The following is a 288,358-nucleotide window of genomic DNA, read 5'->3' on the forward strand; positions in this document are numbered from 1 at the left end:
ATTTGCTTTTAGAAAACTTCAGCTAGTTTTGAATGTGGCTGCAAGGTTAACTAGAAATATAAAATGTCACGAACATGCTGGATATATATCCCTTCTGCTTCCCTGCCACTAAGCCAGCTTTCATAAAGTTTGAAACTGATATTAATATTTAACTTTTAACTCAAAAGATCTTTCATGGTCTCAGCTCTGCTTAATTAGCTGACATTTAGCTCCCTCTCTTCCACGGCACACACCTAGGAGTTCTCAGGTACCCGTTTATTAACATTCCCCAAAGTAGATTGGAGCAGGCGGTTACCAGAACCTTTATCAATTGCTCCCGAAGGCGATGGAATTTATTGCTGAATGCCATTAAACCAGCCAGGTCTGTAAATACGTCGAAAGGCACAGAGGCACCCGTGTTTTCCAGAGCTCCTCGGTTGGGTTAAATGAGCTTTGTGCATTGGTCGCCCTCTTTCTCTTCCTCTTGCACGCGCAGCCTTGTTGAGGCGCTCCTAAAGACAGACTCTGCATTAACCCGCACTACATTAAGCACAGTTGTGCTGTTAATCAACGCTCTTACAGCGATACACGCTGCTGCAGCACTGCTCCTGCACGCGTACATCTGCGTGGAAGTCACCGGGTGCAGCAACTCCACCTCGCACTTGCTTGCTAACCTTGTGTGCTCTTTTCCTTCCAAGAGCTTTCCTCCCTTTTGTCCTTGTCACACAGCCTCAGGAATCCCCTGATCAGACAGCACAAGGTGTGTGTGCTGGGTTTTAATGCACGTTGTGCCCACAGTGCCCTAGCAAGAGCATCGTTCCCTTGCTCCTTCCCTACCCCCGGTGGCTCTCCTGCTGCCATCCCCACGCCCGGTGGCAGAGCTCCTGCCTCTCGTGCCTGCCTGGAGCCAGAGCTGCTCAGGGCTCAGCCCCACCGCCGGCGCCGAGTGGGCAGTTCGCAGAGGCTGACATCATCTGAGATAGCTCACAACTCCATAACCGCAATACTAATTACCTACTTAAGCCTCCATAACAAAGTACGGCGTACATGGATGTGTACGCTGTAATTACGAGGTATTCCTCACCGCTCCTGCTGTAAGACCCATTAATAGTATTTCATTAAATGCGTATCTGGCTCTCCTCATTTCTGGTAAACTTAATATGCATTAGGAACACCATACAAGTTAATATTTTGTTCATAAAATTCTAACATGATTGTTCTCTGTGTCAATGAAACAGTGACAAGCGATATGCGTTTTCTAAAAACTGTATTGTGATGAAGCTATCACAGTGTGAGCAAGTGTCAGACCATAACAACAAATATGAACAGAAAATAAGACTAGTTAATGATAAACTTGGTTTTAGGGTTTATTGTAGTAAATAAAGTATTGATCTTTCCCATTTAGGATCTCGTTTCATCCACTCTGCTGCTCAGTGAAATGAATTCAGTGGCCTCAACTCATTCAGCGCAAGTCCCGTTTGAAATGAAATCTGTCACAAGGAAAGCACTCTTTGCCTGGCATATTTGGCATGAAAAGGGAAATAAAACATTTTAAACAAATGCATTAACAGCCATCATGAAACAGGGACCCCCAGTCTCCCCAAGTCAAGTGTAACAGCTCAATCCCAAGTCGACACATTAAAGCTACTTGCTCTGGGCAAGGATCTGGTCCTGCTGTCTGACAAACCACCTTTACATTTCTGTTGCATTGATAAAAGACTCGATCGTGCCTTTGGATACATCTCTGCCATCCTTTGACCTCATCAGAGCAAAATGAGATAAATACAGGAACAAAGATAGGGGCTGAAGTCAAGACATGTTTCTTCTGCTTTCCATTTAGGTTTTCAGATGCTCATCTCTTGAAGAGAACTGAGGAGATGAACTGTGGACAGACATTTAAATATCTGTATAATTGGGATCCCAAGCAGTTTATCACACCATATCGTATATCATATCATATATCACATCACATCATATATCATATCAATCACATAATCATATCAATCACATCATAATCATATCATATCATATGATTCACCCAATCTGTTAATTAACACATGAAAAAATGCATAAATCTTTTCTCAGACACAGTACTTTTTACAGAACCTGTGTGAGTTTGCCTTCACAAAGGTTCTCGCAAAATTTAAGTTTGCTTCTCAGTCTCTGCTTCAATAAGGCAATTCTGAAACATCTGAACATTTACCCCGAGTCCTTCCCAGGCTGGTTGCAGCACCCATCAGTCGTGCTCCAGCACAGCACTGCTCCAGCCGCAGCCCAGGACAAACCTGCACCACCAGGTGATACAGGGGTGAATCTGCCCCTTATCTCATCATCAGAGTGTAAAGGAACAGATACAAAAACCCTCCCCTAGTTTCTCGCTGTGAAACCCAAAGACAGAATGTAAATGTGCAAATTAGAGTTTAGAGACAGACTTTCCTTCTGAGGGCTGTATGTCGATACTATCACCTAGCAGTATTTTCTCAGCAAAACCCACACAAACTTCAGTGGCTGAACACATGCATCAAACTCGGCACTAGAGGACTTGATGCTCAGTGGAACGACCTGGTCAGGTGGTCAGGATCTCTTTTATATCTTGATCACGATCAATTTTGAGGGAATATCCAATAAAGTGTAAGACAGCACTAAAATTTTGAAAAGACAGATAAGAAATCTCTAACATACCTGTCTGAAATAATTTATCAGTCATTACAGACAACACGTAAGTTCCCTCTAATTAAAAAGAAAAAGAAAAAGAAAGAAAAAAGAATAAACTACCCACAAATTACTCTCTATTGACATCCTGGTTTGTTTATTTTGATCTTTGGATAATGCTTGGTTGCTCTCACTGTGCTGGTCTCCAGGATAATCAATTTTCTCTGTTGCTTTTATGAGTCTCTCACGATGAACAATAAAAAGAGGATGCTGGGGAAAGGAAAAATATTTTTACATTCAGAGAAAAAATGCAATTAAAAATAAGGTGATTGCAACATTTTGAAAATTAACTCAACTTTGAAATAGCTGCACAGATTCCCAGCACCTGTGTTCCTTTTATGTGACCTTGCAGTATATGTTTTTTAAATACACTTTGGGCTTTTCTGCCCACTCACAAAATCAACAGATACCATAGAATGGAAATAAAAGGGGAATCAAAATCTTTCAGTTAAGTTTTATACAAAAGTGTGAATAAGATACATTTTCTTGCTTTCAGGCTTTAAACAGAGTCAGCTCAGAATGTAGGTTTTGCCTTTGGGGGGAGTTTGACATCAACACCGAAGCCCCCACTTTGGTGTAAATTGGACATTTCAATGCCACACTGCAGGATGAGTTCACATATTTCAAAGTTACTTTAAAAATCAGTGTTTACATATACGTGAAAGATGGTGTTGAATTGAATTAAGTGTGAAGACAGTCTTCCTTAAATCCTGAAGGTATTCCCATTTTACATGGTATAGCTGCCTTGCGATGTTCAGATATAAGTTTGACGAAGTATTCTGCAAAATTGGTCTGTCAGTAGGAAAAGGCAGAAAATAATCCAGGCTGAAGAAAAACTTCAGAGTCCTTTTAAACACATTGAACACTAGACAACAAATTCCCGTGTAACAAATGTAGGGATGTTGAACTGTTGTAAATCAGTATTGCTTCGGTGAAGATGTAACAATTTGTGCTGAGGGTCGGACAGTGTTCTTGTTTTAATATTTAATTGTATAAATATTGTAAAATTCTATAAGTAAACTTTCCAGTTATATGGCATATATTAACAGATTTTAGACCAATGTTTTAAACCATCACAATTCATCACTTCATATTATTTGATGGTTACAAAATCTGCAGGAAAGGTAATGTACTTAATTTTAGTAAAAAAAAAAAATAATTAAAAAAAATAATTATAAATATTACTTTTCCTCTAAACATTTTACCAGACCATTATACTATTTTACATGAACTGTCCTCATTACCTTCAAACCCCAGTTCAGTAGTTTTAAGTCTTTTCAAAGTGTTTTCGCAGAGTCTGCAGCACTTATTCTCGCATTTCAACTTCTGGGGACCCAGCCACAACCTGAAACAAGCCACAGCTCTGGGGAGGATATAAGAACGTATATTTTATACTGATTAATAAATATTTTGGACCGCCCCCCAAAACAAAACAAAACAAAACAAAGCAACCAACCAACCAAAAAAAAAAACAAACACCCCAATGATGAAAGGAAGAAGCCTATTGGAAACATTTTCATGTTTTTTGACATTTCTTCAGCAAGAAAGCAGTAATTTAAAAAAGTTATTACACCAGTCCTGCTCAGGTTCAGTGAACATTTATATCGGGTTCAGTACTACATTGATATGGAAATTGTAAAGGGATGGCTTGTTTAAATGAAACTACACACATGACTTTAAGTTACCTCACCTTTAAAAGGATAAATATTTGGAAAGCTTCCCATCACTGTCTTCAGTGCAACAACATAAATTTAGCAGCAGCTCTTAGCTAAAAACTCTAAACTCTTTTCTAGTACAGAAGTACACACACATTGATCATCTGCTAAAACAAATGAACGAACATGAGGAAAAAAGAGGTTTATTGTGATCGCATTTGTTCTCTTTTCCCGCTTGAGCAGGACCCTCGTTTTTTAGGTGCTCTAGTTCTGTCACAATCAGATGTAGATTTTGTGAAAATCGGCACAACTGAGGCGAATACCTTGGGGTAAAAAACCCACAGAAATAAGGTCAATAGACAATTCCCTGTTAAACCTCACATTCTCAACAAAGCTCTGCAGATTTCATTCAAAATACTTTAATGGAAAGCAGCTCAAAAAGACAAAAATAAGACTAGGGAATGTGTGCACATTTAAAGATGAAAGTAGAAAATACAGAAGGTATTACAGTGGAAAGAAGGAAAAACGGTCAATTCTTGATTACATAAGAAAAAAAATAGTGCTGTCATCTTACTTCACTCTGCAAAGTGAGCAGCTGATCTCCTCCGTGCCCTGGGTGAGCAGCGGGCTGCACAGGCACCTAAGGAAGGAAAAGTTGCATGTCACTTACTGGGGTCCTGAGCAGCAACATCCTGCTAGGAGCAACAGTTTCTTTACTAAAAATATACCTGTTCTCTAGCTAGAAAAATACCCATTTTCTTCTGTAAGCAATTCCATCACTGAAAGTGTTTAGATAAAAACTGAAGCACTTTAAAATACTTTTGCCCAGTAAATCAGAAATGAGAGTGAGGCGTAACCACAGCACACTGACACAGTCAGGATTTTCTAGACATAACTTTTGCAATACAGCAAGAAGAATTTTTTAAAAATAGAGTTAAACACTCTATTTTCAATCCCCTTCCTCAAATGTGTGAAATAATTCAGGGTCCAACTCTTCCCTCAGAGGCAATGACCGCGGCCTGTACAAGCCCATGCGAGGCGGTGGTTTTTCTGCAAAACACTTAAAACCCTACCAAGTAACACAAGTGCTCACTGCAACCAAAAACAATCCCATGTACAGTGCCAGGGTCCCTGACAGTTGTCCCATCTCCAGAACTCAGCCAGAGGGCTCACCGAGGAGCCCGAGCCTCATGCACCCCATGCAGGGGGTGCCACATCTCGCTCTGGGCACCTGCTCTGGCTCCTTGGCCATGGGTCAGCCTTGGAGAGCAGACCCAAGCACATTACGCCCACAGAAAAATGCAACTGCCCTCATAAACACACAAAACATCCCACATCTCTCCAAGGGGCTCGTGGTAGTGCTTATATGCACGTTTCCCAGTCCTCTCCGTATTGCCTTACTGCTGCAGTTAAAATCTTTTTTTTTTTTTTTTCTTTTTTTCTTTTTAATCAGACTTGGTATTTTCAAACAAGGAGCTGCCAACGTGGAGCCTTCACTCCACGCTTCCCGAAATCTGCACCAACAGATCCTGTTGCAGGGCAGGGGACTCGAGGCTGATCTCTGTATATACTGTTCTCTTTCCAAGCGGCATGGTGAGAAAAATGTGAGAAAATATGTAATTCCAGAGTCCTGTGGCAGCATTAAGCCACAGCTTTGCCCCCCCATATATTGCCTTTCTTTTCCATAATCGTTGCAGATACTATTAAGGTAAATGGTGAATGGTTTAATGGAAGTTTAATATTCTGCACATACACATAACAGACATTTTAGCTGCTTTTAATTGATGTAGCTGCTAGCTTTGTTAGGCTCTCCAGGAGAGTAGTTCTCGCTGGGAACGAGCCTCCTAGAAAGTATCAGTTTGCAAAAACACAATAGTTTGAGCAATAATTGTGCAGAAAGAGACTTCGATATTTCTTTGCAGCTGAATGAGAGTGTTTTGTTTCACTTTTGTGTAACCCAGCATTGGGTGTCCAAATTATATTCAAACTTTCAAAACAGCTAAATAAAGAAATACATGGGCTAAGTCACTTTTAGGATAAAACATGGACTGGAAGATTTTAGCCAAACAGCACATTTTTATAGATGTGAACACATTTAAAAAAAAAAAAAAAAAGTAGTAGCAGAAGTCCTGGTATTACTTAAATACTCTTGAACGATGTGATGTTAAATTATTTTCCCTTATAAATCAGCTGGCCCTGGTCCATACATCAGCACAAGCCTTAGCTGGTGCCTGGTTTCGTCCGGGCCGAAGCGTTCCCTCTCCCAGTTCTTGGTGCTTCAGGAAGCCCCATGGCAGGGCACGAACCACGGCCACTGCAGCCAGAAACATCCCCAGGCCCAGGAAGAGCACCAGGAACACTATTTTAACAGGCAATGGAAATTCAAGGGGTCCAGGATTAAAACAAAGCTCAATTATTTCGTCGGTCCAACCGGCATCCGCACTTCCTGTCCGGGGGAAAAATAAAGGCAATGGCCTCGAAAATGAACTCGGAGATTTTTAAGCTTGTGAAAAAACAGCGGAGGATCTGAAGGTGTTTCTCAGCAGGTACTGTCTGCCTGTCTGGCACAGGGACTTTTGGTGTGATCAAAGAATATATGACAGAAAACGGATCCCTGCTTGTAAATATCAAACGATTTGATCGTTCTAAAAGACTTTATTGAAGTTTGATGCTTTTTAATCAAACAAGAAGAACCCATCTACAGTTGCCATAGGAAAAGGTGGAGAATGATATTAGAATAAAACAAGTGCTAAACATGACTTACGCAAAAGGCTTTTTCTTCATATACGCATACGACTTCCATTAATGTCAAGACTGAGAGGAAACTGCATTCCTCATTATTTTGCTATCGCACAGCATAAAAAGGATTTGATTACGACAATATTAATAAGTCTGCAGTGGGCCACAAGAAATATGCAATGCTCACCTATGCTGCCTTTTAAAACAAATTAAAAGCATAATAATGAAATGAATACATCATTGACTTTTTTTTCTTTTTTTTTTTTTTCCCCTGCTTTATGGCGAAATCCACAGCATCAAAATCTGCAACTGGCCCGTGGAGAGGTTTTATACACTATTTCTATCGCTCAGTATGATAATTTGCCAAAAAAAAGTTTAAAATCGCATTCTGGCTGAGCACGCGGAGCTCTGAATAAAAAGAGCCAATAATTTACAGTAAGGCGATAAGAGCGCAATATTGCTTTAATATAAGGTATTAATGAAAATTGTCGTTGTAAGGCAGATAAGACTTAATAACACAACTCTCATTGTGCTCTGTGAGCTGGGTGCTTTTGTAAGTTAGCCGGAGCGCTCCGTGGCTGGCGCGCAGCCTGACATGATTTTGAAGACCCGCGCTTTCCAATGCCACGGGAGCTTGAATCTGCTCTCCTGGAAAACCCTGGGCAGGCTTTGCAGCTCTGCCAGGTATCCCTGCACTGCCCCGCCAGCTCTCGAGCACCACAGCACGCATGCGAGCAGGCTTTCAGTATTTTTAATGCAATTTAATACTCCTATTTTCATCCACTGATAGCATTTAGCTTTAAAACAAAATGGCTCTGAGACTTTTTTTAGTCTTCTGTTTATCATTTAATACATGGACGTTTTTTAAATGGGCAATGGGATGATGTGGGGAAGGGCAGATTAATTTCTTGCCCTTGTTTGTGTGCCCGGGCAGCTCAGCGTTCTTCCGTGTTGCTGCTGCCCCTTCTGCAAGCATCTTGCGCCGGTGTGGGCTTGCAATTCTGCTTATTAAATGGCAGCTTGTTTATTTGTGCTAATTGCCAGGGAGAAGGAAGGAAACTGCACTTCTTTCCCCTCTGCAGAGCACTATTTGTATTTCCTGCAAAAGGAAGGGCTGCTCCACGTATTGGCCGTGGGAGCGTTTGTGGGAATGAGACCAACGTGCAGGCACAGCCAGCTCCTCTGCTGCAAGGGGGAAATTGTCCTGCTGATGGGACAGGGCTGAAGGGGTGCACAGTGCAGGTTTTAAACCCAAAATGTGACTTCAAAGGGCGAAAAAAAGCATTTGTTTAGAAGCAGGTACATGAAAAGAAAAAAAAAAATTAAATAAAGAGGAGAGATTTTAACAGTGTGGGCTTTGATATCAATATTTTGTGTTCATCTTTGGCAAACATTTTTGTAGCATTACCAAAGGCAAACAAAACTGCAAATTGTTCTCCAAAACGGTAACGGTGCGGCCAAGGAGAAGAGGGAGTTTCCCTCACTCTTCAGTGCTCTCAGAAAATACATGCAGATGGTGATAATTTTCCTGCATTATCCCACAGACACATCTACGCTTTGTATCCGAATTGCCTACAAAGTTTTTCTGTTCGAGTCTGACTACCAGAAATCGTGCCATCCATTTTGGACCAAGTGTGCTGTTTTTGATATAGATAACGTGTTACTCTCTGTAGGTGCTGTTTTGGCAGGTCAGGAAGTTGCTCGACACATAGGACAAATGAAAAATATTTCTTAAAAAATCAAAAACTGTTCTGCAAAGTTTATTTTCTACAAATCATTTGTCTGCACAGATTTTAAAGATAACTGTGTCATTGCAGAATTCCCCAGTGCTCAAGACTGTGCTTTTCTCAATATGTATTAAAAATGCCCTGATGCTTCAAAGTACTCAAACTTATTTCTATGAACTTCTGGTGAGTCAGCTTTCACCAGCTTTGAGCACTTTTGTGGGCTGCGTTTATCATATCACAAACAATTATTGCAGACTTTAAATCTCAGAAAACACACACTAATATTTACAACCATTGATTCTGGGATCGATATTTCCATGCATATTCTATCACTAAAGGCAGCATGATGAGAAAAGATAATGCAACTTCATTTATAATCTTGTAGCACTTAGTATCTTAAGTGACGTGCTTTCAGATTCAGAACTGAATATAAAAGTTAAAAAAGCAAGACCAAAAGCATTAAAAAGAAGGGCAACAAACAGTGGAGTAGGCGAAGATATTTAGGAAGCTGAAATGAATTTCTGACAGCATTTTCCCAGTTTGCTGGGATTTAAAAGAGGCCTTGCTTATTTGAAAGGGTGTATTTTACAGACATTTTAAAATCCATTCTTCCTAGCAGCTGATGGCAGTGGGCAGCCAGCCCTCCGAGGACAGCTCTGCTCTCATGCCAGGGAAGAGTTCTCCTAAAAATGAACCGCACATTCATAAGCCCACGCTCTCCCTGCTCGTAGCTCAGCAATTAAACAGGAGAAGCAAATCCCCGCGTTTTGCTGCAGGGGGGTTATTTTCATTTCTGGCTTTGAAATGACAGCACAGACACACAAGGAGCAAAAATCACGTAGCACCAGGAGGAAAACACACCGCGTTAGGTGGAATGCTAAAATTATGCTGCATTAATATGCACAAAAGAATTAAAAACAGCTACTAAAACCTTTAAAAAGGGCCGTTTCTTAAAAGTCATGTAGTGTCATTGCTTATTCAACAACAGAACCCGTCTCCTCCAGAGTGGTTTGCTGCACCAAAGCAGTACACTGGGTTTGAAAAAAAAAAAACACCACGCTGTAGAGAGAGCACATGTTACATCAGACACAGTACCTGATTTTTCACTGCACAGCTTGTCAGCTAGATAGTCTGCCTCTTGGGCGATAAGTGAGAATATTTCATCTTCAGGCTCCTCTACGAGACTTTCGCCCTGCAAGAAGGAGAAAAGGAGGATGCTCACACTGGGCTTTTTTTTTTTTTTCCTTTTTTTTTTTCCTTTTTTTTTTTTCTTGGGAGAAAGGAGCCTGCCGGCAGCTTGGAGCCCCTGCTCGCCCTGCACAGTGTGGGGCCGGGGGCTGCCGGCAGCGAGCGCTGCCCAGCATCACTTATCTCAAACTTTATGGCCAGTCTCATCGGTGTCTCACAAACATGGGAGGGAATCCTTCCACCTGGCTGGGCACCCCTCCATTCCACATCAACCAGGGAGAAGGCAGACAAAATTTAAATGAAATCAGCCCGTTCTGCAGGCTGCTATCAGCGCCGGCGATGTGTCTGCTGGTGCCTGCATCCAACGGGATGCCACGCCAGGGCTACAGGGAGCTCGGCAAAGGGCTCAGCGCGGCGCTGCCGAGGGGATTTGAGCTCATTTTTGGGGCACCTCTGAGGAAGCCTGGGCATGCGTTAAGAGGGAATTAATGCCCCCAAATCCAGCCCACCCCGCAAGCCACGGGAAGAGGAAGTCCGTGGGAAAAAAAAAAACAAAACAACACAACCAAAAAGCAAAAAAACAACAGGCTAAAATAAGATGTGCCTTGCAGAAGTCATGCCCAGCACAAACGCAAGGCCCCGTGCCGAGCCTCTCTGAAAAACCAAGATGTATTTGCCAGGACAAACAATAAAAGCGAGCTGCCACAGTGCTCGGGGCTGAAGGGAGCCAGGGGGCTCGCAGCCCCCCAGCACTCCGGCTGCAGCCCCGCACCGGCCGTGCTTCCATGGCCGAGCGAGCCCCAAGCTGACCGAGGGGCCGCATCCAGCGCAGCCTCCCTCGCTGCGCTGCTCTCCCCGTCCCGCAGCTAAAAATACGCCAAATGCCTTAAAAAATCCGCCTGTGTTCGGAGGGGCTGGCCCTCCACCAGGCAGTGCGCCCCGGCTCCGGCACCTCCGGCAGCATCGCAGAAGTGGCTGAGAGAAATTTGTCTGCACGCAGCAAGGCCTAGGGAAAAAAGGATGACATTCCTCCCTCCTCCCCTAACTCATCCATAAATATTTGAAACTCCTTTAGCAGTAATTTGGGGTTTTGGCCAATGCTCCAATTCCCTTATTTCCTACACATAAATCAACAGAGAAATTTGCTGGGCAACAGTGATTTATATTTAATCACTGATAAAAATGCCCTGAGTAAAATGTAGTTTTGAACAGTTTAGGAAATTTGTAACATGTAAACTGAGAGCAGCTGGTATAATCCGTGGGTTACTTCTGCAAGTGACGTGCCTTTTGTAAACGGTTTATTCATATTTATGAAGCACTAAATAGATCCGAATACGTTTCTAAACAACATTATAAAGCATCTGACAAAACGCAGTGTTATCTCAAAATACTCAGCTTGTTCCTGCGAGGAGCCAGCACGGAGCATGTTAAAATATGGCAAGAATTTCAAACAATGCACGAGCTGCATGGGCTTCGTAAGGATGGTACTTATCATACAATAAAGCCTGGGCCCGCTAACACAGTTTTCACTTTAAAAGAAAAGGTTACTAATTTGTTACATTGGCTTACCGCAGATTTCAAAGGTTTGTAAGCACCAGCTTAAACCCAGAATTTTTTAAAGTCTGCCCAGATTTTCTCTTCTTGCCTAGCAGCAAATCTCTCGACTCTCCTTGTCTGGGTGGGAGGCTCTGCTCGCAGCTGGCCATCCTCTGGTCCAGCACAGGGATTTTCCAACAATTCCGCTAAGTCGCCCTCTGACTTTGCAAGAGGAACCTATCGGAGGCAAAAATTGATTTCCCCCCCCACACACACACCCCACCCCACCTCCCCTCATTATGCTGCCAAAACCGCTTCCTACAGATAATATCTAGTTAGACAGACGTCACGGAAGGAGAGAAGGAGCGACCGCACCTCTCCCGGCATGTACGGCTGTTGACACGTTACATGACACACGTAATTAAAAATGTCAGCCGGAGCGGCGGGGGCAGCCGGGGCCCTGTGGCCTGCGCGAAGCCTCCTCCACCTGCGGCCTCCCGCCTCGCCACGCGCCCCGGCCTCTCGCTCGCCGGGTCGACGGCGACGCGGCGACGTCCTGTGCTTTCGCTCGTTCGGCCCGTTGGCCGCCGCCGGCCCGCCCAGCTCCGATGCAGCTGTTTTAATACCTCCCAAGGGTTTTGCGCCGAAAATAATAGCTCCCACAACCTCGCTTCTCCCAGGTTCTACTATTTCAGCTTTATGCCTCCGACAGCTGCTCCACGTCTTTGTCCGCAGCGCGACGGCGGCGAGGGGTCCGACTTCTACCTACGGACCCAAGGAGGTGGTGGTGGTGGTGGTGGTGGTGGTGATGGTGGGGGTCAAGGAGCAGCCCCCGCCCTCGGTACCGGGGCCGGACCCCGTCCCGCCGGGTCAAGGCGCCCACTGGGGGGGCGGCAGCGGCAGCCAAGTGCACGGCCCCGCCGCGCCGCGCCCGGCCCCGCCACCCTCTGCTGATCAAAGTAGGAAGTTTTCATGACAACCGGAGTCAAAGGGCCTGCATCGCAAATGAACTCGATTTCTGCGATGTTGATATATCCCGGCTCTATTGTCTCTTTTCAGACACAGTATGAACCCTTCCGGTCTCAATGATTACATTACAGAAGCACTTTCACATGTGTGCTTCGTTTGCACAAAGGGTTTCCTTGCTCCACCACCATCTGGCCACAAATCAGATAAATAAAGGCAGAAGAATTAAAATTAAAGCTTAGAGTTTTTTTTTCCCCTCCGTCGTCTTCTTCGACCATTATGAAACCCCTCCCTCCCCCCGTCCCATTCTGGATGTGGAAGCTACTTTTTTTACGAAACCTGGGAAAAGCCCCCCCACCCCCTCCAAAAGGCTGTGAAGAAAAGTGCCTAAGGAAAAGGAAAGAAAGAAAAGAAATAAGTAAATAAAGAAAAAGAATAGTAAAAAAAAAGTCAGAATAAAATAAGAAAGAAGATAAATAAGAAAGAAAAAAATAAGAAAGAAAAATAAATAAATAAAGAAGATGAAATAGGAAGAAAAAGAAGGAGAAAGAAGGAGAGAAAGAGGGAAGGAGAGAAAGAAAGAAAGAAAGAAAGAAAGAAAGAAAGAAAGAAAGAAAGAAAGAAAGAAAGAAAGAAAGAAAGAAAGAAAGAAAGAAAGAAAGAAAGAAAGAAAGAAAGAAAGAAAAAAGAAAGGGAAAAAAAAAGGAAACAAAAAAAGAATAGTGCAGTCTTTCACTCCCAAACCCATTTGTAGGGCAGCGTAACCTATTTTACAGTAAAGATAGTCTCACACAAACCGCGTTTTGCTATTAAAAGTCTGTTTCATCCACTGGGATGCAAATATTTTTTACAGGAAAACACAACTTCCCCCAAGCCAAAGACAGCTCCGCGCAGCGGAAGGCAGCGGCAGAAGTTGCGTTGGCAACTTGTGCTGCAAACTGCACTGTGCCTTCCTCCCCCTGGGGTGGGGAGTGGAAGGAGAAGGCAGCGCTCGGGGCAAGCGCTTTCCACCCCAAAGAAATAGGTTTCTGAACTTTCAAAACCAGATACCCGGCAAACACGGAAGGAAGGTTTTGCAGCCCTTACGACAGAAGGTGAGACTCAACCTCACAATCTAATTTCGGCCCTGGCATCACTTCTATTGAGGTCAGTGTTGCTCCGGGAGGGATTTTTTTTTTTTCAATCTGATTGCTATAGCAATAAATTACACTAAATTTCATCCCTCCTCTAAGCTACTTCCATGACAGTAACTTAAGTCAGCTGAGGGGGAAAGCCACTTTTAGTGCCTGTATTTCTTTACACATAGAGATACCCTGTATCATATGAAGAAGGGTTTTACCCTTTAACTCCTGGAAGAAAAAAGATTTTTTCATGTTGATATTCCAAGTGATATTCAGGTGTGCATTACCTCCCTAGCCCTTCCCTTCTGCTTTGAGCATTGCTTAGCCAAGACACACACATGCCCAAGCACAGGGCACTCACAAGCCCTTACCATGTGCAGCCAAGTCAAGCACCAAGCCCTGAGAAAATGCTTCACACATCCAAAAAAAAAAAACCAACACAAAACCAAAATCAATGGACCCTCACAATGCAAAATCTGCAAATTTACAGAAGCGATGATGCTGCATATGTTTTCTTTCAGATAGATACACGAGAACGTTTTTGTGCACATAGTGGCACCTATTTCTGTGTGATATGGCTCAGGGAAAGCTTGTCTTGCATTTACCATCAGATATGGTTTTGGGATGTTTTCCCTTGCTGTAGTAATGGAAAGTATTCTAGAGATACCATATACATGAAGATTAATAAAAACTGAAGAGCATAACTTGCCAGCAGTTGCATTTACTCATTTTTCATGTCTGTTTGATGAAGTATATGTTGGCTGTGTGATCTCTGAATAACTTTGTTTTCCCTTATTTGTTTGGAGTCAGACTCACGCTTTCGGTAGCAACTGTTATTATATTAACATGCTTCTTGTAAACCTGCTCACACAGAAGCTGCCAATACAATCAATTAATTTCTGCCATCTATTTGTTGGGTTTTGCCTAGTGAGTTTTCTGCAGAAATAAATGCAACTTGCATTTAAAGGAAGCATTTCGGCTGAGCTGTGCTCTGCCTGATCGTACAGGGCTCTACACAGTTGAGAGTGCTCTTTCTGAAAGTGTTTTAATAGTAAGAGAGGAATAAGTATTTGGACAAGTGGTGGAAAACTAAAGCCTTTCTTTCTATACTGTGAAGATTTTGAATAGTACTTGTCAATAAAGCAACTCCTATTGTAATTGTACCGGAGACATGGGCCTCCACCCCGAAAAAGCTGTCTCAGAGATACTAACCTCATTAAAATATGAATGAAAAGGCAGCCATCATTGTAATGGGAGAAAACCATTTACTCTGCAACAAACTTTATCTGCTACCTTTTATAAAAATATAAATATGATATCCAGCAGAATTTTCATTACTTTTGATGAGGAGGTTGATGGATGTGTGATTTTTTTTAAGTTTTCCACTAAGTCACAAAACCTGATGCTGCTTTTTCAACTGGGCATTTCAAAATTGGAAGAACCTTCAGAGCATTTGAAATCTTTAAAGAGAAAAAAAAAAAAAAAAAAAAAAAAGAGGGCTTTGTTTCTTTGGGGATTTTTTTAAGGTTGAAGGAAACTTTAGCATCTATTTTTGTTTTCCTAGAACATCTCATCCAATTTCAAAACAAAACAAGAGAATTCATTACAGACTACTGTGACGACACCTTAATAAGAGTCAATTATAGGGTGCTCAAATGCCTGCTCATTACTATGTCTCTGTTAATCTAGTCCTAAATTTCTTGCTTGATAGATACCACAACCAGCCAAGAATACAATTGCATTACAAAGCGCAATGAAAAATATACAAAATGTAACTGCAGGAAGTAGGCAGTTTCAAAATAACCAAGCTGTCAATCAACCATTTGTCAAAATAATTAGACATATCTGGTCATTTAAAAAAAAATATAGGCAGACTCAGAGTGTATAATATGTGAAGCTTTATGTTGAAATAGAAATTGTTTAAAAGACTTTTAAATAAATCTTTAAAAATGTTTCATGTAGTTTAATCATTATCTTTTCATCCACAAAAGTGTTCAAATCATTTTTGATATTAGTTAAAAGTCAATATTTAGAAGTGAAAATTCAAACCTCCTTTGCTCTAGGCTAAAACAGGAGCAACATGAATGCTGAGCTACTCTAAAGGCTGATGGGATATATAATTAGCTATTATGTTAATTGAATCCACTGTGAGTTTGTTGTATGAGATTTCTTCATATAATATGCAAATAGCTTTGAAGGTTTAGTTTTATTAGACAATATAATTAGAAATCTTCTAAAGGAGTGAATTCTAATGAGGCATAATAAAGCTTTGTAAAATATCTGTTTGCTGTGTGAGCAGACCACCTGGGCTTAATCAATAACGGAAACTTTATTGTGTTACAGCATGTTTTAAAGAAAGTTTGAGAATTTACCTTTCTGCCTCCATTCATCAATATTTTTATTTTGGGGGACCGAGTGTTCATTTTAGTGAGGAAGGAGGTGAAATTCTTGTAATCTGAGGGGAGGAAATAACTTCAAAAATAAACCATTTGAATTCTGTTTATTTAAAACAAAACAGAAATAAATAAAAAACCCTCCCAGCTGTAGTGTCAGTTATGTGTGTGTAGAGACACTTGAAGTGAAATGTTACACGAGCAACGTTAGCCATTATTCCTGCTATTAAATGCCCGATTCAAGCAGATGTACATACTTTAGCTTCTGCAGTGTAACTAATCAGCGTAACTTCACTTTTAGCAAGATAGCCCAACAAGTTAATATGTGGAATTAAGCACTCTCTTATAAAGGAAGAAATTCACACCAGGGTATTCCGGAGCCGGTCCCAAATTCCACACTCACATTCCTCTTGCTTTAAGACCACCACCAAAGACAAAGCTGAAACTATTTCAGCTAATGCCAGAATGCCAAAAATGTGTAATCTCTCGCCTAATTCGGCTTGTTCACACTTTAGGCTGTGCCAAAACTCTACTAGGCAACTCTTAATACTAATTGAAAGTAGTAAGGGCGGTGTACTTTGCACGAGTGTGGCAAAGCAGTGCATGCTTTTCCCTCCATCAGCAATAATCAGTAGCAACATATTAATAAATAAATAAATATATATATATAATAAACACGAGAAGAGGGAAGCAGTGAATTTAAGCTGTCAATAAGCACCACCACAACAGCAGGGCCCCACCACCTCAACCAGAGGAGAAGCAGAAGACCCGGCCACCACCCGAGCTGCAGCCACCCCAACCTCGGCTCTCTCCTTTGTTTTGTGCCTGCAGGAAAGCTGTTCACAGAACCAAAAATCCTGCCTCAGCAAACCCCAAAGTAAAAAAGACAACACTGCAAATGTAAGGCAAACATACCGAGCCCAACATGGTTTAGTATACTACTACCATGTCTAGGTCTCAGCAGAGACCTCACTGATAAAGTGAAAAATCTACAGTTCATTAAAACTTCTCCGGTCCATTCACTTAATGTCTGCAGCCACAAGTGCTTGTTCCTCTGAATAATATGAGTCTCATCACAGCAGAAAAGGATGATATGGCACACATCAGTCTTCAGCTGAAATATCACTTGGCTTATTTTCCCGAATCCTTCTCTCAAAAACAGAAGTTGCTTGTGACCTCTCAAAAACTATCCCCCAACTTGGGGAAACAATAAAGCAGTCAAAGCTGACCATCCTCCCAAAATGTGAACTTCCTTCACTCCCCAGTTTTTATTTCTTCCTTAGGCTCAAAGTGTCTCAAGAAGATAGCCCAGAGCAGCCTTTGGAAACCGGGACCCCGCTCTGGAGAATTTATGTCAGGAGAGGATGTTACCTGCCTGCCTTTCCTGTTACTCTCCACTTATCCCTGAAGGAAACAAAACTGCATGAATTCTGCTTAATGTTAATTAATTCACTCTGTTAATTACAAGTAAGGTGTTTTATCAACAAGCAAACAAAGGGCCATATTCAGCCTCTGGACTCAAACTCTGACCACATAAACTCTGGATGCAAGAGGCCGAGGAGGAACCCAAGTGCCTTGATCATCCTTTCTCACCTCTTCCTGAAGCCAAACAAGCCCTCCTAAGGCGGTGGACAGTGCTGGGAGAAGCTGACAAGACAGAGAAATTGGGAACAACTCGTTTACATCACTAAGTCTCAAGAAAATGAGAGAAAATAAGAAAAAAAAGTACTAAGTTTGTCTGCTATGCTGGAGATGGCTTAACCATGGGTCCTGATGGCCACATCTGGACTAGCAGATTGAACCGGCTGTCCACACAGTTAATTTTTTGGCATGGCCTGGGCTCGGGCCAACTATTTGCTGGGGACAGCTGGGAAGATCTGTGGGGTGAAGGGCTGAGAGGTCAGGCTGGGGGTGAGCAAACACACAGTTTTGGGGTGGTGGATGGACGTCGTTCCTTGCCTGGAGGTCTCAGTGCTGGGAGGAGGTGCAGGGTGTTTCATTTACCGGCTCTGTGGGAGGGGAAGTGAGCTAAAACAAGAGCCATGGACCATGGCAGTCAGCCCAAGCGTTCCCAAAGGACCCAGATTTGGGTTGAATTTGGTGCAGCCCAGGGCTGGAGGTGAACCTCGCCAAGCAAGGAGGCACCACCAGACCCACTGCCACCTCCCTGGGAGGACACCTGCGCCCCTGTGACAGCTCTCCAGGACTTCCATCCCGACCCCAGGAGCAGGTGAGTGGAAAGGGTTGTTATTTCCCTGTGTTTAGAATGAAACAGCAAGTTCTCCTCATTTCTCTAGGAAAGCTGTAATTTTAAAGCAGCAACACATCTGTCAGGGGACAGGCTGGGACTACAGCCCAGGAAATAACATTGGTAAAAGGAAATCCCGCTGGAAAAATTTAACTAGTCTTATACATGGCAGTAAGTAAAGTTTTCTAATCCATCAAAATGTCTGTACTTCAAAGGTCTCCTTCCCAAAAGCCCAGAATTTCTCAAAGTCCTCTGCCCTCCTACCCCAGCAGCCTCCCCGCAGAAGCAGAGGCCTGCAGCCTCCTCGCACGTCCCCGGGCAGACCTGGAGTAGCTCTGTCAAAGCTGAGACTTGCTCAGGTTTAGTTTTAGGTTTGGGGTTTTTAATTGTCAGAGGGCTCTGAAGCTGAGCTCCGTGCCTTGGGGCTGGGAGCAGAGGACACCTGGGGGGAGAGATGTCCCCCACATGTCCAGGGGACAGCACTGGTGTCCGGGGCCACATGTCCCCACCTCGGCTCCTCCAGTCTGGAAAAGCATCACACATCCCATTGCCCTGAGATGCTGGGCAGTGATGGGCATGTGAAAGGCAAGGTACATGATAATTATGTCCACATCCACAGAAAAACAAAACAAAACAAAACAAAACAAACAAAAAAAAACCAGCACCTGGTCCTGCTAAGACACTGCCTCGGCTCCCAGTGAGTCCAGGCCACGCAGCACATCACTCCATGTCTTGCTACCGAGTGCCCCTGCGCTGGCTGAAAACTTCAAACCACCGCTGCTGCTTGCACGCTCCCAGGGCAAATCAAGGGTGGAGATTTCAGCTACTTGACTGCAGCCTTCTGAGACCACCTATAGACTTAAGCCTGTTAAATTAATGTTAATACCACCATTATACCTCCGCTGGATGGTAACCATCTGGCCACAACTTTGTGTTGCAGTTAACCTAGGCTCTTGTCTAAGTTTTAGCTGAAATCCACCCCCCTCCTTTTCTTTTTCTTTCTTTTTTTTTTTTTTTTCTTTTTTTTTCTTTTTCCTTTTTTTTTTGTTTTGCTTGTTTTTCTCCATGCTGTAACAGCAGTGCTGAGGCTGGGGCAGGCTGTAAGCTGGGGGTATGTCCCCCAGCACAAGGAGGGATGGAGATCAGCATGTCCCATCCCAGTCTGCTCCAGCTGAAGCCACCAACCGTGCCACATTTATGGTGAGGGTACTACACACTGCTTAGCTCCTGCCTTCAAAAATACAACAGGTTGGAGAAGCAGATGTGCACATAAATGGTGGTTCCTGCATACTTCTTTTCATTGCTTGGAGAATCAGGTAAAGTTTAATTTTCTCTTTAAACAGCCTGTATCATGACAAATTAGTAGCACGGACGCTGCCAAAGCTGGAGCTGTGACAGCTCTCTGTTTCTCCTTAGCAGCTGGATTTTCTGCCTCTGCTCCTTCACCACTTCCACACTTCTGAAGCCCCTTACATCCAGCTGACCCCAGCACAGGACCACCTCCCACGTGCTTCCCAGGATTTTCCCCTGCATGTCCCATGTACCATGCCCTCCCTGGTCCCACAGCCTGCATTACTCGTGCTGGGGAAGGGGATGTCCCCAAGCCAGAGCCACCACCGCCTTCTCACCTCTGTTAAGCCACCCCAGCACAGTGGCACAAAGTCTTTTGGGGAGAGGACCATAAACTAGCAAACTAAAAGGCTTACCAACCCCTGGCTGGGCTGCCCTGTGAGTTCTCTGCACAAAGTGTGCTTGCTCCAGAAGGCGCAGAAGAGCCTCACCCAGAGCAGAAGGGGTGCAGGTTGGCGCAGGAGCTCGGAGCAGCCCTTGGAAAGCAGGCTGTTTTCTGACCCCGCAATGCTCAGCATGGCACAGGGCTCTGACATCTCAGCCCCAGCCTCAGGTTTCCCTCAGCGAGCTTGGGACAATTTAACTCACAAATCTGGGATGCTCGGGACAGGGAAAGGGAGAGCAAAAGCTGTGGGACTGTGCCCCAGTGAGCGGCAGCACAGCTCAACACCCGTGAGAAAGCCAGGTACAGCCTCTCCAGGACGAAGTAAAACATCAGCTACAGTTTCACATTTACGAAGGTATTCCAGGAATGTTTAACTTTTGGTATTTTTTGCTTTTTCTTTCTCAAAAAATCTACGGTAACTTTTTCGAGCTCCCTTGCAACACATCTACCCATGTGCCTGCCGAGGGCTTGAAATTAATAGCGTTACATAGGAGCAACCAAAACCAAGCTTCCCCATCCCAAAAAGTTGATTCCGAGCAACTTAGCGGAGGTGCAAAGAGACCCAGATGATAAATAAACACGGCAAACTCCTTCTACCCAGACTTATCAGCTATCGCTTAGCAGAGACAAGGCGGATTAGCACCCCAGCTGCCAGGAAAGGCAGCCCGCCCGCTGCACTCACCAGTACCAAAGGTCAGCTCCTTCCAGCAGCCCCCCGGGACCACGCACATCTCCCGGGCAGTTAGAGCACATTCTGTGGAGAGCTAAGAGCTGATTGCAGTGAAATGCTGGGAAATGTTTGTGCACGTAGGGAATCATCAGTAAAAAGTGCTTTCTAGTTTTATCTTAATGGGGTGGTTGCTGTTAAAGCATCCCTTGTGCATAAAGGGCAAAATGCAAGGCTGCTCCCCTGCTCGGTGCAGGAAGCTTTCAGCACAACCAGATTTTATTTGAGTTGAAAGTCGAGTGCATTTCTACAATTAAGAGTAATTGTCAAGAATGAAGCCTTTTTAATTTCTAGTTTGGTTTCTAGATCATCTCTAGGGACCGTTGTGCCAAATATTCCAAGCACACAGTTCGACGAGCCATCTAGTTTAAGGCTGTATTTGATGATGCCTTAGCTACAGCTGTGTCACTGATCCAGGTTCCTGTAAGTGTTCATGGGTGTTTTCTACAGTAGAAGTGCATGCAAATCTACAAATACCAAAGTCATCTGTTTTCAAAGCAAATGCAGATTAATGGGGATGACTGAATATGCAAAAATGCAGCATAAAGCTAGGCATATCTGCACACCATGAGCTACATACTGTAAGTACAAACCTGTGTTGAACCCCAGACACCCTCCCCAAAAATATCCATCCAACAACAAATCCCAGCCAGCAGCAGCAGCCCCCATGCGATGCCGAAGAGATGATTGCGAGAGCATTTACGCCAACATCACTGCTGAAGAAAGGCTCCCACGCTGAAGGGAGTCACAAATAATTAAATGTTTTAAAACACAATGGGTATGACATGCTTTCAAAATAGCATCTCCAGAATCGCTTCCGCTAGGGTGAGGAGCTCTCGGGAGGGAAAGCCCTTTCACTCACTTCACTTGATTACCTGTGTGAAAGGGCTTCATTTCTCTGGTGTGGTTCCTTCCCAAATCACCTATTTTTATGAATGCCATCATGGTAGGACTGGCAGATACTCACCCAAGCCCAGACACATTTAAGAGTACATGAATGCTGGGTAGTTATTTTGTTTTGTTTTATTTTGTTTTGTTTTTAATGTGCAATATAAAAAATTAAAAAAATAATAAAAAAATGAAAAGGCAAAAAATTGCAATTCCCAGGCTTGAAGTTGACTGCTAACATGCTCAATTTATTAATCAGAAGAAATCTGATAACGGCTCAAGACTTCAACTCAAGGTATTTCAGATGTTTCTGCAAACTTTTACTTGTAAATCATCTTTCCTGTCCCAATTCTTTTGAGACCTATTGAACAACATCCTTCCTCCATCCCGTTTGATGGACAGCTGGCTCCTGAAGGATTTTGGCACCTCCAGGCTGGGAGCCAGCCCCGCTCCTGCCACTCTTCAGTGCCCATTAGAGAGGAAGAGGCTGCCCAGCCACACGTGTGCAACTATAAAGCTGTGTAAAACAAGCAGGTACTAAAAAATGGCCATTAAAACAGTGCTGAACACATGAACAAAGCCGATCCCAATTTTTTACATCTTCAGGCAGCTGCTATCAACTTTCCATGATCAACGATCAGAACGACTTCATCTCTGACCCTGACACCCTAGGGCTAATTTAGGATGTGTCCCATTGACATCAATAGTGCTCTAAGTTTTATCTGATGGGAGCCAGGTCATTGGATACTTCTGTATTTATTACTTTAATATGCTTTTAATTCTTCAGTAGTGTGTATTTATCCTCAAGCTTCCTGGGGTTTTTATGTTCTTTCCAAGGCTGATTGCAAGTCATTAGGAAAATGCCCTTAAGTTCTACAAATACATTCCCGGCTCTGATCTTGTCTTTATACAAATGTTTTGTCTGGGATTTTTTTCTCATTTTAAAAAATATATATATTTAACAATACTCATGTAAGGGAGACGGAGTAAGAAATACAAAGGTTTGGGGTAGGTACTACTGAAATCTTCACAGCTTCATGGACTTTCCCCATGGATTTTAGGCATTGTAGACCTTTTTACAAGCTTGAGGTGAATAAAATTAAAGCACATGTAGTTTCTAGAGCAGTTACAGCCAGCCTCGAGTTTATCATTGCCAACACTGTATTTCAGATGGAAGCTTTTAAAAATAGGCTGCTAGAGACCACGTGCACAGGCTGGTGCCACCGTGCCCATGCCTATGGGAACACACATGGCTCAGAGTGACTGAGCCTGGCGTGTCCCTGGCCCATCACCACCACGGCTGGGTGTCCCTTCCCCCAGTGCCCTCTCTTGGAAAGTAAAAACCTGGAGCCACCGAGCAACTAAACAAAAAAATCGGGTAGGGACGGAAACAAGAACAAAAGAAGAATAATTAATCATTGAAAATCCTATGTGAAAATGACTTCATTCTCAAGTGGGTATAAAACTAATATACGTGTGGGACGTTTGAAGAGCACCAAAGGCTCATGAGATGCTGCGGTGAAATTTAGACCACAGCTAATTTTATCTTCTCTGATGGAACGGTTTTTCCTTTTATCCTCTGCTTTCCAAATTTCCAGGGCAAACTCCGATTTCACCTAATTCAGAAACATCCATTCCATTTATCACCTGACCAAATTATTTGGAATAGTAATATTTGGGGACAAAAGCTGGTTTTCTGCAATGCTGCTACACCAGATGGTGCAGAGGTGATTGCACCATGAATAAGACAACCAGCACACCTGAGGTGTCGGCCCTAAACACTCGCCACTTCTCAGCACATCCTTCATGCATCTTGCTGCAAGAGAGATGGTACCAGGTGATTTTTCCTCATTAGTTCCAACCCTCAGTATTTGCACTCTCTCTCCTCTAGGTTCTGTCTCTGTTGCTGACCAGGCAAGTCACACATTTTTTTATACAAGGTTTTGCCTCTGTTCGCCCACCAGAACATTCAGAAACAGCAGTCCTAGCCCCTGCTTCTATACGCGTGCCAGGGGCTGAGCTGGGCTCAGACAGAGATTTTTAGTCCCATTTGGATTGTTTGAAGGGGTTTGGGGAAGCAGGCTACAAGGATGCTTTTTACCTACATTTTGGTACACCAGCAGCGTAACTAAGGTGCTGGTCCATGATTTCATCTTCTCCTCCCTGCAAGAAAGCACACACCAGTAAAATGGGTGGCTCCGGGGGCGAGGGATTAGACCTGTTCCCACCCCGGGGGATATTGGAAGTGACAAGAATATCTAAGATGAGCTTTAGAAGTGCGGCTTATCCTCCTTATATTGCCAATCTGCCTTTCACTGAGAGCTGCCTGGGAATGGATTTCCCACTGGATTAATTAATTCTAATTATGACCTTCCATCATCTACCCATAAATTGGCTTGGTGTGGACGTAGGTGAGATTTCAAATAGAGGCTGTACATTAAATATATATGTGTGTGTATATATCCGTGTGTGTACATACACAAGGAATTCTCCATCTGGGACTGCACTGCAAGGCACATCTCCAAAGGATACCCCTGCCTCTGTCGAACAACAAGTCACACAGACTGACACGTAGGTAGAAGTGGGGTTTCGCAAGTGACCTGTACCTTCAGTAGCAGATGTTGGGTTTGGGTCAGATTCCTTTCTTCTCGGTCTGCTTTCCAGAAAACCAGGCTCAGCTTTCCTCTAACTTCGAGCCAACATCGTTTTTGTCCCTCGGTTAATTTTCTCCTCTCATGTCCATGTTGCCTTGCTTCCAACATGCTCCAGCAGCTCAATGGTGTCTCTTGGGGCCTCAGCAGTACCTTTGAGGCTGTCCTCAGGGCTGTTGTAGAAGACCACTAAAAGCATGCACAGCCTCCACTTCCATTACACTGCGAAGCATTAAACATATAGATATAGATCAGACATCGGCATATAGGTTAATGTTAGGGATGCTGTTTAAAATAATGCACTGGATGGGGTCTGAGGGGCACCAAGACAAGGAAATGACTGCAAACCTTCCATCTGCAACTCACCCCATTGAACGTGGGACGTGCAACCTATCCTCACCTGATGACCCCCGCTTCCCAGATTGGACCAGGAGGATGGGGCTGCCCTGGTCTCATTATTGTTTGCCCACAGCAGCATGGAGCAGGCTATATTCTCCCTACCAAAAGGCATCAGGGTCACAGTCTCAGCAGTGAAGAGGGGGTTAAGCACATCTGGATCTCCTGGGTGACATGTATGGCATTATCTAATATTATCCAATATTTTGCTTTTTGACCCAATATTTTATTCTTTCCAGGCAAAGTTTTGTAAAAACCTTTTCATACAAGATTTTGCAAGATCTTGATCAAGCAGGTTAAAAGAAAGAAAAGGAAAAAGAAACATATTGCCTCCTTCCAAAAGGAGAGAAATAAAGCAATAATTATTTTCCTGACATTCTTCTACAAAGCTTCTAGTACAGTGGTCCTAGTAAGCACCAGCTACTGTTTGCAATATATATCCACAGTGTTATGTGGAGCCATGTGTATTACAGCCTGGATTAATGTAACCAAAATCCATCTGATCCTGGTTGCCAATAAATCATATAGACCCTGGTCACTGGAATCTCAGAGACTGGGAACCTTCCGTTACCTCTCTGCCTTATGGCATAACCAGGGATTCACAGAAATTCTGCGATTGGTGCCATAAAAAGTCTCATAACTACTCTGAAAACTATCATCATACCTATCTGCTCCAAAAATACTCAAAATGGGTCAGTTTTGATGATATAAAATCTGAATTCCAGGAAATTCCTGTACAGCACAAGAGAGAAACAGCCACTCCATTTTAAGCCCATTTTTGAATGAAAAACCATACTTTGCAGGATTGTGTCATTTTGATGATGCTTGTAAGAGCATTATCCCCTTTAAAATTTTTTTCAAGGTTAGAAAAATGGGCAAGTAATTCTCAGAAAACCTAATTATAAAAATTAAGTATATATATGGCAGAACAGCTTCTCTTTAAACAAAGTTAAAATTTTCAGTGCCTTGACTCCACAAACCCTCTTGCAATCCACCTAACCCCAACACATTATTCAAGTGGGAAAAAAAAATGAGATTATTCAAGGGAAAAAAAATGAGATAAAAGAACTGTTTTTAGGAGATGGCTCCTGCCAGGCCAAAACCCCCAGCCTCTGCCCACCTCTTAGCACAGGTCGGGACTTTTTTAGGGCCATCCTGGTTGGGAGGCATTTCCCCAGGGCAGTGCCTGCCCTGCAGCCCTGAGGGGGTGAGGGCAGCTCACAGTCCAGCCCCAGCCATGATGTGCTGGCTTTTCTTTGGGTGTCTTGGGTGTCCTAACCCAAGCACAGGCTGATCCTCGGTGTACTGAGAGACAGCAGTCAGCATCGGGTAAATAGAGCGGGTTTTGTTGTTGGCAGCAGGCGGGTGTCCTAGGAGAAGCCTGATAGCTCTGCTCAGTTATCTTTATAAACTGCGAAAGGATGGAAATGTACACTTAAGACTTTAAGCTCCTATGTACGAAATGTTTAACTACTGTTTTATTCTGCCTCTGAACTCATTGCTCCATGTAGATTGGAAGCAAACCTCTTTCCCTCTTTACTCCTTCCCCTTCCCTCCTTGCTCTTGGTGACCACTTCTGGCAGGTGCACACCCTCCTGCTGAGCAAGCCCAGAGCTGCTCTGCTGCTCCACAGACCACATCCCTGCTTCCTTCGCCACCCAGGAGTGGGAAACCCACTGCCTTCTGGGCAGGTCAGGGAGCCTAGGCAAGCCCCTGAGCTGACACTCCATTGTGGGGATGCTGAAAGGCTTTCACTGATCCCACCACAATAAGGAGTCCACGCCGGAGAGGTGGCACCTTGGATCACGGGTCACTTTAGACATAGGAAATGGAAATCCCAAAGGACGCCAGAAGAAATAGACATCGGTTTAATATTTCAATATTTCTGTATTAAAATCTCCAGGTGAAAGCCAACACCAGTGTCCATCAGCAGTACCACAAGCAGAGGGAGATGAGAAGCTGGGAAGCCAACCCTGGCAGCAGCAGGGATGGCTGTGGGTGATTTATTTCTCTGGGAGATGGGTGATGGGTGGCCTTGGGCTACCCAAGGCAGGCAACGAGTCCGTGCCATAGGATAACACCACACAAAAGCTGCAATTTTCTGTGCCCTCTGCAACATCTTCAGCAATTTACTGAACTGTCCGACTTGCCAATTAGCCACAATCCAAAGCCTGTGACCTAAAATACACCCCCTCTTCCCACATCCCCTCCCTACCTCAGCAGGCACTGAGAACACGAGTGTGCAGAGAAATCACGAATGTACAGTTTATGAATTTTGGTAGGCTCTATGGAGATAGGAACGATGTATGGAGGCACCAGGGATATTTTTGCCCGTGTGACCTGTCAGTGAAGGTGTTTCTCTCCCACCAACCCGAGCAGCCCAGCAGGGTGACTTTCCTTACCTCCTCCCACTGAGAGCAACCACAGCTCCTAACCAGAGGTAGAACCAAGCAGCCAATTTGTCAGCAGCAGGACAGACAAACGGCCCTTCAGACCCCCATGGGACATTTAAAGTGGGAAAGAAATGAGCATGACCTGGGAACGACGAGCAGAGTGAGATCTTGGGGGCCAGGAGATGATGGAGCAGAGGTCCACCCTGCTCTCCCCACACCACTGGGAGAAGGAAAAGATCCACATGGGAACAGAAGTTTCTTTCAAAGTTCATAGCATTAATATTTCCCCAAATGACTCCAAACACTTGTGGAGACATCAGCTGAAACAGAACCACTGCTTCCAGCAGGTTCTTGCCGTACCAGCGCTTGTCATTTGGTATTGAAGTCCAGGTCAGTCTCCTCTCACCTAGGATGAGTGGAGGGAGGAGAAGTGGCTGCATGTGAGCATCCTGACCAGGGGCACGTTGGCAGCCTTGGCGAATGAAATCAAACAAAGGCTAGCAAGTGCTTAGAGCTTTTCAGATTTCAGATTTGGGGCTCCCAAACCCCTGGGGTACTGTGGCTCTTCCAGGCTGAGGAAGAACTGAGATGGGTCAGCTGCTGAGTTTGTTGGACTTAACTCCTGATTAGATGAACATTTAAGTCAGAGCAGTTATTTGAAGAGTATCTCATTGTGAAGCCCTCACAGAATATCAAAGGCTCTAAGTTTCAATGCCCTGAGGTTAGACAAAAAAGCTCAAAGAAACACGAAGCAGAAAACCTGAGCATCCCTGACAGAGGGCTTGGGGGAGAAGTAACAAAGAAAAGCAATCAGTATATGGACTATGTGATAAAGCATCCCAATACGCCTCGAAAACGTGCCCATACAAGAAGCTGAATAGTATCTGTCTCTCACAAAAGGCAAAGGTTCAGCATTAGGGGGAAAAGTAACTGCAAGTGTTATGAATTAAAGAAAAACCGGAGACAGGGCTGTGCTCACGGACCGATTGCGGCACTGCTGAGATGTGTTCAGGGAAATGGTGAGAGCAAAGTTTTTCTCCTTGTGCTGCCACAGCCCAGTTAAGGCCTGTTTGTGGAGGGCTGTAAGCAACACCACTGATCAGCAAGTAAATGAGAGGGCTTTAATGCCTGCCAAGCCTCCTGGATCATTGGACTTTAAAGGCTCGAAAGTGCCTGGGACTGCTGACAGACGAAAGCAGAATCGGTTCATTTGTTGAATGCAAACTGAAACCTCTCAAAAGCGTAAGTCCCACTGTAGGGTTAAAAAAGCCCAGCTCAGAAGTCAGCCTGCAGATTTCTGCCACGGAAGACACATTTCTGCCATGAAAGCGCAAGCTCCAGTGCTGCAGAGCCAGGTTTCACACGCCGAGGCTGTAAGAGCATTTTACAGCTCCAGTGAGCAAACATCACCACACCTGATGGCACAGGAGGTGATGTCTGTCTAGTTCCTTAAGCATCAAAGTTTGATCCAGCCCTTCAGGGGAACTCAGGCTAGGAAATATGGAAAGCTGGGGATGGAGAGGTAGCCAGGAGAAACGGGCAGTGTTCATGCCAGAGAAGGCAGGACGGAACTCACGGCAAGGCTGCATGAAGCAGCAAATTCCTCTCCATGAGCACTGAGATCCAGGCAATTCACACCATCTTCTGTTTGAAGTCTGTAGATTAATCTTGAACATCTCGATAGTCAGTGCTAGAGATAAGGAAGCCACATGCACAAAGGACCTGATAAAGAGATCCAAACCTGTTATGTTACAGGGCTCATCACACTGCCACAACTACTCGGAACGAAGACTTTATTTTTATTAAAGCAACAGGTTTATCCCTATATGCTTTGATCCCGCTTGCAGGGTGACAGTGTCTGGTCCGTGCAGAACTGGGGCTGTAAAGCCTTTGCTGAGCGGTGGGGTAATGGCATCGAGCTGATCCATAGGCAGCTGTCTGGATGGGGAGCTATGCATTGCGCAGGAACTGCAAGCTACAGACTGGAGCAAGGAAGGGAAAATTGCAAAGCACATCTGTGTGATGCCTAGGGGTCATGGAAGAAATTTCATGCTGCCTGACCAGTTTGCTTTGCCATTGGAACAAATAAAGTTCCAGCTTGCAAGTGGAAGCAGGAAGCCTACTAGGGTTTTACTAGTCACTGCCAGTTTCACCTCTCATAAGGTATTTTTCTCTATGAACAAGGCCCAATTTCCTTTGAAATAAATGCAGTAATTCCACCAAACCCAGCAAGGGCTGAATCAGGACCCTGTCATCTTGACAACTGGCATTTCACCCATGGGAATGCTGCTAATGTCTCCACTGGAAAGAGGAATATAAACGTTCACTATCTCCTGGTTCCTTGCCCTGACCAGATGGATCCATCTAGATTAAAAACAAAATCTTCTCTTTCTTGAAGAGGGAAAGCTGTACAGAAGTGAAATATCTCTGCTGGCTTCAGACTTTTCACTAAAGAATCTCATATATTGGGGCACAGCACGAAATGCAAATATAACTTTTGAGTAAGGGGAAGGAGGGTTTGACAGCAGAGCCCTTCTGGAAACTCTTCCAGCAGAGGATTAGGAGCTGTGGATGGTATTTCCATAAGCCCTTGTTTTTGGCCTGACTTTGACTCCCAGAGAGGCTGATGGTAAATCCGCCATTGTATCCAAGAGGAACAGACTTGAGACAGCACTGAGCAAACGGAAGATCCCAGCCTTTGACTCAGTAGAGTAAATATTTTGCCTCTATAAGCAGAGATTAGTAAATTCAGGGCTGTTATTCAAAACACAATTTGGTGGCTGCTTCACTGAGCAGTACCCATACACACTGAGTATACTTATCTCTCGCGGCCTGAAAACTGCTTCATGTCATTAAGAACAAGGACATAAATCACAAAGGCAACAGCAGTTGGTGTCATGGGGGGTAATCTCAGCACAAAGGAGACAAATGGGTCTCAGATGCATTGTTCCCCTCGCACCCATGGTGAGGGCCCCCCAGAAGGGTGCGTGGCCACAGGGGTGGGTGCTAGGACGTGTGGACGCTGCTCTTGGTTGGCACAGGGGCCTGATTCTGCTTGACGGCTACTAGCTCTGTTCCCACGTGTTCCCCATGTGGTATTGCTAACGAGGATGGAAGACAGCTGTGGGGAAGAAAGTAAATCCATGTGCATACTCAAAGTCAGAAATATTGTTGTGGACAGAGGAAGTTTAATCCACTCTGTAGAAAAGGCCCTGATTGAAAAGGTATCCAATAAAGATGTTCGGATCTGCTTAAGTGAGTCAGACAGTGGATTTTCTGCAGTTTTCTACTCAACGTGGGTAGCAAGGAACAATGTTCAGGAAATGGATGCAACTTGTCTTACCTTGTAGCTGTAGCAGAAGCCAGGGCGGTATTCACAGAAAAATATCCACAGAAATTGATTGCTTGTACCCACAAAATGCTTCATGACCTCAGTGCTCAAGGATGAAATAACATTCAAGCCTGGCATTTTAGATCATCAGGAAAATGTGTTTGTGCTTTCCTGTAACATTTTTTTGAGTAAAGCAGCTTACAGATCCATACACTCTTCACGAGTGTGCTCTGCTTGAGGTAGGAAGCTCTCCTGCCTTATTACTAAGGGTTGGAATTTGGTCATTCGTTGAAGGATCTTAAGATATTTCTTGATTTTAAAGAATTTCTATAATTTTATATTTTGAGAGTCACGAGGACTCTCTATCTGTCTTAAAGTACAATAACAGGACTCAACAAAGTCAACTCAGAGAAAGTCCCTGATTTTAAGCACCAGTCTGAAGTCTCTACTGATATCCGAGGGACAGAAAGTAGAGGTCAACCCACACAGTAATGTCGGATACAGGATAGTGCCCAAAGGCATGGTCTGCAACTTTGTAGGGATAGAATAAAGGCTCTTTTTACATAACAACATTTTTAATTTTTTGAAGCAATCCAGTAGCATTGTAGCACAGAGTATTGGCACTTTTGCTCATATATTTTGCTCTTTATACCAGATCTGACCCTATGGTTGCATTTATCCCGCCTAGAATATTAGTTCGCCAATAAGCTTTCATGTCATGCTCTAGAATAAATCCTGAGAATTGAGTTTACTGAGTGCCCAAGACAGTATGAAGAAGTAAATCCATCTCTGTACGTTGATCTGATGAACTCTTGCCTCAGTGAGTTTTTGCAACAGAAATCTTTACTGAGAAAAACAATCAATCAATCAAAAACAAGCAAACAAATAAACAAAAACAAAACAAAAAACTACAAACAAGCAGCCAAAAATCCAGAGCAAAGACAGCCAGCCAGAAAGAAATCATCAGAAAACGTATATAACAGAAAGGGAAGAACAGTAGCAGAGGTTTTCATCTGCAAGGCATTTATCTGAGAAATGACCCAAGCTTACGAGAGCTCATTTATTCTCATTCACCTTGGGTCTCGATGCATGGAGAGAAAATCTGCCAGCAACCCACCAAAGTGAATTACGTGAGCTGGGATAGCTGCTGCATTTAATTGATTTTAATGGAAGCATCAGTGACATCTGCCCTTGGCAGCAGTGCGTACCAGGAGAGCACCTGAGAAAAGGGAACTTCTCCTTCCCTAAAACTGAGAAGTTGGTGTACCTGCCTGGGGCCGAGCTGACCTTCTTAGTGTGGCTGTACACTGCCCGCCAGACATGCTGACACCAACGGCCCAAAAAGGCCTGTCACACCCAGACTTGCCTCGGGATCTCCATGAATCCTTGATCCAGCTGCTGGGAGCCTTCTCATTATTCCGGAGAGAAATTCAGGGTTGGAACTAGGACTTCAACCACAGCTGGCACCAGTGCCACAAGAATGTGTCTCTTCAACAAGTGGGATGCTCCACCCAGACTGCGGTGGGGGGAACAGACGAGGAAACTTCCCCCAACCCCATCTGTTGGCAGAGGGCAAGATGAGGAAGGGACAACAGGAACAGATGTAAAACCCTCACATGAATGTGGGATCAAACATACTCTGCAAGTTTCAATGAAAACCGGGTTTCTGTTTCTGTGAGGAGACTTGTTTTCCTGTACAGGTCACCACAATATCTGTTAACTTCCTTCTGAAGTGACACTTTGCATCCAATAGTGTTCATCTCAGATCCACTTCCTCGGCTCCATCTTCCCGTATTTAGAGAGAATTCAGGTTCCTCCAGAAACTGGTGTCTTGGCGCTTGCTCCAGCAGCCCTTTGAGTTGAAAACCCTGATTAAAATCCACAATAACTGCCCGATGACTTTCTCTCCCTTAAAACCTACTCAAATGCTGCCACGGACCAAAAAAAAAGAGAGGCGTTTGTCAGATCAGAGGGAGGGGGATCGGGGAAAGCTGCCCTCCAGATGCAGAGGGGAGGTGCCGCGGGAATGCGAACACAAGCCTCCTGTGGGAGCAGTGTGGGATGCGGAGCCCTGCTGCTGGTTCCCGATCCACACAGCTGGGGGCCGGACAGAAGAAGGATTGTGCTGCCTCGACCTGAAGCAGCTGAAGCAGGATTTCATTCACACCCCGGCATTTCCATGGATCGCTTGAGCACAGGAATGGCGAAGTTTTGTTGCATAACTCCAGAGGATAGCTTTCTGGACAACATCCAGTGGTGCTGGTCTGAATAAGCTTAAATGTAGCCGTTTTTCCCCAAACGGGAAAATAATCCTGCTCCAGCCCCTGGGTGTGATGTAGGGCAGGGCAGAGGTGCCTGGGGCCAAGTTCTGCACCCTCAGGCTTTGCATTTGACCTAGTTACCGCTTTATCCCCTCGCAGCTCAAAGACTGTCCATTTCCATATGGTTTGTATTCCTGCCAAGTACAGTAAGTTGATTTTCGTCTGATGTCTGATTAATCTCAGCTTTTGCTCTATGACTTTCTGCCTCCCAAGGAATTCCTCCTGTGTACTGGCACCAATGCCCGGTCAGAGGCATTGGCAACCTCCTGTCTTCTTCATCGTGTTGCCACCCTGCACACCACAATGGTGACAAATGCCATCCCTGGGATTTGTCCCCATCAGCCCACCTCAGGAGGGAGAAAGTGCAATTCTCTCCAAAATGATTCAAGTGACTATTTGTTTCCCTCATTTCCAGGACATTGAGCTTGTTCTCCTTCCCTAACACACATGGACCCTCTGGGGTTCAAAAAAGGACCCGGGGTTCCCCCCCACGGTTTGGGCATGCAGGGAAGGGACAGGAGAGGACAAAGAAGCTGGAATGGGATCACTGGGATGGGATCACTGGGATGGGATCAATGCCACTTGCTCTCTACCCTTTGGGGAGAAACGAAGCCGAAACTCGGCCGTGTGGATTTGGTGCCATCTTGGACAAGTTTTCTCCCACTGAAGTGGCAGCCAAGGGACTGTCTGCCCTGGGAGCTGACTTGTCTGCTGTCTCTTCCACCCACAAAAATCAAGCCCAAGCAACCCATCCCACACTGCCATGGGACCAAACCAGAGGGCTAGCTTGGCCTGCCTCCCATAAGGAGAGCATCAAGCATAAAAATGTTTCTTTCTCCCTCTGCCCAACAGCCCAATTTTCTTTGTGAGCCCTGCAGGGGACCTGGTCATGATGTATACTTTGGTGGGAAAAGCCAAGGTAGACAGAACTTTACCTCAAAATATAAGCAATGCTCTGCCTTGTATTTGATAAAAGCTTGAGCTCAGATGTTAGAAGTTGAATTCTTTCCTCAGAAACAGTTTTACAGATTGAAATCCTGACCCAGTCTCCACCATGGTGGTTTGGATGATGGCCATCGGACTGGCCTCCAGACTTTGCTTGCCGGTAGCCCATGGTTTGATTGATGGCTGTGCTGTCATGCAACATTTTGGCAAATGCAGCCAAACCAGAGGAGCTGGGAGGGGTGGAGGTTTGCTCCTGCCTCCAGCCTCCCCAGAGGCCACTGTAGGCAGTGTCTCTTGGCACAGGAGAGGCATCGTGCCCTTAGTCCTGCTTTAGATAAATAACGGCTACCAGCCTGCTGCTCATTCCGAGAGCAAAGGTTCAGTTTTAATAAAACCAGTGCTCAGCAACTCTGCCACAAAAGTGCAAATCTGCCTAAATCCCACCTAGTTCCCCTCTCTGCAAGGTGTGTGCGTTGTGTTACCTTCAGCCTGCCAGAAAAACAGCTGGAAAAAGCATCCCTGAGCAACATTCCTTCCCGAGATGAGTCCGAACCTGTTCCCTCCTGCAGCATCGCCCGCCTCGTCACTGCTATTACCGCCAGAGTGAGTATGTTCAGAGTGCCACTGAAATGTATACCGGGTTGACTTCAAAGGGCCAAGCCAGTGCAAGTGTGATCAGCTGTGGTGAGTGAGCCCTGAGCACTCCTGGCTGGCTTTCCCCTCTGGCTTGGGCTGGGTGCGTGGATGAGGGTCTTATTCTCATTGTTTTCTGTTACAATAGGTCTCCTTTAGCTGATTCTTTTTTTTTTTTTTTTTTTTTAAACCTCCTCTGACATTTAGGGTTCGTCTATGCTGGGGATTTAATTCAAATTATTCGAGGATGTGAATTTAGAGAGGAATAATTATTCTTGATTAACTCCCCATGTGGACACGCTTGTTCCAAAATAAAAGTGCTTTATTTCAAATGGGTTTAAATGGCTCCAAGAAAATCTGGAGATTGTTCTCCCTCAGAAAAACAGAAATGGAGGAAACAAAAGAAGCAAACATTTTTTCCCCACTAATATTTGTGGAAAAATGCGAGGACTTCTGAACGTTATGAAAGTTTTAAGTGAAAATTGCTGTATGTTATTATGTATAATTTGCACCTTTAATAAACTGCACGCTGTTAAAACTATTGTTCCATGAAAATAATTACTCAGTAGCCAACATAATTAGACAAGCAACACAAAATCAGAGGCAGAAATGTAGGACGGGGCTGGGAGGCTATTTGTGGGAATGCTGCTGTGCATTGTGCTTTATCCTGTCCACACGCTCGCATCCAGCATGATTTGCTGCAACCAGAACTGATTACAGAGTGTAATGAGCCTCACAAAAGCTTAATCAAAACAAGTTTCTTAGTTTTAAGATGTGATTTCTGCTCAAAACCAAGAAGAAAGGCAAATCCCAGAATGATCGATACTCCGCTGGGGAAGATCAGGGATCAGGGTGCCAAAAACTGTCAGGTCAGATACCCCCAGCCACAGAGGTGCTGCTGCTGCTGCTGCCTGTGGTACCTGAAAGGAGAGCCAGAGTCAGGAAAGGCTCCAGCTGCCAGTTATCGTAGGATCATTAGGGCTAGAAAAGACCTCCAAGATCATCCGGTCCAACCGTCCCCTTACCACCACTATCACCCACTAAACCATGTCCCTAAGAACCACGTCCAACCTTTCCTTGAACATCCCCAGCTGAACACCACCTAACTGCTTCTTTCTAAATAACTAATAACTTATAAATAACTCTAACTTATTTAGAAATAAATATATTTCTAAATAACTAATAACTACTTTCTAAATTCTTATTTCTAATAAGAAATAACTTTCTAAATATCTTTCTAAATAACTGCTCTGTCTAGGTGGCAATCCAGTGCTGGACATAAATGTCCTCCTGGAGCTAAATAAAAGTGTTTCTTTCCAGGGACAGGAAGCCACTTCCCACCCAGGTGCAATTTGCAGTGAAGGACGGAGAGGCAGCCCCATGAGCAGCCACCTGTCCAGGCTTAGCAGCTCTGATTTGGAGAACACATAGGGGCAAACAGGGATCATGATAACACTGCTGTCTATGGGACAGCTCATGCCCCTAAAAGCATGCATTGCTCTGCAGAAACAGCACCTAGAATTGAAATTCCTGCAATCACACCAGGAGAAGTGGGAATCTTAAAATTAAATCTTCCAGTGAAGGTTTTTTCTCTGCTTTCCTGGTACTGTTTTCAATATAAGGTTTTACTGCTCCCTTTGTGTTTCGTTGCCACAGTGGAAGAGAAATCAATAGATAAGAGACAATTATACCACTCTTTAAAACCCTATTCTACATTTTACATACTTAGCAGCTCAGCTGAGAAAAGATATCTTATATCCATCCATCCACTCTCTACATTCACTTCAAACACATTATGGACTCCTACTCACTCAAGTTGCCCAGGGAAGTAGTGGTGTTGCCATCCTTGGAGGTATTTAGGAGACATGTAGATGTGGTGCTTAAGGACATTAGTGGTGGGTTTGATACTGTTAGGTTGATGTTTGGACTTGATTATCTTAAGGGTCTTGAAAAACCTAAATAATTTTATAATTCTTTACCAAGCCAAACCTTTCCCGTATTTTTGAAGAGCAATATTCTGATAAAAATGCTTTCCTCTAATTGTATAACCTGTAGGACCAAAATAGGGGCCATGGCCCAAAATCCTAGAAAGACTAATATTTTGAAAGCACTGCAGTAGGTTGAGCTTCCTAAACCTCACAACCATGGGACACATGGGTTGCATACAGTGAGGGCAGGTATGCTTTGCTGCACCCTTCCCTGTCCTGGTCACCTTCACCAGGTCCAGAGCAAATACGAACAACTGCAGCCCTTTTCCAGCCTGCACACCCGCAGATCTTGATGGGAAGGAAGGTGATGGGTGCCCAGACCTTGCTGTGGGATGGGAAAGGGGTATGGCAGAGACATACCTCTGAACTCAGGAGCATGGGAAAGGTCTCTGATACTACACTTTAGATATAGCATTCGTAGCTTTGGAGACTTTCAGTAGAGCTTGGGCTCTTTGAGAACTGAGCCGTTCTGAAAATAGGACTTCCAGATGCTTTTGTAAATTGTAGTCAAGGTGAATTTATACTGAAGTCTAAATCCACAGTTAATTACAATGAAGTAGAAATTGTTCTGAAGAGATTAGGGATGAGCTTTTGAAGAAGGCCTCTGAATTTTAAGTAACTTGTTCTCATTGAAAGTCACTGGATTTGGGCATCTAACTGCCTTATTCACTTTTGAAGATCCAAACCGGGATATAAAACTCATTCTGTTAACAAGCCCGCCAAGATTTCTTTCCTGGGAAAGCATTCTTTTGATATCCCAAAATTAAGACAACAGAGGGCTACATTTCTTGTTTTATTCTCAAACGCTAATATTGAAACAATATAGAAATCAACGTGAAAAATAAACTACAGCGATTTAGATATTTAGTTTTCAAATCAGTTGACAGGCATAGCAAGGAAATGTTTTTGCCTCTGAAGAAATAAATGTAATAAAATACTGTTTAAATAATGTTTAAGTGATGTGGTGAAAGATGGGTTCGCGAACCCTCTGTTATATTACCAATCACCAGTGTAGGACATGGATTTTGTTTAAGAAATGTGTACTGCTAATACTGGGGTCAACATATGAATAAACACGAATGGCAGTATGCACTACAGACAGACTTCATTAACATGTGCTTAGTTATCTGTACTGCTTTACTTCTTGCACCAATCCCAACTGCAGTCATCTCCCTTCTGTTCATAGGTGGTTGTGGACACCCATTTGTTCTCTTGCTCATGTTCAGGACATCATTTGTGCACTAGGACGACTTTCTTGCCCAAGGTGAGGGGAGACACACACACATATTAGCCCAGTACAGGAGTCTGACACCAGCCCAGGCTGTTGGAGGCAGCTGGACCCAAGGGTGCTGACCTGGGAGCACCCAGCAGCTCTCACTTGTTCTGCTACAGACTACCCGTGTGGTACCGGGCAAGTCACTGTGCCCTCCTTCCTCTTATCTGACCATAAGCTGGTCTCTTGCTGTTGGCCACGTTGCTGACTGCAGTGGTACCCTGAGCCTGAAGATCTCACTGACAGTAAAGATAAACTTCTTGGAGTTACACTTGAGAAGACTCAGACATCTTGGACAGCTTCCAGCTCATCTTCTCTCCAGCTACTTTGTAAAGCTGTGGGCTCTTTCCAGACATATCGTCGGACTGCTTGGTCCTCAGTCCTTCTCGGTGATAGTTTAGGAATAGACGTGCAGAGCCAGGCCTGAGAAGTGTCATCTTGAGAAGGCTGCTGCCATTTACCAAAAACAGCTTTCATCTTTATTATGCATTAAATACTCTCTTAAGCCTGTTAATTTACAGACAGAGATGATGGAAAAGTCCATTATCTGAGTCAACAACAATCCACTGAAATATTTGCTGAATGACCTAGCTCACCAAACACTTCCACAGGCTTTTCTATTTATACGTCTCTAGTATGATCTGTATTTTCCATGCTGCAAATCACATAGAGTAAGACAAGCTCTGCTTCTGGAAGCTGGCAGCATGAGGCCTTGCTCCAGCAAAATGTTGACCCCTCTCACTTCCCACCACGGGCATTGAAAGTTGAAGGTATCTGGCACCCATAAGAAGCCCATGGCTGTCGACAGGCACTATTCAGACTTCCATTGCAATGCCTCATTAGATAAAAGCCTCTCTTCAGGTAGTATATATATTTTCACCCTCTTATTCTCCCTTTTTCTTCCTCTGTCTCAATAATGTGTGTAGCTCTGATTTATTTTTTATCAAGATTAACAATGGAACAATACTGCTTCAAATATTAAAAAGGCAAAGAAATGTAGGTACTAAAAAGGAAGGAAAATACCTCAATTTCAAGCCTAAAGATTACTTTGGGTCCCAGAGGAAGCAGAAGCAATTTAGTGGCTGATACCCTTAGCAAGAAAAAAGGTTGTAAGATTAAGACCAACTGCTGTTTGGATAAGTGGTTGGTAATTGCACATATCAGCAATTATGTGCTGTCATATCATTTTTCTGCTACCTTACTCCTCTCTTGTGTCCCGTCAGGGTTTACTTGGAATGACCCTACATCCATGGCCCTCTTTGGATTCACCTTCTTAATGTCATACAGCAGCGCCTCACTAGTTCAAAGAGAAAAGAAGTCATTATTGCACGAGATGCCTGGTGGAGGTGCTCCTCCTCACTGACGTAGCTGGAGGCTACTTCTGTAATAACACGGCTTTAGGAAGAGAGATAGAAGAAGGCCTCCCTGACCTGCAGAAGGCCTTCTAGTCCTCCAGCCTCCTGTGGGAAGAGGTGTGTGGGGGGATAGTTTTAGCAGGGAGAGGACTGGCCCTGTGTGTGGTTCCTGTGGCCCAAGCTAGGTGCAAGGAGAAGGTCACCCACAGGACCCTGTGCTGAAAACATAGCCCCATGTAGAGACGGGTGCTTGGGTGATGCTGCTGGGGGTCCCAGCAGCAGTAGAGCCCCAGGGCTTGCCTGGATCAGGACAGCACAGGCTAGTAGGGCCAACGAATCCTCTTCAGACATAAAGCAGGAGCCAGCTGCGGGGGTTTCAGGGCTTTCAGAGGTGGTCCTTGAGCCAGCAGAGCTCTCTTCCACAGCCTGTCAGAGGCCTTGCGTCATTCAGAAGGGTGAATGCCATTACAACCACCTTTTGTCTCTCAGAAGTAGCTGATTTCCCCACAAAGTGTCAAAAGATAACAAAGTCTGTTAGAGCTAACCTCATCTGCTTATTGCCTGAGGGAAGCCTCCAGCTTATATGGCACTGGGTGCTCCCATGGAGCAGAAAATATTTTGCTCACTAGTCAGATTCGGGTAGGAGACGTAAGTGCTGTTGTCTGCACGGTGCTCGTGCTGTACCCAGAGAAAGCTGGAGGTTGTTGGCTTGCTGGTGGCTTGGTACTGACCCACGGCAATGCCCCTGAGGTCTGTGGCTTCACAAGGATGCACAGGAGGACAGAGTTGTGCACAGGGACCCTACTTCATATGGCAGAATGTGTCCCAGCACTGCAAGGGCCTCTGTGTTGAGCAGCTCTGGGAAGGACCAGAAAAGCCCTGGGTCAGGATTCGGGAGCCGAACGCCCATGTCTAAGCAGTGATAGCGAGGTGCCACGTCACGGCACGTAGAAGAGCTAATGCCCTTTGAAAAGCGGCTAAAAGATTCATCAGCACAGATGAAGATATGAGGGCTTAGGATTAGACAGCCTGTAGCTCCTGCCAAGAAATTGCGTGGAAGGTAGAAATTAATTTAAAAGGTTGAGTGGGGGCCAGCAAGTCAATAACTGAATAATCCCACCCAGATAGGAAACCAAAGCATAAACAAGAGTCTCCACATACTGACGAGTTAGCACTGGTTGCACTCTGGAAAGGATCCTAAAATAACAGAGATTCCTGGAGACAGAATAAACACATCTCTCAGTTGTCATCCCGAGCAGGGGTAATTGCCTGGATGTCTGATTGACTCGCTGCTAGAACCAAATATGTAGCTCTCTGACATGCTGTCACCCCGTCTCTGTACACTGGAGATTTTTCAGTAAAGCACATCAGGAATCAAAGCAAACGTCCACGAGAAGAGATGCACCTCGACCTTGAACTTTAATCACCAGCAAAAGGCTGAAAATGAAGTTAAAAAAAAAAAAAAAAAAGAAGTGAAGTGACTGCATTCCTGAGAGCATTTAATCCCCAAATTCCCTGGGCTGGTGCATGTTCGATGCAGCCCCCAGGAGAGATGGGCATAAGGTTGCCTGCCTGAGGGCTGGGCAGTGACTGGGGGCCCTTAACACCCTGACACTGAGATATTCGTAGGGATTTTCCATCAGTCCTGGAGGTGCAGGGCATGGCAGGACTGCTAATGTCATTGGTTTTAAAAAGTTAAAGAATGACATGACTAAACTCCATGCTGGTCTGTGTCAGGGGAGAATGGCACAATGATTCACAGATCAATTAATAATGGACATGGAAAGTAATATGCTAAATTTAATGCAGTGTGAACTCACGGAGGTAACTTTGTTAACTTTAACAGGTAAGAGACTTCCATAAGTTAATTTAGACAGGACTCTGTGATAGCTCAGGTACTGGACTGAAAGGAAAATTCACTTGGCCCATCTTAAGTGAAAGGAAAATGTTAAATAACAAGTCTTTTATATATATATATATATATTAGATTAATATGGTTCTTGAAAAGTCCCAGTTTTCAGTCCTCCGTCTTTCATATTATACATCATTTGAGGTAAAAAATATGATTACCATCAGCAGATTTCAAAGAAGGCACAGCCATTGGACATGTGATTCATTGTAAAAAGACGATCCATTGATGTGGAGGGATCTGTCACTGGGGAGTTGGGGTGGCCATCTGTGTGATCAGGCACCAAGCAATTCCTGGGCAAAGGAGGGATGTAGGAGAGGCTCCACACAGGCTTCACTGAAACCAGCTGGGAGCAAGAGCTCAGAAAGGAATAATAATACTTAAAAAAAAAAAAAAAAGGAAAAATCTGGAAAAGGCAGAGGGGAGAAGAAGGGTTCTGTCACCTCCCACCGGGGATGGGTGAAACTACCCCCATCTGGTACTCAAGCTGCCTTTTGCCCTCTTTCCTCCTCTGTCCCTCTCTTTGGGAAAAAGCAGCCTCCTACCTCCACCCACCCAAGGACACCTAATACCAAGAGCTTCTGCTCTGTCCCTGCATTTGAGGACTCATCCCAGTGTGACCCAACATCTAGGTCAGAGCCAGCTTGTGTGGCTGGTTTGTAAACCTGTCGCCTCCCCTCCATCCTGCACAAAAAAAAAAAAAAAAAAAGTGGTTTCTAACAGAAAACGCAGCTGAGCTATCACTTTGTGAGCACTACAAATACCTGTATACAAAGCAACTTGTCTAATTTATGTTCAAGATAGAAGTTTGAGATGTCAGAGAGTTTTATCTGAAAGCACCAGGCATTCACGCACAAGAGGATAACTTCGAGCCTATCTGCCTATCTGCTCAACTCTAAGCTCAGGGTAGATAGAGAAATCAAGCGGAAGGTAAAGTGGGCAGAAGAATGCAAAATGATTTCTGCAGGCAGAAAAGAACAGGATGTCCCTAGCAGTACTGCCAGACTGAGTTCTGGAGAGAAAAAGGGCAATTACATAGCCTGTACCTCCTGACCTCACACACACAAGGAGCTGAGTGATGCACCCAGCTGAGACAGACAAAACCTGCCCCGAGGGACAGGGATGGCACAGGGCTCTGCTTCAGCCCCTTCTTGCTCTATCACCACCATCTTTCTCTTTTCTTTCCCCACGGGAAGAATATTACAACAGCAGAGCGAAAAACAGACTGGGAGGTGTGTGAAATAGACGGGAGGAACCCACCCCAAAGAGCAGAGCTGGGGTGCTGGTGGTGCCCCCCAATGTGGTCGGGGCTCATTCAAACCAGATCAGGATCTGGTCCCACTTCTGCAGTCCTCTTGGTCCAATATTGTGCTAGTGATGATTAGAAATAAGTGCACAGTGAATTCCTTTTTTTTTTTTTTTCCCCCAAATTATATATAGCATCAAGAATCTGTGCTCATGGAGACTGCAAAGCCAGAAGGCTCTCCGCATTCACTTACTTATTAAAACGCAACAGATGATGAATGAGGAGGAAATTTCTGGAGACCGGAATGGCAGTTTTTAAATTTATGTTTACTAATTTTCCTTTTGCCCAATGAAGTCAATGCTTAATTGCATACTGATTGTTTCAGATACCTTTGTAAGCGGTGCTTTACACCACCCTGTACTAATAGCTGGCACACTGACTTAAAGTGATTTAACGCAGCCAAATGGATGAGATAACGCAACGTGAAGGGAGCCTGCAGGCAGCCCCGCCATTTCAGCCGGGCTGTGTCTGTCTGCCTGCTGGAGCAGAGCTCTGTCCAGGATCTGTGCAGCACCTCGAGGTAGCCTGAAGAGATGGGTGCTGCCCCCATGCCTGGCTAAACGGGGCCTCTCCTTTGTTTCCGCAGAGTGGGACAGGACACACCGTCCCTCTCTTCCCAGCTGCTGATGGGATGGGTGCTCTGTCTCCCCAAAATCCCTCTGCGTGGAAGTTGAATCCTGGGGATGATATTTTAAACTTTCATTTTCCCTTCAAGTGCCATTTGGATTTATTTTTTCTCTCTCCTACGTTGTATCATATTAAGTGCATTCAACTACAGGGAGTATCAGAAAATATTACCTAAGCTTGAGAATAGATTTGCTCTCAAGTGACATCTTCCAATACTACTGATTTATACCCTTTTCTTGCATTGATCTGTTGGGAGCCTTCATCAGCTATATCTGACATAAACACTGTATCATTCTGTATTGCCTTATACCCTAGAAATCCACTCAAATCCCTTTGCTCCTCAAATTAAAGCAAAATGCATTACAGTGTCCTGATTTCCTTCTATTCTTGCATTTGCATTTTTGTATCATGCTCTAGATTACTCACTCATATTTTGGCATAAGCATCTCCCTGTTCATTTAAGAATACTGCCTTTAATCTTTTTTACACCTCGAAGCACACAAAACCCCTGCCCGAAGTACAAGTGGCGACATTTGGTTCCCACAGTGGTTGAACTTCCAGGAAAGTTATTTACAGCAAAAGCCATGTTGCTCAGAAGCCTTCTTGCAGGGATGTCCCATGGACACCCAGGATGGTCTCACAGCTCCACACAGCACGTGAGGTTCATCTGCAACACTGCACTTTCGTGAAGGGACTTACCTGCACAGACTGCAGCTCTGTGGCCAAAAGGTTTTAGCGATGTGGCTGTGCTGGGATGCCTGGGCTTCTCAGCAGCTTACCCACTCTTTTTTTCTTTTTTTTTTCTGCTTTTTTTTTTTCTTTTTTTTTTTTTTTTCATTTGCCTGCAAGCAGCTTGCTGATGGCAGAAATAGAGCAGTAGCTGCAGGTTGTACTTTAGCTGCAAGAGATTGGGTGGATTCACTATGTTTTTCTTACTTACTTTGAGCATCTATTTCTTAGGAAATATAACAATACAAAAGTACACCTAATAATAATGCTAATAATTAGGTGGTTTGGGTGGGGTTGGACTTTTTGTTGTGTGTATCTACATTAATTCTCAATTTTATCCTATGCTGGGACTCCATGTAGGTCCCATGTTTGCCCCACCCAGATATTAATATGAGTATATTGGAAATGTATTCAGCCAGCCAGAGCCCCGATTCCAGTAAAACTACACAACATACATGGAAGGACAGAATTTTTCTTGAAAGAGGAGTTTCAAACTTTTCTGAGGTGGTATATGTCAGACATGGTGGTTCAGAACGGCTCCATTTGTTAGCCTGTCTAGATAACCTGGCATACTCTTTATTCTAGATTTTCCCACATTATTACATACACACACATGTGCACAAACACACACCAACAGTTTGCTAAAGTAAAGCTGGTAGAAGACTTCTGTAATTTATGGACACATCATCCAATGGGTGGGAGGGAACAGAGAAGGTGTAGACTTTATTCCAGTTAAGGCTGAGGCTGCCACATTCAGAAGTGACCCTATGATTGTTTACTCTGAAGTTCAAACATCCACCATAAGATATCTGAGACCCAACTCAAAGATCTGAGCACCACAAGCCCTAAAGACGATCAGAGCACAGGGACACTAAAAATGCCCACTCATCTGGGCTCAGGACAGTCTCCCAAAAAACATCTTGAAAGCTGGAGTCCCCAAAAGCAGCAAACAACCCGCATCACCAAGGGTATCACTGATGTACCCATGAGGAGAACATCTTCTGGAATCTCCCACAAAGTACCCCTTGCTGGCCAGATGGCATAGAAGAGTAAAAGATGTTATAGCTGTTAAAAAATAACAAAATTTTATATCCAGCCCAATCAGAAGGGTTCCATCCCTGCTAACATCCACTGGGAGAGGAGCACAGACAGACAGAAAGACAGAGGGATAACAAAAACATCTACAGTGTGCCCATCAGAGCCAGCAAAATGCCATTGTATATTCATTACAATATTTGTTCTAAAGTTCAGAAAATTCCCTCCAGTAATATAATGGGTGATAATTCAATGTATTTATGTTTTTAAGGCGTGAAGACTAGCTTTAATTTTCCTCATCTGCGCCTCTATTATTATTAATCTACTTATCTTCTATAAAGATCATCTAAACTACACTTCTATGGGGAATGTGATCTTTGGCCATGTAGGGCTTTGCAATTATCCAGTTCTGAATGAACTTGTTGTTAAAACATTTTTTAAGTCTAATGAAAACATTAGATCAATTCCTAGCAGTGATAGTTGTCATTAAATCAATAGCGTGGGTAAGTCCATTACACTGATATTTGACACGAACTGCTGAAGGTCTGCTAACAACGAGACCATACTGAAGTGTGTCCTCTGCTAAGCATATTTCCTACAAGATAAAAATCTGTTAAGTCTACAGTAACTGAAACTTTTCTTCTTTAACTAAAATAAACAGATATGTGAAATGTTACTGTAACTCACCCGAGGACCACCATGATCACACAGGTTTTGGAGCCAGTTCTTTTATCACACCTCTATCACAGCTGCGCTCCCAAATCAGTTACAAAGCCTTTTTGATTGTTTATCTGTATGGCTCACAAAGCATTTTCTAATGAAATTCTGCCAAGCATGAAAGACCCAACCCTACCCCCTCCAAAAGCAACGGCGCTGTCACTGGTTTCAGTGGCAGTGGGACCGTTCCTTGAGTGCCTGGGAAAGGAAAGGTCTTCACGAAGAGGAGGTATCTCTGCATACCCCTGTAGCGGCTTGCAGGGGAATGAAACAAAACCAGACCCATTTCCCCATACAGAATAGTAGGGGTTTTTTTTGTATGTACCATTATATTGCAAATGGGAAAGATTACTGAAAGATATCTGGGCCTTTAAACATTTTTCCAGTGGCCTGCAAACACACTACGTACTCCTAACATGGGTGCCTCCAAAACAGTCTTGCTATCGACTCAGTGCTGCAAGAGTTTGACATCTGATGTACTTAATATATATTGGGACTGCTACCATGAAAGAAACAGAACACTTGAAAAATTAACTATTTGATGGGAATGCTGCAGTTCAGATAAGAGCCTTTCAGCATGACTTTTCTTACAATTTATAAAGCCAATAATTTTCCAGTAGTGGTATATGGCATTTGCTCACTGGCAAAGTTGCTGTGAGTACACAAATGTATACTCACAAATATACCAGGAAACAATGGTCATTGACAACTTTCTGGATTAAAAGGCCACTTTAAAATGAAAAATTAAACTATTTTATTTGAAAGATGCTAAATATTTACTGAGGGGTGGGCAGAGGATTAGTGAAACTTCAAACAATTTTAGGAAATTTTTGTCCTCAGAAATCGCTTTTTTTTTTTTTCTTCATAACAAATAAACTAATTGATAGGGAAAAAAAAAAAATCACCTGGGACATTCTGTGAGACTTTGGCTTCTGCAATTCCTGCAGCAGGAAATCCCAGCCAGTGCAGAAGTGGGGGAAGTACCCAAGCAGAGGAGGGTCCTGCCCTGCTCTATGCTATGGCTCCCACTAATGGCAGCAAGGGAAAGCTCATTCCGTCCAAGCAGTAGAGAGAGAAAAAAAAAAAAAAAAAGAAAAAAAAAAAAAAAAAGGCTTTACAAAATATTCTTCACCCCATTTTTAGTTTTTATTTCTTAAATATCTAAAAATAGAGTTGCCAACCTGAATCGTTTCGGGGTTGAGAACGTAAGAGCTAAAGAGAAAACAATCTGAACGCCGGTCTCTTTGGGTGGGTTTTATCTCGCCCTCAGACATGTGCAACTTAGACTTCTGGAGCCGAGCCACCCCACTGCAGCCTGGGGGAGATTCGGGGGTGACTCCTGTTACAGTCCCACCTATTTCGGGCACGGGATGAGTCAGGCTCTGGATTTCACCGCCGGCTCCTGCCTGTCCTGTCCGTGGAGCTGGGGTGGCCACTTCCCGTGCCTGGGGGAGGTTGCCCCAGCGGGCCCACGCAGGAGGCAAAGCCCTCCTGCTCCACCAGAGAGGAGGGTGGGGAATGAAAGCAGGGTGTTTGTAGGGATCCCCTTTAGGGAGTGTGGATCAGGGACTGGGAGGTTCTTGTGGGTCATGAATTGGGGACTGGGAGGTTCTTGTTTGCCTTTGAGGAGAGCTTCATCCTCTTCACGTGACGCTGGGGGATTTGTTTGTGTCTATGTTCCAGTTCTGTTGCAAGAGGGGAAAGTCCAAAAACCTCAGGTGAGAACCAGTAACTGCAGGAGCAGATGGACAAATGTTTTTGTCTTACATTTCAGTCCCGAGCACGACAGAGATTATCAAAACAGCTGAGTAATTTTCTGTCGGTAAAGCCACGGAGATATCTCACCACAATCAGGCACTGAGACCAGGTGCAGGCTGTCCTTGGGTCCCACTTCTAAACCTCAGATACATTTTTATAAGGCCCCTGACTCAGGGAATAAACATGAGAGGATTACAGCTAATCAGATAAGTATGTCTTTATTTAACTGTAACATCAAAAATTAAGCTTGCGGTATGTTCTTAAGAGATAGAGTCTTCAATCTAACACAAAGATTGTTTTAAAAGATTTTTTTTTCATTGTAATTAAATCGTGTTGATTTTATTTGACATTTGATTTCGAGAGAAGAGCCAGTGTTTCTCTCTGTCACTGTCTCTCATGCGTTTGTATGCAACTTGTCACAACCAAAAGGCTACAAAGCCCCTGTATTTTAGCTTCTCTGTGGGCTACTCCCATACAGTTCAGCCACAAGCCTGTGTGCAGGTCAGCTACTCAACCATTTCCCTCGGAAGAGCTGGTTTTCTGCCTGACATGCAAATAGCATCATGCACTCAGAGCATGCATGCACTCATGGATGTGTACAAGCAGGGAACGTAGATCTACTTGTCCCTATGCACTGATCCATGACTGTGGGTGTATAGACAAGAGTGGTGGCTGAGGGGAGGAAATATCCCTCCTTTTCTGCAGCTAGTGTATATTGTGATGTATTTTCTGGTTTATGGGTGAAGGCCTGGGTCACTTCTGTGATCCGGCTCCCCACCACTGCAGCACATCCCCACGCTGGTGGCACTGGAGGAGGTGGAAGAGCAGAGCTTGTCCTTGTGATGGCAACGTGCAGGGCTACAGTGGCATAGCTTCTCATGGTGCCCTTTGGGGACATCCTTCAAAAAAAGCATGCATAACTGCAGAGTCCAAGAAGGAACTTGTAGAATTACTCCATATGTTAAAAAGGAGCATAAGCTCTTCAGAGACTTGGGCTGATGTGCCAAGCCATAAAAGAGCTAAATAAACAATGCTGAGCTATACAGAAGCAATTACACAAATATATCAAGGTTGCAAATCAGGACCTCATAAACCAGAAAACACAGGCATTGATGTCGGCTGGGAAAGAGCCTGGTGTCTACTGAATTCCCCTCTCATTCCTTGCTGAATCTGGAAGCAACACAGTGAATGAGGCAGGAAATTTGAGGAGGAGAAAGAAGACATGATGAAGGCAGCTGAATGGTGTCCTGGGGAACTGGCTGCTATCTCTGTCCCTGCTGAAGAGTTTCTCTGAAATACTGCCAAGTCATCCAAGCCATACATCGAAAGCTTTGTCTCAGTAATTGTGTGGGTTTTATTTTCTGAATGCATAAATTAACGCCCCAAGTTCTGATTCACAAAACTGCTGAGCACTCGGTGCTGCGAAAGAAAACAAGGGCACTGTCCTTCCGGCGCATAAAGTGCTAGAGAACGTGAAGTGTTCTGCAAAATCAGGTCATTAGGCATGCAAATTGGGTCATCAAAATTAGTGGATCTTTTTGACATTAATCTCTCTAGACTTCTTCCTGGGAAAACAGGGAGATCCCATACCCTACAGGAGAGTTGTGAACTAAATTAATTTAATGTTTGTTTCCCCACCAGCTCCCACTCCATCTGATGCTGATGCTATTTGCATGTCAGGCAGGCTGTTTCCATTGCTTCCTCGTTTGCTGCAGTCACTGAGGACATGGTGGAGGTGTTGATAGTTGCTGTACTGGTGCGGAGCATCACCAGCCCCGGACAGGCTGGGATGGGGAGCCCTGCCCTGGCCCCACACCCACGCCAGGCACCAGCAGCAGATGGGGCAGTCTAGGTGCTGAGCACAGCCATTTCCAGCTCCCAAATTTTCAAATGCGGTCATAGTTGAACATTTTTTCACAGGCTCAGAGTATCGTGAAGGCCAAGATGACCTCCCCGCTGCCAAGCTTTGCTCCAACAGGTAGAGCTCTTAGCAGCACAAGCAACCTTTGGATGCGCCTACTCCTCGAGGTGCTTCTGCCAGCTCTGTTTCCATTTAGACAAGCCCAAGTCTATTATCCCCAAAGTAAAACACTAAAACTCGCACCACAGATGTTTAAAGTAAGCAGTTCTCGGAACAAAGAGGTTATTCAGCTTGAAAAGACTTAATACCTACGGAGAAGTGCTAATGGCTCAGCTCCCCGCTTCTCCAGTCGCTGGCATCTGCGGGCCGTCTCGGTGGCTGCTCAGCCTGCCGCCCCGAATCCTGCTGCTGGCGGAGGAGGCAGGGTGGGACCTCTCAAAACTGTTGGGCTTACATCACCCAAGGCTTTGTCAGGGGATTCGGGGAGGGAGGTATGGCTGCGTCTGAAGCCACGGCGTTCATCAGGGAGGACTTATTTCAATATGTTGTTGAAGCTATTTGATGTCAGGTTATGTGTCTCAGGGGGACACGTGTTTCTTGTAGTTTGTTATGCCATCTGTTAAGAAATGCAGCCACTTGTCTCTCTGCTGCACGACCACAGATGGGGAGTTTTTCCCCCTGTGTGCATTACTGTCAATATATGCCAAAGCCTTGTTATCTGGAGCCAGGTGGAATCACCACCAAGACGAGAGCGCCTTGGAAGAAGGGTGCTGCTGGGGTGCTCCTGGATACCAGGGCTCACAGCACACAGGCGAGCTTCGTGAACAAAGCCAGCCTACCACGACTGGGTCAGATGTGTCTGCGAGCCCTTCAGCCCATCCCCAAAATCCCTCCTGCTTGCACGGCTCCAGAAACGGAGCTTTAGGAGAAGGTCATGCATCTCCAGTGGGGAACGTGCAACATGGCGTGCAACCTCGCTGTTAGGTTTGGGTTGTGACTCTCCTGTGACCGGACAGTGTTTGCCCCAAATAACCATCTAACAGACCAGCAGTGGCAATCTCAGATTCAGAGAAAACACAAAACTGTAGCTGCTGCCTCTGTGGAGATGGTGCAGCTCTCAATAAACTCTTGGTGTGCGCTTAACTAAACATCACGTTTCCAGGCCTCCAGACTGCAGTACGCTGCTGCCTGACCCAGCGAGTCCTGCAGGGGAATAAGCAAACACAACGGGCACAGAAAGTCCCCCAATGGCCATAAGCAGCTATTGATTTAAGCATCAATACCACTCCTTTTCCAGGGTTGATTATCACACCTTTTAATATTGAGCTGACGCTTTTCCAGCGTGACTGGATCTATTCCTGAGTCTGTGGGCTGCAATTTTTAAAGGGGAGCTTTACAGAAGGGGGACTGTAACTAAAAGTTTTATTGAAAACTGGAAGTTTTACAGAAAGGGGACTTTCATTAGGAATGAACGTTTTACAGAAAGGGGACTGCAAAGCCATCCAGTTGGGATCACCCTCGATTTGCTGATCTCTTTCATGTCCTTGGGGAAGGCACAAGGCAGCATCAGGAGCAGCAAAGTGCCTGAGCTCCTCTCCCTGGGGACAAGGAAGCACTCTGAGGCTGGTGGTCATACCAGAAAACTGTGGTCATGTCTGAAAGCTGAGCAAAAAGGTAATTTTTTTTTCCAACGGCATTAGACACATCTTCCCTCTCCATCCCCAGCTCAGTTCCCAGATGTGGCTCAGTACTTCAGAAACCTGGTGTACAAGGTCTGGCCTGGGATGATGATCAGGGATAGGGGGGTCCTGGAGATACCAAATCATGGAACCATAGAATCACAGAATCACGGAATGGTTTGGGTTGGAAGGGACCTTAAAGATCATCTAATCCCAGCCCCCTGCCATGGGCAGGGACCTCTCCCACCAGCCCAGGCTGCCCCCAGCCCCATCCAGCCTGGCCTTGGGCACTGCCAGGGATGGGGCAGCCACAGCTCCTCTGGGCAGCCTGGGCCAGGGCCTCACCGCCCTCATGAGTAAAGAATTTCTTCCCAACATCTAATCTAAATCTACCCTCTTTCAATTTAAAGCCATTACCTTTTGTTCTATGACTACATACCCTCACAAACATTCTCTCTCCATCATTCTTCTAAGTCCACTTTAACTACTGAGAGGCTGCAGTAAGGTCTACCTGGACATATACTTGTCCGTCCTGGATTTTTACAGACAAATGCAACTTTTGACTGATGGCTCCCGCAGTGGAAAGGCATGTGCTTTAGGCGAAGTTCCCACTGGAGCTCAAAGAGGATGTCAGGATCCATCCTCCCTTGTCACACTGCAAGGCTGGGGCTTAATTTACCAAATAACATAAACAAATCAAGGAGTTAAAACACTTTAATATAATATTGTGACTAACGGAAAGGACATCTTAATTTACAGATATCTTCTTTTTTTTTTTTTTTTTTTCCTGCCATAATTTAAATTCACACAGGCCCATATCAAAAAATAATACACAAAACCACAACATCTTTCAAGACAATTTTCACAAAACCAGGAAAAAAGTTACCTTCCAGCATACACGTATGTCTTGGAGGCACATAAAGCCCCGTACCTAGAGCAGCCTCCCATGCTCTGCCTGCCGTGAGCTCTGAGCAGGGATTTCCCATACACATTTCTGGTGAGAGCCCACACACGGCACCTGCCCCTCTGCTGGCACTGCAAGGAGGCAGCTGGAGGATCCCCCAGCATGGGGAGGTTCAGCTGTGGGTCCGGACACCAAATTCAGCAGTTCTTACGTGAAGCCCCGCATAGCTGAAATTTTCCCCCGCGTCCCTTGCAGCTGGGAGGCTGCCAGCCCTACATCTGCCTCTACCAGCAAGGGTCCCCTAACAAGTATTTGGACTCCAAAAAAATAAAAAAATAAAATGAAATAAAAAATCAGGGCCTTGGGAGAGAAAGGATTAGGCACAGCCCCTAAAAAAAAATAAGAAAGTCTTTTTGTTTTAATATCCTTGCTCATATCTCTGGGGAGCTGCCCAGCTTTGCAGACAGTACTCAGGGAGGGGGGGACAGCCACGGGTCGCCTCACCGTGGGGACAGCCTCTGGTGGAGGCTGAGGTGAGGCATGGGCCCTCCACCCCGAATCCATACAGCTCCCCAGACAGACCCAGGCTGCTGGGTTTTGTGGCTGCAAAAGCACCGTGCAGCAGCTGGAGGAGGCTGTGAGGGACATCTCTTCCAACATGTCACTGAAAAAAAGGAGGTAACATGGAAGAGAGAGAGTAAAAGCAGTGGGGAGGCCAGGATGGAGGAGGGGGGAATAGAAGTAGTGGGAAAGAAACATCAGCTTTCCATCCTGAAAATGAGTGATTTTGGAGAGAAATAATAATTTTGCTTTTACAAAATAAATAAATAAAAAAAAAAATAAAATAAAACAGCACACAACCAAATGGGGAAAAATACTAGGCCAACTAAAAGTCATCGCCTCCTCATTTTTTTAGGCAAATGAGCAGCAACACAGCAACTTCTGTGTATCGATCCTTAGGACACAGCACTGCCCCCATTCCTGTCAAAGGGGACAGGGGATTAGCTCAGGCGCTGAGGAGCTGACATAGGCAGGCCCTGCTGCTGACAGATACAGGCCAGTTTATGACTGAGGCTGGAAAAACACGGATGAAAGCAAATTTGTAAGAAAGATGCTCTAATGAAGATGTATAGAAGGGTTGTAATGCCACGAAGCCTCCTGATAGCTAAGGCCCTGATCCTGCAAATTAAACTAAGCGGTGAAGTTAATCAGATGCATAAGCGTTTGCAACATCGGTGTTTTTTTCCCTTCCCCAAATGAGCTAAATTCAAAAAGGCTCAGTTCAAATTACGCGGAGATATTAGCCACGTCGGTTCTTTCTGAGAGGCGGTTTATTCATTCAGGGCGCACGGCGCGAAGCAGCACGCCTGGCATGGTTAGTGATGCATGAACCTGGAGGGGGAAAATTCCCTTTGCATTCTATTCACAGCCAAGTTTCAAAACAACCCAGGCTGCTGTCTCAGCAGCCAAATGGGCAATTTTCCAAGCCTAAAAGTCAGCAACAAACCAAAGTGTTAATGCAGCTTTGTTCTCCCTTGAAGCTGGCCGCATACACTTGGAGCGTTCCCTCGGATGATGCTTCCTCCTCTGCGTCTTCTCATCCTTGGCAGTCTCTTCCACTCCAAGAGCAAAACCATGATGTTGCACTTCCTTGCTCTCCACCCAGAAGCGAGGGGTGAAAACCTCAGGGTCGCCAGAGGAACGTTTGGTTCATAGCAAAGCTATAAGGGACAACAAAACTAAAGCAATGCACCTGTGGAAGAGGAGAAGGAAAAAAATTAAGGCTCTGTGACAGCTTATCTCCTATCTCTGGGGTAAGTGAAAGCCATGGCAGCGTGCAAATGTGTGTTAATGGCAGTTGTGGCAGGGAAAGTACAGGAGCCACCCTGTGCACATCTTTGTGGCAGGGAAGGAAATGTACTTCTTCCCTAGCTCAACACAAAAAACCCTGCTTGCGGTTTGTACACCTGAAAGCTGCTGCTGAAATCCTCCCCTTTGCACAACACAGGCTGTCGTGTTCAGACAAACTGGCAGAAGCTGAAAAGGCAAATGGGACTGAAAAGCGCTCTCTGGAGCAGGTAACGATCTTAACACAATGTGAGCAAGGCTCCAAGGCCAGGGGACCTCGCTGCCCCCATACGCAGCCGTCAGTGTGCTGGTAAAACCTTCCACATGGATCACGCGAGTGGTGATGGTGGTTTCATGTTTCAGCAAATTTGTGCAGAGCACAGCAAAGCACCTGACCTGCATCCATTAGGTGAGCTGGTAAGGTGTGTGGGGTGTGATTAAGGGCTGTCTCCCCCAGCAAAATGCAGGCGATGTTGGGATGGGGTGGGTAAACTATGCTGTAATACACAGCAATGCATCAGGACTGCAATAAGGGGCAAAACTGTATAAAACACTTCAGAAAAAAAAAGAAAAAAAAAAGCATTTATTCAAACAAAAATACAACATCTGGGGCAAGAGGGATACAAAGAGAAGAAGTGAACAAGAGGCTCTTATTTTTTTCTACCATCTTTAAGTGGTTGAAATGAAAAATTTAAAACATTTTTTTTTTTTTTGCAACTAATTTACAGTTTTTCTTGATATGTACCCTTTCCATTTTCTCCTGGTTCTTTGAAGATTCATTTCACATCCAAGCATTCTGGCAACTTCCTTGACTACTCCTGTCCATCTAGCAAATATTTCCATCACACACCAAAGCTGTACTTGGGTCTTTCACAGCCAGTCTGTGCTGAATGATTATAACACATTTAGACACTGAGAATGCCTATAAATGTTTCACTGTGCATAACCTGAATTTAAGGGTAACCCCACCAAAGTGGTCACCTGTGGTCACTCATGACTTAGATTTTGCAGCAGGAGCAAAGGATCTAAACTTGTCTTTGAACCTGGGTCCCATACCAGCCAAAGCAAGACAGCATTACTTGCATAGGTATCACTTCTAGTCCCCCAGCCACAAACCTTTGGAAAATACTTTCACTAATGTAACTGTTCTTTTTCTCTTTGTTGGTCTTGGTTCTGTGTATCTTACTGTCATTCTTGGAGGTAAATCCTGTGTTAGATGGACTCTTGTTCTGACCTGGTACACAACTTCTTGAATGGCTGTAGGACCAAGACCCAGCTTTTCAAAACTTCAGAGGTTTGGGAGCACTGCAAAGGGAAAAATAGAAAAGAAAAATAAATGCTATCAATCTAGAAATGTTTTTAAACTTTCTCCTTTTTTCCTTGTGCCATTTTTAATAACAGAAAAATATTAAGTAACTACAGAGCGGCAAGAGGAAAAGCAGATGGAAAGGGGAAAAGATAGCCCTAATATCTCATGTTAGCTCCTACAAGACAAAAAGAGGTGAAGTGAGTATGAAAATTTTCTTAAGGAATGAAAAGAAATAAACGGCAAGAATGATTAGAAAACAAAATGCTGCCCTATTTCAAATTCACAAGAGGAGAACTGTTTTTTTTTTCTTTTCTTAATTCATTAAACACAAATTAAATCAGTTCAGTGACTTCATGAGGTAACCTTTTCATTCCAGTCTAACCCCTCCGCATCACAGTGCCGGATGAAGGGGACACGGAAGGAAAGGAAGAGGGGGGGTTCCTGGAGTGCTTTGTGCCGAGGCTATTTTGGGTTGCATAGCAGCCTGTGGACAACCGTGGGCAGCAGCTATGAGCTATAGCAATGCGTGGGGTGACTGCTGGCAGGCACACCAGCCATTTTGCCCAGAAATGCAAAGACATCACGAAGCTGCTTTTGCCCCCGCGTCTCGCATTGAGCTCCTGGGAGGCACCAGACAAGACCTGGCACCGACTTGCTCCTTGGTCTCTATCAGCCGAAACTTCCACATCCAGAACTCAGAGACACCTGCCCCACGTACGTGTTTTGCATTCACAGAAACGGATCCACATTTTTCAGAGACTGCTCTTTTCTTACAGTCAGAATTACAGCAAATGCTGCTTGTACATCAGCACTTCATAACAGCCGCTGGACCAAGATCAAGTTGTTACGCAGGATGCTGAGTCCAGCAGGGCCTGGCTTTCAACCAGAAGTGTTCCTAGCTTGCAGCAGAAGACCCCTTTTGCTAAATTCAGGCACTAAGCAGCACTGCCAACACGCTTTGTTTGCATGCTCTGAAAGCACCTCTTTAACACAACTCCACACCTGCTAATGTAACTTTACGGGTTTGGGAAAGCACAGGCTTGAAAACTGGCTGGAACTTGTGCTATCAGTGCCTCAGATGCTTGTTCTTGAGTCAATTCATACTGACAATGCAAATATATAAATGAGCAGGCTCCAGAACATCCAATGCAAGGCAGTGCAGAGGAGGGCCCTGTGCAGGCAGCTGTGTTTTGTAGCTCAGCCCCCAGCCATCCCCAGCTCCATCAGCTGGAATTGCCACTTCACCCAGAGCCTCGGGATATCTCTGGCAAACCCAGATTGCTGGGGCTGGACTCAAAGTGCTGGTTGGTGAGAGGCTCAGCATCCTTCCTCCCAGGGATACCTGCAAATGGCACGAAGCAGCACTCGCTGGCCTGCTCCTGCTGATGGGAAGGGCCGGGAAGGCCGGTGCCCTGCCCGCGGGGCCCCAGGCAGGTAGCACAAGGGCGAAGCTGGGGCTGGAGTCACCATGGTGAACTACACGGAGGAGACCTCACAGGAGACTTCCTCCCTATGGGATTTCTGGGGAATGCAGGGTGAAGCTTATTTTGACGCTAATTTTGTGATAAGACTGTGGCGTGAGGCCTGTGGCAGCTGCTGAGGCCTGCTGGTGGCAGGGCTGGTGTCCTCCCCCTCAAGGACTGGGAATCCTCCTTTGGGTCACCAGCAAAAATAAAGTCTTACAGGTGCACTACCAAGACGTTTGGTGATGAGTGGTGTCCTTTTCACAACCTTACTCTGCATCAATCCTGTTCATGATTTGACTTCCTTCAGTCTGTGTGTTTAAATACACCCTGAGCCCAAGGTCACATAAAAGACTTATTTCACACTCACTATCATTCATTTGCTTTATATTTTCTTGCCTAAATCTCTTACATTGGTTATTTCCCAGCTTTTCTTTCCATAGGTCTCCAAGATAGGAAGGGACTGTGACAATTATTTGATTTCATTTCCTCCATTAAACAGGCAACAGAGTTTCGTCAAGTCCTCTGCCAAGTCTATTATTTCTGGCTAAGCTAGGAAATATCATTAAGTAAGCAACCTGTTTCTGATTTAATGACTTCTACTGGTGATGAAGCCACCACCTTGTTAGGTTAAAGTAAATACATACATTATGTGTGCACACATTTCTTTTTGAGATTACAGAATTTACAGATTTTCATATAGGAAAGACCTAAGAACATCCAGTCCACAAAGGAACTGTAAGAGAAGCTTCTGGAGTTAACTGAAATAAATGGATGGAATATGGATCAAAAGTCCACCTCAGATCTTGCTCATTAAATAAGTGGTGTCCTGGAGTGAGGGAGTGGGCTCCCATTTATGTTAATGACCACAGGTTGATCTGAATGGTCTGTTTGGCACTTAGCTACCAGCAGTGCTCCCAAGACAAACGCAGTCCCTTATTCTTGAGAGGTAGGTGCAGAATTGCTTCATAACATGCAAAAATAAAATAAAATAAAATAAAATAAAATAAAATAAAATAAAATAAAATAAAATAAAATAAAATAAAGCCAACTAACAACAAAAAAATCAAATGAGCTATGTTGCCCAGAACAATTTGGAGAGCTACAGAGGAGTGAGTAAAGGTTTCATCTATCTAATTTACTAGACCTAATTCAGTACTCTAGATTACTTAGTAACCTAGTTCCTGGTACCAGAAACAACAAGATCCATGAGATATGCAAAGAAGTCAAAGATGTTCTTACTGAAGAAGTAAAACATATGCGGCTATGGGAAGGTTAAGTGAGGGCTCACATACAGAAGATGAGCTGTGTCTTGTTTTTACAGGATTGCCCAGGTTTGGAGAGAAGGCCAAGCATGCAACCATTAAGGAAGCTAAAATGATGACCAAACCGCCACCTAAATGTTCTAAGTAGTTCGCCTCTGTACAAGTTTATCAACAGTTCAAATGAATGTCTCTGCATTGTTGACATGAAACTATTTGGTTGTAGCAGAGGTGGATTCTGTTGGGAAAAATATGCATTTTGGTTTCTGGAAAATACTGAGTTTATTCAACTGGGTTGGGTTCTCAGCACTACAACCTGTGCTAGCAAGTTGCTCTTCAGGACTGCAAGATCATAGATCGACAGGACAGGGCAAAAATCTCAAGTACACACTTGTAAGACATCCTTTTCCTTTTGAAAGTAGAGGGGTGCTGATTTCAGGACTTAAAATGACTTCCCTATCATCCAGCTTTAGGTGTCAGTTTGGTACCAAACTCTGAGAGTGAATAAACTATCTCAAAAATGGGCTGTCAGCAGAAATAACACCAGAAATGAAAGGAGGTCACTGGATCAATCTGGCTCGCCCCTCGTTAGTGATAGACGCTACTGCTAGATAGCCCTAAATGCTGCCAGCTTGTTCCCTGAATATTTCATCTTTAATATCTAGGAGATTGACGCCCACAAATCTATTGCCAGTGTTTGAGTTATATTGGAGGTGACATCACACTTCTTATAATCTGAAGCAAGCAACATTGCCACTTTAAGCCATTATTTCCTTTCCCATCTTTGTTTTACCCGTCAGATTGTCATTTTGTTAGGACAGGAACTGCCTTACCCCGAGCTTGTGCAGCACCTCATGAAATGGGATGATGCTATAGGTAAGCCTTTTGATTAACACTGGAATGTTAAGAATAACACAGAGAAAATGGAAATCTAATGTTAAGTGTTGAACACTTCATTTTTTCCCCTACTTTTGAAGGAAAGTTGAAGACTTCATTTCCCCCACCTTGGCTTCCCACCAAAGTCGAGTCAAAGGATGTTACCGCAGCTGCGAATCTGATAGCAGACCACACGAACAGCCACTGACCAAACAGCACACAGCCAGCTCTGCTCCTGTCCTAGGACTGCCCAGGGGCGCAAGGTATGGGTATTTGTCCCCCCAGGTCCCAGCCACCACTGCTCTCCCCTTATGGCATGGCATGAAGTCAGCATGCTGGACAGCAGGCACTGCACAGTACAGTCGTACAGTCTCCATATGGACACCTCTAATCCTCCAGTGGCTCTTAACTCATTCCTTTTTCTTCTTTAAGCAGATGAGAAATGTGTGTGTTTGCTTACCTAACAGGTAAAAATGAAGCTTGTTCCATACTCTTAAAATATTTTTTAACTGTCTTGCAGCTATTTAAAAGAATTTTCAAGGTATTTTGCTGTTTGAGGTTGAAAGCGTTCCTGTCTCGAAATATTTTGTCTAAGCTTAGTTTCTTTGTCTAACTAAATCAGTAAACTGATGTGTGACCCAAACATAATGACTGCATTCTTGCATCAGTAAAACTTCAAAGGAGCACGTTCATTGCAGACTATAAAACTGTCCTAGAATATTCACTGACATACTCTACATCAGGAAACACATACATATTCATTAGTAGTTTTTATTTATCTTCAAAACACTACAGTAATTTGATTCTGAAAGAGCAAATCAACTAGTAGGCAAAAAAAAAAAAAAGCCTTTGTATTCAGCCAAGACTCTTCCAGAGCTTCTCAGGAAATGATTAGTATTACTGCAGTTGTACTGAGTAGACAGGATTATTAATTAAGACATATTGGTTTGCTCTGGTGCACTCTATCCTCAGCAGAAGATCTGTCAAGTTATTGTAGTTTGTACAAAAGTTTTCTGTGCACACTAATTCTCATTTTTCTAAAAAGAAAACTCACCTGAGGTCTTCACACTTTTAAAGATCTCAGGGCTATGGTCACTGAAAACAACAGCAAAATTCCTACTGACTGTAATCTGAACAGAGCCAATCCATAAGTATATTTGTTACAGGCTTGAAAGTATCTTGCTGTCCCCCCAGTAGATAACCACAACAACTGTTTTAGGGTCCTTCAAGTCTGGGAAAAATTGCCATTAGTCTGTGAACTGTGGAGCAAGGGCCTTCAGGAGACTTATGTTTGATTTGTCATAGAAAAGAAACCTAACGTCCTAAAGAGAGGAGGAATGATTCCATGGTATTGTATAAGGCTGTGATGCAGGACTGTTCTTTTATTTTTTTTATTTATTTTATTTTATTTTATTTTATTTTATTTTGTTTTGTTTTGTTTTGTTTTGTTTTGTTTTGTTTGTTTTGTTTTGTTTTGTTTTGTTTTGTTTTTGTTGCTTTTGTTTGTTTGTTTATTTTAAAATAATGATCTTATGTAACCAGTATGAGATTTTGCTTACTGAATAAATGGTCTGTGACTGTTTCAAAATTTCAGTACTTCCAGAAAGTATTGATGCCTAATAGATGGAAATTTCTATTTTCCCTACACCAAAGCTACAATGAATTGGAAGACAACTGTTTATAACTTAAACAGATTTGACCCAGACTTTAATGATAGACAGTAAACAACATATTTCTTCTGTTTCTTGAGCTACTTTTTCTAGTAGCTGCTCAGATTAAAAGTGCATCCTGATTCTTAACCTTCAAGCTTTGACCAGAGTGATGCTCTGATGAGGCATCTTGTATTTCAGTGCGCCTGGAGACTCTTATCAAGAAGTGGATCTGTATTTTCTTAGCCTTTGAGACTGTCCCTACCTCAAACACCTCACAATGTCAATGTACAATGCAAGACAACCAGCATACTTAAAAAAACTGTCCTGAGGATTACAAAGCAACAGAGGGGTAATTAAGAAAGTTGAAATATTCAGTGTCTCAGCATGTTGACTCTACATAGTAAAGTGAGTTTTGTGCTTTATGACCTAAAGTAAGCACAGCCATTTCAGCATTTCTGAGAGGTACTCTTCTGAGATAAGCACAAGTCGTAGCAGGGTGAAACAGTAAATAATGGCCATCTCTCTCATTTTGGAGAGAATAAGGAGATGAGCCTCTACAGCTGACCACCTGCCTTCCCCTCAGCCCTTGCCTAGCCACTTGGTCGGACTACATCTTCTCAACATGAACCATTCTGGAGGCAGAGAGAAGGAAAGAATCCCTGAGAAAGAGGGGTCCCCTCATCCTGTGAGGTTTCCTGTGCACTCACTGTAGGTGACACCAGCACCTCCAATTCCCAGAGGGTTAGGGACCCGAGCCCACCATCTCACGGAGCTCCTCCAGTCCATTCTCAGGAGTTGCCTCCATCAAAGCACCAGCAAAAAGCTAGGGCCTGCACTGCCCAACACACACTGTTTTCTGAGGAGAAAGACTCGTATTATTTCTCATTTACTTTCACACCAGGGCACAACTAAGCCTTTGCATGTTGTGACCTGGCCCCTTGTGCAGTGATGCGCCTCTTCTTTTTTCAGCTAGAGATGAGAAGGTTCTGTTTTAGCTTTGGGGGCGAGAGCTAAAGCATGTTGCACTTGCACTCTCTGATTAGGCCTTGGTCTTCTGATAGATTTCTGCTTCTTTCACATTTACATCTTCACTTTATCATGTGTCTACTTTTTTGACTCGGTTTTTCCTTGTGCTGCTTGGAGATAGATCTTGCTGGTGTTGTTCCATCAGACTTTGTGTCCTCGCTTTTGCTGGAGCTGTTTACTGTGGTGTCATTTCAGTTGGACTGAAGTTCTGGTGATAAACTGATGTATCTGACAGCAAGAACTATTCTGTCACTTATGCACACACATTCTCTCAATGCTCAGTCCTTGGCACTTTATATATATATATATATATTCTTCCCTCAATGTTAGGAATAACGTACTTCTCTCAATGACAAATATCCATGCATTTAATTGATATTCTTATCTTTCCTCTGCTGGGTAGAAGTTACAGAATACACAACTCAGACCTCTGTGTCCAGCAAAACCTGTTACCGTCAGCAACCTGACAGGGCTATCTATGGTTTGAGTTCTGTTGTGCTTAGCTGGAACTAACATATCACTGCAGTTTTTATACTTCTTTATTACTATTATTATTACTATTATTATTATTATTAATATTATTATTATTATTATTTTACCTTCTTTACTCATAATTCTTTTGAGCATCTTTTCCTTTCTTTAGATTCTCCATAGGAGACTCCTCATAACCTGTAGTGCAAGGACATGCACAGGACTGCTGCACTTTCAGCTACTCTGAGGCTCTGCTCAGCCTGGAAGTTCCCTCTGCAATACTGGTGATCTTTGAAAAGTGAAAGCTTGAGCCTAGATCGATGGTGTAAAACACTCTGTGGAAAATATTATAAATATTCTAATTAAGATGGCTAGCCTTCATACACTGTCTAGCAGAAGGAATAAGACTTTCTCTTCAGCTTTATTGAAAGGTTCTTCGCAGGTCTGTGCTGAGATAATGTATTTTGTTTTTTCCTGCTTCAGCAGATTTAAGGTTAAGCCTTAAAAGCAGAGAGATATCCAAAGCAATGCAGGACTAATACAGAACCTTCTAGAGAGAACAGCCTGTTGGTTTCTTTTGGACTCCTCTTGGTGGTATGGTGTATGACTGGTGATAAAGATTTGCACAAACCAAAAATGAAACAAAACAAAGCAAACCAAAACCAAACAAAAAAATGTTGCTTTGAAATGATGAAAGTGTTTAAAATTCCTATGAATAATAATTCCACAAAGAGTTAACAACACACCCAAAGATGGGAAGGAACTGGAAGAACAGGGAGGTGTTGTGTCTTGAGGGATGTCACCCAGGAGGTCAGCAGCAAGACTAAGAACAGAAACCAGGCGTGTTGGTTGGGGCTTTAGGAGCAAGAATCATAGAATCATAGAATCATGGAGTCATGGAATTGTGGAATCATGGAATCATGGAATCACAGAGTGGTTTGGGTTGGAAGGGACCTTAAAGATCATCTAATCCCAGCTCCCTGCCATGGGCAGGGCCCCCTCCCAGCAGCCCAGGCTGCCCCCAGCCCCATCCAGCCTGGCCTTGGGCACTGCCAGGGATGGGGCAGCCACAGCTCCTCTGGGCAAAAATCATGACCTCTCTTCTAATACAGTTCACTCACTCATCTTAGCATAACGTTGAAGTAACCACTGAGGGGACAGTGTATACCCAAGCATCAGATAGATATCTTCTCCAGGAAAGAAACTCCTAGAAAATTTGGCAGGTATGGAGTCAAATGATTTTTCTCCCTGGAACACAGCACCAACGTACAGTTGTGTCACTTTGAACCTCATGGCATTGTATCTGCAATGCCTGTCAATGTCCTTTGAAAAATTCCCTTGCATTAGATGGCACATTCATATGCACCCAGCTTTGGAAGCAGTAATAACAAAATTAACAGCTATGGAGTCAGCCCTTACGGACTGGCCATTTTCTGCAGAACTGTTTTTAGAAGTAATTGCAGCCAGTGTTTTTCCTTCAACTCTTGTTTAAAGAGTAAAGGATTTTTTCCCTCATTATTTCCTTATATTATACAAGACATTCTAACAGCTGCTGGAAGTTGAATACCGTGTTAACAATACATAATTTAGTAAATATATTCCCAAATTGACACTGAAAGAAAACTTGAGATTGCACAACCGTACTGTGTGTTTTTATTATACTGTAAGTACAGTTTCAAACATAATAGGATTTATTCATAGCATATTTACTCCACTGAAGTGAGCATAAATATGGAAATGTCTAAGGCTTAGACTGGGAATTGCCTACTGCTGCTTTCAAGTCATGCAGCACTCTCTGCACTCTAAATGCAGGCTGACAGCAGAAAAGGCAGAACTGTACTTCCAAGGAAAGTATTACAGAAGGATCAAGCTTGCATATCATTACCTTACCCCTGAATTCTAATACAGAATGACAGTGGACACACAGTTGTAGCTTTCACACTACTCTAATGGAACAACTACACAGAGAGAGAGAGAGCGCAAACATTTCTGACTGGGGCAGCTCCCACTGGAGTGCGATTTGGAGGAATAAAAATCCCTGTTTATCTGAATATACCATTCAAATGCATGAAGGAAAATATTTCTGTATCGAAATACATATAAATAAAGGGGGTTGGTTCTGTTCGCCTGGTGTTGGAAAGGAACAGGACAGCAGAGAGCCCGCGAGCAGCGCTCAGATAAAATCTTTTCTGAGTGAAATAAGCATGAAGTATGTGGTGGGAAAGTTATTCTGCTGAAGCTAGTTGATGCAGTTCTGTTGGCTGCTCTGCACTACGAGCCATCGGAGACCCGGTTCAGAGGCTAGCAGGCATGAGAGGCTACACGAAAGCGAGGCAACTCTGTATGGGGTACAGAAAGGTGAGGGACCGTGCTTATCGCTTTCTCCAAGGCAGAAAGCTCAATCAGTTTTCAAAGTTGCAACTAAATAAATAAAAAGACACGGTAGAAAAATTGCTCACAAAGCAATTACCGAAGAGTAGTTGGAGCAAGAGAGAATAATCCCGGCTTCGCAGCTGGGATTTCGAGTCTAAGCAAATATCTGAGTAATCGTCTTTAGCTGTGTACACATTTTAATTCACACCTTTCCACTCACTTATTGCTTCTGTGCTAGATACTTTTAAAAAAGTGAATCAATTGCCCATAAACGGTGTCAGATTGTCAACAATGGAAATGAAATCCCCTGCTTACTGAACAAACAGACTCAGAGCAGCCCCACAAACTCCCACTCACCGCCTAGGCAATTTGCCTCTCGTGTAACCTGGAGGGTCTCATTATAACTGGTACTTGGTCCTGGCTTGAATTGCTCCGAGCACTTCTAATACAATCTGATCCCTTCAGACCCTGCTTTACTGCCCTTGTTCAAGCATGAAGAATTCAAGCTGGAACAGGTGCAGGGCAGGATGATTAATACAATCTGGGAACAGGGAGTCTTTCACAAGCAGAGCTGCCAACACTATCAATTTATGTGGTAGACAACTGCTTTGGGCAGTAACCTACTGGATTTCCAGTATCTGGCAGCTCTGGTTTTTGGACACTTGGAAATTCAGGAGAATTTCACAGAGCACTCACAAAGCAACTTGACATGGAATAAACAGTGAGCCTGATACCTCCCAGGTCCCTGAAGTGGTACAGAGACAATTCATGTTTGTCACTTTATGGACCCACAGACCCATACGAGGGCAGCTTGGATTCCGACACAGAGTAAAGGCTGACTGCTCTCCATGCTCTTCTTGGGATGGGAAGGAAGAAATGCCACTTATGCTAAGAGATAATGTCAGCACGTAACAGCTAACAAGGACGGATTGGCCTGGGATACAGTCACACTGCAAACTGGAAGATCTCACGTAACTGAGTATAAGGATGTTGCACCATAGCATTCCTGGAAGGGAGGGGGAGGTAACAGCCTTGATACTTCTAAAAAAAAAAAAAAAAAGTTTATGAAAGGATTATAAAAAAGTGTCTGTGACATTAGGCATTAAATCTGATAAGTCCAAAGATCCTGTTCTGTTTTCAACCATGCAGTAGTCCTTAGGTGTCTTTGTCGTATAAACCTTCTCTTTTTTTTGTCTGGCATTTCCTCTATGTTCTTACCCACCGAGCGTCAGCACTAGTATGACTATGTGTTTTCCACTGCATTTTTCTTATTTAAAAGTGTCCGGTCTTTTTATTAGCATTAATTTCTTTGTTTCCTGCTTATTATGTCTTCAAGTAACAAAAGTGAAAGACCACAGATCTTGGCATCATTCAGCTGAGCTGACAACATGACCATTGAAAGAACTGTCTTGAAATTAAAAGACTCTCTTCCCCATTTTCTTCTCTCGTGCAACCCTCATTTTTTCTAAACTTTACAACATAATCATAATTGTAGTGCTCTGAAATCAGCAATGAATTAATTTCTTTTGTGTCCATGACATCACAAAGTCACTGGAAAATCTCCTGCAGATCAGAGGCTAAATTTCCAGTTGAGCTTTGAGCTGGTACACCGTGAATAAAAAAACACTATATAAATCCTATTAATTTCACCCTGTGAAGGCCACAGGTAATATTCTTTCCTGCTCCAGCCTCCCTTGTACAAGTACATTTGAATCTTTAATACTAAGCTATGAAGAAAAGACAACAACCTAGAACTTGAAAAGAAGGTCTTTTCAATTAACGATTTAGAAACAGGGGAAGGAACCTTATGTACCTTTTTCTTATCTTTCAGATAAAGACCTCTTGGGTAAGCTTGGTAAATCCTTATCTGCTAGATAAAGGACCGCTATGATGGGCCTTATCGCTTAATTAAATCCTGGTACTATGTACAATGAAGTCAATAATTTGTTATACAAGATAGCACTTCCAACTGTGCCTACATTGGCTAATGCATCTCTATCGGTTCCCTGTACCACAGCATGCTGAAATGGGTCATGTTCCATAACCTGCTCCTGGCAGCAAGGAACTCATTACAGAAAAGGTGCCCAGCTTAGTTTGGACAGGCTGTGATAAATAAATCTGTTGGATCAGCTAGATAAACTGAGGTCCCAGGACGAAACTGATTTGATATGTAGGGCCTAATTCTGTCTGTGTAATTTCCTTGTAAGGAAATGAGTTGAATGTGAAAGACTTGTGGATTTTAGCCCAAATAAAATACTGATACCATAGATCACTGAAACAGAAATAAGGTATAACCAAATTTAATGTCAGAAGATCTTCTGAAACCTGTGGAACAAACTCTAGCAGAAAAACACATGATAAGGTCTAAATCCTGACCATCCTTTTACTCGTTAAGGTTCAGGTCACTTGATGCATTTACATCCATGCATATGGGCGTGAAAAAAGGAAAGTGGTCAATAACAGCTATAGCAGCTATCACCAGAGTTCACACTGGCAAGGTCTTGCTGAATACTAAACCCAGTCCAAATTTCCACACAGACAAACATTTGCATAAAGAAGTCTAATACATGCAATGCTTCATTTCAGTAATTGGCTTATTGGTAACTTGCTAGGATGATCTGTTCATGAGCTTCATTGGCAACAACAACTTTGTACATATGGATAATCCATAAAATGAGGTATATTGTACCTATGAGCCTCTGAAGGACTCTATTATAGCCTAAAACCATTACCCATTAGGCCCAGCAACACAAAAATGTTTTGGCCCTGCAATAAGGATTGAAGATCTGCAAGCCAGGAGTATTTTCCTGGTAAATATGGCAAATTTCAGACCTGAGATCTGCTACTGCCTTTAGTTTTACTCATCCCAATCAAAATATAGACTATGTGACTGGGATTTTTTTCCCTTCTCTTTCATCAAGACAAATCTCCCATAGCTAAGATTCACCACTTAGCCCATTTAAAGTAAAATGAGGCATCTAATGTTTAGACAGGTAGAGCTGGAGAACATTTATCTTTCCCTTGGGAAGAATCCCTGAGGAGTGCCTGAGCATGCAGCTGAAGCAGTGCTATGACACTGATGTCTGTCCACGAAGGATGGGACATGAAATTCTTGGGTGCTCAGCAAGACAAAGATCAAGACGTGGATCTTGTTCATACCGAAGATGACAATAGCTTTGAAGTGTGTTATCTTTACTTATTTCTGCCAATGATATGCTCAGAACTACACTGTCGATGTTAAGCAGAGACAACTCCTGGCCATGGGAGTAACTTGCTACTGGGATAAAAAGGAGTAACCATGAAACATCTCTAGATTATGCCAGTCAAACCTGTTAGGGCTACTCTGTAAACTTGGAGTAGCCTTTTATAAATCTGAGGGCAACAAAACCGCTTCCAGGAACCTGGTATCAAGGGCGGTCTAAATACACTGTGAGTTGCTAGAGTCATATTCAGGAGTGCTTGGATTTCACAGCTGGGTACTTCTAGCAAATTGTACTCCTTTCTATGTGTAGTCCCTAAGGATTTCCCCATAAATGCATAGACCCAGTTCTTGCATGTCTGGCAAACTCTTCCTGTATGCTTGCCAAGTTTTAAAGGGCAAAGAATCAACAGCTGATAATTTATGCCAGGAACCAACAATGATCCAAATTCACCCCCTGTGTAATTCTAGAAAAGCCAGTAGAGTTCCAGGGGAGAAATTGTTGGCTTAGCAAAGTAAATTTTCATTGACATTTGAGGAATACACAGTATCAATTAAAGCAGAGCTAATTATTGCTACTATTATTTGCATTGCAGTAGCTCCCGGAGGCCCTTAACAGGATTATAGCCTTCTGGTATGAGGAGTTTTTAGGAACATAAGCTGTGATCTGGAAGTTCACGTATTAGAGCTAACATTTGGTACCTATGCAGAATGTCTCTAAGTTCAAAGGGGCTCCAGACAGCACAGGGCTTTGATCACAGGTATGGGCCACAAGATCCTGGGCCACTAACACTTTTGTGATGCTTTGAGGTTTGCATGGAGTCATCATTTGTCTTTTCACTCCTTACCCAGGAGTGATGCAGGCCAGCTTGTGTCTGGAAAAAGAAAGTCCTTCCCAAAACTCAGCATTTGGGCAGGGCCAATGATGCCTTACATTGGCACCTTGTCAGGAAACCTCAAGAAACACTTATAACCTTCACTTATCCTGATGAGTTTATCATGGGGTACAGCTCTCTTGCCTAAGAATGGGACATTTTAGACATTTTACACTTTATTCTGAGTCATTCTTGTGAGGAAGGACTGCCTTACATGTGTCGGCTACACTCTGATTCACCTGCTGCCCCTGACACCAGATGGCTTCTGATGAAACAAGGCAAAGGCTTAGTCAGTAAGACTTTCGGGGTCCAAACTGAAAAAAAAAATACAAATAACATTCTATAATACATTTCACACCTAGGTTCCTCTGTAGTTTCTTGATTTCTTTTGTCTAGATCACTAAATATTGCAAAAACTGATGTCCAAAGCAATACCCACAACCCAGAGCCTAAACCTCCCTGCGGCTGCAGATGTCCTGCTGCACCTTCCCCTTTGGTTCACAGGGAATCAGCCAAGGGATGCATGTGACATAAATGTCACGCTGAGTTAAATTTGTGGCTGTGCTTCTTGGATATCTAGAGGCCAGTATTACTTCACTCCCCTTCGCCTTGCTCGCTGGCTGCTGCTATCAAGCCCAGACTGTAATTTATGTCCTTCAGCCTGGGTTGGTGCTGGTAATAATTTATATATTTTACAGCCTACTTCAACAGTGCATTCATTCTGTTGAGATTTGGATCTTCGGTGGCTGACCAGCTTTCCAGGGACTCCACACAATACACATTAATAATACACTTGACAGACACATCGCTTGTTTAGACCATTTCTCAGCACAGAAGGCCTCCTATTCTCCTCCCTAGCAGCTGTTTCAGCAGTCCTTGGGTCATGTTGCTCTGAAGAAATCGTAACCAAAATAAGATGCGTCAAGTAGATCGCAGTCAACAAGGTAGACAAGCTGCAACAAGTGGGTGAATAAGTAACAACAAGGGGGAAAGAAAACAGTGAAAATTGCAGTGATAACAAAAGCTGATCTACATGAACACCGACTGCAGTTCCGAAACTAGGGTTAGTTTGCAGGATATGATACACTTAAAATGATTTCTGTTCAAAATTTATCACAACTTTTTTTTCTTATATTTTCATTGTTTTAATCCTCATACTATTCTCCTTCATGAAGACATCTATTTGTTTTCAAAGTCCTTCCTATTTACATCTCTGCTTTTGCCCTTCTGCAGAGTATGTTCAAAGAAAAGACTTATTTCATCTGTGTATATCTTTGAGGAGGTACTGCAGGCTCTGAGGACTGCTGCCTTTGTCAATAGGTCTTACACGAGGAAGGCTCCTATAAGAGAGCAAATATGCTTTCACATCCCTTGTCTGAAAACTTTAAATGCAGAATTTCCTGTCAGGTGCAACAAAATATTTGCTTCGTTCAAGGACATTGCTGAAATAACCAAACATCAGTGTAATGTCTGATTTGGAAAAATGAGCCTGAAGACAGGCTTAACTTCACACAGAGGGAGGTGCCTCAGAGTTAGACACCCCTTTGAGAGGCAGGAGAGGCTCAGCACAAGAACACTACTACCCAACCCTACAAACCCATCCTGCCACGCTACGGAAACCAAGATGTGCAGCCTGGTTTTGCCAGACTGAGTGGGACTAGAATGACAGCTCATGAAGAGATCACTGTGGCAAAAGATAAGCCAGAAAGATATTTTCTCTAAGGAATTAGGAGCCATTTGCTGATGATAACATTGTTCTTACTTTCTTTATATTAAGTATTTAATGGAATTAAACTTGGAATTGTGCTTTACTACATTTCTGACTGATGGCTTTTTAACCACAAGCGTGCATGCAAAAAAAAAATAATAAAATAATTTATTTATTTAAAAATAATAATTTAAGTGAAAACCAAATAAACAGATCAAAAATAAAGCATCCATTCCAAAAATAAGTTACTGAGTTTTGGAAAAAAAAAATAAAATCCCAAACTAATGTAAATAAAGCCAATAGCATCTACTGCAGTGGAAACAGCAGCTTAATACAGAGAAGTTAGGACACAAAAAATAATTGGGAAGATCTCAATCAGAAAAAAAAATAATTTGGCATTGTTCTCCCCATTTTTCAGAGGGAAATCTCTGATGAGATGCAGCAGATGAAAGGTAACATGCCCCAGTAATGCAGCATGCCAGTGCAGAGCTGGGGTTACAGGTTTCTTGAGTTCTGGCTCACTTGTTTACTTAATCCTGTTGCAAGACAGTCTGTAGGATTCCCAATCACAGCTGGAACTGCTTTGGAAGACATGCTGACAAACAAAAACTTTTATGCAGAACTTTCAGAAATATTTAATGAACTGACAATCAGTTCACATGAAGTCACTTTCATTCATGGATTTAAAACTTCCAGAAGGTGGCAAGAACGCCAACCCCCCCATTACAGAAAGGACTCTGGCATACTTGCATTTCATAGCACAGGTTAGATAGTATTGAGTTGGAGTTTTTTAAGCAGAATTCAGAGCAATTATGGCACCTGGAATTTGAAAATTCACAGAGATGAAAGCCCTGAGTGAAGATGAGTAGAGCCACTATACTTCTTTTTGTCATTGTAGGTTGGGTCCCTGTTCCACATCTGCTGATCAAACATCTGGGAATGGACACTTTTTTTTGGTACCAGAGATGTACAAAATGATTTAAGGACCTATATACTAACAAACTGAGCTATAGTGAACTATCCTGTTATTCCTCTTTAATACTGAATAGCTGTGTTAAGCATATGCAAGGAAATACATGGTAACTTGATTTGCATTTGGATTGATAGTCACAAAAATCAAATCAGCTATTAAAATAAGCATAAATATAGAGCATTGAATACCTATCAAATATACTTTTACATATCTGAATGTCACTCAGATGCTCACTGTGCATACTGCTGACATTTAATATTTCATTTCCTATCCTCAGCCAGAAAGAACACAGAGAATTATGACAAGATAGTTGTGAATTGCAACAAATCTACTTCTGAGACTGGCTGATTCTTGCCATGCAGCCTTTAAAAAGATCACAAAACTCCCTCCCATGCCAGGAAATCCTTTTGTTTTGCAAAACAGATACCCAAAAGAAAAATGAATACCAAGATGTGATGGCTGAAATACCAGTCCCACTGAAATCACCCTAGTTTTTACCACTGATAATAGTGTTCGCATTTCACTTACTACCTCCATGTAAGGCAGTCAGAGCTGGACAGATGGACTACGTATTAAATTACCAGCAACTACTGATGGTCTGTTTCCTAAATTAAAGTCAGAATTTGGCTGTGAGTTTGCAGTAATATATGAAGAATAAATCTCTAGCCGTACAGTTGTGAAGCAAAGCTAAAAAATGAGACCAAATGCAATGCAGAGATGAGTCTGCAGGGAGCCTGGAACAAAGTGACATGAGAACTTCTCTATTCTCATAGCGTGGGTTTAATCAGATAATGTTGATAATTTAAATACTAACATTGTTAATTATTTCCATGAGGACTTAGCCACCTGGGAAAGTTTTGCCGGTTACTTGAACTAGTCTTGTTACATGAGGCTCCATTAAATTGCTTCAGTTCAGATTGGGCTTCTTCACAAGTAGTATAAACTAAGTTTGTTGTGTACTAAGGCTCATTTTTATACTGTGTTTAGCGTGGTGCGTGGGTAATGCTGCAAGTTCTGTTCCCCCATTGGAAAGAAAATGAACAGCTCCTTTTGGTGAGTTAGTTTCCTTTGGGATTAGTGAGTTAGTTTCCTTTGGGATAGGTGAACTGATCTGCCCTGTTAGCACAGGAGCGCTAGGCCTTCAGAAAAGGGGAGCACATGGTTAAGCTAAGAGAAAAACAAGTACTTAATAGAGAGGGTGGTGGAAAAGGATGTTTAACCTGCAATGAAATTGGATGTAGCATGTTACGACATTGAACATGCAAAGTAAAAACATGTACAGAGGTGAGGTGTGAGGGTAGATGCAAGCAGGATCTACACAAATGATCAACTTGTTTAACCAAGCCTAGCTTCCCTATACACTCAAACCCTGGAAGATGGAGGACCATTCATAATGGGAATTATACCTTTTGGGGTTTATTTTAATCCTGTTGCTAATTATTTTTCTTCCTCGCGAAAGAGGCAGCTGAAGACGGGCTGTCATGCAGAACCTACAGCCTACTGAAGCACTGGTGTAACCTAACACGAACAGGGCACTTCAGCGATGCCCCGCACAGCCTGTACAGGCCCTTGTGCCACAGAGGCGTGTGAGGAGCGAGGTGCAGCACCTCTCCTCCCTGCCCTAACCCCACTGCTTGCCCTCTCAGCTCCAAGCACCGCAGCCAGCAGCAGGCTGAGAAGCCAAGGAAGGGGAGGCCGAGCCCAGGCACCTCAGAGGAGTGGCCACAGGGGCAGCAGGGCGGCCTGCAGGGACACCGAGCCGAGCAAGGCAGCGCCCAGCCGCATCCCCTCAGCCCTCCCCACGCTCTGTGGGCCCCCCGCGCCCCGCGGCCGCCATGACAACCGCCCGGCCCCTCCCCCGCACTGCGCATGCGCGCCCCCTCCCCTCCCCGATCTGCCTCTCCCTTCCTCTATACGCCCCCTCCCCTCTGCTCCCCCCTCCCATCTGCACATGCGCACTCCCACCTCCTCCACCCGGCCGGCTGAGCCGAGGGGAGGGAGCGAGGCGCATGCGCACAAGGCCCGGGCTGACCAACCAGCTGCGCCCACCGCCCTCCCCCCTTTCCCCGCGGGGGCGGGGCCGGTCCGCCGCCGTCCCGGCGTGCAGCGCGGCAGCGGCGACAGCGGCGGCGGTCGCCATGTTGTGGTAGTTTGTTGTTCTCCTGCGGCCGGGCCGCGCCGAGGGGCGGCCGCCGGGCGCTGAGGCCGGGCCCTTCCTCGGGGCCTTTCTCCGTCCCAGCGCTCCCGGGGGCGGCTCGGAGGAGGTGTCGGGAGCCGCCGGGGTGAGGCGAGGAGCCATGGCTGCTGCCCTGGGAGGAGGCGCAGGTGGGTGGCGGCGGGCCCGGGCCTCGCCTCGCCTCACGGAGGGGTGAGGGGTGCTGAGGGGTGCGGGGCCCTCGTCTCCTTCCCCCTCATGAACGCTTTTCAGCCGCCTTTTTCGGCTCGGGACCGCCGGGTGGGTGGGTGGGGTGTGTTTTAGGCTCCTGTTTATTTGGAGGTGAGTGGTACCGTGGTTTTACGCTCCCCGTGCGGGTGTCCCGATCGAATAATTGATTTCTGACCTAAGGAGTAACTAAAATTTTATTTCGCAGATGATCCTGAAGCAGAGCGTCTCGGTTGGAACGCGTAAAGCACAATCAGTGCGTGGTCCTAGGGTTCTTGGGTGCGCCACTGCTCTTCCGTTTGGCTCCTACTTGCAGTATTTGAGTGACAGGCGAAAGCCAGGGCTGTTCTGGTTGGTGCGATAGGCAGACTTTAAAATTAAAACACTCGATCGAGTGATTTTAAAGAAAAAAAGGCTTAGATCCCCCGTGTGACCCATCTTCAGGAGAGATGTAGTTCAGAGAACGTATCTATTTCTGGTGCTCTGGGTCCTCCTTTCATAGGACTAACAGGTTAGTTAAACGCTTGTTAGGGTTAACAGTATCTTTCCTTGTCTGTACTAAAGTTTCTGATGATTTTAGTTAGTTTTTCTTGTCAGCAGCTGTTACAGAGAAGAGCGTGGCTGGTCCTCAGGATCACTTGCCAGGGTGGTCAGTCTGCTACCAGTTAAGCAAACAGTGGTGAACAAAGCATGTAAATACAACTGCTGAAGGTAAACGTTGCGAGGAAATTCCCAAATTTCAAAATTGAAAACTTTGGGAAGAAGGCTAGAAAGGACAGCGCTAATTGGTAATATTCTGAGGATGTTGAGCGTTGGCTTAATGGTGTTAATTACATTGTAGTGTTAAAGTTATTTTACAAAAGTATTTGTGCTATTAACTGTGGTTCAGTTACTTTTGATGTGGAAGTAAACTTTGCATATATATGCTATATCTGAAAGTTTTTTGCTAGTGCTATGAGGAAAGGGTATTTTAAAGGAAATGTCACTTTCTAAGCACTTGAATTCTTGTGTTTATAAATGCTGCAAGTTGAGTGAGCATGTTTTCATAGCGGAGGACTTGTGTTAGGCCAGAGGTTGGACTAGGTGATCTCAGAGGTCTGTTCCAACCTAGATGATTCTGTAAATGTGTATGCAGCAGACAGCCTTGAACCAAGGGCTGCGATTGTAGTTCCTAGTTTATTTTTTTGTGATGGAATACTGCTTATGTCTAACTGAATTAGGATCCTTTTGCACTAAATGGGTGCAAGCAGTTGTTTGTTCAGAGTTAATGCTGAGCTCATCAATAAAATAGCAGTCAATTAAATATAATCCTTGCCCCATATAAATAGTGGTGGTTTTAATCTGGGTGATCAGTGTGCAATGCTTTTCTAAATGAAGAAAACAGAGGTGTCACTTTATGTTAATCTGACTAGTCAAGTAAAATTCCTGGTGGAAGTTGCTAAATACACTTCAAAAACCCACTAAAAAAAATGGCAGTTACAGTACAATGGTATATACGGCTCTACTTGGAAAGGGGCTGGTATCTAAAGTCAATAGTGGTAATAAATGGGGAAAAAATGGAATCCAGGAATATGTGATTACTGGGCTTAAATGTTTTTGGTCAGTTGAAGTCCTAGCTTTAGGAGCTAATGTTTTCAATTTAGTTCTCAGGGTTTCTTGTTTCTGTTTTTTTTTGTTTGTTTGTTTTAGAATGGGCAAAGACTTTAAATTATCGACATAATAGCAATACAGAGCTTTCTTTTAAAAAATTGGCTTACAAACAATTGGTAAAGAAGTGCAGAATAAATGGAATGTTAATTTGACATAATTTCAAGGTAATAGTTGGCAAAGTAAGAGAGTTTTGTCGTTGAAGATACAGATTAAATTTTAAGTCTTCTGTAAAGAGATGATGCAGGGCTGAAAAATGGCTTTGTCTGCTGAACACTTTAAGTACATTTGATGTGATGGAAGGTGATTTGTCTGTAGGACAGTGTGTAGGCTCTCTGGTCATTTATAATTTTTTTAAGTTCTTGGGAAGTACTGTCTTGATTCTTAATAACAGAGTACTCATATGTACCTCTGTATCTGTAACCAGATACTAAGAACGATGATTAAGACTATTGCAGTGATAGATTTCACAAACATAAACTGGAAAGTTTTCACGTGGTGGCCTGTGAGGTCTCTGGGAGTGATTCACAACTTCATATTAACTCGCAAGTTCCTTTGCCATGCGGCCTGATTCAACTTGCTGCCTATTCTGGAGTGTCCGTATCGAAACACGTACGTTCAGGATGCCTCTGCTAGTGGTGATGCGGAACTCTGAGGGCTGGTAGTTGCTCATAGTTGCAATCATCAGTTGATAACGGTTAAGGCAGTGATTCCCAAGCTTGATTCAAACTTGCGTGTAAAACCAGGACCAGAGCAACCATGTTGAGTGTTGAGTCCAACATCATCTGCATATAATACACCAGCTGTGTTGTATAGCTGCCGAATTTCTTTCTTGATGTGTAAAATGTAGCTGTAAATTGATGGTAGTAATCTTACTCAGTGAGAGGTGGTTACAGCAGAACTAAACAACAAACCCTCAAAGCAAGGAACACTTCTTGATAGTCTGCCATCTGATAGCACTGGAACCCATCCAGCATGAACCAGGGGAAGCATGAACCCTCCCTTACTGAGGTAAGGGAAAGCTATTGTAACTTCTTTTCTGGTTGATTTGCTTCTGATGAACTTTACTCTAGAAAACTTTGAGTGCAGATATCTTTGGAGTGAATCCTGATGAGCTGGGATAGAGTGTGGGAGACAGAAACAGCTGAAGAGGGTCCCATCCGTACGTGTCTATCCCATTTTCCTCAGAAGTCCTATACCAAGAGTAGCTGAATAGGTGCTTCTCTACCTCTGGGACTGTTATTTCTCCAGTTTGAACTCAAGCTGTCATTGTTTTAATTTCATTTAATTAATCTGAAGGCCGTTGTTGTATTCTTAGCAATGAAGTGGCGTTAAAAACCTCTTGTGCTGCTGTTAATAAAAATTGTTAAAAGGCTAATATTGCTAGCACAGCAAGCACCTTCCCTTGCATCGTGGGGTCACTATCCAATTTAAAGACAGTAAATATTCTGCAGTCTGAATGAAATTGAATTTGTTGTACTTCAGGCTACTTGACAGCAGCACCCAGGGACTGGAAACAAATTCTACGTTTATGCCTGGATGAAAGTGGGTAGAGCGTTGGCCATGGTTGAGTTTCTGGATATTGCGCTCACTAGGTGGACTGATGCAACTGGCCACTATAACTTAAATTTGTATTGGAATGTACACACACAGACTCCAAAGTGACAAAGGCCTACACAGTTTGCAGTTTGTGAGGTACAAATACATGGACTTCTGTATCAGCTGAGGGCTAGTGCCAAAAAAAAAAAAAACTACTTGAGTGAGCTTGTGGCAGGCAGATTTGCTTTTAAACACAGCAATTTAAAACATTTTAGTGCTTCCTTGAAAAGCTTTCACGAAGAGCTACATTTTTTCTGAATATTATCTCACCAAAGGTCATTTAAATTAAACATAACCATAGCATCGCTTGGTTTTAATGAAAGACGTAACTGAACCATGCTTTATTGCATCAAATACTAAACCTCAGATCTTAGGTCTTACGCAACTTATTGTCTAGAATACTGAAGGTGGTGATTGTCACAGGCTCAACCCAAAAAACCTCCAGATAAGTAGTGGGTTTGGTCTTGTGTTGCATTTATTATGCTCTGCTGTTATGCAGCCTCAGTTCCAACTGTAACATTTGGTGGCTATGAAAGATGCTGGAGAGTAGATGTTTCTCATCAGTGTCCAAAGCCATTTGGGAATCGAGCTCATGTGGATTTCATTTAAACTCTTGGCCTTCATTTGCTGCTCAGTGTGCTTGTGAGGCAGAGAACCATGACACTTTTAAAACGTATTTCCAAAGCAAATATAGTTTCAAATCCAAGAGGGCTTTGGAAATGTTTTTTGTGTTTAGATGAAGTCCTTTTTTATTTCTTACTTTCCCTTTAAGATATTTTTTGCAAGCACTGAAGACAAAGACAACTTCAATTCCTAGTGGCACATCGTTGTTAGTTCTGTTCTTGCTTATAGTTAGTGACTTGTTTTCCATCATTACAAACTCTGAAACAGATTTTTAAGAAGGTAAAAACAACTTGTCTCCTGTAGAAATTCATTTTTCTACTTTATTCATATAGAATAGTGTTTTGGTTTCTCAAAGAAATAATTTGGAAAGAACCCCTGAAATACAGTAGTGGAGGGCTGTGTCGTGCAATTACTACATTGTTACAAACACTTAGTCACTGAATACTTAAGGCTTGAATGAGTAATTGTTTACCAATATAAAGACTATACGATGGCTGTCCCAGAACACACAAACCAAAGTGTTGGTGTTTGTCTGGTGTATTTCTTAATGTGTTTTCTTGTGCACGAGGCGGTCCAAGTGAATATGATTTTTATGATGGGGTAGTGAGCTGGATTCATAGCTTGCTTCAAAATGTTTGGCTTACATCACAGACTTCAGTTTGGGATTTCGTGTTATCTTGAGTTTTTACTGCTAGACGTTGTTATGATTAGCTAGCAGAAGTTTTTGTTCTACAGGTGTTAATAGAACAGTTACATCTCTGTCCCTTGTTGTAGACATTTCTCTATATGACATGGTGAGATACTGACGTTGGCTGTTAGGGTCTGCATTTAAATGGTGTACTCAGTTCCTGGAAATCTGGGCTTTACAATACATGTGTATTGGGTAACATCTTGCAGTGCAATATGAAGAAAAATGCTCTGTACAAAAACTGTTGCATAAAGAAAAGCTGTTCTTAATCTGGGGACTCGTGCTTGTAATGCTGTCGAGTGTTTTAAATAAGATATTGGGGAATGGGATAGATCAAGATGAAATTACTGCATTCAGTGTTATATCTAGGCATAGAGAAGTGTTTTGCCATGTGGTAAATGACTTTTCCTTTTTTCGTTTCTTTTTCCCCCCTTTTTTTAATAGCCCCCTTCTGTTCTGCCCAGAAGCAATACAGCATAGTTACTTTAAAAGACCTGTTGGGTAAGCAGAGCGTGATGCTTTTTTTTTTCCATTGAACTATTGGATCATTGTTGCAAGAAATAGCTTTTCTCCATCTTGTTTAGGTTAAGGAGACATCTTTGATGCTTTCTCAATGCCTAAAAGTAATGGTAAGTTCCATATTCATGGTAGTGAAATATTGAGGTGGACCAAAATACAAAATCTTGAGCTGCTAAGGAGGTTTACGAGGTGTAGTTAGTGTTCCAAAAAGCGTGCAGGTGTATTTGTAGCAAGAGCAGTGCAGTCATCAACTGTTTTTCCTAGTCGAGAAGTTTTGGCCATCTCATTGCAGTAAAATACTCCATCTTAGCAACAGTTGCTATGTGGGACTACCTTTTTAGGCTACGCTGGTACCATTTTAAGATGTGTAAGAGCTCTGCTCTGCAGTGTTCTTGCTGATTCACCTCCTACGCTTGTGAGACTTGACTGTGTAGCTAAGGCTTCCATTTTACATGGAAAATTATTAGCGTAAATTTTATTGAAAGGGAGACCAGAGAGCAGGAAACTGCCATCAGTATAGCCAAAGAAGAAATAATTCTGTGGATTTCTAGCGTGGATGAGCTGTTCTTTGTAAGCAGGGGAAAAAAATAAAACAGAACCAACAAAAAGCAGTTTTGGTCATACATCATAAAAGCAGAAAATAAGCTGTAGAACAGCTTACAGCACTGCTGTTGCTGCAGCAGGGTAAGTACAAAGCAAACAGAAACCTTCTTAGTGTAGGGAACCGAGTGTGTTTGGCACTCTTTGTACTTAGGTTTGCAGCTGCCCGGAGCCTGGGGAGGCAGGCGGGTCTAACAAAGCAGGCAGCATTGGTCAGTCTCTGTTCCAACTTTTCTGAAGCTTCTGAAACAGTGTTTTTCTTAGTACTGCAGTGAGGGAGAACCAAGTGTTGGATTATTTCTTTTGTTTTCCTGCATAACTGGTTTTTCCTGCTTCCTCGTTCATCTAGTGCTTTTTTGGTATGTGATAGGCCTTGGTTTTTTCCTTACAATGTTGCCTGGAAGTTGGGGGGGGGGTGGGATCAGTGTATTTAGTGCTTGCCTGTTCGGATCTTCCTGGTGATACTCAGCTAATCCATGCACATCTTGGTGACCATGTTGAACTGAAACAAGGAGCCATAGGCATTGTACTGCAAGTCTCAGCAACAGCTGTGATGTACAACTACCTTCCTAGGCTGCAGTGGTACTACTGGAAGAAGTACAAAACATTTCACATCCAAAGATGGACATCTTCCTGCTTAAAAGGCTTATGTGCATGGATTTCCCCCCTTCCCTTTTCTCACCTCCAACACAGTAGAACTGAGAATTAAAAAAAAAAAAGTGTTTGGCTGTTGCTCTCAGTGGTTTTGTGCTCTGACTGATGATGAGTTTTCTGAGCACTTAACCACGTGTGACACAAACGTTGAATTCTTCAAGGAGAAACATCCATACATGTTATGCTGATTGTCGATCGCTGGTATTTTCCAATGTTACTTCCTACACAGAAGAAAAATGTAGCTTCAGAAATGAAAAAAACCCTGTGCCTCCGTGAGGTTTTGTAGGTATCACATAGACACCAAGGCGTTACACCTGCGGTGCTGTTTTAGTGCTTGCTCTCTCACCACAAAGCTGGAACTGAATGCTCTTTGTAGACGCATGACTATTGTAACCTGCTTTTCTAAAGGACAGGTACGGCCTGCTTTGGGCTCTGTCAGTGCGCAAGGGCTTAATGGCATAATTTATAATGCTTGTTGTCAGCGTCAGCTGTCACAGAACAAATAAATACAAAGCCCCAAAAGAAAAGCTTTCTCCCTGTGACCCAAAGATCCTTGTGTTGTAAGTGGGTGATGAGACAGACGGCAGCAAGGAGGTGGCGGGGACGTATGTGAAGTGGTTCTTAGGAGCCCCACTCACTGCACACAGGCCAGTCAGTCATTTTGGAAGCCTTTGTTTGCATCCTGCCTGGGGGGACTTGTAAGAAGGGCTTTGAAGGGATGTAATGCAGCTTCAGATTTTGTTAGGAATTGCTCTTAAATAAAGAGCAGAATGGGAGAATTTGGGACATGTTGTAAGAGATGGAGGGAGGGTGGAGGTTTGTGTTGCTGGCTGAGTAGGAGTCCAGATCTACACCAGGAATTTGGTCCCTCTTTTGGTATTGTTCTTTAACTGGTCGTAATAAGTTGAAGCACTTTTATGGCAGTGAAACTTAACTATCAGGACTGGAAAAGTTGTGTGAATTGTATTGAAGAGCGTTTCTTTCGCTGTAGAGAAATGTCAGCAGAGAATGAGGTTTTGGCTTGTAGCTTTGTCTAGATTTAAACCTGGCTGAAGGTTCATCTGTGTAAGAGTTTAGTGCTGAATTGAGTCACGGCAGAGCTAAGATACCATCCTCAAGTTGTACTGATTTATAATACACTGCTCTGCACTCCTAGTAGTGGTGCCTGGGATGCAAAATTGCAGTTTCTTGCCAAGGAGCAGGCAAAGTGTAAGAAGTTACTGCCTTGCAGGTGGTGATTGTTGTCTTGAGGTGTGTTAGTGTGCAAACACTCCTGCTTTGGGTTGCTGCAAACCCAGTCACGTTACCTTAAACCACCTTTAGAGGTGGTTACATCAAGTCAGTGGTTACTGCAATTCGGCTGTAAGAACAACGACACTGCAGGATGTTTGTGCCCTTAAAACAGCAATACACTAATACAATCCCTGCAGCATGTTTTTGAGTGTAAGGAGAGCAACGTGGCATTTTTTACAGACCACAAGGCTGGATAATTTGGTGTTCAAGCGAAGATAGTAAGTGCTTGGGTGTCTGTCTGGCTTCTCCCTATGGTTGGAAAAGGAATAGGAATTGAGGGAGGTTGGGATATGTAGATGTTTGCGCAGAGAAATGTGAGGTTACTGTTTGTTTCAGTGGCATTAGTCCATATAAAGTAGCGAACATATAGCAGCTTTGTGAAAATACAGAATTATCTACAGGGAGTAAGAGGGGAACCTGATGGAGGGGAATTGTTTTTATCTACTGTTCCAGAAGAAGCAAGTTGCCATACACGACTTGTATGGCATTATAATTCATATTGAGCAGTCTTATTTTTGTATCTACGTATGATTAAAAAAAATCAGCTCTGGCAACATCGTTAAACCAACAGCTTTCAAAACAGAAATTTTAATTTTAATGTCTTTCTCTCCTTTTAATTTTCAGTTGCTCACAACACCTGTATTTTGCTTATATGAAGTGAATAGTTTGTCATTTGTGTCATTAAAGGATGTTGCAGCTGAGCTTAAAGAACTGAAGGCTTTTTTTTTTTTAAAGCTCTTAAAAACACAAAAAAAGAAGTTTATCATTGGCATTGTATTTGGTCAAAGATTTAAGTGCATATTGAGCCAGGAGATTGACTGGATATATGGCATCTAAGAGTTCATCAATTCAGACTGGATGGCTGGAAGGGCTGGGTAGTTTGGCTTCCTGTATTTGGAGATCATTAAACTGCAGACAGTTTCTCTTTGTCTTGAGCATAACTTTTATTTGTCCATTTATTTGACTTTAACAAGTCATTAATTGCTGAAAAAACACTATTTCTAGTCTGCTTTCTCTGTTGGGCTGTAGTCAGAGGATGGGGGAGCGAGGGTTGAGGTTCCGAACGTTGTGTTGCCAGCGTGCAGATGATGTGTCATCTGGATGTCTGCGCAGAGCAGATGAACTTTGAATTTCTATTGCAGATAAATGGAAGATTTCATCTTTTTAAATAGTGAAATCGTCATTTAAAAACTAAGCTGCGTAAGAATAATTTGTGACCTGGCGGAGTAAACTGAGGTTACTTGGTGAGAGAAATATATGGAGCAGTAGTCTTGTTTTGGAAGGCACGTACAAACTTAGGTATACAGGGTGACCTGCTTCTAGGTTTTTTAAAGCCCCAGCTGAGGTATTGGTGGTGTTTTACACCTGACTTCCCTCTTCTTTTTGGGGGGTTCTGGTACCTCCCTGCCTTGTGCCGTTTCCCTGTCTGCTGCCATTTTCAAAGTACTCTTGCAAGAGTTCAGTGTGGACAGATAGGCTTGTTGCACCTAAGGTGAGCAGAGGACTGGCAAACTTAATTCCCTCCGTTTTCAAATGTACTTGAGCTTTATGAGCTTTTTTACACCATTTTTTTTTAATTATTTAAACAAGTCGGTATTTATCTGGTTCTCTCATTAAAATAGAAAGTGAAAAAATTATCGTTGCATCGTATGAAAAATCAAACAAAACCATACTGAACTGGTTGCTTCAGAAACCTCCTTGAATTTCAATAAGGATTATTTCATGTAGTTGCCTTTATTTTTTTTCCCCTACAGATGACGACTTTGATCAATTTGATAAGCCTGGTGCAGAAAGGTCTTGGAGAAGAAGAGCTGGAGATGATGACTGGGACAGGTGGGTAGAATATTTTCATGTTTAGCTTCTGTATGACATTGCTGTGTTTTGCTGTTCTGGCATTTTGTATTCTAATATTTACAGTAGTGCACTTTCAGATACTAATGAAGATGTTGGTTGTTATGCATGTGTCAGCAGCTGCTAGACTGTGCCAAATGTATGTTTATCTTGAGGAATTTAGAGTGCTCTATGAAGAGATGCCATTTAAAATTAGATAAATATAAAGCATTTGTGGTATGTAATTAAATTTACAATAAAAGCCCTGTTTTTCCTCTAAGTCTTTAGCAGGGTCTTAATGGTTGGCTTAAATAGATTTTTTTTTTTTTCTGGTACTTGAATTTGAGAGGTTTTAATGTTTAAATTCTTATTCTCAAAATATAAGAGTAATTGAGCTTACATACGGGCTGTTATTGAAAACACGACTGCTATAACGATTTAGAAGTATGCACGAACTTGGTTATTTTTGGGGAGAATAAGTGCATATCCTTTTATGTGAAGGCACTCTAACTGCAAAAGATGAGTCTAGCTGCTGGCTAAACTTGTCCTTTCTGGCAGGAAACTTTTCACTTGTTAAACTGCTTTATTATTAGTCCTTTTTAGTAGCAGAGAAGCTTGTTCAAACTTTGCCAGAGGTCAATGTGTTTCACTGTAAAAAGGGAAAAAAAATTGGAATAGAACTTGTCTTATCTAATAATCGCCCCCGTGACTCCGGTAAACAAATTGTACTGTAAGTAGTTTTCCACTGAGCTGAGCCCTGGGAGTGAACCAGCTACTGTATGCTTATTGTCATTCCAAAGGGATTAGTTTCCTCTTCCATGCTTTCCTGCTAGGTTAAATAGTTTTCACTGCTGTAGGAGGTAAGGAAGAATGAATAAGGAACTCAGACAATATCTTGAATGTACAGTTTGTTCTGCTGCTGTGAGGGATATCTGCTGCTTTGTCAAGCCAGCACAATTGTTTTGTTAAGTTGGATGGTGAAAACTGCATCAAGGAACTGATCTGCTTTGAGAATGCAATTAAAATAATTCGTTCAAGCTAGGTCACTGTACTGTGCTGCCTCCCAGCCCCAGAGCTGTGGTGTCATGCTTGAGGTAGCACAATGCACCCCAGAATACTAAAGCCTGTATCACAGGCAAATGCTTTTGTATTAAAATACGATTTTCTGAACTTTTTGCCTGTACAACTGACTTCATGGGGTGAATAGGTGGGCTTTTAAATGTTGGTTAGTCCCATTATTTTTAGCTGCCCTACTCTTATTACCATGGAAAACGTGGAAGAGTCAAACAACTGTTCTTGGGGAACAGTTCTGCAGGGAAGAAGTTTTAAACTTACTGCTGGAGGTGAATGCCCTGTGACAAAGCTCTTTTTATAGGACTTGAAGGCTGTAGGGCATTTTCACCAAGTTGAGACTTTGAAGCACGCAGTTTTAGAAGAAAGTTCTTTCATTTATGTGCTTGTTTTTCTTGCTATTATTAGCTACGTGTAATTAGAAACGATGAATAATCATGTTTTGTTTGTTCTTGAGTGCAATTGTAAGGGAAGTGGTTTTAGGTGCACTGCTAGAGATTCCAGAGTTTCATCTTGCTGATCATTGGAGAGAATTTTTTTTTACAACTTTATCTGATAGAATATTATTTCATTTGCAAATGTGTTGGAATTATTGTTTTAGTGATGTTTCTTGCTAGATTGCAAAGCTATCTTTTGGATGTGTTAAGTTTTGTGGTTGCCTGGGCAGCTGTAAATGCCTTACCCCTGGGTATGTTGTTGCCTAATGTAGTTGAGTTTTTCTAACTACTGTCCTAGTTCAGTATAGGGCACAGGTTATTGAATATGGCAGGGGAAAAGAAGCTGAACGAACACAGTCGACTTTTTGGTCCCTCATGCTTTGTTTTGCAACCTAAATTGATTTTTTGGGGGATGAGGGTGAGGGAGTTACGCAGTTCGAAAAGAGTTGATCGCTGATACGTTGCTTTTTAACTGAGTCCTGTGTCCCAGACATATAAACCATTGTGGATTTCCAGATCTCTTACTGTTCCCAAACACTGGAGGGTGATAGCTGAGAGTTGGAAGGCCCCTGTTATTTTGGAGTACAAATGTAACATTGTTCTTGGAGAATTTTTCCCATTGCCCTTTTTTATTACAAATTCTTTTCCAAAACACTTGTTCCTGCTAATGCTCATGTTTAATGAGGCATGCTCATGAAATTGGGGGCCAGAAAGGGCCATATAGTCTGATGTGTTTATCACGGGCTGTTAACTTAAATATTTATCTCTCTAAGTAGCCCAAAGCTTGGGTTTGGGAAAAACATGCTGTTCTGGTGCTATTCTGCGAGATGACAGGAGTGATTTAATAGTTGATTTTTGTAGAAATTTCTTTGTTCTGACTCTTCTCTGAGACAGTTCATTTCTCTATACTGACAGAAAACCTTTCCCTTTTTGTTGTTTCTTTTTTCATGTTATTTTCTCATCCTGATTTGATGAGCTGAGTTTATTCAGTGAGGGGAACATTGAATATTGGGAGGTGAGGAAGGGCAGGCAATGGGTCTGTCTTTTCTGAGAGCAGTGAACTAGATTATTTTAGCCCTGTTTTCCTAGAACTGCAGTGTTGGAAAGACCTTTGTGTCTTGGTGATAGTGAGGATTGGTTGCCTTTGAAACTGTCACAGATGTGTACTTTTATTCCAGTTTAATTTGTATTGTATGGCTCTGTGCGGTATTGGCTCCCAACCATCTGTTTTTCTCTGCTAATTGAAGATCTCCTAATATTTGTGTGTGTTTTTCTGTTTGTTTCTTTAAATAGATCTGGTAGTTCTGGTCCCTCTTTTCTGATATATAACTTCAGATTAAGCTATGTTAGAAGAAGCTTGAGATGATGTCTGCTTTACTGTTCAGGCTTTTCACTGTTACTTTGGTTCAAACAGTTACCAACATTGATTTTTCTTTTAAATTACCAGTGCAAATGGTGAATACCATTGTATGAAAAACCTTTGTTTCTGTTGTCATGGGCTTCATTTATGTGCTCATACACATTTTTTGGTCTGTCATGTAATAGGCCAAGGATATAAAAACAGACAAAAAAACCTAGAATACGTATGCAATTACTTCTATTGACCAAATGTCTTAAAAAAAGAAAAAAATTGCATCAAGGATTTTTTTAGTTATATCCTGAATAGCCCTAATTATATTTAGATAATGAATTTAATTTTTCATTATCTCTATCATTCCTTCTGACTTGATCTTCTTCCTAGCTGAACTTGCATTTTGTCTTTGAATGTTGCTACAACACATGCTGTTGCTGTCTATTTGAATTTCTTTTGTGCACCTTTACTAAAAGCTGTCAGTGGTGGACCATGGTGCTGGGAAATCTTCTCAAATCTTTGTGCTTTTGTCAGATTACTGATTCCGTGCTGAAGAGATTAGTGCCTTTTTCCTACCTCAGGTGTGGCTAAAAACTCTTCCAGAACCAGTTCTGTTACATAGAATTTTCTGTCTCTGAAATAAAGGCCTTAAATGCTAACCATTTTACTCTTTGGGATATGTCTTATGTCCCAATTTTTGTTTAATATTGCAGTGAACACAGAGCAGTTGCTGGTTGTTAATGTTCAGACATTCCTGGAACTGTTTGAGATCAGTATGGAGAAATACTGTGTGCTGCTGATAACATCCTGTTCAGTGATGATGTGGAATACAAGCAGTTCTCTCAGACGATTTTCTTCATGCATTATCTGTACATTAGCTAGGTCTTAAAGACATGTACCTATCAATGTCTAGCACTAATTTCTGTCTTGGGATTGACTACCTCAGTTATTCCTCTGTCATTCCAGGTATTCCAGTGTCATCCTAAAGACCTCTTACACATAATTACTGCAGTATGAATTTCCTCTCAGCTGCTATAAAAGAGTAGCAAATATGCCTTTTCTTGTAGGTTCAAGTATGACGAAACCTTAACTTTAGTTCCCATTCTCACTTTGGGGTATTTATTTTTATGTAATATCCAAGGCCCGTGTTGTTTTTCTTTTTTAAGGTCTGCCAAGACATGCAGGTTAAAATAGGTTCCCATTCTTGAATTACAGCTCATATTTCAAATCACTGCCATCTTATTTTAGTATTGGGATGTGTGCGTTCTGATAGGAGCATTTGTCAGTAATAAATATTTTCTATAGAAGGGGGAATCTCTTTATTCCTGGCACGGGGCTGAAGGCAGAATGAAATTAAGTAATTAAGATCTTAAATAGTGAGACTGTAGTTCTTTGTGTTGCATCTTCTTTACGGAAGAGACTGTATGTGATGGAAGAAGTTTAGTAATAGTATGCCGGGTATTTTTGTTTCCTGAATTCTTAGTCGCTCTCAAAGAGGTAGTGAGCCATATATTTGATTTCTGTAGCCCAGCAAATGTCTGTTTGACTGACCTGACTTTTCCTGTTCCTGAATTCGGGGGCATTTATGAAAGATCTGGGCCTTACCACCTCCCAAGCCAGGTGGTCTCTGTGCGCCTCCTTCCTGAAATGCAGCTGGGACCACGTGGTGGCCTGTAGGCTGAGTTGTGCCTACAGCATGTCACTGTCCTACCTGCTGCTTCTGTACGGAAGTAGGAAACAATAATTTGGACAGTGTGCTCAAATGGCCCTGACGAGGAGGATCTAGCTGTGTCTTATATGTCTGCACTTTGTCTAGGTCTGTGTACTGTATCGTAATTGGAGGGATATGGAAAGGAGATGGTCTGAAAATGAAGTGTTTGCACAACAGCAGTATTTATGTGTTTTGTCTGATGCATTTAACATCTTTTTCAGCTTGCTAAATGCTTTGTTAAAAGGAAAGCTTTGTGTGGAGTCTGTGACAAATCTCAAGTTAGTTTTTTAAGGCACATATGGTGCTTATTTCTGTTTTCTAAGGTTCAACTTTTTAAAATTTGTTAATATTTTCCAGTGAACTTGATGATGATTTGCTTGGAGAGGATTTGCTCGCTGGCAAAAAGGTAAGAGAGATGCATTAAAGTGAATTGTTACAGATAATGAAACGTGAATCTTGTTCAGCTCATCCACTCCAGTTATTTGATACGGCCTTTTACGTATCATACGGTCACCTCCCTGAAGCCTGAGAGTCACATTGCTCAGATATCTGATCTGCTGTCTTGCCAGAGCACTTTCAACCCAAAGCTCTGCTGCTTTTGTGAAATACTTCCAAGTCTGGTGATTTTAATAACATTTGAGTACATTTTTTCCTGAGGTAATTTCTCCTTGTAACACACAGTTCAAAAGAAAAAAGAGATGTCTCTCAAAATCAATTTATCTGAAGCTCAGATTGACGGAATTAAAATATATATATATATATGCATGTATATATGCTTTCTGCAGCTGGTCAGGATTCTTGAGAATTCATTTCAACTGCCAGTTTCCTGGCTATTAAAAGCTATTTGTCAAAATACCAGTAGTGTTTTGCTGCTCACTCCCAGCAGTGTTATACAGAGATCTGTTTGAGGTGCTCTGGTACATTCTGGATGGTGAGTGATTTAAAAAAAAAAAAAAAGCAGTCAGTGGTGTCTATTAAAGATCCACCCACTGCACTTCATTTGCTGCTACTTTACATAACAAGTAGGCAGAGGATTTTCCTTTCTACAGTAAAGGAAGGATGTGGGAAGAGCTAGTGTTGGAGAACATAAATGAGCTTCTTATGACTGCTCTAGACTCTTCACTCTGTGGTATACGTTTCCAAAATGGAACTGCACGAACGATTGGATTGCCTGTTTGGATTTGCCTGATACCTGCAAGAAGAGGCAGGGCTTCTGTTTGGGAAATCAAAACTGGCTGGTCACTTCTTTCTCCTCTTTATTTGCTAAATGAGTTCAATTAGAAAATAGTTCTTAAAGTTGTAGCTGGAGATTAATAGGTTTAAGAAGCACAGATCTGGTGAAAGTTGAGTTTTAATTGATGTAGCTTCACACTCTAAATGTTAGAAGCTAGCTTTGTGAAATTGTTCTGTAAGTAATCCCCGTTAAAGATAGGAAACCCTGTGACTAGTTTGCTGGTTATCAAAAATGTAAGCACTTAACATTAAATCTTTGTAGTTGAAATAAAGTTGATAAAGCTACTCACTAAAATTTGTCTGTATGAATATAAATTGATACTAGATTTCTCCAATGTATTACGTGTTCTTTTGCTTTCTTAGTCTTATTTTCAGTTTTCCAGAGCTCTCAGCAGTATCTCTGGGTATGGACTTATATGGTGGAGTAATAATAGGTTTCTCAGGAAGTTTTCCCTGAGCTATTTAGGCTAAACTTGCTTCTACTTAATCTCATCCAAGTACTTTTAGATAAGTCTACCCTTGTGTAACCTTTCTGCCCCCATTACTTCAGGGGGATGGAAATAATGTTGCTGAGCAAAACTTTAGTTATCTCTTTTACAGTGTAATTATTTAAAACAAAATAAAACAGAATAAATGCATGAAGCAACTGAAAATATGTTCGACAAATTAGGAGGAGTTCAGAAAAGGCACAATATTGTTTTTAATTCACTTGAAAACTACTTTGTTTTTCATATCATATATAAACATTTTGTCAATGTTCTTAATATCATTATATCATTTCTCCAGGCTCCTAAGTATCTGCTCATTAAAAAGAAGAGCAATTCAGTGTTTTTTTTGACTTGCCTAATGTATCGGGGTCACAGGGCAGTTAAATAATGCTAACCTTTCTCTCATCCTGGTATTTCTTTAAGTGAATTGTCATCTTTGGCTATATTTGGAAATACCTCAGTGAATAGTCTTGATAGCTGGGCAGATTTGAGTTTTGGAAGTTTCTGTTCAACCATCAAACATTTATTTACAGATTTGTTATCTTGAGTGGTATATTTTTTCTTGTTGAGCTAGGCAATTTCGTTGAAGATCCTCATTTAAAAAAAAAACAAACAAAAAAAACTTCTCTATAGTTTGTATCCATATTTTATGCTCATGATTGACTTTTTCTGAAACCTAGAATCAGTCAGACTTGTCAGATGAGGAGTTGAACGACGATCTTCTGCAAAGTGACAATGAAGAGGAACAAGAATTTGGGTATCTTTTCTAAATCCAGTGTTTTGAATAACTATTATGCTATATGTATAACCTATAAGTTTTTGACTACTACTACTGATAATAACTCAGTTTAGTAGTTACTAGTTACATACGTTAAGTAGTTTTGCTTCTTATTCAATCAACTACTTACTATATATGTGTGTTCAGTGGCATTGTTAACGTGTCAGTAAAACAATGCTTATTTATTTGAATCTAATAAAATGAACATAACCCAAAACTATAAAAAATATCCAGAAAGCTTAAAGAAGAAACCATATCATTTCCTATGCTATTTAGAACTGTTTGCAAGTACTTACAGAGCTCTTGTTCTGTGCTTTTTCTATTGTTGTAGGCTTTCATCTCTTGTTTTTTTGCTGCCATCCTGCTTTTAAAAATGTATCTTACCTCCTGAGACCTTGAGGAGGGGATCTCCGTGGTTTCTAAAGCATGAAATGTGGCTTAAATATTTGTGTACAGTACACAGCAGGAAATTTGTACGGGGTCTGTAGGGTTGAGCAGGGTTTCACTTCCATGGGAGTTCGGTGAGGAATCTGCCCTGTGAATACTCCGTGTTGATACGGACCCAGCGCTTAATTATGGGTGCTACAAATCAAAACAAGTCCTGATAGTTTCACTTTTCAAGCTGGACTAAAAGGGATTACAAGATGCTTGTGATGGAGAAGTGATGTAGTAGTATCACTGCTGCATTTAATGCTCTCTGTCTTTCCTGGCTGCTTTTCCTTGATGTCGTGCTGTGCAGGTCTATGTTCTGAAGGGGTATATTCATGTTGCTCCGAGATCTCCGTTCTATCCTTGGCCTGGATTAGGACGAGGGACATCTCCCTGTATTGGATTGATGAAGGCAGGGTGAAATACCTCACCATTGAGATCATCAATCTCGCTACTGGCTGCTGTTCTCTTCCCTGGAGGAGTGAGAGTTTGAGTGTTCCCTTCAACGTGGGGAGTCCCAGTTAGTCCTTGCTGTTTCTGCTCTGGATTTCCTCTTTGTGGGCCATGGGCAGCAGGGATAGCCGTATGACTGCACTAGTGCTGAGGAAGTACCAGGAGTGTGATAATATTACCCAGTAGAAGCAGATCTCTGCATTTTTAGCAGCTTTATTGCCAGGATATGAAAGCCTTGGTCCGCTCCTCTCCCTTTGTTTCCATTGAAACTCATCTGTATATTCCTCTGTAGTTGGGAGGATAATGATAATCCTGCATAATGTTTTGGTTATTGTATTACATCTTCTCCATCTGATAGATGCAAATTGCTCAAAGCTGCCTGGAACTTGTGCCCCCAGACTTATGAAAATAGTAAATAATAGGAATGTAATTTAAAAAACAACAAAAAACAATCTTTGTTTTCCTTGTACCCAGAACTCTCAAATCAATAAGAGCTTTTTCTCCCTGCTTTTATAACTAGTCTGCAGTTGGTGAGTCACTCTTTTATGTGTTGATGACAGTAGCTATTGTAAACAGTAAATTCTGAGTTTTGCTTTTTCTCCAGATAATAATCTTTGTTTTTCATTTCGATTGCTTTTTTCATTGTCTCTGCCAGTGCTGTTACTAATTTAAAGTCTTACGCATACATATATATTTGTAAATTTGACTATATATTTTACATAAAGTAGAACATGAAATCTGTCATAAAATGTAAGTTTGGATTCAAGGTAATGAAGAAGGAGCAATATTAATGCATTTAATAAAAAACTAATTCACCAGTTTATTTTGAGAGATTGGGAAAACAGATGCAATTGTAGTAATTTTGTGGATTTTTTTGTTAGTCTTGGAATTAAAATTAAATCCAGCCTGCTTTGGTTACTGAGCAGGACTTTTGCCAGTTTGACCTGTTAAACCATCTGGTTGGTTTGATTCCCCTGGTCAAATAGCCTGCAGTTCGTGATAAGCTGCAAGACAGTATGCGTTATGAAAGTATGGCATGGAGTCAAATAGTGTGTGAGGTATAATTTTGTCTACCAACTTAGAGAATGTGTGTCTGTTGGCTTTGTTTTGCGAAGTCTTTGTGAGTACACTTGACTGTTATATTTCAACCTTTGAATCTTTTTCCCCTATGCTGTAGTTCCCAAGGTGTCACAGTTAGCCTCGACGCTACATCTGGCTTACTTACATCCTACGAACTCTCTGAGACCATCAATGATGAATCAATAGAACATGAGTCTGAGTACGACCAAGGGGAAGATGAAATTGGTTACGACAAATCTGAAGCACCTGAAGAGTATGCTTCAGAGTATGCAGAGGAAGGACATTATGAAGGCAACGATCCTGAACTGACAGAAGACCAAATAGAATATGGGGAAGAGCCTGGAGAAGATGATGAAGTGCTAGACCTTGAAATCAATGAACCCCTAGATGAATTTCCGGTGAGTTTCTTTCTATTGTATCTTCAAAGATAACGTTGCTTCATGTGCATAGGGTTTCAGACTGATTTGAAATCTGTTTACCTCCCTAGGGAGTAGGGGAAATTAGACCTATTATCACTGTCTGCCAGTTTCTTTATCTAGGCTGTGACAAAGTTTGTGTTGACAGCTTGTTTGGCGGTAGGTAATGCTCCTTTGTCATGCTGGAAGGCAGTTGAGAATCATGACCTTGAGGATTGTATCCTTAAGGAAGAAAACAGCTTTGTGTGGTGGAGATACACTGCCAATTGTTAGAAGTACTTAATGCAAAAGCTTTTATCCAGGCTTTAGACAAGATCTGATAAAGTCCTTCGAAGGTGAAAAGATTATTGACCTGCTAAAGACATCTTTAAGGTGCTAATATCCCAAAGTGATTGATGTCCTGCTTGTTCATCCTTTTTGTAAGTGAGAACTGTCTAAACCTGAATAAAGAGATTGGAGGTTAGTTGAGAAAATGTCACCTGCATAATTTGGAATAATTTAAACTGTATATTAGAGAACACATGGTGCCTTTAATTGCTAGTTAAATGATTCAATTTTAATTAAAACTGTATGTGATCAGTGAGATTCCTTAAAATCTCAGCAAACTTTTTCTCTACTTTATTGTTGAGAATTGTAGAGAGTTGCTCAGGATTGTGCAGAATGTAACTCAAATAATTAGAGAATCTTGTAAGCATATTTACATTTTTGATGAGCTGAAACCTGATATTAACATATATGTGCTATAGGTGCATATTTCTTTTAGAAAGAAATTACTGCAGTTTTTGGTTCTTGAATTTGTAATCAAAATGAAATACAGAAGTAGATGGGCTAAGCAGTAATAGACAGGATCTTTGTGATGCCATTGCTGGGATATAAAAATGTTTTGGTTATAATTTTGGTAATATTGAAATTGTCCAGTTAAAAGCCGTGGTAATGGTATATAATCTGTCACTTATAATTGAGAATTCTGATAGATACAATACCTCTCTTCCAGTTCTGGTAACAATAACAATGCATACAGACACCTTCTCTTGACAGGTTTGTGTTGCTGTAAAGTTTGCCTATGTCTTTTCATCTTCTTGCATTATTCCTTTAGGACGAAGATTACATGCAGTCATATAATGAGCAAGCAATGGAAGAACAAGAATATACAGCTGATGAGGAGCTGGAAGAACCCCAGACAATAACAAATGAATCAGAAGAGGTATGTGGTGAATTTAGTGGACAATCAAATTAATGATTTTTCAGAATTTAAATTTCTGGAATTGTGAATATTGGTGGGTAAGAGCTGATGCAGCTTTGCCAATGTTGGATTATCAGTGGCATTAGTGTTTATGTAGGATGAGTTGCGATAGCATCTGTATTGTCAGATATTAAAAAAAATGAAAAAAAAAAGTCTGCCCCTTGGGCTGAAAATCATAAGGGAGAGTTCAAAGTGACAATGTTTCATCTTGGCTTCAGCACTAGAAACTTCAGGGATGCTTTTCGGTAGGAGAATGATAGTAACGCTATGTCATATTTAGGTTGTCTGTTAAAATCTCAGGTAGTTACGGTGCATTGTTTTCCAGACAGATAATTCACTGCTGTTGAGAGTGTATAGCTCTCAGGTAGCCCATTTTGAGGAGTGTGAACATGAAATGTTCTGTATGTCAGAACGGCAAAGTTCCGTTGTCAGAAACGCAAAGACCAGATTGTTGTTTTGAAAGAAGTTGTATTGGGACAGAATTTTTTATGAAGTTTATTTTAATTCTTCGATTGGGAAAGAAAATAAGTTCCATCATTTGTGAGAAGAAAGCTTATGCCAAAAGCTGTCAAGTATATGTTCACTCGTTATAGCCTGAAACAGTGGTATCATACCTGTTCATAATTTGCAGCAAGCTTTTGGTGTGGATTGCAAAGGGATTTTTTTTCCTTTCCCCACCAGGAATCCGTTTTCATATTACTTTTATCCAGTTCTTAATTAAATAGGATTGAGTGTAATACCTGCTGAGAAGTGTAGTCAGAGTGTGTTCCCTCTTTGGAGCCTGAGCTCATCAGAAAATTAATTCCTCAAAGACAAAGCAGCATTATTCTGTAAGGTTCTAACAAATGGGTGTGCTGTGATATTCTTCAGTTGCATCAAAATGATAATAAACCAGCATTCTTTGGTAGAGGAACAGAGACACATTGAAAGGAACCCACCTATGTTGTTCACTCTTTTTCTGTGCAGTCGTAACAGTCTATACCAAATATACCTTAAACATAGTTTATTTCCTAAAAATTAAATCTACTCTTCCAAAAACCTTTACAGCATTTAGAGATCTATTTTTTTGTCCATTCACTGGATAAATGGTTTCCTCCTGGTGTTTTATAAGCAGTCTGATGCACTTGTCCTGTCTGCAGCCACAGGCTGAGAGCATGGTACATTATGTAAAATTAAGTACATAGCTGTTCTTCACTGTCAAACTGACTGCTCTAAAAAAACACGGCTTCGTTTTTAGACAATAAACTAGTCAGTTCTGTAATAAATGTTGTCTAAATTTGTCTAATTCAGAGTTAAATTCCTTTCATTTGAAAGGCACCATTAATGCGTTTTTAATTGACTTTGTTAATAGAACTTTTAGAGAACTTGTTTGTCATATAATGTCAGTGTGCTGGCTTCATCTTTATTCTGTTGATCTCCATTCTGACTTCATTCTTACACCTTGCAGATTTCCACAGTTTTATTTCCAAAACAGTACTATCTTTTAATTCCTGTATTATTCCAGATGTATCGTATTTACCCTTGTTTTTAGGCTATCAGTTGGAATCTTCCGATGAGGATACCACAAAGAGAACCTTTGCAAAGTATGCGCTCTCGTATGTGACACTTAGGGCTCCAACGCCAATTTTTTTTATTTGAATGTTACATAACAGGCACTCTTCATTAAATCTCGTAACATTCACATCTTGTAAACAAGGGTAATCGTTGGCATTCTCCTGTAGAAAATACAAGGCAAGAACAAAGCTGTAGTAGATGAGGTTACAAATAGCATTGTTACTTTTTTGACTGAGATTTGGCATCTGAATAATGGGGAGAGAGCTGATAGAGAAAAGTGTTCTGCAGCGTTGTATTTTAAGCAGTTTCCACATTACAGAAATAGACAATTCCATTATACTTCATGAAGAATTTTTTTTTAAGTCAGAAAAGCTGGCTGGCCATAGGATTGGAACTTGTTGGGGGAAACTGATGAAGCAGGAAAGGGAGAGAGACCTGTTAGGGGCACTCAGGTGGGAGGTGGGAGGGAGGGGCAGGAAAAATTTATCCTTGTCTAGATCAGTTTCAGGGCATAGTTTTTCACTTGATATTTCATTTGAAAAGGTGCTTAGAACTTGGATTTTGAATTAATAAGAGTCTTCGTGGAGCTTCCTTGAAAACCCTAGCAGTGCTTCAGAAGATGTTTTTGCCTTTATAAGGTAAAAAGGAAATCTCAACACCAAGATGTTTCAGCAGCAAATAGATTTGGTAAAACTGTCAGTTACATGAGTTATCATGTCCTAAATACTTCTTAGAAGAATGATATCACTAATGATTTCTATGAAATATTCATAAAAATGTGACCTCCTAAAATCAAATTCATATTTTCTTTGTCATTTTAGTATTGGAACTAATCTCCTGTGAAGTCTATGATGGTGGTTTCTCATTGTATAAATTTAAACCATGTCTTGGCTTGTGCTGATAAGAAATGACGAGGACTTTGATCAGGAACATATTTCATGAAGAAACGCTGCACACTTGTTTTCTTTTTATAAAATGTAGACCAAAAAAAGCCAATGTCTGTGTTTGTCATAAGATTGTCCCATCTGTGTTTAACCAAAACTCTTGCATTTTGGTTCTTTTGTTGAAGTTTGAAGATAAAATCTTTCAGCCTGGAAGTAAATGATGAAAAAGTGCAAATCAGAACAGTCAAATTTTGAAGGTTCAGAAAAATATTTAGAAACTCTTTGGTTTGTTTGTTATTCCCATTTTGCATCTGTGAAATGGACTTTTCCTTGGAATAGATGTAACATCATCTTATCTGCTCTGTTTATCTCTCAATCCCTTAGGATTGAACAACTGCTGCTGCCTTAGTGTTAGCAAACAACCGGGGGCTACCATAGGCCAGTGATGTCAAAAAAGTTTTTGTTTCTGATTTGTAATGTTCCATGTGGAAGGGATCTGGTTTAACCTTATGACACTCAGCCTGGTTTATGCATCTTAGCACTCTGGCAAAAACTTGCCAATCCCATGCTTAGGATCCTGTGCTAAGATGAGCGAGCATTTATCACACTGATTAGCGTTTTCTCCTGCTTTCGTTGGGCTTTCTACGTCTGTTATCAGTCCTGCAGCTGCATGGTAAACTGGGCAGGAGCACTCGTTCTTGCTCTGTAGCAGATCGTAACCCAGCGTGGGGAGTTCTGGTGAATGACTGGGATTTATGGCATAATTATCTAATGAGTGTGGCAGAAAACTTTGACCTTGTGATAGGGGAAAGGTCACTGTTTTTTCCTCATAATGAAAAATCAGTAAAGCTCTTTGATAGCTTAGTACAAGGTGTCATAATGGGAAATGTTAAGCTCCCTTTGAGGAGAGCTGCTAAGAAGCCTTGGCTGACTAGTCCAGTCAAGTGACCTCAAGTGGCTGTTCAAGGACTGTTGATGTACATGCAGAGATATTCATGATTAGCTAGTATTAAATAGAATCCTTCAAGTGCTATTAATTCTGTGCCTGTGCTTGTGTCCTTTCCTGAATGAATTTCTTCTGAAATTCTATATGTCTATATTACTGTAATATTGGGAAAATAACTCCTGTTATGCTGAATGATAGAAAAGATGATCAAAAGAAGTCTTGCATGCTACAACTATTGTACAAATCGCAGGGGAAGGGGTGTATGCTCCTACACAGCTCAGATAACCTTTCCTGTAGCTATATGTAGAGAACATATGGTTGGCTGTCAGGCATGTTTGTGTCTCCATCGCAGCTAATATAAATCCCTCAATAATACGTATAATCAGACTTGGACATGGGTCAGTTAGCGTTCTCAGCGTTGTCTTTCCTTGGTGCTTGTTTTTTCATTAGCTCCTTTGATTTTTTGTCTTTGATACTTAATGCCTGCGTGGCTGTTGTTTGGTAATAGGTGGTGAATAATGTGAGGTACACCCGAAAGACTACAGAATTGGTATAAATGGCTAAGAAGAATAAAGTTATACTGGTGCAGGAAAGTTGAATAAATATTTTCTTAATGTTGCACAGGAAAGAAGTTATCTTGTACTCTGTTACAACTTGCATTTTTTTCAGAATGTTTTTTTTTCCCTCCAGAATAAATAAATAGTGAAAGGCAGCAGTTTCCACAGGTATTCTCTGTAGCATTTCATTAGACCACGTCAAGATTTCTCAGGACAGTGCAGACCACGTTAATCATTCTGTAGTCTGAGCTACACATAGAGCCTTGCACGAGTAAGTTTTGCACTCATAGAGGAAATTATGTAACTGAGACCTGGCTTTGAGGAATGAAAAGTGTAATCCCAGCACAGCCTTAAAGAGGCACGAAGGTAGAAAATGGATGTGTCTGGGGTTTATGTTCTAAAGTAAAAGCAGGAGGCTCAGAGCAGCGAGAGCTTGTTTCACAAAACAGCTGCTTCGATTCAGACTCCCAAATTGAGATCCTGAAGGGAGAGACCTTAAAGACGAGCATTGGAACAGTGAAATTACAGGTTTTATGATAGTTTAAAACATAGATTTGATGGAGGTTTTGCTACTCCTTTCCCTTCTGGGAGTCCCTCTTTTGAAAGTAAAATTCTAACTCTCTCTCTCCCCCTCTTTAATTATTGTTTAATAAAAACAAACAACGTTAACATCTCTTCCCTTTCTAACATGACTCCTTTGTTCCACAAGTTTCAACTGCCTTTCCTCTGAGGTGCTTTGATTTTCCATGGATATGTTAATCAGACCAGTTGTTCTCAATTTGGGTTTGCTTTTGAGGCTTGCATTTCTTTCAGTCTTGAAGGATTTTCTTTGCCTGCGATCCTATCTGTTGTTTTTAACTGTGCTATTTGATGATAAAGTGTGTTTATAAAATATCTCTTAACAGATATAAGGCTTAAAGCTTTGTGTAAACGTAGACTGTTACGTTAGCTATATCTTTAAACATTTTTAGTCAGGAAGTACAATGCTTGAATATGTGCTTAGAATGGATAAAATACAATCTGAGATAAAGAGATGGCAGGTTGAAAACAAGGTGGGATCAGTAGCCCGTTGAAGACTGGTAACTGAGCATACAGATCGTGTCTTCACCTGGTGGAAGCTGCTGAAGCTTTGAGCTTGAGTTCTTAGTGTGCCGCCTTTTACAGTTGAGACTGTCTTGCCAGATCCTGTCTCTTCTTGTATCTTGTTTCCTGTGTTTTTGTGAGGAAATTTGCAGTCTCTTCTACTATTCTGCTATTTATTCTCTTTCTTGGTGTTTGACTTAATATCTGTCTACATGACTGACACGCTTTGCCTTTTTCATATAAATTACTGCACTGATCTGGTTAATTAGAAGATTAAACCATTTCTCGCGTGTTACATTTCACTCACTTCTTAACTGTCCTCAAGCAGCATAGAAGTTGTGATCTGTTTAGCAGCTTTACAAAGAATTAGATTGCATGTGCTGGCTCTAAGAAATGAGCAAGTAGGCTTCTACAAAAAAAAAAAAAAGCCATATCTACAGTAACCAAATATTTTATGGAAAATCATACTGTTTTAGAACATTTCTAATTTTCAATTCTGGAAATCAAATATAACTTGTGTAACGTTCAGAGCATTAATTTTATCTTGCCAGCACAGGGCAATGACATTTATTTATATATTTTAATTTGAAGGTGAGGAATCCATTTTCATTTGGGAATTTTCATCTGAATAAATGTTCTCCGTTACAGAGAGAATTGGAAAGTAAATGAGGACAAGGGAATAGCATTCCAATATACAAGTTTACTATATTCAAATTTTATGCAATCCTTTTCTCCGTTCTCTTCATCATTTGCTGAATTAAAACTCGGAAATAGTCAAGGAGTGGAAAAAGTAAAGACAAGTACAATTATGTGTACCTGGAGGAATAAAATTGAGAAATGTGAGGTTATCTATATTTTTCTACAACATGCTACTTGCAGTTGTTAGCAAATCTAAAAAAAAAAAAGGATTTAGTGTTTGGATTCCGTGAATCTGGTTGTATCCCAGGCTTGCATCTTAGTCAATTCAGTGATGGAATGTCACTCTGTGTGCAAAAACAGCTACTAATCAGGTGGCGATTCTAATTGGAGATTCCACCTGCCCTAGAGCATTGTATCAAAGTAAGTTTTCTTGGTAGATGTTACACAGATGCAGAACATATAATAAATTGTGTGTGTGTATATATATATATTTAAATTGCTAAAGCTTTAATATTCATTGAGTTTCTATAATATATAATACCAGTAAAATTTGTACAAAGGGACTTTTAAAAAAAATGCATTGTCTTCTGAATCTCACTGATCACAAGAAAGTAGATTTTTCAGTTTGCATATCCTCTGTATTTTGTGATTCAGGCAGCTATTGAATCTCTGGAACTTCAAGATGAGACAAAAGAGGAATCTGATGAAGAGGAGGATGATGATGAAGAATCTGGACGATTACGTTTCAAAACTGAACGGAAAGAAGGAACGATAATTAGGCTCTCAGATGTGACAAGAGAAAGGAGAAACATTCCAGAAACTCTAGGTGAGATTCTGTGGCAATGGACTATATTGAAGAGCTATAATATAAAATAAACTAAAAGAGGCTTTCTAGAACTTTTAGGAATGAGTTTGGCAAAAGATAGAACAGCCTTTTTCTAACTTATACTGGCATAAATGCAAATTATCCAAAGTCATTTGTAGTGTCTGTCTCCTTGGTGGTAATGTTTAAGCTTACAATATTTTGAAAACTAGCACAATGCTTGTTCCCTGACACTTTTGTGGTGTCTTTAAAACCTTTCATGTTTTCAAGCAGCGGCCATCTGGTCTTTGTTTCACTGCTTATTGTGGTGCAGTGCAATTTAAGGAATTCCTTTAGACTTCATTGCCTGGAAGATTTACACTTTATAACACAGATCTTGTTACTTCTGTTCTGCTGTCAAATACCTGTATTTTTTGCAATGTTTCCCCTTAGGAATGTGAGTGTGTTACGAACCTATCGTGTTCCCCCTGTTGGTTTGGCCTAGAGAAGTTCTAACTTGCTGATCTGCAAATGTACTTACAGTGTTAGAAAAATATAGAACCCCCATCTTCTCTTTTCAGGTTTTCTAAGGTGGAGCTATGGGAGTGTCTCCTACTGACTTGATTCTATTAGGCAGCATCTAAAAGAGTAGTTTTTCTTCATAGGGGAGTGGTGTAACATAAGCTCCATGTGGCTAATGAATTTGACACTTATTTCCAGAAGAAGCAGTAGATATGCAACTGTCTTACAACTGCCAATTTAGTTTGTAAATAGAATGATACTGGTTTGTTTTTTGAGAGCTCAAGACTTTCCGAGAGTTCAAGACCGGCTGTGTGTCTTGGGTACTTGAGTATTTGATCCTTGAGTTTTAAAAACTCTGACATGTTCTGTCCTACTGGGGATACCCATACTGCCCTTCATGATGTGCTTACAGTGGTGGTAATGCTCAAAAAAAAAAAAAAAAAAGTTAAAATGGTGATAGTGAGATGGGTAGAAGTTAACTTTTGCTTTTAAAGGGGTATGCTATTCTCATAGTTTCGGTGTTGAACCAAAGTATCAATTTAAAAGGTCAGATCTTTTGAAGAGAATCAAGGTATGCAAGAGAGAGAGTTGAACTGGTAATGAAGGCAAATTGTCACTTCGTTTTGGCTAATTGCCAGATATCACTGGGAGAAGATATCTTTTGATGGTATTTATAAGTTTTGCCTGGCTGTAGGCATGAATTCCTCATGCAGGATTGCTGTAAGATGGGTCCCACACAGCCCAAACTTGGTAGCTGGGTGCTTCTGCTTTCTTTCCAGGTGAGACAGTGTCTTTGGGGCAACAGGGCATTTTGAAATTTCAAAATTTCTGGAGCGCCTATTTAGATTGCTAGGACCTGTCCTGATTAAATTTTCCTTTTCCTTTAAAAGGCTTGCCTTAAAAATGGGAGTCAGTTCTAGGGATTTTTCTCTGAGCTGCTCCTCCTTCTCCTGTAATATGCTTGCACAGTTTTGGGCTTTTACTGTGCATGTGAAAAATGAGAAGCCTTATGTCTAGAATAAAGGTGTTGTAGCTATGAGGACTTATTCATGAGCAACAAGGAGTCAGCTGCAAAGGCTGAACCGGCCTTTCACAGTAGTATTCCTGTTGTGCTCTGAGAGACATCAGCGCGTGACTTTGAATCAAGGTCTTTTTAATCTGTTGTTTGTATTTATTGTATAGTTTTTACAGTTTCAGGCAAAGTGTGTATTGTAGGCCTTTATTTAACTTTTTTTTATAAGCAGGTGTTGATATTGACTAAAATAAGCCTGAAGGGAACCATCTAGAAGGGTTCAGACACAAAAGTAATATATAGGGGCAAGGGATATTTTAGCTGAGGTGTATTCAAAATGTGTTTTCAACCATAAAACCGTATAGGCCGTATCCCATTTATACAAAAGGTGCTGGTAGTCTTACAAAACAGGATCATCTCAAGGTAAGAATACACTGGAATAGCCAAATCTCAGCATGTAATTACAAGGTAAATGACAGTTCCATGCATTTTTATATATCTATGGGTTTACTCAGTAGTGTAACGTAAAAACAAGACTAGCCAAGGAGAAGAAACTCTATAGTAGAGCTCAGCTGTTAAAAGAACAGTGATCAGAACAAGACTGACTTCTGTGGGTGATCAGGGATGTTGCTCTGATGTAAAAGGTGATGCAAATGTACGTGAATCTGTAAACAGCTTTTTTTAACTGGTCCTTGCAAAAATATAATCTTGCTGTTGTGAAAAGATTTCTATTTAGTCTAGTTTTTTGTTATTTTGTTGATAAGAGACCAAATGCCTGGTGGAAAGTTAAACAGCAAAAATGCCTTGCCTATAAATATCAGCTTTTGAGATTATAGAACAGGTTTTTAGACACTACTGGTTTAAAAATGAAACTTCATTGGAGAGCTACATCTCCTTACTTTAAAATCTGAACATAGTTGAGAAAACACTTATAGAGAAATTAACATTTCAGTTGAAGTTACAAACGTAATTTCCATCCTGTCACATTTTGGTGACCTTTTGTGACAGCTTGTCTCTATTGGAGGAGTGCATTCTTACTTGCTGATTAAAGATGTCATTTGAAACCATTTTATTACCAGGGATAGTGAAATTAATCTTGACACTTAGAGACACTAGAAAAATAATTGCTGATTCACTGCATTAAATATGTGCATGTGAGAGAACTGTACAGTCAAGATTAGAGCAAGTGTGTGCTAGTAAAACCATGCAAAAATACAGTGTATTCGCATAAATGTAGCTGAGATTTTTCCTAAATATTTTGTTATCCAAGATACAGGAGTGCTATAAAAAGTTTAAAGGAGAGGTTTTGTTGGACAACTGTTAAATTGATTTTTCTAGAGGTGCTGAGTTTATCATTTTTGACGAGAATCAAATAACTTACAGTGGATGTGATTGAATTGTTGTCGAGTTGGTGTTGTAATTATGCTGTGGATCTACTCATAAAGAAATATGAAGAAAAAGAAGAGACTTTGGCATTGCCAAACTGAATTGTTCTCTCTATAGCTAATTAAAAACAAAAAAGCAAACAAACCCCTACACTTATGCAGACTCCCTTGCAGGCTGATAACAATGGTTTATATATGTGGAATTACTTCCTGTTATGTTCTGCTTCGTTTTTGTTTGCTGATACCTACTGGCTGAGATTTCAGGCAAGACTAGGAAATTAAGATGAGTGGTTTCACTGTCACTCTGTTGCACTGTGTGCAGAAGAACAAGGTGTGATCACATTACAAGTCTGCATGATGGGGAGAAAAATAAATAAAATGGGAGAAGAGTCCCTCTCTCTCTGAATCCCTCTTGATTCAGATGGTACATGTGCATGTATATATAAATACGTGTATTTTTTTTATGGCTGTTGTGGAATGGGATTCGTGCTATAAATCTGTACATTACCCAGAACAACAGGGGTTCTGGGGTTCTGAAGCCTGGGCATCTGAATTGAGAGCTGTCCAAGGCAGGTGTAGCAGCAGAGACCTTTGTTCAGGGCTGGTGCAGGCAAGAGCTGGTGGCTGGGGGGGGGACAGGGCTGTGTCCAGCCTGGCCCAGCATGTGTTGATGACGATGCACACAAGCTCACAACCAGGGAGAAGCAGTGGCCTTTTCACAGGAATCCCTGGGTGTGCTTTAGAAGAGACTGGGGAGGGAACGATGATCTTCTCTTCGTCTGCGTCTGACTTCCTTTCAGGGCAAACGTCTGATGTTTTTCAAGGAAGACATTTCCCTGCTCCCCTCCCCGCAAAATCTTCTTCCATGCTATTTTTTCTCTTAGGTCTTTGCATGTGTGGCACAGTGCTCTGCAATGGGATAAACTGCCCACCTCACAGTTGAGCTGTCTGTGCTTTGCTGCATGGTGATAGATAGCAATGTAAAGAGCTTGGGGTGTTCATGGGGAATGAGTTTAGTTTTCACTTTTGTAGCCTGTCTCTGAGGCTCTAAACCTGCAGTTGTGTGTGAACAAAATTCTTTACAGGTACGCTGTTTTCTTCAGCAGCACATTGTGGAAGATGTATTCTTGATGTGTTAATGTAATTTTATATTCCTTTGTCTCCCAGTCAAGTGGTTATAATGTACTTCTGTGGTCAGAGGTGTGGTGTGTATGTAATGGTGCTTACTGTAATGAATTCGTGGGGGTTATGTTTTGGGTTGGATGTTTTTTTCCAGGTTCAGAGTTTCATCTGTCAGAGTGAAACTGTGTGCAAAACTGAAACTGTGTGCAAAACTGGATACAGTGCCTCTGATTTAAAGACACTGCCTTTAAAAGTTTTTGAGAACTTTTGTGTAAAGTGAGAAGGGAAATAATTTATTAGTCTTCATCTTGAAGAGAGTGAAATGTACATACATGTTTAAGGTCATCAAGACTGACTTTGACCAGGATGCTTTCATCCCTTCCCAGGGCATAATCACCATAGCTCTCTGAAGTCATTTTGTTAGGGGAAACCCATCCTTCCTTCTAACATTGTTTCTACGCAGTGTCCTCCAGTGCCTGCTAAAGAGGTTGAGAGACTCAGACATGGTCTTGTAGGAAGCCTAGCTGCCTTCCTGGGTTTTTGCTTTCCTCACGTGTGACTTTTAAGCTGTTTAACAGGAAACAGTGTTTTGAATGAATATCCGTGATAGGTACTTGCTGCAATGACTGAGCATTGCTTTCCAAACTAACTTGCTGAGTTCAGGGTTGTAGAGCGGAAAATAGCAGGAAAAAAATGTCCTGCTTGTCCTGTTTTTGACGAAATAAGAGAGAACTTTCCAACTGGCAGCATGCCCAGGGTGGCTCTGCAGGATTTGGATCCCCTCTGGTTCAAGGAAGGGGAGCTGTTGCTTTGCAGTGTAGTGGCATTATTTCTGACTAAGTATGTGGTAGTCAGCGAGCGTTCTTTCCTGCAGACCAACTAAAAGCCAGTGTCAGCCCTTTCACACTTGTAAACCTGTGAAGTTGCTTCAGGCATGGACAGAAAGGAGGTTTGGAATGAGAGCTGTTTTTTCCATTAAACCAGCTTTTTCCATCCTTGACAGCAGAGGATGGATAGGGTGACTGTTTTAGGCACATCTAATGCTTTAGATTGCATTGGATGAGAGGATGGTTGTCTTAATTTTCCTTGCTAATACACAGTGTGCACATTTAATACCATACAAAGACTTTAGGAGTGTGATTCACTGCCCCTTGTCTAAGCATGCTAAGAGATTTTGCTGATCAGCTGGGGCTCTGCTGATCTCCTGAGGTGGTACTAGGGCAGAAGTAGCATCTTGTAAGAACATCTGATGCAGTTGTAACTTGAGCTTTTATGTCACATAATTCCAGTGTCAGAGAGGGGAAATGAAAGGAGGCAGACAAACCACCAACATGCAGAAATGGAATAGCAAACTATAGGACAGATTCTGGGATTTTAGGCAGTCTGTCGTGTTTGCTGTGTTCTTGGACTGTCAGCAAGTTCTAAGCTTTTCTTCTAAGAACCGAGAAGCACCAGTTTTCTGCAGGTGTTGAATACCTCTGAAAATTGGGACATACAAATTGACAGCCTTTGCAGCTCCATTGTGCTGGTAGTACCTGCAGGTAGCCAGGTAAGGACAACTGCGGCAGCAGGACTATGCTGTTCTTACCCTTCCGTGCCCTTTTGTTAATCCTCAACTTCACAAACTGACTGAGATTGCTTATAAAGATGTTTAAGGTGGTGATTCAGTAGCTTTGGCTATTGTACTGGCAAGAAACGTTAATAGTTCTCTAGGTCCTTAATGATATATTCCTGATGGAGGATATGTAGCTGTGCAGAGGTTTTATTATAGTGTCTTATAGCTGCTTTAAGAGCACTGTGAAATGAGAAATATTTCTATTCTGATCTTGAGATACTGCAGCTTTTACTTGTAGTATTAGCAAGTAACCAATTTCTCCTGAAAAATTGGTCTCTATACCCGGGTTCCTTTAAGAGCAGACTTCATTTTAATAGAAAAATGGAATTCTTGCACTACTTGTTATTCATATGAATTCAAAATATGTTTTTATAGGTCAGGAATGTGTTTCTTGTAGACTAGTTTAATTTTTCACTGTTAAGTGCAAAAGTCAGTTTCAGAGGTAATGAGAGATGTGACTGGCACATGGCAAAATGCTCAGCTGCAAGTCTGGGTTCAACGTTATTCCCCTTAAATAACCAAAACCTGGTGAGTGGCACTACTGCTAGTGTCACAGTGTGCTTGCTGAATTCTGTTTTGGATTTTCTTTCCAAATAACTTGATTACCCGGGTCTGTAACTGCATAGTTTTCTCTTAATTTTATCAGCATTGTCCCAGATTTCCAACAAACTTGGCAGTTTTTGTTGAGTGCCATCTGTTCTCTGGTGTCTGCCTGTCGGGTGGATTGGGTGGGTGTTAGCAGTGGTTATGTATTTGGCTTGAGCTGAGCACACAATTTAAAGTGTGCTCCAAGTGGCATTATCACTTGTGAAGCACAGTTGGTTCTTCAGCCATGTACAAGAAATAAAATAAGCAGTTACATACTGCAAAAAAACACCTCATCGACCAGAAATGGAATACGCCCATGTGCAAAACATTCTGGTGGGTAAAATCTGTTCTTATGGAAGACTCAACATATCCTTGATAGTAGAGTTTGCTTGGGCATTCATTTTGCTGCCTGACATTTCTGTGGCTAAGTGAGAGGAAAAACAAACCTTTTTGTTCATGTTTGTTTCATTCACCTGCCAGTTTTTGCCTGTGCACCAGACACAAGTATCTGTGTGTTTTTTGCTGCTGAAGGTGTCTTTAATGAAATGTTAACATGCCACCTAAAGGAGATCAAAGTGCCTGCAAATTTTGTCAAGTTGTGGGGATGCTTCTGTAGTTTTAGTGTTTTTCATGGTATTTTGTGTGTTTTCAGCTTGAAGCTAAAATATTTTTCTCTTTTTTTTAACAGAACTTTCTGCAGAAGCCAAAGCAGCATTACTTGAATTTGAAGAAAGGGAAAGGCAGCTTAAACAAGGACGGTATGGCTCAAGGAGAGGAGGGCGAAGAGGAGGCTCAGTCATGTGCCATGGAATGGGAGAACAAAGGAGAGACAATAACGATAGGGGAAGAATGAAGGATCATAGGCCTGCACTGCTGCCAAACCAGCCATCGACAATGGTACCTTTTAACCCTTAGTATTCTTTGAATGTACTTGCAAGGAATTATGATGAAAGGCATTCTAAATTTGAATCTTTATGAAGGTGGAATATAGGTATTCCTACACACACATTTTACTCTTTCAGGGCACTGTTAGGCAAGGTGGGCTTTGCATAAGGTGGTGATCATAAAAGTATGGGATTAGTCCTGCTACCAGCCTCAACCTGAGGAATCTCAAGGCCTCCAAATGAAAAGCAGATTTTGACTCATGCGCATGTAATCAGGCTTTTTACTGCCTTGCATATGCGTGGAGGAGTAAGCTAATTCCTTTGAGAAGTCCTCTACATGCAACATGGGAACATGTTCAGTCCCACATTACTAAATTAGTTAAAAAAAAAAAAAAAAAAGAATCTGTGAAATAATTCTTGAGTTTTTTGAAACTGATTTTTTTTGCTGCCACTTCTTTAATTTTTTAATTTTTAAAAAATCTGTTTATTCCTACCATACTACTGTGGAGGCAAATAGAAATGAAGGAAAGTAATCACCACTAGATAAATCAGTTTCGTAGGCTTTCAGATGAAATTTAACTTTGTTACAAAGCACAGGCAGAAAAAAAATAGTATGACAGAATAGAAGACTTTACTTTTTCCATCCCAAAACACAGTAGGTTTAAGATCCAGAGGTATCCCAGATTCACTTTTTTTTAACTGTTTTACAGTGTACTGGAAGCTGAGATTGTAGAACAAAGCTTGTGAATGCCTTTGCAGGACAAGGTCATCCGTATTAAACAAAGGGGACTTTTTCCAACAGCAGTAACTCTAGGTGCTGATCGCTAGCAGGAGTTGGTGGCTGGCTCAGTGATTGAGAGCCCTGCAGTGGAATGTTTTAAAACAGTGAAGGTGGAATTGTTTTTTCTATATTGCTGCAGTCTTTGCTACTTATTTTAATCTTAAATGTTGTAAACATTTCTGTGCTCATCATAATATCTTGTGCATGCTTTGTAGCTGCTTTGCTTGATGTATGTGGCTGCTGGGGAAAAAAACCAAACAGATGTCACATCTTTGTTACTAAAAGGTTGTGTGCTTGGGACTCTTCGTGCGCTACGATTTGAAAGTTACTGGCCTAGGGCTGACCCATAGTATCAGTGAGTTTAGAAGTAGAAAAATGAATGTCTGAAGAAAAACTTGATTTATTTTATTATAAAAGATTTTGGCTACTTGTGTTTGAGAGTGCTGAACAGAGACTTTCTTTTTGTTATGAAAAATACCTTTCAAGGTGTCTGTAAAGCAGTTTAATGTTTTTTTCTTTCAAGCAGTATGGATAGATGGGCAGCACTGATATCTTAATATAGCTTAACTTGTACTTTGACTTTTCTTCCTACTGTTAGGTCAGTCTTCTCTCTAAGGCAGAGAGGAAGAGAGAGGCGCTCCTATACATGAGGCGAAAGTTAGGGGATTTGCTTTGATATTGGGCCTCATATTTCAGTGCATCGTATTGCAGCCGATGGCAGTTTCAGCGGCATATGCAGAACCCTAACCTATGAGATTAGGAAGTTTCACTGTTAAAAATACATGAACAAATGAATGTGTTCTGGTAACGTTCTCTGTGTGCATCCTAGGCATTACTGATGCTCAGTTGCAAATTTTGTCTTTTTCTTGCCCTTTGCCACCCTCTTCACATTAATGTCCGTGATTGATTGTTCCTTTGCTTTCCTGTGCTGATGGATCTTAACAGTTCCACTTGATTTGATGTTATAGGAAAGGTGTTTTTTTCCATTCATACTTGGCCTTAGTTCTCCAAAGGTGTCTTAATTTTGTTCTGGTTTATGTCAGGTTATATGAACTTTAAAGCCTATTGACTTTATTCTTTTGTCTGACTTTAGACTCATTCACAGAGGTTAATTCCAACACACCAGCAACCTGTTAGGAGTCTGTTCCAGCACCAGCAGCAGCAACAACAACAGCAGCAGCAACAGCAGCAACAACAACAGCAGCAGCAGCAGCAACAGTTACAATCTCTGCTTCCTTTACAGCATCAGCATCATTCTTCTCCTCCTCCAGGGCTACATATGCCCCCTCAGATAGAAACACCTAGAATAATGATGACTCCACCACCAGTGACACCTCAGCAACCGAAGAACATACACATAAACCCACATTTCAAGGGGACGGTAGTGACACCTGTACAAGGTGAGCTTTCTGAGCTTCCCAGTCATTAGCATATGAGGCATCTTGCTCTTTGCCAGGGAAGCAACAGTTTACTTGTTTATCTCTTGATGGAAATGTGCTTCGGGCTGATATTTTTTTTTTCCTTAAATATTTTGCCTGAAGTAAGATGTGAAAAAGAAACTCATACAAAAAAAAAGACAGTGATACACTTCTGTTGTTGGATTGTGGCCGGCTGAAGTAGTAAAGTCTTTTCCACTTTTTTATCATATTTACTGTTTGAAAGCCTTCAAAGAGCAATAAAACTGGAACAAGAATGTTTTTAAAAGTAGCGAATATTGGTTTTTAATAGTAGGTTTAGAATCAATACTGCAGTTTAGAATTTCCCACATCATTCTAGGTTCAGCCAAGCAGTCACAGAATGACCGCCCACCTATTTCAGTGAGAATACACAAAGGCAGTCCTTGAACTGTAAATGCCGTGTGAAAGGTACAAGCTGCAGTCCTCACTTGACAAGATACATGCTTTCAGTTCTCCTTTCAGTTCCACATGTATGATTATTTGATTCAAAGCCTGCAAGTACATGCTCTTTCTGTAACTCAATACCAAGCACCCTTTGGGCTACAGTTCTTAGAGCAGCTCTCAGCAAACAGAGCTGTTAATATTAGTCCTTATTTGGGAAGTGTTTAATCCCCAAGAGGGTAAAGAAAAAGCACCTATATATCTCTGACTCGTGATTCAGTTGGAACTAGACAAAGCAAAACAAACGTATATGTATTCACCATTACGTTTTCTGTATTTTTTCCCTCCTTTGAATCAGCAAAACTCCAAGCCAGTGTTATCTTTGCTTCATTTATTTGCCCACTGAAAGGTAGGAATTTGGCAGGGTAGGATATTGCCAGTTGATAGAAATCTGTTAGGCTTCTCACAGATGGATTCACAGTAGCTGCTTTTTAGAGATTATTTCACTTTTTCCTGTCTAATAAAATCAGTGCTTCCCATCAAATTATGCATCAGGACAGATTATCTGGAAGCAGTCCAAAAGATTCTTTAGTCTTGGATGTATGCCTTCTGTGCATTTGACTAACATTTCGAAAGCAACAGTTCTTGGTTTATGAAAAGCAAAAATAGCTTTTTTAGACTATTCTAGATGCTCCTCCTCTGTCCCTCTGAAACAGTTAATACATCTGCATCTATGTGAGCAGATTTCCTCCTCATGTTAGTAATGGCTACTGGGATTTTTGGTTTTGCCTGATGTCAGAAGTACGACAGTGTATCTTCTTTCTTTTGTATGAGTTGCTTTTTCACGTAATTAAGGTGCTTCAGGCTTGTCTCAGCCTTACCACAGTGTCCGTGGTACCTTTGGCATTCTAGGGACCTTGCTTTATCTTGAGCGTAGTCTTTTCTTCCTCTCTTGTTGCTCCTAATTTTAACCAAGTTGCATACCTGCATGTTAGGAGATCTTCAGTACTGGATTTGTAGTCTGTTGTGTGGCTTTTTTCTTCTTTTTAAAACTTGCTGACTTTTTGTGCACATACTTTACTTGACTGGTAGTCGTCCTCTCAGAAGGAGCAGCCCCAGAGTGATCTGTTTTTCAATGGCAGAAGACCTGTATGGCAGTGAGAAAGATCTTTGCCCTGTTAATGGCAACGGGTTCATATGAAATAACTTAGTGCCATCTATTTTACTGAAAGGATTCTCTGCAAGACTACTGAATATTTCTGCTGCTAGGTGTGCAGCATACTGTTAAGTGCAATTGTTAAAATTGTAGTGATTTAAATCGAGCTTCTTAATAAGTGAGCAGTCAGTCTTGTGCACTGGCTGTTAGAAGTGGCCATCTCAGCATACAGTAGTAGACTTATGATAAATGAAAGTATACATTTACACACCTAAGGAAAATATGTAGGGCATCAGGTATATTCTTCAGGGAAGATGAGCGTAACTTTAAAATTATCGTAGTCAGATGAATCTTTAAGCATTTTCAGTGTAGGCATGCAAATGGTAGACAGAAATTCCAGTGTAGGGATGACCGTTCTAAACTTCCTTTTAAAAAATCTTGCTCAGTTCAGTGCCTCTGCTTGGGGTTCCAGCAGGGAGAGCCTGGTAGCTGACAACACTACTATGTTTGTCACGCAGCAGCAATTATTTAAGGGTAACAGGAACTATGAAAGAGATGAGAGTAATTTCATGTTCTTGATGATGTCCTGCCCCTTCTCAACTGAATCTATTTCCAGATACGAGGCTTTTTTACATATCAGAGAATAGAGTCAGACACAAAGTTTATTTTGATTCTGTTTAAAATGCGATGCCTGGAAGTCAGAATGCCATGTCTGGAAGTGCATGATACACACACGTAGACTCCCGTATTTTTAATGGTGTGCTATCATGTTTTCATGTAGACTGACATTTTTTTACCTCTGTAATTTTGTGGAAGGAATAAGCCCACATACTTTCAATTGTCTGCACCAAGGGCATTTGTTCTAACTTGCAAATCATAGAAATATTCATTCTCAACATCCTTTTGGCCTGAGTTCATCTTGAAATGCATTCAGTATATCAGTATTTTCTAAAATAGACTAAAACATGTAAATTGTCATGAAATTTTCATTTGAATACAACAGCATATATAAGGTCTTCTGTAGCCAGCTACTTCAGCCTGAAAGTGAGTTGAAGCACTCTTGAAGAATCCTTTCATTGGCTTATTTCTTTGCCATTGAGACAAATCTCCTTGTATCTAGGTTAAAAAAAAAAAAAAAAAAATCCAGCAGTTGCTTCTGTCAAGTCAGTTTTTTCAAACAAATTTCTAATATTTTTTTAGTCTTCGAAGCTTCATAAATGATTAAGAAGGACTCAGTCTGTCAGAAACCTTAATGGTTATATGAGTGTCTGTTCACACCTGCTGCGGATAGTGTTCAGTTAGTGTTCAGTTGTGCCTTTTGTGGCATTTGAATCCCATGTCTTTCTGTTGATTACCTGTCATAATTTTCTCTTTTCTGTGTGTCCCATTTTGTAAATTAGTTTTGAGTTGTAAGAGGAGATTTTTTGGCTGAATGCATGTCCAAATTTGAGTCGGATCAATTTACAAATACTGGAGGACTATAAAGTACAAGTAGACACACTATGAACTACTAGTTCAGCCTGTGATTTAGGTATTCAATGTTTTTTCCCCTTGATGTTTACACCACAAATAACTATTTCAAGGGTACTGTGGTGCTGCCAAAATTGACAGGAGCTACTGATGAGCAGTTTGTGGCAGCTCGGTGGATTAGTGTGCCATTTACCTTTTTAAAAACTAGTGTCCTGGGAAAAATTATAATTCTTCTAAATCATTAATATGGGAATTGCTGCTTCATCTTTTCAGGTATAGCCTTGAAATTTACAGCTAAAAGCAAATTAATCCTCTTAAAATAGCATCTAACAACATGTTGTGTTTGAAACGTACCTTTCAAATCTGTGGAAGATTTCATGTTGAGGAAATGAATGCTTATTTGAGAATTCTTTGCTGCTTCAGCAGGTGTCCAAGGACTGACTGAAAGGATGCTGAGTTTGAACTATCTTTCATGAGTATTAAATTAATTTGTTTAAAAATATATATAACTCTCTATATGTTCCTGCCAGAGGCAGGATACTGAAATAGACACGAGTGTGCTGTACAGATGAAGTTTCTCTGCATTTCCCACCTTATGTGATTTTTCTCAGACTTGCCTCTCTGACCTGAGCTATTTTAGTCCTTGGTCTGTCAAGAGCATGCTGTCAATTTTTTTTTAAGTGGTCATGGCTGTGCAATACTGACAGATGTTTTTTAGAAACCACGATGAGACTGACTCATTTTCTCATGTAACCTGATCATAAGCTTGCACACAGTCCTTCAGAGCTGAAAGATTGGTGCACGTAGTTTACCCTTTCAGCCCATGAAGCAGTAAACTGCAGGTAATTAACAGTGGATGGAAGGCAGACGTGGACATGAACTAAAAATAGTTGCTAATGCATTAGCTCTTGTGCCTGTATTACTGAAGAAAAAGGAATTTTTTGAGGCATGTTAGAAAACTGTGCTGTGAAATGGAGCTAGTTTAAGGGAGAAGGGTGCGTTTCTTAACACCTTTCCTGCTCTCAAGTGTCACACAGTTGTCTACAAAGTCAATGTTTAACCCTGTGTGGGAAACATTTTCCCTATCATTTTCAAATGCTAAGCACAAATTGAAGGAAAATAGCCTTACTTACAAGTTTTTGGTAAATGAGCAAACGCATTTGGTGCTGTTTAATTGAAATGCTTTATTTAACTTCTCTAGACCTTTTGTCTAATATTGACATATTTGTACTTTTAACCATTTAGACAATCCAAGGAGGAGGAAAAAAAAAAAAGGAAAAATGGGAAATCTGTTATTAGACTTTGTGCTGGGGATTCACATAAAGATTGAGTTCCTGAGGTGATCCGGCTGTAATTACTTTATGCATTTTGCCATCATTTTAAGTGGATGTTTTGGGACATTGAATTTCAAGAAAACAGATAGAAAAAAGTTATGTGAAGAAGTCATCCATGTTAGTCCCCGAACTCCTAATTTTGGAGAAGTTATTTTTCAGGAAGAGGGTCGTATTTTATTTATTTTTTTGGTGACTCTATGAAATATGAGTCTGAGATCAGCAGTTGTGATTACACAAACTATGACTACGGTTGCATATGCCATATTAAGAAAAAAGCCACATTAAGAAGTTCTTGCTTGCTCTTAATTGCTGCTACCTGCCTCATTTTACCCTTCCATGAACAGTGATTTATGCCAGCTAGCTTTTCTGATGCCAGTGTTTGCTATGGGAAGTGGGTGGTGAGACTGGGAGATAAGTAGGAAACGAGGGGCACTAAGTTGAGAAGGTGAGTTAATTACGTGTCCTTCTGTTTGAAACATGAGATTATTGTTAAGAGTCCGTGTCAGCTTTGTCTGAGACATACCTTTGGCTGAATACATATTCTGGTTTTTTTTCCTTCATGAAGCAAGAAGCAATCTCATTCTGGAGAATGCAGAATCAAATTATGTAAATGAACGAGGAGAATCCTAATTGCCCTGTTGCATGTTGCGGGGGAGGGAATGGTTGCTTAAAGTTAATTGTAGGAGCTGTGACATGCGAGGGTAAATGTAGCAGATTTTAATCATGGCTTCTTATTGCAACCACTTTTGGAAATAACAGCAACAACTGTTAGGTAAAACAAATGGTGTTAAAAGGTGCTTCTTGTTTCAGTGCCCTTGCTGCCAGTTCCAGCCCAGCCAAGACCTGCCGTAGGACCCCAGAGATTTCCTGTGAGTAGCAGCTGTTTCTTCTTCTTTGATATGGATAAGCATACATTTGCAAGGAAATATTAATACAGCAAATAAAGGCTGTTCTAGTGAAATATAATTTTAAGAATTTGTAAATATTGACAGTACACTCTGCAGTTGAAAATGTTTGTTAAAAGCTTAAGGTCAATGGATTTTTGAGAGTAGAATTAATTCTGTTTAACTGTAAAATTGTTGAACCAATCTCTCCAGTGGGAGAGGCGTGAATGCATCTTGTCTTAAGGAATATGGGCTCCATTTTATTACTTGGGTCTTTCTGCATAAATAGAATCCTTACTTTATTTGATATAATAAAGGCTATTTGGAAAAAAATCCCTAAGCTTAAAAAGTAGCATATATTTTATTGTAAAAATCGGCAAAATTGTATTTTTATCATTACTTCAGGCATTTAAATGCCTTCATATTTTTGTATCAAGAAATGAGAATGGCATTGTGTGACCTTGTTTTTTGTATGTTTCTAACTTGCAAAACAAACAGGGCATCGAACTGTTTCACAAGAATTATTTTACTTGTTTTTTTAATTCTAATAATGTAGAGAAGCACCTTTCTAGATAACTTTTCAATATTTCACAATTCCGTTGTCCTGAATTTTTAATTCAGATGGTTTGCAAATAATCAAAATAAGCAAAAAATACATATATTTGTGCAATATTGCCTGAAGTATTTTCAAGTAACAACTTGTGTATTATTTCCCAAATACATAAACCACAAAAATTACCCTCTGTTAATGCTTACAGTGTTGAAGGGGGAAAGTAGGTTTTTGTGAACATCTGTGTGGTATCACACAGTAAATTATTTGCATAGAGGTCAGATGTGTTTGGAAAAAGCAGAGTTTGGAAACCTGCTGTGACTTTTGATTGCCATGTGCATACCTGGCTGATTTTGATGCAGAATATTTGTTCAAGATATCTAGCTAAGCAATTGATGTCCGTGTTTGGTACAGTAGCTGAGTTCTTAAATTGCCACATGTCTTCTATGAAGTATAAAAAGGTTAAACAATATAACTGCAGTTTCATCAACTAAATTTATGTAATTTTTGCCAATATTTAAACACGAGATATTTTCTTGTTTAAAATTATTGTGGGTTTAAGGGCAAGAGTTCTCTTCAACAGCCTTTAGTATTAAGTAGAAACCTTATTAACATTTTAAAAGTAACTGTTAAAAAAGCACAAGTATCTCATGTATGGTTTCCTTTGACGTGAACTTGCTTGTGCCAATAAACACAATTTGGGATTGAAAAGACATAGAAGGACAAGGAATATCTGTAAAGGCATTGTAATTGACATCTTTGAAGTGTGTTTACATCAGCGTAGAAAAATTGGAAATTATTTTTTTAAATTGACTGTGAAATTAGATTTTAATTCTGTTCACTTTTGTTTTTACAAATCAAGAAGTACTGCAAACCTAGCTAATCCTGTATGCAACAGTTTTTTAAATGGAATAAAATGGATTGAACATTTTTGTTAGGACTGCTCCTTTTGCCTGAAGGAAAACACTGAGTGCTTGCTGCCTTTTTATGTAAGCAATGTACTAGCAAAGAGTCATCTTTTTTTTTTTTCATTAAGAGAAGGAAGGCCGTCTTAACTAAGAGGATGCAGTACTGTGATTTGGCTGCCCTGAGTGTTTTTTTTCCACTTCAGCTAGTTACCTGCTCTATGACCCTGAGAAAGGTGCTTAATCTTTCCCTGACTCAATAATTTGTAAAATGGGTATAATATGGTCTTCCCTTATGAAGCACTTTATAAATTTTGCATAGGTTATCAGATATATTAGGATTAGGAATTAAGTGTCACTGTGTACATATCGCGTGTTTGTTTTATTAAATGTAGTATGTTAGCTCTTGAGCTGAAGACAAATTTACTTTCTGACTTGAACGTTTTATCTTGCGGAGCTACCTTTTCTTGCTTTGTTACATGTCAAATGCCTCTGTGCTGTTAGAATTCACTTGTTTATGTATAAATGTTGACTTATAGCAGTATAGCAATGGTTGGACAACTTTGCTGACAAGCCATTTGAAAAAGGTCAAAGAAGTATTCCCGACCATGGTACATTCTTCCTTTTTCTCATTATAAAAGGAATCTGTGGATATGTGAAAACTTGACTTCTGTTTTTAGGATCACCTGATCTTAGCATAGGAGTCAATCAGTCTTCTGTTTGCTTCGTTTCTTAAAAACTCCGGGGTTAAAAATACTTTTAGGTTGCTTTCCCCTGTGACTTTGAACTGGATGGCTTATTTTGCTTGAATGTGGCAGAGGTGCACAAACATTAAAGGTAATGACGTTCTCATGAGGGAGAGACCTACATGTGGCTAGTGACCTAGCTAAAAGAAAAACTGCCTCTGAGTTACTGTCTCATCTAGCAGAGACTTCTCAACACAGAGAGCCCCTGCGTGTTACAATTGTGAGAAGAGCTTCAATCAGAGCTAATCAATTGCAAGTCATAAATCCATTGGAAACCAGGTGTTATTAATTTAGGGCTAATGAAGTGACTTGTAACCATGTAATGGTTAATTCTTACAACCTTTTGCAGAAGGATGTAATTGAAGAGTTGAACAAAGTTGTAATGAGCATGTTAGCATATTGGTTTCAGTTCTAAATTATAAGAAATAATGTAGTATTAAATCAGGGTAATGTTGATCAGGATCCAGTCTGCTTGGATTTGGGACTGATTAAATTCACTTAACAGCCCTGGATGTAAATGTTAATGTTTCAGGGTAGTTATTTCTTATTTCTGAATTATTTCTTACTTAAAGCTTAACCCCTTAAGTGTTTAGAGAAGAAGTACTAGAAAGGATCTAGCAGAATTTATCCATTTGTATTCCCTATTTGAAGTTACTTGAACATTTAGAGGAATTTTGAAGCAAGAAAGGAAGTTGTCTATTTCTTACTCTGTAGTCATTTGAGGTGACTTAGTGGGAATAATATTTGAGAGGTGTGGTCAGCTAATTAGGACTGAATTAATGGTGGATCTGAGGGTTGTTAGTAGCTGGGGAAACATGATAAACTTGTGCTAACTGGAAGTTAAAGCCTCAAGTTGTGCAAAGGCTCATCTAAGTGAGTATTCTTCAGGTGGTTGTGTTTAATAATAATTCAGTCCTCAACTGTAGTTGAGCTAGTGTTTTTCCAGGTACTGGAATTTACCGGGAACTGTTCAAGTGCCGACTGAGTCTTTAGAAAAAACTAAGTTGTTTGAAGAGGAGATAGGTTAACATCTTAGGGTCCTTCTGGAGGTCTAGCTTTACGTATCACCTGCATTCAATGTAAAGTGGTTAAAATGCCTTTCTCTGAGTTACTGTCACAGTGTTTCACAAACAAGACTTTCGGGGGGACTAATCTGTTTGAAGGAAAGTGATTGGAGGTTTATTTACGGGCTGGTTGTGTGGATCTCCTGAATTTTTACAAAAGGGACAGTTGTGCTTCCTGTCTTGTGGTGTTTATCTAGGCTAGCTTCTCCTTTAAAAACAAAATGGAAACAGAAGAGGTGTTTCTAAACACTCTATATTTAGGTTGCTACTAACTGCCTACTGTAGAGGCCAGACTTTTAATGTGAAACAAAACCATTTGCTTTCAAATGGCAATTTTCGTGAGCTGAGTTGATGGTCCAAATCTCTTCATCCCTTATGTGGTTTCACCAGCATGTTCTGTGTTTGAAATATTTCAGCATTTTTTTGCCTGAAGGAAAGGTGAAGACTTTTACTTCAAACGTTACTTAATTTTATTTAACACCAAGGAAATTTTCACAAGTGGCACAATCGTGTGGGATTTTTTAAGGACATGAGAAAGTGGAGCAAGTGTTGTCATGCCTGTTTTGAGACAGAGTGCCACAGCGTTTTCCTTGTCAAAAACTCTCCAAACAGAAATAGGGGATCCCTGGCATATCCCAGTCTAAGTCTGGAACAAGATGTTTTGTGTGAAGAGGGAGTTGCAGAGAACCTTCCTTACACTGCTTGAGGCAGAAGAGAGGAATAGCTTCCTCTGGCTCAGGGCCCTTCATTCCCCTTCTATCTCTGTTATGGTTTGTCCTCTGAAACTGCTACAGAGAGAGCGGATGCTGGCAGTGTATCTGTATTCCTTTTGCCAGGAGAATTTTCAGGGAAGTTGGATGAAAACCAGTTTATCTGTTGTCCTTAACCTAACATCCTTGGTGTCCCACAGACAAATTTTCTTAATTTTGGTCCTCTTGAGTTTCAGAGCTGAAACTAAGAATAGTCTGAAGTGGCATGAAGCAAAAAAGGAAGCAGCGCTAGTGTCTGACCAGCTTGTGCCAGGAAGGCTTTGAGATGCACAAAGCTTTCCTCCTTTGATAGGACACCTGTTAGTGCACTGGGTGCCTTTCAGGTAACTGTAGAATTCAAATCTAAAGTTGAATTGCATGATGTATAAATTGTTTTATTCAGTATAAAAATAAGACCTTAGTCGAGCAACTTGTCCTCAGGCAACTGAGAATATTCTTGTGAATATTCTACATCGTGTCTTTTCAATTCTCAGGAGTGGTTTTTTAACATAATTTGGGTTTGGAATTTACCTTAAAATTTCTTTTCAAAATGGTCCTTATCCCAAAAGAATACTTGAAGGTTTTTTTCTGCAAAACCTTACTGAACTTTCTTTAGAGTCTCATTCAACATTCTTCAACTTCATCTCCAGGATATCAGCTGTTGTTGTAAATGGATGCTGTGAGAGTGAATTGATTAATTTTGATTCTGTTTTTCAGTCATTTCTGAAATCTCTAGTTTGACAAACCTTGAGCTTTGAAGTATTGTTTGAAATTCAGATACTTTAAAAGCACTGCTTTATGTTTTAGCCTGTGAGAGGTTTTTGAATAAGTGCCCAGCTGTTGCTCAGATCATAGGTCACTGTCCTTCATTTTTGCCCCTGGCTTGAAACATGTCCTTTACAAAAAAAAAAAAAGTATTAACGCTAAATTAAATTGTAAAAGGTATATTGAAATATAATTTATTTTTTTTTCCCTGAAGTGGTCCTTGGGCTGACTTGGATAGACCTATAACACCACTTCTGCAAACTTGGATCAGTTTAATGGATTTTACAATGTACTTGGGCCTGGGGGTGTGTCCTTGCATAAACACCTCTTGCAGTCTGTGAAAGCAGAAATTTGCAGTGCTTTTGTAAATAAAACTCGTTGCAATACTGTTTCCTGATCATTGTGGAAAATGTAAATAAGGAGTTTTTTTTTCCAAAATTCCTAATTCCATTAGGAATTGCTATGAGTAAGTAAGGGTTTCAGCAACCCTTCCTAAGGTCTTGGCTCATGTTTTCCAGTGCCTACAGTAAGGACAATTTTAAGCAGTTCTGCATCTGAGAATATTCAGTCCTTTTAAACTGATATTTAGCAAATAATGAGATAGTAACTAGTACATGCTTGCAGCAGTGTTTATGTAGGAGACAAACTGTTAATGGAAATAGAAAGTCACTTGTGAAAATGATTCTCCTACTTCCTCACAATTACTCTGCTTTAGCTATGGCTTTACTATAATGAGTAACAGTAAATGAAATTTTCACTCTATTACTGTGTCGCGGTAGCAGATCACAGGTAGTGTAGAAAGCATTTTGTTTTCATTTAACAGGATACATGGTATCAGGTGGTGTTGATTGACATTTCTTGGATAGTGCTTTATACAGCATTTCATGCAAATCATGTTTGAATGAGACTGCTGCATCAAATTACATTTCTTTCAGATTATAGCCCTTGCAGATGTGAGACGGAGCTTGTTCAGCAGCTAGCAAAAAGCTTTCGTTTTGAACACTTACTGTTTTCACAACTTGACTGCAAAGCCCTGTAATTACAGCACTTAAGGTAGTGAAGGAATGATGGGCACTTTCTCTTATCAGATCTATAAGTAGTTGCAAGCAGATGCAGCATGAGATCCCTCCAGCTGTCAAATATTGTCAGGCTGGCATAGAGGGAATGCAGTTTAAAATGCAGGTGACATAATACCCAACATCCTCCATTTGCTAGTGGGCTTCTGATTAATCACGATTACCATACATTATCATACCATCAAATTTAATCATATCAATGAATTCCCATTTGCAGGAGGAGCAGCAGCAGCTAAACATGATGGTAACAGCTATTAAATAAGAGAGAAATAGATGGCTTCTAAATGTAGTAACCCTTTAACTTGTCCTGCTAGCTCCAGTGTGCGCATGCTCTGTAGAAATTAAAATCAAACAGAAAACTTGTGCGCTTATAGTCCATAGTTTTAACTTTAAGTAATTGCTATTTAGGACTGCTAAGAAAAAAACAGAGTTGAAGAATTTTTTTTGTGTGTGCGTCTTATTGACAATAAAATTTCTACAGTTCAGTATCTGGTTTAGTACCTGCTAAGTGCAGAGTCACAGAACGGTGAGAGGTTGGAAGGCACCGCTGGAGGTTGTCTTTCAACCCTCCTGCTGAAGCAGGACCACCTCGAGCTGCGTGTCCAGGAACATGTGCAGATGGCTTTTGAAGATCTCCAAGGAGGAGACTCCACAACCTCTCTAAGCAACTTGTGCCAGTGCTCCATCACCTGCACAGCTACAAAGTTTTGGTTTGGGTATATTTTTATATGTGTATATTTTATATGCAGGCACACATGCACCTATATATACACACATAAAAATACTGTATTTACATATTTCTACACATAATCATATTTCTATTATATCTATTATTCATATATAACATGTAATGATCTATGTGTATATGTATATATAAATGATTAGATATAAAATAGATTGATACATTTGTATGAATGAAGTTTGAACTTTTTAAGCTACATGAGCAAACGATAAATTTTTATTAAGCACACACAAACAAGTATTAAGTGTATGGCTGCATAGCCATTAATTAGGCAGTTAGAGATATTTTGCAGATGTCAAGACTCCTCTTACAAAGAAATCCAATTACAGTGTACAATTGACTTCTTACTACAATGCAGTAAGACTAATCTAGTGCTTAAATACTGAATGCAGAGCTAAAATATACTTGTTATAATCTAGTCCTAGATGATAGTATAGTTCTCAAGCTGTTTTCACTAAGCTGTGAAACATCCTTCTGAAAAACAGTATATTTGTCATCACAGTAAAAAAAAAAAAAAAATCTTATAAATAAACAGGTATTTATACACCTTTTGTACCTTGAGTTCTTGCTGTTCAGTATGTGAAATGAAAAAAAACACGCTTCATTATAAAATACTAAATTGTACTACTGATTACAGTAAACTGAATTACAGTAATATTAAGTGTTGAATATGGAATACTCCAAAACACAAGTATATTCAGGCCTTCATACTCAACATGCGAGTAGAACTTGCAAGTACATTGGTAGCCCTGGGTGTGTAAAGTTCTTGCATCAAAGTGTTTGCGAGGTCAGAGGTACAGAATATCTCCAAAATGAAATTTCTGTACAGAAAATAAGGAATCTTGTAATTTAACTACTAAATAGATCTGAAATGTCACATATCAAAGTCCACTTTAACAGCAATCATAGTATTTGTCTTCTGTAAAGATATCTTCTCTTTCCCCCCGTTTTTTTGTGGCCATCTGAGTATTTTTAGTTGAAGGGAGAAGCATCGTCCCCAAGTCACATCTTTTTGGTTCTCACATTGTTTTGAAATTAACTGTAAGTTCACTGTTGAACTTGGAGTGTAATGTAGAAATCCTGAATTTGATATTCTATTTGATATCCATCTGAGTTTTGATTGTAATCGTAGGTGACATGCAGGTCACCAAAATATGCTAGGTCAATAAACATTCTAATAATATTTCCATATAATGGTCTCTAGCCTCAGGATAAGGTGAGACTATTTTTATAATATATTTTTATAGGCGTTTTATGTCAATAGTTGTGAAAGCAGAAGAGATACAAAATGTGCCATTCTTTTGGGTCCCTACTAATATACCTAGTAAGCTATTAGCTTTGAACACAAAAATATGCAGGAGGATTTTTCGTGTTTGAAATTAAAAAAAAAAAAAGTAAAATTTTCTTCTTTCACAAGAGAGTTCCTTGTTCTGGCACTAATGTCTGTTACACTCTTTGTCCATGTTCAGGGCATTTTCTGAGAATTGTTTATGGATGGGACCACTGGTCCTGCAGATTTCCATCTTCTAACTTGCAGACCTCAGTGGTAGAACAGGTGGGAGTCCAAGAAACCAATCTGTAGCGTTATCCTTCAGAGTAGCATTGGTTAGCTTAAGTAACGAGGGATTCATGTGTCTCCCTCCTTGCTTGTACTGGTTTTCTGTGAAGGTTGAATTCCATTTTGGGACCTTAAACAGTGTCATTGGACATCAGTTATTTTTCATGCAAATCTTTTATGTACAAGATCTGGTCAGATCACAGGACTTGTACTTAAACATCCCAGTGTGGTTTACCTCCTGTAGCTGTGCAGTGGCAAAGAGAAGCTTGTCCAAGTCACATGGTACATTTCAATATTACGAATTATTTTTGGCTTGGTTTAGGGAAATAGCAACCTGTTCTTTCTCAAACTGAATCTGCCTTAATGCTAGGATCTACATACGTGAACTAGCAGTTACTAGTCTTTTCCTTACATTTCCTTATGTTCCTTTTCCTTGCATTTTCCCCTTAGAAAATGCATTCCAGAAATATTGAAGACGCATGTATGGGTAGAATACATTAGTTCTCTCGAGTTTCATGATCTCTCTGAACTTTAATTTTTGTCTCTCTTGACTGAAATGTATTAAAGGCATAAACTTTTACATAAGGCCTTTTTATAACATTGAATCCATTGGTAATATTTCAGTACCTGTTAGGTTTTAGCTGACCTTGATGGAATTATTGTTGTCAAGAGACATCGCAGGGAGCCTACAGGTTCATTTAGACTGTATTTGAGAAAATACCAAGGAAGTTTTATTCCAGAATTTCAGAGAACCATTTGCTTTCTGTATGCTGTGCACAATAAATGAAAATACTGTGAAACTGGCTTGTAAGGACCCATGTTTTGTGAGATGTATACATTTCTACTTGAAAAATTTTAAACCATATTTAAGTTATATGAAAAAGGGCTTCTTACACAAAAGGATGAAAAGTCACTTCCTTGCACTGGAAGGTTGGCATTTTAGGAAAGCTTTTCAAAAAGTCTAGTAGCTACTGAAATAAGAGGATTAACATCTTGTGACAGATGGCTATAGTTTTAATTGTCATAGGTTATAGTGGTCATTATTCTTTGCATTTAAACCATATAAGAAGAATTAACTGAGTGGCCCTGCTTAACTGTCAATGGGGTTCTCCTAGCTCTTTGCATTTTAAGTGAGATTAATAAATGAAAACATGTTGTGGAGGCAGGGTGTAATTTATTGAAAGATTCATGAAGTTTCAATGACATTGTTAAGGTATTTAATTAGTCTCGTGGAAAAAAAAAGTAGAGTGACCCTTTTAGAGAAGCTGATAAGTCATATAATAGCTGTTAGATCCTCTTTATTCCTTGCTTTATAAGATTAACTGTGTGCTAAGCAATTTATGCTAAGTTTTCCCTTTTATTGGTAACCAAAGTTATCTATGCTTCATGAATAGATTATTGGAGATAACATCATGTAATTAACAAGAGATGCGGAAAAGTAAAAGTACAATTCGTGTAAGAATTGTATGAGAGAATGTTAATTTCTTAACTAGGAAGGATATTTAAAGGGATAAAAGGAAGGCAAAATAGTGCAGTTCTTTGAAAGGATTAAAGTAACCTTATCTCGTGTTCTTTCAGAAGGTAGGATTGCCTGAGTGTGTGAAAGTCGTGTTCAATGAGCTATTCACAACTCTAATGAATTGTAGACACAAGTTTGCAATGCGTGTTTTTTTTTTGCAAAAGTGATTGATAACATGTAAGTTAATTGAATAATGGAAGTTAGCAAAAGGGGACGTTGTGTAAGCTGCATACATGTGGAATTGTTTAGAAATGTCAGCCTGTGGTGCTGTAAACTATAGCATGTGGGGGAGAAAGTGTGGATAGACTTTTTTTTGTCAGGGTAAACTTGTTAAAAATGAATATTTAAGAGAGTGAAATACCTGTCAGTAGCACTTCAGTGTGTGTTTATCATCTCCTTTGAAGTATTTCTAGAATGCCTGTGGTTGTGGTCTCTTTGGAAATCCACCCAGAACCCCACTTCCAGTGTAATTTCTGTGTAGACCTAAGTGTATTCAGAAAGGTGATATCTCAAAATTTTCAAAGTAAAATTACACTAGGATAAATTGATAGAAATCAACATTTGTATTCCTTAAAAATACAGGAAAAAGTACAGCACGTCTTTGGCAGTTTGAGAAAAATCTTGATGTTCAGTACCTTGTTATCGTTGTTTGGGGATTGACATATGTTATAGTTTGCACAAAAGATTAGAAAGAATGGCGCAGCCTGCAGAGTCCTACTGAGAGGCTCGAAGCCCTTCCTGCACTGGATGTGAGCCCTCAAGTTTTCAAAAATAACAGTTTCTCTCTCAGGTCTTTGAAGTACTCATTAATGCCAGGGCTGCAGCTCGTGGTTTAGAAGGAACTGCACAGCACTGAGTATTGGGAGCAGTTTTGTAAGGGGTAAGCGTAGGTCGGTTTATGGCTTCCAGGCCATACGTAGTGTGATATGATGGGTGAGTCTGCTCCAGGTCAGGTGCTGTTTTCTGATTCCGACCTCTTTTTGCAACTAGTTTTAAGTATAGCTAAAAGATCCATCTTAGGAGTCTTCCCTTCCAGTTTGGTGCACTTTATCAAATTGATTATTTAGTAAATGACACTAAATTATCAATGATAATGATGCTAAATCAATGATAAAGAGTCCGATAATGATGAAAAAGGGAGAAGACTCTTCCAGAAAGTTGTGTTATGTGCTCTTCTGGGTCTTTCTCATACAGATGCTTGGTAACTCAATCTTCCGAACCACTGTCTATGAATCTGAGCCAGCCTTGCGGGGGTCTTGCTGGAAAGGCACATAAATAATTTTGTCCCTTCCCCCCAGTGTCACAGTTGGCCCCAGTCTGGGACTAAAAGTTAGAATCTTACAGCCTTGGCTGACTATGAATTTGCAGTTCTCCTTTTTGTTCACTTGAAACTCGTTAACTTGAAAATAGGTGTTCTGGAGAGTGTGAGATTTATTAAGTAGAGAAGTTTCCGAAGAGGTATAACAATGGTGAAGGAATAGTTAAAATGTCTTTTTGTAGGGAGTCTCGGTTGATGTGTGAACTGAATAGTTGGTTGTAATTTGAAACTGTCCGGTTAGGAAAACCATGAAAAATGGAAGTAACCACTGTGCATATAAAGATTTATTATGCATCTATGTTACAGTATGCTTATTTTATCAAAATAGACCATTATGAAAACTGGCTTTTGCACCTGCTCTTCATTAATTTTTGAAGTTAAATAGCTCTGCGTGGTCTTTTCTACTAAATACCAGAAGGCACTTGGCAGTTATCAGTAGCAAATGCTTGCTGAATGTAGAGTTTAGCAATAATGATAAAATAATCCACTCCTGGAATTACAGTTTGACTGCAGTGAAGAAGGGGGAGGGGGGGAGTTAAACCTTAAGTAATAGAAAACTGTTACATTACTCTGTACTATTTTTAGGACAATTAGAATTTGGCATAAGAAAAAGTCAAAGCTGTGGTATTAGTGTATTCCTGGGGATGGGGTGAGTATATTTCAGAATAATAGATGAGTATCTGGTAATTCAGAAAAACATCCACCATATTGTGCATGTTTTATTAAAAAGCAAGTTCATTTGTGCCTAGAAGTAATAACTCTGGTTGAAACTTAGTTTCACACGTACTATGTTAAATTAATCATTTTGATTATTAAATCATTAATAAAATAATCAAATTTATGTTGGAGCTTTCCTGAAAGCTTTTTTCAGAAGGAAAGTTTCAGCACTGTAAAACCTGGATATATGAGCTTCTCCCCGTCCATATTACAGTAATTTATGGGTAGAGTTTTATTTCACTTTTGGGGGAAGCAGAAGCAAAACTGGTTTAGAAAAAAACGAGAGGTCAGTCTTTTTCACTGATATGAGAAGGAAGAGAATCAAACTCATTTGTTTTTTTAGAAGCAAATATTGGTAATTCATTTTTCTGCAAATAGCAAATGACTTTGCAATTAACTTTGCATGATTGTCCTTTGGTTATCAGCCAAGAAATGTGATTAGTCATATTTCACTAGCTCTTCAAAATGCCATATACATAAGTTTAAGATCCGTTAGTGATCAAATCAGTGGATATTTGTTAATGACACTCAGTTGTCTGTATAGTATGTTGCTTTACTGTGGTATGTTTTATATCAGCCATACTTCTGTAACTTTCAAAACTTCCAGATTTAATACAAAACAAAAAACCACAACCCTCAGTTTCATTGTGCTTGGGATAAGTGCTCAGGCCAGGAAGGGTCATTGTTTTAGTAACCATATATGCAACAATTCAGCGCTAATGAATTCTGACAGACACAACTTCTGTTCACTGAAGAATATAAAAAGGCTCCTCATGTTATTTTTTAAATGTAAAATGGAGAAGGAGTTGGATTTAGGATTCAGAAATGTTTCTTGTCTTTGAAAACTTAATAGCTTCAAAGTTTAACTAGAATCTAAAAAAAAAAAAAAGGCAGTAAAATACATTGCTGATTTTTTTTTGGGGGGGTGGTGGTGGTGATTTTTTTGTTGTTTTGTTTTGGAAAGTGGGACTTAAATTCCAGAACTGACTGAAGTTATTTTACCAAAGCTTATTTCATAAAGGTTTAAAGTTTCCCTATGACAGCAAATACAAGTCTGCTCTCAGTGTGTGTGGTCTCAAACCAGATGATTTGAGTGAATATATTCTGCTGGTTGCCTGCCTCAATTTAAATCAGTTTGGTTGAAGCTTTGGGATGAGGTAGATCTGGGTGTAATAATGAAGGTATGGGGTGGCAGGAGAGGGAAAACTTTATTTAAAATACAATTATAGAAACACACACCATTTTTTTTCTCAGTTGCTTCTCCTTAAGGAGAAAACTAAGACTAACTGAAAAATGAATTAATATTGAGGAAGATGCTTGAGATTTGGTTACAGATGTCAGGAGTAGGAGTGGAGACACCTGCTTGTTTTGTAACCTGTGTCCAACTAGAGCTTGGGAGTGACGAGGAGCGACTGAAAAGGATCTGTGACCTTCACTAGGGCAGAATATGTTGAGTTTGGAAGAAGGAAGTACAGATTATCATCACTGTGACACCATTTGGTGCTTGGAAACAAGCCCAGCCAGGTTATTACTGCTGCCAGTTCTTCAGCTCAGGCGGCAAATATGTGGTACTCACCATTTTTCTACCTATGTGTCAGTATGTTTCCATGTCATGTTTTTCACTGGCCACTTTAGAAATAAGTAAGTTTTATGTAGGCATGTATTAATGTTGAGAACTAGGAGAGCTTCAGAGTTTCAAAGTTAAACACTCCAAAAAATAAATAAATTAATTAAAAGCAGCTTACCTGCCTGGACTTCCTTCTCTCCCCAGGTGACATATGCTCATGTGACGATGTGCTGTAAATAAGATGTAAGGTAACCACCTTGTTTGAAAACTGCCCTGATGAACTGGTTTTTCCCCTGCCTCCATTGGCAGTGACCTCATGCGTTATACAGTGACAAACGACTACCTAAATAGTTAAGTAGCTAAACATGGGGCGGTTTGCTAGGTGCGTCCCTTGAGGCTGCGTGGCTTGCGGAAGCCCTGTGTGTTCCCCAGGGTGACCGATGGCCATAAGAGCTGCTCTTTAATAGGCTTTTATCACCCAGGCTTCCAGGATGAAGGGATGCTTTTAACCTTAGTTTGAAAGTACCTCTGGCAGCTCCTACGCGGGGTGATGGTACAGGTGCATTTGGGGAACGAAGGGTCAGGATCCTCAAGGTTTGTGTTCAGTTCTGCTTTGGCAGGCAGCCAGCGCTGTCCTGTTCTGCACTGGGGAAGGGCAACGCGGCTGAACAGCCTAGTTCAGCTAAACCTGAATGGATTTTGATGGGACGAATCAATGTCATTTTCTCCACCCCAAATATCTCCCTCTTCCTCTAAGTGCCGTTGGTTGCAGACAGCATTGAAAGTCAAAGGTCTTGGCGTCTTCTGAGGTGGCAAGAATATTTTGTGTTGGTAACTGTCAGCTTAGAGAAGTATAGCAGTTCTTCCTGTAAATAGTATGTATGTTATGAAGACTGTCATGCTTGAGTGTAAAATAATGACTTTTCTCTAAATGAAATACCCACAGGAGACTGGCTGACTAGGAAGGAGCACTGGCAACAGGATATAGAACCTTTAATCTCTGAGCGATGAAGTATTTGCAGTTGATGGCTGTATAATGACATGAAATACATAGTCACAGTCTCGCTTCCAAATGAGAGGTCTTAGTTTCTCAGATAGCCCATTTAGGTGTGTCCGAGAAGGCCACAGATTTAGTAATGGCTTTGAGCCTCAGTGGCTTGCTCTCATCTACCTTTTCGGTTCTTGCAAATCCCATCTGTAGCTTGGTAGTAGAAAGGTGTGAAGCAGCTTTGTCTTGTGCTGCTTTGATAGTGAACACACATCAGTTGCCAGAGCAAATACCTGGTTTTGCTGTGTGACAAATTCTTTTTTATGAAAATACTAAGATTTTTGCAATGCAAGTAGGATAGGGTGACACTACATATGTTGTTGGTGTTAGGGTAGCCCCACGGATAAATGATAACCTTTTGCTGATGGCCATAGTTCAGTTTAGCAGGGAGTGTGTGTTCTGAAATCTGTTTTGAAAAGCTTGTCTTCAGCAATGGCAAGTGTAAGCTTTTAGGTGAACACCAGATATAGATGAAAAAGATGCCACCACTAATTTCAAAATTTCTATGAAGTGGAAAACAAGAATATTCCTAGATTATTTTCATTACTTATTTGATCTACTCATATATAATAAGGAAATGTTTGTGAATATAATGATTTATTTTAGGCATAGTTTCTCTTGGTTAGTTATCAGAGGTTGCCAACATACTTTGTCAACTTGTGTTATAAAAGAAATGGTAATAGCGTGAATTACTGACTTAAGTGTGTCTTCTGCAAATTTCTGCTTTGGATTAATATTCCACTTTCTGCAACATGTAAGGGCTCAGTTTACATTTTAAAAGAACTTAATGGAGAAAAGATAATTTTGTAGTCAGCCTTATAATGCTTCAGATGTTTGTGTTCTGAATAGACAGAAACGTTACTCTCCTTTTTTATTTTTTGAAATATGATTTCTTTAATTTTCAAATGCCATAAATTGTCGTGTTGTCGTGTCCTGTCCCCCATCCCTCCCCCAAGCAGAGCTACTTCACTTCAGTGTGCTATGCTGTACTGAATTGATGGCATAGAATAGCATGGTTTAAGAAGATAAATGTCAGGAATATCTTCTAAAGTAGACATTCAGATTTTGGGGGGATTAATGGGAAAGAAGGTCAATAATTGCATGGATTTCAATAAGCTTGAGAATAAATGGCATTCCTGTAGTGCTAGTGATTATTAAAACATTGTGAATTCATTTCAAAGTGCTGTGCTCAAGTTTAATACCCCTTCCATTTTGAAAGGATGACTCAGTAAGAGCTGCCAATTTGTAGAGATTATAGGAGGTAACTCCATAAATCAATTACATTTTTAAGAGAAAAAAGTTATAGCAGACAATGGATAATTTTCTGGCTGGTAGTCTTAATCTTAGTTTTGTCTTATTAAATAGGTTCCTCCAGACTTTCAGCAGCATGCACCTGGACCAGTTCCTACAAACTTCTCACAGGCCCCAAGGCTGCCAATCCAGGACCAGTGGAGGGGGCCACCACCACCGCCACCACCCCTCCCTCCTCCACCTCCTCAGGAAAGAGATCCCTTTTTTATAGGAGGTAAGCATTTTCATTTCAATTAACGTACAAAATGTATTTTTTGTAAAGTGAATGTGGAGTTTAAGTATGTATCATGTAATGTGATATGTTCAGAAGAACCTGGAGACCAGAAGGTAGTATTTGATGTAACCTGACGAGTTACAATGCCAGAAATTCCAGTGGTATCTTTTCTCCTGTTCTGATGTAGTCTTCTGTCTACACGTTTAGCTACCATAAATCTGTGAATTTATACAAATGCAAAATAAAATTAGTATGTAAATAATTGCTGCAATAAAATTGTTGTAATTTGTTACATTTTACGTAATGCACTCCCCATACATTTTCGTTTCTGATAGTAACACCATAAACTGTCTGGACTATAAGAAATCTGTTAATGTTAGCTGAAATGCTGCAGCATAGCAAACAAAGGTTAGTTTGTGTGTATATATAGATATGTTTATACCAAATGTATGAAATATATATATGATGCATATGTTATTTGTGAGTACAGGTAAAATGTATATGCAAAGTTGCTGAGTATCTGCTTAGCAAATGGTATCAAAGTTTTGTGAGTTGTTCTGTACTTTAAGCGCTAATCCCTGTAATCCTTCACCAATTTCAGTAGAGTAGAATTTCTAAAAGATATTCCTAATTCTAGGTAACGTTCAGTTCTGTTGGTCTTTCAAGTATCAATTCCTTTTAAACACAGGTGGCACAAGCAAGAGAAATGTAACGTTGAGGATAGCTCTTAAAACACCTCATAGTTTTTTTCCTACAAATTTCAAGTTACTTTTCTAAATCAAAACAGAGCTTTGCGTTTGATAAGCATGTTTGTTTCCCACGGAGCCTGTCATTTAATGACTTTTTCTGATTCCCACAGATCCAAGATTTCCAAGCCATCACTTGTTTGAGCAGCGGAGCCCCCCTCCACCACCACCTCCCCCGCTTCTTAACAGCGCGCATCCTGTCCCTACGCAAAGCCCCATGCCCTTCAGTCAGCCCGGGCCAGCCTTCAGCCAGCAGGGGCAACAGCCGGTGTTTCCCAGGGAGAGGCCGGTGAGGCCGAACATACAGCCTCAAGGCCCGGTGGGAATTCTCCACTTCAACCAGCCGGGTGCAGCAAATCCACGGCCCTTCATTCCTCCGAGACAGCAGTTCCTACAAGCCCCGGGACAGCCCTTCCTCGCCGCACATACGCAGCCTAACATGCAGGTACGGATCTACAACAGGGAGCAGTCATACAAGAGGTGTTTGCAGTGGACCAGAAATGCACTGTAGCTCTGTTGAGTTATAGGAGTAATGTGAATAAAATGGAGTTATTCGAGATTACAGGTATGAGGCAGATTTATATATAGTGCTTATTACTCTGTCGGAAAAAGTGATTTTTTTTTTCTTCGGTGGCCAGCACTAACTCATTTCCAACAGCAGTCTGTACCCCAGCCATGTCTCTACAATAGACTTACAAAAAGCACTTTACAGTTAATGGGATCAGAAGTTTCAATGTCACATAACTCCTTAAGTTGCTTTAGCTCCGCGGAGGCAGGGAGCTGTCCCGCTGCCCTGCTGGTCGGGGCCACCGGCGGGGCCGGAGCGCCCTCTGCTGCTCAGCCGCAGGGCTCAGCGGGGAGCTGGGGCCTCCTGCTGCCCGGGGGGAAGCTGAGCTGCTTGCTTGAAGTGGGTAAATGTTCTGGGGTTGTGCCGAGTGATGGAGAGGGCCCTGCATGATTGGGTGTTCGGGGTCTTTTCATGGTGTCTAGGTTTTGAATGTGGGGAAGCCATAAAGACTTCTATGTACTTCTGTGTTTGGGGGGAGGAAGAGAAAGAACAGTGTTTAAGTCATTAAACAGAAAAGAAAGAGAGCAGAAGGCCTTTCGTTTGCCATTTTCCCAATTCAGCTGTTGTCTTACTCAGGCGTAAGCACAGAACTACCTTGTGCAGCTTCTGTTAATCTGTTTTTTAATCAGTGTGTTTTTGGTTTAGCCTGATCGATAGCTGCTCACAAATGTTTTGAGGACTTGTGAGACTGGAGCTACATTTGCAGAGATTACTACCTTGAAACTAAAAACAAATAATCTTTCTTGATACAAAGGGTCCTTTGCATCCACCGTTGCAACCTCAGCCACAGCCTCAGCCTCAGCAGCACCATCACCAGCAGCAGCAACAGCATCATCACCAGCAGCAGCAGCAGCAACACCACCATCATCTCCAAGGACCACCACAGCCCTTGATGCCCATGAACCAGCCACAGTTCAGGCCTCACATGCAGGCCACGCAGCAGCAGCCAAATAACAACAGGATGCAGTGTCAGCAGCGGCAGGGTCCAATGAAGCCAAGACATGTGAGTACCACCTCCATCAGCGTTGTCTCTCTTAGCTCTGCATGGGTAATAAGCTTGTAAACACGTGTTTCAAAACTTACCACCACAGTTTTTCAGCCTCCTTATTCCTTTTCTGCTTTGTCCTTTTCTTTCATCATTTTTTGCTTCTTTTTCTACTTTGCTCATTTTGTAACTATATCAATAAATAGTGCATTTATATATTTTTTTTCTAGTCCAGTTCTCATTGTGGTTTTTTTTGTGATCCGACTCCAATACGAGATGACAGTTGCCCAAGAACTAACAGTAAAGGGTTTGGGAGGGAGGGGAGGGCGGTTGCATGATCATATTTAAAACTGCTGGTAGTCTGTGACTGTAGGAGCCCAGTTCTCTGACACCATCCTTCAATCTGAAGGCCTCTCAGTAGCACTGTGAATAAGCATTCTGGTTAAGATGGTATCACTCACGTCTTGTGAATTTGCTCCAGTCCAGCACGTTCTGCCACTAGGCAGGTTGGGGTGGCACAACAGTCCATGGCAGTGCTCAAGTCAATGTGACTAGTTCAGAAGAATCATTTTAATTAGGAAAATAAATCACAGTGAAGCCAATTTCTGAGAAAGATGTTAAACCAATGAGATTCAGTTTTGCTGTAAATGAAAAAAAAAAAGTTAATGTTTTTATTTTTATACTTACATTGAAAACACAGTGCCTCTTTGAAAAGTGTTTTTTTTGTTGGCAAACAAGTCATGAAAATCTGAAACAGGGAACACTTCAGTCTGGTTTGGGGTAGAAATATCTGCGTTTTTTTCCTTTCTGCTTTTCAGAACACACCCTCACAAAATATTGTCAAGCGTCCAAATCAGCAGCTACAGCCAACTGCTCCAAGAAATAGTAACTTGCGGGAGTTGCCAATAGCACCGTCACATGCTCTGGAAGTGAGCAACAACAGGCGAACCTCTACCCCAGCTGCTCAGGTCAAACCCATTACCAGCACAGTGTCTGCCACCAAGACTGTAGCTGGTGTTGGAAACTCACAGGGACGGACTGAGATGAAAGCTAAAGCGATCACACCAGTGGCCCAAGCAAAACCAGAAGTCAAATCTGAACCAGAGGTAAGGCTTTTTTTGCCATTTTTTAAAAGAAAACCCGTTTAAAATTTTTTTTGTCTGACTTGTGAACTGTAAATGTAGCTAACATACTATTCACCCAATATTTTTTGCTGCCACTAGAGGCCTCCCTTCTGAGTTGTGCTCTCAGACAGTTTCCATTGACCAAAATAAAAAAAAAATGAACTCTGAAAGGTTGTCAGGGCCCTGGTGATCCTGTTTTGCAGGTGTAGGAATCATTCCTACTGTGACAAGGCAGAGGTTGCATGAACTTCATCAATGATACAAGTCTCTGAGATACCCATTGTGCCCATTTTGTATCTTGCAGGTTTACGATCGGTTGGCTTGTGTTGTTTTTTTTGTCTGTTTGTTTTTTTCTTCCCCTTCCGGGTAAGTACTTCTTTCTGGGTTAGAAAACCTCTTCTCTTCCATTTTCTGTGTTGCTATATGCCGTATACCTCCCTAAATAGCCATTTTTTCTTCCTCATGCTGTTTTCCCTTAGACTGCCTACTCTACTCTAGGGTCTTGAGCATTCCTGAAGGAAACTGCAGCTGTATTGCCCATGGAATTTCTTCTTGAAGAAGAAAATCTTTCTTTCGTATACCCTTTTTGCATGAAAAAAATAGGAGATGCTCTCAGATTTTCCATTTTGGACAAAAAGATGCTGTTTGCTCTGCTAGTACTCTGCACAATCAGAAAATGAGATACAGGTTTTTGGGCTCCAGTGGGTCATGCATGGTGAACAGGGGACATTTTATTGCACAGATTCTCCTGGAAGCTAGAGAAGACTTGCCATGAGCACTGTTAGTGTGTGAGAGAGTAGGTAGGATTGCACTGATGATATTGTTAATAGTGAATCTCAGGAAGTGCCAGAGGAACGTGATGGTTAAATGCACCCTGTACAATTCCCGAATGTGAGGTTATTCAGAACAAAACTGTAAATCTTTATAGTTCAATTGCCCATGAAACTTGTCTCAAGGACCAGGTTTCCTTCAACAACTTTTGAAAGCTTTAATTGTGGTAATACTTTCTTCCCCTTAAGCTGCTGGCGATTAGCTTCTCATCTCGTTCTTAAATTATTATGACCATTCCTAATTTTCGCAAATGTGGCACAAAAGAAACCCATAGCTGGCAGTGCTTGATCTCTTCTGGACTTGCTTCTCAGTGGGAATATAAAAAAAAAATTTTTAATTGTGATCTTTTCTAAAAAAAAAAAAATTGCTTAAGTAATCTCCTTCACCTCAGTTCAGTCTCTTGGAGTAATCCAAGTCAATCTGTTTTTCAGGCCAACAGTAAAGGTAAGTTTTGAAGGCCTATGCAAAGCAGTTACAGGCCTCCCCATCTAAAGCATTTTGTAGTTTTTTCATGTTTCAGACATTTGGAACTTAAGACATTAGTCCTGAAATACCTCTGTCAGTGTCTGGAAAAATGAACTATTTTTCACTCCTGTTAATCAAATGGAATAAAATAACCAGTGCAGTTATCGTGTTCTTTCCATTTTAAATATTACACATATCCTAACAAACCTGTAACTTTAAGACCATCTAATCCAACTCATGTGATTTCTTGGTTCTACAAGTCAAGCTTTCTTTTCATTTCCATGGTAAAACTGCTATCTTTGAAAGGAGTTTGTGATACCTATTTCACACAAGTTGCTTTTTCGTAAAACAGGTGGAAAAGAAAGTTGCCCTTGAAAAACTGATGTGTCTCTGTAGTGTTTCCTATTGATAACCATAAAAGTAAAGCCTTTGTAGGTACACTTGGCAAGTACTTATGTGAATGTGCATGCACAGATTAGAACACTTCTATTTTCAAAGTTGACCCAAAAGAGAGCCTTGTGCTACAGTGCAGTAACATTGTCCCTTTTCAGCTGTGCCACTGTGGTAGTCGTGTTCACTGGTGACACTCACCCTCAGTTTACAAACTGAGGATTGCTGTACTAGTAGCTCTCATTTCCAAGCACTTAATTATTTTCTCTGCTATTTTTGTAATGTAGGTTATTACATCCCCTCCTTAAGGCAAATTGTAATGTTTTCCAGTCTTTTGTGTATTTTTCTTCTAATTACCAAACTTTGTGCTGTTTTAGGCTTTCTGTGAAGGTGAAAGAGTTAAATTCTGCCATTTTTTCTAGCTGTCTGGCTCATAACTGAATTGGGCAGGTTATTTTGCAAGTGTCTTCAACTGGAAAATTAAGACTTTTTTTCTGCATCCATCTTCCTTAAGAGCCAATGGCCACGTTTATGAATGCCCTATCATTCAGGAAGCACAAAAAATAGCAATATTGGCTGTTAAAGGTTTTCCCTCATCTTCCAAATAGATATATAAAGGATTGCAACCTGAGAGACTAGAAGACTGAAAACTGTGTGAACTTTCTGAATAGTATGCTTGTTCCTATGCAGCTGGAAAATATCGACCTTTAAGTGCCTCTGTCAGAATGATTTTTCAGACTGAGGACATGGAAGTTTACATCTGGGAGGATAACAAAGAGACAATGAAATTGAGAGAAATGGGTAGTGACTGCGGGTCTCGTTCTGCTCATGTTGAGGTCAGTTTAGGATGAGAGGAATTAAGGCAACATTAAGCATTTTTAAGTTTAAAAAAAGGGCAGGAAAAATGTAGAAAGGTGATGTGAAGCTTTTTAGAAGAAATGAGTTATTGGATCTCGGAACAGGAGAGATATTGGTAAACCATTGCACAATCAGAGGTTTACTGATATCACCACTTATATTGCAGATAACATCCCTGGTATCCTTAAAGGCAACCCTTCTGTTCTTCCAAATCCAGTAAAATTTGGAGTTGGATTTTTGTTTGGTCTTATGTTGTTTTTTTATAAGACTTGGAGTATAGAAAATATTCAATATTGGGCAAATTCAGGTGATTTTTAAGAAAATGTTTCTAAATCTGCTTTTTTGGAAGTTAATTACCTAAAAAAAATGTATGTTTTAATTTGTTTTCTCCAGCTTGAGTAGGTTTGACTTCCAGCTTTTAAAAATAATGCCTCCTGTCTTTGTGCTTTGTGATTCTTTCCAGCGGTATTTTTCCAGATAGAAGATCATAAGAGGGCAGTGTGCTTTTCAAAGTTATATATAATCTCATTCTTAATTTTCTGTTTTTCTGAGATGTACTCTGCCTGTGTTTTGTGGGATGATTCATACCTTCATAGGGTTTAGGAGCCTCTGTCATTAGTAATGTGTGACGTTTATTTAACTGTCTTTATTGAACCCCGGCAGCCAAATGATGTAATTTGGATCTGTCCTTACCTTTTATGAAGAATTGTTACAAATTTTTGGACAAGTGCTTCTAGCCTATTTTGTTTCTAATATTATAACTGATGGGGAAAAAATAACCTCTTGAATAAACAGATTTGTGTATATGCTGCAGTTCAAACAATTTTGATTGTGCCAGTTTTACTGAGGGAAACAAGTGAGCCTGGCTGCATGATTTTTTTTTTGTTCCTTCATCCATTGCAAGCGAGAGGACTTCAGTATCCAGCTCTTACAGCTCTGCATTTAACTCTAACAACTAAAAAAAAAAACCACCAAAAACCAAAAGAACACCAACCCACAACCACAAAAGTGATTGTTTTGAATTCACTATATGAGAAGCAAGCTACTGGTATGAGGACTTGAGACGTTATACTTTCTATTGTAATTTGTTTTAGAGCATGTCTTTGCTGTCTTTTCCTCAACAGTGCCATTCTGAGTTATCCTACAAAAGCCTGCTGCTTTTCTTACTGCTGCTCTTGAGCTAGACTCAGAATGGCAGCCTACAACTTCTTCTTTTGGCACTTTCCATTAAAACCTATGAACCTTTAAGGCAGAAGAAAAACCTATAGCTAAGGCTTGGTCTTCCCTCCAAACCACAATTAAATATATTGTGCTCAAGAACTTTTCAGACAGATGAGAATCAGCATTTAACAACAGCAAAAACAAATGAACAGAGAAAAAAAAAAAACACAATAAAAATAACACTAAAGGAACTGCTTTGCTTCTCTGGCTTTGTGCTTGTACTTTTTGTTCTTTTACTTTGTATTCCACCTGGCTCCTTTTTTGTACACCATTTCTTCATGTTGTAGAATTTTCCACAGGAAAAGGGTGACACATCTGGTTTATCTAGAGAAAAGGCCGCTCCAAGTTTTTCTGCTTCTCCTACAGATAATGTTGCTTTTGGTATTAAACCTCCAAATACGAGCTGTGAAATTCATGATATCTTTGACGGATGTCTGCTTTCTCCCAGTTGCTATTTTTTTGGCAAAATCTTTGTATTTTTTTTTCTTTTGGCAGTGCAACTGCTTGTGAAGAAGTCTGTGCTGGGGTTATTAAACTAATAGGATGAAAATCATTAGCAGCAGTCACTGCATACCATTTCCATCTTGATTCAGTATACTGTCTTGCTTGTTCTGTCTGATGAAGCTACTTACAATGTAGGGGAAGAGATTCTTTTAGAGCCAAGAGGCAGAGGATTTAACTACCCCTATTTTTATCCTGGGGAGGAGTTTGCTACCCATTCTGAATCCGTGCTGTTGGGTCATTCCCCAACTAATAACAATTAGAACTGACTCCCAATGCAAATACTTTGCTAATGATCACAGGGTCATTATATCGTGCGGTCTTCCTCTAGCTGCAAGGGCATTTTACTGAGAACATAACAGTAATAGCAACTCATTTATGGAGATGAAGGATTTAGGCCTGTCTGTAGCCTATTGAGCATCTGATTTGCAATTGTCATAAAACCTCAGAGCTCTTGGCCCTTCATTTCAAAGCTCACCTTTTAAGAAGAGAATGACTTCGTATTGACTTTGTAGAAACCTTACTAACTTACCAAATATTAAGCTCCTGAAAGGAATAATTCAGATGATGTTTGAGATAGAATAGCCTGAAGATTCTACTGAGCATTCATCAAACTTCTTATGTGTTGGTAATAGAGTTTGCCACTTGTCTTCTGTGTTTAATGCTAGTGCAGTTGAAATCTGCCCACAGGGTTCTGCGCGAACATGTTGATCAGAGTCCCTCAGGATGTCCGTTCTTGTCTGCTGGCAAGACCCATTTAAATGGACCGTAAAACACACATCTCTGCGCTGCTTACGTGTAGCCTTTGAGTTGGTGTTTTGTACTTACCAGATCGGGATCTGTATCTTCCAAGGCTTTCAGAACTTGTTAGATGATAATACAAGCAGATAGTTCCCTGATGATAAAGGACAGCTGATAGAAAAGCCCCATCTTATGCAGGCTTTTGCTAGTATTGACACCCTCAGTTGATCATAAAGAGAAAAAAAATGCAGTGCTACCTCCAGAGGTACACTTGGTACTGGCTCACTGGCATCTGTCAGACCCATTTAGACAAAATACAGAATGCTCTGATCTAAAGCAAAGCGAGTGAATAAAATAATTCATTAAGTGGAACAGGTTTTCTGTTTGGACGATTTGAACAGCATATTTACTGTCTCCGAAACAGACTGAAAACTTCATAACATCAGGTTCTGCATAACAGCACATCGTCCTCCTATCTGGAGCTTATCTTATTTTTCTCATCCTATGCAAGATATACTTAAGAGTCTTATCTTTTTTCTCTGTCTCTTAAGGGTCACGTGGATTTTTTGTTGTTGTTTTTGGTGTTTAAGACTATAATCCAGCACCTCCAGCTTTCAGTACAAGATTAACTACTTGACTTCGCTCCACATTTTAATTTGTAGAAGTGTGTTCCTGTTGCCATCTATCAACAAAGACCTGTAATCTAGTCATTACAGTGATCAGTCATTTATTACTGCAATCATACTCTGAAAAGTATTGAGGAAGATCAGAACCTTGTGGTTTATGAAGCATTGTCCTAAAAAGGATGGTGTTCGGACTCCTCCCAAAACTATAGCACATATTTATAAATAAATCTGTTTTTGTTGAAGTCTTATTTTAGTCATTGTTTAGGCTAGACTTGTACTCTGAGACATGCAGCTACTTAGGAAAGGAGCAGTTATATCTGGAGGAGACGAGCGTTCAGGATTTGTGGACCTGGATTCTATGAATACAAACGCTACCTGGCTTTTATATCTGCGGATCAACTTTATGGTTGGATCTGTTCTGCTGTTTGTTCCTTTGCGTTGGAGATTCTGTGATGTACTGGAGATAAAAGCCCTCAAACACCAAAATTTATTATTGTACACTTGGGTATGCATGTGTTTAAAAAGGAAGACAAAAAAAGCCATTTGTACTGACAAGATATTGCACCCCAGTTACTGCAACATAAATAACTGTAAATCACAGATTCAGATTTTGAGAAGTGTTCTAATGTTGTTGATGCTGTAACTTACCAAAATGCAAAGTATTATTACTCTGAGAGCCTGTTAGGGGTGATTAATGGATCTTATCAAAAGAATTTTGTGCTCATTAGCATTTGTAAGTGGTCTCTAAAAGTCTCTAACTTAATATCTTAAACTGTTGAAAATAAAATGCATCTAATGAAAAGGTATGTTTTGTAACGTTAAAAAATGCATATATTTGTATCATAAGCAGCTTGATTTCTTTTCCAGGATGATGAGAATTTACATTTTCTTGGCTCTTGTCTATTTTTTTTATAGCTTTTCGTAAGAACCCGTTGCGCCAAAGTTGAATAATCTTTAGAAAGGTTATTTAACAATGTATAAGACTTTCAGAAGGGTCTAGGGATGGAATATTAAAGGCATTCTCTATATACCATTAATATTCCAACGCTGCTTTTGGCAACATTTTGATTCTGAAGAGAGTGCATGAGTTCAAGGTCAGAGAGATTGACTTGTGCTGTTCATTATAACCAATTATTGTGTGACAAATGAGTTTGAGATCAGGCTGAAAATTCTGTGAGAAAAATCAATAGTTCTAATCAGGGCCTTTCAGGTCATTTACCACCCTACCTTTTGTTAGTTTGTCAGAAAAGAGCAAGATAAAACCTGTGTGACAGTGGGTTGCCTTCGTATTGTTACTTTCCATTTGAAACATATTTTGATATCTCAAATTATATTAATAGTTTAATTGATTTTAGAAACTTCTAAATGAGTTCTAATTTGTAAGACTTCATTTTTAGTATTATGATAAGATTTCTTAACTGGTATTATAGCTTTTATTTTTTTTAACTGTCTAGGAAGTAGTATATCTAAGTCCTAAACCTGATTTGAGTTGTTTGCCTCTAATGAATAGCAAATAAATCATATTTGTGGATATGCTCTGCTGATAGCCTTTGCTTGGTGTCAGGGATAATTTCAGAAGCTCTACAGAGAGTTAGGCCGTTATCACATCTTCTAAAACAACAAAATAATGTTATTTTGACCGAACTGGGCATATAGTGAGAATTTTGTGAATTAATCTGTGTTTCCCTTTGTAGTATCCAGATGAAGATGAAGAAACTAGATTGTACCGTTTGAAGATAGAAGAGCAGAAACGTTTAAGAGAAGAAATTCTGAAACAAAAGGAGTTGAGACGGCAGCAGCAGGCTGGTGCTAGGAAGAGAGAACTGCTTGAAAGACTGGCGCAGCAGCAGCAGCAGCAACCTTCTACGCAGCAATCCTACATGCAGCAGGAGGACAACTCTTCTGAGTTCCCCACCAACGGCAGCCCTTACATACCCCACTCTGGCTTACAGACCAGGCAAAATGTGAAAAACAGACTCCTTGTTAAAAAGCAAGATATGGTAGTTCCAAATGTCCAGCCCAAACACACAGATTACCCACAGGTTGGGAGCAATATGCAGTATCAAGGACAGCAGCTGAAACCAGTGAAACAACTGAGGCAGACCAGAACAGTACCTCCCAGTCAGCCTCAGGCAGCGCAGAAAATATCGCAGACAAAACCTGCTGCAGCACCGCTGCCCTCACCACAGACTGCTAGAGTGGCTTCGGTACAAGCAAGGCCCCAGGAACTGAAACCTGGCGTGAAAAGGACTGTCATGCAGCGGACAAACAGTGGTAGTGGAGATGGGCCCCATGTCGGCAGCAAAGTCAGGGTGATTAAGTTGTCAGGAGGGGTAAGTTTCCAAGGCTCGTCTTGTGTGTGTCTGTCGTCATGGTTTGTTTTTGTGTGTTTCATTCTGTGTAATCCCAAAATAAAAAATGGGCCCAAAATGAAGAGGGAAGTAGCAGATTTAGGAGACTTCACAATCCGTATTTTAGTTTTTCAGAACTGTAAGTTATCAGCTATTCAGAAGTGTATGTTTTCTTTAATGCTTTACTGCCAGGCAGTTATCACTATCACATTGTTATCTAAAATAACACTCCTTTCTTTTAAATTCTTAGTAACTTGAGTCTCGGGGACTCCTCAACTCAGTTCATTTTGCTTCAGGTTGGTAAGTCTAATAGTGGGTTAGCAGAAAGGACTTGTGGACCTGTTTTCTAGGCTCAGTTAAAAAGCTAAGCGCTGCTTATTCGTTAGTTGAAGCCACACAATTAAGTTGTGTGCCAGCACTGGCATTGGTGTGGTTTCTGTACCCAAGGGAAGATTGGCTTTATTTTCTTGGGAAGCGTGTTGTGAAACTAACTTAAGCAGTATGTTGGAGAGGGATGTTTTCTGTGAGAGGCTGGGTTTAAAACATCACCATTTCACTTCTGCATCTAAATGAGATTTCCTTATCTTTTGATGAGGAATCTATTATTTGTAGAGTGTCCCCTGAGCACCAGTGTTGTGGATGACTCTCAATGCTGGTCTTGATGGCAGCGTGCATACTTAAGATCTGGGGGGTTGGTTAGAAAGTATCTAGACCAGATCTCTTCTGTCTTAATGGAAAAGACAGGTTAATTTGGTAGGGCTCTGAAGAAACTGATGCGAAGGGATGCAGTGAGGTGATGGTTGCCAGTGCAATCTGTCCTTGGGTTCTATGCTGAGGAGGAAAGAAGGATGTGATATGTTTAATGCTGTGATACATTGGGGGGGGGGGGGGGGGGGGGGGAAGTTTCTTAAATAATTAAGAACATTAATTAGGGGAACTTGCAGAACTGCTAAAAGTCTGTAATGAAGTGAACATACTGTGTTAATGGGCTCAAGAAAGCCTCATTGGTAAGCTTTAATCTATAGAAATACGGAGGAAATCAAAATGCCAAAGCCTGGATTACTTTTTATAAATATTTTTCTACAGCTCATAAAACAAATATGCTTAAAATTTTGAATTGCATAATGACCATGTGATCTTTCAAAATACTAACATAAAGGACCTTGTTGACTAAGTAGAGTGACAACAACCTTACTTGGAGGATGTGTAATTCCTCTGACATGGTAACAAGTGCAGAAGAAAGTTCAAAAGGTTTAAAAAGAATTTTTCTCATGGGCTGAAAATAGTTACACATAGATATGTCTGCAGGAATCCCAGTGCTCTGTGAGAGGTACAGCAGGTTTGTTATTCCAATTAAATAAAGCAATCGTGCACAACTTCTTCTATTATGTGGTGAAATAAAACAATGCCAGTCACCACTGTATACAGCTCTTCGTAACAAAGGTTATCAGTGCCCAAACTGGCATTTGTAATGCAATAGTTTTTATTATAACGCTCTGTTTCAGGAAACCATAAATGATTTGTTTCAGATGAGTCTCTTGGTAAGCAAGAGCAATTAGCTTCGCTAAATGCACGTGGAACCTCTCTTTTGGTGTATATTCAAGCAGATTTGTTCTGTCCTTAACTTTCTGCCACTGAGGTGTTATTACCGAGGTAAAGCAGGTTCTTTACATGTAGCCTTTTCTGCTTTTTTTCATATAGTCATGAAAATTTTTCTTCCAACTATGGAAGAATAAGAGCAAGCATTGCAATTAGCTGTTTAACATTGATCAAGATAGTTGGTTAATTTTTAATCATTTAGTGACAGGCTGAATCTATATGACTTCATTTCTGAACCACACAAGGAAAAAAAACAGGATGTGCAATCTTGTCTATTTTGACAGGATATTAAAGAAGAATTAAAAGCTGTGGACTCTGCCATAAAGATCACATCACATTTAGTTTTGCGCTCTCGTGTTTAGCTTTGCCACCTGCTTCCTTTTCCCTCAACCCTAAATGTAAAGGAAAAGCCAAATCTCTTTTTCCTAGCTATTTTCCTTAGCATTTGTTTGTGTTTCCTATAATTCCCTTCCTTTGGCCGAAGGAATGCTTGGTATCTCTTATCTATATGCATTGACTTGTTCCTGCAGTTGAGCAGCCCTGCTGTTGCTCTCGAGTCTAATTACTTGTACGTTTTTTCCTTTCTAGAGCTCTTTTGTGCAGCACAGTTTTTAAGAGCCATGTCCAAGTGAGATGGTTTGTGATTAGACACAATGCAGGTCCTTTTCTGAAGCTCTTCATTCAGGCTGGTACAGACTTAGAAGGTCCCTTCTCTTTCAGCCTGCCGGCCATGGTACAGCACGATAGTAGAGCTGTCAGCAGAGGAGCTGGTCGGTTTGATGCCAGACCCATACAGACTGTCCTAGGCCAAATTAACCTAAAACAGGAGCTGGTGGCAAGGAGGTTTCCCCAGGATTCAGTAGGACCATCAGTAGAGCAGGATCAAATGATGATTTGTTGCTGGCGCCTTGTTATTTAACAGGTAGGGAGATGTACTAAGTACACTGGTGTGACATTTACGGTGTACAAATTCTGTACACCAGAAGAGAAGGGTTTATTATGTGCCAAAATGGTTTATTTTCTTAAAGGCAGTATCTTTCCCAGTCTAAGCTTCTAATTATACCTACTTGTATTGCTGGACATTGCAGTACTGTTGAGGATCTCTGACCTCCAGATAAAAATAATCCTTGTTACTTAAGGTAAAAAAGCTTCTAATCTCTTCCTATGATATTCTCTCTTGAGAGGATTTTATTTTAAGTATTTTTACTTAATTGTAAGAATTACTAATTAAATCCTAAGAAATATGTTAATTTCTCCAGTTTATCTGATGCATAAGATACCTTCATTTTTGGTTCCTTTACTTAAAGAAAAGGGAGGTAGAAAATGATTCAGAATTTCCTTTATGTCAGACTAAATCCACATATCAAGGTGATACATGTTAGGTACCATACTTGATTTTTTTTAACAATTTGCCTTTTTTCTCCAGGAAAAACAAAAGCCAACCACCAGATATGCCCATCCCTTTCTAGTACTTCTTTAATTCATGCAGGAAAGGCAGTACAGTGAATAGTTTACCATATTAATTACTCCTTTAAATGTTATACTCCTGGAAAAAAGAGTTCAGCAGATGAATTCTGATTTTGTTTTTTCATGGAAGCCCCAAAGTCTTTTGATAGATCCGATCTGCTTTATGGTTGCTGTGTAGCCTGTCTTCCAATTCATCCTTTCCAGAAATCGTTCAGCATACGTGCTGAGTATTGATGCTAGCATGTTTTACTAAGAAAGTCTGAGATATGCTTGGCTCCTTGGAAAGGAGCCTGAACTCAGTCCTAAGGATCTGCATAAGAATAAACTAAATGAGGTTGTAGGATGTTTTTCATCAGGAAGAGACACCCTAATAAATCTTTTTACAGAAAATAGGGATGAAAGGACCAGAGAAATAATTTGTTCCGCCTTGAAGGGGGGTGAACTTCATAGCACTCCTGATGGATCTGTCCAACCTTTTTTTTCTGAGGCCTCATTTATGGAGATTTCTTGGGCCATCTACTTCAGTGGATAATGTGTATGGTTAGGAGATTTTTCTTAGTGACCAAGCCATGTTTTTTGCTGCAATTTGAATTTATGACTATTAGCATTTTACCTCAAGAGACATAGGGAAAAAATATTTCTCTCTTTGTGGCTGTTTCTCATTTTGAAGATCTCCTAACTGTTTTTGAGCAGTCATACCCATCACTACCTGTGGATAGGTCAGGTTTTCTGACACCTTGGCTGTCGTGGTGGTCTCCTTTGGGCTTTGCAACCAGTCCGTTGGCAAATAGTTCCAGTACGAAGTGCAGCTGAATTCCCAAAGTCAGTATATTAGGAGTGTCTTTAGTCCCGGAAGAACAGGTTTGTACCAAATACGACCTTAAATATCTGAAGGTTTTATGGAGTGGGTGCTGAACATACTTTTCATTTTGTTTGAGGTTCTTTGGGAAACGGTAATAAAGTCTTAAAATCTCTGTATCTTACAGTCATCTTATGTTGTTGTTGGATGATTTTTCTCTAGCCAGAAAATGCTCTGCCATGGTTAAAGTGATATATGTCTGTCCCAAAGGCCTGAAAATGCTGATTTCTTACGCTGCAACAAGAACACACCAATCTTTGTCTCTGTGGAAAGCCGCACAATGAGCTTGTTTCATATATCTGTAAACTACATAAAAATCTCAGTGTTCCCTGTCGGATTAAAAGCAACATTATCTTATTAGTGATCTTAATCATGAAAACCTGAGATGCTTCATCTGAAAAGCTTGAAGAAAGTATTGGCAAGTCTTGTTTGAAAAGTCTGTTACAAAATTGTCCTTGGATTGTAAAAAGAAAAATGGGAATGGAAGATAGACAACTTCATTCTTATTTCAAGTAACTGAGAAGTGAAATAGATCAATGTGGAGTTCTAAATATGGACAAAGACACTGATTTAGGTGATTCTTGTTTAATAATGTAACCGTTATCAACCACCTTCACTTAATGTTTGTACCTGTGTTTGCATGCATGTGTATGTTTCAAGTTCAATTAAAAATATTTGACTTGAAAGCTCTATAGCGCCTTTCCTCTAAATATGTCAGGAATTACAAACATCAAGATTTTTTATGTTTGCGTTACAAGTTCTGGAGAGAGCTCTGCCCTTCCTACCAGCTGTGAGAAACAGAACACAGGAACTGGCACCGCACACAGTGCAATTAATTTTTAAGAAACTAGAGAATGGCAATGCAGTTCATTCGCATCCCACTATTTGAAGGAGCTGTGGATAATGTCCATATTGGAAGCAGACAGAAGGAGCTGTAGAAGCCATCATGTCTGAATGTCCAGATAGCACTTAGAGTGTGTCAGAATGGGCATGACCTCTGCAGCAGTACTAATTCAAGTGTCATTGAAAAAGGACTCTGCCTGCCGCAGCCTGCGAGATAGCTCTCTAGAAATATTTCACAAATGGACATGGATTTCTTATTTCCACCTCCAAATATCAGGGGGAAAAAAAAGGAAGTCAGGTAGTATTCCTGTTATGAAAAAGGCATAGTATTTTTATGAAATACTTCAAAACAGACAAACTGTCCTCCTAGACCTTCAATGAGGATGGTCCCTACAGAGACAGAATACTTAGTGGCTCGGGGGCAGTTCTGTACTTAGAAGCAAGTCCCTTGTGCTGTTTGGGATATTCTCAGTTACTGGGCAAGTGAAATGTAAGGGCACGTGTGGACACACTCAGCAACTAGAGGGACTTGAGGTGACAGCCAAACCAGATGCAGGCAGTACTTTTTATGGATTTGTAATAAAATCCGCAAAAGGGGGAAAGATACCTAACTGAATTGAATTTAGCTTTGCTGTGGTTAACTTGGAACCGAAGTGCAATAAAATATTTCCTATTGAAGGCTGGAGAACAAGTTTGTCCTTTTCCTCAGGAGACTTTTAAATTGTATGTTGAAGAAGAGCGGCGTCCTCCTGAATACCCTGAAAGCAAGGCATTTGGTATTGCTTGCCACTGTTGTTAAGTCTCAAAGGAGAGTTTTTCTGCCACTGTAAGTGTTATAGTGTGAAATTCATATTGATACGATGTTGGTGTTATGGAGTGTCTCCTTTCCTGAAGGGAAATGACTAAAGGCAACTGGTAACACCGTTGAACTACATAAGAAAGAGCTAGCTTTCAAATGAAAATTACTTGAATGCAATCTATGAATTTGGTGGGGAGAAATGCAGATTTGTCCGGTTTAATAGTTCAAGAAGTAACAAATGTCTTTTAAATGGCATTTCAGGTTTGACAGTTTGGAATAGACCTTTAATACAGAGACGGCTCTGAGTCGGGAGGATCCTGATGCTGTTGGTGGTTGGAGATGGAGGGACTGTAGAGTTTGTCCCTGCCAAGACTGAAGGAAGCCTAGGGCAACACGCAGGGAGGATTGCCATTAGGTTTAAGCTTCAGGGAGCATGAAGTAGGGAACCTAGAAAGGAACCTGGAAATGAGGGAAGCTCCCTTTGTACTGATTTCTGATAGCCAGTACTGGTGTTCTCTAACATACTTGGTGTCCAGCTCGAAAGTGCTCATTGAGGAGCTATGGGCAGCTTTGGAATCGCTGGTATTTTCAAACAGAAGTGGTTTCTCTTGGTAATTTCTCTGCCTGTTCAGTTTTCAGTGTAATAGTGTGGACACGAATACTGACAACTGCATAGGGGCACAGGAAGCTTAGTTCAAAAACATATTTTTGATATCTACATTATGGTGCTATATTTTGTGGATGGAAATGTAAAAATGAAGGTGGTGCTTAGGGTAAAATACATGACCAGCCCAGAATCCTAGAATGGCTTGGGTTGGAAGGGACCTTATGAACTCCAACCCCACTGCCATGGGCAGGGATGCCACGCTCTAGACCAGGTTGCCCAGGGCCTCATCCAGCTTGGTCTTGAACACCTCCAGGGACGGGGCATCCACGACCTCTATTGTCTTTGCTGCAGCTTTGGAACAGCGTTTATATTTTTGTAATGGGCTGGAGGATGTTTGTACTAGAAAAACACATCGTGATTCAGCATCTTATCAGTTGCGTTTCTGTTACCGCTGGCGAAACCAGTGTAGCACAGCTGGGTTTCTCTGCCTTTTGGCCAGTCCTCCTCCATATCTTAGTTCTCTCAGACACAGGAGGAAATACTTAAAGGTAAGAAGTCTGTTAGTACATGGGATTAAATGGAATTAGCTCCTTTTTTCTTTTTTTGAGGCGTTTTCTTCTGCTGTTCTGACTCTCCGTACACCATTAGGCACCATTAGAAGAGAAGATTGTCATCAAATCATGGTTCACTGAAGTAGCTTAACGGCGTCTCGTTCTTTTTTTTGATGGGAGGGGAACAGAACCACTTCTGGATTTTATTTACTGCTTAGTCTGAGTGCTGTTGTTTGAGGTAAGTTTGCCTCGTGCCAAAGTTTTTGGCCGGGAAAAATAAACCACAGCTCACTGGTCAGCACCAAAAGTGACATTTTTCTGGTGTGAATGGGGAGGCTTTGGTAGCTCTGCCAGTTCTGTAGGCTGATGCAGGTACTCGTATGTCAAAACCATACCATTAGTGTGTCTTAAATCAGTCATTAATAATGAGTCTGTTAATTGAGGAGCATATTGCAGCCTGGCTGGAGAGCAGGAGGGTGTTTTTTTTTTAGTACTGCAGATCTTGAATTAAAAAAAAAACAAACTTTAAAAGCCTTCTAAGACCTTTCAGTGAAGAGTTTCCAGGTGTTTCTTATTGGCATTTGACAGGCAAAATAGATTTTTTAGCTGTTCAGAAACAGTGCGTGTTCATGTTACTGGTTTGTGGGGTATTTGACAAATGGTTAGGCTTTATGGTCCCCGTTCCCCGGTCTTGTCAATTGGCAGTATCACAGTGGTAAAGTATTTGGAACACTAGTTGAAGAGAAACAGCTAATTATTAGGAATTTCCCTTTAATATACGTTTCTGATTATTGTAATTAGAAATTATTCACATATATTTCATGGTAGTCTTTTTTGCTTTCCGTGGTTTTTAGCTGTACTACTTTTATCTGTTATGTGGTGATCACAGCTGTCTGTGTAGATGTCTATTTGACGATAATCAATTGCAGTACAGTAAAAAAAAAAAAGTTTACGTATGAAAATCTATATAGCTGATGAAAGAAAACAGTAATTTGTTCTTGTCCTTGAAGTGAAGATGAGTTTAGTAACCTAGTAGGTGCTTTTTCCTCTTAACTACTGCGATACTGTAGAAGTACTCATTTCTAGAAATATTGACTCAAACTGGTAGCAGATGAGGGGTTTTTCATAGAGGAAATCAATTACAAGACATTTCTGGATTGAGATTTTCCTGCAAGATTCATGCCTTCATCGTGTTACAGAGAATGTGATTTATAGTACGTCTGGGAAAAGATGAAAATATTTTCCTTCTCTGGGTTATTTTTACACAAATCACCCGGAGTTTATTTCCTTTAAGTGCTTTATCCGGCATGCACATCCCTTTTCCTATTGGGTGATTTTTTGAATTAGCTTTATAAAGATTACACGGATAGACACGGCATTGTCGTAGTTAATAGAAACCTGTGCAGTGAGGTCTATGGGCTGCAAGATCCCTAACAGTGCCAATGACAGTGAAGTATGGCCTTATCGAGAGGAGAATTCATAAGAGGCTGCCCTGGGACACCGCACCACTGTCCTTCTGTGTATCCTGACAATGTTATCTGTCCTCTCAGTACGGAGTATCAAATGTCTGTCACGAGTACAGAAATTAATTTAATGTCACCTGAAGACATGCAATTAATCTTTTCGAGGTTTTCATAATACCTTTACAGAAAGAGTTGCCAGTTTGGCGGATTTGGATTTTGGGGTTTAGCAGAAGATAAGGAAAATTAATTTTTCATCAGGGTTAATACAAGCTAGCAGGGCCACAAAGGCTGAGAAAAATGGTTTGGGAATTTGTCAAGTGTTGTCACTCTAGAATAATGCTGCTTAACGTCTGATAGGTGTAATCAAGAGTTGAGATTTCTATAGAGGGGGATTAATCAATTTGCTCACTACAGAATGCAGGTTGGTGATACCATTCCTTCGTGGGGTTTAAGAATGAAAATAAGATTTGATCTGTCAAATTGCAGGAAGCTCTGACACTATCAATAGGCAGTTTTATCAGTACATTTTAAGGCGTTTGTTATAAATAAATTTGTCCTGCTAATGTTGGTGGCAAATAAACTTCGTCTTCATTACAAAACTGTCATAATGATTATGATGGAGTGCAGGGCTTCAGCTTGCTAAATTCGGGCAGGATCAGAAAATTCTGGGGTTAGGATTCGTGATCTCATATTTGGCAGAGTGGTCTTTATGTTTCTGAATGCACAGCGCTGACAAGCGAGAGAGAGAGAGAGTGTCAATGTTGGAAAGCAGCCCCGATTACTATCGGGGAACTGGTTCTAAAATTCATGTCCTTCAAATGGCATAACTTCTCTTTTTCGTTAGTTTGCAGTTTCATCAAATGGCGCAGAATGGCAATCACGGTAAAGTTTGAAAAATGTTCACTGTATAGATCAAATACTTTCATCTAGATCTTTTGAATAGTGTTTAATTATATGCGGTATTTGAAATTAACTTGTAGTTTTGGCACTGCTAGCAATCTTGCGGTATTTTCAATTTGAAAGACAGCTTTTGTGATTTCCCCTGAACAGTACTCCCCTCCCTTACTAAAGGTATTTCTATTACTCCTGAATTAGGCTAGTAACTATGAAGTTTCATTCAGGAGAACTCTTTCCTAGCTTCATGTTAATTTAGGAAGGTAGACCTTTTACAGAAGTTGGGAATTCAGAGCTTGCAGGTCAAAATGGTTTGTAATGCAGGAATTAAGCAGTAGGCAATAACTGAAAAACATCTTCCCTTTATTGGTTTGCAGACACAGGATGAAATTCACCTATCTGTAGAGGACTTCAGAGGACATTTGCATTATAAAATCAGAAATTGTAACAATGGGTCTCAGGTCTTAGCATAGGACTGTGGTAGGCTGAGGATTGTTCTACCTTGTTTCAGCACTTCCAGTGCATCAGGTTGTATGAAGCAGGCCATGATGATGAATAGGTTCATTGCTGAAGGATTTAGGGTTGCCCAGTACATCCCAAAAGGGTAGAGAAAAAAAAAAAAAAGAAAGAAAAATGTGCTTTATCAAGACTTAAAATTCTATTTCTACATGTTTAAGTCTGGGGGGAAGAGGGGATGTAAGCTAATGAAAAATTATCATTAGATAAATCATTTTCCTAAGAAAAAGTGCATTTCAAATGAGGTAGGAGTGGGATGTTTGAAGCAGAGGAGACGCTGGCAGTTCAGTTCCTATCACTTAGATGTCATACTGGGTAGCTTCTGCACTGCCAGTTTGCTCTGCTTGCCTCCCTACCTGTAGCTTTGCCATGTGTTTAATTAGCCTAATGGGTGCCGGCCTGGTGTTTGCCTCAGGAGCGAAAGTCGGGAGTGAACGTACAAACAGCGTTATTTACAGTCGTGCATCTCTTCCTCTCAGGTGTTAATATTCTCATATGGACGTGTGGCCCGTAAGCAACGTTGTGAGGTTTTGTAGCTTTAAGACCAGGCATTAAAGCTCTTTATGCTTTATTTTTGCTTGAGACTTAGTTCTTTATTTGCATTCCTGAAGAAGCCAGCAATTACCTTGCATGTAAGAAGTTTAAAGGATGATATTGATGGTGAGAGCCATGTTCTAATTTGCCACTAAATAGCACTATGCAGATTTAGTTCCTTTTGGCTCCAGCAGTGCTGGTCCTTGCACTGACATGTCTTTGGCACCAATTCTTTTTTCAGCTGGTTAAAATTTGTTACCTGAGACTTGGTTGTTTTGCTTGTTAAGTGCATATTGACCTAGGAGCTGTGCTTGTTTTTCATTTCCTTAAGAAAAACACCAACGTTGCCTTCAGTTGAAGGCAGGACTAGCTGTACAGTGCTGCAACGTCTTGCTGACGGTCCGTGAGCAGGGAGCCCTCTGTCCTTGCCAGCTCCGGTCATCTCCAGTGGCAGGAGGCGTTCAGAGGCATTACAGAGTTTTGATCCAGTTGTCCTGTTTTCCTTTCTTGTTACAGGAGCCAGCTCCTCCATTTCTTACCTCGTGGACTTCCTTTGTTGTTCTGTACAGGTTATCATATTTCTAAAATGTATTAACTCATAAAAAGTCCAGGGATGCTTCCACCTTTTCAGACTAGATCAGCATCCCAGGGAATTGTCAGGAACCTCATGCTAGTGCTTGAAATCCACAGACTGAGTCTCAACCCACTATAGACCCCAGCAGGGAAAATGTCCCATTAGATTTTCCATGAATTTGAACCAATATTGCGTGTTTGCATTTGGCTCTGTTCGAGTTTTGTGTGATTGTGTGTTTCCTGCATTAATTTTTACAGTTTTATTTGGTGATAATTGGGCCTGCAAGTCAAATACTGCGTGGCTGTTGACTGTCCTCACCTCTTACGGCAAATGATTATTTGCTTCTGAAGTTTCAGTAATGAGCATGTGCAATGTTTTGTACTTGAGGGCCTCGCTCTCATGCTCTTCGTATGGGCTGGAATCGTTTTTTGGTTTAGAAACAAATGCTTGCAAATACTTACGGCTGTTTTTCACAGTAGGCATGTTGCATAGTTCAGATTTTAACTCCCCATTCTTCCATTTAAATTCCTCCTAGGAGTTTTTGTTCGTTTTTGTTTCATAATCTTCCAGCTGCTGTAAGGTTGAATAAAGGAAATTATCTGACCAGAGCATAAGGCTTATGCTGATGCTCATGGTGGAATTAATACTAAAATGGAGAGGATTTAATATTGGGTTCTTGCTAAGGTTTTGTTTTGTGTGCATATGTTTGTTTGCTTGTTTTTGTTGTTTTTTTTTTTCAGAAGAGGAGAGCTGCTGCTTTTTTTTTTTTTTTCGTTTTGAGCAGCAGTTGAAGAGAAAACTTTAGTCTTTCTTTCTGGTTACTGAGCTCAAAGGTTTATGTACGAAATTTTCTGTGAAGCCTCATTCAGCATGGAGCCGTTCAGTTTAGCACAGAAAAAGAGAATTTGTTTAGAAGTAGAAAAAACAGATGCAGTTTTCTCTTGCTTTCTCACTGTGGGTACTGTGGCAGAAAGCCCTTAAGTAGGAAGAGCTTCAAGGTTTTCCCTGTGACAGATTGTGCTTTTGAAATGTAGATGGTGCAAGGCAGTGATGAAGCCAATTTTTTTGGGGGGGGGGGGGGGGGGGGTTAACTTGTCTGGGATTTAAGTAGTTGAGTTCTTGAGAAGTTGTTGCCTGCATCTACTTGATAAAACAGAGTGTGGTTTAGGGATTTGAACTGTGCACTAGTGAACTTGAAAACGTGAGAATATCATAGATACTGCCTGTACTGGACTACTTTTCTTCAAATAATAGTGAAGAGGTTTAGTAACAAGCAGTCTTCAGTAGGTGTTCCTTTTGCTTTTGTGTAATCTTGGTAGGGGTGTAATGATTTGTTTTCTCAATCGAGATAATCTCACTCTTGGACCGTAAACATGTTCCTTCTGCAGCCTTGTGTTTTGTCATCTTGCCCCCAAGAAACGTGCCAGTTAATATGAACCTCTCTGGTTAGCGACATCTGGTATGGATGCAGAAGGACTTTTGACTTGTCAATATTTAAGCAAAAGGAAATAAACTACATAAATAGAGATGCTTTCATAATTATTACTTCTTACTCAGACACACCTTCTATTCGAGGGCTTTTGCAAGGTTACCTGAGGTTTGTCATGGGCTTAAATAAAGCCTGCAGTCCTGTCTTTGTTTATTCAGCCTGACTCTCAGGTGTTGCACTGGTGTGACTGGGGATTAATGACCCTCTTCCACTGCCTGGCTCCCCAGTGGCAGTAGGTGCTGGGGGGCTTCCCTCTGGTCCTGCAGCTGTGCGGTCAGGTCACTGGTGGGTGCCCAGGCAGTGAGCATCGGTATTTTTTGAGCATGTAAAAAAAAAAAAAAAAAAGAACAATGTTGACTAATATTAGCAGATTGGAGTTGTAAAGTCGGAGTCCAGCTAATAATATAAATTTTGCTGTCAAAACCATGCAGAAAGCATGTGATGATTTGAAGCAATTTATAGATGCTGGTTTTCAGTATCTGATCTGGAAAGCTAGACACAAATTTGAGAATCTCTCCTGTGTTTGAACAAAGCCAAGCTGCTTGGGTAGAGGCAGTGGAAGTGAATCACTCATCCATCTCCTAGTGCCTTCACCTCACATTTATGCTGTGTGCTCAGTGAGAGATGTAGTGGAAAGAGTTAGGGGTCGTTGGATCACAGAGGGCATTGTTTATTTGTGCTTGTGAGTATAAATATTTACAATAAGAGCATTATAAACTAAACCAAACAAACAAAAAAAACCTTGGGGAAGAACTGTTCTAACTGTTCCAAACATGGACGGTGCTTGGGGATAAAGATAGCTTAAAAGGTTGTTGGTATGGAAGCAGGCAGCGTAAATATGCACTTCAAAAGAAATACTAATTTCTAATTAAAGAGAGATTCAACTTTGAAAGACGAGCAGAGTACTTGTGTGGTTCTTCCAGCCTTCACAGTTCTCTGTAAGGTGTACGTCTCTACGGGGGAAAAAAAAAATCCACCACCACCAAAAAGCAATAAACATAGTTCATGTGTAACTCTGGAAGGAAGAATAATTTGGAAAGAAGTGATTTGGATTTGATCACCTCGCTGATATGGATTTGAAAAGATGTTACTGAACATAGTAATTGATAATCAAGTTCAAACAAAATAAGCTGGACTTAGATACTGTGGGTTTGTTTTAGACTAAAGCGTAATTTCCAGGCTGAGCCCTTACACACTTCTGTAACAGCCACTGGTTTGTTTTAATAGGCAAATCGATGAGTGCTTGCTGTGCTCTAACCGAGCTGGATGTCACAGGAGGTTTCTCAGGGCGAGTGTTTGCACTGCGTAGACATTGAGCCGCGTGTTGTGTTGTTGATTTCAGCAGGGGGGAGAGGATGCTGGCTTTTTTCACCCAGAGGGCCAGCCCCAGCGGCCTCAACAACCTCTGGAGCCGAAACAGCAGCCAGTGCGGAAGGTCACATTGACAAAGGGAATGCAACAGCAGCAGCACCAACAGCAGCAGCAGGCACAGATCCATTCACCAGCTCCTCAAGGAGTCAAAAACATCCAGGGAATCCATCAACCTAAAAAGGTGATTTTTAGATGCATATCGCTGCTAGAAGTTTCACTGTCTAGCTGTGTTGCTATATTAATAACTAGCATTCTGTTTGTCAATTACTAGCACAGGGCTGCATGACCCAGGAGATGCATAATTGCATATAAAGCATTTAATCTATAGAGGCCTGTTTGTATCCAGCACAGAGTGGTCATGCCTGCAAGTTGTTTCATCTGATGACTTTCTGGCCAGCACAGTATTCCTGATGGGAAATGCGTGCGTCTCAAGGTAGCTACTAGAGGAACGGCATCCAACGTGCTTTCTGGCTTAAAACCCAAGAGTTACTCTGAAGTTGTGCTTAAGCTTGTATTCAGGCTGTTTCCTGCACACGTAGGAGCACGCAGCAGCTGTTTCAGGATGCTCTTTGGTTGGTTCTCAAAGTTGGTGTTGCTCTGAACAGTCGGTGAGCTCAGAATGAGGCTTTCTCACTGATCATTCACTGGGAGGAGGCAGGGAAAGCGTTCAGGTTGCACTGGTGTGTGCTTTCTGTTCATCTTCAAACTGAGATGCTCCCTGAAAATAACTGGGATTTTGGCTTTTAAGTTAATGGTTGGTTGTGAACTGTTAGCAGTAACCTTCCAGCTTCATGGCAAGCTAAGATCTCCTTGCTGGTGCAGATAGGAAAAGGCTTCCCAAGTAGGAATCCTACTGAAGAAGAGAAAGTGTTGAGTGTTATCTCAATGTTAAGTGTCAATTGTTCAATGTTTGTTACTGTTTCATTGTTGATTTTGCTCTCCCCAACTGTTCAAACTTTAATTTACAAGAATGACTACGTATTGCCTGCACCGGAGAGTATTGTGGTTCCAGATCCTACAGGATTTGGGGGAAAGGAACTTTAAGACAATTTTTTTCCACTATACATAAATACTCCATCCTGATAACAGGCTAATGGTTGCAAGCAGCAGCGACTGGAGGCACTTGGAGCAGTTTGCTGATCGTGTGCATACATCAAATTTATCTGTGGGTTAAGAAGAAAAAAGGGAAAGATCACTTTGGATATTTTTTAACCAGCCTCCAAATGTGGGAGCTAAATACATGCCTGATAATGTGATCAGTGTTGAAAACTAGGTTATACATTTCGATCTGGGACCTTCCATTGCTTGGCTGATCTGTGCTAAGGCTGAGGCTTTAGCCTCAATACCATGTCTAACTTGCTGTCCCTTTAAAATAGGTTTATATAAGCAGTATAGAGATATGTTAATGTGTGGCCTTTCAAATAAGCTAACAGCAACAAGCTGTTTTAAATCAACATGTACTTTAATCAAATCTTTAAGTAAATTGCTAACTTTTGTATCATCTGTCAAATGCAGTTAGCAGAAACACTAGGTAAGTAAATCAAAATACTGTTACTTTTGTTGTTGGCAGGTCATTATGCATGGGAGAGGCAGAGGAGTAGCAGGCCAGATGGGCCGAGGACGCTTGATGCCAAATAAACAGAACCTGCGAGTGGTGGAGTGCAAACCTCAGCCCTGTATTGTGTCAGTTGAAGGGCTTTCTTCATCAACTACTGATGTCCAACTGAAAAACCTGCTGATGTCAGTGGGACCCATTCAGGTAGGTCAACCTTGGTTTATAATTTTTGTGCCAAAAGTCTTTCATTCCGGAAAGCTCAATTAATTCCCTGACACTAAATACAATGTGTGTTTATTGGTAATTTATGTTTGAAGGCACCCCCACCCACACGCACCACACCTGATAGCAAAGACAAGCACGATTACATTGCGGCACAGGAGATGCAGTAGAATTTTGCTAACTGTCACATTCGTGCTGCAGAAGAGCCTCCTTCATTTTGGAGTTCTTGTACGATCTCTATTACTTCCATATAGAATACAAGCACGTCCATTCTGTGAGGTTTTGTTAAAGCCGAATTATCATATCAAAGCAAATGCGTTTTTGTTGCTGTTTTTATTGTTGGCTTGCACCTACACTCTTTTTTTGATTCCTGTCATTGCTGTCCTGGGGTATTTAATGAACAGTATTCATTTGAGGTTTTATACCATGTAGCACTATCTGCTTTTTCAAATGAAAACATATTCTGCTTTGAAGGATTTTTAATTTATTTTCTGGAAGGTTCTCTTTAGGAGGGGCCTGTGAGCAAGGTTATGACATATGTGCTGGTATATCTGCTGCAAAGCTTCTGTTCTAAAACTGCCTCCTGGAATTGGTGTATCAGTTAAACTGGCTTTAAGCAAAACAGGAGGCTTTCAAAGCACCAAAAGGCTTAGGAGGCCATGTCTGAATTATTGTTAGTACATTTGAAAGTATCAGTCAACGGATAATGAAACATACAGATTATGATGATTTTTTTCCTTGAATTTTTCAGTTTGGGGCGCTGATTTTGACAGGATCAACATTTTCAGACAAATGCAATGCATTAATTGGAGCTATTTTGTGGCTTGGAGACTTGTTTATGAATAGGATTATCTCTCTGTTGTAGAACACAGTGCTTTCCTAAAGATGTGCGCTCTGCCTCACTTTTTCCCAATTTAATAAATGGAATAATGCTGAATTATTTATGTCGTCAATTCAGAGAGGTTTAATTTGTTTGTGAAGGCAAAAATACTCTCACAAAATACTATGTCCCTTCATGTTCTGTAGTACTCGAGGAAATTATTCATGCAGTTCCAGAGCACATTTAGGCAGTGTTTACTTGTTAAATCTTGCATGAGAATATTAGGAGGAGATTAATAGAAATCCTGCTAGGAAATATTCATGATTGAGAGAAGTTACTGAGAATGTGCTAAAAAATTTATTCAGTACTTGCTGTTTCTTAGCAGACTCCAAACGGTAGTATCTTAATGTAGCGTCACAGACCAGTTTAGAAAGTATGCTTATAGGAAGAAACTTGTGACTAATTTTCCAGTGGGATTTGATATATGCCTGTCCCTTGTGTTCTTGCAGCTCAACAGTGTCAGCTGTACCCTTGGAAAGTTGTAAATCATCTGCTTTCACCTCACCAGCTATCTAGAAGTAGTACTTGAAAGAGATGGTTGAATTTAGCTAATGATGCAGAAGGCTTTTGTGCTAATTTTACCCTTGAATTTCAAATCGGGCTTGTAGAAGGCTAGAAATTTCTTGGCTTGTTTGAGACTAAACAATGTTTCGGAAGTGTGGATAGTGGCATGTACAGGGGAGAAGTAGTCTGCTTATAATGGTCTTTTATACATCATTTTCTCATTCTTCCTTTAAAACGCACTTCACGTAAGTAATTTGCAATGAGGAGTACAGAAGTAGTACAGAAGTGAGCCACTGGAAGAGATCTGAGTAGTGAAAGGAAGGGTTCCTTGCCAGGTGGGTTTGGCAGATTTTATGCGTCAGGTAATGGTAATGACCTGAGCAGAGAGCAACTTTGGTAGTGCAGTTCTGATCTTTTAAGATGAAATAAAAGTGTTGAAACTTGATGAACTGGAAAAGGAGGAATGCAGAAAGAAAAAAAAGTTCTCTTACTTCCAAGAAAAGGGCGGAGTCAGAAGTTCTAGCTGCTTTTTCAAAAATGACTTTAAGAAAGCTCAGGTTTTTAGCTTACTCAGGCAGAAGTCCAGAAGCAGTAGGAGAACAGAAAGATGTATTGGGGATAAAGGAGGTTACACTTTTTCTGGATGCAAAAGGTTTGGATTTTTACTTTTGCCTTTTTCTTGTGTCATTGAGGTATCATTACCTTGCACAAAACTGTCTTGAAGGGAAGTTCAAAAATTCCTTCAATTCATGATGTTCAGTGCTCCTAGCTTTGCAATCAGTTTGCATTGAGGTGATGGTTCTGTAAGTCGTAATGTGGGAACAGCTGGGCACTCAAAGGATGAAGGAGATTTTTTTACAGTCGAGAAGTGGGAAGTCCACAATTTTTCCTTTCCATCCCCTAGAAATGGAGAAAATTGTCTTTTCCTTGTATGAACTTCGAAAAGTATACTCTGTTGACTATCAGTGTAGACTCCTTACTTCTAATCCTTGATTCATTAAAGCTCCTTTGTTACTAGAACAAGAGAAAAAAACACTATTAAGATTCTCAAGATACTGAAGAAAATTTTCCAGGCTTCCGGAACAGCCCATTAGTCACAGCTGCATCTTCCAACTCAAACATGATTAAATTACCAGGAAAACCACTTCCTTTCAGCATATGGCTTGCTGTTGTCCTCCTTCTGGATAAGATATAGATACAAATAACATCCATGAAGTAAAATCTGAGTGATAAATCTAAAATAATTATATACTATAAATAAAATCATGCATTCCAAAATGCATTTGAAAGTACAGGAGCTTTCTGAGCACACCACTGAAATACAGCCTCCAGGGGACTGCACTGGAGCAGTGACATTCAGTACACATCTGTCCAGAACCACTTCCTGAAGGAGATTACTAATAATCATAGAATATCGCAAGCTGGGAGGGACCCACAGGGATCATTGTATCCAACTCCTGCCTCCACACAGAACCAGCCCAAAACCAGCCCCTGTGTCTGAGGGTGTTGTCCACACGCTCCTTGAACTCCTGCAGCTCGGTGCCATGACCACTGCCCTGGGCAGCCTGTCCCAGTGCCCGACCACCTCTGGGTGCAGAACCTTTCCCCAACACCCAGCCTGACCCTCCCCTGTCCCAGCTCCATGCCGTTCCCTCGGGTCCTGTCGCTGTCCCCAGAGAGCAGAGCTCAGCGCCTGCCCCTCCGCTCCCCTCGTGAGGGAGCTGCAGGCCGCCATGAGGCCTCCCCTCGGCCTGCTCTGCTCTGGGCTGAACAAACCCAGGGACCTCAGCCGCTCCTCACACATCTTCCCCTCTAGACCCTTCTCTGTCTTTATAGCCCTCCTTTGGACACTCTAATAATTTTGTCTTTCATAATAAGTTACAAAAGTCATTAAAAACTTAGCTCTTTTTTTTTGTGTGCTCTTGAATCCGGGTTTAATGTTCATGCTGTCTTGTACTGTCTGCAGAGGTTTGTGTGCAGCTAAGTTATCACCACCTTTCTATGTTTTCTTAAGGTTGGTGGCAGGTATAGCGGATCGTTTTCTAGGTTTTCAGGTGATGTGACTACTGCGTGATCATCCTGTGAAGTTGCTCCATAATTGTCTTAAACCATATTTTAGATGTTTCCAAACATAAAATAACAGTGCAAATTCCCAGTGTTGCTTTAAAAAGATTTAAGGTTGTGAATTCTGATGTTAAAAAAGGAGGGGGGCAGGGAGCCACTGTTATATATTAGAGGTGATTAAAATGCTGCAACTGTATTTTGAGTGCATTTATGAATATGAGTTATACTCTGAGAAGAGTCGTTCCCTTTCCAGTCTCGGAAAGGGAAAACAATTGCCTTGTCGATGTGCTTCTCTTTGCTTTCTTAGAGTGATGGTGCTACCTAGTGCCCACTTAGGGTAAAGACAGTGTCTGCACTAACACTATACCTAAAGTTGATGATTTTATTTTTAGCGTAAAGGCTTATCAGTGGAAATGACAAGCACATGTAGATGAGCACGCCCAGAACAAGAGCGCTCTTCCAGGATCAGCAGGGTTCTTCTCCGTGTGACATGGCACACGGGGTGCGCAGCGCCGGTTTGGTGACCTGTTTGTTCTTCCTGCCTGTAAAAACATTTTCAGCTCTCGCAGCTGAGAGTCTCTCCATTGACTGTGGAAGAAAGCATGGTCAGTCCTGCCCTGTCCTTGGGCTGGGGGAGAGGAGAGCAACTCTATAATGAGCCTGTCCAGTTCAGCTGTGCTACGGAGCAGTGTGTGAGCTAGAGAAGCTCATCTCAACGATAGGAAATTATCCCTTTTTCTCATCTCATCTTGCATATGGAAGCTGAAAGTTGAGCACTTTTAAAGCATAAAAGCCCGAAGGAAGGGCAGGAGGGGCGAAGTCATATGCAAAAGCTGAGGGTACAATAAATACATTCTGTTCCAGCCTCTGTGCCTGTCAGCAGTGGCTATGAAGTGTCACCTACAGAAAAGATGCTTCAGGTGTCAGGGAACTGTGAGAACAATAAAAATGTATCTGCATGTATCGATGGGATGGAAGAACAAATAGAATCTGATCTTTCTTTTTAGAAAGTACCTGCCGTGCTGCTCTTCATACTGCTGGAGAGCAGATTGAGTCACACACTAGTAATGTCATTGTTTATGACAATTTACGGTTTGTTATTGCACAGACCCTTCTTAGCAGCTGCATATGGACTGTCACCCTCTAATCCTAAATTCACCAATGAACTGAACGTACAGCCTATTATTTAGGAAGGAGGAAACTTTTATTTCCCATGTGTCTACTATAATTGAAATGAGTGCTTGCTCCAGTCTCACACCCTGCCTGCTTGGTTTCCGTCTCTCAGTACTCTCATTACCTCCCTTTTAACTTCCTCCTCTCTGTGTAACCTCTGAGAGCTTTGGTGTCAAAGATACTTGGTTTCTGCAAGAGATCTCTTGCTTTCTACTCTTGGTTGTCCTGTTGCTTGTGTGAAGGTAGTGTTTTTGAATGAAGCTTAACTAGATATTGTGCTGCTGTTATCATACAGGTTATTTCAACATTATTTTTTTATTGATATTGGAAAAATGTAGATGTAAGGACAAAGCATGTGTAAAGGACAAATTTGATCCCAGTGTAGGTCTCAGTGTCTGCAGAGGGAATGGTCTTTTTACGATGTTCATTCTTTAGTCACTGGTAATAGTTCAGTTGCAGAAAATGTCAGACCTTCTGATTTTTTTTAAAGATGTTGAATTTAATAGTGTTTTAAAACAGTTGTAGGCTAGCTCTTAACCAAAAGCATGAGTGTTCATGAAATCCTGTTGTGTTTTTTTTTTTTGCAACTGTTGCATTTTCCATTCTACAAAAGGTACAAATCTTCTCATGGCAGCACCTAAAGAAGCAGAAAAAGGAAATAAGATCAGTATGAGCCCTATGCTTCCAAAATCACCTTCGTATAAAATACTTCTCCCCAGCATAAAACAATTCTTTTTTTTTTTTTTTTAATGCTGAGACTGTATCAGGATATAATCTCTCTTCTGTTACCCCAGAGTCGATTGGGAAAATGCATAGAATACCTCTGATCTCCAGGAAGAACTGTATGGTAGATCTGTATGCCCTAATCTGTAAAGTAACAAGTCAATGAAATCCCCTGGAAGTTATTGCATTGTCAATCCTTTACACCTGAGCGGGTCCGGGAAGGGGTTTTCATCCTCTGGTGAACGTCTTGACTAGGTCAACTTAAAGAGGAAATGTGTATGAAGTTGTTTTTTCAGAGCTGTGACGGTTGGAAGGATTGTGATATTTCAGTTTAGGAATTGCTGATAGAAGGAGATTCTTGTGGAGTGCAGTGTGGCAGAAATCTTCTGTTGAGGAAACTTCAGTGTCCCTGCATTATATGAGAAGTCAAGTAACTCTTGGTAGAACGAGCGCATCTCCAAAAGCAATGCTGGGTGCTTGGTCCTTACCCAGCCTCCCTTGACTCTCCTTTGGCATCCTACAAAATCAGTACCTACTGGAATAATACTAAATTCAGATCAAATTCATAGGGAGGCATGATATTTTGTCAAAGATAGACTCGTTTTTATTGTTGTAATGGAGACCATAAAGCTAAGGATCATTTTATGCTATTTATTCTTTGAAAATGGGAGAACAGATGTCACTGGTAGCATATGAAGGCCTGCCTGTCTGATGCTCTCGGCTTCTTTTTGATACTACCTCAGCTCTAAAACCAAGCTCTAAAACCATTTTTCTTCCATAAATGTCATTCATCTGTGGTACTTGTGTAGTGTCTGAACATTATTGAAAGAAGCATTTAATATAGATTTGAATGTGTCTAAGCAACATACAGTTATGCATTTATTAGCACGTTACTCACAATTTAGAGTATAAACCAAAACTCATGTAGAGTTTCTAAGAAGAAAAAGTCTTTACCACTAATAGCATGCAACACATTTATTTTATGGCAGCCTGGTATCAGCCATAGCGCTACCTGTTACGGACTTGAACCTGGAGTAAGTCACTGGCATAGTTGTGATCACTGTGATGTTTTTGGAAATGTGGTGTTCCTGGAGGGCTAGCACTTCTTACAAAGGACTGGTATTTTCGCAGAGACTTGCAGTTGGTCCAGCTGATTAAATGTAATAGCCTTCTAGGAGGTTATTTCGAAATGACCTTGTGGTGAATGTGCAAGCACTTGGACTCTACTGAGAACGTTACAGATGCTAGAATACTGAATTTTATCACTGAAAATAATGACTGCCCAATGATTTTAAAAAGGTGACAAAAATAGGGGTCTTAAAATAGCAAGGTAGTGTGATTAAGTTATGCAGAATTAATTAATTTTGTGTGTAATTTCCTAGCATGTAGGAAAAACTGGTAAAGTACATAAGATAATGCCTTGAAAAAAATGTTGAGGTGATAAAATTCCACAGGTTGCATGCCCAATCTGTTTCTGCAGAATATTGCTGTTAACATCACCTAAGTGCAGGATCAACTCTTAACTACATATCATCTGGAATTCAAGGAGACAGAAATAATCCAGTAGGATGAATATGCAGTTATTTTATTTCAGGTTTCCACTGAAGTGGAACACTTGTTTGTATTCCCAGCCGATAGCCCATCTGTTCAGGCTCAGGATAGCAGCAGGTCAGGACCTACACACTCCGGCAAAAATGTACTGACTTGTTCTGTGCCTGACAGTCAGCCTTGTTGTTCTCTTAACAGTGTAAGCATGAAGTTCAGGGTTTATACAGTAGCGCAGGTAAATGTATATTGTCTCAAAATAACAGTAGACATTTTCAAGAGACTTCTGATAGCAAGCTAAATGCTCATATTCACAAGTTATCAGTAATGATTTGTTTGAAAACGCAATGTAGATCATGTCTCATGTTGTGATATTGTGTTTGTCGGCAAAGGTATTTGTGGTGGCATTTCAGGCTATGGTGTTCATATAGTTAAAGTAAATTAGCTTAGTAATTGTCTTATTTCTTGTTAAAAACAGGACCGAAAACATTTTTTTTATATCTAAACAAGGCAAACATGATTCTGCACCATTTTCATGACCATGGTTTGAGTGTAGTGAAGGTTGAGAAATTGTATTAAAGCTGTTTAATTGGAACTTTTGGACAGTTCTCAGTTGGAGGAGTATCATTTGTGTAGCGTTAGTTTATCCTTTTGTTGTAAGGTCCTTAATTCTCTCTTGCTAAATCACAGGAGCACGTAACTGCAGTAGTTGAGAAGATTGATGCTAGAAGTGATTGTCCTACTGCTGGGCTCTTGAGAGTGAGTTACATGGAGTCTGTTCAGCAAAAGATCAGATGGATTGACTTATTGCAGCCAGTGGAGATCCAGTGTGGCATGCCAATCTATGCTGCGACGGTGGCTCCCATCTGGATGCATTAGCCAGATGACTGCGGGAAAATTTTGATTGTTAGAATTGATGTTGAGGCTTTGAAATATAAAATATTGTTGGGGAAACTGAATAAACTGAGAATTTTCAAGTAAGTTCAGACCGAGTATAAATGGTTGCTGCTTCCTTTGAAAATCATTCAAAAACATTTTACTTTGTTTCACCATATTGACAAATGAAATTGAATATTAAGGTGCTTTTCAATAGGCTTATCCAAGAATAGATGCTTTGTTGCCAAAACAACTGAGTATTAAAAATAAAATGTATATCAGAAATGTTCTGATTGCATTTTTTTGCTTTGGAAAATATGACAATAATACAACATAAAGATGAGCAGGCAGTGATATATCCAAACTAGTCAGTCAGTAAGCTTTATTAGTTCGTGTGAAAGCACAAATATGCTGTCTACAGTAAGATTTAGATACTTTGCCTTTCTAATTTCACTAATAAGCCTGCACTACGCCAGAATGTCTTTCTTTAGTCAATCTTGTATGCTAATTACTGAGCGGCTTCTTAAAAATTTATCACTACAAGTGTATGAGCTGCAAAATCAAATTTTGCTTTTCTGCATCTCAAGCATACTGAAGTCGTAATTTATCAAGTATTGGAAAAAAAAAAAGCACAGTTTCTCTTTTATAAAACATCCTGTGATAGTTGGGAGAGACCTAACGTGAGTATCAGTTGTTAGCAGGAGAACTAAAGACAGCTCAGGAAAGGGGGGAGAGAAAGAGGTGACAGTAGGACTTGCAGGGTACTTGCTGTTGTCCAAATGCTCTCTGAAATATTTGTCCTTTCAGTGATTCAGATAGGTTTTTCTTATATTTCTTATAATTTAATATTATAAGAAATATTAATATTTAATATTTCTTACATTAATTGTTTCAGGTTCTTTGGGTTGTGACAAAGGAACCAGATTTACTTCTCTTGATTTTTTTAAAATCACATTTCTTCTTCTTAACTCTTACAAGTGTCTTTTTTTAAACATTTTACTTGATGGCTGTAATTAGTTTTTAGTCTTTAAAACTTATTCTTTAGTCTAGACTGAAAAAGTGGTATCAAGAGAATACAGTTCTGTAAGTTATAATAAAGGGACATCTGTATAGGAGAACACAAACATCAGTACCTCCCTCATCCAATCCAGCAGATTTATATACGTACAGGAGAACTGAGCTTTTTTCCAAGTTCATTCTTTGGTGCTTTGTGCAACTAGATAGTATTCATGTTGGTAAACTGTGCTTAACCTTGTAAAGATCTTTCTAATTAAAAAATAGACGTCTTCCTAGTTGTTTGTTGGTTTTGTTTTTTTTTTTAGATAAATCCTATTGCTGCTAGCTCAGAAAAGAACAAATTGTAGTTACTTAGCTAAATCTTTCCCTTATAGCAAGATTTCCAAAAACTGTACAGTGCAAATTAACCAGCTGGAACTTTTCTGCTGGTTACTTTGCTCACCCTTTTCTCAGTTATTTCAAATTTGAAGCTGATAATTTCCTCATCTTTTCCTCCGCTTTCACTTTAAAATTGTCGGAGTAATGGAAATATTAAACTTCTGTGATTTTCATAGTGAAAGGGAAGTTTCCTGTCAATTACAAGGTAGTGCAAGGTAGCCAGTGCCAAAATTAATGACTTCAAAATCCACAGATGGGTAAGCTACAGACAGAGCCTAAAGCTGAATTGTCAGGCTTAAAGATGAAGAAATACGACTATCAGGTACCACAGCTCTTGTTAAATAAATGCGTTCTCAACTAGAGTCTTACCTGCTCCAAAAAAGATGTAAGTAGGCAATTTTAATAGCAAATTTCATCCTGACATTTGACATCTTGCTTAAAATGCTGCATGAGATTGAGCGAGCAGTACACGCAGTAGTTGGATAAAAATTCTGTCACTGAGACATCTCAAAGCATGTTACCCTTCAAAAATGCATTGAGTGTGGTTGTTTGTGGTTTCCCAAGGAATAGTTGCTTGTCTAAAGATGTTTGGTATTTCTTCAATAGATGATAAGGAGTTTTTGCAGGTGAAATTTAAAATCTTGGAGACTGACCTAGAGAAGGCTAGAGTCACTGAAGAGTGTGGGGATGCTGCTAAGTGCAGGCGATACGCAGGGACAGAAAATTAAATTTATACTTGACCACCAGGAAATTATAAGGAAATCTGTAAAAACTTTTGAGGTGACTTAATATAAATTAAGCTCAGTACAAAATTGGATTGACTTTATGTAGAAACTTAGGCATAGAAAGCAGGAATGTTAATAATTTTGTATGCAAAGCCATGAGAATGATGGGAAGCTGGAAGCTGAATGAGGACAGTTGTCTTTAATGTTCTGCAGCATAGGCGATTAAACTTCAGAAACTTATCGTGAGATACTGGAATCACTGTGACATTGAGCTTCAAAATTATGATTGAAACTTTCAGAAGATGTGTTTTAACCTAGTTACTGTAAAATCCCTGTGGCCTGCGTTCAAACGGTGGCATCGCAGGATATTTCCTTGCTGAATGTTCTGTCATGAGGAGAATACCTCTTGCATGCTCTCACTGATTGTTGGTAGTGCACATATTTAATTTGTAAAACTTCATTTTCTTGTATTTCTGAAGTGTCTTTTTAGGAGAAAAAAAAAAGAATAAAAAGGCTGTTCTAACCCAAAGCATCAACTTTAACCTTAGTAAGGCTGGTAACTTCTCATCACTTGGTTTGTGAGACTGAGGGGAGGCCTCATGGCGGCCTGCAGCTCCCTCACGAGGGGAGCGGAGGGGCAGGCGCTGAGCTCTGCTCTCTGGGGACAGCGACAGGACCCGAGGGAACGGCATGGAGCTGGGACAGGGGAGGGTCAGGCTGGGGGTTAGGGAAAGGTTCTGCACCCAGAGGTGGTCGGGCACTGGGACAGGCTGCCCAGGGCAGTGGTCATGGCACCGAGCTGCAGGAGTTCAAGGAGCGTTTGGACAGTGCTCTCAGACACAGGGTCTGGTTTTGGGGTGGTCCTTTGGGGACCCAGGAGTTGGATTCCATGACCCTGGTGGGTCCTTTCAACTCAGGATGTTCTTTGATTCTATGACTACAAAGACCACAGGACCACCTTGGCATTTCCTGCTGCGACAGGGAACAGGGACATGAGTTCTCCAGCTCCCTGGCTGAGGCGTTTTCTAGTTCTGGAGGCCTCAATACTACATATGTTTTGTTGATTGTTACAGCATTGTGAAATACTGCTTTCTCACTAAGAGAAGCATATATCTCATGGACTTTTGCAGGTAAATGTGTTGCATTGTTTCCCATTACTGGGACTTGGAAATTTAAATTTGTGTCCTAAATCATCTCATCAAGGTCACAGGATTATTAGTGTCTGTCAAAAGCTAGCCATTTGTATTGAAATAACGTGAGGATATACAATCTAGAGATCAAAACTTACAACTTTTTGCAACCACTTTTTTTCCCGTTTCTGCTCTGTTTTGACCCGTGAAATGCTGTGATCCATTAATGTAGGTTAGGTAAGCGAATCCAGGTGCTTGTGTGCAAAGTGAAACTGTGCCCATTTGAATGCTTCTCAGTCAGTTGGTGGAAGTCTGGCTGCAGGGTTTGGTTCATCTGTATGGATCAGATTGAAGAATTGTAGTCTTTGCTTAACCAGCAGTAGTCCAGGTTTTCCCTTTGGCACAGTTGCTTAATGCACCAGCTTTCAGCTAGGTCCCTGACCGCAATCTCAGAAGTCTGTTTCCATTCCATAAACACCAATAAGTGTTTCTGAGAAAAGAAATACAACAGAATTTCAACAGGTTTGATGCAAAATGAGTTTTCTTTTAAGCGGAATTTTAGTTGAGTAATAAAAATATGTTTTGACTTTTTGTCTCTACAGAGTTTACAGATGCTTCCTCAACAACGGAAAGCCATAGCAAAATTTAAGGAGCCAGCACATGCTTTAGCATTTCAACAGAAATTCCACAGGTAAGTTAAGCACTGCTGCAACCTTTGGTTCACTCCCTCCCTCCCTTCAAAGGATGAAATTAGTCTCCTCTGATCAATGTTTCTCTTAATCCATTCAAGCATCTGTTTATTGGCGACCTTCATAGAACCTTCTTGTCTGATCTCTATCCCTAGAATAAGCTTGAGTACGAGTTTTACGTTTCTTTTAACAGGCACATGATAGATCTGTCCCACATAAATGTGGCACTGATAGTTGAGTGATGTCTGCTGAGAAATACATACACTAACAGAAGCCTATTGTGGAGCGACACGAGACACGGTGGCACAACCATCGGGTTCTGAAGCCTTTCAGCTTAACAGTCTTTAATTGCCATGTTGAACTACAGAAAGCAGCGAGATGTCCTCAAGAAGAACTGAACTTGAGAGGGATCTGCAAAGGTGGAATTTCTGTTCAGTTTGTTCATGTTCTGTTGTAACCACATGGAACTACAGATTTTTTTCAAAATGCTTACAGTGCATGCAGACACTGTTCTTCAAGATACTACTGTGTGACCACAGTGACTTGACAGAGAACGTTTACACCGAAAGATCTAAAAACTTTCTTCATAGCAAAGAATATTTGATAATGGTTGCTCTTATCTTCAACGCAAGGTATTTGAATGAGAACTCACTTTTCTAAACAAAACACGTTAGTTACGTTGTATATCTGAGAGCATAGAAAGTATTCTTGCGTAGATTTAAACGTGGTCTACTTCACTGAATAGCAGTAAGCTGAGAAGCTTCGGAGGTGACACTGGAAAACTGTAGTTTCTATCTTTGTAAATATGTTAAGTCTGTCTTTGCATTTTCTATTCCAACACAGACTTCCACCTTCTCCTTCCAACTCCACTTGTTCCATAAAACACTGTGTAGGAATAACATTGCTGTATTTTCCCTTGGATTTTAAAAACAAGGATCTTTGCCCTTCAGTAGCATCCTGGGGTAGTTAAATCCAAGTTGTAACTAAGTTGTTTTAAATGATGTTGCCAGATACAAGGAAAAAGAAGTATTTAGTGGCTCACTTAAAAAAAAGTTACACAGGAAGAGCGGTGCATTCCTAATAGTTCTTTTGGGCTAGTGTTTCATAATCGCCTTATGCTTTATTTTGATTAGTTTTTTTTTCCTTTGAGATTTACTTTGACTAATGCTGAACCATAAGAAACCCATAACTGAAAGGATTTAGTTTGATGTGTTGTTCCCAATACATACAGGACTATAAGGACGTTGTGAATCTGCTGGTGAACGTGGCAGTTCCCCAAAATTATGTGCAAACATTAAGGAGCTTATATTTTATTCAAAGTAAAATTCATAATATTTCCTTTTGGTTAGAACCATTTAGATGGTATTGCCAAAGGAACAATTTTTTTCAGTTACTTCTGAATAAACTTATTAAAATGTCATCTTTATATTGGATTGAAGTTTTTATGAACATTTCCTTAGTTTTTAGACTGTGAGCTTTTGCTTCATCCTTTATTTTAGGAATACTATTAAGCCTTCCACCTACTATTGAATGGGGGGACTTAAAGTTTGTAGATTTGTTACCTGAGCAACCACAGAAGAACACCATTGGTATGTAATGGAACAGCTGTGAATGGGGGCCAAAACAGAAGGATGAACTAAGCAAGTTTAAGTTTATAGTAGCATAGTTTTTTTTTTTAAAGGTTTAATGGTAACTAAGTCATAGAGACCCATCTGGCTTTCTTACAGAAAGATTGGTCCAGGCTTTCAATTAAGTAAAAGTTGCTTAAAAAAATAATAATGATTAATAAATACTGTTGAGTCTTCTAGGTAAAACTGCTTTTGTTCACTGAAATAATACAGAGTAATGTGGTACTTTGAAAATAATTGCACTGGGAAAAAATTATAAAGAGTGCTGTAAGCCCATTTACAACAAACATAGTGACAAGATGCAATAACATCATGAGACTGTTAATGTGGAAGTGAGTTTTATACCTGTCTGTATAGTTCCCCATTTAAGCATATTTCTTAATTACATTCAGCACATACAGTGCTGTTAGTGCTTCAGATAGGCCTAAGCCCAGGACAAAGAACGAGTCTCAGGTAGGAAGTGCCCGGTGGAAGCTGACTCTGAAGACCAATGCCAGGTGATGGCGGTGACTGGCTCTGCCAAGGGCGGTGTAGTTCCTCACTTCCATGAGCACTAGGACTGCTGTGCTACCTCCTCAGGTTATGTCATTTTTATTTTTAAAATAAATTCTTATCTTTAAAATGAGTCATTAAACAGTTATTCACCCCACTGTTAGGAAGCAGCTTCTCTGTGCTGAGAAGGATGGGAAGACATCTAGGAATGGAGCACTAATAGTGTGTGTCTGGAAATCTGGGCTAGATGCGAGTGCCAGACAGGCCAGCAGCTGAGTTCAGCAGTAGGAACATCTGCAGTTGATCAGCTGTCCTGTCATAAGCATGTGTTATTGGGGTTAGAGGGTTTCTTGGAGCCTGAGAATATGGGTTTGATTCAAAAGTCAAAGAAGTTTGTAGAAACGCTCCTGCTTTGGGTTTTGAATCTATCCCAAAGAGGCTGAGGTTCAGCCAACTTAAACAAGTTTTAAGAATTTTTATTCAGTTGGGGTTTTTAAAAAAAAAAAAAAATGTCAAAAATGGGTGGCTTTGAAACAAAGAAGTGAAATTGCCTCAGATCTATTTAAATGTAGGAGGCAACGTAAACAATGCCTGTTTAATGACTAGATGGATCCTCTTTAAAGGTGGTTGCAGTAGATTGTTGCTTGTGCATAGACAATGTACAGCGCATTGCTGGTTATTTTAGCTGCTTACTGCAGTAGCTGGGTATCAGAACCACGTGTAAGCGTACTATATGTATGTATGTCTATATGCATTTTATTATACACATACATACATACGCACACCCTGTATTGTCACCATATCTTTCTAATACCTTAAACTCAGTAGCAAAAGTAGCAATTAGGTGAGTCACTTGTGAAAATGCTTGTGTTTTTGTTAGTTCTCAAATTCTACCTTAAAACTGGATCTGTTGGCAATGATCAGTTTGAGTGATACATCTCTTCTAGTTCTATTTGTTGTCTCCTCCCCCCCCCCCCCCCCAAAAAAAAAGGAAGTAGAGGTAAAGCTAGATGAACGTGTTATATCCATGTTCTCTTTCAGCACGTAGTTAAATCTGAACATCTTAACTTTCTTGGAAGATCTGTTGCAACCATTATCTTGTTCTTTCTTGATCATGCATTCAAAATACAATGCAAAAAAAAAAAGAGCATTTAATGTAGTATGTAAATATTGAACTTTTAAAATTAAAATGTTACTCAAAGTGCTTACAGTCAAACACATCTTAGCTACTTGTTAGTTTTTTGTGTTGTCTTATCTAAGTTTAATGGATACAGTTCCATAAATGTTGATGTGTTTTTGTGTATATCTTCAAATTTTTATAAAGATGCTAGTAAGTCAATACATACATCCTGATCTGTGTATTATTTGTTCACAATTTTTATTAGCATAATTTTATAATGATTTTAATAGGCAACTCCAGTAGGTGATTATATTGAGCCATCTTTTTTTTTTTGGAATTATTTTGTTTTCATCTGTAGCACTGGAGAATTCACTTCATAACTAATCATATTTTGCTTTGACTGAAAGATTGGATTGGCCATATGATCTGTGGTATTTAAGTAAAATGTTCTACATAAAAAAAGGAAAGGTTTTTAAAAAGCTCAACGTTAAAGGGAAAACAGAGTACACTGTCAGACATAAGGCATGGGTTTCTAGGTCTGTTCGGTTCTGCTGTACAAGTACAGATAGGTCTGCTTTGTAATACTGTTCTCAAAAGTTTGGGCTATTTTCGTTTTACACATAATTCAAGTTGGTCTTATAAAACTTGCTTTCATCACAGTGTTAGCAATTGATGTGGCACATAATGTACGATGAAACAATTTGGAGTGTTTGAAAAGCTCAGTACAATTGTTGCTAGGTAGGAGGAAGATGGGTCCGTAGCATTTTCACAGCTGAAGGAGCTGCCATGCAAATGTTTTTCCTCTAAGTAGTGGTAGGAGTAAATTTAGACAGGGTAATTGTTCTTGGTCCACCTATATATCACCAGTATGACTTCAAGAAGAATATTGGCATCCCATCTGTAAAGTATCTTCAAGATACGTAGCTTATTCCCCAGTTTAATTCTGGAAATTAACTTCAGATTTCCAAATTTCTGTTTAAAAAATAAAAATAAGGCCACTGAAATGCCAGGTAGACTGAGCATTTTAGTTTTTTGGTGTTAGGTTTCCACTGCAAGTGTTTAGACAAGACTTTTTATAAAACTAGGTGATTTGAGAACATGTGCCTTGAGGGTCTTTGTAGTTTTTTTTTTCTCAACATAATCTAGCTACTTGGGATAAGAAAAATTTTTTACTTTTCAGATTTTTTTAATATATTTTTTAGATACAGTATCCTCTGTTTAGCTTCATATTGTGCAGTTACCTGAGAAACTGCTGTATGCATTTTCCATGGTTACAGAAAGTAACTGTGTGTATGTATGTGTGCGTGGGTGTGCTGCCCTTATACTTCGGGTGAGAGGGCGGGAGGGAGGGTGTGGGTTTTCATTTGCTGTTTTTTTTGCCTGTTTGTCGTACTGGGGAGATTTCCTGGATTTGTTCTCTGGCATAGCACTGTGTTGTTCTGTCCTTCGCCTGGTACCGTGTTTGTTACGTGGGTTGTGATGCTCGAAGGTAGAAATCTGGCTTCACGTGCTCACTGTTAAAAAGGCATTTTTGTTCGTCGAGACATGAACCTTTTTTAAGTTATTTTTTGTGCTTTTTAATTTTTAGCAGCATGTTGGATGAGAAATAAATTTGAAGGAAATAAACTGAACAGGTTGCAGAAAGTTAGGTATATTATAAAGGGTATGTATGGGTCATTTAGGGTAACATAGGGCTTTTGTTTCAATGTTACCTTAAATCATGCCCTAAACATCAATTCATAAACATAATCCTGGAAGTATTCTATCTTCAATTAGTATTAAATCCTAAGGATTTTCTGTAAGGTTTTTTTGTAACCTAATTTTTAATCACGAAGATGACTTACTGTCTACATGAGCACAGAGCCTTGTGTACAAAACCTGATTCATATTGGATCCTTACGTATACCATCTTCTGGTATAATATGGTTGGGAAGGATCATTTTGTTCTTTATAACACTACTTTTTGCAGGGTTGGTTTTTTGCTTTTTCTTTTTTAATTTATATTTTATATATTTTATTTTTCTTTTTCTATTTCTATGCTTATTTTGGTGGAAAGTATGGTCCCTATTGCACTAGACAAAACCTCAAGGGGAAAGTTAATCTCACTGGGTCTTTTAGGTGCCTGTGTTGCTTTCTCACTTCTTGGTTGGATACATGTTTTTCTAACTAACTGGAAATGGGTCTTGTATATACACAGCTTTTCAACACGTCGCATTCCTTGTTTCATGTAACAGCGCTCAGGTTAAGCCATTTTTTACCATCTGAATAATTTTAATCATTAGGAATGTTTTTGTAAAGGTGTATGGTTAAATGGAGCTGTATTGCGATGTTGTGTGTAGTTACTTGGAAGATCACAGTTTAAATAGAGCACTGCTGTGTTAATGTTGCATTCATTCAAAATTTTACGTTCAAAATCTTATGTTCAAAATTTTATCTATGTACATCTAATGGGTTTTAATATATGCTGTATTTTTTTCCTAGTGTCTGTCAGGCTGACTTCTGAATAGTTTTTTTTCCATTTAAATAATATTTTCTTTTACAGGATTTCTTTTTCAGGCAGTGAAACTCTTCAACTGTTTAATTTCTAACTTATACACATTTTCACTTACAGACACACCAAAGATGAGATGCTAACTAATTTATTCACAGCTGATCTTCTATGCCACTGTGTATAATTTTTATTGACACAAATTGCCCTTAGAATAAGTCAACTTTCTTTCCTCTTGTGGTGCCCTTTTCTTCTACTCTGTGCTTTACCTCATTTCCATCTCATTTGCCCCTATTTTTCCATTCCCACAAGGATATTTGTATCCTTGTTATGTTCTTGATCTTTTGACTCTACGTTCATCCCTCCAGACTTCATCCTATCTGAGTGCATAGCATGCAATCTTTTGCTGTATTTTCTGTTCTGTTCTCACTTACCGCTCTTCTGATATCTGAAGACTAAATCTTCCACACTGGAAGCATTAGCATACTGTATTTTTCTTTGCAGACTTTGTATACCTGAAGCTACATTTACAGGTGTCACACCTTAGGAGATGCAGCCCATACCAGAGCACTGGAGAAATACCACTTAACAGTTTTGCTTTGCAGTTTTACCTGTGTTGGAGAATTACAGCATTTTTATACATGTTCTAGAGTTTGTGGCAAGCCAGGAGGAACAGGATTAACAACTCTTTTATCCTTTTCACTTTTTCAGGAGTTCTGTACTTGAATTCAGTGATAGTAATAGCACTTTTTTTATTGTCACTTAGAAATACAAGCACTGTCGACACAATTCTACCTCCTATTACTATTACTGAATGTGATCCTTCCTAACCTATAAAGTCTTAAATGCTGTATATATTTAGGTGTTTTGAGAATCATTTAAAATGTATTGCTCTAATCTGGATGACAGAGTTTGTTTATTAGCAGTTCAGAATATAAATTCAACAGCCGACTGTATCATTCTGACTCCACTGGGGGTTCATCTGCCTCATGTTTTCTACAGCATCATCTGCACAAGCTGTTTACTTCATTTCTTGAATGTAACACTGAACTATACCAAATCCTCCACTTGCATAAGAGATCTTTGTCATACCTATTTAAGTGAATGTAAAAATGGCAACACAAAAATTATCTCATGCAAGTTTTTTTACGTGTAATTCCATGTTTACAATGTCAACATGCAAATATATTTATTGTACCTAAAATATGTGAATAAAACTTTATTTTCCTCAAGATTGCTTTGTTGTCTTTTGATGTGCAACTTGAACTTCAAATTTGCAATGAAAAGCTGTACATACCATATTTTACTGTGGTAGCATCCCCGGGCCCCTGCTTTTACATCAGTGCTGTAGTGTAGGGCTCTTTCAGAGCTATACAAAGGTGTCCTGAACAGAAAAACAAATGACTGAGGACAGGTGATTGTACATGGGGCTTGTGCTTGCGTGAACAGCTGAAAGGATCTTGAGGCTAACAAGTACCTCATAACATGAGTATAGGAGAAACACATGTGAGTTTAAAAGCTTTTCTGTTTTTTTCAGCTGTACTGACATGTCCAATAAAAGATCTCCTCTGCTTTTATGTCATAACTGTAAGCTAGTTAAAGGAGCTCTCAACAAATTCAATATGGTCACCATCAGTTATATTATGAGCACAATTCTGTCAACATAAGTAGAGGCTAATTCCACCGGCATACTGTGTATTCAGATAAGAGGTCAGAATCTGCCTTTTTCCACTTAGTAGTAGTTTTATAATTCGTTAAAATTATTCACAGAGGAAAATGTAGTAAATCACACTATCACCCTGGTATCATTTGAAGTGGCTACTGGTCATCCAGCGTATACATTTTCACTGAAGAATTACTAGCGTGTCACATTGTTACTGGGGGTAGATCTCAGGGGAACATCATGACCTGAAAAATAATCTTCCTTTCTAATAACATACTTAGGATCAGGCATAGCAGTCCATGTGATTTCTAGAAGTTTCTGGTGGTTTCACCCAGCTGGGCAGCTGGACTCCACTGGAGCCATTCTCTCACTCCCCTCCTCAAAGGAGGAGGGGGAGGAAATACGATAGAAAGGGCTCAAGGGTTGAGATAGGGACAGGGAGTTACTCAACAGTTACTGTCATGGGCAAAGCAGCCACCAGTATAATTTATTGCCTATTAACAAGCTAGAGCCATGAGAAACTAAAAGCAAAAAACACCTTCCCCCATCTACCCTCTTCTACATCCTCTCCCCAAGTGACTCAGGGGAACGGGGACTGGGGGCTGCGGTCAGTTTGTGAGGCTTCCTCCCCGCCGCTCCCTCACGGTCCCTCTCTGCCCCTGCTCCACGCGGGTCCCTCCCACGGGATGCCGTCCTGCCCGAACTGAGCCTGCGGGGGCTGCCCACAGGCAGCAGCTCTTCAAGACCTGCTCCCACACGGCTCCGTACCACGGGGTCCATCCCCCAGGAGCAAACTGCTCCAGCACGGGTCCCCCACGGGCGGCAGCTCCCCCCAGACCCCCTGCTCCTGCGGGGGCTCCTCTCCACGGGCTGCAGCTCCGGCCCGGGGCCTGCTCCTGCGGGGGCTCTCCGTGGGCCGCAGCCTCCTCCAGGCCACATCCACCTGCTCCACCGGGGGCTCCTCCACGGGCTGCAGCGTGGAGATCTGCTCCGTGTGGGACCCGTGGGCTGCAGGGGGACAGCCTGCTCCACCAGGGGCCTCTCCACAGGCCGCAGGGGAACTTGTGCTGCGTACCTGGAGCACCTCCTGCCCTCCTGCTGCACTCACCTTGGGGGCTGCAGGGCTGTTTCTCACTCCTTACTCTCTTTCATTTTTCTTGCTTTCTTAAATCTGCTCTCCCAGAGGCCCAACCAGCATCACTCACTGGCTCAGCTCTGGCCGGCAGCAGGTCCCTTTGGAGCCATCTGGAGCTGGCTCTGCTCTGACATGGGGCAGCTGCTGGGCTCTGCTCACAGAGGCCACCCCTGCAGCCCCCCTACTACCAGAACCTTGCCACGTAAACCCAGTACAAATTTAAAATCTCCCACCAATTAACTTGTTATTTTTTTGTGAAACTGTAAGCAGTATTCATGCAGTAGTGTGTTTTGAGGATTGGAAGACTGAACCTTCAGCTGGAGGCTGGCAAATGCAAAGTTACAGAGGAAATCAATGGGACTAAAAACTAGCTATTGAAGGGATGGAAAGGGAGTGACCAAGGGAGGAACAAGTAAGCCTTTAAAATCAAATTTTGAGATGCTGAGTGGAGTGCTTCAAAAATTGGTCTTGATTGACCTTAATTAATTTGTAATGATTCGGGCATGAAGAGTTGGGAGCGCGTTCACCAAGCGTGCTGGGAGACGTGTGAGGGAGGGCTTGAGTGAGGAGGAGGAGGAGGACTGGAGCATCTTACAGGAATTGGATGAGCTAGAGAATTAGAATAATAAAGATGAGATTAAATTAAATCTTGCAAAGTGCAAGAGCATGCACTCTGGTATTAATAAGTAAGGATTTTTGCTGTAAGCTGAGAGTTGCCAAGAGAAAGGAAGAGAGAGAGCAGTGAATTAATTGCAGATAGCTGATCTACAGATGTGGTGAGCCATGGAGGGGGGAAAAAGAAAAAAAAAAAAAAGCCTTTTCGGGATCAATGTGTCAGGCACTTCCAGAACTGAAGTAGAACTATGTGTATGTATAGTACGAGGAATTAGTGCTGGACTTCAAAATACAAAGCAACTCCCTCCCCACTGCCCCAAGTAGAACCCCCCTGTGAATATTGCTTTTAAGGGGATTTTTTTTTTTTAATTGTATTTATTTTTTGAATGGTTCAGCTGTCAAAGGTTTTCTCTGCTTTTCTCTACATGTTCTGCCTTTCAAATACCAGGGCTTAAACTACAGAAAACATCCTCACATTGCTTCAGTGAGAATTGACTGGTCACACAGCACCACTGCTCCTTGGTTTCAAGTATCAATCCTGGTAACTGTGGGATGTTTATTACATATTTTCACCCACCCATGTTCACTGTTTTGCAATGATCACTGAGGAAGGTATGCCTTCAGCTGGCAAAAAAAAAAAAAAGTAGAGATGATGACCTGGGAAAGTCATTCTATGGAGATGTGCCCTGCATTGTGGAGGCTCTGGAAAGGACACACGAGGTGAACATTTCCAATTCTTCTTATTCTAGTGCTCTATTCCAATAATTGTTAGTTGCTAATTAACAACCAGTTTTCATGAAATTACTGATAAAAGGACTGTACTCCCATGAGAAGGATTTTATGACAACAGAGCAGGAGTTGCCCATCAGCCTTTTCCAGTCCTGTTTCCTTGGGCTGCAAACAAATCAGGCTGTCTTCCAAAAAGGGAAACTTTGGTATTCCCTTACAACATCGCACAATCTTTACTTGGAGAAAAGTTAACAAGAAAGGAAGGAGAGCATTTTTGCATTTTTTTTTCCCTCCTACATGCACCTATGTGGTGAATCAGGTGCACAACACCACGCTCAGTGCCTTGCACATCCCCAGTTAATGGGGATCGCACCCCCCTTTTTTTTTTTCTACTATATATATTAGTAGTGGTGGCCGGCATCAAGTATTCTGCACACAGGCAAAATTAAGTTTACTTATTTCTTATCTAATTGTTTTTGGTTGGTTTTTTGTTTTGGTTTTGTTTGTTTTTATATCTTTCTGAAATCTCATTTCTTAAGAAAAATTGATAGAAAATGAGATCAGAAATAACACTACTTCTGTGTGACCACCATCCGGATTCTTACCACTGTGTGCTTAGGTAGGTCTTTAATAAAACAGAGGGTCTGCTTTGAATTTGCTCTACAATGGGTTTAATGTTCCCTTGCAGGTATTTGGTGGCCCTTAAGTCAGCCTATTCTTTGTCACTGCCTATCATTTGCTTTTCCTTATTATTACTATTAACATCGAAAATGGGGCTTCTGCAAACAGTGGCTGGATTCAAAACCTTAGCCCCAGTGAAGTGACTGGGACTTGGTCAGTGGAGCCCAGGACCATAAAAATAGGTTTTTGCTATTTCACAGCCACTACCAAATGCAACTTCAGCCTGGATCTTTGTGTCACAAAAGCTGTCGTGGAAGACAAATCCCATTTAACTGAATAAGGTGATAATTTGTTGGTATATTCCCCATCTTAAACACTGCCACAAGCTGGTCCCTCTGCAAAGTGATGCCACCCAGCTTCTATTGCTATAAACCTTTCAGGCTGTTTAAGGGTGCTAGTTTATTGGAAGGGGCTTGTTTTCATCCACTGGGGTCAGGAAAATCCACGGATCACATCGAAACGTGGAAGACACAGTTGTTCCCAGGTCTTCCCTGCGCTGCCGTTAATCAGCCGCACCCAGAGGGAGGATGCACTTCTCCTTTAATGGGGGCGAGGAGCAGGAGGAAGGCAATCATCCCTCATCAGCCAGACCCTCAATCACTGCACTTCACACAGCTGGGGGTACGCAACCTCATCTTCATTTGAAAATTTTAGTACCTTTTCTCTTAGCCACCTCCATTTTATGCTCTTTCTTTTTCCCCCCCCCCCTCATAAATTTTTATGATTTTTTTTAAGGAGAATTTATGGGCAAAATGGCAGAGAACGCGTGAAATGTAGAACAGCTAAAAGGCTATCATGGTGGTAAATGAGGCTAAATGGTGATATACCACCAGCTGTTTAGAGTTCAGTGATTGAGCCTAACTGACAAGAAATAATTACCTCCTCTCTGAGAGGTGAAATGGGTTCTCACACTGTGAATGCTGCTGATGAGGGGGCTGTCCGGGGGGAAGGCAGGATCATTTCCAGCAGGTTTTTTTTTATGCTTAAAGCCCTAACAAGCATCTTGTGCTGAGGCTTTTCTTGTTCCTGGCGATGTCCTTCAGTGACTCAGCACATCTCCAGCCTGGTCCTAGGGAGTTCAAACCCTGGTCTTGTGAGGGGTGAGCTCAGAGCCAGCGTATTTCTGGCTTTATTGATTAAAACTGGTGAGTGTCTCTCAGCCCCTTTTATTTCAAAGCAGGAACCCTCATCTTTCTTACTGCAAAGAGGTGCATTAGGATCTGAGATCTTCTTTTCTGATCAATTGTGAGGAACAAATACCAGTTCTGTGTGTTTGTGGGCTGGAGATGGTGGATAACATGCCTTGGATCTGGGGGGAAAGGACTTGCAGTGTTCCTATGCAAAACTTGCATCCTTGCAGACAACTCAGAAACCAGATACCAATAATAATAATAATAATAATAAAGATTTTTAAAAAATCGAACCCTACATGTTTTGAGCATACGATAAGCCTGAAATGTGACACAAAAATAAACAGGACGGGGGCTTGAATGCTGTTGCAACTCTAGCAGGTAACTGCTGCAAACACCCCTGTGCTCCGTTGCCCATGGAGAAGAGCAGCTGAGACCTCCTGCTCCTGCCTCCAGGCTCTCCAACCCCATCTCTATACTAAAGTGAAGTGAAACTGAAGTAGAAAACAGAGCAGAAAAGCAGAATAGGATGATACTAACAGCACGTTACTTGTTCCAAAGTGCAACCCAACAGCCAGCGTCAGGTTCCAGGGCTTCAGCACAGGGCACATCCACACAGAGCCCAGTCACATCCTCGGAGCAGCCACACATCTCTGGGCTTCACTAGGAAAGGATCTGCTCATTTTTATTTGCTGGGAAAAGGAAGAGTTAAGGAAGAGCTGGGAGCTGTCACATGCTCACTTTTACCTGTCCTCTGCTTCAGCAAAGTGGGGTAATTTGTGCAGAGGAATACTTTTTTTTATCCAAAGAGCACTCCCCTAAAAATACCCCAAAAGAACAAATACAAACACCCCCTCCCAAAAAATAACTCACACACACACACACACACACAAAAAAAACTCCCCCTCACAAATAAAATAAAATAAAATAAAATAAAATAAAATAAAATAAAATAAAATAAAATAAAATAAAATAAAATAAAATAAAATAAAATAAAACAAAACAGAAGAAAACAACCAACCACGAAAGAAGGACTTTTGTCCTTCCATCCATCCCCAGTGCCATGTGAGCACATGGTCAGGGTTTGGGCCACAATGCACCAAAAAGACCCATCTGGGGGGGGAATCACAGGTCCCAGTTCTTTCCATCCTCCAGAGCATCCTTAAATCCCCCCTCCAGGAGCCGACATGAACCCCAGCCTTCCACAGACTCCCGTCCACGGGGCCAAAGTCTTGGAAGTGAGGATTTTGAAATGTCAAAAATCTGAATGCAAATGAAAAAAAAATAAAATAAAACCCCAGGATGCCAATATTCAGATCTCATTGTTTTTCAGAAGGGTAAATCTGCCAGCAGGAGGGACAGCACCTGACCCGGTGGGCTCCCCATGAAGGTGATGTTTCATTAGGAGATTTTTGGTTTGGCTTCCTGAGCAAAGACGTGAAGTTACCCGTGACAAAAAAAAAAAAAAAAAAAAAAAAAAAAAAAAAAACATCAGAGGCAAACTTCACAGAAGTCTTCATCTTTTTGTAGACTACATTGTGTTGGTGAGTGTATCTTAAAGGATGACATGCCTGCGTGAGAGGCAGAGCCCATGACTGCTGCCAGCTCTCTGAAAGCTACTCAGAAAGGTGATTCTTTGGCCCTGGTTGCAAGGACTCATGCCGGGCATGATGGTACAAGGGCTTTTCTTCTTCCCGAACCTCATAAAGTTAAATAATTAAGCCTAGTGTACGTCCTTCAAGCCACACCTCTGCCCATCCCCAGGCCAGCCACTAATGATGCAATTCCCACCGACGCGGGGAGAAATTCTGCCCCGGGGACAGCCCCGACCCACCTCTTGCTGAGCCTCCTGCCCCCTGTGTGCACTAGACCAAAAGACACCAGGAGCATGGCAAGGACAGGGGACGGAGGGGCTGCCGGCCGGGCACAGCTCTGCCAGTGGCTTTAGGCTGCTGCTGTTTATACCAAGCAGCCCAGAATATTCTCTGGGAACTGGTTTTAACATGCAACTTTGGAAAAGGGACAATAAAATCTTTAGGCCGGGCTGCCTGAGCCAGAGGTGTAGCCAGGCTTGAAATCCATTACAGGAACCAATTACAAGGGGGTTGCGTGTGTGTATATATATGTACATAGATACATATATATATTTATTATTATTATTATTATTTTCAGCCTGGCATAAGTAACCCAACAAAAAGCCTTTTGACAGAAGCATAAGGAACACGCAAGGAAGCAAATGGCGCTGGAGAAAAGACCTCCGTACGGCCACGTCTCTGCAGCGGGGTGGCCCCGCAGAGCCAAGTGAAGCCCCCAGTGGGGACCATGGCAGCTCGGGCCCTTCATGGGGAGGTCCGGCTCTCCCCTTCCTGATGTGTGGCCACCAGGTCACCCTCTCTGTCCTCATCCTTGTTTTATGAATACGGATGGAGTGTGAACCCAGTCCCGCTATAAACAAAGCCCGCCTCCCCTCCTGTTTTTACGTCATCTCAAGTCTTTATCAGTGTCAAGCATCAGTCCTGACATTTCGGCAGAGGGAAAGGAAGGACTCCAACTGGTTTCAGCAGCAGCACAGATGGAGCCAGGCTGGATGAGCCCTGAGAGGCACTGGTTGAGGGGAGGAGAAACATCTCCCTACAGCTCAGCCTGCTGGAGGTGCAGGAGTGCGAGGAAACCCATCACCTGTCTCCCAGCCCTCCAGCAGGTGGGAAGCAAAGCAGCAGACACAGACAACAAACCCCAGACCCCAACAAGCCCTTTGAGGCCACTTTTTCCCCCTGTTTGTCAGAGCTGAAGACTCCAGGGCCCTGCTGCTGGGCTGTCTGCAGGCGATATGTCGGCAGGTGGTGCTCGGGGGCCGGGCGAGCGGCCCCGCAGCCAGCGCGGTGCCGGCCTAACCTGGAAAAAGTTCTCTGGTGTCAGTGGAAAGGGGCACGGAGCCCGCAGCGTGGGCTCCGGTAGGCTGGCTGCTGTTTAAATTAGCTTCATTACGCACTTAATTAAAGGAAGAGATTCGAGCGCTATTTAGCAGTGTTTTAGGGGGTATTAATTTCAAGGCTAAGGGCACCTGGAGATTAAATGAATTAACTCACAGCTGAATCAGGTTAATTGTCATTTTCTTTACCTGGAGTGAAGCTGAAAGGGGAAGTTTTTGATTCAATAATTGTATGCATATTAAAGAAAAGCAGATTCCTAACATGAAAGAAGCCCGTCCAGATAACCTGAGCATGGGTTGGGGCTGAGTTTTGGGGCTCTGGTCCCAGGCTTTGCAGGCAGAGCGGGTGGTAGCTGGGCCCAGCAGACATAGCCGAGCCCCCCCAGCTCTCCCCATGGCATTTTAATGGTTTTGGATTGCCCATTTTGGCAGTGCTTGAACCTGCCTGGGCACTGCCACACCAGGGGATGGGTGTCTGTCCGTCTCATACCTCTGCTTCTATACCCATAGGGTGGGCTTGTCAGACAATCTGTTCAGACACAAGAGTGTAAGTTAACTCTGCTTTAAATAAACAAGTAATTAGCTATAGAGATAGCTGTGCACCTGGTGGATTTCCTGGGGAGACATAATTTATTGTCGAGTGCTTATTTTTGCACCATTGGTGTGGCTGACTCCTGCTAACGTGTATGAAAGCCTTCATCTTTCAGAGCTCACAACATCCAGCATCCCTTTCGACCTCCTGTCATCACATCATCCTAATCCTGAGCAAGAGCACCAAGAAATTCAAAACCCTCCCTTCCCATGTGTATGTGCTGCTGCCCAAAGCGTTCCCTAAAACCCTGTTGGAAATACCCCACCTGATACAACCAGCATTGTGTTAGCATTTGCATGGTCATGTCATGTTCCTGACTGTTACCTGGGGGTGGGTCAGGCAAGTAGGATCCTTTCTCCTCTTTTGCCTCCAGTGAGTTATAGGAATAACTGTTTTTACTCATTAAGTGCACAAGGAACACTTCTTGCTATTCATTTTGATACCATTTCTATTATTTCATTCAAGGTCACCTCTTTGCTCCTGATCAACATTTTGGTCATCTTTATTGCTGATGGCAACTCTCATCTTGTCACCCAGCACAGGGCACACCTCAACTTCTTTCAGGAGTATTAAAATAGACCCATGAAAGGATCGATGCTTGAGTAAAACCATTTGTCTCCTCCTCCCATTTTCACCGTGAGCCCCCATCACGCAGCCTGCAGCTCTCACACTTGTTTCCATCTACTCTGGCTTAGGTAGCATATACTAATGAGACATCATTGCAAATACTTCTTAGATCAATTGTTCTGTCTAAAAATAAAATAAAATTGCTTACAGTATCAAAGAACTATTCTGCATTAACTCAACCCAATCAATCGGGTACTATATATCTCATTTTCTCTTTGGCTCTTAATCTTTGATCATTCTTTTATCTAAAACTTGTTTTATTTTCTTGTGCAATACTGAGATCAAGACCTCTGTGATAGCTCAGGTCCCTTTCTCCATATTGAAAATTAGAGCTTCTACCTTTGCGGTTGGCCAGTCAGATGCCAATGCAGCCAATTTGATGGACGTGTTTAAATTCCTCCTTCCTGGACGTGCCATCTCACTTGCTCGTTCCCTCCTGCTCTTGGATAGAGAACAGAAATGCTTCATGTTTTCACTGCGTTACAGAACAAACTTCATTTCCATGGTGGATGCAGTCATTTTCAGCCCACACCCATATTATCATTAACCGTTTTTCTTGTTCTCCCACATTCAGAATCAGCATCCTACTAAAAACCATGGCAAGGCACTTTTTAAGCCATGCCGCAGTTACTTTGAAGCCATACCCCTCCTCCTTGCAGAGCAAGTGAAATCATTCTTGCGCAGCTTCACCTTTATCAGGATGTTTCAAGAACCTTTAGCTTTTTCTCCTCTGCAAAGCAAAGCCACAAAACCTGATCTGTGACAACTTTCCTTTAGATTTTCACAAACTCCATAAAGACTGGGTCTTCTGATGCTCAGTTCTTGCCATTTTGTTTCTGGGAATGCAATCTGCAGCTGACCTTAGTGTCTTGTTTTGCCTTTTGCAGGAGTGCCTAAAGAGGGCTACAAACATATTTTCAACACTCGATTGATATCACAAAATTGGCTAAAACACAGACACAGCTCAGGAAGGTATAACCCACAATTTCAACACCTCCACAGGGCTTCAAGATGCGTTTGGGCAATACATGAGGACATCATCATCCCAAAAAGTACAGGGGGTTGTTTGCAGAATTTATTTATTTATTTATTGTTTGTTTGTTTGTTTTGGCTCCCCAAATCTGTTTGGAGCTTGCATGGCCCCACTGGAGACAGGGGGCTGTGTGCTGGTACCGGTTTGTGACCTGATCCACGTGGAATCCCCTGCCTGGCGAGCTGGGGACAAGGACCTTTACCAGCCCTTCCTCTGGCACCCATCCTCCCTGCTCCCATGTTTCAAAATCTCCTCTCAGAGCAGGGAAAATGAAGCTCTGCATAGCGTTTCAGCAGGTCAGTGGGAGCACATTGCTCTCTGCTCATTTCTCCAGGCTCTTTGAGTTGTTTCTTTTCCTGTATTCCACGGTCGTTTTCATTCCCAATAAATCTGGTGGGACCTTTTTTAAGGAACAAGTCGTCAAGCCTACTTTCCTTAGGAAAACTTTCCTTCAGAAAACTGTGAATATGTTTTAAAATGTGAAATATCATCGGGTTTTACTTCCTTCAAAAGAGGACCAGAGTGACCTACCATCCCGTAGATAGACTAAACTGGGCTGGCTGGTTTCCAGGCGGCTGCTTCATACTTCGCTGTAGCTCCCAGCATCGCAGAATGTAAATGTTCCACTGTGCTACTTCTTGTTCGTCTCCCGATGCCAACTTCAACTGTGCAAACTTTACCAGGAAATAAATACAGGACCATTTTAAGCTCAAGGATTTTTTATTTTTGCCTCCTGGTCTTCTAGATTTCAGGTTCTTCTTAATATTATTTCTGCAAATGCTGAAAGCTGGAAGCTAACTTGGAAAAAAAATAACATTATAATCTGAAATTCTCATGCAATCACATGGTTCACAGAGTCAGAAATTTAAAAATGCCTGGAAGTATTTGGATATTCAAAACAAACAACAAAGAGAGTTAGTTAAAATGCTCTGGAAAGTCCAAATATTATGCCATTGTTATCTGAGAAGTTCTGTCATCAAGATGATATTTCAGCAGCTTGAGACAGATGAGATTTCTAAAGGGGATTTCTAATTTGTATTTGTTTTTAATTTGGGGTTTGGATCACAGCAACAGCAGCAATTTGTTTTGTTGTGTATTTATGGCTGCACATGTTTAAAATGGTAAATCTGCACTGACCTATTAGACCACAAAAGTGAAACCAGCTTCTGTATTCTCATTCCTTAGCTGGAAAAATAAAACCGCAGCATGTATAAAATAAATTATATTTTTACAGCTTTCAGGTTTGGGACTCAAAGGCTGTGCAAGTACTTCAGATTAGCACAGTTCTGGCTCTAAAAATAAGGAAATGGTTCTTTACCAGAAAGGGGCTGTTTCGAGACAAAATGTGGTTTTCTAGCTATTGCCTTTCATTAAAATGATATCATTTTATACACAATGAAAATAAAATGTAGAATGAGTTTAATAAAGTGTGCAAGTGTCTTTCTTTGTGAAAGAAATGAAACAAAATACAGAAAGATGTTGTTTTGATTATAACACCAATAAAGACATCTAGACAATCCAGAGTTAGTACCAGATCATCCTGCAATGAGCACCTTGCTTCTTCTTACCTGTTTTTATTGGATTTGCTCCTCCTGACAATAATAATAATAATAATAATAATAATAATAATAATAATAATAATAATAGCAATAATAATATTTCCACCTGTAAGCCTTAAAAGCAAACATGTGTCAAGCCATATTTTATTTAACACAGACCTGTGAGTAGACCTGGTACTTGCCGCCTGAGCCGTGGCTCCGAGGAGAGTTTCCTGGGGCAGAGAAGAGCCTGGGCTGGGTCTCTCTGTTAGCTGGATTCATTATTTGATGACAAATCCTTGCTCTCTGGCTAGTTTCCAAGGCCTGGACAAACACACACGTAATTTTACTCATTCAAGTTGCTTCTTGTCCCCAGATGGAGGAGGCTTTACTCAGAAGATGTTCCTGAGCAAATGATGTTGTAGGTTGACCATTAACAGCAGCCTAACGTCTAGGTCTGGCCATTTATCCAGGCAGCATTTATCCAAAACAGGGAAAGTTTTACACCGTGGGCACCCCAGAATGGCAGGAGGGTCCCCAGCATCCCTCGTGGTATTGGCAGGTCCAATGACACCCCTTGTGAAATGCCTCATTTCCATGAGAAGTCCTTCTGAAGCCTATTCTAGGAATGTCTTTAACACTTGCTGGTAGGAGAGGAAGGCGCTGACAAATACAGGCCAAAAAAAAAAAAAAAAAAAAGGAAGAAGAAGAAGGAGCGTTATTGCAAATGCGTGATGAAAGTAGTGCTGACCACAACAAGGGAACGAGTTTCATTATGATGGCTGCGGCGGATCCTCCACAAAAATTACAGGGAGTGCTAGAGCAGCCCTGGAAAGGAGTCAAAATGTGATTTGCTCCATGCATGACCGTCACAGAGAGCTGCCAACAGGGGAAGAAGTGTTCTTGTGCATCTTCCTGCAGATGCAGAGCGATGTATTCTGTAGATGGTAATATAACATGGAGGCTGGAGATGAACTTCCAAACACATATGAAACTAAAGCAGTCGGGCAATATTTCCTAGAAAAAATAGTGTCCTGGTTTTTACCCATTTCTGGTGCTGAGATTGATGCATCCGACCTGTGAAAGATATATTTTATCAAAAATCTGCATTCTGAGTCACAGCACAGCTCAGCATCTCCTTTGTGCCCATCCCTACCTCCCATGCCAAAGGAATCGATTGCATCTGCTGCCCACTCCAGCCCTGACACATCCCTGGGGCATATTAGAGCACTCTAACATTGTCTCACTACTGGCTGAGTTCCCTGCATTGTGCCTGGAAGATTTCTTACCGGGGAGTGACCCCAGCGATATCCCATTTCTACCCCCTTTTCTATTGATTTTCACGGTAAACCAACACAATGTGGCTGATATAGTTCCCGCACTGCTGATTAACTGAAACATCCTTTCTCTATGATTTTATTTAATAAGAATAAAAATAATAAAAAATCATTGTTTGGGAGAAGAAGGATGACCTTGCCAAGGTAAAAATCTGCCTTCTGTTGCCCAGCCTTGCACCCCACACTCGCTGCACAACAACTGGTAATAATTTTGCCATCAGCCTGTGACTGTTCCAAAAAGTAGGAACAAACGAGTTAAATCACAAATCTAGCGCACTTCCTATCCTGCCTATTCCCAAAGAACAGCACGTCAGCAGTGCCAGAAGACACATGGATGATAAGTTACTAATAAATTCATTGTGTTGCTTATTTTTAATGGCCTAATAAAAACAATCTTCTTCTTTTAACAGTGTGAGAGTTGCATGAAAAGAACCAGTAGGGTTTTGGAAAACACTTTATACTTGAATACTCGTGATGGTCATTGTAACAGCCACTAACTGCTGTAATTTATCTTTAATCAGGTCTTGATGGTGTTTAGACCAGAGGAGTGCCACCACAGCATCACACCACTCCTGCTCGGTGCTTCACGGCTGCACGGTTAGCAGCGAATCACTAGAGGTCACTTTGATTCCATCTAAACGAGGGAATCCTAAAAAGGTTTGGGGCTTGGTTTCTGCTTTCTTCTGTTTTTCAGCGAGACATTGCTTAAAAGGGAACTCTCTTTGCACATGTGTATGGTGCTTGTTTATATAAGCTACTTGGGCTGGGTTTTATTCTGGTGTAAAGGGTGAAACTTTAAAGAAGTTTATAAAGCTGTGCCTATATTCATCAAGAGGAAAATTGGCCCCGAGTTTCTTTTTTAATATGAAACAGCTTCCACTGGATTTGATATTCATCACAACAGATGTCATTATTTAACTCTCAGTAAATAGTTCTGTCCTGTCAGGATCCCTATAAATAGGAAAAGAATAGCTCTGATGTATAAATCTGCAAGAAAATATTCTAATTTTGCTGCCTATTCTGTTGCACTCAAAGGTGTGATAGTATTTCTGTGTTTCTTTCTCAGACACAGTTGATAACTGAAGTGCAGTTATTTCCTTTGTGAAAGAAAAAAAAAAAAACAAAACCACCAAACTTCTCCTGATCATGCAGAACATTTCCCTGTGATACATTATTGCTGTGATCAAGTCCAATGGGAGCCCAGGCTTGACTTCTTTTAATTTTGTGAAGCAACAACTTGCGTTGTTGGAAATGGATGAACCTACAGCATGAAATGTGACATTTATTTCATGTTGGACATCTGGGCTGCTTTGGGCCCTATCCTGCAAGCTCTCTTGTTGGGGTGTGCAGTGGAAGTACCTGAATCCCATGCTCACTCGGTCCCCAGCAGGGCCCAAGACATCATCACCTGCAGCAGCACCCTGCCCACTGCTAGGTGCAGTTGGTTTATGCGTGTTTTGCTTTGCCCACGAGGCTTCACCTTTTCTCCTGCACCTGATCTTGTTCAGCATCTGCTGGAGGACAGGGGGGGACCTGACGGAGCAGTGGGGTGGCACCAGCTGTGTCTGTCCCATGGCAGCACTGCTGCCTCAGTGCCAGGTTGCTCAGCGTTGGAAAAAGCAATTCACAGCTCTGGAAACACTGACCGGGGAGGCTGCTTTCCCCGAATGAGCCCCTGCACATCCACACCACAAAACAAAAGCCCGAGCGACTTCCTGGTGTCTGGGTGAGTAACCCGGCTCTGCGGGCACGCGGGGAGCTGCAGGCTGCCTTTGTTCTCCGTCTGAAGCCTGGGAAGGCTCCGGGTACGGGGGTGAGTCACCCAGGCCGAGCGCCGGTTATGTCATGGACATGCCCAGCAGCCTGTGACTTCTTCTGCCATTTACACAAGTTGCCCAAAAGCTGAGTTTTTGGAGGACGGGAGCCTCCCAAGATCCCAGAAGGTCCTGAGCATGAAGATAGGTGGTGTCAGGGTAGGCCTCCATGCGTGCTACCCAGCCTTGCAGAGAGGATGGTCTCTGTTTTCTCTCCCAAGCTCACACCACCCCTTCCCTTGGGCAGCACAGGGCCTGAGGGACATTTCTTCCCACAGACAGGCCTCCTCGTGCTCCACGGTGCTCTCTCAGGCCTCGGCAGCTTTATTCTCTGCGGTGCTGCGTGCCTCCCCCTGAAGATCGCATTAAGCGGTGCGACGAGCACCTCTCCCAAGTGGTTCCATCTCCTCTCCCTTCCTTCCCCCCCCCCCCCCCCCCCGGGGAAAACTGAGTGGGAATAGTTTTAATTAACTACACAGTACGTGCGCGGTGTTTATACCAACGCAGGCAAGGCTGAACAAGCGTGCCGCGCTCTTGGAAAGAGAGGTGCTGAGGTTTGTGGCCGCTCTGAAGTCCTGAGCCCATCCCACAGCGCAGGGCTGGCCCCTGAGAAAGCTGGGGTTTGGGCCTACCCCGGCTGTGGGTGCAGCTGGAGGGGTGGCTTCGTCAACGCCCGGCCACCCCGTGGAGCTACGGAAAATCCAGTGCGTGCCCTGTGCCAGGAGCACTGGGTGAGCCGAGGAGGCCCTAAACGCAATCCAGCACCCCACAGGACAGCCTTCGTGGAAAAGGGAGAGCAGCTGGGGCAGGTTCAGCTCCGAGTTAGGACAACTGTGTTTTGACATAACTGCAGGTGAGCTCTTGGTGTCGTGGATCCCTTTGAAGTCCTTGGAGATTCGGACGACCCAAACCCTTCCTGCCAGCCAGAGGGTACCTGCTTTGGGGGGAGCTGAATTGTTCCCTTTGACCCCACTGACACAACTGGAAGCCAAAATTGTGTCTTAGCCCCGAGCTGACTGCTGCCTTCTGCAGCCTCCTCGTGATTACATGTGCCGTGCAAAGTTGAATATCTCTGAACAAGTCAGCTATCCTTTTTTTTTTTTTTTACAAAAGTATTTAGAAGGGACTTAAAGACAGCAGTTGTGAGAGATTTAAAAATCAAACACAAATTTCTAACCAATATATAAATAAGAGGGCTTTCAAATAGGCTGCTACACAAAGGTATGTGTCTGTGTATGGCAGAAGTGAATCTTCTTGGGTTTCACAGTACCTATGGACATCCCTCAGAATGACACAAAGTCACCATATGATACCTGAATGACTGTGTTTCTGATCATACAGACCATAGAAAATTATCCTTGGAGGTGTTTTTTCTGCACATCTCTGTTGAAGGCACAGAGAGAACAACCCACTTGATCAAAATCAGAAGGAACCCCACCAAGGAGGCAAGGACTAAGCACAGCCCTCAAAGCACGGCATCATTTTGGCAACACGTTTTTCTGCACCAAGGGATTTTTCCTGCTTTCTCCTTCAGCTGGCATTCCTATGGCTATTTATAGTTTCACTTCATAACCAGTGGTTAATATCCTCAAAGTAGCCTAGCATGTGGTCACCCACACAAAAGATGTGGCTGACTCTGCAGCACTGCCTAAAAGGTGTTGACCACAATATTCAGGCTCTTTCTGCGAGGGACTCTGGGCAGCTGTTGGGCAGGGAAGACGCCTTGGGAAGAAGGTCTTGCTGAGGACATCACACTCTGCAAAACTGTGGGGGACCTTGCAATGCTGCTACGTTCTCTAGAAAATGCCCCACGCTGTGATTTCATGGATCTTTTTTTTTTTTTTCTACAGAATGTAACCCCCCTTTTTCAAAGAGCAGCTCCACAAGTTAAACCTCATTGCACTCTGGATGAAAGACCAGTATTTCATGCCTTCTCCTGCGCTGCTGCGTAGTGACAAAGTTCCTGGTGACTTAAGTGGGAGGGAAGCTGCGTCCTGGGAGACAAACTTAATTGAGTGTAATACCACAGGGCACATAAAGTAGGACAACACAGCCTGACCTCATTTTGCCCATACATAACCCTACTGACATCAGTGGGAGCTGCACATATGCAGTCAGGAGATGACATTTGCCCACTCTTGGCTGCTCTAGGAAATTCCGACTTGCCTGATAAATTCTATAATTTAATTGTGCGATATGAAAGCGAGGGATCCACTGAGCAAAGCTGAGCAAACACAGCTCAGCTCCCTGCCTGTTTGAAGTTGTGGAAAGACTCCTTTTGACGCTGGTGGTTGTTGGATTGGTCCCACGGTACACAGTGATTCATAATCATTTTCCTCAATGAAAGCAAGCAGGCTGGTTTGTTGTTATTTGTGGGATCACATGATTCATTATTTGCAAATATTTGAATGTCAGTTGGACTTTCTGATGCCTGTGAACCCCGTAGCTTCCACGGGTGTTCGCACAAAATAGTTATTCATACAAATACTATGCCAGAACAGACTTGTTTGATACTGCACATTTATTATGCTCCTGTTTCTCGAAGCTTTACAGAGTAGAAAGGGCATCATTTGGCAGAGCTAACAAAGCTTGCACCAAACCAGTGACTATTCCAAGAGAACTGTTCATTAGCAATCCCGAGACTAATATTTATTTGCATTCATCACAGCCTAATAATTAAAAGCAGTGCTTACTGCTGTAGAAAGCAGGACTGACTTACAGAGAGGAGGCTGGCTGGGCAAGCCGTGCTCTCCCCAGCAAATGCTTCTGCTCTCTCTGCTAGGTTCAGGCTGTGGGAGCAGTACAGCTCAGCAGACCTCTGAATGTCCCAGATTTTAAACCTGGCATTTCTTAGACATGATATTGTTTTAACTCTTGGGTTTCTTTCCCCCAGAAGAGAATATAAAGGGAGATTCTTGGTAGATAGAACATGGTACACAGTATTTAGGCAAAATGTTATCATAAAGAACAATATCTGCTACCCAGAGGGGTGGTGGCTCTCCATCCTTGGAGATCCACCAGGAGATGGCCCCCAGCACCCTGCTCTAAGCTGGCCCCATACAAGATGGTTTTGGACGTGGGACCACCAGAGGCCCCTTCCAGCCTAAACAGTTCCAAAAAAACTCATGAAATATTTTAATGCTCTGAACTGGCCAAAGCTTGAGCTGTACCCTGCTTGTAAAATAAGCTTCCTGCACGCAGCGAAACCCTGTGACAGGTCTGTGACATAGTGCCTGTGTGTGGATGATACCGAAAGGATGTTGCTGTAATTGCATGCAGATTTATCATCCGCTCCCTTGCAGCGAATGCCATCAAAAGACTCCAGACTTGGAACAGTGCAGTGATATTTTCCCTGAAAGCCAGGCACAAGTTTGGCGGCCGGGGAACCCTCCGCGGTCACGCCACATGGAGCATCCCTTGTCACCTCTTCTCCTCGGTAATATGAACAGACATTTCTTTACACCAAACTGAGCAAATCTAATATTTATTTCACATTTAGGTCACGGTCCATCAAAACAAATGTTTTTTTTTTGCCCCAAACAGATTTCTTGACCTTGTGGTTTCACTCCTGATTTGCAGCAATATCTGGCCAGAGAGTTGGCTTGCAAAAAAAAAAAGGGAACAAAAAAGTTGCACAGGGCCCTGCACTGGGCTTTAAGGTGACAGCGCAGCTCCCTGTGCTCCCAGACCTGTTCTGAATGCCACGTTTGATTCTTCTGCAACCGGGACAGTATTATTAAAACCACATTTCCTGCATTTGCTCGCTTTTTTTCATCAATCAGTCCTGAAACTGAAAATTATTTAAATGCAAAGAAAGACTAAACACCTCAAAGGCAAAGCATTAAAAATGACATTAAATGTTCTTGGCTCAAACAGTGCCTGCTCCCACCAAAATATGAGAAAATCCCATCTTCTGTAAAGAGGCACTTTTAAAAAATGATTTCTTTTTTTATTTATTTTTTTCCATTTCAACCTGCATAGGCCAAGGATCACATTAACACAGCTCTATTGAAAGCTATGAAGTGTTCTGTATATGGAAAATTGACCTTTTTTTTTTTTTTCTTCTTTTTAATGGCGAAGTTTGCACTAGTTTTAAAGCAGAAACTGCTGAAGAGAGAATTTCAAAAGCTTAGGAAATCTAGTGGTCCCTGATGGCTCGCAGTAATGAGTAAAACCAAATGCTCATTCTGATTTCCTTCCCCCTGTAATTGAAATATATGTCGTACTGGAGCTGCAAAGCTGCTGCCCAATTATCACCAAACTCAGCTGATTCACATCGCCCGTCCAACTTAAGCTCGATGCGAAATGCTCAGGAGGGCCAATGTAAACGTATTTATAGCCCAGTAGGATATGCTGAGCTCTTAATATGTGGGTAATAATGTATATATATGTGTGTGTGTGTGTCTTCATAGATAGATAGATAGATAGATAGATAGATAGATAGAGCTAAGCAAGCTCTTGTGTGTGATGACACAGAGAGCTACCTGGCCATGCAGGAGCTGGCTCACTTTCTGTGCATGGCTTGGATTTTAACTGCAGTGTTGCCATGATCCTCCTTTACTGCCACATCCCTGCTTCCCCTCAGTTGGTTTACCCGGCATATGAGCGTGTGGCACTGTATGAAAGACCGACCACATTAAAATAAACATAAAATAGCCCCAGTCTCTTTAAGGTCATATCTCATGCTGGTTTCACAGGGAAGGCTGGGAAGCTCACGCAGCCTCTCAGGGCTAGCAATGGGGGATTCCCTTTCTCCCCCCAAAACCCTGACAAATGAGCTGTCTTTGCACACCCACCGGGTATTTGGCAGGTAAACAGCAGACCATCACACAGACCAGCCCAAGCAGAATTCCTGTCGGGGAAGCTCCTCCCATGCCAAGCCCTGCAGCCCCACGGGACCGGCACCCCATGCCCCAGCTCCCATCTCGGTGTCACCAGGGGAAAAGCTGGAGAGCTGAATGTCACATAACAGACTTTTCAGGAAGTCTCTGTAATTTCTTTAATTATTCAGACGACAGAGCACAAGGATAATAGCTTCAAGTACATTCTGATACATTATTTTTAACAGTAATAGATATGTATTTAGTCATAAACTATTCTGTAGCCACCACTATGTGTACATTTTATACAAACTATTGCCATACTCGGACCCTGAAAATGGACGGTGACATCTCCTAGACGTTTTGCACAAGGTTACGACAGTACATCCTTCATACGAGAGCTGTAGCTAGAGGTTGCATTGGTCCATCTAACAAAGCACTTCTACCGCGTGCCACGGAGAGGTGATCCAGATGTGATGTGCCGAAGGTTTTGGGAAGAGATGTAATAAATACATGGTGAGAGGGAGGTGTACAGTCACCAGAAACACGTGTGATGGAGCACAGCGCTGCGTTTTCTTACTCGGCGCAACGGGTTGATTCTAGCATACGGCGGCATCTGAGCTGCTCTTACACTGTAAAGCTCTGCCTTTTGGTGGAGATTAAAGGTGGTGGGATCTGATATGGTCTCTACTGGGGCACGTACCCTACTCTGTCAAAGCGTGGGGTATGCTCTGGCAGGTCTTTTTCATCTTGGTTGGACTGCAGCCCCCACACCAATGGCTTGCATTCTGTCACTGATATCCTTGAATGCTTCCACTGCACGACCCCTGGAGGAGGTAGGCTTCCACGTTGTCATTTTCTGAGAGCAAAGACCTTACAAAATGGCAGCCACTGTTCAGAGACAGGGTTCAGAGAGCCGAGAAGCCCTGACACTGCCATAGGAGGGACAAACTCTTAAAAAAGCAGAGACTCATTTGTTCCATGTCCGTATTTTTACATCCGTGCTTGCAGCCCTCAACGCACCAGCAGCCCCTAAAGACCCAGAAGTGGCAGAGTCCCAGCCCTGGTACCTGCAGTGCACAGTCCCCATGCCACTGAGAGGTGACACCGCTGCCACCACTGTGGTGGTGACCCCAGGGATGGCTGGAGTGCTGCAGAGGATGACATTTACTGAGATGGAGTAGCTGATTGCAGCTTCAGTCTGCGGTCAGAGGGTCTTCAGGCTCCCAAATCACTTCTCGCTTGCAAGCATGCCTGCCCAAGGGACAAATCCAGTTCCTTCTAAGGTTGGAGTAGAGGTTCCTCTGACCTTCAGCAGGAGCTGGCTGCCCCATTCCAGTGCAAAGCTTCTGTCCCCTGCCCGAGGCCACGGCTCTGCTCTCATCCCGGCAGTCCACATGGGCACTGCTGTACTGTGAGCGTCACCGGCAGGCTCACCGACATCTGGCTACCTTGGCCACCACCAAGAACCATTCCAGAAGCTCCACGGGAGGACATGGACCTCAACTGTAGGCTGCCAGGAACAAGAGAGACCACCTCTTTTCATCCATCTGTTGGAGGCTGTATGCGTGTCCAGGCTTGGCTACCGCCTCCCATCACTGCTCCAGAAACTCCCAGGCTTTGATCACAGAAGAGCACACTGCTCCTCCATGCATCATCCCAGGAGGACATCTGGACACCACGGAGCTGCCTTCCATCCCGGTGGAGGACACGGCCACATCTCTGGAGCACAGTGCTGCCCAAAGGGTGAACATCCTAAACCAGTGAGTAATGGAAACTGAAGAAATGGTGAGAAGACATTCAAGGAAAGCTCCCTTCCAGCATGGTCTTGTCTCAGACACAGACACAAAATGTTTTGCAAAATTTTTCAAGGGATCATGAAAAGCCTCCATGGAGGAGAGAGGGTCACACACAGTGCAGCAGAACCTCACTGATCAGCACCCCCAAACTGAGCTCCTGGTGGGCTTGGAGCTGTGCTCCAGTGGGAGGGCACGGGGGTGGCCTCCTCGCCCTCCTCCTAAAATATGTCTCCAATGCATTCACTAATCCATGGCTGAGGGTGGACAGGGATGCATTACAACTAAGGCATGGCTCTCAGTATAAATGAGCAATTTTTGTTCCCTTTTTTTTTTGACCAAGGGTATTTTGCTCTTCTCCTGGTGGCCCCAAGCCCTACATCTTTACTCAGGCAAGGTGGCCACTGAAATCCGGTGGCCAGATCCTTCTTTCAGCATCAGCAACAAGAATCCCAGTTAATTCACCAAAACCAGTGCCAGCTCCCCAGGTAGGCGTCTTCAGGGGATGCAAATTAAAGCTAATCAAACCCATGGAGGTGCTGCAATGTGAATGCAGCTGCCTGCCTTCAGGTTAGTTTGCTTCAAAGGGTTTAGCGCCCTTGGGAATCCATCAAGAGTTGCCCGCAGCATCCAGATCAGACCGGGAGGAGGATGAGGACCCGGCGCTGAAATTGGAAGAGGGGAAACGTTGCCTGAGCAAGGACGGGGAGACTGGGTGCTGGTGAGGGAAAAGGGAAAAATCTGCCCAGTTGTTAGTGCGAATGAGTGAGGTTCTACTGTTAGTACAACAGGTTCCAGGTTATGAGCCGATGTGATGGATCTCTTTCCTTATTCAAAGTACCAAAATTAAAAGTTATAAGCAACATATATAAATAAAATAATGGGCACTCCTGTAGGCATTATATTTCCTAAACCAATAAGCCAAAAAATAAAAAAAATATAAAAATAAAAAAAAAAGAAAAAAATGGGATGCACCAGGAACTCTTAGTTATTATATACTAACCAGACTGTGCATGGCACATTTTATTTCTATAAAACTATTAAAACTATTACAAAATATTCAAAAATACATTTTAGTAAATTTACAGCAGTTATTTCTCAATTTATTAATGCAAAACATCCTTTTCTCCCCTCTGTACAAACTACCGTCTCCATCGTCACAGAATTGCCGCCATGTGCGCTTTTTAAAAAATATTATTTTCTAATAAACTTTTCTTGAAGTTAAAAATAACAAAGTTTCTTACGGTTTTTGCAAATAAAAAGTTTGTGTAACAGTCTTGACTTCCATGAACGTGGCCAAATGGTGTTTTTTTTTACAAAGCAAAATATTTAAGAGACATGGAAAACAATACAGGAAATGACGTTACATTTGAAACTATTTAAATTAAAATAATATATTCTCATATTTTACACTATTTCAAAAAATGAAATGTGATTCAGTTAAGTATTGATCTCTCAAAAAAATCTAATTTACAATTCTGTGTATAAAAATATAATTTACGGACCCCCATGAAGTTTTTCTCTTTTTTTTTCTTTTTTTTTTTCTTTTTCTTTTTGTTTGCTTGCTTGTTACTCTAGACTCACTGAAATGAAGGAGCAATGTAATGGAGAGATGGGGAAGTACAGAATTTTGCTTTCTGAAAGTCAGGACACACGTGACATGTAGAAAAATAGACTCTGCGCGGTTTTGCTCGGCCTCACAAAATAATTTTTTTCCCCTGTGAGTACAGTTCACATGATAATAAATTATCAAAGAAACTATTTAAGGCTCTTGAAGGTCCGGTTCATATCATTTAAAACATCTATTCAACATACCAAAGAAATAAATATCCAGGAGAGGAAGAAAAAAAACAACAACAACAACAACAAAACAATGAACAAAACAAAAACAACAACAAAAAACACAAATAAAAATATATATATATTTATAAACTAAACGGAACAGAACTTCCCGGGGTCTTTGTTTCCCTTAAAGTCTACTTTGGACTGTTCTACTTAATTATTATTATTTTATTATTATTATTTTTAAGTCTTAATCCGTGCTCTTTTTTAAAAATATGCAATTTTTTCTCCTTTTTTTTTTTCCTTTTCCATTTCATTTGGGTTATTTCTTTTTTTTTTTTTCTTCTTCTTCCTTTTTTTTTTTCCTCCTTCCCCTCCCGCCCTCCCCCAAAACACCCCAGCCCCATTTTCTCCCTCTCTTCCTCCCGCTCCGTCTCTGTCCCTCTCCGGCCGCTCTCAGCTGGCCGGCGCCACCATGCCCAGCGGGTGCAGCGCGTCGCCATCCAGCACCCAGCTGCCGATGCGGTAGAGGAGCCGCGAGTACCAGTGCACGCCGGTGGTGGCGGTGGCGGTGACGGGGGCGTCCCCGCCGGGGCAGATGGCGGCCAGCAGCCCCTGGAGCAAGCGGAAAGGCGCGAAGGCCCAGTGGGCCCAGCCATGCTCCTCGATGACGGCGTAGCAGGAGGCCAGCACCCGGTTGATGAGGATGGTGCCCTGGGCAGTGAGCGGGGCGTAGGCCCCCGACGCCTCCTCCCTCAGCGTGACGCGGTGCACGGCCGCCGGTAGCAGCTGCCGCCCGCCCTCGCCCAGCACGTAGACTCGCTGGCCAGGCCTCACGCGGCTGGCGTAGAGGGCACGGCCTCCGGCGGGCCCCAAAACCTGCGACTGGTTGTGCTGGGGGGCCACGAAGAGCAGGTGGGCCGCCGTCAGCAGCAGCCGGGCCCGGGGCTGCCGCGTCTCGATGACGTAGAAGAGCTTGCGGGAGCCGTCCTCGCGGTCAAGGAAGGTGAGGAAGTCACTGTAGAGCAGCCGGCCCTCGGCGTCGGCCGCCAGCACGCGGTCCCCAGGGCTCAGGTCCTTCACCAGCTTGGTGCCGCCGTGTTCCAGGTGCACCGTGGCCGAGCCGGGGAAGCAGCCCCCAGATTTGGCCGCCACCGAGTTTTCTGTGCAAGAAGAGAGGCACAGCAGGGTTAGAGCGGGCACAGATCCCACCCGTGGGTCCCACCCATAGGTCCCACCCACCCCAAACATCTCCAGAACCTCAGCCAGCCCCAAAAGTCCCCTTCCACCAACACAATGCCATGGCCATCCGGGTGGGCCTCCCTTTGGAGCCTGTCAGTCGCGTTCGCCTCCTTGGGCAAACTGGCCAAAACACCTTGGCTGAAAAAGCTGTTCCGGAATAAATATTTTTCCAGGAGGAGCTTTTCACGTGGGTGCTGTTTGCCCTGTGCCTGACAGCTGCTGCCAGGTAACTCATGGGCCTGCAAAGCAGAGCGGCTCTGCTGGAAGGAGGTCGCTCCTCCTCTGGGGGGCTGTTCCCCGTGCTCAGTGCCCTCGGGGAGCTCATACTAAAGGAGCCCATCTCCTAGGCAGTGAACACCACGGGGCAGGAGGGTGTCTTTTTCTGGTTTGTGTTTTATTCCCATGGAAAACAGCAGGGAGAGACCCTCCAGATTTGCCGAGCCCTCCTCCTATGGCTGGCACACCTCACCGTTCTGCCGTTATACCAACACTGCCCCAGCTCTCTCTGCCTTCCCACTCAGCACAGCATCTTTTGGGGTTCGCACCCCATCCCTGGTAACACACCTGCCCTGCAGTCCCGAGGACTTCTGTTCACTCCTCTGCCCAAACAAAAGCCTCTCCCTCACCTTCCCACCCCACCAAAAGCAAGGTTCTGTCCTGGAACGGTGGTTCCAGGGCATCCCCATGCCTACGCCCAACACAAGCACCTCCTTCACGTGCTCATTTGCTGCTGGAACTACTCAGAGGTTTGACACTAAATGCTGTAGCCACCAGTGTTGCTTTTGAGCACTAGCAGGAAAAATAACTGTAGGTTTAAACAAAACAGAAATAGCAACAAGGTTTTAAAGTGTCTCCTGCTAATTCCCTTATGAAAGTTTAGCCTTGCGCAGTATGGTTGGAAAGGACCATTTCCATTTTCCAAACTTAGCCTAGGGATGGCGGGGTCTCATTTTTTCTACTTTGGGCTGTAGCCCATGGTATGTCACTGCAGCAAGTGCCTTTGCTACAGTCATCAACATTCCTGATCCTTCCCTTGCCTTCACTTGGTTTCTCCCAGTTACTCACTATGCCAATTCAGAGTCCTGGTAATTTATCTCCTAAAGGCAGTCGGATTTTATATTTTGCTTCTGTGGCTGGTGCTGGAGCTATTATGATTTAAATAAACACTTGGAGTGTCTCCTAATGACTTTCTCAGGAAGGACAGGAAGGGCGAAAATTAGAATGTTATTGATTTGCTAACGACTTTATCACTTCTCCTTCAGAAATGAAGCAGCGAGATCTCCAAGGCCTCTTCACGGAGGACATGGCAACAAACAAGCTATGTGTTTTATGTGGAGTCCTCCACTAGCAAACTACACCTTCGTACAAGCCCGCAGCAAAGGTCTGGCTTGAGCTTTGTTTGCATATTCAGGGACTTGATGAATAGATCTAGTAGTGTAGCAGCTCTACAAACATGCCAGTGAATTGGCAGAGGTGTGAAAATCTGCCTCTTTGAGCAGCGCTTGTTTGGGTTCTCTAATTAAAATCCAATAAAGGATCAGCATTGTCATTCTGATTCATGTAATAAATGCAGACACTCTTGGAAGAGAGGACACTTCCATTTTTTTTCCCAGCTTCTTCCCCCCCTTTCTCCCCCTCCCTATTTGTTCAGGTGCAGAAACCCTATGTGCCAATTCACACACATACTCTCCAAAAAACCCAGGACCTTCCAAGCACTATTTGCACAGCAGAGCCACTTTTCCAAGGCACTCAAGATGTGTATTTGAATTTTAAATGTAGAAGCTTGCTCTAAATACTTGCTGTGGTGCATTATCAATGTCCCTTTTACCACCCCTGCCTCTCCCTCCTCTGTCCTGGTGACAATAATTCAGGCCTTGGGGGAACTCTTCTTTGCATTCCAGTCTCTGGGATCATACTTTTTGCAAACAGAGATCTAGATAAAGAATCTTCCTGCCTGCCATTATGGGGGTTTAATCTTCTCATAAGATGCTCTGTCATGAAACGAGGTTTCCACAGTGTGAAACCAGACCAAGCGGGTGGAATTCAAGCCTGCTCCCTCGCAACCCGCGTGGTACAGTCACACGACCCTGCCTGACACGCACTAAATGTTACCCCAAAGTCCGCGTGTGCGGAATCTCAATGAGCAGCTCGGGGTTGCTCCTCTCCTATGAAATATACATGGAGGTGGATTAGGGTGGCCGCCTGCAAGAAGGTTTTTGTGCGCCACAATCAGACACCTTGAGCTATAAAGCCCATCCTCGCTATTGAAAGGGACGTTTCATACCACAACAACCCTGACGGCTTTGCGGAGACCCCTTTGGGCTAGAAAGGAGTGGGGAGATGAACAAAAGCGGTGTCAGGCTGTGGAGACAAAGTCCTTATGGGCCTGGAGAGGTCCTGCTTTGGTCTGGGCGGCTTCAGGCTGCACCGAGGGGATGAACCCCACTTACAGACAGGTATGGTGAGGCCAGCCAGGTATCCCTGACATGGGGGCTGCAGGTTTCGAAGTAAACGGCTATATTTAGAGAAAGCCCATTATTTTCTTTTGCGCCCAAGTGTTTCTTGACACTCGCAGCGCTCTGCCAGGCTGGAGGATGCTGTTACAACGCGCTCCAGCTGCAGGAGGTGGTGACGGCGGCTGGCACTCGCCAACCGGTTCGCTCAAATAAATAAAAATAAATAAATAAATAAATAAATAAAAAGGTGCCAAACTGCGCGGAGAAAATGCAACTCTGCGAGCTGGGGATTTCTTGCGAGCTGTTCCCGGGTTGAGACAGCGTGTGGCGTTGTAAGCACAGGGGAGGGGAGTTAAAAAAAAAAAACGAGATGTGTTTGTATCTGCATCTGGGAATTTCCTAGCGGCTACCGGCAAAGGCAGGGGACCACGTTATGTATTTATTTTCCTGGCCGGCTCTCGCTCCGAGATTAGCGATCGCGAGGAAGGCGTGCAGCCAGCGGGGCGGCTGGAGACGGCCACCGGCTGTTTGTGCCGAGCACGCTCTTTGGATGGGGAAAGCACAAAATCCCACGGTGGGAGGAGAAGGGTGTGTGGCTGCTCGTGGGAAGGCTGGCCAAACAAACAGGCGAAAGAAAACGCTGTCAAAAAGTGCTGCAGCTGGCTGAGCTTTTTTTTTTTTTTTCCTTTCTTTTGTACCCCCTCTGCTCGGAGGCGGGAGGAGGCAGGTGCGGGGCGGGCAGGGCGGATGGGGACGGGGATACGGGGGACCTGGAGGCACAGAGAAGGGCCCGGGGGTGTCCCCCCCGTCTTACCTGCTTTGACGGAGCAGTGGATGTGCGCCTTGGACTCGTAGTACACCCAGTCGAAGCCGGCCTCGACGGCGAGGCGGGCCAGCATGCCGTACTTGCTGCGGTCCCGATCCGACGTGGTGATGTCCACGGCTCGCCCCTCGTAGTGCAGCGACTCCTCGGAGTGGTGGCCGTCCTCGTCCCAGCCCTCGGTCACCCGCAGCTTCACCCCGGGCCACTGGTTCATCACCGAGATCGCCAGGGCGTTCAGCTTGTCCTTGCAGCGCTGCGGGGACACGGGCACACAGGGAAAGGTTGCGGGGACACTGCTGCAGCCAAGCCCTGATCCCCCACCGCTCCCCCCCCCAAAAAAAACAACTCTTTGCACCCCCAAGGTCGCATCCTGCCCTCCCTCCCTAGCCAAAATCGGCGGTAGCCCCCCCCAAAAAGAACCGCAGGGCGGGCTGAGCATCTCCTCCCCCGCTGCCAGGGAGGCAGGTGAGGAAGAGGAGGAAGGAAGATGAGACTTGGGGGCACGGGAGGAAGAGGGGGTGAAAAGCCAGGAGCGGGGGCCGGGATGGAGCCGCCCCCTCCCCGGCACTGGCGCCGGGCCGTGGGTGCGTGGCTTCAGAGCCACCCGCAGGGAGCAGATCCCTGCCGCCGAGCGCCCTGTCCCCTTCCCGAGAGCAAAGTTTCTGCCGAGAGCAATCGCTCGCCATCTCAAAGTCCCCCCGGAATGTCTCCCCGGGTTTTTTCGGCTTAATTCTGTGTTGAAAGCGGTCTCAGTACATGTTAACTGCCTTTATGCGCTGGAGGGAGGTGTGTTTTATATATATATATATGTATATATACATATATATTTTATTATTTTTTTTTCTTTCTCCCCCTTTGCCCATCGCTCATTAGAGCCCTCAAAGCAGTACGGGCTGGGAGCCTTCACCCCTCTTCAACACACATCCGAGCTCACCTCGAAATACGAACAAACCCACGGCAGAAAGACCACAGCTCTTAGAGGGAAGATGGAAAGCAAGGGAGGGCCAAGCAGAGAAGTTAGGCGAGGCGGGGATGCTACGAGGGCTGCGAGAGCCTTTGTGTGGAAGGGAAAGGTTTCGGGCCCCGTGGGGAAGCACCGCAGGGTTTTTCCTTCTCCCCTCCTGAGGCCTCTGCCTCCCCTGGGGCTGCACAGTGCGCTGCGGGTCCTGAGGGGCCGGGAGGATGGCGGGTGCAGAGGGGTGGGGGGAGATGAGGAGGGAAAAGGGACGGAAGTGATGCAGAGGTGGAGGGGGTGAGCTCTAAATGAGACCCTAAAAGTTAGGGGGATTCGTGTCTTGGCCAAGAGCGGGGCCAGGGCAGCTCTCTGCAGGGGAAGGGGCTGGCAGCCCCAAGACACGGGAAATCAGCACCCAAAGCTCTGAAAAGCGCTCCGCTACAGGTACAACATCAGCAAAAAAAAATCACGCGTGGCCAACTGCCCCCAACTCCTTCCCCTTTTTTATTTGAGAGGAAAACAACCCACGGGTGTCCCCGGCGTGGCCCCAGCAGCTCCCCCCGGGCTCCCGCAGCCCCCCCGGCCCGCCGAGCACCACAAAGGAGGCCGGGCCCGGCCATTATTCCGGCGACACTGCTTTTAGGGACGTGACAAGGTTGCTCAACAAGAAAGTTGCCGTGTGTATATATCACGGCCATAAAAAAAAAAAAAAAAAAAAAGCCATGCCAGCAATACGCGTCTCCCGCCGAGATACCGAGCGCAATCGCGGCTTCACTTTGGACTCTCCGGCCTGGCTCTTGACGCAAAGAGCCGGGCGTTTGGGGATTTTCAACCCAATTCCCGGCAGCAAAGCCCAGCAGGACGAGGAAGTTGAGTTGGACTTTCGTTTTTTACCCCCCTATTTTTTTTTTTTTTACCCCCTCCCTCGCACACCTGGAGGATGGCTGGGCTCCTCCGATGAGTTATTTAGGGGCGAAGGACCGGGCTCCGGGAGGGATAAAGAGGCAGAAAGGAGCTCCTAAAGGACTTTTCCTCCCTTTCATACCGCCTGAGCTGGATTGTCGGAGTCAAAAGCCGTGAAGCCCAGACTATTTATTAATTCATTGGGTCGTGTGCCACAAATCAAGCCCAATTCTGTTCAGCCACCGTGAAGCTCAGCAGGGCTGCCTCCACTAACGCTTTGTGTGGAGGCAAAGTTGTTCAACAAGCCCTCTCCTGCCAGCTCCTAATCTCTTCACAAATGAATTGCTTGAAGGAAACACTTAACAGGTACCTGTCAGTGTAAACAACCTGGTGGGCTTCCTAAATGCCAAGTTGATCTCTAAATTCCTCACATCACGCACCGGTTGTGTGCCTGCATTACGCGAGATTGCGAGTTTATTTCATACAAATTCCAGCTTTATCATACTGCCCCGGCCTCCTTATCTCTTGGCCGGATCCAGCCAATGGCTGGGGTGGGGGGGAGGAAGGGGGAGCCTTCAGCAAACTGCTGTTGTCACCTGCAAAGTTGAGAACCTGACTTCCCGAGCTCTGTTTGCGTTTTTTTTTTTTCTTTTTTTTTTTTTTTTTTCCTTTCCCCCTCCGGAGTTAATATTAACCAGCGGCTAATGCATTCGGCAGCTATTCTCCAAGTTTAACGATACTATTCGGGGAAGATCTCTCCATGCTTGAAGGGCTGGCCAAGCGGGCGGTGCGGGGCTGGGGTTTAACGAGAGGGAAAAGGGACACGGCACCTCGGGGGCTGTCCCCAGACCCCTCCCCAGTCCCTGCCAGCACCGTCTCGGGGAGCCGGGGCCCGGCTGCGCCCCCGACCCCTCCGGGGTACCCCCATCCCTTCTCCCCCCCCCCCCCCCCCCCGCCTCATCTCCCCAGCCCGCTTCCCCCTTTGTGTCTAAGGCACGGGCACTGAAGGAAAAAAAAAAAAAAAAAGTATTTGTTTTCGTTTCGTTCGTCTGAGGGAAGTTGACAGAAGGTCAGGAGTTCAGCCGCTGCCAGCTAATGCAGCCGAAAGCGGCCAGCCGCGGAGCCGGGGAGAGCCGCGGGGCCGGGGTCAGCTCTGCTGCCAACCCCCCCCCCCTCCCCGGCCCTATAACCCACCTTCCCGGCCCTACAGCCCACCTTCCCGGCCCTACAGCCCACTTTCCCGGCCCTACACCCCCTACCCGGCTCCGCCGCCCCCCGCACACGAACCGCCGCGGCCGCGCAGGGATGCGCCGTGTCCCGGCGGGCGCCCGACTCCCGCGGAGCCTCCCTGCGGAGGGAAGGGGGAAAAGCCGAGGCGGCGCGATCGATGGGCGAGAGGAGTTCAGCGGAGCTGAAAATGCGGGAGATGCGCCCGCACGGCTCGCACGGGGGGGGGGGGGGCGGAGGAGCGCGCAGCGGGGGCGCGCAGCGCCGGGCCGGGGATGCTCCGCGCACCGCGATGCGCGCAGCGAGCACCGCGATCCGAGCGGAGAGCACCGAGATCCTTGCTCCCAGCTCCCAGCACCGCACCCCGAGCCCTCAGCACCGCTCTCCCCCCCCCCCCCCCGCCCCAGCTCCCAGCGCCGCGCACCCGGCTCCGCGCTCCTCCGCAGCCGCGCAGCGCAGCGCGGCGGGGCGGGCGGTGGCGCCGTGGCCGAGGCGCGCCGCCGCGCTCCCGGGGACCGGCCGATTTAAGGTGGTCGGCACGAGATGGTGCCCGACGCCGCCGGTCCCTCGCCCCCCGGAGAGCCGGCAAACGTGCGGAAAATCAGGCCCGAGGAGCGGGGAGAGTTTGGGAAATTCCCCCCCACGCCCCCCCGCCCCGGCACACACACACACACGCACACCCCCTCGCCGTCCACTCCCCGCCTAGTCCTTCCAGGCGAGTCCTGTTCCAGCGCTGAAGGTGGGGCTTAAATGTATTAATATTAAAAAAGCGCTGTTGACCTATATTTGGAGGAAACCCATTTCCAGTGCCTAGATTGCATGTAGTTTCAGAAACTCCGGGATTGGCAGAGCAATTGACTTCACCGAGCTCTCTGGTGAGCATGAATAATAATTATGAGGTGACTCTTTGAGAGGTTCTCTCTCCCTCTTTCTCTCTCTCTTTTTGCATAAAATGGTTCCGCAATATGATTCCACCCGAGATCCAATATTTACCCAGTTGTAAACCTTGTGCCATCAGATTTTTTAAAACAGAAGGTGATGCAATGCTGATAAGTTGCAAGTCCCTCCCCTATGGAAGTACCAGAGCATTGGCGGCGAGCATCCTTAAAGAAATATCAATATATTTACGCTCTGATGGGCACAATTGCAAATGATGGTATTGCAATACGAGCTATATAATACGGAATCAGGAGAGGAATGGTCGATCCGGCTTCAGCTGCCTTTTGTGAGTGCACGACTGCATGCCTACTAAATTTAGAATATGCTCGCGAGGAGGAAAAAAAAAAAAAAAGAAGAAGAAGAAGAAGGATAAAATGAAATGAAAGAAAAAAAAAAGAAATGAAATCAAATAAAAAGATCAAGTCAGCAGGCGCACCAACCGAGGACTACGCTTGTAATAATGAGTGAGTGGCCTGGCGGTCACTATACACTTGGGGTCCTCTGAGCTGTATGCAATTCGTTTGATCAAAGTGCATCCTTGGGGACAAATGCAAACAGCAATCGCTAAACCAAGTTACAGGGAACGCCATGGCACGGTAATGACTGTAAGTATCACACAGATCCCCCACCAAATATCTAGCCAGCTCCAGCTCCAGCCCCTGCTAACTTGTCCTGGATAGATGGGGTTTACATTCAATGGGGGAAACTAGCCGAGTTTGGAGGGGCGGGGGGAGGAGGGGGAGAGGAAAAGGGGGGGCTTTCAAACATACTAAGACAGATGCGTCCTTTAGGATTGCTCAGAGAGGTTAACAAACACAAATACAGGTATCTCTGTGGCTCTACCTGAGTCATCAGTCTGTCAGCTCCCGTGTTCTCTTCATCCTTAAAAATAATGTCAGGGTTGTAATTTGGGGTTAGTTCTTTAAATCTCTCGGAGTTTCTTGTGATCTTCCCTTCATATCTTCCACTGGCCCCTAGGGTCTTCTCTGCCACATTGGGAATAAACTGCTTATAGGCTAAAGGGGTCAGCTTTTTGGGGTGTCTCCTTTTTCCAATGCCCCTGCCTGGTCCACAAGTCAGCCCAGAGGAGACTAAAAGAGCGCAGATGAAGCCCACCAAGAGAATTCTTGTCAACAGCAGCATTTCGTCCATTGAATCCAATTACTTCAAAGCTCTCTGTGCCTATCCCTGGCTGTCTCTCTAGAGCTCTCTCTCCTCCTATGTCCTTGTCTGCTTTCTGAATCGTATACTATCCACCGATCCCTAGCAAGACAGGTGCTGGAATGGCAGGCTTTAGGTCGCTGATAACGGAACACATCGGAGTTTGGTCGGGAGACAGCAAGCGAGAGACAAAAAGGGTCTGATTTTAATGGTAGCAAAGCAAGACGCTTGTGAGAGGAGTCTGCCTTTAGTTCTATATTATAGCTGCCAGGGCCGAGAGCTGATTGGCCAAGGCGAGACAAGCTTGTCTTCTGATGTTTTAACCCTCAAAAAGGCAACAAATTCTTGAAAGATTTTTTTTTTTTCCTTTTACCTGAAGGGCTTGGAGCTGAAAGGGGTGGAGATTGCGCTTTCTTGGGATAACATCAATTACACGCTGTTTTTTTTTTTTTTCTTCTTAAAAAAAAAAAAAAAACTTTCTTGGCAGAATGGTACATTTGTCAGCAAGGGGAACAGATGCCTCTGTGAAATAAAAAAAAAATAATAAATAAATAAATAAGATTAGCAAGCTGCCTCGGTGCAAGGCAAGTTTCTAAGGGCAGTTGCAGGGAAATAAAATGCCGAATTATCGGGGAACAGTGCAAATAGAAACGTATTGGGGAACTAATAAAGCCCAGGGGAGGCATAATGCCATTTAGGGGTGATCCCACCTAAGTGGCTTTGTAACAGGTTTCTGCCCCCTGCAAAGAGATACTGCTCTCCCTCATAAAGCCACGCATTTTGAAAACACACTCCCCTTTTAGCTGATAAATGGCTACTTTGGGGGAAGAAAAAGGCAAGTTTGATAGGAGACGGCAGCTTTGTGAAGTTGGCGTGTCTGACTTTGTATCCCACAACTGCAAAGTGGAGGGACCCAAGCAACATTTTCTTCAAAGACCAGAGCTACCACCCGCTTTAAAATAAGGTAGTACCTTGGGAAGTGCAGGAAAAGTCAGCTGATTAAAAATAGATGGTCTCCTGAGCACGCTGGGGCTGTATTCTTTGTTTCTTTGCTCGAAGTCGAAGAGGAGCGTTTTAGACTCCTACACCTCCTCGCGGGGTGTCATTAAGTTTTTAAGAAAAGCGTAGTGTTGAAAGCATCCGCAAACACAATTAACAGAGATCGATCCAAACAAAGTGAATGGAAAGGGGAGAAGTTTAATGTTAAATTAATTGTTATCTCATGCAGCGTGGCAAGTGATGTCTTTATCCCGATCTCCAAAAGCTACTAATCAGACAAAGGTGTTGAAAGACGAGCAAAATTGCAGAGATGGGGATGATAGAGCAGGTTAGACAGAAAAGCAGACTCCCATATGAACAAACACTTCTGTTCCTGTAAAGGGCTCATTTGCTTTTGCTCCAAAGGACATACAATTTCTAGAAACTTCAAGTTTTTAAAGAGTTCTTAAAATTACCAAGATGACATGCTGAAGTAATTCAAAGTCCAGTCTCTCAGAAAAAAAAAAAAAAAACTTTATTTCAGGAAAAAAAAATGCAGCTCTTTGGGGCAAGCAATTATATGGGAGTTTTCCGGTCTGTGATATAGAGCTGAGTCGTAATCAACTTAAACCACGTGCAAATGGACTTTAAAATTAGTTTTTAAGAAGTAAAAAAAAAGTTGTATATCCACAAACTGCAACGAGCAGGACAACACGGACTTTCAAGGGACAAAGTGATCTTTTTACGTAAACTTCAGGAAAAAGCCGAAAGAAGCGGTCTGAAAGTCTCAAAGCGACTCTGACTGGTGCTCTTCCCCCTTGTGCAGCGTATTCTTTTCTTCTGTTATTTATGCTTCTTTGTAGAGCTTGAGTGAATCATTGATTTATCATTCCCAACTTTAAACTTAGGCGTTTTAACTTGGGAATGGGTAAAAGTTAGAAAGCCAGTAGCTTGTCTTCTAGGTTTTTATCAACCAGCTGAGCTGCAGAAACAAGTTGTATAACAGCTAAATACCTGCTTCATGCTACTAAAAAACAAACTGAAGTTTTATCTCCCCGTCTGCGTGCATGTGAGAAGACAGATACAAGGAATATATAATTTATACAAAAGAGGGTATGTTCTTTTGATGTGGTTGCTTAAACAGCATGACTTGATATAACAGTTGATTAAACAGTGCCAAGGAATAAAAGCTACTCCTAATGGTGTGGGATCCTGCAAATCTTTTATCACCCCTCTTACCTTGTCCCCCTCCCCAAGGAAAGATGATCGATATGCCGGCCGCTGGAAAGGGAGGCTTTGCAGCGAAGAAGTTCCGAGAATAAGGATAAACTCCCTCATTATCAGATTGCCATATGTACAAAGCAGTCACCCAAAGATTAACAGGGAAGGAAACGCAAAGAAGGAATTAATTAAATGCGAGCAATAAATGCACGGGGAGGGGGGGAAAGGGAGAAATCGGGAAAAGTTGGAACTGGGGGAAGCTCGAAATCACCCTCCTATCAAATTAGATGTGAAAGAAAGCAGAGCTGGGGGTGGCTCTGCTCAGTTTCAGCGCAGGCTGCGGCTGCCGGGGCCGGGAGCAGGAGCGGGGCCGGGCCCCCGGGATGCGCCCCGCTTCTCCTCCGCGCCTTCTCCCGGCTTTGACGAGCTCCCTCGCTTCTGGAGGGGGTCGTGGGGGGGTTCGCAATCGCCAAGGGTCTCCTAGCAGCGTACAGGCAGCGGGCACATAACCCTCCGACCTGCCTCCTGCCCCTGCTGCAGGGGGATGCTGTGGGGAGCATCGCCGCACACATCCCTGCCTGCACTTTTTGGCAAGCAACGCCAAACCAGGCAACAAAACCAGCCACCAAGTCGGGCACCTATGCCTTCTTTAGAGGGATTAATCCCTCAGTTTGTATTATAAAAATCAGTGCTGTCCCCTGTTGTCCCCAAAACCTGCAGGCCGCTTTTTTGCTCCCTGAGGAGGGAGGTCAGGGCCTGTCCAAGCCCTTAGGGGGGCAGTCAGATGCTCTGCACCCTTTTCCCATGCCCTTCCACACCAAAGCCCTCCCAAAGAGGCCCCCAGGGCCCCACTGGGGCTGCCCAGGTCGAGGATGCTCCCAGCAGGGTCTCTCTTGGAGGTGCCACTGGACTCCCTGTTGGGCCTCCAAAACCCTGGTGGGTGGTGGGGAGCCCCTTGAGTCATCTTGACCCCTGGTTCTCCTAGGTACAGCAGGCACTGGTGCCATGGGCACATCCAGCCTTGACCCCACAGAGTCCTCTTTTTCTTGCTCTTGTGTGCCACAACCACACGGCCCAGCTTTCCTCACTTCCTTCTGGACTCTTGCAGTGGCTCTGCCCAACCCATCACATCTCCGTGGTTTTCCCTTGCCCATGGGGCCATACACAGGGCCATGGGATTGTGCTGGCCTGGGGATACGTCTACTCAAGTGCCCCACTTCACTTCATTATCCCTTGCTGCCATGCAGCAATATCTCCATTTGAGAATCTCAGTTATTATTTATTTATTTAGTTATTTATTTTGAAATCTGGACTTGTCTGCTGTTCACTTTGCATGAAAACAGGGAAGGGTTCAGACCTCACAAGTGATGTTGCTCGTTGGCCAAACTCCCTGAGTTTTCTTGCACTGATGTACTTTCTCTTGATGAATTCCAAAGTACAGGAAGTTCCCTTCAGAAAACTGGAGAGGCAGATCTTTGTAGATTTTAAATGGGTCTCAATTACTTATCACCCTTAACAGCCATCTTTAGAGCTCACCTTTAATATATGACTTTTGAAATCAATTACCACTTATTAGAGTGTTAAAGCTTCATTCTCATAGCCTTTTTTGGACCTGTGATGCTTCACAAGAAATATGGGACCTGAATGCCCATCTACAGGGAAGAAAATCTGAATAACTTCAGTGAAAGCAGAGGTTACTATAGAGTAAAACTGGTGTAAGTGGCAGGAGAATCAGGCAGGCTTTTCATCTTAAACTTTGTTTGTTTCTTTTATATACCCCACCCTCCTTCATAAAGATGCTAAACTAGTTTATTTAAAGGAGTAGTTCATCCCTGTTTGCCTATCCTGGTGGTATTGCAATATCTCTCTTTAAAATCAACTTAAAAATTTCACCTTAGAGTTACTGGCTAGCTGGCAACTATTCCTTTATAGTGACAAGCAGAGCAGGTCTTATTCCTAGGAATTTCCCTCAAAAAAAAAAAAAAATCCACAAAACCCAAACCCAACAAGAACAACAACAAAACCCCAACAAAACCAAAACCCTGGCACCAAAGAGAGAGACAAATTAAGCTCATATTTTACCACCTATTTTTGTTTGTCAGCAAAAGTCAGGGAGTCACACAGCTGAAGCCTGGTATCTACTCCGATACACCCTTAGTCTGGTAATAGTCTGTAGGCATTTCTGCCACAGGAGAAAATATTATCAGGGTACAGAGAGACAAAAACCAGTTGCTTTTCAGAATAACTCTATCTACAGACGTTGACTTTGCAGTTTTTATATCCATCTGCTTGTATATTAACGCGAATCATAGGCTTGAATTTGGTCAATAAAGCCTTCCAAAAAGAGTATAGGCAGCATTATTCGTAAGAATTGTTCTATATGTTTTTTGTGTATATTTTCTGTTAACCTAATTCTTGAAGCAGAGTTTCCCACAGAATTTCTTATGCACTTGTCAGGGCAATACGTGGTGTCTAATTATACATTTACAGTGAAATCCTTAGATTTCTCTTCCAGGTCTTTTTTCTTTAAATAACTCAGCCTTTTTTCCATACAAAAGCCCCAGGTAGGAATTATTATCTGGTTTGTTATCCACATCACTTTTCAGCCACTTCCTTCTGGTCATGAGTGGGGGAAAACCCCGAACAGGGCATTTTAATCCATGCAGTACCGGTGGGAGGGAAGCAGCCGCTAGGGGAGCTCGACGTTGGGAGCAACCTCCGAGCATCTTCCTCACGGCTTGCACAGCTTTCTGCAGTCCCCAGCAGAGGCAGCTGGAAAGCAGGTGTTAAGTTAAAAAAAAAAAAAAAAAAAAAAAAAAAAAAAAGGCAACAAAGCAAACGGACAAGTTTTGGAGCTTTATTATTATTATTATTATTATTATTACTACTACTATTACTATTACTATTACTATTTTTTTTTAATAGCAGACAATTTTATAACCAAGTATTTGAAAGCCTTTTTTCTTCTTGTCCCTCTGTATACCTTGGATTGGCATGTGCGCATATATGTGTGGGTGTGAACATACTGAAGTGCACTGAGGTGAGACGTTATCATGGCACACACTTCTTAAGTTCCTGGTGACCCATATAAATAAGAAATATTGAAATATAGCTTCTTAAACATCTTCCATGAATACAAGAATATTTAATTTTTAGTCCCACTTGTTTATGTTGACTTGCTTTCTTGGTCATTGGCAAGTTACTTAGATCCAATGTTTGCATCGTATAAATATAGCTAAGAATAAACCTTCAAAAGAAATTATCTCTCTATATATTTGTTGTTATAAAAATTGTTAACTGGAGTATTAATGGTTAGTATGTTAATTTGGGTGTTGGCTGTTTATCTGTGGAATTTATCTGGGCAACTGAGTCAATGATCATTAGAGGATGTGGGTGTATGAAGAGCCAAAATAGATTTTTTTCCATGCAGATCAATACTAGCAGGTTCTTACTTGGCTGTCTTGGGGTCCCACCTATTCTCTAATGTATCTCTGAGTTTGAATAAGCTATTTATTTTATATATAGCAGGTTTGCTCTCTTTGCTTTCTCTTCTGAGGATACTATCAGCTAATAAATTGTGTAAGTTTAACATAAAAAAGAGTCTATGCTTGATATATATAATTATTATCCACAAATGGCTAATGGAAGAAATACTTTTTTAGTAAGACCTACATCTTAAGATATTGATTTCTGTTTAGGGGAAAAAAAAGGCTGACACATGAATAGCATTGCAAAATGCAAGTAATGCTAGCTGTCTGCCTTGTAATGCTACTGCAATTTAGGGAAAAAGTGCCGAGTCATATTTTGGAATATCAAATGATAATACATCTCCCGGTTCGAGTGATATGACAGCCAGACAGGGGATGCTAAGAGAAACCTGAAGGCATGAGATAAATTCAAACTTAACTTGCTGGCTCTTGCAGTGTGAGGTTGGCTTGCCCAAAGTACACAAACCAACAGACTGGATCAAGGCTTTCTGTTTGGGCAGAGATCAGAAACAAAGCTTGCCCTCTAAAGTCCACCTCATAGCCAGATCCAGCCATGGTAACCACTGTATTCACTGGGCCATGGCAGCAGGAGAGGTATGTGCATGATTGTCTTAGTTTTTCTTGTTTCCTTACATTTGCAGACTATTTTTGAGCATAGTTTACATGTTTTCTTTCTTTTTTCCTGGCATATTTACACCCCAGCTTTTTAAAACGCTTTGTTCATGCCAGTCAGTTTAGCAATGTGCTTGTTAAAACAGTTCCTAATATATTGTATATGACTGAAAATGACTTAATTGTTCTATTTCTTTCTGACCCCAATAAAAAAATGTCCCCGATCCTGTTTGAGTCGCTCTCTGTTCACAAGCGCCTACATATATGTCACCGGGTGACTTTGAAACACGTCTTAGATACATCAATTCAATTGCTCTTATTTATTTATTTAGATTTGTAATAATGACAGTAAATGGCCATCTGAATCAATCTGGGCACTTTGCAGTCATTAATACTGCAGCATCGATATCACATAACACAATTATAGTGCAATAAATTTCCCATTTGCCTCGTCTGTTGCCCAACGAAAATAAGAGCTCCCTATATCTATCACATTGCTCATTTATGTCCTTTCCCTCTAAAACACCTTGAGAGTGGAAAAAAGGGCTCTGAAATGTTCCTGAAAGCTTAACAAAACACCATCCTTTCCAAGAGAAGAAGCAGATGTGAGAGCTCAGTAAATTGTGTGGGGATGCTCCATCGGCTAATACATCCTCTCCAACTGAGAAGGGCCCAATCCCTGCACAGTCAACCACTGAAGCTACTTGTGTCAATACCAGAAGTTCTCAGAAGTGCATCTTTCATGAATCTCATCTGGAGCTGAATTGTATGATAGCTCAGCAAGTCTTCTGGACACCGATCTCAAGCCACATGAGGCTTTCTAAGCAGAAATCAAAGCCTGAATTTATGCAGAAACCCAGGCAAACCAGAGCAAGTCACTGATTTCAGTTGTGAAATCAGTGTGAAGCCAGGACGAGAAGCAGGCCGCCACACTCTGCACCTTCTTCAGCCTCTACGCTGCTTTAAGATTAACAAAATGACCATTTCAACAGCTTAATCTCCATGCATGGAAGGTCTAGATTATTGTAGTAAGATTCATATCTAAATATTACAGTCCTCTATCAGCTCATGATGGAGTGCTGCTTCTTTCTGGGCACGCAGTAACAACATCGATCATTTTTACCTCAAACTGCTTTCTGAAGCATCTTTCCTGGGGGAACAGAGGGAGGGAGGGTAGATGGGTGCATGAGGTCCTTTGCTCCTGTGCCAGTGTGGCCTGGGCTGGGACGGGAAAGAAGCTGAAGCTGAACCAATGAATTTGAAAAAGCAGTAGCTTCAAACCTCAGTAATCCCCGGGTTCAAGAAACTGGAATCCTTTTTCCAATTTCCCATAGGATCCCCTTAGAAAACCCATTAGGACTGCCGACTTGACCCTGGTAGGCCTTGATTCAAAGTCCTCTGGATTCAGCTGGAGTCTTTCTGTTGTTTTCAGTGGATTTTGAATCGCTTTGATGTTAAGTCCGTTACATTTGTGTTGCTCTGAGCAAACTGCTCTTGGTGCTGTTAACAATTCCTCAGATTCATACATAAAAGCAGAGAGGTAACACAATGGTTTTACAGCATCAAAGTAGCATGCCCTGCTCAGCTCCCTGGTGAGATTTCTTTGGGTAACTCCACAAGAAACTCTACAGTGTAACAAACTATTAACTATTCATGCTAGACAGTTATGTCTCCTTAGCAATTGTGGCAGGACTGCCCAAATCTGCTGTAACATGACAACTAATCTATTGGTCAAATTTGTTTGTAGAATTAATCAATTTTAATCAGTAATTGCCTTTGGGCAATAGTTCAATTATGCCCTCATCTTTTGGCACTCGCTATCAAAAAGACATCTGAATAAGTTTTGAAGAGTAATAAGGCTCGCTAACTTACTGTTCAAAATCAGGCAGTGGTGATGCAGATGCATATTTTATCTGTATAACTGTGGTGTCTGCACATGGCTTCTCTCTGAGCATGGAGTGATAGCACACTGATGAGGGCATGGTATCCTCACCTATAGGCAAAATAACATTAGTGACCAAGAACGTCAGCCTTAGAGGAGTATGATCTCTCTCCGATGCTGAAGCTATTAGAAAGTCGAGTTTCTTATTGTTTGAAGAAAAGATAAGATTTTTTTCTGTTTATTTCAACTCTTCTCTGTATATTTTTCTATATAGGAGGAAAAATTAAATTTGCTTGAAGTGTGGAGTTTTCTTCATAAGAAAAAAGACCCACACTCTTACGATATTCATAATAAAAATAAAATAAACAAAAAACCCCACCACACTCTATTACTTCCCTCAGCCTTCCTTTCAGAAAGCATAATAAATCATAATTTATGCATGGAAGCTTGAAAAATCAAAATAGTTACAAAGTAGTGTAAGGGCAGCCTGACAAGACAAGGCACAGACTGTAGGCTAGAAAATAACCCAGCACGTAAACAACATAAGTGACACAGGCAATTGGGCACTGAGAGCTTAGCGATTTTTGAGACAGGGTAAAACATTTTGCCGATATAACCTAAGGGAATTTTGAAGTCACTCCAAAATGCACTACCTGAAGACAAGCAATTTTTGGAATGCGTTCATATTATGTCATTATATCTAAATCTGCTGAGCAAAGAGCAGGATAATATTTCTCTTTCCTTTATACTGTTAAAATGAATTCAATTTGGGGCAAAATTACTCAGCCTTAATCAGTATTTTTTAGCTATTGTTATCCAGTTAAATCCAGGGGCAAGTCAAGTAGGCTGCAGACACTGGTGCAGCTTGATATTTCTATTTTTATTCATTTCTGTCTATTGCAGCAAAGCTTAGAAGCCAGGAGAGAACAAGTACCATTTTGCCTGGCTCTATCCAAACAAATCCAAGAAAGTCTCTTCTTCAGAGAACCTACCCTTTTATTTGTACTATGTGTACTTCACCTTATTTGTGTGAAGACCCATTGAAGTAATAGAGTAATTTACGGAATGAGGCATATTAATTTTTCCAATGTGATGCAGCAAAAAGAAACTTCATAAAAGTCCTTATCTGCTGTTAATAGGATGCAGTGTGAAAAATACTTCACTTGCTTTGGCTGAGGGTCTAAAATATACGTTTCCAAGCTCTCTGGCCAACCACATCTCTAGAAATTGCTGAGACAAATCTCTGCAGAGTGTTTCAAAAAGGACTGGATACTTATATAATTAGAGTAGCTAAGCTGAGTAGACAGTTTTAAATGATGTGGGAGCTTTAGTAAGTTTGGACAGAAAGTTCTACTAATTATCTGGTGCCAAGAGAAAACTCTCCCTTTAAACGCCTTGTTGTGTAAATACCCATTCCGATGGTCAGCCAAGAGTAGTCACTAGACCTAGCTGGAGCCAAGGGGGAAAAGTTTTTAAAGACACGTGGTGATTTAGGAGCACGGATGCTGTTTTTAAGAAGTGAATTGTGCATCTGTGGGCTCACAAACAAGGTCAAATTACAGCAGTTTCACAAGTCATGGTGACTGTCCAAGGGTGCACCCTTGGTTGTGGTGCTTGCCTTCAATGAGTTTGTGGGACAGCCTAAGCAAGCTCATGGTGCTTGGTAGGTGTAGTTGGGAGAGCATGTGTGGTTATTTATGTGAGGTAAGCTTCAGCGTGGTAACTAATTCAGCCTCGTCACCTGAGTACTTCTTCAAATCCTGTAGATCTACAGGTGTCTTAATAGTTTTGAAAATGTCACTTAGGTATGAAAGTGTTGTCCAAGTTGTTTATTGAACCAGGAATCAGACTGTGGATGACAAGTCTACAGAGGAAAGAAAAAAAAGAACGCGCAGCTTGCTTTCTTCTGGTTCCAAACACCAAACAGAGAATGGATACCTTTAAATTATATTGGCATTTTCAAATCTGATATCATGAAGTTCAATATGTGTAATTATATTTTTACTAGAATTAAGGATTATTTCAAGTTATGCTTATAAGACATTATCAGCCTCCAAAAGCCCTTTGCTAAGACCTTGGTCTTCTGTACGACAGTCATTTAGAAAACAAGATTTTTTTGTTCTTGCACTGCATAATTTTTATTTCCTGTTGAATGCATTTATTATGCATTAACATAATTACTTTAATTTATTACCTTAGTAAATGTCAGACCCATAAGATGTCAGAGTATTACACTGCTCTCATTCTGTTCAACAAAGAGCCTTGAACAAATGATCAAACTAAGCATCAAGTTTCTACACCATGCAGGCATTTTTGAGAGAGTATTGTGCAATACAATATGCACTTGTAATTAAATTCTGTCTTTGTTTATACCTATGTACTTCTGCTGGGATTCATGCAGTCTGAGACCTGCAAAGCAAGGTCCAGCTGGCTAGGATACTGGAATGCCCTCTGTTGCTACTTCTAACTATAGTGCTTTTAATAAATGAACCGGTTTTCACACCTTGAATTTAAGGATTATTTTTTTTCCATGCAACTTCCAGTTGAGGATTATACATTCATATATTTTTCATAAGAACACATTGCAAACACTATTCCTGATCTGCCTTGGCAGAGTTCATGGGAATGACTCTTTAGAACTCATGTTCAGTTCATACACTGTCAATAATTCTAAGAGTAATATCTTAACCTGGCATATTCACATAATATATAATTTCAAAGGTTTGCCTCTGATTATGTTAGTGTAATTCATTGACAGGCTCTAGGAAGACAGAGTTCTTCTTGACAAATTATCTATGCTGTGTATTTCCATAATATATCACAATGGTTTTGGAGAGGTTCTCTTAAAAAAATGTGTAGTGTCAAAGAGCTGTGTTAAGGTATATTAGATGTGTCATGTTATGCTTACTCTTGATTTTCTACAAAATATGTACAAAAGTGTTAGGGATTGAGATCAAGGGAGATGAATGAAAAACTGTCAGGGAACCTGTTTCTCTACAGATTGAAGAGAAAATGTAGTGTTTTCTTCATGCTCTGTGAGGGAAGTGTTCTGTAGGACAGATGTCTACTGAAACTTATGGAAACTTCTCTATACAAGTACCTGTTTGATTAGGACTCTGTTAGACCAAATTTTCTGTACGTGAACAGCCCACAGAATACCCCCATGAGAGTTACTGGAGACTAACATTGTTTATGAAAGATAGGTTGTAAATATTTCCTCTCTTATGAACACAATTTATTTTTGCATTTGAAAAAGAGTTCCTGGAACAAATACATATCTTTTCTAAAATGCAAACATCAACTCAAAAAACTTATTTCTAAACAGCAAAAGTATAGCCTTTTTTTTTTTTTTTGGAAATCAAAGTCTACATTTTTTTCTTGATATAAAAATCCAGAATTCCTAACTGCTCAGTTTAAAATAAATGTTTAAAGTAGGACATATGAATCTGAAGAGAATATATATATATAAATTAAATTAACAACTTCATCTCCAACCCTTCCCCTCATGATTTTTTATCTCCTGAGCCACTGCATTTTAGGCTACCCAATTGGCTCCACCTATGTTGCCAGGGGGGTCTGCATTTTGCAGAAGCTACACTTCTGAGGTCTTGTGCACATGCTCAGGCCAACTTTATAAGGGGGTCAGCAGAATAAATATTTATTGATGTTTAATATATGAGGACAAATCCATCCTCTGGGTGTTCTTGCTTCCTAGAGGCAATATCGGAGATCTTCTCCACTTCCTTCCCTCCCCAAAATACAAAAACCTCTGAAATAAAACACAACATGGATCAGTTTAACCAAATCCACTTTTCCAGGAAGTCATCAAAAATCATCTGGTGTTGTTACCTCACCCTTGGCTTAAATAGGCAATCAGGACTTCATGGTAGCTGTAATTAGTTACCAGGTAATTGTTAGCTCTTCTGGCTTCTTTCCATCAGTTGTGTCTACCAGGAGGTGTCTGCTTGGTCTCTCACCATGGACTCTCTCTTATGAGGAGGTTGCTACTATCTTCACTTGAGGCAACTTAGCAATGTGTTGACAGCAGAGAAGCTGAGAAACTTAATTAATTATTATTATTTTTGGCTAGAAAATATTAGGGATGTCTTCTAAATTGGATTTTGGGGCACTCTCATCTTTTTCTCTCTCTCTCTCCCCTGGATCTCCCAAGATCTTCCTACTAGGAGAGGAGAGTCCAACTTCTCCCTAGTATTTGGGGTGTTGTTACTAGTTCTCCTGTTGACACCAGTCTGCCGTCCACCATTGTTTCTGGAGCAACAGAGGCCCGTAGGCACCAGCCTTTGTGTCAGGTTCCTCTGTGGATCATTTATCTTTTCTACGTCAATGGAAATCTACTTATTTTCTCTGAGAACTCTGTTATGGTCTTCCTCACTGAGAAATGCACAGAATGTGAACCTCAAGATATTTTTTTAAAAATATAACAAAATATGACACATACAGTATTTCATTTCACAACAGAAAATTTTACTTGCTACCTCTCTGCTGAAGAATGAAAGGGTCATTTTTTTTCTGCTATATGAGAACCTTCCCTTCATTTGAAAACCATCAGGTGCCAGGCAGTGATGGACCTCAGCTGGGACTGAGTTTGGTACTATGGCATAGGCTTCATTTTGTGTTGGGACCCTGCACTACTTTTAGTCAGAGGTTAAACACAGAGCAGTTCAACCTTGAACATGCCTTTGGCATAATTTGTGCCACACAAGGATGGCTTAGATTGGAGGAGGCCCCCTTCCCTCTGTGGGCAGAGAACAAGACACAGGTGGCAGTGTCCTGTGGGATCTTTTCCTAGTTTACTCAAATAATTAAGTAAAAATATTCAGACTGGTAAGTGCAAACTTTTGTTGTGGTCTGTCTCATAAACAAGTTATGTGGTGAACACAAAGTCAGATGCTGATCCTTGCAGTGTCTGTTAAGTGCTGGCTTGTAGGATTTTGTGGAACGCAGGCTTGTAGGTAAGTTGAGCTCTCGGCCTGCTGGAATCAGCTAGGGTTTTAGCTTCATCTTCACCACCTCAGTTTGAGGCCAACCTTGGAACAAGAGCCTATTACTGAGATTGTATTGGGGGTAAGCTGTTCTCATGCCTTTATCTTCTGCAGAGGCCTCACGATGTGCTGAGGCTGCTTGGAGGAGGCTGGAAAGTGCCCCTGTTACCTGGGCAATTTGTGAGCTTCGCGTTACAGAGTGATGTGCCCTGGGCTTTCTTCAGCACATGTTTGAGGGGAAGGAGAGTCTCACACAAATTAGTAAACATACTTTATGACAAATGCTCACTGTGCTTTTGGAACCTATGCTTTGCTACTTCCTCTGGGTGAGTGCTTCAAGCACCTTCAAGTTTTGGGTGAATGCTAAGATTAATTAAAGATAGTTTAAGATCTTGATGATATACTTCCAGAATGAGGTACATCAGAATCGATCTTTGCATGAGCTTTCCACTAGAATGGGGTCATTAGATTTGAGAGTTTTTTTTTTTTTTTTTTTTTTAATGTGGTTAGGCATCACAAAAGTAGCAGGCTGAGACCAGTAAACTCATTTCATTTTTAATCTATGGCACATTTGAACTTGGCATTTATACTAAAAGACCAGGGTTCAAACTGGCTGGCTTCACATTAGTGCTGTCTCCCAACTTTAACCCACTGTAACAGAAGCACGTACAATGATTTTGGCCAGTGTTCTCACAAGAGTTTGTGTTACTTTGCTTACTTATTAATAAATAAATATATATGCTTAAATGAGCCAGCGATTATTGAACTGGGAAGCAAATTTGAGTTTGACAAGGAATGCATCTATGTTGGAGGATGGAGAGGGGTATGTAAAGAGGGGAAAAAAAAAAAGAAACACACCAAAACCTTAACATTTTCACATGCCAGAGAAACTGGCTTTCATGTACTTTAAATAAAAGAAAGGTAAGACATGTTTGGGAATAAAGCCGTAGCCATCAAATTCACTGTTCAAGTATACTCTGTTACAGCAGCATGATTCCTTTTATGATTGTATCCATCATGCTGTCAAAAAAAGAAATCTTATCTTCACTCATTACTAAATATACAAAGAGCTGGGATTTCCACTTGGCAAATGCTCCTGTTTACCTGAAGGCTCGATTTTTGCCTGCACTTTGATAAAGTTCATTTGCAGAAATAGACTAAACTTTTTAATCCTTAAACTACTTGAGTTTGTAAACCAAGTTTTGATCTGAAGTAAGCAGCAGCTTCATGAAGTAACTATTTTCTTTAGGAAAATTAAAGATTTTAGTATGGAAGGAAGCCAAAGGACCCATCTGGATCCATCCTTTCTGAGTTATGGCTCCTGTTTACAACTGCTCTGTAAAAAGAAGTCTAGGTGAGGACGTCTTCAGTAGTTATCTCCAACATTTCTTCTCATTTTTTTCTGTCTTCTGAGTGTGTTGATGTAGATGAACTTATTGCTGAGTGCCCTTGATTGCTTCTATCACATTATTTTAAAACTAAATGAATATTATTATTATTATTACATTGACAACCACAAACTATCTATGAAATTATAGCCCATGTTTAAATGTGAAATGACAAACAACTCTCTACCTTGTTATTTAAACATATAAAACAGGAAAAGGTTGTCAACATAACTCAAGTGCGGAAGTGATTTGTGCAGTGGTAGAGGTGATAATATTACTGTTGCTTTGGGACTTTACTGTCCCCTTTAGTAGTCACTGCTGTGACTGTGTCCCAGGCTGGCAGGGCTCTGTAGCTTGTATATATCTCTGTGGCCTCTACTGTAGATTATTTTGTTCTTCTTGAATCCTATATCCTTTGACTTAAGGGCTTGGAGCTATGTGGATTTTATTTCTTATTTTTCATTTGTCCAATTTCCTGCAGAATTCAGTCTTTAAACTTCAGTCTGGAGCTACCAACATCCACAGCAATCTGGTCGTGCCTTGTCTTATGTGGCATTGCACTGATGGCTGCTGCCACTGAAGGTAGTGGTAAGATTCACCCTGGGCTGAAAAGGAAGACTTAGACCAACAGGAATATTTTTCAAAACTTAGTAACTTCTATCTAATACTTCTTTCTTGTCCTTAGTATTAGTTTCTATTACATAGCATATAAATATTCTATAACATTTGGTTTTATTAATCTCATGTTCTTAATTCAAAAAGTTAAACCCAGGTCTGGAGCACTCTCTAATGAACATCTTCCTAAGCAGCCATGGTCTGGATAATTTAACTATCTGATTCACTGATTCTTTAAGATCACTGACATACCTATATGTACAACTCTGATCTGCATGCTAAGCTGTTTGAATTTTGCCCTCCTATCCTGACCTGACTTATATGGACTGCATTACATCCTACATCTACAGGCCAATTCTTTATTGTGGCATGCCCTTCAACCAATACTTAATAGGCTGTGCTTTTGCACAGTGATATATCCTAAAGTCAAGATTTCTGATTTGCTTACACGTGACTTCTCTGTAGTTACGTCAACTATCTTTAATTAAACAATAGCTTTCTAGGTGTTCCCTTACTGTGTTTCTGATTAAAGTTTCCATTAACTTTGCAGTTTATGAATCAAAATCTGCAATCTGATATATATTTTTAATGCTACCATTGACAGAAAATATTTCTCTGTAATAAAGCTAGATATTGAAAAGTTCAGAAGATTTTGCTGCATGACATGTATACACACACATGCATGCACACACACAGAGTTTAAATTCATAGAATCATAGAATCATAGAATATCCCGAGTTGGAAGGGACCCATAAGGATCAAGTCCAATTCCTGGCACCACACAGGTCTGCCCAAAATTTTAGACCATGTGACTAAGTGCACAGTCCAATCTCTTCTTAAATTCAGACAGGCTTGGTGCAGTGACTACTTCACTAGGGAGCCTGTTCCAGTGTGCAACCACCCTTTCGGTGAAGAACCTCTTCCTGATGTCCAGCCTAAACTTCCCCTGCCTCAGCTTAACACCATTCCCGTGGGTCCTGTCACTGGTGATAACGGAGATTAGGTCACCCGCCTCTCCACTCCCCTTCCCGAGGAAGTTGTAGACTGCGATGAGGTCCCCCCTCAGCCTCCTCTTCTCCAGGCTGAACAGGCCCAGTGACCTCAGCCGCTCCTCATATGTCTTCCCCTCTAGGCCCTTCACCATCTTCGTCGCCCTCCTCTGGACACTCTCCAACATTTTAAGGTCCTTTTTGTACTGTGGAGCCCAGAACTGCACACAGTACTCGAGGTGAGGCTGCACCAGCGCAGAGTAGAGTGGGACAATCACTTCCCTCGACCGACTAGCAGTGCCGTGCTTGATGCATCCCAGGGTACGGTTGGCACTCCTGGCTGCCAGGCCACACTGCTGGCTCATATTCAACTTGCTGTCAAATTGGCAATTTCATTCCCAACTTGTTCCCAGCTGCTTGGTAAATGGAGATCAAGTACCTTCATCTTAATGAGCTGCAGGACTTTGGGTGAATGCTGAAAAAAAAACCCCAACACACCAAGATTCAAAGCGTAAGAACAGAGCTATGTATAGTATGCTGTGTGTCTCTTTTATATTCAGTTGCAAATATTTGGTTGATTTTCAGGGAAGGAGATTTCATACAGGCATTGTTGAAGAAAGTTACATCCTTCCCACCCATATCAACTTCCATTGTAAGTGGTCTATGTTATATGTGGCAGAAATCTGTTAGGGTGATGATATTTAGCAGACTTCTTTTAAGAGTCTTGATGTGAAGGTGCTTAACCCAGGTAAGGATTTGAGGGTACCTTCATAGCTCTCACACAGAAAATTGCATCATTCTGTTTGAGAGCCAGGGTGTTTTTTGGCAGATGAAATGGTGCAATCAGACAGTGCTCATATTCAAAGGAGCCCCATCATTTCCAGGTATTTCCTGGAATAGTGCACTTCTGTCCTTTCCCCACCCCATGACCCAGAGTGTGTATTGCTCACTCCCGGGCCCTGCTCCTACCTGCCCCGATGAAAGTTTAAATGAGGAAATAACCATTATGTGGTTGAGTTTTTTTTTTTTTTTTTTTTCTAAAAGGGATGATACTAAGAGTGGTACAATTTCTTCCCCAAATTCAGTCACTTTGCTTTTCTGCTGTCTCCCCAAACAGAAGTCAACCCAATTACTTCAGTGATGTGAGTCCTCAGTGGCAGAACACAACCTGAATTTTTCCCACCATAAAACATGGCAAGAACTTCTGCTCCTTCTGCACCAGGACAAAAGCAAGTGCCACCAGATTTTTTTATGAAAAACAGACAGAAAATCACACTCGCTAGCAGTGCCCATTTGCACCAAGGATATAGAAGACTGCAGGACAGCCTTGCTTTCCATTCTGGAGAGCAGAGACACGGTTTTCGCATGTTTCCAGTGTATGTCCTAACCACTGAACTGTTTTGGGAGTAAGTTTTCTCAGTCTTTCATGTGAGAACATGATCATTTGTATAAATAATTCAACACCATAGTGACAATATCCCACTTTTTTTTTTTTAAATAATAAATAATCCTTTTAATAATCATTATGTCCTAGCCACTAGGCTGTTAAGATTATTCCTCTCTCTTTCTCATGCACATAAACATTTTATTTTGACTAGAATCTCTGCTCCAGACTTGAATTGTCACCAAATGAATTTTGTTTGTTTGTTTGTTTGTTTGTTTCCCTCAAAAGTACTGGTTTAAACTATCTGGAAATTTCCAGTGGAAAAATATTTTGCTCAAAACCACCTCTGTCTATGAGTAGGTTTATGCAGTTGGGAAAAAGGAATAAGGCCATGCCATACTATCTAGCTAACCAATGCAATCCATATTCTCAAATTAGAAAACAAGCAAAACAAGAAGTATACAATGCAAGTTATGAATGTGCATTTATATGGTATATTAATATTAATAATATTTGTAGCTATTTTGGTTGCTTGTTTCTCCACAAGTTTTTTGTATGTTTCTGTATTTACCTCCTTGGGAATGAAAACCAGGTAGTTAAGCTGCGCTTGTTACCACTCTGACTGCATCGTGCAGATGATGTGTCCTTTTTCTGCTTATTCTTTGGGTGAAATATTTCTCTTTGAAATTAATTGTTTTGTTTTGTTTTCTTTGCCATTCTCTTTAATGGGACCAAATATTTCATCCGTATTCTTTAGTCTTGCAGGATCCTCAGGGTAAACCAAATCTTGGTACATCTATTCCCATTGAGTAACATACTCCTTGAGCAATCCCCTTGGCTTCAGTCAGACTATCCAATGGGAGCAAAAGTACGTGAGTCTGGCCCCAAGGTGCTTACACACCTCCTCACTCAATGGTACCTCGGTTTCGGTCAGCGCCTTTGGGTGCTGCTGTATTGCAGCCTTTAATAATTTGTTGGTTTGTTTCAATTCTCGGAGTGAAATTTTTTTTATGAATAGTCTATTAGGTACATGCAGAAACCCAATCTGTGAAAGCTAGAAGATATTCAAAAAAATGCTTCTGTATGGCTACTTCACAGAAGAAGAAAGGATGAGCTCATCCCAGCAACTGCTTGCTTAGTTCTTGGCGATTCACGCTTCTGCGTCAATGGTTCAGAGTCTGTCTGAACGTGCACTGGACTCAACTGTTCCATATTTTCACCCAGTAATTATATTCTGTGTGAGAGAGAGATGCGGGTACCCTATCACTTGCTTTGTGATGGTGCTTGTCTCATCAGAGAAGGCTTCCCTCTTTCTGCTGTGTTCAATCAAATTGTTCATGATTTTGGACTGATGCTAGGAATAAGCTTTGTTAAGAAGAATATGTTTTAACAAGAAGAGTAACAGAAAGGCCAGTCTTCAACATGTCAAGTCAAATATATACATTTTCCAAACATATAGGTCTTGAAGATACTGTCAAGGCTAAGAAGTCAGATTACAAGGGATTCATCTCACCTAAATTTATCCACTTGACACTTAGCAATCTAATCTAAATGTGTTGTCTAGGGTCCTGCTATTGTCGGGGAAAAGAGATAAAGTGCAATGAATAGCCTTCTGGAGGTGTTTGTCTCTCTACACTGACTATAGGTGGAGCCCAGATAACTGGTTTAGAGTAAATGTCTGACTTCTCATGAACTATAGTTAGAGATAAGTCGATTCCACCCTCAATTTCCAAAGCCTCAACTTCTTTCCTCAGTGAGTCAGGTAAAAAAATGTCCATCTACATGCAAGAAGTGCCTACATTAAGGAAAATATCAAAATGTGGTAAATCATGGCCTACACTAAGGGTGTCTCTGTGGGATGAAGCTGGAGCCCGTCACTGGGTTCACTAGAGGGAGCTAAGAAGAAACCTGTTTGTCTCACTGAGATAATGGAGTTCATGCTGCAGAATTATTCAAGAGAAGGTAATTGTGGTGGAAAATCCTCAGAGGTCTCTTCCCTGCTAGCTCATGGACATAGTGCTGGATTTGTCATACCTAATTTTCCACCTGGCTTATAACTTCTTGTCCTTTCGATCTTAAGCGCTATTTTTTATCATCTCCTGGATAAGGGAAAATGAAGTACAAGATAAGCATGCACTTGTCTTCAGAGGAATAACAACAACAACAATAATAGACCTAGCTAGCTGTAAGACAGTTCTCTATCAAAAAGACTTTGGACATATGGTCAGTAATGTACCTTTAAGGTTATAAGAAGCATTACGCATGCGTGTGTACATATGTGTATAGAGATACACATACCCCATATCACATGTTTTTCTAAGCGTACATCAATAAAAAAAGTCTGACCTGTGTCACTTCTTTCTAAATCAGCCTACTTACACTTTCAATCAGCAATTCTCTGTATTTTCAGTATTTTCCATTTCAATGGGGTGAGATAAGACAAAAAGCTTGCTACTGAGATTATTGCTTTCAAAGCATGTGTTCTGGATTGCTGGGTTCAGATGAGCATGAGCCTTTTGCACAAGCAGTCCCAGCTCTGCTGGGTCTAGCTGGTTTCTGTGAAAGTGCATATCTGCCTGCAAAATTGATATCCCAAAACATTCTATTTTTATGCTGTGTGTTGCTGTGTTGAGATCTAAAATGTTCAGAATCCTTTTTATTGGACAAACAGAAGCACTGAAATCATGAGGTTCTGGCAGGCTCCGAGCTCTGCCAGCTTAACACTTATTTGTGCTTGGCAGACAAAACAGTTTTTAATGTTTTGGTTTTGCTTAGCTAGTCTCCACACAATGTGGGTAATACTTAGTTACTTTAATCAGAAAGTAGGAAGCATGCAAGTACTACTGTGAGACTTCAAATTTAATTGAATAAACCATTCTCTGACAGATTTTAATAGCAAAAAATACAAATTTGATTTGGGGCGCACATTGTGTGATTCGCAGCAGCTTGCTAATCAGCTGAATTACCTGTTTTGTTATGTCTCTCGCTGTACACCTGAATGAGTCTGATTTATTTCCAGTGCTGGCAAAGGGACTGAAACTTGCTCTCTGTAATTCAAAGTAAAATCCCAAATATTTCCATTGTCTCGAAGGAAGTTATGTTCTGTTGACCTTGGACCTTCAATCCCCTTCCTGTGAAATACAGGCTCAGCGAGGCAGGGTTAGTATTTGTTTCGTGCGATGAGAAGGGAGGGGGTAAGGAAGGAAAGGAAAACCTGGATCTTCTCCAGCAGTTAAAGAGCTCCAGGTAGATCATTGCCAGGTTCTTTTCTGCAGATAAGCTTAAATAGGTGTTACACCCAGTGAATGCTACTGTGACCTGCAAATGCCACAATGTGACAGAGCCCCATAAAAGAGGCACGAATGAGAGGGAAAACAGAGAGGAAGGTTGTGATCTGCAAAGGAACAGTTCCTCACTTTTCTTCATAACACTGGTACCAGTTTGGATTAATTCCACCAGCATTACTATAAGATTGCAGCAGGACTGCTGAGACAGGACTCTGTTGTAAAGGCAAAGGAACATGTCCTTTTAGAAGCTGTTCTTGCAAAATACTTTTTATTTTTTTATTTTTTTCTGGTGATGTATTCCTCTGCCTCCTGAATATTATTTCTTGTATGTGTGTGTGCATCTGGCAGAGAGGGATAGTTGCATAAAATGCAAACTGAAACCACAGCCTCAGCGAGGATTCAAGCAGCTTGGTGAGCTCATCATGGCTCAGCAGTCAGGCAGAGCTATAGTTTGTAATTTACAGCAGAGTCCAAGCTCTGGGTAACAGATTCAATTTTATAAGTGCCTTTCTAGTTCAGCCTAGGTAAGAGTCTCTGGAATAGACATCCTCTACATCTTCTATAAATAGTGAGTTGTTAAATGTGTCGTTTGGCTCCCTCCCTCCACATCACTGATTGCAATGCAAAGCACATACTTGGGAATAGCCAGCCTCACCCCCCTCATCAGGTACCGGGGTATTTATTTATTCTTTATTGTCATTACAGGCAAATAAAAGGTTCAACCTAATGTAACAAAGAGGTGGAAGGCTGATTATTGTATCACCACAGCTGTTGCATTGCTGTATTTTATGTTTATAAATCATCAGCATACCAGCACATTATTACAGCTGAAAAGTCGTATCTTCAAGGAAATATGTTATTATTTACTAAAAAGGGATATGAATAACTAACTATCTTATCTGAAAACCTGTCTTAAGTCCAAGTGCAAGGTCCACCCAGATATTGATTAATATCAACAGTATTAATTTTATTACTCATACTTTATAAATGACATTGATATTCTCGAAGACTGCAAACATTTGCTTTGTTGTGCTATTGTCTCGGTGGAGTGTAAATCTCTCACTTTTGATATATTCAGAGTGATTATTGTTCTTGTCATTGTTCCATGAGTAGAGGCATTTTAATGTTGATATACAGGGTTATATATAGTTGGACTATAAACTTCTGATTGCAATTAAAAAACAGTTAAATGAAAACTTTCATCTTGAAGGCAAAGTCTTCATCACAGCAAGATACAAAGGACTAAAATTGGCATTCTGAAAAAAAAAAAAAAAGAAATGGTTGCTTTTATTTATCCTGTTTTCATACTACAAGGCAAATGAAACTTCTAGAAATCCATATTTTCTGCTGATTTTTCAGGAGGAGAATTTTAAAAACATTATATCCTACTACTCTTGAATAGCTACAGATTTCTTTTTTCATTATTTATATGCCCACTGTGTGCTCAGCCCAAAAGAGTTTTTTTTTTTTTTTTTCAGAAGAACCATGGACCTACAAAAGAACCTAGAATCCTTCTGTGTGCTCCTTGCTAAATAAGCAATGAAAGAAAATCTTTCAGAAAAAAACAACTTTATTTGGTATCACAGTGAAGCAGTCTCCTTCCATTTTGGGGTTCTCCAAGCTAATTTCCCTAAACTCTGTATTTTCATTTCTATCATTTAGTAGTATTTCCTAGTGTGGCATTAGCTGGAGATGTTACCATCTGTGTATGAAAAATATTACCTTCAAAATGCTTCTGAGTATGTTATTATGTGATTGCATTGACCAATACATAAACAATTTTGTGTTGAGTTTGGAAGAAGTAAGCAGTGCAATCAGGTGCAGAGAGTCCAGGAATGCCATTTAAACATGTGTTTTCTTTATGAGTACGTAGAGGTATATGAGTATGTCAGTGTATGAGGTCTGCTAAAGGCCACCTGAGCAGGAAGAACAAGTGAAGGAGTTTCTCTACAGACAGACAAGAACAGACTTGTGTATTTGCAGGCCCTGGTCCTCATGGGGGACTTCAACCACCACACTCAGCCCCCAAATTCTGCTGTACAGAAAACACAGAAGGACATAAGCAATCCTGGAGGTTCCTGGAATGCATTGATGATAACTTTTTTTCCAAAAGACAGAAAAGTCAATGAGGAGAGGTACTCTGCAGGACCTCATACCAACAACAAGGGATTTCTTGGGAAGGCAGCCTTGGCTGCAGTGACTCTGGTGGAACTCAGGGACCTGAAGGGAGGGAGGAGGGTAAAAAATGAGTTCACAGCCCTGGACTTCAGCAGAGTAGACTTTGGCCTCTCCTAGATTCTGCTTGGAAGAGCCCCATTAAATAAAGCCCTGCAGGGAAGAGGAGATCAGTAAAAGTGGTTGATATTCAAAGATCACCTTCTTGACATTCAAGAGCAGTCCGTCTCAGTGAACAGAAAATCAGGAAAAAATGCCAAGAGACCTGTGTGGATAAACAAGGAGCTCTTGCAAAACTCAAACACAAAAAGGAAGCACGCAGAGGGTGGAAGCAGGTACACGTAATGTGGGAGGAATACAGAGACACTGTCTGAACATCCAGGGATCAATTAGGAAAGTTAAACTCCAGATAAAATTGGATTTGGCTAAGGATGTCAAAGAAAACAGGAAGGGTTTCTACCTGTACTTCAGTGACAAAAGGAAGACTGGGTAAAACATGGGCCCACTGCTGAACTAGATGGGTGATCTGGTTACACAGGATAGGAAAAAGGCTGAGGTACTGAATGTCTTCTTTGCCTTGATGTTTACCAGCAAGACTGGTCATTAGGAATCCCAGGTCCCAGGAAGTGAGGGAAAACTGGAGCAAAGAAAACATATCCCTGGTAGAAGAAGATTGGGTCAGGTAAGACTTAAGCAAACTGGACATTTGTAAGTCCATGGACCCTACTGGGGTGCATCTATGAGCGCTGAGGGAGCTAGAAGATGTCATTGTGAGGCCAATCTAAATAATCTTTGAACAATCATGGTTGCTTGGAGAAGTGCCCAAAGACTGGAGGAAAGCAAATGTCACTTCTGTCTTCAAGAAGGATGACCCAAGGAACTACAGGATGGTCAACCTCACTGTGATTCTTGGGAAGGTGATGGAGCAGCTGACTTTGGAAGTCTTTTCCAGGCACATGAAGGACAAGAAAATCGTCAATAGTCAGCACGGATTCACCAAGGGGAAGTCACACTCAACCAACTTGATAAAGTTTTGTAGTGAAATGACTGGTGTGGTAGATGAGAGGAAAGCAGTGAATATTGCCTGCCTTGACTTCAGTAAGGCTTTGGACACTGTCTCCCATAAGCTGTTGATGTATGGACTGGGTGGGTGGACGGTGAGGTAGATTGAAAACTGTCTGACCAGCCTAGCCCAGAGAGTGATGAGCAGGATTGCAAAGTCTAGTTGGAGGCCAGTAACTAATGGTGTATCCTAGGGGTCAATTCTTGGTCCAGTCCTGTTTAACATTTTCATTAATTAGATGGATGATGGGGCAGAGTATACCCTCAGCAAGTTTGCAGATGACACAAAAATGGGAGGTGCAGTTCGCATGCCAGAACATCATGCTGCCATGCTAACTGTGTCCAGTTCTGGGCTCCCTAGTAAAAGAGAAATATGGACATTTTGGAGAGTGAAGGAGTCCAATGAAGGGCCATGAAGGTGTCTGGAGCATCTGTCCTATGAGGAGTGGCTGAGAGAGCTGGGCCTCTTCAACCTGGAGAAGAGAAGGCTCTGGGGGGTATTTTATTACTGTTTATAAATACCTGAGGGGATGCTGCAAGGAAGGTGGAACCAGGATCTTTGTAGTGCCTAGTATCAGGACAAGAGGCAACAGGCACCTGTTTCACCTGGTCGGAAGATCAAGTCCAAACTGTGATGAGCTCTATTACTTTTCAATTCAAGTAAGTTTATTGTTAATCTATCAGGTGTATTTGGAAGTGGTTAAAATCAAAGCACCTGAGGGAAAGGATGCTAAAAGCTGTAGATTACTACAGGTAGAGTATGCCTGAAGATAGATATATGATGTAAAACCTCTGTACCCCCCACATTCCTTTTTGGGAGCCTTCTTTGCAAAGGTGCTATACCAGCTTCATACTGTTGTAAATGACATGAAGCCCTCTCAATTACTCTGCAGTCATGTGAGAGAGCTGTCAAGAAGAAGGGAGGGGGCTCTTCACTGGTCTTAAATGTAAGAGGCAAAATCCTCCTAAGATATAAAGCAGACTGATGTTGCCAGCTCTCATGATTTTTACCAAGCCTTAAAGTATTTGGGACAAAGTCCTGGCCCCACTGTGATTAAAATACTGAAACATGTAACAGCGGGGTTTGATGGTATTTTAAATATCATCCACAAGAGATTCATTTAAGTATAAAGCTTAATCTTTTCCTCCCTTTAAGAGGAAAAAATAATTAACTTTGATAATGCAGAGAGAAACAAAACTGGAATGGAACCTACCATTATAAACATCAGATTGCGTAAGAAAAGAACTTTTTCTTAACCTCCTGAGGTTTACAAGCCAGAGTTATGTTTTCTGTAGCCTGATCTGTGATTTTTTTAAACACTCATAACTGCTAATATGGCAGGATTGTAGTTCCAGTACCCGAAGGGGGCTACAGGAAAGCCAGGAAAGGACTCTTTGTCAGGGAGTGCAGTGATAGGACAAGGAGCAATGGCTTTAAACCAATAAGGAGTAGATTTAGGTTAGATAGTAGGAAGAAATTCTTTACTATGAAGGTGGTGAGGCCCTGGCACAGGCTGCCCAGAGAAGCTGTGGTTGACCCATCCCTGGAAGTGTTCAAGGCCAGGTTGGATGGGGTTTTGGGCAACCTGGTCTGGTGAGAGGTGTCCCTGCCTGTGGCAGGGGGGGTAGAATTACATGGGCTTTAAGCTAATTTCCAGCTCAAACCATTCCATGATTCCATGATTCTATATCTCCAAGAAGGATAGTTGTGACAACACACATCAGTGGGAAAACTAGCCCAGTTTAGGGTCTGTAGATGTCAGGCAACCACCTTGAGACTTCGTTGCAGTGTCCCCACAGTGCAGGGCATAACATAGGTGGCAGTTTCACCCTTAGATCCAATGGCAGTCAGCTACGCGAACATTTCTCAGGGGCTGAGGTTTAGAATTGTGTTGTTAACCCAGGACTAGGACCATGCTCTCCTCTTGATTTACCATGGGATGAATCTGTGGTGTTATGGGTCTGTATCCATGCTGTTGTTACTTCTGGAGTATTGTATGGGGTTGGGCTGCTTTGTAGTAGACATTTTAAGGACAACTTTAAAAAAAGACTCAAACGCTTATTTGTATTGTGTTAGTACGATTCAGGCAATTTGCAAAATGCAATTTGTCTGGTGCTTTTCCTCTTTTGACCCAGCATAAATGCAATAGATCCTTCTGACTCCATGGTAGTGAATCTCTCTGCTTTTGCTACTCTGTTTTAGAATGCTTTGGTTTAAAAAATTGTTGCTGGCATCTGGATTTTTAGTAACAAATAAAAATACATGAGAAATGACACACTAAATTAAGAACTATATGAAACCTGCTATGCAGATATGAAAAACTGACAATTCCTCTTTACTATGGCTGTGAATTCACATCAACTTTTCTTAACTAACTGCAGTGCATTGTTATTTCATGATTAGTCATAGGCTTCTCTATAAGCCAACACAAATGAAACCAATTAAACAATATTAAATTCAATATTGAATTAAACAATAAATACCTACAAAAGAATAATCTTAATGAAAATGATAAAAGAGCAATATTCTAAAGAAAGTCTCTGTCTCTGCACAAATCAAATAGGAAATAATCTTGGAAAAATCTGAAAATGAGTACAAGCGCTACTCTGCTACTCAGAGCAAAGAAATATTGATCCTTGCCTGCTTCTATTGATTTTATGTCACTTCTGTGATTTAATCATGTTTTCCTTGTTATCTCTTTGCAGTCTTTCTTCTATTGTCTGGTATGAAATCTCAGCCAAGGCCTTTCAGCCTGTGGTGGTGATCAAAATAACTTTGGCTTCCATTTGCATTGTTTTAAAGAAATGATTAAACAATCAAGCTTAGGTGATCTTGGACAGGATTACACAGTCTAAATGCATCTTTGAAAAATGAAAATGTCTCCTTTCTTGCTAACAGTCAGGGACTAAGAAACATTGTGAAACGCATCTGTAAACAGTCCAGTACTGTAAAAAATAACATGCAACAGTGTCTAAGCATTTCGCTTTTGCATTAATCCATCTATTCATTTCTTTTTAACATACTCAAGTTGCGATACAGCTTCTGGCCACTGAAGTTGATAAGAATGAATTTGCATGTGGGAGAGACAAAACTTGCATTTTATTAAAGCTGCATGGCTACTGTCATGCAAACTTCTCTACAAGATAATACTGTGTTTTTTCTATGATATACTCAAATTTGATTTTCAGGAAAAAAGCTACAGTAAAGAATTTGGCCTAATTGTTGACTTCTGTTTAGAAATGCACATTTCATTTTATGTTGTCATTATGGTCTTTGAAGGAAAAACATAGAAAACGTCATTCCCTTAAATGAACAAATCTGAGGTATACATTAATAGGAATAGATAATGAGGTACATGTTAATAGGGCAGCATTTAGATATCTAATACTATTGAACTTATTTTATATCAGATAAGATTACAATGTTTTGTGCAGATAGTTGCAGGCAGGTAGCAAGCTACTGTATCCCTCACGTGTACTTGAAATTGTTAATGATAGATGTTTCTAGCTTTCTGGCTCTATATTCATAATGAAGTACCTTTTTCATTCTTTGTGTTAAGATTCCACTTAGGAAGGGTTCAGAGAGGTTTAATACAGAGTCATTGGATTTATGAGTACGCTACATGTATAATTATTATAGATGGTTATAAGCACGTCAAAAGGGAAATGTAATAGATGTTTGTAAGCTCTGGTTACAAGAAACCTGTTGGATTCTAAAAACTGAATCACCATTTATTAAACATACCTTAATAATCGATCATAGCCTTATTATAGCTTTTAACATAATGCTCAGTTATTTCTTCTCCATCTGAATCTGGACTTTTTAACCTAATATGCATAGGCCACACTAAATTCCACACTGGGAGACAGCTGGATTGCCAGTGGTGGGAATTTCAAAATATTATGCTTGTTTATACCACCCGAAGGTCTTGTCAATGCTTATGTATTTATATATGTGTGTATATTGCTTCTCGTGTTCTTGTTTAAACTACTTAATGAGGTTATATGTTGTATGTAGAACAGAAACCTGCCAGATTCATTCTTTGTAGACCATGAAGTCACATGAGTCCATTGGACATTTTTGTATAAAATGGGCCATTTTTGTATAAAATGTATAAAATTTTTGTACAAAACCTTTCAGCTCTCCCCTTTGTATCTATGAGCTGTAGTAGAAAAGATGTAGAAAAGTGTCCTGGAGACGGCTAGATTCTGCCCATTGAAATGGGTCAGGGCTGGTCTTATTCCATGTGGCAACCTAGTTGGCTTTGCAGTGGACATCTGCAGCAGACAAAAGGTCAAAATGGAGGCGGAAATCAGAGTGGGCTGGGAAAAAAACAAAACATAAAAATGCCACTGTGCTACTTGTTGCCCTATGACAAAGACAGTGTGGGAGGTTGGATTGGAAATGCAAGTGAGACCTTCCTTGGGCATCCACAAGTTGTTTTTTGCAGCAGCCCGGCGTAACTTTTGTGTTCTAGTTAACACCATGTACTCTAAACCCCCAAATATAAATAGTTACTGGTGACTCATTCAATGTAATTCTTCAGCTATGTCAGTGGGACGCAAGGGTGGCCTTATGGGTAAAGGCATGGTTTTCAGGCAGGAAGTGCACATTTTATTCTTGCCACTTGCCACAAGATAAATCATAAGCAATTTCTTTAATCTTTCCATTTTTAATTTTGTGAAAAAGAGAGAAAAAATGTTACTCTCTTCAGAACTGTATTGTGAATTCATCTGGGGTCAGCAAAGCATTCATTTGCATACAGCAGGACTGCCAAGGGCTGCTATGGCCTCACTGCTCATTTTGCATGTGCCAGGGTGCTGGAAAGGCTGGCTGTCACTGCTGATGGCAGGACAGAGGTGTGGGCTGTAACAGCCTTCCTGCTCAAGAAGCAGCAGACACAACTGCCCCAACTCCTTCCACCACTGCAGATCAACAAGCTCAGATCTTCTCCCATCTTTGGTACATCACCTCTTCTCTACCATTATTTCCCATGCAAAAGCATCCCAACCTCTCTTGTGCTCTTGCCCCTCACCCTTTGTCTGGCAATACTTGATTTTACAGGTGGCACTGAGACACTTTGGGTTGGTTTTGGTCATACTGTGTTGCACTTGTGGATCTCTTGAGGACTTAGACTTGCTCCAGTGCTTCAAGGATTGATGCATTCCAGAAATGTGGATGGGGTATAAAGCTATCCAGTTCAGGTATGAGCTATAACTCCCATTTTCAAGCTTGCCTGGAAAATAAAAATATAAATCAAATAAATAAATAAATAAAAATATATAAATTAAATAGCACTATAGAACTGTTCAGCTTTGGGGGCAAAATTATGCTTCATTTGTTAGTATTTTAAAGCTGCTCATTACAGGTGTTTATGAGTACTTGAAATTACATGGACCACAGGGTAATATTTGCTTTTGTACCTCCACCTCACTATCAGAAGGAGAAAGAGGTTATTCAGGTGTTGAATTTAGAATGCTTTGTACTAGATTTTTTCTGGTCTTTATGTTTCATAGTCTGCATAACTTGGCTCTGAGTGAGCAGAAAGCCTTCTCTCTGCAAGCTAATGACACAGTGAAACCTGAAACAGAAGTTTTGTAATCAAATCATCAGCTACATCCTTGTTTATTTGCTCAGGAGAAAGTGAGATTATACGTCAAGAACATGGAGTTGACCATAAATAAATAAATAAATAAATAAATAAATAAATAAATAAATAAAAGATTCAGAGTATTTAAGGCACAGTCAGTTTTTGGTCAATTATAGAGAATAATGCAAGTTGATGTGACTTAAATTTGGATTCATTATGATATGCATAATGTACATCTCTTGCATATGTCCTCTCCCTGTACATCGCTGCTCCTGAAAGGTGTAATCCTGAACTGGGAGTCACATAAGCAAAAAAAACATGAACCAAGGAGCTACACTCAATGGAAAGCTCTGCCCTGTTCCATAGCAGGGCTTAACCTCCCTCTTTTCTTGAGTGTTTGATATCAGAGTTCTCAGATGGAGCATTTCAATAGAAATACACGGCTTACTCCCATATATTCAACAAATAAGTTATTGACAATGTTAGGCTAGGGTAGCAGATAAAAAGGGTAAATATTTTCACAACGCAGTAGAGACCGTAGCTCTGTTGTAAAGCTGAACTCCTCTCATGCAAAGGAAAGGCTTGATATATAGTGGGAAAACCTCGCTCTGTGTGTGTCTGGCTGCCTTCTCTAAAAGGTTCCCAACTTGATGTACTGTCTACACAGTTGCTATTCTTTGCAAGTTCACTTCAACGGCTGCATCCTGGTATTGAGTTTTGTTATATTATACTGCTACACTGACACTTACACATTTGTTCTTGCTGATGAACATCCCCTAATATTGAGTTATGTATCAGGTTATTGCAGGAAATCTGAGTGAAGATGTAATATTTCACATGCTTACCTTAAGAGGAAAGAACTGCTAATATCATGAATAATTTCTCACAATAGAGATCCAAGCTGTCAGCTCCAACTATAATATCTGGGCCCCAAGGGAGCTCAGGTTTTCATCTGGAGGTGTACAGATCCAAAGAAAAATTTGGCAGTGTTATCTTGACAGTGCTGTAGAGTTCTACTTTCTTACTCCAGAGTTCCGTTAAATACATCAATAGATACACCGTATTATGAATTTTTAAGCACCTCTCCAGAGACAGTACTTAATACAGAATATTTGAGGACTCAGCCACTGCAGGGTTTGTTCGGTGCCTTAGAAATATTTCTGTTGGATGAATTTCTGTGGGCCCTTTATTTTAATCTGTCTTCTTTCAAGATGAGCGTATTTATTGTTCTTAAGGTCCAGGTGATACTGGTAGATTCTTTTAGCAGCTCCAGACACAACAGATGGATGAAACTATAAATTTGTTTTAAAGCATTAGATTTTTAGCATTGACTAAGACCAAGTGAAATGTTCTACTATTTTCAATACTCTCACTGTTTTTCTTTAAAAACAAATAAACAAACAAAAATAAACAAACAAAACCACAATCCTCCCCCCCAAGTTAACACACACAAAAAAAAAGTAACTTTTGAGGATAAATTAGAAGACAATGTGTTATCAGAAAGAACATGAGCACAGAACAAGATCCTGGGACACTATCAACAAGGACTCCAAGTGCATGAAATACTTTCTGCCACTGCTACAGACTGGATTTCTCTGAAATGACTCATGGATATGAACGCCACAACTGTGCCTCAGTTTTTAATCGGGGATAGGAACCACCTTCAGCATTGACCACAAGAGATGTGCTCAGTTTCCCGTGGTGGGGTGCACAGCTGGGTCTAACGGCTGCTTCAGATCATACTGAAGACAAAAGGGCTCCACAAAGTCTTCTGTGCTTAGAGGCTTGGTTCAGAGACAAAAATCTTGCTCTGCAACCTGAAGACCAACATATTCTAGCATCTCAATAGAGGAAGTGAATTTTTTTAAATGCATGGCTTCGTAATATGTAATGTCAGCCCCTCCATTAAGCTTAATATATGGCATTGATTATGCCAGAATTCTTAAAGAAACAGAATTCTTCCCAGTGCTATGGTTCAATTAGAGGAGCTAACTTTGAAGGTCGAGTAAAAAGACTCAACTTTCATAAACCGGTATCTTATCTTGGTATTGGGTATCGCTTTTTCTTCAGTCTCTGGGCCTACTGATGTAAATGGGGTATGTTTTTCAACTTATACTGAAACTAGATGCTGCATTTAAAAACAAAACAAAGCACTTGTGTGCATGTGCAGAAAACATGTAAAAATAAACAAATAAAACAAACTAGCAGCTAAATTTGAAGAAACTGAAATGCATACAGGGTAATAAGCAGAACATACACCACTTCTGCAAGGAAAAATGCTTTGCAATCAGATGTAAAGATCATCCAAGGAGAAAATGGTTGAAGAGGCGGCGAGACTCACCAGAGAGGCCGGTGACCTGGTGGCAGGCGCACAGCGGCATCTCACATATCCACGCAACATTTCTTGAGCTAGCAAACACTGCAAGGGCAAAACCATGCTGCAATTTGCAGGTAAAGAAAGGCTGCATTTAAGCTAATCTATTACCTGAGGTATTTCTGTGTGTCAGTGTAAGTGTTTGAGCTAGGCTTAGTCTGTGAGCTCAGACACTGCTGGCAGAGCTGGTATATTAGAACAGAAACTGTACAAATGCTGTCCACTTATGCTACACTCTCTGCTTGAATCACTGCAGACTTGTCAGCTATAGAAAAAAAAAAAGTGCTTATAGGCTCAGAAAGATCAATATGGGAATCTTAAACATCTCAGCATCATCATGGTCAGTGGCAATTTCATGGCAATTTCACATACTGGTGTAAACTGGCAGCATGAACTTGTACCAAGTTGCCCATGGTAATATCAGATTTTTGACCACTCCCTTGAGTATACCGCCACTGTTCTCAGGACATTTGATTGAGCAGATGTGTTTGAACCATATAATCTTGCTCTTTTAGCCAATCCAGAAATGCACATCTCTGGAAGGTTCAGGGTTTGGGGCTTGGTGTATCAAACTGTGTTTGATATAATAATGCTGTTTAGTGTTGCTTACAGGCTATAGCTGCACACAGTTCCTTTCAAATTAAACTGTGTTTCAGAAAACTTGTAACAGTTGTGGTGTTTTTCTTTTCACAACATAAGGAGGCTGCTTATGTGTTGGAATAAGCAAGATGTCCTATGAAAACAGTAGCTTCCTTATGCAAGGAGCAGTAGTCACTTCAGAATGGTGAACAGAAGTTTTGGAAGAGGAAATATCAACCTCTCATTCATAAAGCATTCAAATTGGTCCCAAAATGTAAGACCTGGATTCACAGAGAGGTTTAGGCTACTGAACACTGTAGATTTAACAGGAAAGAGAGGTTGATACCTTGGCTAACTTAGCACTATGGCTTAAATTCAGCAAAACATGGCATAACTGAAAGCAAGCACCCGTATCCCATGGAAATCATCCGTGGGATGTAAGTGGAAGTCTGTGTTAGACACAGAAGGAGAGAATGCTGAATTGGTGCCTGAGCGAGGGACAAAACTGGTTTATTTATAAGCACTCTATTTATAGTTTTTGCTGTGGTGGAATACACTAATTCATTTTAAGTGCTCTATCTCTGCAGATGATCTCATAGCTCTCGAAAAGGTGAAGTTCTCTGTCTGGGCTGCCTTTTCTGATGTGATCCTGCTCTCATGGAGCAGAGCAGTGCTTGGGAACTCCACACCACAGAAAATCCCACCTCTCCACCTGTTTGAGCATTTAGCCAGCATATAACAGAATGAACAATCTACAGTGTGGTCCTGTCGAGCACCACTTGCCTCTGTGTTAGCTTAGGGTATGCTCTGTCCCAGGAGGACAGCAAAGCCTCCGGGAGAGACAGAGCTTATGGAAGTGATAATATGGGCAGTTGTGAAGAGCCCTCCACTTCCAAGGACCATGAAAGGTGAAAACAGCTGAAGTTACAGCTGGAGGAGAAACGGGATTTCTCTTCCTCTTTCGTCCCTTTAAGCAGGATCTGCATGTGAATCCCTTGTCTACATCCCTGATGACATATGCATTTCTTTCAGGACATCTACTTCAAAGGATGTGCCCCTGGAAGCAGGAGGAGGTATGTTTCGTGTGGTGCAGGCTCCCATCTTGCATCTCTTTCAGGGAGCTCTGAGTCATTGTTTGATCCTGGTCAGCACGGCAAAGAGAGTTCTGGGCTGCCCCCACATTTCGGGCTGAACTCCTTCCTCGTTTGTGGTCCTGTCCTAACAGCATCTTGAATTTCCAGTTTGGCCCTTGTCTAAATTTGAAACTGGACCAGCCACTCAAATCCCATCCCCAAGCTAGACAACAGTAGCAAAACCCCACAGTCCTACTTTACTAATGAACAAGTTTTTAGAGAAGCCTTTGTCGAGATGCCATCTGAAGCTCCACGAGAGGACGAGCAAGCAGAAGTTAGTGACAGAATTATATGCAAATTCCACAATATAACCACAGCCTGGTGTTTACAAACCACACAGCCTCACCTTTGATCGCTTTCTCTTAAGCCCTGAGTACATAAAAACAAGTCGATTAGACAGGGCAAAACATGTGCATTCTCCATACTCCTTCTTTTCCAGAAAGAATGAGAAAGCAGAAGTTAAAAAGGGTTTCAAAATAAAAAAGGAAAGGAAAGGAAAGGAAAGGAAAGGAAAGGAAAGGAAAGGAAAGGAAAGGAAAGGAAAGGAAAGGAAAGGAAAGGAAAGGAAAGGAAAGGAAAGGAAAGGAAAGGAAAGGAAAGGAAAGGAAAGGAAAGGAAAGGAAAGGAAAGGAAAGGAAAGGAAAGGAAAGGAAAGGAAAGGAAAGGAAAGGAAAGGAAAGGAAAGGAAAGGAAAGGAAAGGAAAGGAAAGGAAAGGAAAGGAAAGGAAAGGAAAGGAAAGGAAAGGAAAGGAAAGGAAAGGAAAGGAAAGGAAAGGAAAGGAAAGGAAAATGCTCTAAGAGGTTATTCTTATAGAGAATTTTTAAAATATTAATATTCCCATTTGGCTCAAGTGGCCTTCTCTTATGTTTCTCAGTTGAACACAAAAGAAACATTTTCAGAAGCACAGAGGATTTTTCAATGCAGCCTGCTCTTATCTTTATCTTTATTTTCTATCAAGTAACTGAAAACAAAACAAAGATCTCAGACATAGGTACATCTTTAAGAGAATTTGCTTGCTCTTAACTTTGTTTGAATGGGTAAACCTCCTCACTGTTTGCCCTTAAAGCTATTCTAACAGAGAGCTGTTTTATCAACACTGGCTGCTTAGTAAGGAGAGGCATTTTCTTCCACCTTCAGTGCAGTTTTCTATGCCACTGTTGGGGGGTGGGAAGTTGACCTTACGTGGACCCTCAAGACAAAACCAGAGGCTTTAAGCAGTGAAGAATGGGCAAACACTAGCCCACAGTTGCCATACACAGAGTACACTGCTCAAAAATCCCAGAAATCTGGCTGATAGAGCATTACACTGTGACTGGATAGTGCGTCTCCCCTTGTAGTTTATACATATGTCAATAGGAGATTACGCCTGTAAGTACAGACTCTGCAAATTCACTTGTAGTGTTTATTATGGAATTTTTCTGGGGAAAAGTAAAAGAAGTGATGCAGGTATTTCCCCCAGTCATGGTGCCCCGAGTCAGCACTGAAGGATGGTGAAACTCCCTCTGGAACTGTTTTGTAAAAACTTAAACAACAAGTTTAAACAATTTTTTAAACAATAAACAATTTTCTGGGCTTTTGGGAGAACGTTTGGAGCTAGGAACTTAATGTTAAAAATCACAAGGAAGCAGATCTGCAGCAAATGGCCTGCTTGTAACTATTAATTGAACAAAATTTCCTAAATCCAACTATTTCTGAATTTTACAAAATCTGAGGAGTATTCCTTCTGTTCAGATCCATATCTCAAGTCTACACTCTATGAGGAAACATCAACAACAGTTAAACAATAGGCTTAAAAGTAAAACTTATAGCTGCATTGCACAGATGCTTTAGTTTATCTCAAGCCTATTGGGAACAGGTTCAAGATAAACTTAATTAAGCTACTATTTAAACTGTAGCAAGAATGTCCACAGACCTTTTGCAGTGACCTAATGGAATAAATTGGGGAAGAAACAATGTATGGTAAACTTCCTGGTCTTTTCCCAGAAATAGGCTTGTGGTGGAGGCAGTAGAATGGATTTTAGGAAATCTTGATTCTATTTCTGGCTCTGTCAAGTCATTTATCCACTCTGTTTCTATTCCTTTTCATTCAAAGGTACATAATTAATATATATCTGCTAGGCAAGTTGCAGAGGTGAAAACATAATATTTGCTCAGAGACTGAACTCATAGTTTTGTATTAGAAGGAAAATTTAAACATGTACAGGTGATGTTTTCCAACATGCTAGTTTCTATCATTAAAAAAATAAAATCCAAATCTTGGAATGTATACACATTCTGTTAGAAATTGAAGTGTAATTGCATCACTACCATGTTTAGATTTGCTAAAAGAAAGTGCAGGCAGTTCAATAGCAGAGCAAACGTTGGCCTCAGCTCACTATGAAGAACCATTGTGGTTCGGTGTTCAGAGTCCTCTGTGGTATATGCCATAAATCAGGGATATTCACCCACTTTCACAAAAAATCATATCTCCATATTTGAAGGTTTCTCAAGAACATGAGTATTCTCCAGTGGATTCTCTTCAGAGGTTATAGTATCAGTTCTACCTTAAATATGTATATAAAAATAACTGCTAGGAAATGAAAGGATTTTAAGGCTGATTTAAACACAAAGAAAGGTTTTTAAAAAATCAGCAACTGATACTGAAGTACGTCATCTTCATTCCCCAAGCTTAGTTTAACAAATACCAAAGCCAACCTTGCTGTTACCTTTATTTATATTTTCTTTTCCTTACTGCGTTTTAACATTTGTAGTTCGAACACTGCAGCGCTATGCCTGCTATGTCTGGCCTAAGACCTAGAAAGTGCAACTTGCTCTTCATTCAGCTGAGATGAGCTAATATGCTGCTTGGCTTTGCAGCTGCATTACGTAAACATTATTAGAGATTAAATGAGGGCTGGGTGTTAGAGTACTTTGTTAGAGTAATCCAAGGCAATACCAGTAACAAGATTTTTTTTTTTTTTTTTTACATATTATTTAAAATATGGCATATGCGATTCTCCTCCAAGAAAAAATGTTTCTCAGGAAGCAGGATGATGTATTGGTAATTCTTACTTTATTTGATGTGCTGGTGAAAAGTAGGGAGAGAAATGGTTTTGTATGTGGAATCCAGCCATGCCTATTTTTGGATGGGTGTGTGGTTTACTGCAAAATATCTCAGTAGAGCAACGGATAAAATACTTTTTTTTTTCAGAGTTTGCATAATATTAAGGACAACCGTACAAACACAGGCTCTACTGTCATCAAAACTCTTAATCAAGGGCCTAATAAAAACTCTCAACGAAGTCAATGGAGTTTAGGAAGCAATTCATCTCAGCCTGAGCTAGGCATTTACAATAAGTTTGATGAACCGGTCCCTTTGCTTCTGGAAGCAGACAGACAACAGGTAAGCTATGCATTGTGTCTGAACTGGTTTGGTGGGAATTTTTAGCTTTCAGGTCTTCTAGGTGAACTCTTGCTCCTACAGAAATTGCTTTATGGTCTTTGTTGACTATATGGAGGAAATGGGATCTTAGATCTAAAGGGCTTACTTGAAAGGCATGTATATGCACAAACGCACATGCTCAAATATTCACACATCACACACACAGGCAATAAAATCCATAGTTTAAAAACCCACATTCAGAGCCATCTCACATTGCTAAAAAGGTGCTGTCAGCTCAAGCACTGTAAACTTCAGTATTTTATCTCTCTAGATTTGCAAAACGGAAATAATGCCAAAAAGGCAAACATACATTCTCTGTTAACTTTTATTATTTTGTTTAGTTGGGACAATTTCTTTTTGTTCACACTCTTTTTCATGGTTGCTGCAGAATTTGATTTCAGACTGCACTGGGTGGTGCTCGCTCAGACTGACTGCTTTCAATGGGATTTTTTTGGATGTCAAATCACATCTATTGATTTAAGAATTTGCCACAGTGGGATGTTGTTTTATTAATATAAATCATATTGATAATGCCCCCTTAGTGCTGAATAGTGAAAAAAAATAAACCAAAATATTTTTGGTTTGAAACTGAGCTCCATCAAGTCAAAAATCCCACTATGAATAGAGGACCAAATGATTATAATAGCCATATGTTTATAAATGAGTAATAACCTTTACATCAGCAGAGTCCTTCACCAGGAACATCACAGATGGCGATATTTACAGTAGTTCTCTCTGAAGGGCTGACACCTAGGGTGGGTGAGCCTCCATTAACATGAGCAATCTAAAATGGCAATTTTTGACCTTCCAGACTGGACAATGGAGGAGTTTCATTTTCCAGAGATTTTTTTGCCTCCCTTCTGTCATCAGTTTTGCCACGTTGCTTAGTGACCTTCCGGCACTTGACCACTCGGCGATTTTCAGAATGCAGGAAAATGTTCGTTGAGAACAATGAAAATCCAAGCGCCAGCTTTCCTCAATACCCTGCTTTTGTATCTGTACAATTCAAAACCTGTAGGAGTTAGAGAGATATAATGCTGCAGCAAGTAGGCCTCCAAACCAGCTATTGAAAATTCATATGTTTTGATGAGATAGCACATAAAACAGTGACTGGCACCAGGCCACAGTCTCATTGCAAATGTTCATATTTGTTGGCAAAAACTAGTCTTCTGTGACCTCCCAAGGTCACCTCTCCAGATTTCTCTTTCTGATTCATCAGTAGCAGTTTTGTCAGTGTGTGCAAGCACACAACTATGAGCTCTTCTCTTTCTGCTCTGCTGGCCAAGTGCCACTTCTGAGCAATAAAGTTTCCGGAACTGCTTCTGCAGTGACACTTGCTTCTGCCCGTGACACTTGCCCTGCTTCGGCTCGTGCTGCTTACGGAGAGATGGCAAGAGAGTGAGCAAAAGCTCACCCACATGTAACATCAGAAAGTCAGCTGGGTGCCGGAATGCCATGCAGGCTACAAAAATGCTGTGAATCTGGGGCGTATAAGGCCTTCAAATTCTCTCCTAGGAGGATCAGCATCTTCTGAACAGGGAAGAGGAATCTGTGTGCCTGAGGCACGTCGTGATGCCTGGGTTTCTAGAAGATGCACGAGGTTTCTTCTCTTGTTCAGCCAGTTCTGTTCTGTTCCAAGGCCTAGTTTCAGCACCACCAGGGCCACCTGTGTCCTCAGTGGGCAGGGGGCAGGGACTTCTGAAGGAAAGACACCTCATCTCCCCAGCCTATATTTTCATTGACTTCATGGGAAGGTTCAAGCTTCCCTCCTGCCCTTGGACTGTCCCCTTGCAATTCTGGTTATCTTGAGATGGGCTGGTCATTTCAGGAGCACTGAATGCAATGACAAGGCAGTTCCCAAGTCCTGGATCTCCACACCTGTCACGCTGGGGATGAAGACCCTACATGGACCCTAACCTCTTTCTGTACTGTTTTCCATAGCTACTCTGTTGAAGTGCCCAGCCTGAGCTTTTCATCTCACCATTGAAGCTGACCTCTCGTGAATCAAAATCCTGGCATTGCCTTTTTGCCCAAATACTTAAGCATTTTAGCCAAGGATCTTCTCTGTTTTAACTCAATTTTTAAGTTCATTGGATTCTATTTACACCTTCCCTTGTCAGTGAGGCACCATTAATTTCCCCACCATTGTGGTGAAGGCCTCAGGAAACAGATCTTATGACTCAACCTGCACGTTTTCATAGCGACTTTGTCCACAATTAATACAGATCTCTCTCCCCAGTATGCCTCAAGGTAAAGCAATGGCTCTCCTAGTGAAATCAGCTAAGTAGAAACACCATAACTGACACAGATCCCCTGGTGGCACCTTTGACTCCTCCTGCAGGGTTTCAGATTTAATGACTTGGAATGGGTAGCAGATACTAATGGTTTGCACATCTGTTACACTATGACTGGAGAGAATGTTCCTGTGTTATAGGCTTGTTTTCATATACTAAAAGTAGATGGACAAAAGTAAAGGCTCATTAAATATTGAAAAGAAAGGTATCTTTTTAGGTATAATATTTACATTCCCTCTAAAAATCAAAATTTATCAAAAAATACTCATCTCTTTCTTCTGGTATGAACTGATTCTCTCTAGCACAGGAATACATCTGTGTTTCTTGGGGTCATCTCTATTTTGACTTCGGCCATTCACTCAAACCATGCCTCACCCTTGCTTTTTCTTCCTTCTTTTCCTCCTGATCAACTTGATTCACACATTTTTAAAAAGCTATCTTGACTCCTTGTGTATTGAAGAAAATAAGGGGACATCCACAGAAAATAGACAACAACATGGGAAACTCCCTTTGCAGTTTTCCCTGTCACCTCAATCCAGAGGTGTCCCATGACTTTCCTCCATCTTGTGGTGCTGTCAGATAAATGGGGGGGACTCAGTCCCTCACTGGCAGGGAATTCAAAAACGTACTGCCCATTCCAGCTATTCCTGTTGCTCCAATAAAAGGTGTTACCTACTCCTTAAAATCATTCATGTCTAGAACATACTAAGCAACAAAACATTTTAAAAAGCATCTAAATAATTGCCCAGTGCAACAGCGCCCTACTTTCTGTGCCCCTCTAATAAAAGTGGAATCATGCTTCTGCTTTGTATTTTGAGACCATGCAGCGTTATCTTCTGTGAACCTTCGGCACTCTTTATTTTTCATTGTCAAAGTGACACTGCAAGGACGGCTGCTCTCACTAAAGTTCTGGTTTTCCTAATCTCACATAGTTCGGTACATAAGGAGCACCCAAATGTATTCAAATAAGTAGCCTTTCTTACAAAGTGTAGGAACAAGAAAGAATGAAAATGGAGTCAGATCCTTGAGAATCTGCACTGAAGTAAACAAATGCAACAAAAATATTACCGTTACAATCAACGAATGCTGACTGAACTCAGTAGGAGCTATCCACATCCATCTGAGCACAGGCTTTGACTCGCCTTAGCAGTAAAGTTTAGACGTGAACCTGACCTTGAAAGTTCAAGGGTGTTCTGATTTAAAGTTCTGGTTTGATCTCATCTGCACTCGCAACAGCAGGACAACAACTTCTGTTTTCCCCTCTTTGTTAAGGAGGTCATAACTTGCCTTGGTTTTCAAAAGTTTGTTCTTTTTCTGGAAGAAAATGTAAAAAGAAAAAGATTTTTTTTTTTTAAGTAGACAAAAATAGGAGGAAAGTGAACTGAAAATGATAAAAAATGTTTTATCTGAGAAAAAAATAATGCTGTATTATAATAACTAGTTTTACTGCACAGACCTTGTTTTTTTCCTTCCCTTTGTACATCAGACAGAAGATGGAATGGGGCTGACTGTGAACATGAGCATAAAGGTATGCATGGATATAGGACTTTATGAACTGCATGGGGTAGGAGCCTTGATTAGTGTTGCTGAGTAACAGATTAATTCCTTTAGCACTTTCCCGTAAACATGCCTGGCTGTTTGTACAGTCAGGGGCCTTACACTGGGCGCATAACTTGAATTCTGCCTCTCATCTATGTGAGCTGACATCACTTTTTTCTTCAGACCAGTCCTAATTCTTCTGCTTTGCTCTGTCTCAGAGGGGATCTGTGCTCCAGCATGCTTTGTGGGACCCATTAGCAGAGCCATCCATCCTGGTGGGTGATGCAGAGCTGAGCCTGCGCTCACCTCCTCCCAGCAGAGATGGGTGCTGAGCAGTACTGAAAGGGTTAGGGCTGTTTCCACCACTGCCAACAGGAATTCTCCCATTGATTTTTCACTCGGAGCAAGTTCAGGTCCTTCTTCAGTAAGTTACTGACACAAGTATCACTGTTGATAATAGTGGCCCTGCAGCAGATGGAGCGCTTCAATTATCTTGGGCCTGTGATGAATGAGCGCTATTGACAGCTGCTGCAAAATCCATAGCAGACTGAGTATTGCATAGACAATTAGGATATCGCTGGTAAACATATGGCAGGACTGGATCTTTAAAAAAAACTACGAGCTCATGCTCCTCTGGCCTTTGGTTTGGTCCAGAGCCAAGTTCGAGGCTGAAGTTCAGTCATACACCATTGGAAAATCCCACAGAGGTGGCAAAATGGGGTCTTAGGACTTCAGTGTTTGAAGCTCATTTTGCTCTGGTTGGATATTGTCTTTGAATGTCAGTGGTGTTTATCTGGTGGGACAAAAAGGAAAGTTTGTTTTCCTTATAATACAACTGAAAATGTATGTATGAATTTGTTCCAGCCTATTCTATTTCATTTTAACTTGTAAAGTACTATGTATAGAAGATGACTCTGTGTTTGAGGATGTAGGTCAGAAGAATATATTCCTCCACAGATCACGTCAAGGGTCCAATATTATCCATTTAATTTAGCCAGTTGTCTCCAGTTAGTATACCAGCCAGTGAAGCAGGAGAGCAGAGTTGGTTTTACCAGATCTTCTCCTGCTGATTCCTGTCTCTTTTCACTACACAAGTCTGGTGGATCTGGAAAACCTGAACAGCAGAAGAGCAGCAGATGAACTGAGTGGCTTTGTAAGATGATCTCTGCCTTGGTCTAGAGCTGAAAGGGAAGAAGGAAGGATACCCTCTCGGCAAATCCACATTCTCAGCTATGTGGCATCATTTGAGACAGAAACATGTCCAGGCAGTGCCAGAGGGGTGACCCTGACTGTTGACATTTCTGCACCACTCAGGCCTACAAGCAGGTTGTGATCCAAATTCTCCCTCTGAATTGCATGCAAGCACTGAGAGCAGACACAGGTAAGGACTACAAGTGCTGTCTGTGCAATGACATGGGGACTTTTACACCCCACAGTTGGCGACATCCCTGCTCCACCAAGTGCTGTAAAGGGCAACCAAACCTCTCTGGATGAGACCACCCAGTTCTCTGTGGCCTGCTACAAGCCCACTCCCATTTGTTCCAGCTGTGGCTGTGTAGTGTTTCTGACACATTTTCTTCTGGGACAGTTTTTCAGTTGCTTTGTTACACATTTTCTGTCCTCCTTTGGCAGTATTCACTGCGTTATGCAATTAACAAGCAGATACAGAAAGAGGTGCGTGGGGCAGTGCATAGTAAATGTCCTATCAACTCAGGGAATAAAAAAAAGGTTGAAAAATGTCTTTTGCTTTATTTGCTGAATTAACATTTCAAACTGATCCTCCTGCAAAGGGGCCATACTCAGAAATCTGCATTTACATCAGACAATTGAGAGCAAAGTTTGCCCTTCACGTACACTTTGCTTCGCCGATCACATCACATCTCAGTGCCTCCCTAGAAAATGCTCTGATTTTTATTCTTGCTGGATTGTCCTTAACACTTATTATCTCACTGTCAGCTGTCAAAGTTATGAGATCAAAGGCCTGAATATAGCAAGCAACCACTACTCTAAAATATTAGAAAACATAGCATGAGTGATGTTATCCAATTCTCTAGGGTTTGGTAACTTGGGAGGGACTTTTGGATCCTACTGTCTGTATTGTCATTTGATTCTTTTTAACGCCAACTTGTTTCTTAAACATCATAAATTACAATACCAGGTGCAAGCATTTCTCAGCACAGACCACTCTCTGAAATACATCTTTAATTGTATCAGATTATGTTTTTATTTTGTTTTTAATAAATAAAAATATGTGAACACACCTACACAGGCAAGGGATGTATGAGCTTGTTTGCTTACTTTGAAACCTACTTACATGCAGAGAGTTCAAAAGCTTGACTCAGACATCATGCTCCAAGGAGAGGCTGAGTAAAGAGGTGATGAGAGGTCAAAGAGGGAAAAAAAATCTAACCAAAATGGGTGCTCTAGGTGACCACAGTTGATGTGGAGGCGTGTATTTGCACTGGACTCATCAGAGATATCCCGCTTTGTCTGAACTGAGCATTTGGTGTTGTTTAAATACTGGTACCTTATCTTGGCTGCTAATATGTGGCATCTCCTTCCCCTTTGTTCATGGCACAAGTCTTTCCTTTGGTTGAAAACAGGAAAGGGATTACTGACAGGTGAGAACTAGATTTAGAGAACAGGGCAAAGGGTGTGCAAATTCAACCAGTATTGGAAGGAAAAAGTGCTCTGGGAGTTCAGACCATCAGCTCTGTGCTCAGCTACCAAAAAGCCCAAGCCACAAAACTTTTCCTTTTGCCCACAAAAACAGAGGAACTCCTGAGAGACCACATGGTAAGGTTTGTTCTCTCTGTGCACGACTTGTCCTCTCCAGCCTCAGGATCTCCATGGCCACCTCTTCCAAAACACAGAAGTGTGGGGCCAATCTGTTATAAAGTATTTCAGAGAAGTAAGGAAAAAAAATATATAGGAGAAGGAAAGTGGAATAGACAATCTTTTCGGTCTAAATATTGTTACAGTGGAATTCAAGGAAGAACATATGTTATTCAGTAAATTTCCAAAAACATAGGTAAATTCAATAGATATATCTGCAAATAAAAGAAAAGAAAACAAAACAAAAATATATTTAAACACCCCCACTCCTTTTGTACAAGAAACAAATAAATCATTTGCTAAAACCAACTTGGAAAGAAGCAGATGAAACAGGGACAAAAGTGGGAATAGATGTGCCCAGAAGACCATGCCACCACATCCCTGCAAGGCAATGCCAGCACTGTGTATCATTTCCATGGTGGCACATGGCCCCTTCTTCCTCTCAGAAAGCACGTAGGGGTTCATTGTAAATGATTGTGGGATTTTAGATGCTTACCAAAGTGGTGTTAGTAGAAACACCAACCTGATGTAAAAATATGTTCTGTTCCATCTGGGGTCAGACTGCATTTGTTATCATTTAAATTTAAAATGAGGCTAGAGAAGATATAAAACCCAGATATTCTAGGAACTGACACAGCCCCAGGTCTGACTTTGAACAATTTATCGCAGAGACTAGAGTTGTCAAGGGATCAGTTATAGCCTGTAGCTGAAAATCATAGACTGTGAGCAGGAGAAATCCAAATATGCAGGAGGAAAAAGAAAAATTTAAAAAAAATCTGTTATATTCCATTTCTCTGTAAACATAAGATTCTTATCTGTGTAGAAGTTTTTGCATTCATCAAAACTAGGAAAAAAAACAAAACACCACACACAAAACAATACACATACATTGTCCCCAGACGATAAGCTGCAACCAGCAATGCATTTTGTCCTGATTTTGTGAATTTTGGTGCAAGGGTGCTGATAGTTAACAGTAACACTGTATCCATTTTCACTTGGAATACATTTTAATGCTGAGGGCTGTTTGTGCCACTTGTTTTAATAGTATCATCACTTAAATGGCCCCAAAGGGGTTTAAACATAATATCCCTATTAAGATGTATGAAAGAATTTCAAACCTCTGCTGGATTTATTTTTTCTCAGCTTGTCTGGCTGTAGGTTTGACCAGATTTGAATGCATTGATTTGCAGAGCACAGACTATCTGGTTTACTGGAATTGGTAAGCACTTCAGGGTGTATTTCTGCCTTCAAATCTACTAAAGAGTTAAGTAAAGTAAGGGGAGTAATAGATTTGTGACCAGTAAAAAGAAGTTACCTTGTTGCTGAAAATGTCCAAGAGATGCTTTAAAACCCAGGAACTAACCAAATGCTTTCAGTTTGGATTGATTGCAGCAGGAAGAAGAAATGCCACACCGTTTCCAGTGTCATAACAATTCACTTTGGGAGATGGCCTGAAAAACCTCCAGAGCTGTGCTCAGAGGGGGATGGATATAGGCAGCTCCTTACCAGCCTGTGCACCTCCCAGGGATGCGACCACGGGCACTTCGTTGTGCAGTCGTCGTGCTTGGCTCAGAGGAAGCCAGCCAGGCTGGCTGGACCTCTCCCCGCCCCGCGTGTCTGGGCATGGATGGAGGTTCATTAACTTCGGGCTTCTGCTGGAATTCCAGTGCCCTGCCGTCCTCCTGCTATCTGAGCTTTTCCAGCAAATTTACGTGGCTGGTCAGATAAAATTACTAAACACTCTAGCAAACTGGGGCAAGCCATTCTTTCACCTCCCAAATCAAAGAATTCATCATTTCTACAGCCATTTAGGTGTGAATGATTTCTTATGGATTCTGGTGAAAAGTAAGTTTCAAGAATTCTATAATTAGTGCTGTTTCTAACTCCACAGAATTGTTTGATGTCTTTCACCAAACAATGTCTTAGAGACCAATTGTGTCAAAACTTTGTTTGTTAACATGGTTTATGGCTCCTTAAGTCTAACAAGCCATTTAGCAGATAGCCTCTTCTCCACCCAACAGCACAAGACTGCTGATACCCTTTTATTTCATGTCGGTCAGCCCATATGCTGAAACTGATATTTTTCTTCTATTGCTTTTCAGTATGACAGCTTTCCCTTTTCACTTTACAGCTGTCAAATCCTCTCTATTCATTTTCCAGCAAGCACAGATACTGCAGCACCTACACGGATCCAGTTTGCACATTTATTTTGTCTCTTAGTCTGTGTTGAATGGGAAACTTTGAAATCTGGTTATTATGCACTGCATGCAGTAGCAAAGAGTGGTCTAAGGATCAAACTACATCCATTTGATCAGAGGTGCACTATAAAACAGACTCCCATATCCATGCATAACTGCATATTCCCGTGAGAGCGACTGTAGAAGTCCTTCTTCAGCTCACTTTTGTGTCTCTGACAATGGCCAGTAGCAGGTATTTAGGGAAGGAGTGTGCAAGCAGAGCAGCCATACAGCAATACTTTATTCTAGCACACCCTCCCAGCAGTCTGTGCCTTTGGGGCACTGTGAGCCAGAGATTGTATCTGCATCTTTGCGTTTTGTAACGCTCAATGAATTTTTCAGCCAGGAATTTCTCTAATTGCTTTTTGAGCCCATTTATACTTCTGGCCTCTACAACATCCTGTGGCAATGAGTTCTGCAGTTTAATTATGCATTGTGTGAAAAAAAAAAAAAAACTTTCTTATTTTTTTTTTCACTTTAAATCTGCAGCTTGATAACTTTATTTGATACATTCTCTTAATACACTCTTTCTTGAGTAGTAATCACTAATTTTGAACCTACTGTTGTTTTCTTATATTTAGCGTGTTTTCTCTTCATATGTACTATCCTACACGTATCAACAATAAATTCATCTGACAGTTTTATCAGCTGCTCAGTCAGTAATAAGAAATCCTTCTGCAGCATGTCACAGTCATCTTTTGCTTTTACTTTTGCTTTCAGTGTTCTTTTTGCTTTTTGTTTTATATTGCTTTTGTTGATTAATTTTTTTACCAAACAAAAAAAAATGTTAACTTGCTGTTCATCTCCTTCTCCAGATGATTTATGAATATTTTGAATAGCATAGGTCCCAGGACAGATCCCTGTGAAATTCCAGTGATAATCTCCACTATTGTGAAACCTGTCCATCCATTTCTACACTCTTTTTCTCATCTTTTACCTAATTATTCATCTATACAAGATGAACATTTCCTTATCCACCTGTGCTCAGTTTCACTAAATGGTGTTAGTGAAGGACCTTGCTGAAAACATTAGGAATCTAAGTGCAGTACAGAAAAAGCTATAGTGTAATGTTGCAGTGGTTTCTTGTTGGTCTCTTGAGAATCCACACTACAGGCAACTCATTTCACATCTAGGGTCTAACTTGGCCATCCACATGTGAAGTTTGGCCTTAGGATGCGAGAGGCAGGGGCAAACTGGCATTTTTAATAGGGAGATCTCAGACTTGGGTACTCCCAAGCTACCTCTGATCTTCACACCTGAACAAAAGCACAGTGCTCAGCAAGTCCTCCAGAGGAACCTGGAAAGACCAGAAAATAACCCCAGCTACATCTCAGCATGGTCTGTGTTACTGGGCATTGTTCCACCAAGCTCGTGTCTTATGCAGCATGATATCACGGACATTCTCCATTTCAGTTATCTTGAAGCAGAGAGGCACTGGAAAAAGGATGAGACTCTCAGAAGTTCATGAACACTCTTCTCAAGCGTTGTCTCAAATGGTTTTAGTTATGCAGTAGCTTCCCCGATGGCTGATATGAGCCAGGATCTCTGGCAGCAGAGGCTGTTGACTGCAGATTCCCCAATACCTTAGATTTCTAACCATCATTTATGGATGACTGCACCAGTGGGAAGGCAAGACATGTAGGATTTCTGATTCCTTATCCCACTTTGAAGGTATTTTTGCTGGATGTTATGCCTTTGCGTTATTCTTTTTCATTTTTATTAGTATACATATTGTGTGTTTGCTTAGAATTTCTGGTTTGTTGGCCTGACCAAGGTTGTTTTATTCTCAGTTATGAAATAAATGTGTTTTATAATCAAAGTTATATGTTCTTCTTCATCTCCCAACAGGATTTGGCCTTCTGTAGAAAGTGTTCCCAGGTCCAGGCCTTCTAGTGAGAAACATTTCTGGAAAGGCAATGGCCATGAAAAGGGACTGTTGCCGGATAGGCTGTGTCTATATAGACATAATATAGACATAATAGACAAAACCTGCAGCGTCTATCCCAACACAGTTCCCCCATCCTCAAATATGAAGAGCAAAATCCCTCTAAATTCCTTGCCTTATGGGTGCTACAATTTATTCATGCTTGTCTGGCTTGCCTTCATTTCCAGGACCCATATGTAGAGGAGCAGCATCTTGCAGCAGTAAACTTCTTTTACTGATCCTTCAAGCCTGACCTGTTTCTGAGCACAGATCTAGGCAACGGCTGCCTTGGTTTTTGATCCCTGAGGCCTTCTTAGAGATGATTACTAAAATGAAAGAGCAGGGATGGAATTTTAAAAGTGGACGGAGAATCAGGAATGTTCCCTTTTTTTCTCCTGTATCTCCAGCTTATGACATTTTCTGGGACCCAGAAGCTTATCCAGCTGAAGTAACCCACCAACTAAACAAACAAAAAAACAACAAAACATTATTTTTTCACAATGCACATTTTCACAGGCTAGGAACACGGTTCTCCTTGCGATACTATTAGCTGATCATGTAAATAATTATGCTGCATTTCCCCTTATCATTCTCATTTTTTTCTACCCAAATAGAACTGAACCTTTTGAGGAGGCTCAGGGGAGACCTTATCGCACTCTACAGATACCTTAAAGGAGGCTGTAGCGAGGTGGGGGTTGGTCTATTCTCCCACATGCCTGGTGACAGGACGAGGGGGAATGGGCTAAAGTTGTGCCAAGGGAGGTTTAGGTTGGATATTAGGAAGAACTTCTTTACTGAAAGGGTTGTTAGGCATTGGAATAGGCTGCCCAGGGAAGTGGTTGAGTCACCATCCCTGGAGGTCTTTAAGAGATGTTTAGATGTAGAGCTTAGTGATATGGTTTAGTGGAGGACTTGTTAGCGTTAGGTCAGAGGTTGGACTCGGTAGATCTTGGAGGTTTCTTCCAACCTAGATGATTCTGTGATTCTCAGGAATGGCCATTCTTGTCTTCCTTTGACCATATAGTAAGAAACTGCTCCATTACCGTACACTGACTGATTCTCCTTCTTTCAGAAAAAACCTTAAACACATTGCCAAGTATCTTTATGTCTCAAGTTTTAATAAGCTAAATATGTTTTTAAAATTAACTTCAATTATTGTAATGGAATCGGAATAAATGCCACAAGAAAAATAAAGTAACAACAAAAAATGAACCCTATTAGCATGGTGAGTGAGTTCTTATCTCCAAAGCACATCCAGCACTATTTCATATCCAGGTTCTGGTTTAAATTCCACATGCAAAGCATGGGTAATCAAAAAGTTTTTCCTTAACTCACCAGCACATCACATTCCAGACCTTAACTGTATGGTGACTGTGGTGTCACAACAGGTCTTCAGGTTCCAGGCAGCACAGGGGGAAACACTGGGCAATAAATGAGCCAGAAACTGTAATCTTCTCGTTATTGGATCACATGCATGCCCACAGACTTCAGGATTTCTGTCCTCCTTATTATTTTCCTGCTTCATGTCAGTAGACTGGATCCATTCCGCTGAACTTTCAGAGGCCAACATCTTGGCACTGCACCTACAAGATGCATGCTTGGATGATCGTTACCTAGGAACATCTCACGACTCAGCATTTAGCACTGTGCCTTTAACACTGCAGTGTTCCTTCACATTTGTTTTTCTCCTGTGCCAAAGAGTTTTATCACAGAAATGTAACCAGTTTTAACAGCTATTTGATAGCAAAGATCTTGTGTTCTGTTCAAATGGATCAGTCCAAAGAAGGGACTTATTAGGTTCATGTTTTGAGATCTAACATCAGTGGTCTGACAAGGTTACTTGGCTATGTCATCTGTGAGAAGGAGGAAGAAGCATTTAAAACATCAAGTTTAGGTCGACAACAAGAATCAGACATTCTGCAGTGGTGAGAACGATTAGTGTTTCTTCCTGTGAGGAGGTGTAGTTTCAGGAATGAGATGTCTGCTCTGTGGTCAGAGAGAGAGGACTCTACATAAACATTTCTGATGAAAGGTAGCACAAATGGCTCTTATTTTCCTCCATGGACCCCTTTATAAGACATCACTTGTAGATCAAGATAAATAATATATGAGTGCATGAGTGCAGGCATAGATCACACCTTCTCAGAGATCAGATGTTTCTCTTCTTTTAGAGGTTTCAGAACAGAAATAAAAGCCAGCACTGATGATCTTATTGGTCATCATGTAACGTGCAGTTGTGCCTGAAAATTAAATACATATTGCCTTGGGGGTGAGGGCAGTGAGTTAACCTTGCATTAGAAATTTGGATACAGTGAGCAGAAATTAGCCTACTTGTTGTCTTTAGTCGTAAAACACCTTGATTTCAAAATTTCTTAACATTTATAGCAGTAAATAAACCTCTGTAGATCTCTCTCGCTCCCTCTTGGGCCAGCCAATACTATTAACCACATCTTCTACTTTTATGTCAGTGATCATGCTGTGCATTTGAAAGAGCTCATTAACTTCCTAGCATAGTAATTAGGATGAGATTGTCAATGTTGGGGAAACAGGGAAACTTAGAGTCTTTGTCATCATCCATTGAGAAGAAATAGAAGTCCCATCTCTCTCTTTTTTTTTTTTTTTTTTTTTTGGGTGGTAGTGGTGGTGGTGGTGGTGGTGATGGTGGTGGAAAGGGGTGAACAATGAAGGTTTTTGTCCTCACCAACAGAGCTGTTCACCCTCACCAGGGTGTCACAGACATCTTGGTCAGAAGTATGGGGTGGTTGTGGTGATCTCTGCTGGCATTGGAGGCTGTGAAATCTGCTTTCCATTCATAACTTATGCAGAGGACACAAAGCTCTGCAATGTTCCTTGTATTATTTGTAACAAATGCAACTGCTTTCAAACAATGACAAATATTGGACCTCAGGCTTCAGGGACTGAGAAATGCATTTCTCCTTTGTGACAAATTGCATGCATGCATATACACACATAAGGACATTCTGGAACATAAAGAATATGCCCCACAGGTAAAGAAAGGCCTCCAGACGGGACAACACAGTGTTCCCAGGTAACATGCTGAATCATCCTTGACTGAGTCTTGATTGGCATGCCTTGCTCATGGGCCAAGGTCATGCTGATTTCCAGGTTTTCCATGAGGTCAGATTGCAAAAGGCAGGATCCTTCCTCTTCCATTGTTCTTCCGAAAGTTGAAATCTTGCTGGGATCATTTGGGTTTATCCCATGAATCAGTTCCCTCCTAATGCAAGAGTCTCAGGCTGTATTTTCTATTCTTTGAGCATCATACAAAAGATCAGATGAGATAACGTGGTGGTTCCTTTTATCCTTAAATTCTGTGAAACTGTGAAATAAGAATTTAGAACATTTGGCTTGTACTCAATGGAAGACAGAGCTGTTGCTGCCATAATGTAAAGGAAAAGTGGATGTGATATGCCCTTGAGATCTTATGCCCCAAACTGATGATAGAGTAAGGGCAATGAGCAGAGACAGGCTGTCGTGCAGAAACTCTGGGGTGTCTGGAGGTAGGGTTTTGGTTCTGGCCCATCTCCAGCCCCCCTGCAGCTTGTAAATTGGAACAGCTCCGCTGCAGTCAGTGAAACCGTGCCAATTCACAGCCAGCAGATAATTTGGCCCTTAATCTTCACATGCGTAAATGACAGTCATAAACATGGGAAATAACAAGATAGTCCAAAAGGTCATGTTGAGGGTGATGAAAGCACTGACTTGCATGGGTCTCTAGGCAATATTGATAGGAAAGGAGTGGTGGAGAGAATGTGTGGAGTAACAAGTGGCAATAAGGAAATGTTTTTTTTTTCTGGAAACCCAATTAAAATTAAACCAAACACAACTATCTCCTTCCCTGAAGGAGACAGCTCAGCTGGCAGCTCTAAAAGTTGGTTCTTTATGACAGTGTTTAGCAGTGCTTCTCTTATGAGAAATAGCTGGTGAAATATTCACCTTCTCTGTGGGACTTAACACTTAAACTGCTGGCATTGGGGCTGGGATTCCTCGTTAAGTGTGGTACTTGGTTTAAAATGTTTTCCACCACTCTCTGGTGGGGATAAATCTAAGCTAATGGTGGATTTGAGAAGGCAGCAGTTTTATGATCCAAATACATTGCGTTGTCTATGAATATAATCTATTTTTGTCAGTTACATTGGAAAGAAATAAATTACTCATCAGTCAATCCATTATTATTATAATAAGAGCACGGCACTACTTAATTGCATCAGTTAAGTGGATATGACTTTGCCAATGCTCATAAATGCCATTACATCAATCCACAGAAATGGACCTGTTGATTTATTAGATGATGATGGACAAAGAAGATGTTGCAATCTCTTTTATAATTTAACCTGTGCTTAAAACACGTAGGTGTTTAAGGCCAATACATGTATAGTTATTACCACAGAGAGGAAAGTGAAAAGGGAACTGTAAACCATAATAACCTCTATCAAGTACATGTCTATTTTGGTATGTGTAATAATCCTGAACGTGCATTTATGTAGCACACTGTACAGTACTTAAGCTGCTGTGGGCTGTCATGTACTGTAAATCCACATTTAATCAAAGGACCTGTGGCACATGATTGAGTACTGTAAATTTTCTTTACTGTGGAGAAATGCAATTGTAGAATGGCAGTTCCGTAGATGAGCTGCAGATGCGCTGACTGTCTAGCAGTAATAAACTTCTCAAAGGAGCTTCAGGTCTATCATTGGTAATTCATTTACCGAGTGTCTGTTTTCATTTACTTATTTATTTTTACCAAACCACTACCCAGCAGTGAGCAAAATGAATGTAGTCCCAGTAGTGATAACATAGCAAGGCATGAAGACAAGTAGACTGTTGCTGCAATTTGGTAATTTACCTGCAATAGCTCTTCAGTCATTTTTACACTATTCCATTTCTCTACAAGAAAGGCCTTATGTACACTGAGTACAGGTTGGATACGATACAGAAATTGAAATCACCCAGGTTTTTGTCAAAGTTGATTCTTCTTGCCTTTCACCCTTCAACTGGCTCATCTGAACAGTCTGTTTTTTATTTCTTCTGTCTTCTGCCCATGTTTTGGGGCAAAGATGCTGTTTGAGAATGGCCTGATTGAAAAGCTTTAAAGGATAGCACTTCAGAAGTCTTCTGCACCAAGAAGAAAGGCCAGATTTTTTCAAGTGTCTGAATCATTTAGGCACCCAACTAGAGCAGCTATATGCAAAGAACTACTCCCACAAAGAGCCCAGGAAACTCTTGGTTAAGGAGGTCTTACAAAAGGTGAGAATTGTGGCCATAATTGTGGCTTATGGCAAGCTTGTCTGAAATCCCCACTCTGTGGGGAAATCTACATATATTTTATGGTTTGTATGACAGAAATGAGAAATAGCTTGAAATTTAATTTGTTTCAATTAATTAAATATTAAGATTTGATATTTTTACCGTTTGCACTTTTGACTCCCCAGTGGGTATAATATTATATTAGGCTTCTCAATAAGTCTTCTAATTATAATGCATCATACAAAGTGTAGAAGGTCAGAATCTTATTAGAAATAAAAATTGAAATTTTGGAATAATACTGAACACTGTAACACCTGCAAAGCTGCCATACCCATGTTATCAAAACTAGACTCTTGTGCCCATTATTCAAGCTGAATAAATACATTTCTTCATGAGAAGCTTCCTTGAAGTCAGTGGACTGTGCAGTATGTCTTTCCTTGCCATGACGGAAGGCACTAGGCTCTGACCTCAAATAAGGAAAGAGATTTTGATTTACTGAACCTTTGGACCATATTGCACAAGCCAGGCAAGTTTCTGGTAATGCTGACAAAGGAGAAACCTGCATAACAAAGAAGACTTCAGAGTTATCTTGAGAGGGAGGAGAATGGTCAGTCCCTTTCAACAGTTGCTCCTCTGGCCATTCAAACTCCTCCTTCTGGTGGCAAACTAAAGGAAAGCTGAAAGAACAGCTTCAAGCACTACCTCCTCTGGTCACAGTGTTTACCAATAAGCTGAGGAGTGAGCATCTCGATGTCTGACACCCAAAGGGAAGATGCTGCAGTTCTATGAGCTCCACCAACACCATTTCAGGCAACAAGGAACCTTTTCCCCTCCCTGGGGTTCTGGCTTTGTGGTAGAATCATGAAACTATAAAAAGCTTTCCCATGTGCCTACTCAGACTGGGGCTTGCCCCTGATCACACTGTCCAGACCAAGATTTCATCAAATTGCTGCAGCTAACGTAGTTTCTGGTTGACATTTTCAGGAGAGCCTCAAGAGGTCTGAAGAAGCATGTCAGAAAACGCAAACCCAAGAGCCAATCCTATGTGTGTCAGAGAGGGATCAAGATCTAGCATAGATTAAAAAGCATCTCCAGTACACTGACTTCAGCAGCATACCTGACAGCAGGATTTGGCCCATTGTTTCTTGGGAAAATTAATGAGCTGTAAGAAAAATATCTGACCATCATTTGACTTATCAAAGCCATTGTGACTCCTTCCCTAAATAACATTAAGATGAATCACCTATTATTTGAGAATCGAGAGTCACGGTAGTGACTGAAGCCAAGTTAGGAAAATAGCACTGCCATTACTAGCTCTGCAGGATTGAACTTGACTTGGAATCTGGGGTTTTGCCCTGACAATACCACAACGTTTGAAATCTTATTTACTTTGTGGGGTTTCTTTTGTACTAACCTACTCACTCTAACATCACATGAAACCTTTAATAGGTGTCCTACATACATGGAATTTATTGTCAGCTGCTTGAATCCTGATCTCATTCGCAATGGTGCAAATAAGAATGAAGGTGCTGCAACCAGTACAGAAAATGTCTATTTTCCTTCTGCAAAATACAGTCATTGAATTTTTCAGTAATGAAATTGGGCCTGCAAGTAGATTGTTGGTATTACTTTGGGAATGTATTTTGTTTGATCTTTATTGATTTCACACATTCTTTAAAGTGTCTTTTCTACCCTCTTCGTTCTGTCAATGCTTCAGTTGCACAAATGGAAAAATATGGGAACCCTCTGGTGGCCAAAATAATATCTGTAAGTCCCACTCAGCCTTTATCACCTCTGCATAATCTAGCGATAAGATCAAGTTTTGCTGGAGTTGCTTCATTATTAATATGCTTGATAACATTCTTCCTCCCCTTCTATCCATGTACACTTGTATATATCCTGTATGTCGTTGCCCCTGTTACACAAAATGTCCTGAATTTATCAAGGCAACTTAAACAACAAGGCTTTCATTGTGGTAGAAGGTCTGTTGGTCTTATTCCTTATCACATGCCCTGTGACTGGGGAATCTCATCACAAATAAATGGCAAAGAAATTAATTAAACAGTAATCAGGAATGCCTATCACAGGTTCTTCCGTGCAAGCCAATCCTGATCTGAGCATGCTCTAAGATAATACTTTTTGCCTTTATCCTTAAAAAAAGATGAACTTTTCCATCATCCCCCAGAATATTCCTTTTGACTTTAAAACAATAAGAAGTGTGAGCCCCTTTAGTGGCTAGAATAAGAGCTGGTAAATTCAAGTGTGCTGGTCAAGGGCGTGGGCTTGTTGCACTTGAGCATCAGTAAATTGGCACAACCTGTCTGCTTGTTGTGAAGTGGCTTTTGCTCTAGGCAAAGCATGCCAGGCCTCCGGTAACTCAGACTTGGATGTCCCCAACTCCTACTGCAGTGGTGTTTCACCTTTTTTTGACTTACCAGCTTTGGTATGCCTCCTAGAGAAAAGTGTAGACTCCTCAAGATTTGCTTTCAAAGTGCAAGATAAGCCCATAGAGCAGTCTCATTTTCCTTAGCTACTTTTCCTGGATCCAGCAGAAGTACTTCAATTCTGCTAGAGATCTATGGACCACAGTCTGCTACTGCCCTTCAGTTTGTCAAATGGATGAAGGTCTAGTATGAATCACCACTTTTCCATTTTGTGCCATTGTGCAATCAATATACACTCATATAAATGAGGATGCAATGTCCAAGACTCCAGAGGGAGTTGGGCCCCAACGATTGCTGCATCAGAATGTGGTTACATCAGATTCCTGCTCTTCTTTGCTGATGCTAAAGCAAATTTTATTGCTATGCTGACTAACTTGGCCCACTGAAAACGAGACTTGTGACAATTGCGGCAATCAACATTTCCCAATCAAAGTTTTACTTACATCTTTATTCCTTTCTTATAGGGAAATGATTGGATTCCCACATATTAATTTAATTCTTTTATTGAAAGCAGTTCATTCAGACAACTGTATACTAACTTCTTGTCATAAAATGCATCAAGGACTATGCATAAAAGCTGTTCACTTAGATCCCAAGCTGTTCAAGGTAAGGATCATACATCTTTGCCTTGTAATCCTCAGCAACACCTACTGTGACCCAGATCATTTGTAATGCATGATTCCACATCCATTACAGTTGCTTACTTGACCTCACCCACTTGGTATCAATGAAGCAGTAAAGGGCATTCTTCATCTGCTCTCCTTATCTGTCTGAAACTTAGAAAGTCTAAATCCAAGCAAGTCACTTTTCAAACTCTGTATAGTCAATGCAGAAAAATAGGCACCAACACAGATCATACATCAAGCTGAACGTCTAAGATGGGTCGCATCATCCATATGTTTAAATGGCTGTCCCTGAAAGGTTTGCTGTGTGTGCCAGGCAGCACTCCTCTAGACAATTCTTGGGCATGTTTCTGGGGAAAGATGACCCGAAAGGCAGTCCTGGGACAGGACTTCACCAGATATGGTTCAGCACTGCACAGGTCTCTGCCATAGCCATGCTGTATACCTACAGCCTCCCTTTCATGCCATGAAAGCATCAGACTGACAGGCTGCAGCACAGTATGTAACAGTATAATGGTAACCAGAGTTTCATTTTGGGTTTAAAAAACAGTATTTCTGCCATATCAACTATATGGTAATTTTTATGATTGCATTTTATTTAAGCAGATATAAGGACAAATAAATGAAGCCTAGGATCATAAAGTATGCACAGTGGGGCTACATCAAGAGAACCAATACTCATGTCATGTGGATGTAACACCACTACTGTACCACAGACACAAATTTCTTCAAAGCAAACCTGAAGATACCAGTTTCAAAAGGAGCTATGGAGAGCCAGTTCACTCAGCCAGTCCAGCCTTTGGTAGCAGATGAGGGCAGGGAAAAAAGCAGCCAAGTATTCACTGTCTCGTTAATGTGCTGCTCCTGCAGTACAAGAAGAAATGCTTTGTGAGCCTACCAGTACATATCTTATTGCTGCCTATCTGCACATTTGCAGTGTTGCTTTGTTCTGAAAAGTAACTGTAAAAAATAGTACCTCCATGCTCCCGGATGCATGGAAATCTAGTTGTAAAGGGGTATAGTGTAGAATTTTTTCTGTCTATTAAGTCCTAGGCACTTAGGACTGGATGTATGCCTAGTTTCTGCTCTTCTCAAGGCATCAGTTACTTCAGTGAAGCTGGATTGTGAAGAATTTCTGAATTCCTCCAGACAGGGATTTTAGAAAATAGTTTGGTCTGTAGAATCCCCTCTGCAATGGCAAACTACATCAAGAGAACCCAGCTTCATATAAAGTCCTCACACTGGATAGACAGTTACAAAACAAACAAACAAACAAAAAAACAACAACAACAACAACAAAAACACCATTTACACACAAAGTGAGCAAAAGCAACCTGTGGTCTTCACAACAGAGTCCACGCATAACCCTGCAGTGCTGTTTTTGCAGGTACTTCTAAGAGAAGAGTTGCATTTAACGTCTATGTTGAGGCAGGCAGAGGGGAAATAGCTCTCTCATTTTGCAGCAGCCTGTAGCAAATTGATGGTGTTTTGGTTTCATGGCTCGGGGAGGAGGAGATGAAGGCAGGGAGCAGCACTCCACCAATGTGGGCTGTACTCAGACCACCTACAATAGGTGCCTCACGTAGTTGTCATGAATGTTGTGGCAACTTAGTTCAAGAAAGCAGCAAGCACATCAGCCGCCTACAGTCCAGCTAGGTTTTGGCTCCCTGCACAGACAGGAGACAGAAGCAGTCACCATGCCCCAGTTAGGCTCTAGTAGTAAGAGACCTCAATGTAGCCACCTGTGCTTCTGCCCAAAAAGGCGATATAATGCTGCTGGAAACTGATTAACATCTGAATCACACTGTCCTCTGCCTGTATGGTAGAAATAGGTTGCAGTAGGGGTGGGCTGTATCCACAACCACTCATCTCCTTAATGGTCTTACCCACATGCACAAAAGGCAGGAAGCCTTGAGTCTGCTCAAGGAAAACTTCTAAGATGTTTCCCTTGCAACGAGGAGTTATCCTGTCCATCCATGCCATAGAATTGCCCTTCTGGCCTCTTGTCTCTGAGGTTTTACCACTGGCAGACTGTGACATGACTCTCCTCCACCCATTCGACCCACACGTGGTAGGACAGCTGAAGAACTAGCGAAACTGCAGCAGCTGAAATTCGCTTTCAGTTTGTTATCTATCTAGTGTCACTATAAAGGTCTGAGCTAATCTTAGCTGCATAATGGGCTGGTAGAAAGTATTCCATTTGTTATATAAATAAATATTTGCTTCAAATGTGGTTTCCCAAAGTAGGGTCACCTTGCACGCATCTGCTTCCAAAAATGCATCTGCTTTACAACAAGGTAGTAATTATCCTTTCCTCAAGGGGGTTCGGTTTGAACCTACTATGTGTACTAGACTGTTGGCGAAGTTTTTAATTTTGGTTTATGGTGTTTGTAGTTTTTGGAGGCACAGGATCAAACGCTTGAAAGGCAGTGTTCATCTGATACTATGTACCAACCCCAAATACAGGTAGGGTTTGCTTGGTGGGCTTTTTTCTTCTTCAAGTACAATTCTTTTCTCCTGTAAAAAGAGAAAAAAATCTCCTTTTTTTTCTTTTTTTCTTTTTTTCTTTTTCTAAAAACATCAGTCAGTTGAAGTAGATAGACGCATAAAGCAAGTAACTTCATTTTACTGGTAAAATACCTTAGTGGAGTAACACAATAGCATTATCATCCTTCTTTTTTTACTGGTTCTTCTTTTAATCTGTATGTCATAATAATGTCATTAGAGGGTGACTTCATCTTTTTAGCAGGCTATTTCTGCAGTACTTAATGTCTGTTTGATCTTTCATTCAGATATCTATTACCATACGTATCTATTATAAGTTGAAAAGGTTTTTAGTCTGACATAACATTGAAGGGGAAGAAATGTCAGCTTCATTAAACTTCATAGTTCTGAGACTGGAGGCAAATTACTTAATCAGCACATTTTCGAAGAAACATGCTGAAAAAATCTTATGAAAATAGGTAGTTTGTCTGTATTTATTTTCCCTCCTCTCTTTAATCCACCTTTTTTCTGCTTGCCCTGGAAAGGGGCAGTGAATTAAATTGTCTTGCATTAAGAAGTTTGGCAATGCCTGAGACAAATTTCTACTGGACTGAGCAGCTCAATGAGGTCAGGGCTGGGTACCAGGGAAAGGAGGAGGCTGGCAAATGGCACAGTCTTTCCCTCTCACATGCCCTGGCCTCATACTGAAGTGGGAAATTTTGGTTGTGCATATTTAGTTATCCACTCTGAGGCAACATCATTCTGCCACAATAACATCATGGTGGGGGGCTAAGGCAGCAGAATACTGCACAAAGTCTCAGAGCCTTCATAATCAATCAGGAGCTTTTCCAACTCTTGATGTTGGGCTGACAAGTAATTCAGGTGAATTAAGGCCTGATTCAGCAAGGAACATAAGCACTTTCACAATTTCCAGAGCACAAACCATCCCTGTGAAGCAGATAGGATACCTATATTTATGTGGCTCGCTGAACTAGGTCCATGAGAACACAAATACAGTGATGGCTTTTCTCCCAGTGTTTGTGGCCTGTCTTCATCTGTCTGACAGTTCATAGCAGTGGCACCAAGACTGACAGCTTGGGCATCAAACAGTACAAAACTGAACTCCTTTTGAAGCAGAGAACTGCAGAATGCATACGGCAAGGAAAGAAGAGGAGGGGGGCTCAGGGTGCAGAAAGTTCAAAGGCTTTAACACTCACTAGCTACTAGGTCTTTTGGTTTTGCTCCTCTGAAGGATGTGGCATGCAAGGTTAGGGGTGCAGAGGCTGTGCTTTAGATGTGAATGGCCGCACAGACATTATGCAGACTAGAACAAGAGTATGTTTGCAGATGCCTTGCTTTAACTCCCTGTATAACACTAGCACAGCTTTTTCATTTAGCTTTCAGAGGCATGTGCAGTTGTGTCTTGGTTGTCTTGACCGAAAGAATGATCCTGTGTGTTTTAGCTGGATCTTCTTTGCTACAAATCCATAAGAGATGCCATTGGTGTTTTTGTTACTATCGCTACTTGATGGCTTTCTGCAACTGCACTTCACATTCCTGAAGCTGAAAGTTTTGTTCTCTTGGCCACCGAGAAACACTACACTCTTATTTTGGAGTCTCTCTGCATTCCAAGATAGCACCCGTAACAGAGGACACGCAAGGGTCAACAGCTCCTCGGCCAGCAGCACAACCTCATTCATTGCAGCAATGAGCTTTTCAGAATTTGGAAATGCCCTAGAGAGCATTTCCTTTTGTGTCCCAAAGAGACTGGCATTTGCCCTTTGTTCCCAGGCAAAACCATGGGAGCAGCAGAAGGATATCATCAAATATTTTGCACCCAAACTTGCCCCTTCTTACCACTGAAAACTCTCTCTGAGATCACCTGGTGTCATGATGAAGTCACACTGGGGTCCTTTGATTTTGTGACTGCTAAAGACATGTTTGTGCCATTGTTAGTGTAAGGAAAAGCTGGTAGCAAGCTTAAGGTATGGTATGTAATGACATTTAAAAAAAAAAATTGCTCCAGAAACACCTTACTCTCTGGAGAAACTGGGAAGATGAAGGTGAGAATTTGTAGCAGAATACACCTTATGCTGTACTAAATTCTGCCCTGGATTTTGTTTATATTAACTTGTTGAATCAAATTCACAGTTGTAACTGAGGTCTGTACTTGGCTGTGAATAACACAGACTATTGAGATTTGGGTGCAAAAGGAGAGATCAAGGTGTCTTGACAAGAAATTTTATCTCCTGTAACATTTTTATCTCGTTAAGTTTGAGATGTGAAGTGCAGATAGTTGACATACACTTGGTCTCAGGAGTTATCATCAACTTTCAGTCTTTTCTTTCCCAAAGTGTCAAACTTTTACAAGCTGTTCACTGACTGTGAAGTCAGTCTTCAGTCCCAGCATACAAACACAGCCATTTACAGTGGAGTGACCTACTGTAGTTATAGCTATAGCTGTAGCTATTTCCAAGTGACCCACTCTAGCTATATTTTGTTATTGTTTGCCTGCAGAGAAGTGTCATAGGTAATTTTTCAGTTCCTTTCCAGACCTAGCACTGTAAGCCTTTTTGGACCAATAAATGTTTTGTTTTCTCTGTTAATTGTTACCTTAGGAGGAGGGTTTATAATCAGAGGGCTCTTGTGCATACCTAACATTATGTTACATAAAGACTAGAAATGGATGATTTAGTATCAACATTTCTTAATTTTTGAGATTTTCCAATAAGTATTGATTTTAAACAGACAAATAAAAGGAAAACCCCACGTTTATTTAGGACAGCAGCTCTCTGACTACGGTAACTCTGACAACGTGGTTTAACACACTAAAAGGTGTCACCAGGTTTTGTACCCGTGTCTGGCCAGATTTCTACTGGAAAGTGTCCCAACAGCTGGCAGGTCTGTGCCAGCAGGTCTGTACAGTACTGATGCAGCATTGAGCAATAGGAGATTGATCGTCTACTGTTGTAGATACACAATCTCTTTGGACAACATAATCTACACTGTCAGTGTCCACATGCAAGATCTTTTCTCACCTAATTTTGGCTGCTAATGAAGTGGATTTTTCATATGGAAGCCAAGATAGCTGTTCTGGAAGAACTTCATCAGCCAGGCCCACCCTCCATAAATCAGAGTGTCGAGCCCATGTTAGCTGAGCAGCTGGATGGGGAGGCAGGAGATGCCTTTGGGAGTTACTCTGTCTCTTTGCAAGGCAGCCAGGAGACTGAAAGTGAAACTCATCTGTGGGAGCCAGGCTCTTGCCACATTTTCATCCCCATTGGCATGGCATGGGGCTAGCTGAGGGGCAAGGATGGAGTGGGATGTGGTGGGCACAGCAGTGGCAGACAGGCATGGAGTCCTCAGGAGGGAAAATATATGAGAACATGAGGCATAAACATGAGACAAACTGCCACTGTATACATCTGTGACTAGCTGGCTTTTTTACCTGTCTCTTCCTAAAATTCAGCATGCACAAGCCACATGGTCTTTAGTGTTGACACCAGACTAGGAGCAAGAGCCTTGATTTCAAAGCCCAAAGAAGCTCTTTGGTCCAGGGTCAGTCCCTAATCTTTGTCTCTCATTAAGCTATCGTTCAAGAGCTAAAAATGTTCTTCCCACTGGTTATATCATTATGAGTGTTTACCCTGCCAGTACCTGGAAAAAATTGCTCTCTGAGGTAGAGCCAAATACCATTACTAGATCTGCAAAAGATTTGACAGTGAAATTAATTAGTTAATCTTTGTAAAGTGCTTTGAAGATGAACAGCTCACTATGAGTTTTAGGTGATGTTATTATAGGTTAGTGAGTCACTTTGTTAATTTAAGGCAGAGGGGTCTCTTTTACCATGTCTTATAGTGTTGTCTTCACCATGTCTGTGGGGTTGACCAGTCTTGTCCTGCCACCTCCTGCCCCCTTACTTCTGCCTGTGTTCACGTGCTGCCTCTAGCCCTCTGGGGGTCAGGGACAGGGCTAGGGGCACATTTGCTCTGGGCATCAAGATCTACAAATTCCTTTCAGCAAGCTTCACGCCTTGCCATCGCTGCCCCTCTTTCCTGGGAGGTTTGCCATCCCAGCCTGTTTTGGCAGGCGACTACTTCTCTGCCTGAGCAGACTCGGACCCCGACATCCCCAATCTCCCAAAGAAGGGCAGCCCAATCTGCTCTGGCTCCCTGCCCTGGGCCCCACCTGGATGCTCTCTGATCTGCTTGTGGAGCTAATGGTTGGTATTAGGTCAGGGACTTTCCTTCTGCTCTGTGTTTGTGCAGAATGCATCACCCTGGTTCCCCACCAGACTCTGAGGTACGGCAGTAATACAGGCAATAAATAATAACAACCTTGAAACCTCTAGTGCAAATTACAGCCGCATGCAACACCTACGTAATTTTGTATAATATTAGTACAGTAGCTACCCTGGGAGAATTATATTCAGATACGAGAATACACAATAATAATCCTTCCATCTGAAATCAAATAGAATTGTCTAAATGCCTAGAGCTCCTTTCCTGCTCCCGTGTTTTTTAAAGAAAAGACGGAACACAGAAATGAAACGAGTATGTGAGATAAATAACCAAAGACAAAAGGAATCAAAAAATAAATATTAAAGCATAATAATGATGTAATTTCTCTTCTATAATATACAAAAGTTCTTATGCCTGGGCCCTTCTTGCATCTTGCACTCCATGATTATACTGGAGAAGATGAGCCCTCTCCTAGTGTTTATAATCTGAGGTTCCAATCTTGCAAACATTTACATGCATGGTTAACTTTATGCACACAATTAGTGCAATTGAAGTCATGCCACTTGCAAGACAAGATGCAACAAGTGAGTGTATCAAACGCTAGGTGGGAAGAGGGCGGCAGACAGATGAAGGGTAGTAATGATAAGATCATGTGGTTACCTGGGCTAACTCTGCACGCTCAATGACTCCAAATGCCTTTTTTATTTTTGAATCATCACTTTAAAAGAGTTCCCTGTCACTCTATAACTGCTTTTTTGTGACTCAGAAAATGCTAGGCTTACTCATGTTGGTATAGTGTGTTATTAGTGGACTTTTTCATTTTCTCTTCAGAGAAATGCTATCTCTCCACCACCAACTAACACCACTTTAAAAATAATAAGAAAAAATGACCCCAAGCCTCTCTCATTTACTCCACTGCTTTCCTTCTCTCTGTTTGTGCATTAACCTCCCCCTCTGGATACCTTCTCCAAATGAACATCTTTTTGTTTCCTGAGGCTTTTCTTATCTTCCTTGCAGCTGTCCAAGAGTCAAGATCTGAGGAACAGGAAGGCAGACGTTTTGTTGACCAAATATAGCAGATACCCCTTACATTCACAGCTCCGGGGTTGTGAACCACACGGGGGCTGTTCTTGACATCACCCTGGCCTTGACCAATCCCTCCCAGCTCTTACCAATACGCACAACATGGGGAAGCAAACCATGAAGTGTGACCAAGCCAAAATTACTGGAGCATCTGGACCAAACAGGAAGGGCAAAATAGTATTTTTCAAGCACCATTTGCTCTCACATTTCCTAGCTCTTTGAACAGTCTGGACAACTCCACAAATAGCTGAATCTCTCCTTCTTCAAAAATGGCTATATCTCCATAAAACTGTCTTGGGAGGCTTCAGATTTAGGAAAGTCACCCTATGCCACTCCACACATAGATGGATACTTCAGGCATGTTTGTGGAGCAGGGAAGCTGTTCGAAGTTGGATGGACTTGGAAAGACAATTTGGTTTATACGTAACATTGTTATCACATAAGTTAGAATAATTATCACATTTGTGTTGTATTTTCATGATATTTGCTTCACTTAAATTGTTGTTATAAAATAATTTTATGAGTTATGTTGCTATACTCTGCGGCAATGTAAGGGAGTTTTCTGAACTCAATGGTGAGGCCATGTGATTTAATTGCCACACTATTTGTTAATTAGTCTGGGTGAAAATGCCAGCACCTGAGTGTGTTTGGAGAGTGGGCGGTGGGAATGTAGCTTTGTGTGAAGTAGTTCCAAATGCCAGAGAGCTTGAATTTGTGGTTCTGATTTCTTGATGTTCTGACTTCTTTAGCTTTACCAGCCAAATAACTAGTGTTTAAAACTTTCATAGGCAGAACTTTTCTTGTGTATCTCATGCATCTGAGCAAAGGAATGTTGATCTGATTCATCACTGGATCACATCTTGTGTAGTGCAAGTGGGTTTGGATCACTCTCACACCAGAGTGGCAGTACCTTATGCCACACTGAGACGGCTTAGATGACTAAACAGAGCAGGCACCACTGGCCCCCTCAGTGTCTGGCTGAAGTATCTGTAGAGCAATTTGCTTGATATTCAATATAAACTTGAGACCATATAGTCTTGGAATAATTTTTAGTGATCAGGTAAGATACCTTGCAAAATCTTCACATAGTCTGGGTCCCACAGGAGAATATGGTCAAGATAAACATAACAGATAGCAAAGATAGTGTCATTCATGCACAGCTTGTATTAGATATTTGTAATGATGTATCAAAAAACTGTTTGTTTTTTTTGTTTGTTTTAGAAAAAAAAAAAAAAAGATCAAGCACAGTCAGTGATGCTTCTGATGTGGCCCAAGGAGCTAGGTCATTTCCCAGTTGTTGATCTGGTTGTAAGGAACAGCAACCACAAATCTGTCAGTCTTCTTGCTGTTAATATGCCCAGGCCTCAAGCTGCAATTTATTTTTTACATTATGTGTGTTATTTCTAGGCTAACAAGTTTAGAGTTCAAACATCAAATGAGTTTTGTATTTCACGGAGCAGTAAGGGGATGCCATGCTCTCATGTTCTTTCTGATGGTACAAAGTAGACTACGCCAATCTGGGAGCTGGCAGAATCACCCACAGGTTTTAAACAGCACGGATGAGAAAGTAGCCATGCTTCTGCCTTGTTTTGGAAATAAAGGATAAAACGCTCGCTACATAATACCTGTTTTGATGACTTCAAGGCTTAAGGAAGACAAACGGATCTAGAAAGAATCCCTTTGCTGCATCACAACAGATGAAGCAACAGCTTGGCAGAAGTATAACAAGAGAAAGGAAGTAACTAATGCAGTGCTGAACTGAGCGCTTCTTTGGAGCAGTCCGAGGGTGCAAGAGAGACCTATTGGCTCAGTGCAAGAGTAGCAAAAAGTCCTACTTGTCAGCGGTCCCTGTGCACCCGAGACACAAACTGGTTGCACCCATATTATCATAGAATCATAGAAGATCCAAGTTGGAAGGGATCCACAAAGATCCAACTCCTGGGTCCCCAAAGGACCACCCAAAATATCAGGCCATGTGTCTGAGAGTGTTGTCCAAACGCCTCTTGAATTAATCACACAGGGAATACGCAGGATTAGTTGGCTCCGGTTTAGTTTTCCTGAGTTACTATTTTCAGCCCTACAACCCACCATAAATTTGTGTCAGGAGGATGTGGAAAAAAAAATTCTCTCTAACATATATTCATAATGGCAAGGAATGGTCTTTCTTTCATCAAGGGGGTAAACTTTTGTTCTCATTATCATTTTCTGGTATATTGACCACTAATTGCAACAGTAGAGATGACATAAAAAGAAGACGCATGCAGTAACAGGTGGGAAAAATGATGAGTTTTGCACTACCTTAAAGGAAATTATGTCACTGTCATTTCAGAGTTGAGACTGGTTATATGATAAAGAGGAGCAAGTCACCTGTGCATAATATCTACGTTCACATTAAAATAAACACAGTGCATCAAACTGTGCCCTCAAGTATACACACACTGCCCCACAGTGACTATGGAAGAGGAACTGAGTGGAGAATTTGATCTAGTGCGATTTCAAAAATAGCACCATGAAGTAAAGTGGGTATAAATGAGGAGGAAGTAAACCCACAGAAGAACATAACCAAGGGTGTAAAACAGCAAGTTTGGGTGATGATGCTATCGACAAAAACTCAGCACCTGGACGGGGTCCCTGCTCAGACAACAAACTCCCAAACATGCTCCAGTCCATCATGAATATGCAAAGCCACTAGTAGCAAGGAAAAGCAGGATGCTCCTGGGTATTGGAAGCCTGCATGGTTTTCAGGAGTCTTCTGGCAAAGGAGTGGACAAGGAGGAAAGAGAACAGGCCATTTAATCACCATCACCCCACAGATAAGAAAATTGTGGCTCAAATTCAGAAGCGTAAGGTAAAAATTCACTACACAGTTGAAACTAAAACTGTTTTATTTCAGGCAAGCTGGCAGAGTGTTTCAACAGCTTCCTGTGGCTTAGCTGCTATGACACAGTAGGAATAACCTTTCTTCTGTCTAGGTCTTAGGAAGTATTATGTTTCATCCTTGCTAAGCGACCTGTATTTCACAGGTCAGATGTAAAATTCATCCAAGACTGAGTTCTCTTGCTCCTTAGCATGCACAGGTTCATTAGAAAGAGCAGCTGGTGCAGGAGGCACCTGGCACTCCATACTTACCTTTCCTTTTTCATAGTGCTGTCCCTGCCCCCGTGAGCATGATCACTGGCCAAAATGAAAGCCAGATCCAACACCTTCAGAAAGGAGATCTCTTCCCTTCCCTTGGGATCAATCAATGTAAGTGGTTCTCCCTTGACCTCCCTAGAACCTACCTGCAGCTAGAAAAATTCAGACTCTTCTATTAACTAAATGGCTGTGAAGAATTACTCCTATCAGAACCTCAGCATAAAATTTTTCTGTTTGTTTGTGGTAGCCTGAGGTGTTGCCATTTGGGCCTCATGTAAAATGAAGTAGTTGAACTGTCATTTTGGGCTGATTGGGAGATTTTGAGACACATACCCAACACCATAAGTCCAATTTAGGCACTTGAATACAATGGCAAGTGATGGTGCTAGGTGGAGTACTTCATATGGGTACTGTGCTCAGGTAATACAGCTGATGGCATGCTATATTATTTCCAGTTTGAAAATCCTCTGATGGTGAAATAATACTTACTTTTCAATCTTTCCTTATTCCCAGGTGCATAATTAGTTTTTATAGAGTCATAATAAGATGGTTGCTTATACATAATTGTAATGTGTAAAGTCTGTATTTTTTTAAATGTTTAAATAAGTTGAAGAATAGCAGTGGAACATTCATACAATTTTCCCTATTGCCCAGGGTACTTCCCTGAAATCCAGCAGCAATCCTGAGTATATGGGTTTAGAAGTCAGTCATTTCCTATTCTGTTATCAGTGTATCATCAAAGAGACGGAGCTTTACTGGCTTTTAGGTTCATGACTTGTCCTTACAGACATGTATCACAAACCACACAAAAGAGTGGTTGCACACACTCTTACTAACTATGCAGCAGCTTTAACTCAGAGCTCACATTGTTTTTTTTTCCTTAAAACTCACAAATGGCCTTGGAAATGGTAGCTGTAATTCTGCAAATGCAGAAATGTGGGGAAAATTAATTAATTAAACTGAAGCTTCAGAAGAAAACTGTGGTAGAATGGGAGCTTTTACCAGCACCCCTTCTGGCATTTGGAAAAAAACATCTCAATATTTTAGTATTAAAATTACTTTACTTTTGGATTTTGTTGTTGTTGTTTAGGTGGTGTGGTGGTAACATCTAAAGGTCAGAGAGATTAAAAACAAATATTGTAATTTCATTAAAGCATTTCAAGTGATCTGATCAGGATTTTCTTACTGAGAAAGGGGATATCTTTCATAAAAAAAACAAATTCATTTCAAACTGAACTGTCATCCTTAACCAGCACAAGTTTTTATCCTCCTAGTGCCTCTGCGATGTAGCTGTAGTTTACAATTTATTACCTTTCCTGTTTTTCTCTGACAATTTGGGCTCAGATGTCTGAAGATATTTCACACTTAACCATACAGATAAGTGTTTGCAGGACTTCTTTAGGTACTCCTGAGGTGACTTGGTCCTGATGAGCTGTTGTGGGAGTTGGGCATTTACGAACCTCTGAAAATCCCTCTGCATGTTTACACTGCAAGAACCTCGAGACACTTAAATATCTGGCTTTAAGGATGGGACTCATCCCATCTAATACCAGCCTCCAAAAAGATAAGTATCTATCCTCAGCTAAACCTGCTCGCGTTGTCCTGAGTGGAACTCAGCCCCGTCAAAGGGCAGGGCAGCCTCCCCATGAAGGACACCCACCTGCAGACACAGCCACTCACTTCACGGAGGTTTTGGGCTCTTCCCACTGACCCAAGGGACGGCTTTGATCCATAGCTTAGATGAGATGCTTAACTTTTCAAGACCTAATTACAGGAGAAGAATCCAACACTAGGGTGAGGTGCGGTACAAGAGTTATCTGGACAATGCTGTCACAGGCACAGCTGGTGTCTATATTTTAGGCACTTATTAAATTCAAAAATTAGAGGTTTAGGAGCCAAATTCAATGACTTTTATTTTTCTCCATGACCTTGATTCAGCTGAAATCTGTGGAAGACAGAGTGCTAAAAACAAAAAAATCCTAGACAAGGCAAGCTCGTAGATGGTGAAAGTTTTTAAGATCACTATGGGAGCTTCAGGCAGGTAAACAAGTCACAAGGCAGCTTTGGTGTGTAAAATTACTCTGTATCTCTTGAATTAAGTCCAACCCATCTCCTTTTTATATCAACATAAGGCCCCATAGGCCCAGGGCTGTACTTATGCTTTTCCAATACGATAATTTTTCTGTATAGAAAGCTCCATCTGACCAGGAATTTATGGTTATTATTTCTAAAGCTTTGGGATATCCCTGGGTTAAATGTGGTGCATAAATGCAAACAGTGTTATTTAAGCTTCTACATGACTGAAAGCAGAACTTCAATGGTATCTAAATATAGGCTTGATAATTATATGATATCACAGATCAGTTAACAATTGTCTTGAGAGTAGTCAACAGCCTAAATTTGTTACACCCTGGTCTGTACATTTAGGGCTAGCTCTCCTCCTCACCTTTCCTGGAATGCCAGCTATGATGAGCAAGCTATTTTCAGTTTCTCATGAGGAAGCTGCCTTTGGACCAGTTCCTACGTTAGTTAGCATTTTGCCTCGGTAGCAAATTTAGGATCTGGCCCTAGGAAACCTGTTTTCTTGGCACCTTGAGCCAATTCATTATTAGTGTAGTTACTTTTAATCATCTGCTATGTGCTGCCTGCAGTGGCCTGTGTAGGAGCCTCTATGAAGATGGAGCTGTTGTGACTCTTGTCTCATGAAAGAGTCTCTCCAGTTCTTTACTTTGAAGGTCCACTGAAAGGTGTGTCTACGATGACACATCTGTTCTGTTTTGTTTTCTTCTTTTCCGTATAAAAAAGTACCGTGATAACTTCTTGTCGCTGTGCCAGGACGTCACTCGATACATGTAGAGGAGAAACAGTTTAAAGCTACTTGACTAACAGCTTCCTCTGTCAAATATGACATTAGAGTTATGATTGTCTCTTTTTTATCTCTTCACTTTGATGACAGGCTTATCTGAGGTAGTGAGACAAAGAGCGGGGTTGATTCAGCCTACCATGCTGTGCAGGTGAGAGTTTTGAGATCAAGTACAGCTGTTCGAAGGGCAAGTCCTAGTGCTGAATGACAGCTGCTTTCATCAGGAGCATGGCTTGTTTTTTCTTTCTTTCTTTTTTCCTTTCTTTTTTTTTTTTTTTTTTTTTTTGACAATGCCAAGAAATTTGACTGAGGCTTAAGGAATGTACAAGCTTAAATATCAAAATGTGACTGCTTGTGTAATAATGTCAGTCTGAGCTACTGGCTCCTTTTGATATTCTTAGATCAGATCAGATGCTTCTTTTAGAAAATTCAATGTGTTATTTCTGATTCTGGTCAGAAGGTGTGAATCTATTTACTGAATCCATGCGTGTGGATCTGACAGTGCAGCGTATCACACCCACTGTAATACTGCACAGAATACTAACATTTCTGGTTTGTTGCTAGAAAAGAGCTGCAGATTGCTCTGTGCTGCACTTATCAATCAGTGTTCACCAAGATCGTGCTTTGCACCATTTTTTTTCAGAGCAGCATGGTGTTCCTTCCTTCTCTCCTTCCCTTCCCCCATCGCTCACTGCCTCTCCACCTCACTTCTCAAAAACTATTGTTAGTTGTTTGATAAGCCCATTAGCCCACTATCCAAAAGCTCTCAGATACTGCACATTATTAGGACATTTTAAGTGTGGCTATTTTGAATTTCCCAGAATACTCACATATGCAGATGTACCATGAGGTTTTGAAAAAAATGCTCAGCCTTTACTGCATGAACAAAATCTCCCATGTAAGCAAGCAAAGAGGTATGTGCTTATCCAAGTAGTTATCTATGCCTGCAGGTATTTGAAGTGTGTGAAGGAGTGCAGGGTTTGTACATGCACTGGTTGGACTATACATACATGTTATTAAAAGCTGAATGTATTTAGGCTTGGTCTCACTCTTATTCTTGCTCTGCCTACCTAGGAGAGGATATATTTATTTTTAAACCTCAAGTCTTGTATTCCCTGAACAGAACAACTAGACTTCTGATTTCTTCATTTTCTTTCTTTTTTTTTTTTTTCTTATTGTCTGTTATGTCACAAATAAAATATCATATGCTCAGAAATGGGCTCATGATCACGTCCATGGTTTTTACTATTTCCTCTTACCTTTCCTCTAAGAAAATTCAGGCAACCTAACTTCCTGGCAATGAGAGATCCTGGCCATGTGCTCTTGGAAAGTCTTGAGGATTAAGATGTTATTTTTTATCTATAATAAACTTTTCAGCCAGGTCTTTGAAGTTTTTCAGCATGGTTTTCCCACCAGCAGAAGACACTGATTTTTCTGCCACGAAGCATACGAGAGTACAGGAGTTTATCTTAGGTGAAAACAAACATTGAGCTTGGCCACGAAAAGCACTGGAAATAAGAAAGTGATTTGTAGCCATTATAAGATATTCAAGTATATGATACATTTACATCTATTGATTGATATTCACTGAAACCTAGAGAGACTAAGTTCTATTAATATCAGATCTGTCTATTAATACCTATTAATATTAAAAGAGGACTGAAAAAAAATATGTGAAGAAGCCCAGTAAAGTCAGGGAACTTCGACATGTTGTAGCTATGTCTAACATTTATAAAAATACCCATTGAACAAGAAGGAAAGAGAAACACTGATAATTCTCTGCCTCTACATACACATTGCAACAATATTTGATTATAGTATAACAAACTTAAGGGCTGATATACTTGAGGAAGACAGCTCTATATGTGAAACTATTTGTGTGTATTAGGAATATGCTCTTGCCCAGATCCCACCCTTCAAATCAGGTAAGGGGGGATCCCTATACTCCATGGGATCTTGTCCTCAATTTGAGGGCTACTAGTGCCTTGCACTGTAACTTCTACCTTGAGCAAGGCCACTGAACACAAAGGGATACAAGAAAAGAAATGTGTCTCATTATAAAACATCTGGGAGCAAGCATATTTAGCTAATTTAACTTAATTTTAAATGTGAACCCAAGACAGCATCCGCCACATAGTGGCAGACTTGCAGGGAGGCTAGGTGTCTAAAGCTGCAGACAACCAGCACAGTACCATTTAATTTCCATTGAAATTTGAGGTTTTGGGTACCCAGACGCTTTTGAAAATCTCACTATGCCTCTATTTATCTCTCTAGACATTTAAATATCTTCAAAAATCTGGCTTCTTCTCTCCCTTTTCAACAGAGACTTCCACAATGAGATCCTTTCATTATTAGTGCCAGAGTGGTAGCTAGTTGCTACTGAGGAGCTTTTCACCATGGCCAAATCCAACAATAACAAGTAATAAAAATCTAATAATCCAAGCGATCGACAGTGTATTGAATAGTTCTTCTGAGAGCACAGTGCAAATAGCACAATTCTGGGCATACTAAAGACAGTGAAAGATTAAAAACCTAAATGAACACAGAAAATGTCTGTCACGTCAGATACATCAACTCTGTCAGTCCAATACATACACTTAATTAAAATGGTTCAACCATCTGTCCAAGAGGGTGCATGGGAAAACTTTAATTGATCGTCTCAGTTTTTCTGAGTGATAAGGAAATAGGGCTAAAGCCAGCTCTCCTGGAATGGATTTAAGAGTTATAAAACTGACAGTTGGGGAATTTTCTGCCTTAGCTATTTTAAGCCTCACTCCTTTCTCCCCACAACTTTGATAGAATTGGGCAATTCAGGAACACAGGGGCAGCTTAAGCGCTGAGAAGGCAGGTGAACTGCATCCCTCCGTGACAGCCAAGCCTTGTGCCCGGGGGGCTATTTGCTGTGAAGAAGGGTAGGTGTTTCCCTGCCACAGCCCTCCCTGGAGGATACAGCAGAGGAGCAAAGGCAGCTTTCATTTTCCACTGGGGCTCTCCGGGAGCTCAGTGAACAGAAACAGCTGAGGGTAGACACAGAAACACTCACTGCCTTATTCGCCTCACCCTCTTCTTGATCTGGTCTTTCCTCTGTGCCACAAAGGGAGGCAAAATCACAGTTTTTTTCACCTGTGTATATTCACCTCACCTAGAGGCGTGCCTAGATTTGAGGCTCCTGGGATGTGATTCAGCTCATCTAATTTTAACTGTTTTAGAGGTATCTAGACTAAGCAGGGCATCAGTGAGAGAAAGACCCCTCTAAAAGGTGGTTCAAAATGCTTTATGCAGGCCTCTATTCCTATAAAGCCAGTGGGAAGAGGCTGGTTCATTTGAAGGACTCCAAATGTACATCAATCCAATATAAGTTTGTTTGTTTGTTTGTTTTCCCCTAAAAAGAGTTGTAATCATCCCCTGACAGAAAAAAGCCTTCATCCAACCTGTGAGTTTCTTGGTTGCTGCTTTCCCCACCCCCAGACTCTTCCTGCTTGATTTTTCCCAAACTCGGTTGTGGAATTATAATGTAAGTTGGGTTGTTTATTCTCCTCCTTTGCAACCTCCATTTTCCTTTGACATTTACCTCCAGAAGATCAGGTACTTTTAGCAGCCATCCTCTTGGAAATGTCCTAAAGGACCAGCTCCAGGGGAAAAGCATTTTATAGATTCTTCATATGGAAAACATCTGTGTGAGAAAAACAGTGACTCTCCTCGCTTCTAGAACATTGTCCAGGTAGCCTTGGTCTCTCTGGATGATACTGTACTGTCTTTCATTGGCCTCTGAAATAACAAGTTATACTCATGAGGGTGAAGAAAACCCTCCACAGAGTGATCACTGAAGCAGTGATATCTGAGAGCAGGAAAATTCCCATTTGTAATCTCCCCCTTAGGTCTTCAAAACCAGGATGGTGAGAGCTCAACCCCTCCTTATCCAGGGCCCTCTCACCAGCCTCTGCGCTGTTATCATGGCTACCTACTCTCACCAAGACACACTGGCTCCAGTGGTATTTTATAGTCCTTGTTGTGGGAAAATGCTTATGCCTACCCATTGCTTCACTAACAGCTATAGGAGACAGCTGAGCCAGTCGAGCAGTGGTAGGAGCAAAATGAGTACTCCTTCAGCCTGCTCAGTAGCCTCAGGAAATATCACAGTTGGGGCACACCCTGCTGAAGCAGCAGGGTGAGTGGGAATTGAGCTTAAGTCTGCCTCTACCCCTTCAGACCACTAGCAGTCTTCCAGGCCATTCAGGCGTTTGCAAAATGGACAGACATTTTTGGTACCATTCTAGGAACTGGCAGCAGCCACAGCAGCTGGTTAGCATGTGTGTGACTTGTCTGCTGGTGGGAGACGTGTGTGATCGGATTGTGGGGAGCTTCTGCATGTTAAAGTACTCACCCACACTTCTCCAAGTGTCCTGGGAATTCAGCTCTGTTTGTGGCTGTCTGTTTCAGGTTTTTAGGTCCACGAAGAGGTTTTTAAATATTTGATATGTGTGCACAGGGAGTTCAGGGACTTGTTGATGCCACATGAATGGCCACATGCTGAAAATGATCAGAGAGCAGAGGTTGTTTTATACTGTGTGGTAGAGGAATATTTTTCACAAGCTTGTCCTAGTCTGGTTCCAAAATTGTTGCATGGGGATTGTCTTGAGCCAGCATTTTGGTGCAAGCTTCACCTGTAAGGCCTAGGGAGACAGTAGTCAGGTGAAACCTTTAGGGAAAGTAGGGAAGGAAGGGACATGAACTGAGAGATTATCCGGGACTTGTTTTTCAACTGTTCCAAAGAAATGTCTTGTGATATTATATACCTGCTCTTGGTTCTGTCTTTAGCCTCCCCAACCATTCTGCCTTCTCCCACCATCCACCACTGTTCCCCTTGCTCCCATACTGAGATCCCTGTCCTGACTGCAGAACTCTGCCCCATCCCTCAGGACTAAACCATCCCTACTGTTGCTGAACAAGGCCAAAGACATGAGTGTATCTTTCACCAGTGCCAATGCCTTATATCTTACCATCCACTCTATACCATTTTCTTCTAAGGCTCCATGAACAAACTCCACTGTTTTCCTGTCTACAGTCTCTGCTTTTGCTATTCACTGAACCAAATACCAAAAAGTGCAAGCACTTGGAGAACAGCTGTAGGTACAGATTAGACTTTTTGTCCATGTTTGACAGTGGACATCTTTCATTTACGGCATCAGACCCTGTGAGTGTTGCAGTATCCCACCAGCTCTCCGTGACAGTCCAATTTCTTGTGAAAGGATTTTCCCTTGATGGCCTTTTCCCAGTGGGGTCACACTATCTATATGGGCTCACTGAAGCAGAGCCTTATCTTCTAGCCACATCAAGCTTGATGTATTATTATCCTAAACTAATTTTCTCATTTAATTTCTGGAATATTATCAGTTGTATGATTTGTTTTCATTGACAGTAGCTACTGCTTGCTGTAAATTACACTGTACTGTTATATTGAACTTTTTTGATAATAAACATATTGTTACCACTCTGATCTTCTGCTGGACTGGTTTAGTAGTTAAGCTCTTTGGGTAAGCTGGGGAGAGTTTACAAGACATATCATACTTAATATTTAAAATATACTTTAAGATGAATGACTAATTGTGTGGGAATAATGTCATCTGTATGTTTGCATTATAGTTCTGTGATCAAAGACAGACTTCTAAGATATAATCTAAGCTCACTTAAATCCTAATGAGAAATTACTTGGGAATGTTGGTATTTCAACAATCCACAAGAGTAACTGAGCTCAATTATCCCAATGTCATAAGGGATTTGTTTGGATAATTGAGACTTCTGACCGTTGAGGCAATGTTCATTGTAACTAATATACATGCAGGGATAAATCTCTATTTTGAGGAAGAGGGAATTGTAGACAGCTATATCTTTGGATAATCAAGTTGCACTGTAAAGCCAGTTTGGATTCACATGGATCCTTGTGGTTAATAAACAAGTAACAAGGCAGGCCTGGAACTCTTCAGAGGGATTCGTCAATTGGTTCATAAACACAATCAAGTTAGTACAGAGATAAATGACTCCACCTGTTACCCAGCCCTGCAAAATTTATCAACTCAAGATTAAAATCTCTTTGCCTAGCCTTATGATGAGGTTCATAATTATGAAAAAATGTATCATATATAACTCACAAGTCAAAACAAATACTATTCCTTAGATTAGTGGACCAGCACAATTACACAAGTCTGTCTAATACTTTCTCCCTGAATTAATTAACAGGGTGCGAAATTGGACTAAATTCTTTGTAAGGGTGAAGTCTTTCTGCACTTGCTAGAGACATTGTTATCTTTCTGGGTCTCTCTGAGCCAGAGTAGGTATTGGGGCCAGCTGGACAAGATTCACTCCATGCTCCTATGGTTTCAGAATCATTGCAAGATAATAGAAAGCATGAAGATGGGAGCAGAGATATGGGCAAAGAACTCACTGTTTTTATCTGAAGACTGTGAAAATAGGTCAAGTAGGTTTGTTTGTCTGTTAATGAACTCTGTAAGAGTTTTCCCATTTCTTCTTTGGGAGAAGGTTCTTTTAGCACCTAATGTCATCTGACTGGCTGAGAGAATAAAACAAGGGCTGCAATCTTTAAAAAGATGTGTCATTGTGCATAATAATGCAATTTTCAAGAGCACCTTAGGTTCACAGCTTTCACTGAATGTTAGTGAAGGTTGTGCTCACAATTCATCTCAACATTTCTGAAAGCTCCACTTTATATTACAAAGATTTAAACATCTTTTACTACTGTTAACAAACCATCACAGAGCAAAACAAATCACAGAAAAATGAAAAACAGCTTTCTGCTACTCTATAAACCCACTGCATTTGCATGTTTTGTGTACCGCATGAACTTCTTCTTACTCTCTCTCCAAGGTAGTAAGAAGAGGAGTAAGAATAACTGAAGGAACAAAACAGGTTGCATACAAGCAGAGACTGAATAGACAAGGTTTCTTTAATTTGGACAAGAGCAGATAAAGAAAGGATACGATAAGAGATCTAAACATCCATGAATGCTGTGAAGAACATAAAGAGGAAATGATGATTCACAATTTTCATAATGGCAGCAGGTTCAAAACTAAAGAAGGAAGATTTTTTTTTTTGCACAATGGAAAAGCACTAACCTGTTGCTACAGGATGTGGTGGAGCATGGAAGTACACTGGGTTCAAAATGGCTAGAAAAATTCCCAATTAGATAAAACAGAGAGCAGTAGCTATTAAAAGTGATGATTCATGTGCAAATACAGTTAACCTTTATCTACTGATTGCCAGAAACTGAGATTGGGTGACATGGTAGCATTATGCTATACTTTGTTTCTGAAACACTTTGTCCTGGTTCCAGTTAGGACAGAGTTAATTTTTCCTCATAGTAGCTGGTAGGGTGCTATGTTTTGGATTAGGATGAGAAGAGCGCTGATAACATGCTGATGTTTTAATTGTTGCAGAGCAGTGTTTACACCAGGCCAAGGACTTTTCGGCTTCTCGCTCTGTCCTGCCAGCGAGCAGGCTGGGGGTGCAGCAGGAGCTGGGAGGGGACAGACCCAGGACAGCTGACCCAAACTGGCCAAAGGGGTATTCCATACCATCTGGCGTCATGCTAAACAATATATAGGGGTGGCTGGCCGGGGTGGGGGGGGGCAGCTGCTCGGGGATAGGCTGGGCATCGGTCAGCGGGTGGTGAGCAATTGCATTGTGCATCACTTGTTTCTTACACATTATTATTATTAATACTATTATCATTATCACTATTATTATTATTATTGTTATTATTATATTCCTGTCTTAATAAACTGTCTTTATCTCAACTCACCGGCTTCACTTTCCCGTTTCTCTCCCCCATCCCAGAGAGGGAGGGGGGAGGGTGAGCGAACGGCTGTGTGGTGTTTAGCTGCCAGCCGGGTTAAACCACAACACACTTTCCTGAATATCCACTCATGAATGCTTCTGGAGGCAGCTGGACACCTTTCTGACCCCCTGGCTGAGCTTATACTGGTTAATTAGACAGGCCAGGATACAGGAAAGAAGACTTATGGTTAATTTTTCAGTTCAGTTCCTGGCATGGGTCTGACCTGTGCCAATTGTGCCAACTGTGAGAAAACTTTCTCACCAAGAAAATCCACAGGAATAGTTTGGGTTGTACAGAGTCACAATTATTCATAGTGGGCAGATTCAACGTGGCCCTCCGCTTTGGAGGTAAGACTGCTTTCATGAAAAACAAGCATGGAAGTGCTAGCTGGCCTCAGGGCCCAGAAATGGTCCCTATCTGGCTCAGTTTGCTAAAGTGTAGCCACTATGGCTGTTCTTACATCCTTACATGACCTTTCACAACAGGAGATCCAGTAAAACAGCATAAAGAAAGCCTCTGAAAGCTTCTTTCAGAAACAGGAATTTCAATGGGAAGTAGGTGCGACCAAAATGTGAGTCCAGGGATTTTAATCTATAGACAGGTGATCTCAAAATTCCTAAGATATGAACAGTTTTCAGAAGATAAAAATCAATGAAATGCAAGTGCTTCTTCTTTTTCTTCATGAAGAAGGCAGCAAAGGCCTATTTAGAACTTGCACTACGTTTTTCATGAAGAGTAGGAAATTAAGACGAGTCCTCAACCCATTTTCTAAGTCCTTACTTGAATCGGTTTGAAATCACAATTAAAACCAGATTCATGTGGCTCCCTGATGTACAGCTCAGAAGTTAACAGGGACAATACATGGTGCCATGTATTGGCATCTATGCCACCCTTGGAATTAACTTGAAATCTAATTTGCATTACGTACCACTGTTCTGTTACGAATATGGGCAGACATTTTACACAGAACTTGTTCCCACTTGATTGATCTTGTTTCTATACTATTTTGGAAGCTAAGTACTTTAACCTTTATCCCATTGCTGCTTGGTGTGATGTAATATTAGAGCTCCTAAGTGCATTTCTTGTCACAAGCATCTTAAATCATGCACAACTTAATCGAGTTATTAAAAAATAGTTTCCTCTGTTGCTTAGTCTATTTTCCATGCTCAATGGCTGAGGTCCTTTATTAAGGAACAATTAGCTTCTTGCCTTAGTTTGCCCCAAGGAACTACAACCCACCTTCTCTGGGTGCGCTTCTTGGGGGTCTGGTCAGCCAGGCCCAATTGAAGCAACAGGCAAGGGGCATCATTTGAATTGCTAGGGCCATTTCTGGGTCTCTCTCCAATGCAACATTACTTACCAATTCACAAAGATGAAATTTGGCAGGGAAGAGAAGAATCACTGGGAATTCACAGTGACACAGTCAAAAAGAAATCCTATTTGTCCCTGTAGTCTGTGTGAAGAAAAGAGTCTCCTGTCAAAGGGCTCTGCCATTTGACCCATTTTTTGTCCTTTGATTTTCAAATTGCTTTTCTTATAAGGTGACTATGCCATAGATGGCATGCTTCAATATCTCATTTATTCTTTATGAAGGACCACAAAGAGGTATATTCAAATTGCATACAATGGCACTTTGGGTTGGAATTGGTACCTTCAGTGCCATCCAAGTTCACGAGACTTATGAGGCAGACTGCCTTGCACATCTGCCAGAGCCGGGATCCTTGCCCAGTCAACTCTGAGAGATACACACAACTTCTGAGTTATGTATTTAGCCTAGGTGGTCTGGTCACAACCTGTACTTCTGTCTGGGACCTGAATAGGGCATGATAGCTTCTTTTCATTTTATGTTTAATGGTGGATCTTAACTCTCTGGCTTACATTCAAAATAACGCTCTATATGTCAGATTTGCCCCTTTTCTGTTCTAGTCCATTAGGTCATAGTGGAGGATATGCATCACCCTGGAGATGGCATCATTAGTTTCCACTCTGGGGTCTGTAAGAGGCTCATCAGCAGAAGGCACCAGATACTATTAAGCCTTCAGTTGTCATGGCTACCTTCCTTCCGCCTCACTCGTAGAATTGTCTTGGGAGCTTTAATGGAGAAGACACTGGAAATCTTGCATCACTGCAACTTCTTTTTAACAGATTGTGAGATCCCTGGGATTCTGCACCTTCCCTAGGAGGGAATTTCATCCTCAGGTTCCCATCAGTCACTCTACAATGGGAAGAAAAGGATGAAGCTTGGGTGAAAGAACAGCCCTGGAAAGGGGAAGGAAAAGGCAGAAGAAAATGGATGAGAATAGAAATACATAAAAAATATGAAGCATAGAGATGTAATGATAAGGAGTA

General features: G+C 41.6%; 3 protein-coding genes and 1 long non-coding RNA gene across 9 annotated transcripts; 1 reads left to right on the plus strand and 3 right to left on the minus strand.

The window, feature by feature from the left end:
- Window positions 1-1,328: 1,328 nt before the first annotated feature.
- Window positions 1,329-45,207, minus strand: CNPY1 (canopy FGF signaling regulator 1). Its single transcript, XM_066991007.1, is given in 6 exon segments — window positions 1,329-4,054; window positions 4,921-4,986; window positions 9,908-10,004; window positions 11,570-11,773; window positions 38,743-38,842; window positions 45,194-45,207. Coding segments are annotated over 5 exon segments (480 nt in total). The 3' UTR covers window positions 1,329-4,054; window position 4,921.
- Window positions 45,208-50,168: 4,961 nt separating this feature from the next.
- Window positions 50,169-64,300, minus strand: LOC106038886 (uncharacterized). The gene is made up of 3 exons (XR_010829056.1): window positions 64,063-64,300; window positions 54,390-54,578; window positions 50,169-53,178 (listed from the first exon to the last, which is right to left on the minus strand). It is a non-coding gene; the product is annotated as an uncharacterized lncRNA (long non-coding RNA).
- An 8,252-nt stretch (window positions 64,301-72,552) lies between these two features.
- On the plus strand, window positions 72,553-175,306 carry RBM33 (RNA binding motif protein 33). 6 transcript variants are annotated; one of them, XM_048062259.2, is made up of 19 exons: window positions 72,553-72,785; window positions 82,222-82,300; window positions 87,225-87,273; window positions 89,269-89,345; window positions 91,426-91,726; window positions 92,841-92,948; window positions 99,305-99,476; window positions 106,385-106,593; window positions 108,455-108,761; window positions 113,970-114,028; window positions 129,733-129,892; window positions 130,752-131,083; window positions 131,961-132,209; window positions 133,010-133,297; window positions 140,643-141,281; window positions 154,837-155,046; window positions 156,436-156,624; window positions 168,260-168,348; window positions 168,540-175,306. In XM_048062259.2, the coding sequence occupies exons 1-19, from the start codon at window positions 72,758-72,760 to the stop codon at window positions 168,586-168,588; spliced, it is 3,594 nt and encodes a 1,197-aa protein (XP_047918216.2). In that variant the 5' UTR covers window positions 72,553-72,757; the 3' UTR covers window positions 168,589-175,306. The 6 variants fall into 6 exon arrangements, with proteins under 6 accessions (XP_047918216.2, XP_047918217.2, XP_047918221.2 ...); XM_048062260.2 differs by having other exon boundaries at window positions 154,840-155,046; XM_048062263.2 differs by having other exon boundaries at window positions 72,554-72,785; window positions 108,605-108,761.
- Window positions 175,307-198,686: 23,380 nt separating this feature from the next.
- SHH (sonic hedgehog signaling molecule) lies at window positions 198,687-208,260 on the minus strand. Its single transcript, XM_048062464.2, has 3 exons — window positions 207,687-208,260; window positions 202,811-203,072; window positions 198,687-199,461 (listed from the first exon to the last, which is right to left on the minus strand). The coding sequence occupies exons 1-3, from the start codon at window positions 207,993-207,995 to the stop codon at window positions 198,755-198,757; spliced, it is 1,278 nt and encodes a 425-aa protein (XP_047918421.1). The 5' UTR covers window positions 207,996-208,260; the 3' UTR covers window positions 198,687-198,754.
- Window positions 208,261-288,358: the final 80,098 nt, after the last annotated feature.

The sequence above is a fragment of the Anser cygnoides genome, chromosome 2, assembly GCF_040182565.1.
Source record: "Anser cygnoides isolate HZ-2024a breed goose chromosome 2, Taihu_goose_T2T_genome, whole genome shotgun sequence".
NCBI lineage: Eukaryota > Metazoa > Chordata > Aves > Anseriformes > Anatidae > Anser > Anser cygnoides.

Bases quoted from the DNA above. Each gene is read 5' to 3' on its own strand.
- RBM33 (XM_048062259.2), top strand. From the start codon at position 72,758: ATGGCTGCTGCCCTGGGAGGAGGCGCAG. The intron at 82,301-87,224 runs GTGGGTAGAATA...AATATTTTCCAG, and splicing joins GGAGATGATGACTGGGACAG to TGAACTTGATGATGATTTGC. The intron at 131,084-131,960 runs GTACGGATCTAC...CTTGATACAAAG, and splicing joins ATACGCAGCCTAACATGCAG to GGTCCTTTGCATCCACCGTT.
- SHH (XM_048062464.2), bottom strand. From the start codon at position 207,995: ATGGACGAAATGCTGCTGTTGACAAGAATTCTCTTGGTGGGCTTCATC. The intron at 203,073-207,686 runs GTAGAGCCACAG...GTGTCCCCGCAG, and splicing joins CTGACAGACTGATGACTCAG to CGCTGCAAGGACAAGCTGAA. The intron at 199,462-202,810 runs GTAAGACGGGGG...CTTCTTGCACAG, and splicing joins CCACTGCTCCGTCAAAGCAG to AAAACTCGGTGGCGGCCAAA.